We start from the raw sequence: 251,558 nt of genomic DNA, 5'->3' as shown, positions 1-251,558 counted from the left end.
AATTGTTAAAAAGATTCATAAAAATAGAAGAGAGTTTAAAGGGATAGTTCACCCAAAAATGAAAATTCTGTCATGATTTCCTCACTCTCGTGTTGTTACAAACCTGTATAAATGTCTTTGTTCTGATAAACACAGGAAAATGTTTTAAGCAATGAAACCAAAGCGATCAGAAGCCACAACGCACATACTCTTAAAGGTGGAAAAGAGGATGTTTGTTTTATACATTTTTGCAATATTTCTTGAAACTGTCTTTACTAAATGATAAAAGACTATTTATTAGGTGCACTGAAAGTAATAATATTAATATACGTCATCTGTGCACAAGATAAGGCCATAAAAACATCAGCCAATTGCTCTTGCGGTCATCGCAATCATCATTGGCCCTCTGGCTTGTCAATCACTGCTATTACGATCCTTGTGAGAGACGTGCGCGCTCCAGTAACTTTACACAGGCGACGCATGCACATAGCGCATGAAACTCCGTCTTAAGTTTCGGTTTGTTTTCATTGTCGATCCTGCTTTCCTCCTCGAATTTGCACCATGGAAGAGAAAAAACCCGAAGTAGGACGCAAAAGAAAGACTTTTTTAAAGCCGCTGGGAATAGGAGAAAATTGTCAGAAGAACGTAACTTAATGTAACCAGAGTCGTTAATGAAGAAACATTTAAACGCTGGAGAGCAATGAATGAACAGAGAGGTGTCAAGACAGACGCGCAGTTCGCAAAAATTATCCTCGACAGGTAACAGTGATTATTCTTTCTTTGTGGATGTAATTATTGTTGTACTGTTATTCAGGTATATTGACGTTGTTCTTGTACTGTAGTTGTAAGGCAGTGACCAGTCTGCTACATGCTAGTAGTTAAAAAGGGAGTAAGTTAGCGTCGACTGATCTAACATTTTAACGTCTTATGTGTTTATTATCATATCAGTTTATTATCATATCATTTCACACAATGAATTCACTGACGCGACACAGCATAAGCCTGTGGCAAACAAACACTCGTTCATGCACGAGTTTAGGAAGGCGTTCCCTAGAAATGAGCTGTGAAGGCGGGAGGCTGTTCTTACGCATGCGCTCATTTAAAAAACTCAGTAACCGTTTTTGGATTCTCGGTCGGCGAAAAACATCCTCTTTTGCGCCTTTAATGAAAGCGATTATATTTAGAAATAAATCATTTTGTCATTTTTGATGAGCGTTTGTACATGTATTTATTAAGAATAAGCTGCTGCTCGTTGCTTCAAAACAGTCTTTGAAGTTGTGAAGAAATTCTGTCTCAGAGCGGTCCTGTCTCTTCATGAGCGGTTGGAGGACTACAGTGTAGCTGTTTGATATCTCCTGCTTCATGACTTTGACAAGAGAACGGGCCCAGGGAGTTGTCTTGTTTTATTTCAGTGGTGTGTTCAATTATCTCAATGCTTGTAACACAGAAAGACCAAACAAAGTTTCTTCTCTCACACCCCTTGACTCTTAAACAGCTCTCTTATCTCTCTGAGTCTTTCAGTGCTGGTTCTCTGCATAAAACCTTCTGCAATATATTATTCTGTTATTAATCCGGATCGCTTTTTGTGCTATCTGATGGTAACAATTTGTTTCTTTGACAGATTCTGGGTTGCCTCTAGCCAGGAAGTTTTATTCAGCCCATATTAGTTTCTAACTTGGGTCTTACTTTATATTAGATTCCTACTATGAACGTATACAGTATAACTATTGTGAACGTGTGTTATGGGGGGACCTGCGGTGTAGGTTATGTAGATAAAACGTCTCATTTTAAGGTAATGAAAACAATATAGTTAATTTTGTAAAGTCTTCATACAACAATATAGTTATGTATATTACTGGTATTGCATTTCTATCAAGAGATCCTTCTAAAAGTCCCATATTGTACCTTTAAGTACACAAAAGTATAATGTATTAAAGGCCTTTTCTTGTGTAAATACACAGTTGTTAATGACACCTAATATACAGTAAAGTGTAGCTCTAACTTGTATTTTCAGTTTTAATAATTGTCTATGTTTAATAGGCAATGGGATTGGGTCATTCCAGAATTCTCACATTTAACTAAACCATGACTTTAGATTGCTGTCCTGCTAAAAGATAAAACATTTTTAGCTTAATAAAGCTACAATATATTGTTTTAACATTGTCTTGCCTGTGTTTGATCATTTGTGTTACCATTGATGGAGGTGGAAGTTTGGTGTTGCTCTGCATTCAGATCAGTGCCAGACATAACATTTGACTTTCCGGTCTCATCAGACTACACAAATTCCTTCTTAAAGGTTTTGTCAGATCACTTTCAGAAAACCGCAGGTGTGATGATAATGATAGTGTTTCTGAGGAGCAGTGATGAATCTGTGAAGTAAAATAAAAAGGGACTTATGAAGTCTGCATATATCCTTTTACTTTTTGTCAGCTTTATAAATGCTGCTCCTGACCTGACTTTTGTGCTCAGTTTGATACGATGCTTAGGTTTTAATGTCTGGACAAAGCCATGCTTTTCCCATTATTTCACAATGGAATTCACAGTGCTCCTCGGAACATCTTCCAGGTTTTTTCCCAACATTTTATTTCCAACTTTGTATAGCTCAATAGATCTGCTTGATTTTTAGGGTTTTTAAAAACTACTCTATATAGAGATTCTGAACATCTGAGCAAAAATCCTATTTCAATACGTCTTAATGTAACATAATAACAAAGCCGAATAATAGACAGACCATCCTGTTTCACAGCTAAATGACATTTGTCATCATAAATGTTTCAACAATGTAGGGGAATCAAAATATGTACCCATTTAAATCCATTGTCATTTGAAAATTGTTTACCATGCAAGAAAGTTTAATAAGCAGACGACTCCGGGCTGGATCCACACCGGAGCTGCTGACTTCGACGTGGATCCGGTACGGATTCGGCATGGAGTCGTCTGCTGTCTGGGTTGGGTGAGTCTGGGGCATTATTTGTGTATTTTTGTACTTCTGATGTTTGCAAACATCATATGGGCCTGATGGTAAGTTATTAACCTTCTTAAACTAGTCCATAAGCAAAACAATCTATGTCGTGACTCGTGTCTATTTAATCCTAATGTTTTCATAGGCGAAAATCCCATGTGTATTATAAACTTTATAGTCTCTAGGAATTATGCTTTTGTGCCCAAGTATTTCTGTTGTTTTTCTTTACTTTTCATGCTTGCAAACATTTCTTAACCTTTAACCAATCCATTAGCAGAAACATCTTTCTGACTCGTGTCTGTTTAATCTTAATGTTAGATTTTTGGCACTATGGATTTTGGTTGAAGAAGTAATGCTGGCGTCGGCTGTCCCGTACTCACTTCTCCACTGTATCCATCATAAAGATCATTCTCTCTGTACAGTTCATTTGTAACCCTGGTCTGGCTGTAGGGTTTAGGCCTATTTGAACTTATCTCCCTAATTTTGATGAATCTGTTGCAAGGAAAATGTGACAGTGTTTGTACTTACAGCAGTCGAACAAATGATAAGTGAGTGAAATCTGAGAAGAACAAACCAAAATGTCTATTTTCATGGCAGTCATGAACAGAAGATATCTGGAGACTGTCATTAGATAACTTAGATAAGATGATCATTGAAGACGCCGCAGTGTCATCCTCTGATTCCTCACTTCTGGGGATATTATTTTTTTATCAGTTACAGCTTATCGTTGTTTATGTTGTTTATCAGCTCTGGCTGATGTGGTTCTTTAATATTGCCACTGCTTATTCTTTATTGTAAATCCACTATCACTATACTGTGTAAGATGCGTTGCTCAGAACTTGACGTTATGGATAACATTATTGTGTAATAGTGTAAATAAAATAGTGTAAAATTATTCAAATAATCTATCATGCACCTTTTTTGTGCATCTTTTTTTCATGGTACCAGGGTACCTTTTAAAAAGGTTCTAAAATGTACCATTACACAGTTATGTCCCAGCGACACAAATTTTATCATCTGTATAGTAACTTGTGCAAAAGTAAATTTTAAAATGTACACAATTATTATTTAAAAAAATACTTCATGTCCCCACTTTTGCTTTATTAGCAAACTAGCTGACTTTAAGACCATATGATTTTAGAAAGGCTTGATGGTCCATGTCCTCCCAGTATGATGTGAAAATTGTTTTAAATAATGTAAATAAAAACTTTATTTACTTCTGCAAAAATCCTTGCTTTTTAATTGTCTCACTTTTTAGATAAAAAAATGACTAGAAGAAAAACAAAATGGTTAAAAATGATCCTTATAGAAGTCACTGGGGCAGTTCCCCGCGAGTTCACACGAATACACTGGAAAAAAATGATTAATTCAATTTACTCAATTTTTTTAAGGTAAGTGGTTGCAATCAATTTATTTAAGCTACATTTAAACAAAAGTTTTTTGTTTTGTTTTGTATTTCTAATTTTTTTTAAGTTTTTTTAGTTTTTTTTAGTTTAAATGTAGCTTAAAGAGTAACTAAACCCTAAACCAACTTTTTATAGTTAATGATCTGTAAGAATGGGGCTTTATTAGTGCTGTTCATTGATTTGGGTATAAAGTGTTTCAATGCTACAATATGGTGTAAAAACGTCTGAGTGCTGCCCTCTTCAGGTTGAACGGTGGCTACTGCAGTTGAACTTTCCTATTGAATGTTGCGGTACCGCGTGACGTAAGTGATACGACCCGACGTAAGCAATTTGAAGCTCACCACGCCTTTGTTACGATCTTCCCACACCCTTGATACGAGCTCAATTCGTCCCGTCTATCTCCGTTGGGGTCTGCCCACTTTTCTTGCATTTTTCAAATATTGCCAGTCAGGCTCTGAACAGGGGTTTAGTTACGCTTTAAATAAATTGATAAATTTTAGTAAATTGAATGAATAATATTTTTCAGTGTATGCAACCCTGTATCACTAAGCAATAGTCTCGTAAATTTGTGAGTCTTTTCCGTGACACTGACACGTTTTTCCGCCTTTTTGCGTGAACATGTCACGTATTTCTGTTTACGTGTCATTGTCACGTATTTGTTACTCAACTGTTTTGTCCTATTTTCAAACCATTGACGCTTCCGTTTAGGGTTAGATTTGATGTTTAGGTTAGGATGTCACTTGAAGTATTGGTTTATTCCTTTTTTCATGATTTATTTTTTTATATTTTATGATTTTTAAACCATTGTTGCCTGGCATTAGGGTTAGAGTTGGGTTTGGGGATGTCATTTTATGTAAATCTAACCCTAAAATAAAGCGACAATGGTAAGAAAATAGGACAAAAAAGTTAAGTAACAAATACGTGACAGTGACACATAAACAGAAATATGTGACGCAAAAAGGCGGAAAAACGTGTCAGTGTCACGGAAAAGAATCACAAATTTACATGACTATACACTGTAAAAAATTAGCTGTAATTATGCAGCTGGTTGCCAGTAACTTTCATGTGCATTTTAATTTGAACAAACTGTTGCCATTAAATAACATACATGTAAAATCTACAGTAAGTTACTGGCAGCTAGTTGCCAGTAATACTCAGTAATACTGTAATTTCTACAGAAATATTTTACAGTGTAGGTACGTGATTTCGTGATACGCCAAATGTATAGATGTACCTAATGGTAGGACCTTTTTAAAGGGTACTGTCCAGTGATAGTTAGTGACCGTATAGTTTTAAACGTCAGTGTAAGGTGGGGGACCTTACACAAGTTTGTAAAGGATAAAGATGGCATTTATGAAAAGGAAATACTGTTATCTTCCAGAATGCAGATTATTTATGCACTTCATCTTTTTATGTGTTCTAAAATTACCCATTACCTTTTTTTACAACCCTATCAAACTTGGTCAGCTTCTCTCCTTTCCTGCTTTAGGACTTTTGGCAAGTCATCGTGTCTCTCTTTGGAATCGTTCTCTTCTCCTTGTCTCCTTCCTTCCACAAATTCATCTCAAGGCATGTCGCAGCTAATGAATCTGGTTGATGTTTCAGCTATTACAGTAAGGAGTTGTCTATCAGTAGGGAGGAGATTGTCATCATTGAGGTGTAATCATCCGGAAGGATGCAGTGATGGTCTTCTAAAGGGATGTGTGGTAGGTCCTGCACAATAAAACCAGGGTGCGGTCATATGCGCCAGGACGGTGACTGTCGCTTCCCATCCGTGGCATTTGGGCACGTTACTCGAATATTATACGAGTGAGGAAGTGGCGTTTGGTATCAAGGTGTTCACAGGATGTCCTGAAAGAATAGGTCGGGTTGGGAGGAGGAAGTAACAAGCTGCAAACTTCTTACGTAGTGTTTGAGGGAGGGGAACCGCTGTGAATGTTATATGCGCCGTAGTGACCCGGTTCTGTGGGAAAAATAAGCAAGCATGCTCAGCTGCCTTGTAGAAGAAAGGCCACTGGTTGGGCCTCTTGGGACATGCAACAGATTTCGTTCAGTGTGCCTGCTGTGAGAGGAATAAATATAACCATTACACACTTGCTCACACATACAAATCCTGGCCAAAATACACAAAGTGTTTCTGAGCAGACAGTCCATGTTTTGGGAATTTTGTATGATGCACTTAATTTGCATGAGAAACATATCTGAGACTGTTCTTCTTTAATCACTTCATATCAGTATTATTTTATTTGCTTTATATGTACATCTCGGTAGTTTTTCATTACGCAGATCTAGTAAGCAAACATGTTGTGTTAGGCAGACACTACACAGGATATCGTAAAATCATAGTTTTTCTTCAGGGAGATAGCCGTCTTTTCCCAGATGCTGAGGTACTCGGTGACGTAGACGTCTTGTATATCTGTGGATGCTTGTGAGAACAGTAACGTCAGCAGCTGCTAAGTGCGTTTTGACCAATGAGTGCAGCAGAGGAAGATGACAAGTGAACGTGTGTGAATCGAGTTCTGGGAAGAGATTTTCCCAGAACTGTTGAAAAAAAAGTTAGAAGAGCATTACTGTAATAAAGGTTTGAGTTTTTACACAAAAGGTCAAGTATTTAATTTTTTTTTTGGGGGGGGGGTGCGTAGTAACACATCATAAATCAATTTCCCAGGAAGGTTGAGCATCCAACTTTGGAACAAAGCACTGGCTTAAACCGCATGCGTTTTGTCTCAGCAAGTTAAATAAATATTGAACACATAATTATTTTTTTTAGTAAATATATTTCTATAGGTGTTATTGACATGAAATTTTCACCAGATGTTGGTAACAATCCACACATTCAAATATATCAAACAACAGATGTTCATAAATCAAGTAACGTGTAATAATTTAAAAAAGTACTGAACACGCTTACTGAAATGTATTTAATACTTTGTACAAAAGCTTTTGTTAGTACTGAAAGCTTTAAGAAGCCTCCTGTATGGAGACTCTTGTTGCATGCATTGCTCAGGTGTGATTTTGTCCCATTCTTCAAATCTTAAAAGTTCTGTGGGCCTCTGCTATTAACTCGGTTCTTAAGTTCTTTCCATAGATTTTTGATTGGATTCAAGTCAAGTGATTGGCCATTCTAGCAGCTTCATTTTTTTTGAATTGAGAGTTTCCCTGACTGTGCATTTGGGTTACGGTTTTCCCCATCAGGAGATGTTTCTTGCATGACACCTTCTTGCATTTTTTGTAGGCCATCAGATGGGACTAAACCAGCTGTTGTTATTTGCACTGATAAGGGGCAGGATTGCTTTTTATGACTATATTGGATTCCATGCCTTTTTGCACCTCCTCTTTATCGGGGCTCCAATACCTAGGCCTGTGTCATTTTACATGATTACACATAATTTAAAGAACACCTATTTCATTGCTTAAAAAACAACTTTATTTTGTGTATTTGGTATAATGTGTTTGTGTGGTTTATGGTTAAAAACACATTATTTTTTCACATACTGTACATTTTTTGTAGCTCCAGATTTGACTCTCTTCCTGAAACGCACGGATTTGAAAAGCTCTGTGTCTCTGATTGGCCAGCTAATCTGTACGTTGTGATTGGCCTGAATACCTCTGACGTCAGCCGGAAATGTGACGCTCCTTACCATGTTTAAAAGATTCGTTTGCTGACAGGAGTTAACTTACAGGCTGTTAGTCTGAAGCAGGAGGAATTATGATAATGTCGGTCTTGTCTACATCACCAATCCCATGAAGTAAACTGTTGCCTACAATCTGTGTCTTTGTTGAAGTCCAAGAAAAGAGATTTACGTTGGAGATGATAAATCACGTCATTGTTTACTTTGGGGTTTGTACCTTTTGCATATCGTTTACATGTACTAATACACACTTACACACCAAAGGAAATTTAAAAACGTGAAACGGACAATAGGTGCTCTTTAATTTATGGACATCTATGTTTTAATTTCCTTGCATGTGTTTATTGCATGGGTTGTTACCAACATCTGATGAAAATGTCATGTTAATATCACCTTTGTATTGCTGTATATTAAAATTGAATATTCAAATAGATTTCCTAAAGTGGATAGAGATGAGAAAAAAGGCCATGGAAAAATATAAACAGTATGAATTAAATAAAAGACTATTCATATTCTTTCAATCAACTCCATCATTACAAATAACATAATTTCACTGTACTTTGTATAGTGACAATAAAATAATCTTAATTATTAAATGTTAAACAAATAATACACAACAGGTCTGATCTAAATGTACTTATCCCGCAATAGTTAGTTTTTCTAGAACAAAGCACTCACAAACCTCATATGGGTAATATACTTATGCCGCAATAGGTAGCCTGTCTGGAACCGAGCGGATTTTAAACCACAATACTGTATGACACTTGCATAACATGCGAACGGCCCCTACACTAATAGAATTCTGTTTTTCTCTCCCTGTCTCGTCTTCGACCCCGAGGACAATGAGACAAACAGACCCAGTTCCGGCTGTTGTGAAGGTCCTCACACCACTGATCTACTGGCTGTCCTTCAACGTGATGCCCAGCCAATACGTGACCAACGACCACCGGCTGAACCAGTTTAATCCGCTTACCCGCTTCCTATCCCACCGTGTTTATATAAATATATATTAATCTCTCCCAAGGGTTTTTGTCCTTCTAGGAGTTTTCCCAATGGGTTTTACTCCTAGAGGTTTTTTCATCCTCGGGAGATTCAGCCAAATTTGGCTTAACTTAGCACTTTACTGTGTATGTTACATAATTACTACGCTTGCTTGTACGGTTTATTCTTAGCCGCTGTATCCTACTTCTTATATTATCTATTGATTATTCTGTGTTCTCCTCTACATCTACTCATGTAACGCTCCTTTGAAACAATTAACAATTGTGAAAAGCGCTATATAAATAAAATTGAATTGAATTGAATCCAGTATCGCAGTTTTCTTACTCTTTGCTGATCTTGTGCACAGTCAACAACATATGTTACTTCTTTATTATAAAGACCTATAGTCTAAAAATGTATAGTTCACAATAAAAACACCACCAATTCATTTTAGGAGCATTGCTGCTGCATTTAAGGAGACAAGAGACAGTGGCTTCTAGCAGGTAATTGGCTGGAATGTCTATCTCGAGTCAAAGGCGAGATAGATGTGGTTTACATAGCTGTCTGCACGTGAGCTTGTTTTTGGAGTGGTAATATATGAGTGTAGGTGTCATGGTAAGTGATTAAAACTCATGTGTGTGTGTGTATAGCCTGAAGGATTGTTTTCCAGACTGTTGTAAACCATTACCAAAGAGACAATAATAAGACAGTAACCCATAAAGATTTGAATCGGCTTGTTTTTCAATTAACAGCCTGATTTTGAGGACGCTGATGACTTTAATAATAGAGATCACTGATATAGAGAAGGCAAAACAGCCTACTCATTATTACAGAAAACTTTGGGAAGAATGCAAATAAGTTTTGATGTACAGGTACACTTCACGTCACGTCACATTAAATTTTTTTATGATTTCTTAAACATTAATCTAAAAGCTTATTGGAAATAAGGTAGACAGACCACACTGGGAACTACAAAAACGTTTTGATGCATAAGCTAGGGTGCATGTTAAAGGTTCTTTATAATCGGACAAAGAACCTTTAAGGAACTTTTATCTTTACGAGTATATATTAAGGAGGACCTCCATCATCTACACAAGTTAATGATATTCACCTGCATATTCTGCTTTATCTGGCTTGTTGCACAACTCCTCTCCCTTAACTGTTAATACTTTGCCATGAAGTAAGTGGGAGACTAAAAGCGCATTCCCTGGATGCTAATACTATCAGCCTGTACGATGGAGTGAATATCACAGACGCAAGAGTGTTTTTGTAGGCTATGTATGTGTTAGGGAAGAGGTGAGAGGAGACAGATAAATCCTGCCCAGCTGTAGCTGAACCTTAAAGAGACAGAACATCCAAACATCTCTGGTTTGTGTAACAGAGAAACTCTTAACATTACAGGTGCTGCTCAGTAGAAACACAAGCTACATTTTTCTTTACTTAATCTTTCTTCCTTTTCTTGCTTTCTTTTCTGGGGACTTTTACATACAACAAACTTTAATATACAGTCTCATAAACAGGACAGTGGAAGCAATACTGTTCGTTGTTCCTCATTGCCTGTGAGGCATCTTTCTACTCTTATCAGTTTCACTTACTTCATTTCTTTTCATGTGTCTCTTTCTCCTTTATTTCCTGCTCATTTTGGAGATAAATATTTATACCAAACACATGCACTCACAGAGAAACATTATTGTTTACTGTGGTATTGATACACTCTAAAAAATGCTGGATTATTTTCAACCCAGTGTTGGGTCAAGTTTGACATATGTTGGGTTCTTTCAATCCAAAATGCTGTTTTAACCTGTTGTTGGGTCAAAAACACATATAATATATACATTTTCAAGGTTAATTTAACCCAAAGTCTGAGTTTGTCCCTTTTTGACCCAATGGTTGAGTGCTGAGTGACATACAATTTGTATAATTTGATTTGTACAATTTTTTAAGCGACCTTGGGTACCCTGAAAGGTGCTATATAAGTCTAAGTTATTATTATTATACAGCAGATCTGAGAGAAAGCCATGAAATGACTGAGAACGATTTTTAAATGTGATTTTCTCTGTATTCACTGGTGTTTGTGTATACATCAAGAGAAGGTGTGCATGCAAGGGACTGTGACCATTTCGATTTTCAACAGGGCTTTCGTCCAAAGGTGTACCTCCCCCATCAAAAGTACACATCTGTGAGTGTACTTCCTGTTTGTTTGTCAGCATGTGTGATCCACGCTAAATCACTTATGCTTTGACATTGCATATCCTCCTGTCTTCTTTCATTCCAAAACAATTTCATAGCAATTCGTAACTACAGTATTTTACGAGGTGTCTAATTCATACTGGATGAATTTGTATGATCTCATCATTTGTATATTTTGGTATGGGTTGCTTTCATGTCTGTGGCATTAAGTGAATTCATTTTTGCTTTTAATAATCATATGTTTTGTACAATTCACATTTTAAGAATTCATAGTTTGAACACTAAGCTAGTCCATTCCCTATCCTTCCTCTTTTTGTCTGTAATTCCGAACCTTTTTCCCTTTGAATGTAAACTCTTGCAGTTTTAAATTGGATACGTGGTCCACTGTGTGTGTACTGTTTTGGTCTTTTTGTAAATACAGTGAAACGGTTTTCTTGCCAGTTTGTTTAAGTTCAATTTCCTCCGTGCTAAGTACAGTATACTTTGTTGTTCTTTTTGATTGGCCGCCTTGCAGCTGAAACATGCACACTGATCTACTGTACTAACCAGTAGAAATCTGGTTAATATTCACTGGCTAACTTCCCACTTTTTAAATTCTGCGTACTTACCATAAATGCTTACAAGTACTTATAAAGTGATTTTAACCGATTAATGGATAATAATACAACAGCTGCTCTTTTTGTTACAGTGAGCCGAATACTACACGGGTTAGAGGATGTAAGGTTTAATGGTTCATGCACCATCTCTTAAGAAGCATTTGGTTTTTGTTTGGTTGAAAGCTTAGATGCACAATAGATGTAGTCAACAGAGAGCAAATTGAAAGTGACTGTTAAGGCGTTTCCTTGATATTTTGAATGTGCATTCAACACAGATTGACATTTTCCCTACATATCGTGTCATACTTCACTTACACGCATTGCTTGGCTATAGTTTCTCACGCGGTATGACAAATACAGAAACAGTCATGCATTTGTTTGCCCATTAGGTTTTATTGTGGCAACTTGGTTATCTATTCTTTGTATTCAGTACATCAATAGTTCTGAACAAAAGTTTACTTGAAGAATTAGTCAATTTTCTTTAAAAAAATCTGTATAATTTACTCACCACCATGTCATCCAAAATGTTGATGTCTTTCGTTGTTCAGTCGAGAAGAAAATATGTTTTTTGAGGAAAACATTCCAGGATTATTTTTTCATTTTAATGGACTTTAATGGACCCCAATACCAAAACAGTTTTAATGCAGTTTAAAATTGCAGTTTCAAAGGACTCTAAATGATCTCAAACGAGGCATAAGGGTCTTATCTAGCGAAACGATTATCATTTTTGGCAAGAAAAATAAAAAATATGCACTTTTAAACCACAACTTCCTCCGGCTGTGTGACGAGCCAGTGGGACCTCACGTAATTGCGTAATGACATTGAAAGGTCGCGTGTTACATATATGAAACGCACATTTGTGGACCATTTTAAACAATAAACTGACACAAAGACATTAATTAGTATCATTCGACATACAACAACGTTGGAACGGTCCTCTTTCTTCACACTTGTAAACACTGGGGCGTAGTTTTGCATACGTCATCCGTGACCTCTTGACATCATGACGTATTGCATAAGGTTGTGCTGGCGGGTCACAAGCTGAGAGGAAGACCAGAAGTTGCGGTTTTAAAGTACATATTTTTTATTTTTCTTAAAAAAATGCCAATTGTTTCGCTAGATAAGACCCTGATGCCTTGTTTGGGATCGTTTAGAGTCCGTTGAAACTGCAATTTTAAACTGCATTAAAACTGTTAAGTGTTGGGGTCCATTAAAGTCCATTAAAATGAGAAAAATCCTGGAAAGTTTTCCTCAAAAAACATAATTTCTTCTCGACTGAAAAAAGAAAGACATCAACATTTTGGATGACATGGTGGTGAGTAAATTATCTAAAAAAAATTTTTAACTGACCATAAAAGAGTAAGCATTAGTTGGCAGACGTCTCACTGAGATCATGCCATATACCGGCACAGGAAAGACAACCTGGAAAAGTGTTTTTATATTAAAATCTTTATCCCATGAGTCAGCACCTCAGACCATGAGAGTTTTGGACCTTCTGCACATCAGCTCTTTCTAAAGTAGTTAAGCAGCAGTCTCATACACACAGGCAGCGTGCCTTGAACTTGAGCCAACCTGTCGAACACTCGCTCCACCTTACTCCATCCCGTGAGCCCTGTTTATCGGGGGAAATTCACACATTGCAAGCAATGAACGGTAAAACAGCAGGAAGGAAGAATTAATAATGCATCCGCCATCAAGAACACTGCGAGGAACAAATCTGTATGCTGAATGCAAAGATATCCGTTTATTCAAATATGCCTATTCATCAGGCTAAAGGTGACATTTCTCTCACACTCTTTGTTGCACTAAACTCAATTCCTGTAGTACTTGGCTAAATTGTATGCACTGAAAACCAGCCCTACCGAAAATCTGACCTCCTGTCGTCTGTTTTCTGATATACCAAAGGTTGCAGTCTGAGAATAATTTGAGTTTTGACAGGAGCTGATGATCCTCTTTGTATTTTCCAGAATTTTAAGCCGTTTGATGAGTGTCTGAGGGCTGTGCTCACACACTATGAGATTAAGGATTAAGAGCGGTTTCTAATTAAAAGTCTTGATTGGAAAACAAGGAAGAGGAATATGTGCAATAATAACTTTAAAGACATGAAATGTACTTCTTTAATACTCAACGTGGAGAGTTTGCTGTTCATTAGAGGGCATTTTCAATTAAACAAAGTGAGCGCTTAGAATGTTCTCACACTCATGTTGTTACAAACCTGTATAAATGTCTTTGTTCTGATGAACATGAAGGAAGATATTTTGAGCCATGTTTGTAACCAATCAGAGACTCCATTCACTTCCATAGTAGGAAAAAAGAATACTTTGGAAGTGAATGGGGCTTATGAACTGTTTGGTTACAAACATTCCTCAAAAAATCTTAATCTGTGTTCCTCAGAACCAAAAAAAAGTTTATATAGGTTTGTAACAACATGAGAGTGAGTATGATGACCCAATTTTCATTTTTGGGTGAACTAAGGCTACGTTTACATGGAAACGATCTGAAAAGAAACCGCAAAAGTGGTGTTGCGTTATCACTTTTTATTCCGCGTTTATACGAGCATTTTGAGGGGGAAATCTGCGTGCATATGGTGACGCAAAAGTCTTTGATATTCGATGTAGTATGCACTCCAGGCGGCTAGGTGGCAATGTGAAGCACTGACACACAACAACACCAAGTCCGTGAGCCTGCGTACAACCTTCTTCCTGGTTCTCCCAGGTCTCATTCAAAGCCGTCTGGTTTGCCTCCGACGAATTGGCGCATCAACAGTTTCACTGAGGTAATTAATGTGCCTTCTCTGATCAGTAATACTTGCTGTGAATAATTCGTACAACTGCTGGAAAGACTTGTATATTTATCAGAGCTGCTATGGCAACTTGAAGGTCCGACGTATGGAAATAATCTGACATGTTTGTTGTTATTTTCCTGAACTGGCGCATGCCTGTGACGTAAACGCGTGCGCGACGAGAGCCACCATGAGCAGACTTTTGCGTTTTTACTCTTTAGACGAGAACGCGACGGTAGATCGTTTTTAAGATTTCCACTCTGAAGGGTGGTTTCACTTTTTTGCGTTTTTAAGCCCCCAAAACCCCGTCGCCGTGTAAACGAAAGGCACATCCGATAAAATATTTTTACGTTTTTACCCTCGAGCGTTCTCGTGTAAACAGGCCCTAATACTGTAACTCAAGCACAGTGTTTGCTGGTGGAGTTTGTGTGATGTAATAGATATCTGCTCTCTAGGAATCTGCATTTTAATCTCTTTGTCTGTTTATAGTTAGCATCTCGACAAAAATGTTAACATGTGTTTTGAGTCCCAGTCACCAAAAATATAAAAACAATACAGCTTTGAACTCACATATAGAAGTTTTTTAAAGGTAGCCACAGGAGGTATGCATTACTGAGACAAAATATCTGCCTTTAACTTGTCTCCATTCTCGTTTCACCATTTCTGTCATGGTGAATTGTTTTGTTTGAAGTGTCTGATCTAAAGTTCAAAATGAGGTGCACCAGGCTTTTTGTGTGGTTCATTGAGACACTGTGGCGACTCGTGACTTACAAGGAGCGCAAATTCAAAAGAAGTGTTCATGTGTGTTGCTTGTGTTTTCAAAATGTGTGTTTGTTGCGTCATGTGAACCATGTGCATTACGTGTTTTGTCAAAATAAGTGCCTTCTGTACACGCTTTAAAACCGTTTATGATAAAAGAGTTCACAAAATACACACAAAACACTCACTTAACAATAAACTCTGATTATGCATGAGATTATGCGAGTGACTGGCAAACACAAGCATCTCTTTAATCATAAACCCTTTAGATGCGTCTGCAGCATGCACTTATTTTGACAAAACACGTGATGCATATAGGTTCACTTGATGCGCCAAACACATATTTTGAAATGACGAACCACACACATGACGGGCTACATACATGTTGTGACAAACTTCGCATCGTGTGCCCTTGATAAAAGAAGTCATCGGCCACCACTGCCCAGACCACCTTTTTTGCAGGTAATGTTTCCAAATATACCATTTTAAGGGGTACTGCCCCGGTGACAGCTTGGGGCCATTTAAAAAAAAAATCTCACTGTGTATTGAACACATTTTTGAGTGTTAATTGCTATTTACCATAATACATTTTGTGATGCATAACTGACATTGTGCTGGTATTGTAACATTCACCTAAAACATGATCTTTTCTGGATTATTTTAAATTATTAACTAATTATTATTTCATAAATTATTTATAATTAATCTACTGATTATTTGCTAAGCTCTGATTCCTCCAAGAGCTCTTTATAGGCTCTTACATGTGTTTGTTTGTGGGGTTATTTGGAGGAAGAAAGCTATAGTTTCTGCAAGTAAGCAATTACTCAGCAAGAGATGAACCCAAATGTTAACATAACTCCATCCCAGGAGACCACGAAGGATGGTGGAAAATCTTTTCTCTTTTTTTAAAGGTTGCGAAGAAACAAAAAGGTTAAATGGGCCACAATGCAGTAAATGCAGCAGATTTGTTTTATTTATGATGCACTTTGCTTTTATCTATATTGTTCATCTAGCCAACTTATAAAAAGCCAGTCTTTGACCAACTTACTGAAAAGCGTGTATCAGCATCTTTGCACTGGAAATTGCAAGCATGGCAGTGGTCATAAAAAACTCATCAAAACTGTATCTATTTAAATTTTGCCTGTGGTGTATTGAATATTAACATTACATTTTTATCCTGGCCCAAACTATAGGGGGCAACAACTATTTTTTTATTTGTATTTTTTTTATTGGATATTTATTGAAATCAACCACATCTGTCATCTTTTTAAAACATTAACTATCAGTTTATATTTACATTTATGCATTTTGCAAATGCTTATTCCAAAGTGACTTACAGTGCATTAAATATTCAGTACTTTGTGTGTTCCATCCCTGTCAGAAAAAAGGTAAAAAATGGTCCCTAGCTGTCATTGGGGCGATTTGCACCTAAAGTGTGCATAACCTCAAAGGTACATAAATCTATTTCCAAATGCTACATATTAGGACCATATAAAGGGTACAGCAGTGACAGCTTGGGACCGTTTTTGACCATTTATTTCTGACAGTGTTGGAATAACCCCACAACCTTTTGCGCTGCTATTGCAATACTCTACCACTGAGCTACAGAAACAATTTAAAGTTGAGATATTTATGTCAGTCTAAAAGTTTAAGGCTAGAGCTTGAGATTCGAAGGAAACCTAAACAAGCGAAGTTGCTTCTTCCTGAGTTGCATTATGTGGAAATCATTCAAAATTAAAACATTCACTTTATGTGCATCAAAAGCAGATCTGTAAAGATATGAAAGAACAGACAAAAGATGAAGCCAAAAGAAAGACATCAGCTAAAGAAGGAAAAGCTTGGTCTTGGTTGAAGAGTTGCATTGTTAGATGTAATCTCTTATTAGGTTCTCATTCATTTGGCAGGATGGGAGGGTGGCAGTCACAGTCCCAAATGGCTTTCACATCCTATCCATATCTGAGCTACACCTATCTGTTCTATAAACATGAATGATAACGATGAGTCTTGATTCTGAATGATAAAACAAGAGGTTTCTGAGTTTGTGGACATTACCGAGTAGAGAACTGCAAACGTATTTCTCACAGGAAATGTTTGAGGAAAAGAGCTTATATGAATGAATTAGGGTGAAAAATAAAGACATGAAATGTCATCTAAGGCAGAACAGGGCCGTGTTAAACAGATCTTTGAAAATATCCTGAGTTTTTACATTTTTAAAAGCTACATCTTTTCTTTTTTATCCACTAAAATCTTTAATCATTAATGCTCTCTGTAGAGCATCTATGTAGAGATCTCATTCTTCCACAAGCTAAAAATGTTTCAAAAATATTGAAAACTTTGTGTCAGATAGCCACACAAAAATATATATAACCCACATCTATATATTGTATTTCCCTAATATAATGAGAGAGTAATTTTCTCTCATCATTTGAAGAATGAGGCAGGAATATGTGGTAAGAACATTTCAGGCCACTTTTATTCAGCTGGGATTGTTTTGCTGTGCTTTCTCAACTTAGAATAACAAAATGATGGGGTTTGTAATTTTGTAACCAAAACCCAACATTTAATTTGCAGTGCTCTTGATGGGCAAATGGTGTAGCTGAGTTCAAAACTGACAATCATTATTGACTCTTTCTTAGGATGCAAAAGCAAAGCAGGTTCATCCATTAAAGCCACATAACATAAGAGTTTCTAATCTCATGTTAATCTTGAGTATTGGCTTCTTCAAATCTCCAAAGAGTCTTTCGTTTTATCAGATTTATAAAAGACTATCAGCTGTACTGCTACTTTCCCCAAAAACAAATGTACAAAATAGATTTTTTTGAACCGTTGACCATGCTTAGCATGAGGAATCCAACTCTTGACAGTGTAATAAGCCAGAATACATGAAATACCATTAGACACCCCCCTTTTAAATGCTATTACCATGTTAACTAGTTAACTAAACCTACACTGCACACATTCTGACTTGAGTACATATATTTTTAATACCAAATGTCTCATGCCTGTCGACTTTAAGTATGGTCATAAGTTATTGTAGATAGCTGTTGAGAATTATGACAAACCTAACTGCCATAAAATTTACTTCAGGAGGTGAACCACATCCAGCTGTAAACTTGAACCACAAACTACAAAAAAAACATAAAATATCAGTCAGATTTATGGTATAAAAAGTGCTGTTTATGTGTCTGTCACTTCCTGCATGTGGAGCCAGACTTTTTGTCATTTTTTTCTACAAGCAATTCCTCCATTAGCAGGGCCATGCACAGACATTTTGAGTGGCAGTGGCTCAAACCAAAAATATTGATTACTATTAATATGGTTTAAAAAAATAGGGACGTTAATACCCAATTTTGAGCAGATTTCATAATGAATTAAGACTAATTTATTATCTGCAGAAACCCTTTAGGTTGTAAGCTAATATTTCATAATAAATGTCCACAGACATACTAGAAAAAACATTTTATGTTGTCAGATTGCTGTATCCACTTGTGTTGGATTTTGACATCGGATCAACATTGGATTTTGACATTAGATCAATGTTGGATTTTGACGTAGGATCCAACGTTGTCGGACATCAAAATCCAATGTTGATCCAACATCAGGATCTAACGTTGGATTTTGACGTTGGATCAACGTTGGATCCTGACGTCGGATCAATGTTAGATCCTGATGTCGGATCAATGTTGAATTTTGCGTCGGATCAACAGTGTATTTTTACGTTGGATCAACGTTAGATCCTGACGTCGGATCAACATTGGATTTTGACATTGGATCAACATTGGATCCTGATGTCGGATCAACGTTGGATTTTGTGTCAGATCAAAGTTGGATTTTACGTCAGATCAATGTTGGGTTTTGCGTCAGATCAACGTTGGATTTTGACTTTGGATCAACGTTAGATCCTGATGTTGGATCAACGTTGGATCCTGACTTCAGATCAACGTTGGATCCTGACGTCGGATCAACGTTGGTATTTGATATTGATCAACGTTAGATTCTGAATTTAGATCAACGTCAGGCCAACATTGGGTCTTGACGCCAGGCCAACATTGGGTCTTGACGCCAGGCCAAAATTGGGTCTTGACGCCAGGCCAACATTGGGTCTTGACGCCAGGCCAACATTGGGTCTGGGGTGGTGATGGCACAGTGGATAAGACAATCGCCTTTGGTGTGAGAGACCCAGGTTTAAATCCACTGTGACACACCATTGTGTCCCTGAGCAAGACACTTAACCCCTAGTTGCTCCAGAGGGGTGCGACCTCTGACATATACAGCAATTGTAAGTCGCTTTGGATAAAAGCGTCAGCTAAATAAATAAGTAAGAAAAATGAATAAGTAAGTAAGTCTTGACATCGGATCAACGTCTGATTTTGACATTGGATTTTGATGTTGAATCAACATTGGATTTTGACGTCAGATCAACCTTGGATTTTGATGCCAGGCCAACAATGGGTCTTGACGCCAGGCCAACATTGGGTCTTGACGCCAGGCCAACATTGGGTCTTGACGCCAGGCCTACATTGGGTCTTGACGCAAGGCCAACATTAGGTTAGGTTAGGTTAGGTTACTTTATTGTCCCCGAGGGGCAATTATTTGTACAGTCAGCAGATAAGAAAACACATAGGCACAACACACAACAATACAACCTAATACACACACATAATAAAAATACCTTAAAACAGATCTGACAAAGTGTTTAAAATCGAGACAGAAGTCGGGATGAACGAATTTCTTAATCATTGGGTCTTGACGCCAGGCCAACATTAGGTCTTGACATCGGATCAACGTCTGATTTTGACATTGGATTTTGACGTCGAATCAACATTGGATTTTGACACCAGGCCAACGCTGGACAATCATTTTGAGGGGCAGTGGCCCAAACCAAAAAAAAAGGGTCACTGAGGGGGGTGGAACTATTAATATGGTTTTAATAAAATATGATTTTATTATAGATTACTAGTAGCAACTGACTGTATTGATCAGAGTAAGTGTATTTTCATGGTGTATTCTGATAGCTACTAAAATAAAAAGACACAGTTCAGACATAAATTGAACGACATGACTTATATTCTAAATATTTGAGTTTTATAGTAGGCCCGTTTCCATTTCCAGTGCCGAGTAGCTCTTCTTGAACAGTGACTACTATCATGAGCTCCGATAACTTCCTCTAGCTTTGATAGCAGTACATAATAAAACAGAACATTTCCTTTCGTCATGTTTCTTTATCAGTTACAGTAGCTTCCGCTGAGGTTGCCGCTCCTCTCGCTTTCCGACCCCTCCTTCTAAAAGAGATAAGTAGGTCATTAGGGTATAGTGAAAAAGAGATTTTTTCTTATGCAACCTTTTCAGGAGGGCCTTTTCACTTTCATCTAGCCCTTTAAAAACAGAGCTCTCGAAGTTTGTCTGTAACTTGATTGCATGAAATTAAATATTGAATCAAGTTTGATGTATAATGCATCAATTAAAATTTTCTTGAAGATGAAACATTATTGAAACTCAAATTTACATCAATTCATCATTGTTTTCTTTTGGAGTCCTTTGCAAAGCTTTTACAGATGGATGGACGAAGGAAACCGCAAGCCAAAGAGGGATTCGGCATAGTGTTTGGAGTACAAACTACAAAGAGGAAACACCAGTGTACCCTTGTAAAAGAAGTTAAAATAGAGTAAAAACAAAATATAAAGCTTATAGGATGTCTCACAGACTGACTAAATATGGTGTGCTGCTAAATTCAGAGAAGAAATAGGCAGAGAGTTTGATTTTCTTCCAATTGCAATATTCTGCACAGCATCCCCTGAAGGCTTTTTATGATAGAAAATACACCTCGGCTGTATTTATAGTAAGTTTAAATACTTCATCTTCTGCATATTTGACCCTGTTTCAGCAGTGAATACATCATGTTGAGTTTCATTGTTTCACGTTGAGAGAGACTCATGCACAACTATTACAAAAGCAATATAATACATTATATACTCGGGTATGTGTAAACTTCAAAAACAGGGTGTTTGTTTGGTGTTAATTGTTATTATTTTGAATGTAATAGCTTTAGTTTTTTGTAATAGCATGTATTAGTCATTCAGTTGTCCTCAGAATCTCAACATCATACAGTCACTGGTGGAAAGGGGGCAAAATGCAGAGGATGCTTGAAAAGCAACTAATTTACAGGACCTGGGGGATATTTTTGAAGAACAGTGAGATGTTTTCCACCCTCAGGACAAATCAAGAGATTTGTGAACAACAATCACAAAACATTAAAAACAGCCATTGATCATCCTGGTAAAATAGCACAGTATTAAAATTCAAAGTTATGTAAACTTTTTAACTGTTTTTTTTTTGTAATTTCATCTGTTATGTAAAATAGCTTGTTCAGAGCAGTACTAAATCTAAAAAACAGGCTGCAATTTGTATGATCCCTTCTATTTTTCTTAAATACTAACATTTTGCAGTTTCAGCAAGGGGTATGTAAACTTATGTCATCTGAATTATGGGGTAAGCAACTATTTGTTTTTTTGATTTCCTGCCAAGTTTCAAAGCCTCATCAGAACAGCATTGCTTGTGGCTTTTTCCTTTGTCTGTTCATTCCCTGTCCTAAACAAATTTTAAGGACCAGATGCAGGGTCCAATAATAAATATGCACATGCATTCTAACCCCGCTCTGTATTGAGCAATAACTGTAACAAAAATTATAGGCAGTGACTTTTACCTAAAGCGACTCAAGCTATATTTTCAAGTATGCATGTTCCCTGGGAATTGACCCTTTACTGTACTGCTAACGCAATGATCCACCAACTGAGTTACAGAAACACAAGAGCGCAGATGCAAAACCCTCTAAGTGCATCTGATGTGTTTTCTTGTAAATTAGAATTTTTAGTCAGCAGTTGAAAGGCCTTATTTTCACGAATGTCATTTTAAACATTTCATATGTATTTTTACAAATTTGCCTGAAAAACCCTCTATATGCAAGCTTTTTTTGGCAAAAACCTAAACACATTTTACAGACCAGATGCAGGGTCCAAAAACAAAAATGCACATGCACCATATATACTGACCCCGCTTTGTACTAAGCAATGATTGTAACCGAAATTAGGAGGGACAAAATCCTTTTGTCTTCAAATGAAAGCATTCTTGTTATGTTTTGAATAAACATGTCTGCCAAAACACATAAATGTTGTTTGTATGGAAAACCAATACTAGGTACTTTCTCAAACTCGTAAACCCCACAACACATTTTCTGCTAAATTAGTAATTGTTACAATTGGAGCATTAAAATAGCACATACAGTACATCTTCATAGCAGATACTGTAAATAACATTATTTTAAACACATCTGTTCAAGAGACTATAAATACTGTATTTAACTCCTGCATTAATTCCTATAAACATAAATAGTAAAGTGTCCTATACATTATTCAGCACAAGCATTTTAGTTGCGTTCAATAGGCTATATTCTGCAGAGACATGGTTGTCCAATCAGGGGCGTCATGCACCATTTTTTAAGGGGGCACAGTGTGCACAGCTCACAGACATTTCTGCATACACAGACATCAAACGAAATATTATAGAGCTTTCAGTCTTTTCCATGGCACTTACATTTCTAACAATTTGAGCGCCTCTGCCTTCATGCAAAAAACTCCTAAATAAAAGTGTTGACTAACTTTCATATCAAATACTATTCAATCGGAATAATGACATATTGGTATCATATTTACATCTGAAACCGCATGTTATGTTTAATGACTTGTTTAATTGCGTCATTAATGCATTTTCCATCACAACTGCATACGATAAAATTAATGTCATTTTAAACCCATAAAGTATATAAACAACTAAAATTACATAAGCTATAGCCACGTGATTGAGTTTAATGTTCAATTATGATAAAAAAAATAGATAAAATTATTAGAGGAACGGATTTTTGCACTCAATTTTACCTCATATGTGAGCATGTGTGATTCCGCGCCCCCGTGAACTCTGGCGAACTTTGGCGTTGTACCAAGATGAATCTAGAAATCTCTACTAATATTACGTTGAGACGATCACATTTTAAACCATACATTTTCTACACAGAGGAGTTTAACTGCACATTACCGTACTGGGGTTTGAAAATGTTGTGAGGGTTTCTTACCCGTAATTAATCAGCAGCAACAGTAAAGTGCCCGTGAGCGCTGCGCGCTCAGACGCTGATGACGTCAGGGACTGCGCTGACTGAAGTAATGTAACACGATCAAAACACTATTAAAATGGCAAAAATCTCTGAAAAGTAACAAGGATGCAGCACAGAATTAATAATATTTTGCATATTAAACAGATTAAAAGACAATGAGGTTGCATGCAAAATCCATTTGGCTAAGAAAAAAATTTGTTTTTCAAATAAAAGACTTTTCTTATTCTGTCCATGCAATCCCTGGGTCTGAATCAACACTCGCTATTATAAATGCTTTGTAAGTGTGACTTCTTTGACGTACTGTACATAGAAATGTGGCAGCTCAGCAGCAGGATGGTCTTAGATTTCAATGTGATACTGTAGCATGGTGATTTAGGAGGATTGTTACGATTGAAAATGTAAGAAACAGATTTGGGCAGAGCCGGCCTTCAACTCATAGGCTTTTACTTGTCTCAGATGAAACAATAGACAATATTGTAACAGTTTTAGTAACTTGCCTCTTGCTAAACCTCTGCCCACTGTTGACTCACACAGCATGCAGACCTTTGGCATATGATCTTTACTCTGATCACTCTGTTTCCTACATTTGGATAATTGTAATTTCAGATGTGTTCATCTCAGTGTGTGTGTGTTTAATCAAAGCAGCATTGTTCTTTTGTATCTGGCAATGCTTACATTAGAGAAACAGGTCAGTTAGAATTTCATATTGTTTCATATTGAAGGATCTGCTGTTTAATAAAATGATGTTCCTGATGTTGTGCTGAGAAATGAGTGTTTAAGGGTATACAAGTATAGGAATTTTTAGCTTGCTGATATACAATATTCCCTGTACCTCTCAGGCCATTTAGTTAACAGCTGAGACATACTCAAAAGACAGTGGGCAGAATGTAATTGACACTAGAAAAGGAAGAGTGAAAGAGAATGAGGAAAGATAATATTTGTATCTCTGTGTTGAATCTCTGCCTCTGTTTTGTCAACAATAATAATTTCATGTAAATACAAACTCCAATGACTTCAGCTTTCTTGCTTTATCTTCCAAAATGAGGGTATAAACTTTTTAGTATGAAACTGTCGATCACTTAAGCAGATGCTTAGAAACTCCACTAGGCTGAGAAAGCTGAAAATACGTCTTAAACCAAAAATGTCTCCATATTTCCCAACATCAGTATTATTTTGGGTGATGTTTTACATAAGGAAGTGCACTAGAAAAGGCATTGCTGGTTTGTGACCACAAAATAGTTAGTTTTTCAGCATTCAGTCTGTACTTATGTTTTACATTTACATTTTTATGCATTTGGCAGTGGTTTTTACAGTGCATTCAAGCTATACATTTTAATGTATGTGTGTTGCCTGGGAATTGAACCTAAAACCTTTATTGCGCTGCTAACACAATGCTCTACCAACTGAGCTACAAAAACACATTAAGAGCGCAGACACAAAACCCTTTAAATGCATCTGACATTTTTTTGTAAATGAGCATTTTGGTCAGCAATTGAAATAATTTTTTTCACAAACCGTCACTTTGGTATTTAACAAATTTTTACTTTAAACCGCTCTATGTGCATGCAAGCTTTTTGGGCCAAAATCCACTTCCTTGGACAAAACATAAAGTACACATTGGCAAATTAACGAAAAATGCAACTAGAAATTATACAAATTTTGAAAGTTAGAATTCAAAACGTAAAAATAAAGAAACTGAACCACACATTAGGGGGCGCTGGGATGCATGTGGCTGCCACATATGGGTTAAATAAAAACTTGGGTCTCTTGTGAGTACTTGGACCTGAATACAACCAGCCTGACCCCATGAGAATTTGTACACATTATACGAGTTAGCTAATTTGTATCAATTCATACGACCACATTTGTACATTTTTGTACAATTTGCCTTGACCCCTGTGACGTTGGGGTCAGGTGCGGGGTTACTGGTTTTTATTTTCATGAGAATCTTATGTTTTTGCACGATTAACTTCATATAAATTCATACGATTTAGCCAACTTGTAAAATATGTATGAATTCTCGTGAGATCAGGCTATTGTGTTCAGGTCCAAGAGACCCAAGTTTTATTTTCCATGCACTTTGAGGGCTGAAAAATCTTATTGTGCCAACAAAATGAACTTTTTGTTAGGCTGTGATCAAGCAGATTTGAAGCATAAGTATTTGATAAACATATAATATGTGCCGAGAGCATTTGGTTAATATTATTATCTAATTTTTGGTTTTATTCAGCATCAGTAGATTGTGTTACAACTGTGACAATATAGTACCATCGATTTCTGTTAAAGCAACACTATGTAGTTTCCATGAAAAATGACTTACAGCTCCCCCATGTGGTTGAAAAGCGCAACAGTGCCTGGTATCAGACACTCTTCTGCAGGCAGGGGGAGGGGCGGTGCGGGGCTGTGTGCTCTACCCTCCACTGCCACTTTCAGAGTGTGCTTGTAGCAGCTAGGAGGCTGCTCAGCTTGCAGCAACAGTACAATTTGTCCAGTTAAAAGTTGTTCTATCACTGAAATAATTTTAGAGACATTATTTAAAGGTAAAAAAAAACTACATAGTGTTGCTTTAAGTAATTGACACACGTTTAAATTAAAAAATGTATTCAGGTGTAATCAGACTTTTATTGCATTGGAATTATGAATTGATTCAATTGCTTCAGCAGTTTTAGGCTGAATGGCATAAGGGCAGTCATTAAAACCACTGCTTCTGCACCATTACACAAAGGTGACTAATCTGCTTATTCTCAGACAGAACAAGTCACAGTTTCTGTTGTTTGTAATAAATGAAAGCCAGTGGTCTTCATCAGTGACCTGCTTTCACTCCACTATAAGGAATTCCCTCACAGATGTCTTGTAACTCAGCCAAGTTGTTTCACTTGACTGCCATCTAGCATCTGAGAGTTTTGTAATAAATGTTGAGAATTTCGTTCAGCATGTCTTTCCGATTTTTTTCCCCTACCAACCCCCCTCTCTGCTCTTGCAGTGAATGGCCGCACAGGACTGCAGAGGTAAATTGGGCCGCTGTTTCTCTCCTGTCGGGACCACAGCGCGCACCGCTGTGATCATGTCAGGCACCGAGGAGCTGAAGTCACAGTAAGCCTCAGCTCTTCAAGCTCCTGTCAGCGGGACTCTGGCCTGGCTATTCTCATCCCAGTGACAACCAGAGAATAGAGTTTGTGACCCAGAATGCTAAGCTATATGTGATATGACAAAAGACTAGGCCACTGCATATGGAGAGGGAAAGCATATTTACAATGGTACCTCATCGGGGACATGACTTTGATGTACAAGTTATACAATTTTCTTAAAAAAAAATTCTTAAGCATAGTTGCTGTAAAGATGATCAGATTTCAAGGAATAGTTGTACCAAATTGTACACTTATACACTCATAATCATCATGACGTCATTCTTTAAAAGTAAAAGAAGACACCATTAAAGTCTGTGTAAAGTCATTTAATGTGTTCTCAGTTTGTAACACCACAGAAAAACTTAATATGAAACCACCCAGCCAAATTCGAATGATTAAAAATGTCAAGTAAATAAAATAATTTATCAAAATCTAAACCGGCAGGATTCTCTGCTCTCACGCGCTGGGTGGTCTCTGCTGTCATCGATGAAACCACGCCCACTCGTGAGAAAGCTGCTGCCTCTTTTAACTTGCAAATACCGCTGCAACCAGAATGGATGCTTGCGATCGTGTTAGGGGGCAGGGCCATGCTCGGTTGCTCCAGTGCGTCATTGAGTCACCATTTAAGCCCTGCCCAAATAATCGGCACTATTTTTATGGTTTATTTTTATTTTATGCATATTTTAAGGTATTGTATTCACTCGGTTAGTTTGGACCCATGTTAGGTAAATATTGGACAAAACACATGCTGGGTTAAAAATTACCTTTCTTCTGTCTGGCACTGTAAGCACTCTACACATGCACAATATATGGGTAGGTTAAAAACATTTTAGTCCTTAGTTCTGTGTTGTTTTATGTAGTTCAGTGTCTGTATGTAGCACCATGGTCCTGGAGAAATGTTGTTTTATTTTACTATGTACTGCACTGGTATGTTTATGGTTGAAATGATAATACAGCTACTGTACTTGATCATTAAAAACGATTTTATCTGTTTTAGACATAAAACGGAGTAAAGAAAATCAGGGAATATATTCGAGATTTATCTTTTGAATTCAGGTTCAAGGTTTGGAACAACATTAGGGTGAACTGTTCCTTTAAAAAATATATAGTTTCACTGTCTGGGGATGAATAATCTGATTGTTTTTTCAAAAACCATAATTAAGAAATGGTTTCAGTTGGTTTGCATGACTGTTAACAATAATAAGATATGACCTGGCCAGCAGAAGAAGGAAATGAAATAAAAAACTGCACTGATGTACTGATATGTAATAAGGGACATTACATTCAGTTTGTTATAATAATAAGCATGATGTCATTCTATACCCCTTTGTATCAATGACTATTAACAGAGAATATAAAACAAAAGGTGTATCTGACGAAATAGTACTGTTTCTGTGCATGACATCGCAAGTGATAATACTGTGGGTCTTAATCATTTACCCCCCCCCCCCACCTACACACACACACACACACACACACACACACACACACACACACACACACACACACACACACACACACATGTGGTCTGTACAGCTGTTTCATATCAGTATACATGCTTAAGCAGTTTGGGCATTGAGTTATCTTACAATTTCACTCACAGCTGAGAGTGATTAGGTCACTATGTTGTCCTTATATTTGGCACGGGAAGATATGTGAGGAGACGAGAAGGGCGGACGTAATCTAGTGCCATAAAGGCGCAGATCAACAATATAATCATTTTTCCTAAACTCCCTGTCGCATTGCATATGCATTCAAGTTAAAGTGATTTGTCGGACTTCATCTGGATGCCCGACCCCCATTGTTTTTCCAAGTGCTCATCATGGTCCTTGTAGCAGAAACAATACCGTAACAGACCATCTCTCGAACTCCACACGGGGAGAGTGATTCAGTCAGGCCATTCTTGGTCAACTTCATCTAAACACAAGAGGCTTCGTGGAAAAGCAGGGAAGTTATAGGAATACAGATGGGCTTTGTTATATGTCCTTCAACAATGTGGCAGAGGTTGGTTTAAAATTTGAGGGTCATCCTTAACACATTTCATCTGTCTATGTCTCTTGTCCAATTTATGTTTGCACATCTTGATAGATTCCTGCTTGGCTTTAGCTGTAATGTTGCCATTCCATGGATAAGTACAAAATTGGGAAAGTGCTCAGATTGGGAAAAGACTCCAGGCAGCTGTTCTAGATCTTGGAGCGTATCCAGACCTCTATCTAATGTTCAGTTTAGCTCCATCAGCACTTTGACCTGGCATTTGATATTTTAAAGCTCAATATTAAAATAAACCACACATCCATTCCCCCCCCAAGATAATGCAAGATGCAATTCTAAGGAGAGAGCATTTACATCTATCTATTTCTATTTTAAAATAGAAAAATTGGTTAGAATCCTAGAAAATAAAATGGAAAATCCATACCTCAGTCACTATATTGGAACACCATACGTATATCCAATATTATATCAACAAATATTTCTGTCTACACTCTTATCTCATGGGAATGCACACAAATAAGTGTCAGTGAAGTTATAACATCTGTGTAAACATCAGTGTCAATGAAGGCAATCTGTCTTTGAAGATTTTGCCTTATTTTTAAAACATCTAGCTTGATAAATGAAAAAAAGCGACCTAGAACCTAGACAGTCTATGTCTGGTTCTCAGTAGAGAATAACTCATCCTGAGCCTGCTTTGAAAATTAAGGCCAACATTCAGCATTCATTGAAGCTTTCTATTTCTTATCATCCTATCAAAGGCAAGCGCAAGCAAAGTTTACTTTGATTTGAGGTCAGCCTTGATACACAATTACCTTTTCTCTCTTCCTCATTCATCATAAAATTCCTGCAGTCTAATTTACAATAAAATCTATTCATCATCCAAGAAAATAACAGAATCAATTACTTTTACTATTTAATCCTAAACTTGGCTGTAAATTCTCTAAGTGAGAAAAGTTTGGCCACTTGCCCAAATCATTGACCCAGTGGATTTCATGAAGGTTTACTATCACTTACAGTAAGAAAATTATTTGTCCTTAAAATACATTCTGAAAGTGTTCTTAAATGTGAGGAGCACCGTGTATCACCCCATAATGTTTTAACTGTACACACAGTACTTAAATTTAGCTTATCAATGTCTGTCTTTGCCTAAACATGCAAGTACTGCATGACACACTGTGATAGTCAAAGCAAATAGTGCAAAACAATAAAGTGCATAACAGTAATTTTTACGAATGATTGGGAATTCTTGAAAAAAAATATGTCTGAGAACAAATTTGTTGTGGGTATGGAGACATTTGAAGTCTAGAAAATCAGCAATATAGAAAGTAATATGCTTATGAGCATTTTGCAAACTGCAGTCGGTAAAAACTTTTAATATTTGCACTGCATTTGTACTGTATTGCTAGGGAGCAATGAAGTGTAGTTTGGTTTATTTGGTGGTCAAGGATTTGTAGTTGCTCTTATGGCATTTGCAATGAGGTGATGGTTTGGTGTGCACCTGTGTGATCACTTTCGCTCTTCAAAAAGACAAGCATTTTGATGCAAGGTATAAAAAACAAAGAAAAACCTTTAAGCAGCATTACTCTGCTTGTTGCAGACAGATGCTTTAGAGTTATTATTGTTCAGTAAGGCTTAAATTCTAATTGACTTAAACTGACGAAACCTTATACTATCTCTCTTGACTCTTTATATTTATTTTTTTTCCATATTCATACAAGAAAAATTCAATTTCAAGCTTTTAAAGTTAATAGGTGTCTGTAAACTTTTTAATTAATCATTTAAACAGTTTAGACTAAAATCAATTCAGTAAAGTAACAATCTGAATGTATATTAAATGATTTTATGTGTAACCTACTCATTGATTTTAAGTTTGTACTCTACTTTGGCGACACATGGCAGGAGTGGCTTTCTGAGAGAGGGGTGTCTCTTAAGAGTACGCCCAAGTCTAAAGTAAAGCTAAAGTAGCCTAATCAGAATGCTGAAGACCACCACAGTTGTATCGACCCCTTTTTCAAGCATTATGCATGCAAACGGACAGCGTCGACAGCCCGCCCTGCATTAGCGGCATGGAAGCCACTTAAAAGTAAAGGAGAAACGCTTTACGTACAGCAGAAAGCCCCGCGGCTTCACGGGACGGACGTTGGAATACTGTATTCGGGCTTACTTGCATTCATTCTTTTTAACGTGGACAATCATGGTTTTATTGCTTTGGGGTCTAAGCGTTTTAGTTTTCCTCACTGATTTTATGAATGCAGCAGCGTCCGTAGGCAGACCGCGAAGTTTGGAAAAAGGTACGAGCACTTTGACATCTTTTTTGGAGGCGCTGAGAATGAATGAGTTTTTCTTGCTTGGTGAGGAGAAGCCAATAAAAGCGCACTATCCGATGATCCTTTAGCGAGTAACTTTAATATTTCATCTTTCAGAGGTCATGACAACTGATCTGCAAGCTGACAATTTGATATGCATAGAATGTATGTGTCCTTATAGCTCAACTGGTTAAGCAATGCGTGCGTAAAGCAAAGCTGATGGGTTCATGTTCCCTCCAGGATCATGCTTGATAAATGAATGCAATTGTGAATTTCGATGTGTTTTACCAAAAAGCTATAGTTAGTTCACTGTTTCTTGGGTCTTTCAACATATGTCACTGTGTTTTACCATGCACTCTCTGTTCTCGTCTACAGCGAAATTGCCCGAGTTTGGCGCGTATGATATTGTAACTCCAGTAAGAGTGAATGAAGCCGGTGACAAATTGCCAACGGGCGTGCACTTCAAAAGGAGAAAGCGGAGTACAGACCCAATAACCAGCCACATCTCCCATCATTGGGCCTCGCCGCACGTCTATTATCAAATATCGGCTTTTGGGCAGGACTATATCCTTAACCTTACGCTCGAGTCGGGATTTATTGCACCAGTTTACACTGTCACGATACTTGGAGCATCCAGTCTAAATAATTCAGAGGAGGAGGAGGACACGGAGTATCAGCATTGTTTTTACAAAGGACATGTGAACGGTGGACAGCATACTGCAGTCATCAGCCTCTGCTCCGGTTTGGTGAGTTTATTTTGTTATACGGTAAATGCATAACAATATTTTAATATGCTTAATATTATTTTTATAGTAGGTAACTGTAGACAAATATTAAAACCAACTGTACTAAATAATCATTTTTAAGTACTTTTAAGTACACTTTGAGAGTTTACGTGATTTTTAATTTTTTTTCCATCTCAGGTTTTTTATTAAATATGAATTAAAACTTTTACAAGTTATGTAACATAGATTTTGGGCGCATGCACATTATCACAGCTGTTCTTAAATGCGGTAGTATAGAGGGGTTGCAAGTTTACAAACATTGCAGGGTGCGCGCGCATCCAGGAGGCAGAAAGCCCGATTGGTGAGCTGATCTGCTACTGCAACAACCTTAATTATTGAAGCGTTCTTTATTGTTTGTATATAAATAAGACTTGCTTTTAGTTGGATCTGTTTTTCTGTCTTTATTTTTGCAGTGTTACTGTGATACATGTATGAATTATAATGTTATAATTATAATGCTAGTAACGTAATAGTCGCATCTACTGGTATGTTAACATCAGGCACCCAGCACTGACTCTGTTGGTACTATTTTCCACGCAACAATTCCTTGGCATTTTGATTTACAGACACCGCTACTAGCATACAACACAATGCACGTCTCTTCTTTCTGCCTCTCGGTTGCGCGCGCAACCAGTTAGTGATGAATGAACTTGATGACGCACACTCGTCATCGGTCTTATGCCGACGTCAACGGTATTCCATATATGGCAGTGAGATGTCATCTGCCGATGGGAACTTGAGTCTGCTCGCGGCATATCTAAAACGCCGCTTCTCACAGATAAAGAACTGAAGTCGAGTGATGGAATCGCGCACGTAAAGTCACACGTGGTACAGTATATGTCCTATTAAAAAAATCCCACGGTCTTTATTCAACCCCACAGGTTTATCTTACCTCAGTTATGGCTGCTAGACTTCAAGCCACTACTAGAAGTAGCCCACGTTATATGCTAGTTTTCACGAGAGTTCTAACGGTAGTCTTTTTTAAACATATTTGAATATGCCGGAAGTTGTGTCTTCAGTTTTTTTACTTGTTTCCAGTCCAGTTTGCACATAATATACATTAACACCTGAACCTGACCTAAAATGTCTCGTAAATAGGTTACAAAGGATCTATGCTAATGCTCATCAGAGAGAAAATGTAGTAGCTGCTTTATGCCCAGCTGCACTACTTCCTGAACTTCAGCCAGCTCCTTGTTTCCTGTCTGCCATTATTGGACAAACTGATTAATCCAGGTGTGCCTGACCTCAGTAGTCACAACAACAATAATCAGACACACCTGGATTAATCAGTTTGTCCAATAATGGCAGACAGGAAACAAGGAGCTGGCATATGTCAGTGTTTTGATCCAACAATATACGTTTCAGCTACTACACTACCAACCCATAACTTACAGTGCCTTTTACAAATTTTATATTCATATAAATAAACAAATACCAGAATTTCTACAGAATGTAAAATTTTATATTTTTAAGCTTGCTCCAGTATAGCCTATCACACTGATTAACGTTACAAACAATTCGTGCAGATTTTTTTCTATAATGTAATAACCGGCCTCAAAAAGCTTCAATATGTTGCTTTTAGAATTAAATTGGGACGTGTGCTCCTAAGTTTCATGCTGTTATAAAAATCACGTGTCAAAACGTTTTGGTTTGTAAATGTACCAGAATGATCTGATACTTATCATGGTTATTATGCATTTATTACCCCCTATGGGCAAGTGCACCAACATGCATGCAACATATGTTTATCTTATCACCTCATCAGCCACTTAGGATTTGTACATGAATGAAACCACAGGCGGATGTTGTACAGGCAATTTAAAATCACACTTGGAATGTTTCTGTAGACTTCGATGGCTATGCATCAACGCAATTTTAACCTTTTTATTTAGCTTGGCACTTTCAGGTCACCTGAAGGGGAGTATTTTGTGGAGCCCCTTCATAGCTACAATGGTGAAGACTATGAAGAAGAACACATCAAACCTCATATTGTATACAGAAAAAATGCCTCAAAGTCGACTGTAGAAGATTCGAACTCATGTGAAACTTCAGGTAAGCAGGGAGATGCTTGAGAGCACTTAAATATCTTTTCAAGGTCCTACTAGAAGTTTCGTTTATAAATAGTACTAGTCATGATTACCTCCATTTAATTTTACATGTAGGTGTATGCATTTGGCATAATATGCTGTATAGAATATACCTCATTGTATTAAATGCACATTTAAACTAGGGCTGTCAAAAGATTAATCGCGATTAATCGCATCCAACATAAAAGTTTGTGTTTACATAGCATATGTGTGTGTACTGTGTATAAATATTATGTATATATAAATACACACACATTCATGTATATATTTAAGAAATATTTGCATTTAAATACTGTATATACATTTCTATAATTTATATTATATATAAATATAAATATTTTATATATAAATATAACATTTTTTTCTTATATATATACATGATTGGGTGTGTTTTTATATATAAATAATAATTATACACAGTACACACACATATGTTATGTAAACACAAACTTTTATTTTGGATGCGATTAATCGCGATTAATCTTTTGACAGCCCTAATTTAAACATGACTAAATGAGACATGTCTTTTGCTTGTCCACCCCCCTGAGAATAAAACAGGCATGCTATCATTTCCATTCATACAGTTGTGCTATTCTTTACATCCTTTGCTTTTCTATTTTCAAATGATTGGCACTGAGTAGAAGTCAGTGGAACAGGAAAAATAATTTTGGTATCATTCCAATCTTAGTTTACTGCCACAGAATCCTGTTGACTCTTGAACTTCCTGTGGCCCGAAGATAAGGAAACTCAAGAGTCCCAATACCATGAAAGCCACGTGGTGAACTGCATTGTGATAGAGTAATGCCAGCTCCATTTGTTTAAAAATTTGTGCCTACAAAAATAAATTTAGATGTAATGTAAGATTCTCTCTGTACGCTGCTGCTTTTCAATAGCACCCAACAGTGCCTCTTTCTCTTTTTTGTTTCTTGCTGTTGGTCTTATTCCAGACAGCACATTTTTTTGAGGTCTTATATAGATTTTATTGTCATAGACAATAATAAACCCTGCTGCTGCTGGTTGCTTGGATTCATTACCACCAGGCCGATGAAGGAGGAATCCTCCATTGTGACTGCTAGATACAGTGTAGAGGACAAAATAAAATTGCTTCACTATAATTTTTAACACACATTGTTCTCATCTCCATTGCAGGACATAAAGAGCCACACAGCAGACACAGGGACAGACTGAGGAGAAAAACGTCCTCAAGCATGCTGTCCGACCTGGAGACTCTTAATTCCAGACTCCCCTCTACGGAAAACAAGCACAACTCTGCTAATGAAAGCAGTAACTCCAAGCCACACCAGAGATCAAAGCGTTTCCTTTCCTACCCCCGTTTTGTTGAAGTCATGGTTGTGGCAGACAGCAAAATGGTGGAACATCATGGAAGCAACCTCCAGCACTACATACTTACCCTGATGTCCATTGTAAGTTTCGCTTCGTTAACAATACTGCACTGCTTTGATAGGCCCATGTTCTGTAGATCTGAACTGTGGGGGCTCCCAACTAGCAGAAATTTCGCTCCTGCGGGAGTGAATTTGTCTGACAGATGTGATGAATGTGAATACAAAACAAATACAATCAGGTATGTCACATAGACGGCATGCTTTGGATGCTTTTTGCTTGGATCTCACCAGGAGGCTGGATGACCTATATTTTGATCTTGGCAAAAACTGTATTGTTCGCAGTATCTGGCTGCACATGTCCAAGCTGTATTTTTTCAACATCTAAAGCTAACAACACAAAGTTAAACCTATTTTTTTCTAAGTTAAAGCATATACCAAGTTTGTATTGTATTTCAGGTTTCCTCTATCTATAAGGATCACAGCATTGGAAACCTGATTAACATTGTAATTGTGAAATTGGTCATTATAAAGAACGAGCAGGTACGTACATTTTTGTGTGCTTTGAAGCGTCATTTATTGATGGGAGCAGTATTTATGTATATATGCATACATATATGTATCTCCATCACGCCTGTTGTTTGTGCAGGATGGACCCAATATTTCTTTCAATGCGCAGTCCACTTTGAAAAACTTCTGCATATGGCAGCAGAGTCAAAACAACCCGGATGACAACCACCACTCACACCATGACACCGCCATCTTAATCACAAGGTAAATAAAAACTTCTTACTGCAGGCCATACTAGGCATTTAAAAACTTCATAAGTATGTATGCAAGCTTGGTATACATGTAATGCTTAAAGTCGTAAGCCTGTCCTACTGTATTGTTCTTTTTTTGCAGGCAGGATATTTGTCGAACGCAGGACAAATGCGACACTTTAGGTACGTCATCTTTATCAAGTTCAAGATTGAACCAGCATGCAAATTTTGCCTACAATCCCATTAAAGAAGATCTTGTTGTCAGTGATGAGAATTAAGATTTAGTTTCAACCATAACCACGCTGTGCCTTTATGAACTTTCAGGTCTTGCTGAGCTGGGAACAGTTTGTGATCCGTATAGGAGTTGCAGTATTAATGAGGATAACGGACTAAGTACGTCTTTCACCGTCGCTCATGAGCTCGGCCACGTGTGAGTATCTTCTGAAGATATAGATGTATTGTGTTGTTGTGTCTCCTGGATAATTAACGCTGGTTGTTGTTACAGTATATGGTGTTGACTGTTTGAGTTATCTCATTAACCCGAAAGCTCCCATAACTTTTGATATAACAGCAAAGGCTTTTTTGACGGTATTTTGGTATCCACGTGTGCCTGCACACAACGTAGTGTTCAAGCTACTCTCTCCAAGGTTATTGACTTTTGTGCAGCTTGGAAATTGTGTCTGTGCTTGATATGCAGCTTCTCAAGGTTTTCTGTCTGATCCCAGCAGAAAATTTTAGAAGCTGTGTGTTTTACTTTCCAAGGAAATGATGTCAGTTCACACAGCAGTTCCAGTATAGTATTTTGAACAAGCGGTTTATGATGGGTGGGTAGAATAGAAATACAGGAGTTGTTATATCTCCCTGTCGTGAAAAGGTTAGGGATAGGTCACCAGAAAAAGAAAATTCCCAAAAGTTTAACATTTTTCTTTTAAAAGACGAATTCCCTTATTTGTTTGTGTTCAGCTGAAGAAACGTAAATGTGCAAATTATGAGAGGAATATTATTTTTTGGTAAACTCTTCCTTTAAGTGCAGTTAAAGCTAATTTTCTCATCTAGTTAAGAAAGTTAAGAAAGACCTAGAAGATTTGCATGTACAGTCATAACTTCAGATGACCTCTAAGTGGCCTTGTTTTACTTCGTACATACAAAAGATGGAATTTCTGAATTCCATTCTTATTCGGTGGCACTTGGTGACATCAGTGCTGTGCACTTGCATGAGGATTTAGTCCTGGTGCTGTACAGTGCAATGCTGTGCGTAACACCTCTCTCTCCTAGAATCCAATATGTTTTGCTGCTTACTTCACAATTATTGACAATGTATAAACAAATTCTTATGTGTGCATGTTTTCATTTTTGCCCTCAGGTTTAACATGCCTCATGATGATAGTAACAAATGCAAGGAGGATGGAGTTAAGAACCAGCCACATGTGATGGCACCTACGCTCAACTATAACACTAATCCCTGGATGTGGTCCAAATGCAGTCGGAAATACATCACAGAGTTCCTCGAGTATGTAGATTATACTTCACTTCATTGCTGTGACATGATATTATTCAATTCCTGTGATGTTGGCTCAAAGGGTACATGACCATCATGGTTAGATAAATCTGAACTTGAGCCTACATAATGATTGAACGCTGTTTGGCTGCATTTGCTTTATGCTCTAAACAACCAATTAAGATGGAAGTGACTTCATCCTTAGCAGACAGAAAGTCTGTTGTCACCTATCGAGAACATTTCTTTTGTTTGTCCGTTGTTTGTTTTGGTTTTCTTTGAAGCTATTTGTTTATCATGTGTTATTAGCACAGGGTATGGTGAGTGCCTGCTCGATGAGCCCGTTTCTAGGCCATACGGTTTGTCCCAGCAGCTGCCTGGACAGATATACAACGTCAATAAACAATGTGAACTGATATTTGGGCCTGGGACCCAGGTGTGCCCATATATGGTGAGAAAAACCCTTAGGATGTTACACAACATACTGTCCATTAAACTTTTACTGTGTATCATCTGCAGTTTGAAGTTGGGAGCACACTGTACTAATTTTATGGCCGTATGGAGTGTTGCTTGTCAGGTTGTACAACATAATCCCTTTGGGATCTTAGGTAAAAGCCATGGCCCACTTAAATCAACGTCAACAGTGTTTTATGTTTGACTGCTCAGTGCAACGCTGTAAAGTCTGTAGAGTCTGTCGTACAAGGAGTCACACTGCACTACAGCAATACAATTTTTTGACACTGGCTAAGATTCATAACAAAGGTAATTCATCAGCTCCAATGTCAAGCGATCAAAAAATTTGTTTCAGATTGCATAAAAAATGACCAAAATCGTACAGTGTGTATCCAGGTTTACATTACTTATGGACACGCTTCTCATATAAAGAACAGAGATAACATGAGGAGGGTGTTAATAGTTGTTAAAGCTAACAGTAACTGTTTGGATGATTTCTAGATGCAGTGTCGGAGACTTTGGTGCACCAGTCCAGATGGAGTCCAGCGAGGCTGCCGGACCCAACACATGCCCTGGGCTGATGGGACAGAATGCTCTCCAGGAAAGGCAAGTTCTTTAAAAAATGAAATTTGAATTTGCCAAAATATCACATATTATTGCAGCTATGGATTTAAAAATGTTTCTTTTAGATAATATAGTGCAACGCTTAACACAAATCCTATCATTTATTTGGAGAAATTTGGTATTATTTAAAGATCACATATTATGGCTTTTTTTAAAGATGTAATATAAGGGCGTTTTCACATTAGCACTTTTGGTGCGCACCCGGGTTCGATTGACATCAGAGTTCGGTACATTTGGATGATGTGAACGCTGTCTTCCGAACCCGGGTGTGCACCTGCGAAACGTACTTGAGTCCGCTTAAAAAGGGTGGTCTGGGGTCCGGTTCATGTGAACTCCAGATCGGTTCGCTGCTAATGTGAGCGCAATCGTACCAAATCGCGGAAGTGAACCACTGTTAATTACGTATTATATGGAATGTCCCACCAAAACAGACGTGTGTGTTTGTGTGCGTGCACTTACCTTGACAACAAAATGCATAGAATGCTTGCTTGACTTTTGTTCTTATTTTTTAAACCTTTGGTTTTGTTTTCAAAGAAATAATACAGAAACGCACTTTTGTCTGTCTGCTGCAAACATACTAAAGTCGTTTCAATGACAACGGTCTGTCCGCCGACGTAAATTTTTGCGGTGGCATTCAGAAATCATCTCTCTGCTTGGAGTTCGTCAATCACGCTTGTCGTCTTCTCGTTAACAGCGGTTGCCAAGCAACATGAGAACGCGCCGGCTGCAGCTTGATGATGCAAGCGTACCGCGGTTCGGATGCAAAAATAATATGTGAACACAGTCCATGGGGGGCATGGGGAGGGGGAAGCAATCGAACTCGGGTTCGGACCAGGCAATCGCACCAAATGTGAAACCGTCCTAAGTCTCAGATGTGCCCAGAATTTGTCTGTGAAGTTTCAGCTGAAAATACCCCACAGAATCTCCAAAATGCCCTTATTTGGGTGGGAGTAAAAACGCGCTGTTTGTACCCTTAAATGCAAATGAGCTACAGATCCTCACTTACTTACAAACAGTCAGTGTACACTTTCAGTTAAAATAGATCTGATTCTGAGACAATAGTATCTAGTGGACAGAGTACAACTCGCTGAGGATGGAAACAATGGTAATCCAGGACCGTAAGTGGGCGTGGCTTTATCAATGTGACCTCACATTGATAAGAGAATCAAATGGCATGTCTAATTAGACTGCATTGGTTTATTGGTGATTAAAAAACAAGGAGCGGGTGGTTTTCAGTTTTGTTCACACACTTCCAACACACATAATGTCCAAACAACTTTTATTTGGCTTCAGATTTTGCATAATAGGTGCTCTAGATTAGTGAAGCTCTAAAACCTTTTCTATTATAAAACAATATGCTTGCTAAGATTTTGCTGTATGTTAATGACATACTTTTTAGACCTTATTTTAAATAGTAGTTGAGAAACATGTCATACTTAAACGTGTGTCCATGTGAGCCAACAACTCACTGTGTGTCATGATCATATGCGCTACATATTTTATCACAGCTCTTGCATTGTGCCTCTTAAAGTAACTCCAGGGAGTTTACATAGATATCTGCACATTATCTAATAGAGATTTTTGCTGAACACTTATATGCAGTTGCAACATAGATGATAAACAGATCCGTCAGTGAAACTTCAAAAACATATTTCTCTCAAATAGCAACCAAATCACAACGAGACTCGTCCTCTTTGATATATTGTTTTGTTTTTGCCAGATTCAGCCTCGAACGTTGGTGGTGATTGTAAACATCTCAGTGACTGTGTTGTTCATGTCATACACTGTTATGTTAAGACCAAAGTCTCTTTCAAAACTTGTGCCAGGGCTTTAATGCATCTTTCGGCACACGTGGCAGAAAGTCTCACAAAACAACTGATAGAGACTTCTTGTCTCTTTATTTTCTGAGAATGCTTTGGTCTAAGCTACAGAATAGAGTTAATTGCATTTAATGAATTTGAAATGACTCTGCTGTGATCTCATCGATTCTCTGTTTGCTTTCTCATCAGCATTGTAAACATGGGCAGTGTGTCGCTAAAGAGCCTGAATCGTTTCTAGTGGACGGAGCCTGGGGAGCGTGGAGTCCCTTTGGCACATGCTCCAGGACCTGTGGAGGAGGAATCAAGATTGCTGTGCGTGACTGCAGCCGACCCGTGTAAGCGCTTTGTAGTACAGCATCCTCACTGGACTGTAAATTAGCAACAGGTTTCTTAATGTACCTTGACGGATGACAGGAGCCATGATGGAATTGGTTCGGTAACACTTTACTAAAAGGTTATGTTTGTTTACATTAGTTAATGCATTAGTATGATGATTCACATGAACTAACAATGATGAGTTCATGTATATCTCAGTTATTATTGATGCATGTCTTTTCTAAAGGAAAAATGCTTTCTTATAAGGTTTTAAATGCCTCTGAATTATTATTGTCTGTTTTAGGCCTAACTTTGTATCCTAACCAGTCAAGGCACGATGAACAGGCAATAAAGTCTCTTTTTGTCTTAACAGGCCACTTTGCTTGGTTATTATTTTTGTGTAGTCGTGCCCAACAAGCTGGCCCACCGTGAAAGCTAAATTGGCCTAAAATTCTGCTTCACATAACATCAAATATTTTCTGGCTAGTTGTGATTGTGTCACATCGTGCAGCATTTATGCTTTCAGTGTGGATGAATTACTTGGTGTAAGTTGTAATGGTGAAGTGTATAAGTGTGTTTTTATGCTATATTTAGGCCCAAAAATGGGGGAAAGTACTGCGTTGGACGCAGGACGAGATTCCGTTCCTGCAACTCTGAGCCGTGCTCCGAGCAAAAACAAGACTTCAGGGAGGAGCAGTGTGCCAGCTTTAATGGCCGCCACTTCAACATCAATGGTCTACCTCCAAATGTTCGCTGGGTGCCAAAGTACAGCGGAAGTAAGTGATTTACTCCATAGCAATTGAGACTTACACCTCCAGGGTGGCCAAGACCACATAATGAGCTGCATTATAAATAAATAAATGTATAATTTTACTAATATGTTTTGCATTCGATATCTAACTGCTATTCCATTAGTCCTTGTAGTAGTGTTGGACCCAGTGGTGGCCACTTTTTTCGAGGGCGCTTGATCCGAAGTTCGTCACAACATGTGTGTAGCCCGTCATGTGTGTGGTTCGTAATTTCAAAATATGTGTTCTGCTCATCGAGCGATCCTGTGTGCATCACGTGTCTTGTCAAAATAAGTGCCTGCTGCAGACATGTCTAAAGGGTTTATGATAAAAGAGACGCTCGCGTGTCTCATGCGTAATCAGAGTTTAGTGTTAAGTGAGTGTATTGCGTGTATTTTGTAAATGTCTTTTATCATAAACGGTTTTGATGGATGTGCAGCAGGCACTTATTTTGATAAAACACATAATGCACATGGTTTACATGACGCAACAAACACATATTTTGAAAACATGAGCAACACACATGACAGTCCGAACACATATTCCTCGGATGAGCAGTCACGAGCCGCCACTGGTTGGACCGAACCCAAAGTTTTAGCATGCAGTAAAAAAAATTTCAGCCTCTGGTGTCATGTTACTAGTATTACATTGATATCTTAGGCCAGGGTTTTTTAAAACTGGGGTCCCCCAGAAAGTTTCAAGAGAAAAAAGACATAGCAAAAATTTCTATTTTATGTGTAGCCAATTATTTAAGTTTGTAAACAGTTTGCTGTTTTTATAATATCACAATTACAATTTAACTAACACAGTTTAAATGTTTCCTTATAAAAATATGGATATATGTTTTAGGAATGGGGTCCCTCGCTAAAAGTTCATCATGTGGGGGTCCCTGCCATTAAAAAGTTTGAAAACCCCTGCCTTATCGCCAAAGTATAGTCCATTTTTACGTAAATGCGGGGTATACTGCACGCACACCGCCAGATTTTTGAAACGCCATGTACATTGAATGTACATGTAGGTCGCGCATGCACAGAATTTAGTATGTAGCCCATGAGATGCATTGCATTTTGTCGCAATGTGCATGCGTCAAATGTCTGCGTACACGTACGAGTCAAATAAACTACACTTTACAAGGGTGTGCGTTCGACCAGGTGCGTACGTGCGCGTAAAACACAGGCTATACTCCGAGCTTTAGGCAACACATAAAATAAAACTATTGCTTTCAATAATTCTGAATTAATCAATGTCTGTAATTAGAAATTAATTTTATGCATTTACATTTATGCATTTGGCAGATGCTTTTATCCAAAACGACTTACAATGCATTACAAGGTGGTATACATTTTTTTTGTGCTCGGCAAAGATTAATCAAGATTAATCACATACAAAATAAAAGTGCATTTTTGTATAATATATGTGTCAGTGCAACATGATCTCACAAAGTTCCGTGGGATAGTCACGGAATTTTTTGCTAATTTTTCCGTGGCATTCTCACGGATCTCCGCATATTCGGACTTTCTTTTCCGTGGAATTCTCACGGATTAGTTACTCAACTGCTTTTTCCTATTTTCAAACCATTGTCGCTTCAGTTTAGGGTTAGATTTGGTGTTTGTGTTAGTATGTCACTTTAGATATTGGTTTATACAATTTTTTCTGATGTATTCTTTTATATTTTCTAAACTTTAATCAATTGTCGCCTGGGGTTGGGGTTAGAGTTGGGTTTGGGTAGAGATGTCATTTTATGTAAATCTAACCCTAAACCGAAGCGACAATGGTAAGAAAATAGGACAAAACAGTTGAGTGACCAATCCGTGAGCATGCCACGGAAAAGAAACTGCGTGGCAGGGCCACGGAAATATGCGGAGATCCGTGAGAATGCCACGGAAAAATGAGCAAAAAATTTTGTGACTTTGCCACGGAAATTCGTGAGATCAGGTTGGTCTGTGCTGTGTGTAATAATTATGTATATTTAACACAGACACATACATATATACATTTTGGTACCGTATATACATTTTTGTTTATATATAATATAGAATTTATAAAAATACAAATAAATATATATACACATGTAAATGTTTCTTAAATACACACATGAATGTGTGTTTGTGTGTGTATGTGTGTACCTGGTAATTATCACGTTGTGGGGACCAATAGTCCCCACAAAGATAGGAATACCAGTGTTTTTGTGACCTTGTGGGGACATTTTGATGTCCCCATGAGGAAACAAGCTTATAAATAGAGATCGACCGATACTCATTTTTTTAAACCGATACCAATAACAAATATTTGGATGCTTATGTGCCCGATAACCGATATGCTGAACCGATTTTTATTTACTGTTATACTTCTGATTTTGACATAATTACAACAACACTACTGAACTGAACAAACCCTTATAATAATAATAATCATCATAATCACTCCCTCTTTGCATACAAAGTCATAAATAGAGGGGTCTGAAAGAGTGAATAATAATATAAATTTAATGAATAATGTAGAAAATATATTCCCAATACATGGACCATTCCAAACACCCCTATCATTTCGTCAGAAATGGACTGATCCAAAGTTCGCGCTTGCGGTTGCCAGGTAACGGGGGAGTTGGCTGCATGTTGTACATAGTTTATAGAGTAAAACAGGTGGATTAAGTGCTTTTTTTGGGATATAATATCTTTGTCTTGACCAGCAACCTGTAGCCTTCAGCAATCCAACCAATAGTTAGCAAAGAGATTTTACAAATATTATCACTGACTGGAATACTTCATTCAGGAAAGTAGCAAACAAAACGGCTTATATATCATTTAATTTCTTAACTGGTAATGTCATTTGATGTCAGAATAATGAATATTTTGTTGTTATAGCTTATGAAATGGCTGTTGACAGCGCTGTTTATCTATGCATTTACTCACGCATTAACTTTATCAAACTGACCGCTTGCGGAGGTAATAAATAATTAATTAATATCCACAGACATTTATTTAGATATTTTAGCAAAATAATGTTTATCTGGCAAATGTTAATATGGTAAATCTTGTTAAAAGTTAGCTACATGTGATGGCTGTGCTTCAGCCTTCAACCCCGGTAACTTAAGTGAACAGCAATATGAACGTGATTTTACGATGCTAATGATAAGCATAAATAAAAGAAAAACGAATTTAATTTAGCGTTTTTAATTCCACAAAGCATTAACTCATGGTTGTTTTATTCATGCAAAGCTACGTCTTTATTGGGACCGGATTTGATGGATCCGCGTGACTCTGTGAGTTCGTCTTTATTCTTGGACAAGCTGCACACAAATTGCTTTTAATAAATCAACTTATTTAACATAACATACATTAATGCACAGATGAGATGTGTTATAAATGCCTCATATGCAAAGTAAGTATACTCAAAGACCTTTTAATGAAGTCGCGTCGCCTTCATATTTGCTGTGCACGTTGCTGCTGTGAGGTCCTCTCCTCAGATGCGTTCAGCGCGCAATTCTCAATTCTCTCATTTATCGGTCAATCCGATATTACAAAACCGATATCCGATCATCGGAAAATGCTCAAATATCGGGGAAAATATCGGAAAACAGATATATCGGTCGATCTCTACTTATAAATCAAACAAGATGATGTTTATTGAAAATCTAAGGTACAAGAAAGTTTTCTGTGATGGTTGGGGTTAGGGAATGGGGCAGGTAAGGGGAATAGAATATACAGTTTGTATGGTATAAAATGCATTACGTCTATGGAATGTCCCCACAAAACATGGAAACCAGAATGTGTGTGTGTGTGTGTGTGTTTATAAATACATAATAATAACACACAGCACACACACTCTTTATATAAATATCTTATGCAAAAATCACTTTTCTTTTGTATCCGATTAATCGCAATTTTTTTTTATTTGAACCCATGACATTTTGTGCTGCTAAAGCAATACTCTATCACTGAGCTATACAATACTGTTGTATAATAAAACTCTTTAATGCTGAAATAATGTACCACCCTGCCCTGTAAAATCTTTTGATTTCTCTCATCTTGTTAAGACTATACACAATTCCTTTATTATGTTTAGAGCTCGGAAAAAGGAAATAATAGAAATTCCTTAACAATTTTAGAAATGGTAATGCCAGTCATTTCAATGCCCTCATGTTTTCAAAAATCAAATTACCTAACACAATTACATTTTAATCAAAATGTTAATTGAGAATTAGCCTACAAAATAAAAAGCTGTGATGGACAGCAATGTATTACCTGTCTTTCTGCTTTATTTTCTGTAGTTTTAATGAAGGACCGCTGTAAGCTCTTCTGTCGGGTGGCAGGCAGCACAGCTTACTATCAACTCAGGGACCGAGTCACTGATGGAACGCAATGTGGGCCTGACACCAACGACATCTGTGTACAGGGTCTGTGTAGGGTGAGTGCTTTTGACGTGAAAATGCATGCTTTATCAATGAATATCCCAGTGCATATATTAAAGCATGAACATCCAAGTCTTCTTTTAGAAAGACCTTTTTTGTTCTGTTTTTGTAGCAAGCAGGATGTGACCACGTGTTGAACTCCAAGGCCAGGAGAGATAAATGTGGGGTGTGTGGTGGGGATAACTCATCATGCAAAACTGTTGCAGGAACATTCAACACTGTGCGTTATGGTAAGTGATCCAGGCTGAACTTAGGTCTATCAGGGGTGGGAGTCAAAGTCAATTCAGTAATGCATTGTGATTATTTCTCAGACAGTTTTCGTGCAATGTGCAATGTTTTAATTATTATAAATAAATATGGCTATTGGAAAGCATATGCAGTATACATTCCTAAATATTCCTACCCCTAGTCAGAACAGTTCAGATGAGGTCTGTTCAAGATCTGTTCTGCTTGCTTCATATTTGGTTCAATTCCAATTTGAGTTCAGTTTGCCCTAAATATAAAGGCAAAAAAACAAGAACCTTTCAGTTGATAAGATTTATCTCATTACATTTCACAAATAGCAATTTGTGAAAAAAACTATAACTATATTACATTTCTACTCTTTTGTGCAGGTTATAATGTTGTGGTGCAGATCCCCAGTGGTGCTACTAACATAGATATAAGACAACACAGCTACTCAGGGAAACCAGAGGATGATAACTACCTCGGTGAGGGCTTTTTTCTCTCATTGTGCCATTCTGATGTATCATACAAGATATTTTTCACACTCATGGATAATTCCTAGTTTTAAGATTTAACAGTTCGAATAGCTTTCCCACTGCGAAAGTAGACCAAAGTGGGAGTAGTGTCAAGATTTACTATGAGAATTAAAATCAAGATGTTGTCATAGGGTTTACGAAGTGTTTTCCTAAGTTTATGGCCCTCAACTCTTAAAACCCAAGTGGCTGGTTTTGCAAGCCTTTTTGTATTTTGTGCATGTGTATTTATATGTTTATCTACTATGTATGTGTGTTTTAAGCCAAGAATGGAATGTAGAAGTTGTAAAAAGGCCTTTTTGTATGTACAGTAGACATTTGGGTCGGGGGACAGCGGTTGAGCAATGTAACATGTATTGCGGCAAAAAAGGAACTTGGGAAATTTGCTACATAATTGAATTAGCTTGAACTTTTAAAGCAGATTGACTTCAGTGCAGGAATACGCTGCCTCTTTAGGGAATATTGAATTACTTAACCCTCATTAGTTTTATCTAAATCTTTCTAAAATAAAAAATCTTGTAGTGAGACATAGTTTTGCGTACAACAAATCATGTGGCATGCTTAGTAATGCATATTTAATGATGAAATCATTATCTGTTTGATTGAAAATGTTTTGATAATAGGTTTCAGCTCAACGCAGAGAACTAAAGTATGCATGTTGTTTTCGCAGCTTTGTCCAACAGCCGCGGAGAATATTTACTCAATGGAGATTTTGTGGTCAGTATGTTTAAAAGGGAAGTCAAAGTTGGAAATGCTGTCATAGAGTACAGTGGATCCGACAATGCGATCGAGAGGATCAACTGCACTGATCGCATAGATGAGGAGATTGTTGTCCAGGTAAATCTGGTTTATTGAAATCTTTGCGTCAGTGATACTGTTTATTGTTTTGCAGCATGATTTTTTTATCTAACTGTATTTTTTTAAACTAGGTGCTATCTGTAGGTAACCTGTATAACCCAGACGTCAGGTATTCCTACAACATTCCCATAGAAGACAAACCTCAGCAGTTTTTTTGGGATGCGTACGGCCCTTGGCAGGATTGCAATCTTCTGTGCCAAGGTGGGTGTGACAAGCAAAAAATTCTGTTGTAAAACGCTTGCCAGAAGTTTGTTTAGAGTTTGGTAAACTTGAACCAGACGTATGATGCTCTCGGGGTTATTGAGGACAGTTTTGTATAAACAACTGTACTCCAGTTTTCTTTCTTCCTCTCTTTCTTGCAATATACTATAATGTAAAAAGTGTATATATTTGTAGTGTGAATAGGTGATTGAATTTGTAATAAATAAAAAAATGCAATTCTGTCTTTTTTTTCTTTCTCCCAACTTTTTCTTCATGTGAATTGAACTTTATAATATAGTTCATTTTTATTGTATTTTATGTCTTATATTGTATGTCATTATATTGGATCAGGAGAGCGCAAGAGGAAAGTATTGTGTACTCGTGAGTCAGATCGTGTGATGGTGTCTGATCAGCGGTGCCATGGCTCTTCTAAACCATCTGTGGTCACTGAGCCCTGCAACACAGACTGTGAACTCAGGTACGAATGCACATTTATTAATGTCATGAGCTCAGATGCAAAACCCTCTAAGTGCATCTGTGCATTTTTATCAGGCTTTTATGTTTAGGTTCATTCATTTCACTTTAATGGCAATAAAAAGGTTATTAGTAATTGAAATTATTATTATTTTCACAAATGTCACTTTAGTCACTTCATTGGCATTTAACCTGATGAACATATCATACATTTGGTTAATATCAGTCTCATTTTGGGCCGTGGCTTAAGTGGCTTTCCCATCTGAGCTCATCATTTGCTGTTGTTTGTTTCACCAAACTACATCTGGTCCTCGGGTTAGATGTTCACAAATCTTTTTTTTTTTACAGGTGGCACGTTGCTCGCAAAAGCGAGTGCACAGCCACATGTGGACCAGGCTATCGCACGTTAGACATTCAATGCACCAAACAGAGCAGACTGGATGGAAAGACCCAGAAGGTTGATGAGCGTTACTGCAGTAGCCAACGCAAGCCTGATGATAAGGAGGAGTGCCATGGAGACTGCAACCCTGGTCGATGGGAGTACTCAGACTGGGGAAAGGTATGAAAAATATTGCTGTTCTCAAATCAGTTATACAAAGCATAACACAAATGTGGTTCTGTACTGTAGCTAAGCTGGTGTCATAGAAAGCACATAAACTTTTAAAATGTATCTGAAGAGAATGTAACCTAAATGTAAGTTTGTAAAGAACTTGGATAAGATTTCTTTAAAATGTGGGAATATAGACCAAAGCAATTTTTTATCTTGACACACTGGTCTTTTTTTGGAGACGCAATCTACATTTACTTGACAATGGGGGGATATTGGTTATTTAGTGCTCCAAAAGCTGTGGAGGTGGAACGCGCCATAGGAATGCAAAATGCAGAAAGTCAACAGAGAATGGTGATGAAAGCAGGTGCAACCCAGAAGAAAAGATCTCTGTCCAGCAGTGCAATGACTTCCCGTGTCCTCAGTGGAAAACTGCAGAGTGGTCAGAGGTGAAGACCTAAAAAATTGCCTTTTTTTAAAAACAAATATTTGTTCAGAGGTGGTGATATCAGGCACAAGGCTCTATGTTTATCCTAATGTTTGTTCCATAGTGTTTGGTGACTTGTGGGAAGGGCTACAAGCACCGCCAGACGTGGTGTCAGTTTGGAGAGGAGCGCCTAGACGACCGCTTTTGTGATTCCTCCAAACCAGAGTCAGTACAGGCCTGCCAACAGCAAGAATGTGCGTCTTGGCAGATGGGACACTGGGGACATGTAAGTACAAGAATTTATTGCTGTAATTGTTTTGCATCATATACTTGAAATGAAAGCTTATTGTGATGAATTAGCTTAGGGCCACCAGCCAAGGTGTCCAAAATCTTTCCATTTCCTAAATAGTGGCTTGTGTGGCTTTTACTATATAGGAAGTCATGCATGAATAGACAGATAATACTATATATATACATGACCACAAAAACTGCAAGGTTATTGGCTGGAAAACAAATATTTTGTATTTTGCGTTGATGTAGAGCACATCCAAAAACTGCGCTGTGTGTCTTCATCCATCCGTGGATAATGTGCTTTCTGTCCACTTGAACATTTTATGACTGTCTACAAAAAATCACATAGTTTCTTCAGAGATCTCCCAGAAGGGAATAACGGTTTGATGATTCCTTTGGGCAAACTTTAAGTCCTAAAGTGTGACAGAGATTAAACATCACTGTTGCATAGATTAAGCAGTCAAGTTTAATGTATGTTTGAAGGGCTTTACTGAAGCATGTGCGCAAGCACGTCACACAAGCTTGATCTTGTTACAGTAAAGCTATAGCGATGAGGAAAAGAGATAAAAAACAGGAGAACGTTGAACAAATTACTGGCCCGGATCCCAGGATGCCCATGTGAGCGATTATCAAATCAGTGCTGGGCTGATGGCAACTGGCCAATGGTGGACAGCATTAAATGTCAAGTTGTCCACCAGGATAAATCTTTTCCATGTGACAGTAAATGAGATAAATGACCACAGTTTTTAACCGACCTTCCTTATGTGTAACTGCAGTGCACCACCACGTGCGGTCCGGGTTACCAGATGAGAGCTGTGAAGTGTGTGGTTGGTGAATATGGATCGGTCGTGGATGACACGGATTGTAATGCAGCAACACGTCCAACAGACACTCAGGTACGAGCGGTGCACTTGAGCATTTATACTGCTTTTTTCACTTGAAAAAAGAGAAAAAATAGAGAAAATTGTCTTTATTAAGTCTTTATTCATTAATAAAATGGCAACAACATGCGGCACAGGTGTGGAAAGAGTCACAGGAGCGGATGATGAATTAGTCCCTAAAAAGGTTTTCAGAAAACAGTTGCTAAACAAAATAAAGTCATTTGCAAGGTGTACAAGAAGAAAATCTCGACACAAGGTGGAAACACAAACAATCTCACTCGATTCCTATCAAAATTTGAAAAGATATTGAGATATTCATTCTATCTCCCTTCCTTAGTCTTTATATCCCTCTCTCTTGTGTTGAATGAATGACTTCAATGTAGTGTCATTTGAAAAGGATGGTTATGTTTTAGGTGTGGACAAAGTAGATTTGGAAAGGAATTCTTCCATACTGAGAAAGGAAAAGAGAGAACAACAAAAGCAGGCTCAGGTACAGCATGAGAGGGAGGAAGGAAGTTTCCCACCCAGCATATTTAGCACCTGCATTCAATAAGGACTTGTTTGAAGCAAAAGCAAGGGTCCACACAAACACACACATACAAGCTGCATTACACCATTAATAAATTAGTATTGAAAGGTGGCACAATTATGCTTTTTTAAGAGTCTGTGTTGTTAAGATGCAAAACCCACTAAGTGCGTTTGATATGTTTTCTTGTAGATGAGCATTTTTTATTTTGTTCATGTTCAGTCATTTTACTTTAAAGGGACACTCCACTTTTTTGAAAATATGCTCATTTTCTAGCTCCCATAGAGTGGGATTTTTTTTATTTTTACTGTTTTGGAATCCTTTCAGCTGATCTCCTGCTCTGGCTGTATCACTTTTAGCATAGCTTAGCACAATCCATTGAATCTGATTAGACCATTAGCATTGCGCTCAAAAATAACCAAAGAGTTTCGTTATTTTTCCTATTTAAAACTTGACTTTTCTGTAGTTGTGTACTAAGAACGACAGAAAATTAAAAGTTGTGATTTTCTAGGCAGATATGGATAGGAACTATACTCTCATTCTTGCATAACAATCAAGGACTTTGCTGCCCCTACCATATAGCTGCAGGAGGCGCAATGATATTACGCAGTGCCCAAAAATAGTCTGCTATTGAAAGTTACCAAGGGGACTAATTTCAGGAACTGCGTAATATCATTGCCTCTGCCTTATTTTCACATATGTAATTTATTGGTATTTAACAAATTTGACTGTCTTTCACTGCAAAAGTACATGCAAGCTTTTTTGGCAAAAACCTCCGCTACTAAAAGATACACAGTTGCAAAATCACTAAAGATGCAGCTAGAAACATTGCAAATGATGAATGTAAGAATGTAAAAATTAAGAAACTGAACCACACATTAGGGGGCGCTGTGATGATGCATGACGCTGCCATTTTAATGTTGCATTCAGGTCCAAGTACTCACAAGGGACACAAGTTTGAATGTGATCCACGGTCATTTTGCACATCAGTTATCTTTCGTACACTGAGAGGACTTTGCTGAAATATTGATGTTTAGTGGATTCTGCCTACAAAACGGTATTTGTGAATGCCCTGAGGTTGAGTATAAGCAAAATTAAAGCAAAAGTATTTAATGAATATATAATTTGCCAAGAGTATTCGGTTAATATAATTTATCTCATTTTTAACGGAGGCCTTGTTGAGCGGCTTTTGCATCTGAGCTCCTCATCTACATAGCTGTAAAGATTTCTATGTGTAGTTAGTTATTATGGTTACTACCATTTCTACATAGTTCAATTATAAATGTATATTTCATGCTTATTTGTATAGTTTATACTTTTTCGTATATTGACACACAATATATTCATACCTGTACATTTACGCTCCTCTTCCCACAGTGTAATTGTTCTGCACAGCCAGAATATCTGAACAATTTCACAAAGTTTTTTTTATGAACTTTCCTGGGGCATTGGTTTTATAGAGCTTCGTTTTCACATGGCTTTTAAGCAATGCAAGAATGAGCCTTTTTCCCACCATCAGGGATGATATAAGACCGGGAGCATGTATATAATGAAAGAGGGAGAGACTGAGAGAAAGGAATTTAATAAGTAAGGGATAATGTACAGTTAGCCGGTCATTACCGTAAATTGTGAAGGGTCTTGTATCACCCTGAAGGGCTTTATCTTTAATGAATGGCTGCCTGTACATTATCCCACTTATTACATGGCTGCTCCCCAAATTAATAAATGATTAGACATGAAATATTGATTCGAGTTTAAACAATTTTATTATGTGAGCACAAAGAGGGCCCATATTGATAGCACTTATGTCTTGAACGATGGTTCATTACAGCCTAATAATCAGATATACATTATTATACAATCTATATCTAATTGCAGCATTGGTGCAGATTCAGTGCTGTTTCTCAATGGCGATACGCTGTTTAATAGTAGGCATGAAAATGATTAGTGTACACCAGGCACGGAGGGCAGTAAGTGGAGAGGGGTGGAGTGTAAGAGAACCAAGAATCTTAAGGAGGGAAATGATAGAGAGCAAATAAGCGGGAGGCCCTCTGGTTTAAATCCTCTGTGTGCTGTAAGACGCAGTGACCCAGAACAAGTCACTTTACCTCCACGTGATCCCAGCCAGTCGAGCATAAAGCAAGCCCACTGGCACCGGTCATGAAGCTTTACCGGCATCACCCCTAGAGTCACGGATCTTCATTACTTAAAATTGGTTGTCTTTCTCCACTTCCTTCCTTCCTTCCACAGGACTGTGAACTTTCTCAGTGCCCTGTCACACATCCTGTTGGCCGAGAGACTAAAGTGATGTCACATCCCGGTCATAAAACACAGTGGCGCTTTGGATCATGGACACAAGTAATTACTATAATATATGCATTTATATAAATAATAGATCATAAAAATAGTTTGAAAATGTATAAATGTTGGTGATATAAACTCTATATTTTTTTTATTTGTAACAGTGTAGTGCCACCTGTGGAAAAGGAAATCGTATGCGCTACGTGAGTTGCCGGGACCAGCAGGGTGGTGTGGCGGAGGAATCGGCCTGCTCCCATCTGCCAAAACCTCCAGCTTCGGAGGTTTGCTCTATAGTGGCGTGTGGACAGTGGAAGGTTCACGAATGGACTGCGGTACATAAAATACAAATTTCTAAAAGCTGAAGTGTTTTAACTTTTTTAACTTTGGTTAGTGTTCAGTGGCGGCTCGTGATTGCTCATCCGAGGGGCGCTAATACAAAATAAGTGTTCGGAGTGTCATGTGTGTTGCTTGCGTTTTCAAAATATGTGATTGTTGCTTCATATAAACCATGTGCATCACGTGTTTTGTCAAAATAAGTGCCTGCTGCACACGTGTCAAAACCATTTATGATAAAAGAGATGCTCAAGTTCACAAAATACACACAAGACACTCCCAAACCAGTAAACTCTGATTACGCATGAGACTATGCAAGTATCTGGCAAACGCGAGCGTCTCTTTTATCATAAACCCTTTAGACGCATCTGCAGCAGGCACTTATTTTGACAAGACACGTGATGCACACAGGATCTCTCGATGCACAGAACACATATTCTGAAAAAAAGGAACCACACATATGACCGGCAACATACATGTTGTGACGAATTTTGCATCAAGCGCCCTCGAAAAAGGGACACTCGACTTTTTTTTAAAAATATGCTCATTTTCCAGCTCCACTCGAGTTAAACATTTGATTCTTACTGTTTTGGAATCCATTCAACTGATCTCCTGGTATATCGCTAGCACTTTTAGCATAGCTTAGCATAATCCATTGAATCTGATTAGACCATTAGCATCGCGCTAAAAATAACCAAAGAGTTTCGATATTTTTCCTATTTAAAACTGCCTAGAAAATCGCAGCTTTTAATTTTCTGTTTGTCTTAGTACACGATGTAACTACAGAAGAGTCAAGTTTTAAATAGGAAAAATATCGAAACTCTTTGTTTATTTTTTAGTGCAATGCTAATGGTCTAATCAGATTCAATTGATTGTGCTGAGCTATGCTAAAAGTGCTAGCGCCAGACCCGGAGATAAGCTGAATGGATTCCAAAATGGTAAGAATCAAATGTTTAACTCTGGAAAATGAGCAATTTTTTATTTTATTTTTAAAGTGGAATGTTCCTTTTCTTTAAGAGAAATCACTTCTTATAAACTACAAACGGGTGAACTACAGTGAGCCTCCTTATCAGAAGAATCCTTATGCAGTGTTTTCTGTATACTCAATGAGTGTTTGTTTGTGCCTTTTTAGTGCTCCGTATCCTGTGGTCAAGGTAAAACTGCTCGGCAGGTCGTATGTGTAAACTTCAATGATCAAGTTGTGGAGATGACTGAGTGTGATGCCGACGATCGCCCAGCCACAGAGCAGGAGTGTACCATGCCCCAGTGTCCATCTCGCTCCAGCGATCGCGAGGACTTTACACCTAACCCTGATTCCCGGAAAAAGGTCATTTCCACCGGCCGAGCTAATCGTAACAGAGCTGGTACACCTCAGTCACATCTGTGGAGGATTGGACCATGGGGGGCAGTAAGTTTCTTAAAACTTCTTGGCATGCTTTTGGATTTACATTTATATTTATGCCTTTGTCAGACATTTTAACTAAAGTGAAATGATAAGTTATACATCTTTTTATTAGCGTGTGTGTTCCCTGGGATCAAACTAATTTGCATAGCTTTTTGCAAAGTTAACACAGTGCTCAACTACTGAGTTATACAGGAGCACATGTGCATATGTGTCTGCATAGTCATGTGTCTGTCACTATTAGGGGAGAGTGTAACGCTTTTTGGTTTGGCTCAATCATTCAAAAAATATTTGAGTTTGATTAATTATATTTTTACACGAGCAACACACACATCTCTGCTACAAATAAACATTTTAAGTTTGTTTCTAGTACTTACCATTTTTGGGCAATTACACCAAACGTGACAGAAGTGCAAATGTTACAACTTACCCCATAGGTGGGGTTAATTGTAACAGGCAGGGGGTTAGTTGTAACACTTCCTAAAAATTAAGTTGGCAGAGCAAATATTTTAATACTATCTTGTATATATACTTGAAATGGATATTGTTTATATATCTGTCTATAATAGACAGGTATCCACACTGTATTCATTCATCCAGTCCTTTTCTAACAATATTTTAATTATAAATGGATACAAATGTCTAAATATGTGAGAAAAAGCACAATTAAGATTTTTTTTTATATATATATGTGACCCAGTCTGTAATAGCCATACTATAGTTTTAAAATCAAATTCTGAGATAATGAGCATCAAAGTCTGATTTTAGTCCTTCATTTCATTATGATTTCAATCTTTGACGTGACCTTATTCAATCAATATTAAAGATATGAACAAAAATAAATTTGACACATGATTTTTGATAAGACAGGCACGTTTATTTTGTTGGCAGCCAGCAATCATTCATGTGTAGCCTATTTAAACATCGGCAAGAATTATGCTAACGTTAGCGGTTTTCATATCGTAAGTGCTGAGGGGTTAGTTATAGCACAACGTTACAATTAACCCCACTGGGTCAAAATATTTGCTAAGTTGCTAAGAGCTGCAGACATATTTCAAAATGATGCTATGTTTTAGTCAACAAGACATTGATTAATATGACATAGCATTGGATTTGGTATCTTACACACCCAACTTAGAAACCAAAAAAAACATATGATGAAAAAATTTACTTGCATGCCACCAAAACACTCATTCATCAAAAACTCTCTGGAAAAACATTATACATTTACACTTATTTGCAGGAGATAGTTTTTTGGCAGCGTGAAAAAAATACAGGAAAAACTAAATTCTCAACCTTGTGCAACAATTTAAACAGTCCGTGTTACAGCTAACCCCGCATTAGTTTTTGACCCCCAAATGTTGCGACTGGCCAATCAGAATCAAGCATTCCAACGAGCCGTGTAATAAACCTCGATAACAGACCGACTTGCTGTGAAACTCTTAAGTACAGTCATGAAGTATCTCACAGACGTTTTGTGTGCAGTTTGGATCAGACAGTTAATGAACAGGAGGTTTGTGGGCCTGAGGCTGAGATTACTGAGGCACTTGCATTTCCTGTATCTGATAATGCTATTTTTTTTCTCAACGATATCTGTGCTTTAAATACTCTATAGTATTTAAAGAACAGTGAAAATATACTAAGTGGCATTGTGGACGTGCTTCCTGTTTGTCTTAATGTTGCTTTTTATAGACATTTTGAAAATAGAAAAGTGTGTTGCTTTTAAGCTATATTTAATTTGTACCTTTCTTCACCAAATTTGTTTTAACTTGGCACTGACATATTTAAAGTTAATTGGGTGTGAAATTGGTTCAATGAGAATGTGCCCTTGTGTGCTAAAAGCGTGTTTGCTTGCATTTGTGTATTTGCGTGTGGTCTTTCGCTCACAGTCTGACTTGTTTTTCTCTTTCGCACCTCTCAGTGCTCGAGTACCTGTGCCGGAGGATTTCAGAGGCGTGTGGTAGTGTGCCAGGATGAAAATGGCTATCCTGCCAGCAACTGCGATGGAAGTACACAGCCCATAGAGCAGCGCTCCTGTGAATCCGGCCCCTGCCCTCAGTGGTTTTATGGCAGTTGGAGTGAGGTAAGATGAACGGATATATATGAAGAGTTCAGATGCAAAACCCTCTAAGTGCATCTTATTTTTGATCAGCTTCTTATGTTTAGGTGTAGTAATTTCACTTTAATGGCAGTGAAAAGGTTATTAGTCAGTGATTAAAATGCCTTATTTTTACAAATGTCATTTCATTGGTTATTAACTCTTTCCCTGCCAGCATTTTTCACAAAAGTTTAATGCCTCCCAGAAAATGTTCTTCTTACAATATATTAAATGAAAGAACCGACCCTCTGTTAAAAAAAACTGTTTTACCCTACCTTCATTAGTTCTCCTTTTATCACCTTTTTATATATAATGAAAAAGCAGACCCTGTGCTTTCAAACGAAAATAAGATTTCATACTATCTTCATTTGTTCTCTTTAATAATCTCTCAAATATGGGTAGGTTTCTTCAAAAATCCCAAATTTTAAGAGTTTTTACTGTTTGGCCTTAGTGATTGCTTTCGAGTTTTATAAGTTTGTGTAAGAGCGCCACCTGGTGGATAATAGCGAAAATATGGATTGTTGTAAAAATTCGTGATTGGCAGAGAAACGTTTTTGCTTATTTGGCAGGAAAAGAGTTAACAAACCTTTTTTTAACCAAAAAATGATTTCAAATGATTGAACCTCTTTTTTTTATGAACACACCCACAGTTTGCCCTGTCATAAAAATTGCACCTTCTGTAAATTTAGCACTTTTTCAAGAAAGTTTGATGAAATGCATCCTATATCCGTAACAAGACATCTTTAAGGTAACAAGACTGTTCTTCTTCCTAACGCTGTTTGTGTCTCCCTAGTGTTCCAAGTCCTGTGGAGGAGGGATAAAAACTCGCTTGGTTGCTTGTCAGCGGCCCAACGGGGAGCGATTTAACGATCTGAGCTGTGAAATTCTTGACAAACCACCGGACCGAGAGCAGTGCAATACTCAGTCCTGCTCTGTTAACCCTCACTGGAGCACAGACCAATGGAGCTCGGTACGCTCGTAACTATTTTAACTTTCTTCCCTTCATACGATCTCATTCTAACAACACACCGAAGTTTCTTTCCTCTCGAGATACGAGGAAAACAAACTGAAACTCGGACGGTTTGAGCTTTAAGTAAGCAAATAGCTGTCTTCCATGTTCGCAGTTCTGTATTTGTTGCACTTAAAGACCTCCAAAACATGCAGTTAAATATTGTTTTACAGTTGCTTACTGTAAAAAGTGAGCATCACTGCGGTCGATGTGTTCATATTTAAATGCTGTTGAGTTTTTTTGTGTTTTATGTTAGTTTTTTTTTGTGCTAATAGGCACTCTGGGTTCTGTTTAAAACATACTGTATCATACACAGGCAGTATTGCTCCACTGCGGATCTGAAACAAAAGGCTGAGGGCAGTTCACCCTATTATTTTGAATCTCTCCGTGTTTTGTTTCAGTCTCCATAACTTAACTTTTACGAAAAATGCCTTTTTAACCATACCTCAAGAAACCTCAACTCAGCTAGCCATTGACCTTTAAATTCATTATGGTGCTTTCTCAGTACAAGGGAGACCTTATGTGAAAATCTGTCTAGAGTTGCTATATTTTTGTATATTTAAGGTAGCATACAAAGGTAATTTTAAAGTAAATACAAAAATTATGAAAAGATATGAAATCAATAGTAGTTGTCTGTTGATTGTGCTGCAGTTTGAGTATTTTTCTACTTTATTTACAATCAGTATTATTTTAGTATTGTGTAAACAAATGTCCAACAACAAAAATCATGTTCTAGTCAAGTGTAAAAATTCCTCATTGATTACAATACCCAGGGAAGGGGTCTTAACTATTGGCCAGTTATTTGTATCTACCTCATTTCAAATTAAAAGCCCCACATTGTTCCTACATCCACTTTTTGAATAGTGATCAGTGGCGGCCGGTGACTTCTCTTCCAAGGGGTTCGAATTCAAAATATTTGTAGGGAGTGTCATGTGTGTGGCTCGTCATGTCAAAATATGTGTTTAGTGCGTCATGTGAACCTATGTGCATCATGCATCATGGCAAAATACGTGCCTGCTGCACACGCGTCGAAAGGTTTTATGATAGTTCCTACTCTGTCTCATGTAGATGCGTATAAATAGCACGAAGTGTAAAAATCGTGCAATACATACACCAAATTCCACTTTGGCGTGCATATGATACGCCAGTCCTTCCCATCCACTTAAACGGCACATCTTTTTTTGTCATTTGATTTATTGGTTTCTTAGTTTTTTTCAGTTTTTTTAAACCATTTTCACTTGGGTTTAGGGTTAGATTTGAAATTTGCTTAAGGATGTTATTTAATATACAGATTTCTCCATGTTTTTGTCTATATTTAAGCCATGGTCGCTTGGAGTTGGGGTAAGAATTGGGGTTTGGGTTAGGAAGTCATTTTTATATAACAAAAAGTTGTTCTAACCCTAAACCCAAGCGAAAATGGTAAAAAAAGCAAAACAATTGAGAAACCAATAAATAAAACGACAAAAAAAGATGCGCCGTTTAAGTGCATGGGAAGGACTGGCGTATCATATGCACGCCAAAGTGGAATTTGGCTTATGTATTGCACGATTTTTACACTTCGTGCTATTTATATGCAAATATGGGTTCGATAAAAGAGACGCTCACATTCACAAAATACTCGCAAGAGACTAACTTAACACTAAACTCTGCTTACAGATTAAGTGAGTATCTGGCAAACTTGAGCGTCTCTTCTATCATAAACCCCTTTGAAGCTTCTGCTCCGAACACAGATTTTGACATGACGAGGCACACACATGATGGGCTAAATACATTGTGCATCCTCGAAAAAGAAGTCACCTGCCGGCCACTGATAGTGATAAAAATGCTATAATATTCTTGCTTAATTTTAATGCATATTATTATAGAGCAGGGGTCAGAAAACCTTAACCTAAATTAAAAATTGGCATATTAGGGAAAAACCCTCATGACTTAAATGTTGTATAACAATAATACTTTTTTTTTTAAAACAATAATGTGTGATTACCAATATAAATAAAAAAAGTTGCATTTTATAACTTGAGAGTTAATCCGTAAATATCAATACCAGTTAGTGTCATGGTGCTGTAGTTATGTCTATAGTGTAGTTCCCTTTTATGACATGGTCTGTTATTTTTAACAGGCTGAAACTAAGTGATTTTAATACAATTGCAGTAATAATGAAGGTGTGTATGACCATTTCTGTATATTCTTGTAAGATTGTGTATTTATTTCTGCCACCATACGTTGTTTTTATTTGTTTGTAACTGATTACAATTAAACAGTTGCACGTTTTTTATGTTAATTTGTTATTTTTTTGTCGTTATTTGTATATGAAAGTAGGCAAACTTTGTAAATAAGTTATTCAGAGAAAAGAAAGACATTAAATGTCATGCATGATTTTGAATGTGTGTATTATAAAACAAAAACTGAATAGGCATATAATGGCATTAACACAGAACGTTTTGTTATGAATCTGTATGTAGTAAATGTAAAAGGTACACTAAGCTTAATATCCAGACCTTAACACACTATTCCTTGTTTTTGACGTTATCCTGCTGCTTTTATGTGATTTTGTATGTGTGTGTGTGTCTGAATGAGAGATCTGTATTACTGTTTTAATGATCTATGGATGAGGGACAGTGTTAATCCCCGCTCACATCAGTACCCGGAGAAGTCTTGTACCAAGCTTTACTGTCTTTGGGTCAGTACAGCCCTGATGATGGTGCCATGGTGACATTCAACCGAGTGAGCATACATCACGATAACAAAAGCAAGGCCACAGGGGTCAGGGATGGCCTTTGATCTGTGGGAGGGCCTTTCCAGCTCATCTAATCAGAATGGACGTGCTTCTCAGAAAGAGCTTTATTCCTATGGGAAAAATGAACTCTAAAAGCTAAGGCCTCCCAGATTATAGTGGCTACTGGATATCCGTACTGATACTTCGAGGGTACTTGCATTGGAATGTAGCCAAGCACATGGTCAAGTGTATTGCTGTGAAGAAAACAAGGCAACGGTTAATGATCCAAATGGCAAAAACTTTTCTTTGCTTTGGAGTGATCAATAAGCAACAGAGACACCAGTTTGTACAATCACACCATATGTCATAATTTTGCCCTATGTGTTTCTTTTGGAAATGTTTTCATCATTGTCATCCTGATTGAAATATGCAGCTCTGTTTTGTTGTTTATTGAAAAGAAAAATGTATATCCAACATATGTTTAACATTTGCATTTTATTTTTCTATTGTCAGTTTGATGGAATTGTTAAATAGTTCACTCAACAGTTCATGCATTTTCAAAGTTGGTGGGTGGTTTTTGGCTGAGGGGGATTTTTTTTGAGAAAATTGAAAGAATTTAAAGTGTAACAGCTGATATTGTAGTTGATAACTGCAGCACATTAATTCACTTGAGGATTAATTTAACAAGGAACATAAACTCTGAGAAATGGTCTTACATTTATAATGCAGCAACGGTACAGCTGTGTTTCTCATTTAACCATGACAGAAACAAACCTCTTGCCATACAAAACAAACTAGCAGATTGATACACCCCTCACATATGCACATACAGTATAATTGGTTAAGGGTGTAGGCCAATGTATGACTGTTATTTTACTTATTGTTAAATAAGCAGTAAATTCAAGTTTGATTTATGAATTTTATTGGTTAGCCAAGACTTACAGATGCATTGCAATTAAAACTGATTAATTGAAATAAATATAAAAATTATTATTATATATTTGTTAAATCTTCTGTACATTTTGCATATCCTTAAATTCTCGCAGCACTACTCATAATTGATTTAGAAAGTGCCAATATTTTGATAAGAGCGACTCAACGCAATTTAAATGATGCTTTAATAAAGATAGTAATGAGAGCAACAGGGACTTGTGTAGATTTAAACCCCCAGCAGTATCTTGCTGACAGTAAACTAAACAGACAGCCTGTCCACATAAACAAGTACACATCTGCAATCTGCACAGTTCATATGCAATGCATCTGTAAATCTTGGCTGATAAAAATCTTACAATACTGACGCCTCTTTAGGGTAACACTTATATTCTCACAAAGTGGATTAAAACAGTGTTAAATGGTGGTTTAGTTTTGAAAAGGAATGTATATTTGTTTATACTTTGTTATTTTGCTGCCCTTGTATATGTTCTTCAATTTTGTACAGTTTGTATTCATTTAAACCAATTGTATATATTGGTGCTGTAATTATTTATAACAAATATATATTGATTTAAAAGTTAAAACTTAAATGATTGTTCAGTGTTTTTTGTTCTGCTTTCAAACTTAAATACACCCATGACACACTTTCAGTAACTTGAAAAGTTATTCACAGGAGCGCATTATCCAGTTAGGGAGCTGTGCTCTCGTAGTTCCTGTATTCTATGTAAGCATGCTGGGTAATGCACTCGTTTAACCTCAGACTTGTCGCCTCACATTCATCCTCTCTCGATCAGGCCCTTTGATTATTCGTTCCTCTCCCATCCTGGGGCCCAAGCTTCTCCCCTCCTTTCAGCTCCGCTAAAGTGCTGAGCGTTATAGTCAAAGGTTTAAATCCTTGTGTGCTCCATAAACCCAGAACCGGAAAAGCTTGACAATTATTTTGTGATAGCCATTCTTTATGATTCAAAGACACACTATTTTATTTTCTACGTATACAATAAATCCAATATATGATAAATCCGATAGTATAATACTAGTTACCTGCTACTATTTTTTTTAAACACTGCATTATAAAAGTCCAGAAATTTCTGTCCTACATTAATCATTAATTAAAATTTGATTTAAACTGTAATAAATATAAAAAGTTTAACACTGATTACTAAAAAAGGATTTTCCATAAATTGTCCAAAATATTCACTTGAACTAGCACACAAACTTAAAAGCCCATATTTGCTATTGTTAGTTGTGGTTTATGATTAACAAGTGTTGAACTTTGTTTCTCATCTTCTTGCAGTGCTCTGCTTCCTGTGGGAAAGGCTTCAGATATCGTAATGTGACGTGCGCCAGTCAGTCCGGCCAGCCAATCACAGAGGAGAACTGCATGCACCTGCCCCTCCCACATAAGCAAAAGCGGTGCAGAGGTGGGAGGTGCCCCAAGTGGAAGACAGCAAGCTGGGGAGAGGTAAAACTGATAACTGTGTATGTGTGTATGTGTTAGATACTAAATGATGTTTGCAGAATGCTTCTGAGGATACTGCATAATGTACAAACAGATAAACAAGCACACATACACGAACGCTGCATTAAAATAAGATTTACATTGCAGAAACGTTGTAGTTACGTCAGTGAATAATACTTTGTATCATTCAAAGTTACACCTTCATAGTAATTTAATCTGCTGTAGAAATCTGACATCATTTCAGAAAAATACCAGCCCCATGGAGCCCCAAGACTCCTTTCAATGTAATGTATGAGTGAAAGGTAGTGCAAAAAAGACAAAATACAAAAAAAAATTATTTAAATCTAAAACTGAGCATTCCACACCTCATCGTGCATGTTTGTTAATAGTAACTGTAAGCAGTATTAATCTTAATCTTTAACAAATTATTCTGAAATGTATAGCTTTTTATTTTTACCTCATTCATACTTACTCATACGCTCTTTCCATCGCAAGACTGTGTACTGCCCAAAATCAAAAGAAAATATTTTACTAAATGCATTATGTCATTTTAAGTTACATTAGTACAATTATTGTGGAGAATATACAGAATTAAAAAGTTAATTTACTGTTTTAATATATATATTTAGTTGCAGAATACAAAATGCACTCTTTAACTGTAGAAATGCACTTTTCGTGCACATTTATTGCAACATTTAATTTAAACTTATACACATAAATACCAAATTAATAAAAATGATGATTTTTAGAAGTTTTTAGTTAGGTACAAAGTAAAATAAATGTTCTTTTATTAAAATTATATATATATATATATATATATATATATATATATATATATATATATATATATATATATATATATATATATATATATATATAATATTTATTTATAAAAGGGATTTACCCTTTTTTTAATTAACACTTTTATAACTATAAACTGTAATAATCACTTCTCTAAACGATGACTGATTGAACAAAAATATTCAGAGCTGAAAAGTTCCACTTATTAAAGAATGACTCAAAAATAGACAATGAAAGTCTAAGAGCAGAGTTATGTTAACCTACCTGTGTTATTGTCTGTAGTGTTCGTCATCGTGTGGGAATGGTCTGCAGCATCGAGAGATCTCTTGTGTAATTGAGGGTGAACACAAAACGCAGGAGTCTAAATGTTCTCGACTCCCCCGTCCCCCCTCTACCAAACCCTGTCGAATCCCTGACTGTGTCTCAAACTCCAGATGGAGCAAAGGGGACTGGCAAGAGGTGAGAAAGAGTGAGAATTAATAAAGCAAGCGTGTATTTTAATGCAGTATGACATAATCTCATATGACAATTTTTCAACACAGTATATATAACCAAAAAGCCAAAGATTTATGCTTTGATTCTTGGCCAAGGAACCTTATTTTTAATTTGTGCCCCGGGTGTTGTAGGATTGTGGCTAGAAGGAATACGGTTTCGGCAGGATGAGCACTGTTTTCATCCTAATCCCACCCCCAAACCTGACCCTAAATCCAACATTGTTTGGGATTTAGGCCGTAACGGTATCCTATCTGTCCAGAACCGCTGTTTTTCATCCTAATCCTACCCTAAACCTAACCTTAAACCCAACATCTTTCTGGATTTGGCCATAGCTGTATCCCCTCTGGCCAGAACCGTGTTGCAGTGAATGGCTGCTTTTTTTGGGTGTGTACAGTGTATTCACTACTTACACTTCGAGTATGGGCTACCTACTTGACAATCACGTCTCTTTTGATGAAAATCCAAATAATTACGTTTAAGCGTAGTTTTTAGATTTTAAAATCTGGATTTTACTAGGCGGCAAATTGAGACAGAATAAAAAATAAGGCATGTAATCAGCAACACAATGCTTAGGGTGGTGCCCAACTAACAAAGAGTTTCAGTATTTTTCCTATTTAAAACTTGACTTTTTTGTTGTTACATCGTGTACTTAGAAAATCACAACTTTTAATTTTCTGTCAATCTTAGTACACAATGTAACTACAGAAGAGTATAGTTTTAAATAGGAAAAATATCCAAACTCTTCGGTTATTTTTAGTACAATGCTAATAGTCTTATACAGTAGGGTTGTTGACCGGTTTTACCGGTTTCACCGGGTGGGAGGGGCTTATAAATGCACAGAAGTTCGCATTTTACTTTCACTTTTGAATTAGATGCAACTGTTGTTTAAATCCAGCGCTTGCGTACGCTGCGTTAAATCACGTATGAATTTGCGTGCAACAGCTGGTTTAAGTGCTTGAGTCAATGTGCGCAGGTACTTCTAACAGAAACCCGCCAGTCCCATAAAGCGCTGCTTGAATGATGGGTTTATTATTATTCTTAATGAAAAACACAACAACAAAACGATCTCGCCTATATTAAACATCATATATGTATCTTATAACAAAAACGAGTAAGCACGCGGCTTCTGCCATCGTCTGCTCGGCGCAGTCTGACAGGAATAAATGAAATCTGACACCCGCAGCCGCTGCTCTGTGATGACGAGAGCCTCGCAAACTCTGACTGAAATAAATGAAATCTGACACCTAATGCTCTGTGACGTGATGCGCGTTCAGCTTCGCTGAATTCAGGGAGCAGACACATTCAGTTGTAAGTGTTTGCTCTCTCTAACGAAACTAAATTATTTAATTACAAGAAAATATCAAAACGACGGTGAAAGACGGTGTCGCGGTGGGCAAGTGATCTAACCGGTGAGAGGCTGAAGCACTGGTAATCACCGTTTCACCGACTATCGCAACAAGCCTAGAATACAGTTTTCATCCTAATGGTGCGTTTACACCAACCGCGTTTCAGGCGTCAAAATCGCGTACCACGCCTAGTTTGCCGCTTGAACAGTTTGAATGCATTCGCGCGTGTAGAGTGGAGTAGACGCGTGGAAAAAGCAAGCATTTGACACGCGTCAGAGGCAAAATCCGCTTCTTGTGGGAAGAGCAAGTGCTATACGGTTGTTTGTTGCAAGATGACTGATGTTGATTGTGCTTTAATCGAGTGAGTTACCAGTTTGTATTTGGTAACCTTACTATAGGGGGAAAATAAACGGCGCGGGTCGTTAAACTTCACGTGACTCAAAAGTGAAATGTGTATTTACAACTTACCAGGTTGCCCGATGTCCTCACTGACACTCTTCCAAGCGAGGTCCTTTTTATTCCTGTCTCTATAGAAAGAACTTGTCGTATAGGGTGACAGCTTACGGACAATATCAAGCGTTACTTCAGGTTGAATAAGTGACTCCGGCGGGGCAAGCAGGCTCCTGATTGGTTAATGTGGTGCGAAATTCCGACAAAGTTCAAATTTTTCAACTCGGGCGTCAGCCTGCAATTCGCGTCAAACACAAAATGCACAAAAGCACAATTCGCGCGTACCACGCACAACGCTCAATTCGCGCCTTTCGAGCAAGCTAGACGCGCGAATGAGGCGGAAACGCGGCAGATGCGGCAAACGCCTCATCCGCGCCTCGGAACCTCCAGACGCACGTCAACGCGTCTTCACATTGACTTAACATTGAAATCACTTGCGCTTCACGCCTCTACCGCAGCATTATCCTAACCCTAAACCCAACATTGTATAGGACTTAGGCCGTAACTTTATCCTATCTAGCCTGAACCACTGTTTTTCGTCCTAATCCTACCCATAAACCTAACCCTAAACCCAATATCTTGCTAGATTTGTTCGTAGCTGTATCCCTTCTAGCCAGAACCGTGTTGCAATTGTCGTGGAAAAATAATACGAATACCAGGATCTGTCCATCAGAGATGATTTATTTACTTGTACAAGGACTCGACACATAACGACAGTGAAACGATATGTGAAGAAGTGAAGAATCTCAAATCCTTCCTTCATTATATACTGACATTGAGTTTGTACCACCCCCCCCATGCTATTCGATCAAAACAACTCCTTATTAGGTGTAGTTTAGACACTTCTGGGTGGTTATATTTACTCTACTTGTATCCAGGCAGACGATACATAGGTTCTTTAAGCACATCATCACACAAACAAAAACCACACTTGCACCTTGCCATACTTCCTATCCCGAGCTCTATCGAGCTAGACTTCCTGTCCTAGACTTCACCCCACGCAGATTAAAATGTCATGACTGACATAAATCATACACTGAAGAGTACAAAAATAATATAAATGCATAAAGAATAAATTTCCATTACACAGTGAATGGCTGCCTTTTCTGGGTGTGTACAGTGTGTTCACTACTTACACTTCGAGTATGGGCTACCTACTTGACAATCACTAGCCTGGTTAAAACCAGACCATTTTCAGTAGTAACTGAGTTATGGTCTGGCAAAGCTTCATAGACAAATCATTTCCAAAAATTTTGACGGAATAAAACATAAAGCATGTAATCAACAACACAAAACAACTTGAGGGTTGACTACATTTGCAAAAACCTTTGCCGTCTTAAGGCCCACACACAGTGTTCAGCTTGGTCTTCAGGCTATGATTGATAAAACGATAATGTCTGCTCTTCGCCTCTGTATTTGTGTTTAATTTTGCAAAAGTTGTGCAAGCTTATTTCCTCAATTGCCCTGAAATATCTGAGAAAGCCCTTACATATACATGTTCAAAATGTTATACAGCATGTTTACTAACAACGCAAGTAGTGCTACTCTAACATAATATTAGTGCGCCTCAATTTAATCCCATCTTTTCTCCCGCTCATGTTTTAAAAACTCGGCCACAAATCACCCCCTCGAAGTAAACAGGACAGAAACGAATTTAAACACCAGGTGTGAACGGACATGCGTCTCTCTCATCCAATTGTGATCTGATCAAAACGCATCTTAATACCAAGTGAAAATGGGCTCCTTGCTATTGTCAGAGATACTGTTAAGTGCTGGATGTTGTCAGAGGGTCAGCAGAGCTATTAACACATAGGTGTGTTGTGCGGTGGGGGCTGCTAACACCTACTCGCTAATATTACGAGTGAGATTTGAGTGCAACTGATAAGCGAACCCCGCTTTGTATCACTGCAGTCACTAGTACTCCTGGTTTAACCTTCCGGTTTCCTTTATTCATTAATGAACACCAACTACTGCCACCTACTGGTACGGCATTGCACGCAGACGCAGAAGTAATTGACAAACACTGTGGTAAGTTGTAGCTGCAAATGTGTGAATAAAGTAGTGCAGTAATATATCTACCTAGTATCCTTTCTACCTTCACCTAGAACAGGGGTGGGCATTCCTGGTCCTGGAGGGCCACAGAACTGCAGAGTTTATCTCCAACCCTATTCAAACACACGAAAAATCAAAGTCTTCAGTATTACTTGAAATGACAGTGTGTTTGATTAGGTGTTTAAGCTGAACTCTGCAGGACTGTGGTCCTCGAGGACCAGGAATGTCCACCCCTGACCTAGAGGCTTCTCAACTAACATACATTGGTGACTGTAGTGGTTTCCCTTAGCTTTGTGGTTATCACATACTCCGAAAGGCCTAGGTATAGTTCAAATATTTGTCATCAGAATAGTATGCGCACCCTGCTAGATTTTTTTGTAACCGTACATACTTTGTACGTGTAGGTCACGTCCACATTAAATTTTTTTGCAATGATTGCTTTATGCACAAGCTAACAACCTTGCCCTGTTGCCAAAGGAGTGCTTCTTGACCTGCCATAACTCTCTTGAGATGAGCATCTCGAGGTAGAATAAGAAAAGCAAGCATTTTACATCCGAAACTCAGTCTCTAGGCTACGGCATGGAGAAAATATGTGACATGAGCTGTGTAGCTAAAACGTGCAAAGTTGGTGGGGGTCACTGTATTGTTGCATAGGTCAAAACTGAAGATTTACAGAAGGTGGAGCACAGGGGCAGGCAAGTAATGCCAGGAGTTTCCGTAGTGTAGTGGTTATCACATTCGCCTAACACGCGAAAGGTCCCCGGTTCGAGACCGGGCGGAAACAAAGTAATGTTTTCTAAACTGCCATACTTCTTAAGGGCTCGTTATAGTTGTGCGTAGGTCCTACAGCGTAGCCGCGACTCCTTGGTTTTCATTTATACTTTTCCGTCGTTGTCCGCGTTGACGTGCAAACAGGCAGTAACCACGCGTGTAACTACGGTAGCAGCGCAAACGTCAAAGAAGAAGCAGCAGCTTAGCAAGTTAACCCACAATCGAAGAAGAAACAGCAACTTGTTGTGTATAATTTGAGAAGATCAGGAATGATGGAAGTAAATAAACAACGACTTTTAATGCAGTTTGAGTTAAATCCCTCCTCAACTTGGCTCATCTCAGTACTGAAGATATACAGAACTTGGTACAGAGGGACAGCTGGTAACACTAAGGGTTTCCGTAGTGTAGTGGTTATCACGTTCGCCTCACACGCGAAAGGTCCCCGGTTCGAAACCGGGCCGAAACAAGGTGATGCTTTTTAAACTGCCATACTTCTTATGGGCAAAACCCCACACTGCAAAAACTATACACCTCAGTGTCTGTGCTGTGGCATATAGAAAATAGTTGACAAATTTTGTTTAGCAAAAACATGAAGTTAGCATGGTCACTGTGTTATTATTCTGTCAATGCTGAAGATTTACAGAAGTGGTACAAAGGGACAGCTAGGAAGTACTAAGGGTTCAGCTCTCCTAGAGTTAAACATTTGATTTTTACAGTTTTTGAATAGATTCAGCTGATCTCCGGGTCTAGCGGTACCACTTTTAGCATAGCTTAGCATAATCCATTGAATCTGATTAGACCATTAGCCTTCTGTAGTTACATCGTGTACTTGGAAAATCGTAACTTTTAATTATGTGTTGGTCTTAGTACACGATGTAACTACAGAAGAGTCAAGTTTTGAAAAGGAAAAATATTGAAACTCTTTGGTTAGTTTTAGCGCAATGCTAAGCTATGCTAAAAGTGATACCGCCAGACCCGGAGATTAGCTGAATGGATTCCAAAACGGTAAAAATCAAATGTTCAACTCTAGGGGAGCTGGAAAATGAGCATATTTTCAAAAAAAGTGGAGTTTAAGGCCAACGGTGTCCAATCCTGCTTCTGGAGGGCCAGTGGCTGCGAAACTGCCTATTTCCATACTATATAGTCGGCGAAAAGCAGTAGGCGAAGGCTAATCAAGGTCTTACTAGGCACACTAAAAACTTTGTATTGAGGGAAATTTCAGCTTAACTCTGCAGGAGACAGGCCCTCCAGGACCGAGTTTGGACACCTCTGAATTAAACCATGGTCTCAAGTTAAACTGACAGGACAGTGCTGTAAATGCATAGCTATCCCAAGTAGATATCACTAGACTGGAGACTTACAGGTGGGAGGAGGTTATAAATGTTGAGTAGGATTGAGTGTGTTTGTTTAATTTTAGTAAGTATGGTGCCACAAAACGTGGTGATTTTTTAAGCAGATAAATAATGAGAACTATATTGTATGGCGGAAGAGCACTTTGTTTGCAGCACGTTGACCTTGAACGCAGTAACAAGATGGACGTTTGAGCGAGAGGGGGAGTAGTCAGGAGTGATGATATTACTGCGCCCGAGGTCGAAGTGATGCAAACTAAGTGCTCTTCCACAAATAAGAACATTAACCAGTGTTTACAAATGTCCGGTGAAAAATATCCCAAAGCTTATCTACAAAGGATTAATTACTAAGCCAGGAAAAGGTGTGAACAGTGTTAAATTTAAAACAAGTTAATGATTACTGTACAGTTATAGCGTTTATGCTTAATGTTGCTACAATCAATGTTTTCACAAATCAATTAAGGTTAAAAATTCGGCATCTGCTGTTGCTTATGACAGCACAGACAAAAAATCACATGCCTTTCTTTTCCTTGGAACTTCACAGTAGAGTCTAGAGAAAAAAAAATCAAAGACAACAAACAGAGACAAAAATGTTCACATAAATCTGGGTCATCTAGCGGCATGAAATCGAAGCACTTACAAGAAGTGTAATTAGTTTAGTGCACTGTTCTAGAGAACACCTCCACATTGCCCCCTCCACAGCAGACAGCAGCTGGAGTCTATTAGACTAGCTCACTTTGCCTGTCAGATGCTTAAGGGGCCCAAAGTTGCAGCATACAAAGCTTGGTGCTGCTCACTGTCAAAAATGTACACCATGTGACAAGATTCCCAGAAACAGGTAACTTTTTTTCCCACCCCCTTAACTTTCTTCCCTTCTTCTTATTTTTGAAATTAACCCTATATGCTGGATACCAATGCAGGTCAGGATCGTGCAATATGTAAGATGTCTCTCCACTTTCATAAAAAATCCTGATAATTTACTCACCCCCCATGTCATCCAAGGTGTTTATGTCTTTCTTTGTTCAATCAAAAAGAAATTCCATTTTTTTTCAGGGAGCCATTCCAGATTTTTCTCCATATAGTGGACTTTAGTGGACCTCACCTGTTAACAGTTTCAATGCAGCTTCAAAGGGCTTTAAACAATCCCAACTGAGGCATACGGGTCTTATCTAGAGAAACGATTGTCATTTTTACCCAGAAAAAAAGTACTTTTAAACAACAACAACTCGCTTTGAACTAGCTATGTGAAGCGCCAGCGCGACCTTACATATTACACAATCACATTGAAAGGTCACACACATTTGCTTGCGGATCATTTTTAACAACAAACTGACACAAATCTATTAATTTGTATCATTTCACACACAATAACATCTATCCTCTTTTCCACACTTTTAAACACTGGAGCGGTAACTTTGCATATGTCACATACAAGTGACCTTTCGACGTGATTGCGTTATACATAAGGTCGCGCTGTCGCGTCACATGCCTAGTGCAAGACGATAAGAACTTTGTTGTTTTTGTTACTTTTGTTTCTGTTGTTTTGTTATAGGATATTAAAAAACATGCATTTTCAAAGCAATGCATTTTTTGTATTCAGTATTTTGCCTTTTAAAGGTGCAATTTGTAAGATATTTGCAGTAAAATGTCCAAAAACCACTAGGCCAGTGTTATTTATTTTCTCCAGCTGATTACTATCAATATCTGTAATGTTTTCAACTACTTGTAAATCGTGAGAAAATTTCCATTCAAAACGGGGCAGTGTAGTCTCCTATCAATGACGTTAATATCCATGTGACCCTTTGTCACCGCCTTTACTGACGTAAACGACATGACAGTGGTCGAGTTCAAAAAAATAAAATGGCGGCCAAGGAAGCGACTGGAGCACAAATTTAGTGTAAATAAACGTATATTTTCACTTTTTATACATTTTCATTGCATTTCTAGCGAGAAATTAGTATTGTAGTTTTCAAATATGTGATTAGTTATCACAAAGGCGCTCTCTGTTTATATTTCAAACACGCTGCCTTTGAAGTGCGTCGGAAAGCCTTTCTCTGAGCGGCCTTCAGGCCTCCGAGTCCGAAGTCATTTCCTCATTAGGCAGCGAGGCAACAAGTCCTCACTGCCTTGAGTTTTCGGACGCAGCGAGCCAGTGTCGTGGACAAATGCGGAACAATGCTATAGCGCCTGTCGGACTACGCGCTTGCTTATGAACTTATGGATAACTCTTTACCGTCTGCCGCTTGTTATGTCAGCTCCTGTAAGCGTACGGGCCAACCAAACGACCCAAGAAGAGTTTGGAACTAAACGAGAGAGGATCAATTTGTTGTTGCATTATCTGGATGGAGAGAGCTTCACGACAACATTTAACTAGACCGAGATTCTGATCCTGCTTGTGTTTTACGCGATGGGTGAGTTGTTTTGATTCGTAACCCTTCAAAAAACGTATGCTATTATATTGATCACAACATTAGTGTGTAGATTGTAATCAGCGCGTCTTCCCGCGGACGATATGCACATCGAAAGGTATTGTACAGCAATATAAATGGTCATTTTAAGACACTTCACAATAAGATTTGTACTGTCAATACATTATGTGAAAAATCATTGTAGATTGTAAGTTGAAAACTTAATTCTGTGCTGTGTTTACCATCGAATTTGGACTAATACTGTAATACTGACTAACATTTTCGTTTTGAACATCACATATAAACTTACATAATGAAATAAACGATGTCATCAAACGCAACATTTATAAGACTTGATTACCTTATCCATCAACGTGATTTCTCGTTCGCGTCTGATTGATGGCCATCAGCGGTTGAGTTAAAGACTACAAATCCCATAATTCCACGCTGCTTCAGAGCGTCAGTAAACAACATCATTGTTATTGTTTGATCTGGCGCCATCTAGCGGCCGGATAATTACAAATTGTATCTTTAATTATATTCTCTTTTTTAATATTGTAAAAACAATTGCAGTTTATCATTGCAAGAGCCAAATGTTAATAGTTTAACTATGAACATTGCACAAAAAAGTGAAAGTGTAAATAATCAAAACATGTGGGGTTTTTTTGTATAGCACTATGAAGAGCTCTTACACTTCTTTTTTTATAACAGTTTACCTTTCATAAATTGTTACATTTCAGGTATTCACAACATATAGCCAGTCTTCTCCTAATGACCAAAATTTCACTTCTTCCTGTTTCCTTTTTTAATATTTCAAAGATATATAGGCAAAACCGCCTTTCCATTGGTCACTACATTCGAATGCTACTGTTGGAGTTTGCCCCCTAGTGGCAGTCGTAATGAAATTTCGGTTTAAATGTAAATTCTTGTCAACATGGGAATAAAACTCTTTACAGCGAAAGAGCCTTTAATCTACGATTATTAATAGTTAATAATTTACTTATCAGTAATCAATCAGTTTTAAAGGATTCAATACTGAAAAAGTTAAACAAAAAAGGATTAACAATTTTCACCTTGCACACAGTTTTTATTTTTTGCAAATATAAACAAGAACACCTTGCACACAGTGTTTTAAATGGAACACACTGAAATACGTTTTTACCGGTCGGTGTGTCACAAGTTTTTTTTAATGCATCCAAAACTTTAAATGAATCCAATAATTACACACCCGCAGATGGTTGGCACCCCACTTAGTCCCTTTACAACTCTCCTTCCCGTTTATTGACCATCATGATCGATGGGTTGAATAAAGGTGATTGCCCTGGAGTATAATATCACAATTTGCTGAAGTTGTTATGTCGACGCTTCTTCATAAGTTTATCACATAAATGTCTTCAGACGTTACTTGCTGATCATAAATTAGTCCTGCTTGCTAGACTTTGTCACAGTAATTTTTCAAGATTTCCCTTTTTTCAGTGCAACAAAACTTGTGGTATCGGCCACAAGTATCGAGCAGTGGTGTGTTTGGATGAGGAGGGATCTGAGGTTCATGACATGTACTGCGATAACCAAATGAAACCAGCTGATATTGAAACCTGTAACACACAGCCCTGTGAGTTCATCTGGATTACAGGAGAGTGGTCTGAGGTGAGTGAGACACAACAGAATATGTATTTGTTTGTTTATTGAAAGCTACTGAAATAGTGTGTATAAGGGGGTATTTTACTTTTTAAGTATTTACACTGTGTGGGTCCTATTATACACCTGGCTCAATGCTTTGTTTCCATTATGGTTGCTTTGTATTTTAGTGCTCAGTCACCTGTGGTGAGGGGTATCAGAGGAGGCTGGTGTCCTGCAGTGAGGTTCATGCTGGGATTGATAATTATGAGTATGATTTTAACTCTTCCATCAACTGCCCCGGCACTCCTCCTGAGGCCGCCATGCCCTGCTTTCGGTTACCTTGTCCTGCCCCACACACTTGGAGAGTGGGTATATGGGGACCTGTAAGTTATTGAAATTTTAGATTTAAATAAAAAATAATCAAAATGTTTATTTCTTTTAACTACAATAAGAATTTTTATTAAACTTGACCCTGTCTGTGATATCCAGGCTAAAGTCTCATAATCAAATTATGAGATTGGAAGCATCAAAGTTTGATCTTAATCATTGATTTCAATGGCCTTACTTGGTAAATATTAAAGATATCAAGGTTATGACTTAGCTGTTTGCACAGACTGGGTAACATATTTAAAAAAGCATTCTGTACTTGATTTTTAATAAGTTGCTTTTCTCAGAAACATGAAGTGAAAGTGTACAACAGCGGTTTATCATTTTAGTGCAGATCTGTAGCCCTACTGATAATTAAAGGGTACTCCTAAATTATTACCTAACTTAATAAGGGCTGTCCAAAGATTAATCAGGATAAAGGTTTGGATTTGCATAATACATTTGTGTGTAATTATTATATACACACATACAAAAATGTTATTTACGTGTATATATTATATGTGTATATGTATATATTTGTATGAAATATATCAAAATGTTAATAAATATATATATATACTTGTAAATTTTTCTTACATACATACATGCGTACAGATACAAAATAATTACACACAGTGCACACTGTAGGGCTTCAAGTGTCAACCATTGAGCGTGACAGTCACTCATTTCGGTCTTTTGTCACGCACTCCCGGCACACATTGGATTTCTCACCCAGAAACACAATTTATCATATATTTAATATGCCGGAGCGCCCAAAATGTATTCTGGCCGCGCCGCTCTCTCTATGGAACATCAAGCGCGTCTCCCCTGGAATTCTAAATCGAGCCTGGCACTTATCAGCCAATCAAAAAAGAAATAGGCTACATAATAGCCAATCAGAAAATAGCTTTTTTGTATCTGGGTAGGATTTAACGCAACAACCAATGAAAAAAAGCATATTATGTGATTGTTCCACATCCCCCTCGTTCACCCACAGAGGAAACCACTGGAGCTCCGAGCATCACTTTGAGTAAGTCACGATCACCTGTTTTAATATTACAATACATTCACAACTTGTTTGACACAAACAAGGTCAACTTGACTGCTGTTAGAGAATGTTTCCCAGATAATCAGCATCCGTTTTTCATGTCTGTAACTTAGCCATCAGTTTTACAGCCTGTTCACTGACAACACATGCTCAGAACAAGTAGTCTAACGTTAGGCCTAGTAATATTTTCGTTATCACACGATGACTGACATTTTGTCACATTAAACATCTCTCTTTCCAAATAGCCTAAGTAATTTTATTAGCACTAAATAAATCAAAGTGTATTGCATCGTCGATGTTATAGGTCACTTTTAAAATCATGTCATATTTTATATCCTGGCCACGGATGCAAATCATTTCATTATTATTGCCCTGTCATCATCAAATGTGCATCAAACACAACTCAAAGCACCATAAGCTAAAATGTGTAACCTACTATATTTCTCTGTTACCCACACAAAGCTTGACATACACGCTCTGAGCAAGTATGTATGTGTACAGTATGCCCAAGTAAAAATGTACACTTCTATAATGTACTTAAAGTGCTCTATTTTCACGTACTAATTTAGCTGCGTTACAGGCAGGTTTTTGAGCATATAAATCACGACTCGGAACTGGGAGTACGCGTTCCAGGTAACCTGTAACCCGTGTTTTTCCAACCTTCTACCGGTGAAAGTGCACTGGAACTTCAGTCAAATCCGTGACTTCTCACCCGTGAACTCGTACTAGATTGATGTACTCCCAGTTCCGAGTCGTGATTCGTGGTTTTGAAGTCGTAATTTACGGGTTACAGGTTGCGTGGAAAGCGGCATTAATATAGTAAAAATTATTCTTGTAATCTGATATTTTAAAGGAATAGGTTCTCTCATCAATTTCTTACTCTCATGTTTTAACAAACCTGTATAAATTTCTTTGTTATGATAAACACTTTTTATTAAACAATATAAAACATTTAAATTTTTATATATAATTTATATATAATTTATTTTATTTAGATAATTTGTCTGTCTTTTATCAGACTTGCCAATTGTTATCATTTTTATTTGTGTTGGTCAATAATAAACAAGAGGTAACATTAAACTGCTAGCAAAAACTTGAGAGGATTGGTGCAAATATCTGAGGGGCACTGGCACCTCCCCAATAGATGCAATCTCACTCCAAACTTTTGGTAAAACTTGAGAGCCCTGCACACATGTATATTATGCAAAAACACAATTTTATTTTGTATGTGATTAATTGCGATTAATCTTTTGACAGCCCTAAATTTTATATAAAATATTAATAGATGGAAATAAATCATCATGGTTCAGTCAAACTCACTATGTCAGTTTACTTAAGTGTGTGTGTGTGTGTGTGTGTGTGTGTGTGTGTGTGTGTGTGTGTGTGTGTGTGTGTGTGTGTGTGTGTGTGTGTGTGTGTGTGTGTGTGTGTGTGTGTGTGTGTGTGTGTGTGTGTGTGTGTGTGTGTGTGTGTGTCTGTTGTTGTGTACTAGTGTTCTGCAAGCTGTGGAAGTGGCTGGCAGAAGAGAAGAGTGGAGTGTATTTCAGAAGAGGGTGACGTCACTGACAAATGCCCCGCCTCCTCTAAACCCGAGCAACGAAAAGCCTGTGTCAATCCCTCTTGTGAGTACAACTGATCTGGTAGTTGTACTGATCTAAGCCATAGCAATCACCACCTCAACATGTGAGTTTCCGTAGTGTAGTGGTTATCACGTTCGCCTCACACGCGAAAGGTCCCCGGTTCGAAACCGGGCGGAAACAAGGTTTTGGTTTAAGCCGTAGTCTTAAATTAAACTTGAGGGGAATGTGCTGTAAATGCAGTACTCTCCAGAAGTGTGAAGTTGGAGACAAACATTGTGGAAATTTTAGCTGCAATTGTGTGAAGGAAGATCATGAACTGCAGATCATGTGACAAGGCTTACAGAAACGGGTGGGTGCTCACCAGCAGCAGCAAAGCTTTTGAAATTGTTTCAAGTTTCATGTTGTTTAGGAGCAACAGATGTTAAAAAAAAAGGCTTTTTCCTTTAGAGACATGAAGCTTACACTTTGGCTGCTAACTAGCATTTGGGAAGGTTAGAAAGGTATAGGTGACATGAGTATATATGGTTTCCGTAGTGTAGTGGTTATCACGTTCGCCTAACACGCGAAAGGTCCCCGGTTCGAGACCGGGCGGAAACAATGTTATGCTTTTTAAACTGCCATACCTCTTATGGGAAATGACTCACTCTGCAAAACTGTTTTTAGGCAAGGGCATAGAGAAAGTAGGTGACATGCTGTATATATAAAAGGCATATGGAGAAAGTTAATATGGGCCACCGTCTTCTTGCAATGGCCACAGCAGGCAATTTTAGAAACAGGCACATAGGGGTCCTTAGCAACTGTCAGGAGTTTCCGTAGTGTAGTGGTTATCACGTTCGCCTAACACGCGAAAGGTCCCCGGTTCGAGACCGGGCGGAAACATTGTTATGCTTTTTAAACTGCCATACCTCTAATGGGCATTGACCAACTCTGCAAAACTGTGTTTTTTAGGCTAGGGCATAGAGAAAATTGTTTTCACGCTGTATATCTAAAATGCATACGGAAAAAGTTAGGCCCAATCCGATTTCTCTGTCTTACCCCTACCCCTTAGTTTTGCACATTCTAGTGAGGGTAAGGGCTATCCCAATTGGGCCTTACTCTCATGTGACCGTGCAAAACTAAGGGGTAGGGGTAAGACAGAGAAATGGAATTGGGCCTTAATATGGGTCACTGCCTTCTTGCAATGGCCACAGCAGCAGGGGTCGTCAGCAGTTGTTAGGAGTTTCCGTAGTGTAGTGGTTATCACGTTCGCCTAACACGCGAAAGGTCCCCGGTTCGAGACCGGGCGGAAACAAAGTAGCTATTTTTAGAATTGCTGACACTCTTAAGCAGCAAGATGATCATGATGCAACAGCCTTAAATCTTTTTGACACTTATAACTATTATAAAGTTATTTCCATTTCTTTTCTTTATCATACTTAGGCCAATTACCCACTAACTGCAGAGGTGTGCAGCTCCAGAACAGTTTATTTTCTGATGGAGAACAGAGTTTAAACATAAACGGGAAAGCGTTAAAAGTAAGACACATATTAATTCCTTGCTTGGCTACATTTCCATTTGTTCCTTTATGACTTCCAGCTCAGCTGTTTTTTTTGTTAATGTATTTTAATGTTCACCTGTTAGCACCAGAAAATAATATAATATTCACAGAAATAACTCTTTAGTGTAACAATTTTAAACTTGTTGCATTAATAATTCAGTGCAAACTCATTTGAGAGAAGGTAGCTTTATTGTTATATTCCCTAATAGCAGGGAAGAACTTATGTCTTATTTGAAACAATCACTGTCTTTATAAAATACAAAAAAATGTCCTTTTCCAGATTTATTGTTCAGATATGAACACAGACAGTCCCAAGGAATATATTTCATTGCTCACTGGGGAAGAAGAGAACTTCTCTGAAGTCTTTGGATACAGGTAACAGGGTCTCTAGATTTGTGAGATTGTGTACATGCCTTGATCATAGAGCTGGGTGATATTTTGGGAAATAATAAGTGTTAATGCATTTTTACAAACAAACGAAATAGTTTCTGTGGTAACTAAACTGATAGACAGAATGTGTATCTAATTCAAAACATATATGGTGTTGTTATCCAGGCTAATGGATCCCACACACTGTCCATCCAACTTAAGCAAGAGAGAAGATTGCCCGTGTAGGCGTGACTACACAGCAGCAGGTCTCTCTGCGTTCACAAGAGTCAGAGTGGATCTTAATAAAATGACCATTATAAGTAAGCCCTCTAACTCATGCTCGGTTAACCGATTTAACTGATTAACTGGTACGACTCAAAACTTCATGTCCTGTATAGGGGCAGTGAGGCATAACTTTCACTTTCCCTTCAATTAAAAGATTATTAAAGTTGTACAATTTTTATTTGCTTAGCTACGGACTGGAAGTATGCCATCATCCATGAAGGGCAAAAAGTTCCTTTTGCCACAGCAGGGGACTGCTACAGTGCTGCACGCTGTCCACAGGTAATAAGCACTGGTTAAAAATACTTACTCCGTCTCCTTCAAAAAAATGTGTTTAGTGTAAACATAGCCTTATCTGCAGTTTTTTTCTGTTATTTTTGTTTATATAAAAAAATCCCATGTATTCTATCAAATAATTACTGTATGTATTTTTGTAAAATGTGTAAGAAAGGGTGAACTGCTAAAAGCTTATAGTGGAAAACTATAGCTTATAGTGGAGAATGTAAATTAATTTATCAAAATGTATTTTTACTATGCTGCTTATCTGTGTTGTCTTATTAGAGGAATTGTTCATTAAAACAAAATAACCACCAGGATTAAATATGCATGCCGACAGTGCATAGTACTCCATTTATCACTAAATTTTCAGTTTTTTTTTCTTGTTTTTTTAATGTAAAAATGTCATGCATTTTGTCATTCAAATCTTATCCACAGACGTTATGTGCTTTATATCGCTCATTACTACAACCTAGCGGTTTGCTGTTGATATTGCGTACTTGATATTGCTCACTACTGACACCTATCGTGTTGCATAAGGAAATGTTGGCATTGTACTCTTTTCAGGGCCGGTTCAGAATCAACCTGTCAGGAACTGGGTTTAAGGTTTCAGATGAGACCACCTGGATTTCTCAAGGAAACTATGCCGTTGCTGACATACACAAATCTCAGGTATTTCCAACAAAAACATGGACGGGTAATAGTTCTATAAATAATATATATATATATATATATATATATATATATATATATATATATATATATATATATAATTTAATATAAAGAATTATGTATAATTACAAAAAATTATATGTTGACAGCACAGCTTGATAATATGAATAAAATCTGTAAAATCCACCAAACCTTGTGCTTTTACCAGCAGTGTGTGTCCTTGAATGAAGAATTATGGACTATATTGACTTTTTTTTGGCTTAGTTTGACTAAGGGACAATAAACTGTTTTGTTTTAGATCAAGAGCTATGGAGGATATTTTTGATAAGATAAACATACAGATAAAATAGATCTACAAGAGAAGATGATTTCATACATAGCCACTGCCATTTTCACCCACTGCCATTTTTGTATATTTATAGAATAAAAATAGATTAATTTTGTTAGCAGTTTTGTCAAAATATGTGCTTTGCATAAATTTTACTAAAACCAAATGCAGTATTTCTTACAATGTAGTTCTGTTTGTATCCACAGGATGGCAGTAGAGTAACTGGTATATGTGGTGGTTATTGTGGCAAATGCACTCCCTCTTCCAGATCTGGACTTCTTGTTGAAGTTTCATGATGCACTGGTAATTGTCAGGTCTGCTGTTCAAATATCAGTAGAGTTATATTAAAGTTTTCAGTATGAAGAAGCAGAATTTGACCTTTTCTAAACATCCTGTCTGACAGAAGGTGACAGCGGCTCAGGTCTTTAGATCCAATGGAACTGAAACAGAATCTTTGGCAGCATGTCAAACTACAAACATATTTTCTTGTTTGTTTGTTTGTTTGTTTTATTGATGATGTTCAAATGCTTCTTAATGGAGTCTTTTCTTTATCTGTGGTGCTAAAGAAAGTGAAGAACATACTTTTTTATCTTCTTTTGTAATTTTACCAAAAAGACTATGTCAGGTCTTTTTAAAGATTGTTTATGATCTGCAGGGTGCTGTACACATATTTTTGGGTAATATTGTCAAAGGAAGCAATTTTTCTTTCTGACTATTATTTGATATAATGAAATGTTCCTCCTTTAAAATGCATTAATAACATTTTTGAAAGTATTGATGTACCACACACTTTACATATGAGCCATAAGAACAGTGAAGTGTTTACATCTGGGAAATATTAATGCTAAAATCGAATGCATAATTTGAATAGTTGATGATTATCCTAATAGAGGACATATGTTATGTGTTATTTATAAGCAAAAATGAGCAGAGTGAGCCTAAATAAAAAAAGTCAAGAACGGTTTGAAAACACACACAAAGGTGGTGCTAGTATGTTTAGTCACTCAGGAACATTATTGTAGCTCTGAATAGAGCAGTTGGCCATCATTTAGTCTCATCTAAAGCAAACAAAGCTTTAATTCAGACAAATTCACCAGTCTTTTAAAACATGTATGCTAATACTAATTATATATGTTCACAAATATGTACCCATATACTGAAATAGATAAACTGTATCTAAATAGTGATGCTGTTGTGCAATAATGTATCTTACAAGCTTTGCAAGCTTATGTGATTTTTAGACCTAAAAAGATTTTTAGACTTTCCGGTCATTGGGTTTGACACAGTGGTTGGATGGAGGACACTTGTTAGTGTGAGAAAAGATGTCAGATGAATGGCAAGGGAGAAGAAAATGTTTCATATTTGAAACCTTGCAAAAACTTGTTTATTGCCCAAATAGTTAAAGGCTATTATGGACCCAGTAGCAGGCTAGAAGTACAGTAGTAACGTCTATCAGACTATTTCATAGGAAGTGTCCCACTCTTTGTTTTGTTTTTTTAAGTTTGTTTTTTATTGTTGTATAATCATTTTAAAAAAATGCCTACCTCAGTTCTTTGGCGGTTATAAGCTTTTATCTGTTTTTAAACTGAATATATGCTTGTTGTCGTAGCATCTTTTAAATGATAAACTGCACTGTCATTGTACATTGAAATCCAATGGTACATCACTGGTACCAATAGGTGCCATATTATTTGTGATTCGTGATCATTTTACTATGCAGATCGGGAAAAATATAGAAATATTGTTTGTATTGAATAGACACATTGGAGTTGTTGTAAAACATTAAAAAATCAGGAAATTGGGTCACAAAACTGAAGATATTTATATTTGTATTAAAATATTTATGAAATAGTCCATACTCAATTATATAGCCTATCTTTGCACTAAAAAGTACTAAAACTACTTTTTTTAATTGGATTTAAAAATGGGCCTAGTTTTAGATATTTTAGGTTAGAATAATTTATTTGTATTGACTTGTAACATGTACCTGGATGAATCATGATATTCTTCACATATAAAAGGGATATTTAAATAAAAAGAGAGCTAACTTTTAGTTGTTGAGCAGTTAGCTATTCATCAATAAATATATTTGTTATTGATTATTGTGTATCGGTTTATATTCTTATTGATATGGAATAGATTTGAATACATCTTTAATACAAATTTTGTATCATGTATGCCAATATTTTTATTATTAAAATCAGCATGATGCAAATCTTATATTTACAAATTAAGTCCTAGCACTTCATATGTGTAATACAGTATCTATGGCATATATCTGGTTCAGTACAGTATTATTAATTATACTTCTTGCACCTGGGTGTTGTTCATCAATATAGATATTTTTTTTTCATAAATGTAAAATTAATTTTTCTCATTAGTATTTATTATATTCCTAGTTGTACATACATTTTGATTATATTATTGGTTTTATTTACATGTATTGTGTTATTATTTCTCTTGTATTTCAAATATTTGTTTGTGACTGGCCATTGCAGCTGAGATTAAATATGGGACAGTTTTATAATGAATGGATTATGTATAACAAAAATTATGTAATACAATAAATCATGTCTTGATATAATCTACAACCTGCCTAATTATTCTTGTTCATTTCTTCTTGTTTTCAATTAACGAGAAGTTAGATGATACCAAAAATAAAAGTTAAGACCGGTTTCACAAGTGACCGATGCACTGTTGTCAAAATATCCTTCTTTACATTAAAACCCTTCAATTTCTTCAAAAGAAATAATCACTGCTAAATCTTCTTAATGATACTATTCACATAAATGCTTATTAATCACAGTGCCCAATGCCCATAAATGTAAAGGTCTCAACCTGTTTCATTACCCTCCCCTCTTACTTAATGGTTCAGATAGAGGATGTATGGAATTAGATTAGCACACCCTCCCACGACAAAACTCCTTAGTTTAACTAATGTTCAACCCCAAAAAGTTTTCCATAGAATCAATGTACCGTCTGTCAGCATATTTCAGTAGTGACATACCATTGACATCACACTTAATTTCAGTCATATCTATGGAAAATAAAATGGGTAAAAATAGCACACAACCCTGTGAACCCTTGTATTGACAACAATACTGTTAGACTTAAATCCAAACATTTTAACATGTTGAGAGGTCTGTCTTTTAGGAATACCTTGATCCATAGGATCAAAAGTTGACTTAACCTGAAGATTCTGAAGACATTCCAGTAATAAACAGATGTTTACTGTATTAAAAGCAGACATAGTTTGGAGAGTCCAGGTAATAGAGTTAATGCACTGTAAAAAAAAGTTGATTCAACTTAAAGGCGGGGTGCATGATCTCTGAAAGCCAATGTTGAAATTTGAAATCACCTAAACAAACACACCCCTACCCCAATAGAATCTCGACCTTTATTTGATAGACCCGCCCCACACATACACAACCAAGGCAATGATGTCGGTTAGAAGACACACCCCTTACTGCTGATTGGCTACAAGTGTGATTTGGTACTTGGCCCGACTCCCTTTTCCAAAGTGTTTTTTAAAAATCATGCACCCCGCCTTTAAAGTACGTTTGTTGCCTTAAAATGTTGAGTTAATTCAACATAAATTTTTATATATCAACTTAATTTTATAAATATAAATTGGTATACAACTTGTTTTAGTTAACTAATATTTTTAAGAATATTTGAGGCGAAAATGTTACTTTTATAAGTTGAGCTAACAAATCTTTTTTTACAGTGAAAATACTTCAGAAGTATAATATAGGGATGTTTTATGTTTATTTTGCATTACAGTAAAGTGATAAAAAAAATTCTAGAAGGTTTCAAGAGATTCACCAATCTTTGTAGCCATGGATTTATTTTGCTTAATTTATTTTGCTTAATTTGTTTCCAATGCACTTCAACATCACAGGAGTCTTTTTACAGCTGTTTAGTCTGAATAGCATCTTTCATACTTTTATGTGCTCTTTCAGATATAGTTGAGGTATTGACAGATTAAGTGCTACAGGTGATACACCCAAAACCCATTTGACATAGATGTTTATTGTCACCATGACAACACAAAGACCTATCACACAACTTCCTGCCTTTACATTCCTGAAACTGTTTGGATACGAGCTGTCATGATAACAACTTTACAGGTGAGCATCTATGATTAAAACAGACAGCATTAACATTCATTTAAGAAGATGCCAGTGTTGGCTGACAAACATTCACCTGACCAGATATACAGACTAGTTTTTGTAGCTGTATTGGTGCCACAGTGTGATCATATCATTCGTGCATTAGCAGTACAAAAGTTGTACGATTTGAATCGATATAGGCTATGTTACTGATAAAAAGTATACATTGACTATAAATTGCTTTGGATAAAATCATCTGCCAAATTTAATTTTAGCAGGTAACTTTAAAAAGGTGTAAAAAATTGTGTCATGTTTAGACTTTCTTTCATAACATGTTACTGTATAGCCTATACAGTATTGCATAGGGAGGTAATGACAACATAAACTATAACCAGTTTATTTAGATATTTTTAAGAATATGTGACAAAACATTTTTTAACAATTGCAGTCATAGTCACATCATAAAAATCTTGCAATATATAGCCCATATAAAGTTCGTTTAAATAATAAATATCGAACTTACCCGATTCATATTTTCATTTAACATGGACAGTAAAACGTATTGTCATTTTGACTTTAGATAAACATTATCTCGTGCAATAATTTTAAACACTTGAAATTTTCAGTTGACTTGGTTGGGTAAAGAAGCTCTGGCGTAACAGGAAATGCAGTCATTTCATTCACAAGCCCACAACAAAACTGATGACGAGCCGGAGAGCGCGCGCTTGAGCACCTCAAGACCCGATGAGCTTTTACTCCACCAGAAGTCTTCTCAAATATCCACTCACTGACACATTTCGCGTGCTCTTTACCTTTCATATGCTCGAGGTGTCATGTTTCCCCGAAGCCTAAAAAAGATAAACGCAAGCCGGTCGGTGAGTAAAGCAACGTTTTATTATCGCATCGCTTTAGTGATGTATTAAAAGCGACTCTACGGAAAATGTGATGTGATTGAATGTGAAGGCATCTGCCCTGTGGTGAAGTTATGAGACAACAAACACTAGTTGATCAGTCAGGCATCAGGTTTACAGATGTTTGCCATCAGTTTCAACGGAGCTTGATTGTTTTTTCATTTTTAACACAAAAGTATTTACTAAAAGTGTCATAAACGCATGCAAGAATTTTTGGCAATGCATTGTTCCATTGTTAAGTCCTAGAAACTAGTATACATTACACAATTTAATGCATATCAAATCGATTTTACATCTTTAACCGTTGATGTTCCATATGTGATATGCTTTCATATGCTGTCAAATACCAAAACAAGTGTTGTATTAATTTAATATAATGGTCATGTACATTAGCATACTTAGATTTATATAATGTATTTGATCTCTCTCGCCTTATATTTTCTTGTAGCCCACTGTGTTTGATAGTCTAGACAGAGGACAGCCTTGTACTGTGTGTGGAGAGCAGTGTCCTGGCTTCATTCTGCATAAATGGAGGTAAGACCATTTGTTAATTCTCAAAGTGCTTTGCCACACACACATGCACACGCTCCAATTGGTAAGAGACTCCATATCAACATCTGTAATGAATAGCTGATAAAGGTTTTAAAGGTGTTTTGATGTTGTCTTTGCTCAGGACAGTATAGGATAGGGGTCAGCAGGTTTTTATCTCTTGCATGTTCAGTTGAAAATGAGGGGTGCTTTGCTAGATTAAATCACAATAGGAGGATTCAGTCGAGTCCTAAAAGAGCTGAGTGCAGGACCTGTACACAGTATGTGTAAAAATAGCAGCATACACAAAACCATTTACGCTTTCCAGGAGATGCAAGCTTTATTTTTTTTGCCTACAACATAATTTTGAGTACAAGGTTCTCTCCACATTTTGTTTTCGGATTCAGGACATGACCTATGAAAAACGGCGGATGCGGGAGATTAAAATCAGATGTAAATTGTAATAAAATAATTTCATATGAAATAATATGCACTTTTAAAAAATGCTGGGTTATTTTAATGCTGGGTTGTAATTTTACTTATGCTGGGTTGTTTTAACCCATTTTATGGTCAAATATAAACATTTCTGTGTTAATTTAACCCAACGGCTCTGTTTATCCTTTTCCGACCCAATCTTTTTCTCAGATTGTAAATATTACATAATATATTACGATATTGTGTCCTCACACTTTTGGTTTATAAATGACTTTGTAAGATTATTGCTGTGCTTTAAAGAAGAGAATGTGGTAAGTGTCTGCCAGCCGAGATCTAGTGAATCAGATGAAGTCAAAGAGCATTTTGTTTGCTTTTTAAAGAAGGCAGAGTCTGGTCTTCTTATAAGGAGGCACTATAGCGGGAGGGGTTGCTTGCTTGGAGGGTAAAAAGAAATCCTCATCCGCCTGTTCCCCATTGCTGTAAACCATTACGGGGCAACAGTCAGCTCTGGAATGCACCCTTAATTGCCTGTCCTTTGCAGTGCTACAATAAAACTAAATGGGCTTCCAGACAAACTTAAAGCGGACATTTGTAACACAGTACTGTGGATGTCTCTTTGTGTGTGACTTGGAGACCTATAGGAGGACACGGCATGAGGGCTTTTATACAACTGTAGCACCTGAAGAAGTTTATGAAGACATATTTGAATGTAGATTTTTCAGGGTGACTGTTTGACTTTATGTGTGTTTGAGTGAAAGAGAAATAGAGAAACAGTTTAGGTTTAGGTGAACTTAAAATCAGCCTTTAACATGACCTAGGTGTACACTGTGATGTCAGGTTTGTGCATGGTTAAACTATAGGCAATGGTGAATTTCACTAAATGATCTCCATAGCACAGCTAATATTGCTTTCAGTGCATAGGACATAAAAGCAGTGGGATGGAGCCAGGGACATCCTGGTGCAAATAAAACGCACGCATGGGGGATAACAACCCATATTTTACCACCTGTAAAACTTAAAATGTGTTAAAATATACATGCATTTCTAAATATCGGAAGCTTGTCCTGCTTTTCAACCACTGTATAAGCCAGCAGGGCTATCGTGAGTGAAAAGTGTTTCTTGTTTATTCTAGCTCAACTGGTAGAGCATAATGCTAGCAACTTCAAGGTCACGGGTTTGATTCCTGCACCGTAAAAATTCCTTGTTGCACATAAAGGGGATATATCATGAAAATATAACTTTTCCATGTTTAAAGGCGGGGTGAATGATCTCTGAAACCTTTTAACATTTTAAATCACCTAAATAAACACGCTCCTAACGCAATAGAATCTGGACCTTTTTTTAATAGACCCAGTGAGATCAGTACATAATGGCAACCGTATTTGCAACATGCATTTGGAAGAGCGAAGTTAACGGTTGATGTTCGGATCATAAGCTGCGGTTGTCGGTCGGGAAAATTAACTGATAGAGACAGAGCGCAGCGCGTCATAACCTGAAAACCACGCCCACCGGGGGGGAAAACAATCCAACCGTCTCCATTGACTTTGTATTGCGAGAGGCTGCCTCCTTGTGATTTCTGGCTTATAACAAAAAACAGAATAATGCCGAAAAGCTGCTGTGTGACAATATGTACAGCTAACAAGCCAAAAAACCCAGAAATAAGTTTTTATAAGCTGTCGACCTCAAAAAACGAGCGTTTAAAGACACAAAAGTGGAAAACAGGCAACTTTTCATAGTACTCCAATTTGTAGAACTGCGTCCACTAGGGGCAAAATGTAGTCGGTGATCCACTTTTTTCTCCTTAAAGGTTGGGTTTTACTGCTCGACAGCTTATAAAAACTTATTTCTGGGTTCTTTGGCTTAATAGCGGTACATATTGTCACACAGCAAGTTTTAGGCATTATTTGTTTTTTTGTTATAAGCCAGAAATGACAAGGAGGCGGCCTCTCACTATACAAAGTCAATGGAGACGGTTGGATTGTTTTCCCCCCCAGTGGGCGTGTTTTTCAAATTTGCATAACCGCGCTCTGTCTCTATATGGACATCTCTAATTTACATATGTACTCTGGGGACACCAAAGTTTAATATGACACCTTAAAAAATCTTGTGAAATGTCCCCTTTAAATTTTAAATTGAATCAACTTGAATTTCCAATTCAACTTCCTTGAAAGTGAGGAGTTGTGATAAATTATAAAATATAAAGTTGAATTAGCTTAAGTTATTTCACCTTTATTTTTATAATTTATAGCAACTCCTCACTAGTCAAGAAAGTTGAAATTAATTGTAATTTTAAATTGATTAAACTTAAAAATTTAAGTGCAACATGGAGAAAGCAAAAATATCTACATTAAAAGTCTGAATGCCCTTCAAGTTATTTTGGAAAAAGCTAAATACATAAAAATGAGTGCTGGGAAAAGATTAATCGCGATTGCCTAATATATGTGTCTGTACTGTGTGTAATTATTATGTATATTTAAACACACATACATACATATATACATTTCAGAATTTTTTTATTTATATATCCATTTTTTATTGTTAATATATAATATAGAATATATAAAAATATAAATAAATATATATACACATGTAAATGTTTCTTAAAAACATTCATGAATGTGTGTGTATTTATATTTACATAATAATTACACACAGCGCACACTCATATATTATGTAAAAAAGCACTTTTATTTTGTATGCGATTAATCGAGATTAATTTTTCCCAGCATTAATAAAAAATAAATGATTTTATATTGGTAACTTGTTATAAAAACAGCTTAGGTTTGTTGTATCACTAAAATGATTTTGTGATTTGTTTCTCATTAATTCTATTAAGAAAATTACAGATGTAAACATGCAATTTATACTGGGACTTTCCTTATTCCTGACCTCAAATGAATACTGCTTTATTCTCTTAACCTCAGACGACACACCCACTGACCACCCATGAACCGTCTGATGCATAGCGCACACATAAATGGAAATTAGTTTCTTGATCTGTCAAACTCTAATCTGATTGGCTGGCTTTACTCATCTTTTTAAATCAGTCTGTCTGGAAACAAATTATGGTTGGTTCAAAATGCTTCATTTTCAGAGATATCTGTGAAAAATATCATATTTTTGTATTGCAAGAAATTACAAAGTCTGTTCCTGTGTAAGTGAACTGCTGGATGCTAATCTTAAATCCAAAAATTAGCTGTAATGTGCAGCACACACGGACGGCAGTAGTCAAAAGTCTGCCTATGTGAGATTACTACCTCATTATTCAAATGCAAGCATTATGTGTTTTAGTCAAGAAAGTAAATTTGCGAAAATGAGGGGTTTTGTCCTGGCTGCAGGCAGAACATCAGCTGGTAGTCCTGCTTTGTAGATGGAAGGCATATTGTGGCACGTGTAACACGATGAGTTGAATAATTTATGATTGCCGTTGGCTTGACTGATTTTCTCTGAGGTAATGAGACTCATTACTGCCTCTATTAGTATCAGGGCTTTGAGTATTTGCTATCTGATCAGCCATCTTATATGACACACATACTCAGGTTGACATGTTGTTCCTGGTTGTAGATGTTTTTTCACGCTAACTAAAGACCTTCTTTTGGATAACCAGCAAAACATCACAGATTATACAGATTAGTTTACACATTAGTAGGCTATGATTCTAAAAATGAATAAAAACTTAATTTTTTAGATTCCTTCGTATTTGGTACATTCTCATTTGCATAAATAAAAGTAATAAAAACTGATAGTTTTGTGTGTGCTTGGAAGAATGAAGGACAGAAAGCACCAATACTGGGGTTGGTTTTTATACACGATGCTTTGACACACCGTTTGCACCATTTAATATAGATAACTGATCAATGCATACCATTTTGTACTCTACCTATTATAAAACCTAGGATAACACAAAGATCCCTTGAGTATTTTAGCCTTGAATAATGACAAGGGTTGTAAAGATGGAGTCTGTTGTAAAGTAAATTGGAGCATGGTGAAGAAACACTGACTCCTGTCCTCCGAGTAACCTGCTCGCATCTGCATAACAGTGCCTTTCAGTCTGTTAACCAGCTAAACCAATCTGTCAGCGCGGTCTGGCACATGAATGGGCCTTTAACTGGAGTCTCCTTTTCAGCAAGTTAGTAGGAGGAGAAAATAGAGGGAAACCCTGGTCATTACACACACATAAAAAGAGCAGGAGAGCATAACAACTGGGTACTTTCTAGATTAGCATGTTCATGCATTTACCCCTAATAATACAGAATCACTGTATCTACCCCAAGTGACTTTTGAAGTGGTAACCAACCAGACACATTTCTGTTGCCTACTAATGTGTATTCCACTCATCAACTAAATGTGCTGTGGTTTGATTGTTTATGTGCCCATTTGAGGTTATTTTGACCGAGGATTGTTTTTTGGGGGTCTGTGTAAATAGTTGAGCTATAGTACAAAGATGAATAATGGGTTGATGATTCAGATTCATTAAGCAGACAGTGCTTCTGTCAGGGGTTTTATGCGGTTGTCTGTGATTGGGTGTAATGATAGGGTTGTTTATTATCTATAGTGGGCACGAAAATAAGGATAAATGGGGTGATTCACATGGATGTAGTCAACTGAGGCCCATGATATACAGCTCACTAATGAATTTAGAATTGTTAAAGTCTTCCAGTAGTCAATAATTTTATCAGGTAAAACTCATTTTTTGGGTTTCCTAATAGTGGTTACCTGTCACAGTATTTTCAGGATGTATCAAAACAGCTTGAATGTTACACCCTTGCCTCATTTAGTATATGCAAATCTATGAATATGCAAATTAGTCCACTCTTTCGCACCACCTGGGACCATAGATATATATGTAAATAGATGCTACATTCGTCAGTTTCAGACGCATAACTGCTAAGTTCGGTTACACACAGTGCAGACGTGAACTGGGCGTGGAAACCAAGGTGATTTTAAACTGCAGGATTGAGAATGGGGTGTTTTAATATGCTTTAAGACAAGCTGAGTATTTTCCCCATAGACATATAAACAGGGTTTAAATTGGGCCGGGGCTGAGTTCGCTATCCTCTGCGCCAGTGTGCCTGATGCGAAGCAAATAACGCGTTTTCATTTATTCCTATGGAAGGTAGGCTTCACGATCGTGAGTGTTGGGCACCATGACAAAAACGAAATGCGCAACAAGGTTTTACAGCTCATTTGCACAACGCAATAATCGTTTTTTGTCTCCATGCGCTTAGATAATGTACCGATGTCTACACAGCCTCACGTGAAGTCGAACACAACTTGACACATCTCACTCAGAACCTCAAAAACGCGCAGTCATTAGACATTGTAGAGATGAGAGAGAGAGATAAGACTAAGGTTTTAGACATCAGGTGCCCAGGTCAGGAAAACTGGACAAAAGACTAGAAACGTGTAAAGGATTAAAGTATGTATATAGCCATGCCACTCATATTCTTACAATATGCTAATTGTATAACACTGGATATTACTCATAGGGCTCACAAAATCACTTGCCCGATGTCCCGGGCCATTGTGCCTTGCAGTCGGGCTACCAAAATGCATCTTCGAAGGTCATCACATCACTGATCTACTGACCGTCCTTCAACGTGATGCCCAGCCGATGCCTGACCAATGACCACCATCGGAACCAGTTTAATCCGCTCACCTGTTCACATACCCCGATAGTATTTATATATATAAATATATATGTATATCTCTCAGGGGTTTTTCTCCTAGGGTTTTTTACATCCCCTGGAGAGCCCGCCACCATTGGCTTAACTTAATACTTTACTGTATACGTTACATTATTACTACGCTCGCTTTTCTATGCTTGTCTTACATCTATTAATGTAAAGCTGCTTTGAAACAATTAACAATTGTGAAAAGCGCTATATAATTAAAATTGAATTAAATTGAATTGAACTTTCACTTTCGTGCAAAGCCGCAAACTGTACAGGAAGCAAGCAGTACTTATTTGTCATTGACATTCTGGATCTGTTGCGCAAAATTTCCTCCAATGTTGTCCTGTCATTCATTACTATCCTCACGTAAAAAAATGAAATCTCGAGCAGCAAGCTTTAAAGTGATATAGTTGTGAAGTGAAGAGAATTATGAAAAAGGCTTCAGTATGTGACTCCGTGCAGAACTCGCTCTTAAAGGGACAGTAGATCCTATTTTTCCCATAGGAAAACGATCTAAACTGTGATTTTTGTGACCCATTGAATCACTATTAAATGGTAAGTATATCCAGTGTGGAGATGAGTAGGAACATTTGGCTTGCATGGAAATCCAGTTTTTTGTTTGTTAAAAAAACAGCACCAAAAACAAAAGCAAACATTGTAGTCAGTGGTCCTATAGGCTTTGTATTGGTAAATTCGTCCCGTTGTGAAAACTAATTGAGGAACCCTGTGTTATGCCCACAACATCGAGTGGCATTTTCTTATTTTCTAATCTTATCATTTTCTTATTTCTTAACTTTGACTTCAGTTAATATTTCAGATTCAGAAACCGAAGTTTATAGAAATTTCAGTTCAGTTAGAAGCAAATATTTGTATTGATGATTGTAATTTGACTATTTTTTGTGTTTTTTGTGTTTTGATAGATGTTTTGTCTCAATATTCTACATTAAAAGCAATGTCTTTTTTTTATTTGGGCTACTTGCATTCATTTCGGGCTACCAAAAACTGAAGAGTGTCTGCCCGAAGGGCTACTAGGTATTTAGAAATTTTGCGAACCCTGAACTCAGGCTATATCAGTGTTTCCCACAGGATTTTGAGAGACTGTAGCGGTGATGACGTCACACACTATTTAGCATACTGTATATGTGATGTCATCACATGTTTGTGTTTCATCAAGTAGGGCTGGGTATCGATTCAGATTCTCCAGATCGATTCGATTTCGATTCACAAGCGATCGAATCGATTTGATTTCGATTCTCGATTCAATTTTCGATTCCGGTTCTCAGGGCGGTTTTTATACTTGATTCTCGATTCAACTCAATGAATATAGATGAAGCACCTGAAACCGCCATTTTAAGCAATGAATAAATGAATGACAGGCTTGCCTCTAGCTCCTTGGTAACATCGCGCAAGGCAAAAAAGAGGGTGACATCTAGTGAAGAAGACTAGACATTTGATTAAAGTTAATCTTTCATTCAATGTTTGCAGAAATAAATATGAAAGAAAAAAAATCGATTCTGCTCTTTGAGAATCGATTCTGAATCGACCACGTGTGTTGGCACCTGAAATATGTTTCACTTTTACTTTTTGATCTGTCACATTATATTGCATTACATTGCATTTTAACACAACTGAATTCTATTTTTACATATAATCTGTTATGTTGACAGACATAAAACGAGTAGACTATATAGTAGTGACTAAACACGACCCAGTAACCTGTTCCTTTAACTGCTGCTAAAATCCTGATTTATAAATGCGACAATCGTCTGACAAAATCACCATACATTTTCATTGAAGAGAGAAAGCTCTCACGTCAAGAAAACGTGTCTGTGTGTGTGGGAAAGATAAGTCATGATAAACTAGATAAGTCATCTTCTTTGTCAGTAACATCCGTTACTGATGACGTTTACACAAAACAGAAAGTACGGACACTAAAGCACCGTCATGTAAGAGAGAGGCGCGCGCAGCCGAAGCGCTGCACGCAACGAGAGAGAGATAGAGAGAGAGAGAGAGAGAGAGAGAGAGAGAGAGAGAGAGGCGCGCTTAGTGTTTTAAGTCGTTTTAAACAGTAAAATATACATGTAAATGGAATCATGAAAAATCTATTTGTGGCGGCCAGTGTTGATGAGCATCAGTGTTGATGCTGTGGCGGTGCACCACGAGTAAATCAATGTATGGGAAACACTGTATAGTTTTACCAGGAACCAAAACAATTACAAACTAACTATAACCAGGGGTTAAATAGTAATCTAATTTTTTTATTAATTCATTTACATTTACAATATAATTAGCACATAACAGTTTTATAATTTATCAGTTATTCTTACCAATTATTCAAATCGTGTTTGCATCTTTATTTGTCAGTGGTAAACTTGAACGACACACATTATTTGCAGGTAATTACCGTATAGGCTATATTTTGGCAAATATGTTGCATATTTGACAGATGAAACTAGATTTTGTCTAAGTTGACTAATTAAAGACTAGAGCTTTCACCATCAGCACCAGATGGTATGTGATGTCTCATGTCATGACGGTCTGATATAGATCCTAAACATCCTTTATGTAAAATACATTTAGGTCACAGGAAGAAAATAATCTCTCTAGGGTTTACTTCATTCTAGCTTCATATTTTTCACCTTGAGAATAGCAGATACTAAATGGGTCTGGAGCAGGTGTAATAGCAGAATGTTTTTGATCCTTTTGTGTCTGGCTAATAATTAACAAACAGACTCAACTCACAGGATAGCCAATGTTGAGCTTTGTGTCACTTTGTCCTCATTATGTCATCAGCTCTTTTCTGACCAATCATCACAGATTTCCATCTTACTGTAGGCATGCCATCATATAGATGGATTTCAGTCATGTGACGCCATCTTGAGGACCTACCGAGTACCAGTAGGTTATTGACAAGCATTGGCTACCTTGCTACGATTTACGGTTTTCTTATCTTTTACTGTCTATGATTCTTACGGATACAGTAAAGGGCTACGAAAGACAACATGTCACATCTCGACTGTCATGAAAATAAACGCTACTTTTAAAAAATATATCTTGGTTAGGGTGTGATGCCTAATGCGTTCTTCCAGCCGCTGTCCGCTGCTACCGAACTACCACTATTTTACAACATAAGAAGGCGCGACACAACATGAAACTTTGCTCGAAGTATCACCTGGATCTCTACACATGAACGTGAGCATTGAGAACATTGTTTTTGTACACGGAGTTTACTAAAAATAAAGGTTTTGTACAACTGACTTTGGTTGTAATGATGTCCGCTCGTCATCTCTGCCAGACGTAAATAATCGATTTCCGAATGTGAATGAATGAATCTCATATGAGGCTCCTTTTTCAACTAGAAGGTCAATATTGTTTTTCACTTGCGACAAAACAACGAATTATCCGTGCATTTTTATGGAACTATGCTTTAGGAGATATCAATCTTTACTCTCCTCCCTCCTTATGTCGCAATTGGAGATCGATACATCTTGACTGGGAAGAAGGCGGCGAGCGGACGCCAAATCATCCAAAGTCAGTTGTTCAAAACCTTCTTTTTAGTTAACTCTGTTCTCAATGCTCGAGTTCACATGTAGAGACACAGGCGATACTTCGAGCAAAATAGCATGCTGTGTTGAGCCTTCTTAGTGTTGTTAAAATAGCGATTTTGATGCTCACAGCATATTGAAGGCATAGCTTCTAGTTCTTTTGCGACCACTTCAGGTCCTCAAAATGGCGGAAGACAAGTGAGTGACGTCAGCTGATATCCATGTATAGGCAAGTATTTAAGTATGTTAATGTCCTGGCCTATTAAATTAACACCACTGCTTCTGATGTAACACCAGTGTTAAATTACGCACTGTGATTTTATTTTACATCATATGCAACAAAACAGGAACAAATTTATTCTCTGACAGATGACTCAGAGACAAATGCCATCCAGCAAAACCTTGGCAAACTCAACAAAATGCTGTTGAACTTTATGAATGATGTATTTCTGATGACTGTTATTTGTTGCCATTGTACATCAAAAGGGCACAAAGCTAGAATAAAGTGCTGAGTCATACTGAATAAAAATGATGACTCATGTTATCCAACTTTTTCCAAGACTTTTAGATGTTTGCTTCTTAATCGAGATATTTATAAGTCTCTGATCAGATCTGGAGGATCAATGATATCTTGTTTGCTTTTATCACTGAAAGCTACATTTCAGTCTTGGGTCAACATTTTGCTAGGTTCCTTTCCATTGACATAATTCAAATATTACTTTGTATCAATGAAATGGTAGTCTGGATTCTGCCACATATTTTGTCACCTCAAAGTGCATTTGGTTGTCACCCTGTTCCTATTAACTTGTCTCAAATGTGTCTCTTGTGGATACTTGTGATTAGGTTTCATTGGGTGTCTGAGGGAAGAGGGTCTATTGCATGCATCACTTACTTCCATTGTTGACAATGCCTAAAAAAGCAAAAAGCAAACGTTTGCTACACCAATTATATTAGAGTCTGACAGCAGTCTCACTACAAATGTGATGTTTTCAGCCAAATGCACATACTTTTTTTTCAGGTAATCATCAGTATCCACTAAAATTTTGATGTGTGCATGTCACATGATCTCTATCGGATCTGTGGCATACTAGTAGGGGAGAGCGGGGCAAAACCTAATGCTTTTTGACTTTGGCTCTATCATTAAAAAAATATTTATGTTAGATTAATCATTTTTTTACACATTCAACACACACATCTCTGCTACAAATGAACACTTAAAGTTTGTTTGTGGGACCTACCGTTATTCTACAATTACACAGAAAGTGACAGGAGTGAAAACGTTAAAACTTACCCCATAGGTGGGGATCATTGTAACACACCGAGGGTTTGTTGTAACACCTGCTAGAAAATTTGTTTTAAACACAAATAATTCAATAAAATTCTGTCTATTTACTAAAGGTGAATATTGTTTATATATCTGCCTACAATAGATAGATAGCCACACATTCATCCATCCATGATCATCTAACCATCCTTTTATTATGTATCAATGCATATAAATAGATTTTTTAGGGCTGCACAATTAAGATAAAAAATTATAATTGTGTGTTATTTCCCCTGATATTGTATTAACAGTTATCATTTTGATTAATAATATTATGTTTTCATTTCATTATCATTGTATACTGGAGGCTTAGTTGTAATGCTGTGTGTTTCAATCCCAGCTAGGAATAGCTGACATGTTTCAAAATGATGTCTTAGGTAACAAAACTAATATAAGGTTGGATTTGGTGACTTGCACACCCAGCTCAGAAATAAAAAAAACATAAGATGAAGAAATTTACTTCAATGCCTCCAAACACTCTTTGTTCAATATCTTAACAAAAACACATCAAAACGTTTCACTAATTCACAGGAGATCATCTTATGACAGTAAGAGAAAAAGACCAAAAGCAGAGATTGCTCGACATTGTATAAATATGTAAAGTAGCTGTGTTAACCCTGGGTTAGTTTGTGCCCCGCTCACCCAAAAACTGTAAAAATCTTTGTTGCACTTAAGTTTGTAAGTTTAGTCAACTTGAATTTATAATTAATTTCAACTTTCTTGACGAGTGAGGAGTTTCTATAAACTATAAAAATAAAGATTAATTAGCTTAGTGAAGTTGAATAAGTTTTTTATAAATATAGCAACTCCTCACTAGTCAAGAAAGTTGAAATAAATTGTAAATTCAAAATGATTAAACTCAAATATTTAAGGGCAACAAAGAACTTTTACAGTGAGGCACCACATTTTTTTGATGATAGATTGACAGGTTGACAAAGTTGTGAGACACTGTTTTATGTAAAACTATATTCCAAAATATTGTAGAGTTAATATTCTTACGCACACTGAAATCTGAAAGTTTCGTATGTGGTGTTTTTTTTGTATTCGTCATCCAAAAAATGTGTCACCCACAGAAACCTTGCACATTGCAAGCTATTGTTTAGCTACCATGAGCACAATACTTTTTCATACACCCTTTGTTTTCAAATCAGTACCTAGCATCCTGTTTTCCAAGCTGTTCTGCAATCATCTGCTATAGTCTATCTTTAAATTCCTTCTCTTTGTATTCCTCACTTTGTTTGTCATACAGTGCTTTGTGCTGCGAGACGAAGTGGATCAACTTGTCAGACGCTATTCTGGATTTTGGCGTTGGCTTGTGCGGTTGCTCTGAATTGTCAAACACCTTTAAAAATGCCTATATTTTTTACGGACAAAAGTTTCGGAGGCAGTGTGTAAACGTGATTGTGAGGTCGTATTTATTTTTTAACGTGAAAAAATGTAAACTTACAAATACAATAACAACTCAATAGAAACACAACAAAGGCATTTCAGTTTGCACTCCATTGGCATTTCCATTGCCAACGTCACTAGTGTGCTAAATCCTCCCATATGCACAGATGCCGCATTCTTCATCGTCGTGTAACCAAGTGTAGTTTTCATCTAGATCAGTACCCGTGCCCCATGGATCGTGGCGCGAAAGCAGCACTCAGGGAAGAAGCCCATATTACCCATATTATTCTTGTCCTTACAAGCAGATGACAGCCTTAACGAAGAGATAAGTAACCAGTGGGCATAAAAACTAGTGATGTGTGCAAACAGGGGCATCAGAGCGGTTGGTGGAAGAGATCAGACGGAGTGTGTGTGTGTGTGTTGTGTGTAAAGGTAAAGACATTTTCTCTCACTCCCTAAGCTCAAGGTCAGTTGTCTGGTGTAAATTTGAGCTCGCATTGAAACACCAGATCAACTGCAGCTGCTAAACACCCAGTTTGTGTCTTTATCGCCTCGGCTAATTACTTGTGAAACACAAGGCTGCCACTGGAATCACACTCGGTTAAGTGACAGAATACATGCGTGGAAAACATGCGTATCAAATGCTGCATTAAAAATGCACTTAGTCCATATCTTGTACTTTATCTCTTGCAGCTGGCACTAAATCCCTTGTCCTGAGAGCTTTCTATAAACGTACTTTCCCCTAATGCCCCTGAACTGAACCAAAATCAGACACATTTCCTCTGACTTTTAGGACTTATATCTTGGATTATTAAGTTAAAGCACAGTTATTATTGGCCGGTGCATTCAGTGCCAATTTCAAATCCAGTTGGCTGTGGCTGAAATCACACGCATGCATATACAGTAATCTGTATTAGACATCTATTCACACATTCCCAGATCCTTTGCATTTGCTAATGCGTTTGTTCGTCACCTACCCACCTTCACATCTCTCCAAATTTGCATGATTTCTGCAGTGGAAAGCCATAGAAGTAAGATCATATAATATAAGCAGTCACTTTAATATTCATAAAGTAATAATACTGTGTACTTTTAGATTTTGGCTGCTTATTTAGGCTCTCCCAAGATGGGGATGGCACAAATAGGAGTTAACATCCGCAGGCACTGTGACTATTGCAGGGTCACCCGGTGAGGGTAAGCTGGTTAGGTTGACTGTCTAATGTTTCTATAGGTATCAGGTGTGGATGGGTATGCATAGACACACACTCATACCCACCCGAACGGCGAAACAAGTATAAGAAACATGGGTATCTACTGTACAAGACTGTACTACATAAAAAAATCCTCTCTCTCTTATGCTCTCTCTCTCTCTCTCTCTCTCTCTCTCTCTCTCTCTCTCTCTCTCTCTCTCTCTCCTTGATCATTAGGTACGTTTACATGCAATCAAATTATTTGTTTGTAATCGTATTGATGGCTCAATCCTATTGAAAAGCCTTCATGTAAACACCTTAATCAATACGACTGAGGTGGATCGTATTGAAAGGGCTGGTGTAGTTCGATCTGTGATCCGATCAGCAGGAGAAAAGTACAGTATGCATGTTCTAAAAGTTTGTGAATCTGGGGAAAAAATTCAAGGCCCTCGGAAGTTTTTGAAATACATAGATACAGGTCATTGAATGTGCTTGAATCTATTTTATGCAAGAAGTTTTCTGGGAAAAATCCATATTATTCCCTGTGTAGTGTAGGATAATATCATAAAAATTCTAGCCTTTTAAGCACACGTTCTAAACTGTTTGCTTTAAATGCTAATATTGTCTCTATGCGAATGTTGATTCATACCAAAATTATTTTTTGCATAGTTGTGTTTGACACATGAAAATGTCAATGTAACTGTGGTTCCCTGAGAAGGGAACGAGACGCTGCGTCTCCCTTGCTATACTTCCTACTTCCCTGTTAGGCCGTCTTTGGCAATATTTCAGATAGGGATATACTTCCTGGCTCTCGTGTCACCCTGTCTTTGTCTAAGCCTCACCATTGGTTGAATTTGATATACACATTCAGACCCCTGGAGGCGTCCCCAAAGTGTCACCGCAGTGACGCAGCGCGAGTTCCCTCGAAAGGGAACTGTAACAATGTATCTTAAAAGGTAACACGATGTAACCTTGCTCTCATTTGAAATGTGTCCCCACATTAAGTCCTTCAATTTGAGGGTATTGGACCTGGAAAGTCCTTGAAATGTCCTTGAATTTAAAGTTAACTAAGCTGTGGGAACCCTGATGTAAACGTCTGAATCGTAGTGTTTCGCAAAAATACCTTCTGCACATGCACAGAACAATTGTGCTCCAGTTCATGTCTAATATTTACTTTTACGTATCACATATTTCTCGTCACAGAAACACGCAATAGCAAGACAATGGCAACACGCATTATTAAGGTAATGAGGTCACGCGCTGTACATTCTCCTGTGTACATTTATAACATTAGGCTTCATAAAGCAATACAATAGCATTGTGCCTTTCGAAAATTGTGTTTTCATTACCTATATCTGAAAATTTCTTAAGAACAACTTTCTTCAACTCAGTTTTGACTTTTATCCGGAGAAAAAGTGTGAACTCGACAAAAGATGTGGTGCATAGCGTGGCGTTGCCAAGTCCTGTGCTTTATTTCTACTTTAGACCAGTTGTTTTTTTCTGTGTGGTTTAAGGTGAAGGTATTTTGTTTATTAGGTATTGGGATGCTTTTGGGCTAGTTTTGAATGTCCAATGGGATGCTTTTGATATGCGAATCTGGCAACCATTGCGCAGATGTTCGGTTCGGATTATATAGAATGTACATGTAAACAAACATTTTGATCCAATTGCAATGTATAGGGTGCATCTAAATTGTATTGTCGTAATCTTCAATTGAATTAAATTGAGTCGGATTGACAAAATTTTGTGCATGTAAACATAGCAAGTGTGGGGGAATTGACTGACTGTCATTTACTCAGCTCTATTTATGTGCTAACTGTAAGGATGACCTTTAAACGAATGCATGCAATTGAACACTCATTGAAACACTATAAAACTCTTTATTGTGTTTATATATAGCGTGTTATGTAAATTTTTTATTTTGAACAATAAAGTTCATAAACAGATGACTGTTGCTATAGCTGTTCTTGGCAACAGAGGGCACTGTTGAATGTGTTAAGCAGGTTGTTCCTACAGTGGGTTTCTTTTTGGTTTGGGATATTCAAAATTAGAAAACACAAATATGGTTTCTAGGCTAAGAAAGGCAGCAGTACTGAGATATATCTGAAAAAGGACCTGTGTATGATAAAAGATACAGCTGAGCTTCAAAACTGTAAAGAATGTGTTAGTAAGGAAAAAGTGCACATATGTGTGTGTTCTTATGTGAGTGCATACCTGCAGGTGTGCGTATGTGCATGAATTGCAATGCTCTGTGTTTTGCGGATGAAAAGGAAACAGTCATGCTCTTGTGATTCTGCCTATCATTTCATCTAAAAGTAAAACTCAGGAAATGGCTCTTAATAGGGGAGCTGAATCAGGTCTAATTTCCTGTGATCAAAGGGCAGGCTAACTCACTCTCACATATATACATGCACATTTGCCAAAACAGGAAAATGATTAATTATAAAAAGGAAATTACATGGACAATACAAGTGTACAATTGTGAGATGAGTCATTTTTTAATGTAGAATATAAAATTGTCCCACAGTAGCTATAAAAATGTTCAGGTGCACTATTTCACGTTGGTTTTGTAAGAAAGCCAGAAACATAAAGGCAAATGGAAGAAAAGGCTCTCATTAAAAATGCCTTTGCTCAGTGAGTCATATAAAGAGATGTGTTTGTAGGCGCTGGTTTCCAGGGTGATGGTACTGTTCACACTCCTTTGGTGCCGTGACAACCACGAAAGAAGGCAGACGAATGAGGTGAGATTGGTCAAAAATCAAACACAACACCCCCTGATTGGTACAAGACATTCTCACACACGCATGAACGCAAAACTTCACAGGCGTAGACAAGCACATTTGGAGGAGGAGTGTGGATTTCTCCTTGAATGTCATCTGTCAGTTTTTGAGAGATCTCTGCAGCTGTTTTTTCATTGAAAAAAATTCATAGCATTCATACGATATGTGACGGCTCTTTTGTTAAAAATCCAAAATAATTATTTCTGCATTAGAACAATCGGCCAATATAAAGTTTAACCTGAATAATCTGTCGTTCCTTGTTTTTGCTTTGTCTCTAACTGTTGAGCTCTGATATCCACACCCAGATATAAAGAGTGTTAAATCAATACCAGACATGGCATTTTTGATATAGGTTTTTTTAATGTAAACAAATGTGTGTGAGCTTGATCTCAAAAGAATTTCGGTAAAAAGTGGAAAAGTATAACCTACATTTGGTGACCCAAGGTAAGTCTCAGGCTTGGCAGTGCACGTGCCCCAAAAATATGAAACCAGACTCAATCCGCTATTAAGCTTTTCAAAGAGTATAAAGGTATTCGTTTTGTAGTTTAATACCCTTGTAAATCCAGTAAAAAGTAACTATGTGGATATTTCTGTCACTGACTTTGAACCTGAACGCATTTAAATTTACTTTGACTGGTCATGTGATGTTAATACCATCAATGACATTACTGGTAATGTTAAAGCAATAAGGCATGAGACCCTTACACTGTCAAAAAAATCTTGGTTCAGCTTAAAAAAGTAAGTTGGTTGCCTTAAAAATTTGAGTACATTTAACTTAAAAATATTAGTTCACACAATATTTTAACTTTTATGAGTTGACAATTTTAAGGCAACCAGGTAATTTACTTTTTTAAGTTGAACCAACAGATCTTTATTCATAGTGATAGGTTACCGTAATTTTTACCAAAGTTAAAGGAATACTTGACCCCAAATCTGAAATGAATCGAAGTTATTTGCTCACTAGTTTATTTGTATTTCAAACCCCTATGTGCTTTTTTAAGTAGAACACTAAATGAGAGTTTTTGAATATTTTCACATTTCTTTTTTTCACGATGACAATTGTGTCAGGACCCGTCTGAAATCATGTGTTTTATTACATCTAGTCTTTGTGTTCGGGTCCTGGCAGTACCATGTTTTATGTGGGAAATGTGTGGTTTTAGTATTGAATTATTCTGACCACGCATTTCCCGGGTCTCGTCACTTTTTACCCGCTCCCTTACTTGTCATTGATTTCAGCTGTGTCCCTCATTAGTTCTCTCTATTTATTGTCCTTGTGTTTGATGTTCTGGGCGTTCGTCTTGTTACATCCTTGTCATGTTCCTGAAGTCTTGTATCTGTGAGTATTAAGAATATTTAGTCTAGTCTGTTAGATGTAGTTTGAGTTTATGGTTGGTTTATGTTTAGTTTAGTGTCAGTTTAGTGTTGCTTTTTCCCTGTCTTGTTTTGCCCCCTCGCGGGTTTTGTTTTCCCCTGTTCTGTCGTCAATAAATTATTTATTTTAAGTTCTGTCTGCGTCTGGGTTCGTTCTTTGTCATAAATCCTTACAAATTGATGGTGACAGTTTATCAAGCCCCCCAAAAGACTCACGAAGTTATCACTATAAATGTACTATAAAACTTGTCGGTAACGGTAACACTTTACTTAAAGGGGTGTTCATATGACATGACACCTTCATGATCATGACATGACACGTGTCATGAACATAAAGGATATGTCAACTGTCATTCGTTCAATTTTGTCATTTTTAATGCAAAGATGACATTGTTTGAGATGTCTTTGTTATGATAACTTGACATAAACCAATACATCATAACTTGTCATGACAACTTGACATTACCAAGACAACATAACTGACCCCCTTTACAAGTGATTCAAATTTAATTTGTCATTAAGTGTTAATACTATGTCAAATAGTTTTATAACAGCGCCATTAATATTTTTCTTGACTTCAACTACAGTGGTACAAATACATAATTTGTCATTTAAATGTCATTAAGTGTTAATACTCTGTCAAATAGTTTTATAATAGTGTCATTCATATTCTTCAGTTAATATTACATATTGTTACCTTCAGGTGTTAGAGAAATGAAGTCAATCATCCAATAATAATTATAATTGAAAATTTTTTTATTTTAATGCATTTGGAGACTGATTCACCTAAAATTAAAGAAAACAGTACAATAATGGGTTAAGCCATGCATGGAAAAACAGTTAATTACATTAAATTCATTAAATGTTTTATTTAATGAATTTTAGAACCCTATTTGTGAGGAAGAACAAGTTCTGTTAGTTGTCAGTTTTTATGTATTGTGAACATAAAGTTAAGTATAATCTTTTGATGTGTCTGTTGCATTTTGTTACGTTTAATGTAATTTTAACCCATAAAGCTAGGCAGTTTCTTGAGTTTGATAATTATTCTGCTATGTCATGTTTATGACATATTCATGACAAGTTATGATGTTTTGGTTTATGTCAAGTTGTCATGACAAAGACATTTCAAACAATGTTATCTTTGCATTAAAATGACATAATTGAACAAATGACAATTAATGACGTCATAAATGTGCATAAAATCTTCTTCATGTTCACGACATGTGTCATGTCATGATTATAAAGGTGTAATGTCAGTCTTATGAACACCCATTCAAATAGTCTTACCAACTTTTTCATACCGGGTCATGAACACACAAAACAGTATCATATAGGTTTGAAACTAAATATGAATAAGTAAATAATGTCAAAATTTTAGTTTTTAAAGGGATAGGCATAGTCCCCCTCATGTTTTTGAACCCCCATTGTCTTTTTTTGTTCTTCAGAACCCAAATTAATTTTTTTTTTAAAGTGTTGCCTCTCTTTCAAATCACATTTTCTGTGTCTGAACTATGTTGTTTATGCAGTTTAAGGATGTTTACTTGTAAATAATGTGGAACAACTGAAACAACAACGATATCCACGACGACACAAGAAACTAGAGAACTAAATGTCTTCAGGATACTTAAAATATATGACACGTAGTAAGTGAAGTTATTTATTTAACACTCTTGGGTCACTTTGAAGCTTTTACGGCTTTTTGGTTACTATGGCAGTGAAAGGTGACCAAGGTGGTAACCAAAAAACCCCAAACAACAGTGCATTTGGGTTCTGCAGAACAAGAAACCAATGGGGGTTCAAAAAACATGAGTGTGAGTAAATAACGGTAAAGTTTTCATTTTTAGCTCAACATCCCTTTAAGTGTTGTCAGGCACAGTAAGACAGATAATAAAACATATCAGAACAGAGAGAGTTAATTTTACCGGCATCGGGTTAACTTGCTAAATCAAATTAGCACCATGCGCAACTGCATGGTTTATCCATTGAACTGCAGAAAACTGCATTCGATACAGAAGATTTAAGATCCACATGTTTTTCCACCCATTTATAACAAGATCACTGGCATTTGTTTCCTTTGCTTTGAAGAAAATACTTAAATATAATCACAGAACTGCGCAGTACATTGCAAAGAGTCAGCGTTCTGGATTTTAAATTGTGTAATTCAAATCATTACACTTTAAGAATGGATGGCTCTTGCTATTATGTAAATACATTAGAGACCCAAAGTTTCATGTCTTTGAAGTGTTGGTGTGAGAAATCTTTGCAAATATGACACACACCCCCACATTAATAAAGCGTTTTGCTCGTCTGTGCTCTGTGAAGGCAAAGCTGGATGATTCACGGTTACCCTCCGCTGTGCTGTAAGACTTCACTGCACCGGTTCTGTTTTGTGAAGTGATTGAGTAACTCATATTCGCTTAGCACCAAGATTAAAGCCTCCCTTCATTTTTCAGCTCTCTTCACTTGAAATTTAATCATCAACTGAGTCTAATGAGCGCAGGCCTCACGTTTTATTTTATATATTTATTTACCTTCCTGCCACTCTTTGATGCAAATTAGACCCTCTCTGATTTCCTTAATGTGTCTGTAGATTACACCAGATGTATATGATTACCTGCCATCAAAAATAAATTGTTTAGGAAGGCAGACTTAGAAGGTTTAGATAGTCCAAAAGAAAAAGAGAAAGAAGACATTGAGATAGGAAAGAGGTTGTGGGAGTGGAGGTATATGATGACATCATTCTCACTTGCCTGTATAGATTTTATCGCTGCCTCTTTTATATGGAAAAGATTAAAATAACGCTTATTTCATGAGTGCATCTGTATCTAATCAGGGCTAAAAGCTGTTTGTTAATAACATGTTTTAAAATCCAGTCTTTGCTGTGTTTATTGGATAAGTGTGTGTGTGTGGGGGTGTACTTTAGGGATAAAATTGTCCCCAGAAGTTAGCTAAATCTGGCAGAACCTCCCTCTGGAGACGGATACCAATGGGTATACTAATAATGAAACAACAAAGCTGTTTCACCTGAGAAAACTTTGTGTTCTCACCAAAAATCGGATTCAAATAATTGACTTTATGTAAAAAAAGTCATGACTACCTTTCCATTTAGATGGCTGCCTACAGGACCACATGCTTTGTCTAAAAATGAAATATCTAAGCATTTACTTGATTTGAGAGTATAAACATGATGAGAGTGCGTCTGACATGTTTTTTTTGTAAATAAGATTTTTTTATCAGGCTTTTATGTTTAGGTTCAGTAATTTTACTTTAATGGCAATAAAAAGGTTATTAGTCAGTAACTGAAATGCTTTATTTTCACAAAGGTCACTTTAGTAACTTTTATTATTAGTATTTAACTCATTTGATTGTCTTTCGCTGCAAAACCCTCTATGTGCATGCAAGTTTTTTTGGCAAAAACTCCAAGACATAGGAAACAGTTGCAAAATCACTAAAGATGCAACTAAAAACACTGCAAATGATGAATGTCAGAATGAAAAATGAAGAAACTGAACCACGCATTAGGGGGCACTGTGATGTCCATGTCACTGCAACATTCAGAGACTGTCCTCCAAAAAAACTCATATGTCATCTGTGCAAGCACCTTGTTACGACGTAAAGTGATGTATTAAGGGATTAGTGTACTCTAGCGACAGTAGCTTATACAACCTGTTGTTACGTTTTAAGTTTTTTGCCTTATACATCAGATTAAACACATTTCATTTTATGAATTTGTAAATGTAGAAGCGGTTTCATAAACATTTATGGTTTTAAAGATATTTTGGAGCATCTAACCCCACCCTCACCCTTACCCGAAACCCAACCACTTCTCAACCATATAAAATACAACACGCAAGTAAAAGTACAGTCAGGAATTTATTGCATAAAACAGTATAAAAGTATTACAAACCATTCGCGTTGCGAACTGAAGCCATACGATTAGTTTATATGAAGAACTCTGTGATCAAAACGCAAAGTCAGATCTCATTCAAACATAAACCAGCATGACGTAGTCGGTCACAAGAGCCAATAGGTCAGTTGGTCAAGAGACACATGAGAGCCAATGCCTTTTCACTATCATAGATATCAAATATATCGCTATCCTCGTGTCCTCGGTACACTTGGTATATTTTAAGTAGCCTACATTTTTAAAATGTTGTGACTGTTTTGTATGCTGTGTTTATATCATATAATAAATAAATGGGTACGTTATTTGCCCTAAATGCTTAATGTGTAATAAAATACAATTAATCCTGGCAGTTTAAATTGAAAATCTTATCCCAGTACATGTCATCATAACATAATTATACCCCAAAATATAATTTTATACCCTAATATATAAAGTTTCACCTACTTCCAGTAGATGTGCTAATTTACTAAATGCAACCATTTCATCGTATTTGGTGAAGTGGACAAACGACCAAAGCAATCGTATGAGTTGGAGGATATGTTGAAATTTTCTGTGCACTTGAAAAATCGACGTGAATTCTACCAACAAAGCAGTATTTCTGATTGGCCTGAGGCTGGGATTAAGTGGTTTTGAAGCAAAGGTTTTGGATGAACGTATAATACATACGGGAGCATTAGGTTAATATCATTATCTCATTTTTGATGGAGGTGGCATTTAGTGGCTTCTGCATCTGAGCTCTTCATATTTTTATTGCTGTTACTCCTGATGTTAATCTTGAGTACCTATAGAGTAGTATTACATCCTTCATATCGCCAAAGAGTATTTAGTTTTCTCAGATTTATAAAAGACAGATCAGCTTTACTGATTCTTTCCAATAATGAGCTGCTAGAGGAGCGAGTCACGAGTCCTGCAACACTTTAGACAACACTGACTGGATAACTTATGATTCACTACATGTTCGTGTCGTTTATATAATATGAACTTACGTGCCTATTATTCAACATAACACAAAAGTCTTACTTAACGCATGTAACTTATGGGCCGGTTGGGACTTTTCAATGAAATCAAGCGTTAAACAAACACACGTTAAACTCTGCTGCTACCCCGGATAAACTCAACTGCTATTGTTGAGTTTTGATATTAAACAATGTGTGGGTGTGTTTGATATGTATGGCTTACCCCTGGCTGAAACGTCAGCTGGACCCGTATTCGACAAAAACCTTTCCGAAACTTGTATGAACCCTGGCGAAGTGCATTTGACACAGAAATACTCTGTAACTTGTCCAACTGCTTTTTTGACACTTTAGCATGAGGAAACCAACTCTTATACGGTGTTAATAAGTAAGAATGCATGAAATAGGTTGAACCTAACCTTTAATGTCTGAAAACAATGTTTGCTTTTCAAGTAAATTTATGTAGTTAAGGGGTGTTTGGATATATTTTTTAAGACAAAAATACAGATTAAAAGTAAACCTGTATCACTGTTACTGTACTCATGGATTCCATCCAATATCTTATAATGATGAGCCCATTTGGCCAAAGGTGAGTTTACTGTTGAATCATAAGTCATTGTCATGCTCCAACATGTTGAGCGAGACTCTAGACAGCCTTGAGATATTTGGAGAGGTGCTTTATTTTCTTCATTTGGCACTTGAAGGAGGATCTATGCCACTTAATCCTCTTCCCTTGGGTGCACGTGTCTGTCTTGCTCTCTTGCACACACACACACAAAACACAGATATGTGAGTTATGGAGAGTCAGAGAGACACACTTCCAGTGTGGCAAAGTAATGGGACACCCATTCATGCCACCCCCCCCAATTTATTTAACATGGATTTACATTAAATTAGGTGAATAAGAAGTAACTAAAAACTTGTAATTTGACAGAAATGCAGTATAATACAAAAGTGAAAGCTGCTCTACTTAAAAAACTTTAATTGGTTACACAAATAAACTTACATTTTTTCACTTCATGTTAAAAAAATTTAATTTTTACTTTTTTAATCAAAATATGAGTTAAAATTACAGAATAATTTGAATAATTTGAGTAATTCTAAATGAACACATCATTTAGTAAATTCAACTTCATTTCATCATGTATTATCCACTTTAATTTGTAAGAAGGAAATTAACTTAATAATTTTGTGTTGAAACTACGTGATTTTTATTATTAAACATAACTAGGCAGCGGACTCGTAGTTTCCAGCATATTTTGCACAGGACTGCATTTGGAGAGTATAATTTGAATTTAAACTCTATTTTGTGTGTTTTTAACTAAAAAGAAAGACTTGTTAGTGGTTAGTGTTCATTTATCTTGGAGATATGGAAGAGTTAGAGTTTCTGTTTCTTCTTTTGAGTTACCATTGTTCAGAAGACTGGTGCTTGTAAGTATTTTGCGCTTTAAAGCTGCCCAAACGAAAATGAGTGGGTGCGTTGATTGAATTAACATTTCGTGCCCTCATCTCACGGAATAAAAGAACAACAACAAACCATAAATAATATAATAATTAATTAATTAATAAATACATTTTTTTTTCATTTAAAATGTACCTACTTTAATTAAGTCTGTGTATAATATGTTGATATTTTTGACATTGGTTGTACTTAAAAATGCTACTTAATATTTATGCATATATATTATTATGTTGTCCTTACTCAAAATATCAGTTAGTTCAATAAACTTACAAAAATTTGTTGGAAAATGTTGCCTTAATTTTATTGAGTTAGATCTAAGTAACAGTTTTTACAGTGTACTTTGTTGTTAATCGTTTAGCAAACAAAGTAATAAAAATACATCCTTCCCAAGTAAATAAAGTCATAAAATTCAGTTTTTATAACATTCAGAGAACAATTGTGATATGGGCGTGACCTAGGACACTGAGTAAATTAGACTTTTCTTCTAAATTCTCTCTCTCTTTCTCTTTCTTTCACTGTTGGGTTACTATAGAGTGCAGTTTCACCTTGACAACAGACCCTCCCAATATCCTGTTTGAATTGTAAATGCTAGCACACTTGCAAGCTGTGCGCCCTTTATATGAATAATGGATATACACAGCAAGTAGAATATTTGATGCTGTGTACATGTACTGAAAGTTAACACAACAATAGTGTGATGAATCCTATGTATTGTGTTTACCAAGAACACATGTTTTATGTGTATTTGTAAGTTAATCTGAATCCTTAGAATATCAAATTCAGACCACACGTCATTTCTAAATGATAGATATTAAGTTCATTCTAATCCTAAAGCTTTTTTCCTAGAGATAGTTATTTTTTTTACAGATTTTTGTGATCATTTAAATAGAGTGTCTATTCACACCAGAGCATGTGAGCGGTGCGGAGCGGGAGCGGAGCGTTGAGCGGTGCGGTAATATTTCCATCAGAGCGCATTTCCGAAAATTCCGCTCCGCTCGCTCAATATGCTCAGCACCGCTAGCTCATCCCAGAATGCCCTTTGGTAATTTGCTAGTTCAGGAATCTGTAAAAATGGCTAGCAATAAGTTATGGAGTTCAAATATTGTTTTAATGAAGTCGTCAGCCTTATATATAAATGAAAGAAATGAAACTAAGATGACAGAATAACTGTAGCATCGTCTGCATCTAGATGCAGTTTTAAAGATTAAAATAACTTTAATCTAACTGATCAACACAAATACAAATATATTTGTACATAATATAACTGATTGCTTACCAGCATTAAAACCACTTAAAATAAAAACATTTATAGTTCTTTGTGTATGTACAGCAGCCACTCCGTGGATGAGGAAGCTGTAGCCAAAAACGCCGGTGCATTTAGTATTAACTGACTGAAAACTTGACTTACCTGGACATTTAGATATTACATTTTTTCATCAACAGTATCTGCGTGGAACATTATAAACATTGATGATAATCTGCCGACTCAACTGATTCAGCACATCCTCTATTTTTCAGAGAGTCCGCTTAATTAACGGCTTTTCGTTCGGTCCGCGTGACCTAAACATTTTTGTTCTGTAATTTGTTCTCGTATAGGCTATATTTCTACATATTTTCGACCATGTAACATTTGGGATAAAATGTAAGTTGTTATAGATAGCATTTAAGCTTGTTCTTGTACTGAAATGATGAAATGTTTAGTCTGACTAAAATTATCTATCCAGATTAATTTAGCCAAAATAATGATTTATTCGTTTTTATAGATACATGTTAATTTATCATCTAATATACTTTTGAAAATGCCATAAATAAATATTCTGTATTGCATTCGTTTTGTACATTTACAGGTTCATAAATACTGTCTAATTTTAATTTCTTTAAGACACTGTCTTCTGTTTTTACCGATGCAATGTAAATTCGCACTTAAAAACCTTCTTGTTAAAAAATTGTTCTTCAATTTATTTTAGTTTTTTTCAAATAATATATTTATATAATATTATAGTTTTTTAATCTTTTTCTCGTAAGGGGAACGAATTGTTATAATATTTCGTAATTACTTATTACATTTATTATAACTTAAAATTGTGAATTAGTAAAACATGTGGATGTCGTGGAAACAAATTGTTAATTTGAATTATATCCGTATCAGTTAAACTAGGTCTAATAGCCAACAACACAACTGTACATAACTGCTATTTATCAGCTAATACTTTAATTAAATGCAATTATCCAAGAACGTCAGTACAGAAAACAATTAGGCTTACTAAATATTTTTTTTATGTCGGAGCGGGATCTGAGCGGGAATTGGTTTATTTGCGAGCGTGAGCGGAAAGTTAACGGAGCGCTTGCTTAGGCGGTGAGCGACTGAGTGGAGCGCTTGAACAGTAGAGCGGAATATTTAGCGGAGCGTCACACCGCTCCGCACCGCTCACATGCTCTGATTCACACTAAGTGCAAATACTTTGTAATATGTGGAAAACTAAGTTGGCAAATGCTATTCTCACTAGCTCCGCCCACCAACCGCTAAAGTTTAAAAAAGACACGCAAAGCTTAACGTCTTCAGTAGGGTCGGCAGTAGTGATAAAGCTCATAGAACGTGATGTCTCTGTTTTGAATCACAACCTCGGCCTTCTCCCTTTATCTATCATGTATCGCATTTATTTTCGATGAAAATGAAGAAAATGTTCGAAAAGTGGAAATAAAGTGTTTAATAAGAATAAATGTATTTATTGTGTAGGGGTTGGTATATTTATTCTCCCAATAATGCGTATCCATTTAATAATTTTAATTAATATAATCCTTTACACTCTGTATTTTTATTGCTTTCTGTTAAAAAATACTAAGGTGCAAACAGTATCTAGTATAGATAGCATCTAATTAATTATTCCAAAGAACTGCTACTTTAACATGGTGTAGATAGACTATATAGCTATTTTCATCGATTGTAAATAGCATATCACTAAGAAATGTACATCGTATTTAACGATATTTGCACTTAGCGTAAATAGCCACTGCATTTAAAACAGAGGTAAATACAATTTAAAAGAGACAAATGCTATTAAAGTGCACATATTTTATTGCTAAAATCAACATTTTTTTGTGTATTTGATAAAATACAATGTGTTTTGCGTGGTTTATGGTTCAAAAACACATTATTTTCCACATACCGTAAATTTTTGTAGCCCTAGATATCCTGCCTTCCTCAAATGCATGGATTTTGTATCGTTTTTAAGAGTGCTGTGTCCCTGATTGGCCAGCTAATCTGTACGATGTGATTGGTCTGAATACCTCTGACGTCAGCCAGAAATGTGACGCTCCTTAACCTGTTTGAAAGATTCGCTCACAATGCAATGATAACAGGAGTTAAATAACAAACTGAGTTCGAAAGGGAAAGGAATTACGATAATGTCGGTCTTGTCTACATCACCAATCCCAGGAAGTAAACTGTTGCCTACAATTTGTGTGTTTGTTGTAGTCCAAGAAAAGAGATTTACATTTGAGACGATAAATCACATCATCGTTTACTTTGGGGTTTGTACTTTTTGCATATTGATAACATGTACTAATACACACTTACACACCAAAGGAAATTTAAAAAAACGTGAATCGTAAAATAGGTGCTCTTAAAACTGTTGTGACCCTGTCTGTGAAATCCAGGCTGAAGTTTCTTAAACTAATTCTGAGATTATAAGCATCAAAGTTTGATTTCATACATCGATAAGTCAATATTAAAGATCTCAATGTTATATTTACATTATGTAGGATGATTTTATGTAGAAAACCATAAATCACAAAAATGACTTTAGCTTGCTTTTCACAGACTTTAGACTGGCTCACATTCTTCCCCTACAAAATCTTTCGCTGGCACATTTGCGTTGACCGACCAAATGAGACAAAATGTCCCCCTGCGATCTGAGACTCCCTGTACACAGTTAATTTCCTTTCTACAGTCAGACATTACTACAGTTAGTGAGGTTCAATGTAAGGTTACAATTATTAGGAGGTGAGTTCATTGGGGATTTTTCCCTTTCAAAGTTTTTGTCGATTCTCCCATAAGCCCAAGTCTTTGTAATTCGGTGACTGTTAGCTAGCGGGATCTAGTGCATATATTAGCCAGAGGCAATGAACTGTCTGACTTGATTAATGGCAGGAGACAATTGACTGTAGAGCTTATGGGCCTTACTGTGCAAATACAATAGGGTTGCCATGTGGAGACACACACACACACACATATGCAGAGAGGCCTGGATTGTCCACTAGAGTGAATCTTTATAGAGTTCCACTTGAGAACCAGTAAGAGACATACCATATGGTAAAACTATCTTTGGGGACATAAAATAAATGAATATGGTTCCATTTCTAAAGCGGAAATAGATTTGAAGATATAATGTGTTTTCCAGGGTCTGTTACAAGAAAACGCTGAGACCTCCGGCTACGTCTCTCGATCGTTGTGTCATCAAAAATCACATATAACGTTCTCCGGCAGGCGCCGTTAGGACGTTCATAGTCACAAAGTATCTATAAAAGATAATGCCAAGCTCCATAACAACCTCCTGATAAAATTCTAATGGTGCTGCTATTTCATCCAGTCATAAATGAACATTTTATGACAACACTCAAAGATAAATCTCGGCTGGATGTTTGTAAATGTGAAAAGTAGTTACGATTATCTTTTGAAATATCCTCCTCTTGTCAGAGCGAGCTGGTTCTCTCTGATCAAAGCTAAGTGTGTTTGTGTATATGCTTGTGTTTGTGCGAATCTGAGCTTTGATGGCTCTTCCAGCCTAAAAATGCTTCAGATCACGCTGTCTGTGACGCCAGAGCATTCAGCTATTTTCAGAAACAGAAGCGCATCATCGAACATCTTCAAAGACCTGCTCACTATCAATGTCTCACAAGTGATGCCGAGTAATATATGTGTATATGATCTGCATATCGTATATTTATCGGCATGGAAAGCTGCTAATTGAACAAGGAGACATAATTTACATCTTCATTAGTTATTATTATAATTTGATTGTGATGTTGATTAGTAAGCTACAGTACACTCTAAAAACAAACGGTGCTATATAGCACCAAAAGTGGTTCTTTGCTCGTAATCATAGAAGAACCGTTTTTAGTGCCATATAGCACCGGTGAAGCACCTGTGTAGAACCATATAGTGCTATGTAGAACCAAATGTGGTGCTATATGGCCCCTATATGGTTCTACACAGGTGCTTCACCGGTTCTTCACCGGTGCTATATGGCACTAAAAATGGTTCTTCTATGGTTACGATTCAAATCAACAGTTTTGGTGCTATATAGCACCGTTTGTTTTTTTAGAGTGTAGTGATGACAGCAATGCATAAGTGATGTGTTAAGTATTTAGAATCATACAAAAGGAGAAAGACGGGTCTCTAATTTTTTAAAATCTTTTAAATGTTTGTTACCTATTTAGATGTCCTGAGATCAATAAATCATCTTCTTTTTTATCCATGCACATCCGAAGCAACTTACAATACATCAAGTTATAAATTTTCATCAGGATGTAGACTATTAAGAGGGCATGAAAGTGTATTTACACTTACAGTCTTTTGTTTTTTATGTTACCGGTTTATTATAGGTCAAAGGCGGCATGTAATTTTACCTGCTTGCTTGTGTTACCATGGCAGTGAATGTAAGCCAGCAGCGAAGGTCATGCTGAACTTCAGTGAAGCTGACAGCCTTATGATAGACCTGTAGGAAGGGCTGCTGATTGCTCTACTGTACCTATTCATTTCAATTCCTTTCATGCATGATGACTTGATTTGCTTTATTCAATCAGATCACATTATCAAATCATATTCTCTTTTAAGCATGAGATATGAGTCATGTCCAGGTTTTATCTATACAAAAAAAGGTTAAATCATTTTCCTCAGCATGACTGTGTATTTTATCCTTTCCCTTTTTATACGGGGCTCAACACAAATCATTTTTTTATTCTGGCCCAGTCGGGCCAGTGCTTCAGGTTTTCACTTGCCCTGCCAAAATTTTCACTGGCCCCAATAAAAAAATGTCAGTGTCACATATTTAATCATTCAAAAGTCAAGTATAGTTGTATGCATATACAACAGACATGTTCCAATGTAAAAAGGCTCCCAACTTTTCTGCTTTACCAGTTAACTGACAACAAATTGTGCAAAATATTGCATTGTTTCTTTCATCGTGTTTTACCCAAGTAAATGTCTGCTTCCAATAATATACATTGATGAAAAAATATTTTAGTGACTGAGGGTGAAGCACTGGCGCGATCGGGCAAGTGACAATACTTTTTACTAGCCCGAACATCTCTTACGCTTGCCCCGGGCCAGCGGGCAGTTCTTTATGTTGAGCCCTGTTATATGCATCTACTGTATGTGTCAAATCCTCACATTCTCGGCTTTAGACCAATCATAAATTCATTTTTTTTATGTGTTAAATGCCACAACAATTTTGAAGAATTGGATAAACGACAGAGCATACATTGGATTTTAATAGTTGAGCTTCAAAGTGTTTTACCTGGACAAAGGAGGTTTACTGAATATATTAGGATATTGTCTGCATTTTTGAGACACTTACCTTTATATAGAAAGCACATTTGGGTGATTCTCACGAAATCCAGACTTAAAAGGTGTCCAGCATCAGATTTTTTTAAAAAGCCATTGAAGCCATTTTTTTTGCACATATAAGATTAAGGTCTGAACTTACTGTAAGCATTATTTTTAGAGGATTTAATAAAATATTTCCTATAGAATTATTTACATTTTTTAGATTATTATTATAAAAAATTATCATTACCGCAACATGATATTACATTAAATGTATGCATTTTCAAACTCATGTTTCGGTAATGAGAACTAAAAAGTTGTCTAGGTACTATGACAAACAAAATTTCAACTTTTATCTGGAAAAATAAAAACTGTTTACCTGGTAGCCATCTTTAGTGTCACAGTCAATTATGTCCCTTCCAACATTTTTTTTTAAAAGGTTAGTTCTTTGAGGGCTTATGATTGAAAATTGTTGCGGAGGATGAGAAAAGTTTTCTTGGACACATTTAAATTTCTTATTATTGTCTCTACATTTACCAATGATCACCAAATACCACATGTTTCTTTACTGTAAATGTTTATAGTATAACATGCACTGAGGCTTTTAATTTTTTTGATTTTTTTATAATACATATTTCCATGTCAAAGAACCCAAATCTAGAACCAAAATTGGTTTGTATGATGTCATTTGAAATCATGTGCAAAATAATACATGAAGAGATGTTTGTAACTGTATGCTTCTTATTTTGATACTCTCACTTTGCATTTACTTTTTTATAAGTCTAATTTTGCGAGAATCACCCATTTTAGTGTGACTAGATTTTTTAGAAGTAGATATTTTTTGCATGTACTTAGAGGATTTTGCAGCGAAATACAGTCACATTAAATAGTATACCAATGAAATGACTAAAATGACATTTGTGAAAATAAGGCATTTAAATTACTGACTGCAATTTTTTCATTGCCATTAAAATAAACCTAACGTTACATGAACCTAAACATAAGAGTCTGATAAAATGCTCCTTTACAGAAAACATGTTGGATGCACTTAAGGGTTTGCATTGCTCTTCCTATTATATGTGTGAAGTTTATTAGGAATAATATAAACTGTATGTATAACTTTTAATTTTCTTTTGTATCATATTTTTAATGTTTAATCACTAAAAGCTCCTGGAATTTCACTTCTTAATAAAAATGTCCTGCCCTGGCAGTTTGATAGTTGATTTTATATTGTCTCCATAATGAAAAATGTGAGGGTAGTTTTAGTTTATTTCCCTGGCCATTAAGTGAACCCAAGCGAACTGTGTGGCCTGTTTAAATTTTTATTTATTATCTTTATTCTCTCTCTAGTTTCCTAAGCTATCATTTTATTTCTCTCATTCAATATCTTCCACTCTTACCCCCTTTCTTCCATGAGAGGTCCTTACAAGAACCATTGTAAAGAATTTGGCAAAATGCATAAGCATAAAAGCCAATCTGTGTTTTTTGTCTCTGTTATTCCGATGTCTGATATTCAAATTTGCACTGAAATAATAATGAATTGAAAGCCATTACCAGTCTAATGTCTCGATTCCAGTTTAATGTTTATGAAAATCTAATTAAATCTAACCGTGGAGCACAGTCCCACCAGGACTGGAAATCTCCTTTCTTAAACATGAGCTCAGATCCCTGAAACAAGGATCATCCAAGCGCTTGGCAGTTTGTACTGAAGCACTTGTGATTTGTGTTGAGCTTGACACATCTCCCATATGGTACAGCAGGCGATGCCAGAATTTTTCTATATTTTTCTCTTCTCCTGAAACGTTATTGCGTCACCAATGAAAACTGTTTTTGCTGCGAATGACATGCATGTAATGCTTTTGAAAAAAAAAATGGATTTACGTGTTCCTGCTTTTCCTTTTTTTGGCTACTCGATCTGCTACCCATTAATTCTCCCCTCCGATCGCTCCCTCTGTAGACTTGTACATTTTAAGTGGAGACAGCTTGTTTAGGCACGTTATCCAGGAGAGGGAGATATAAATGTTTGGTCTGTGAGTTGGAGGCAGATGGTATAGTCTCAGACTCTGAGCTTTAAGCCAAACTTTAATAAACGTCACATCTTATTAGACCACCGTGATGTCCTCACCTTCATGTACAATGCTCATCTGAGGATCTCTTTAAAAGTGGAATCGATTTAGTTCAAACCAACCCAAACCAGATCACGTTTGTCTGTTTTAAAGGTTGGTGGTCCGTATATGTCTTCACCTTGATGGTAGTTCGTTCCACCAAAAAAGGTCTGTGACCATGTTCATAAACTACTAGGAATCACACGAACATGTGTGTGTGTGTGTGTGTGTGTGTGTGTGTGTGTGTGTGTGTGTGTGTATGTGTGTATGTGTGAGCATCAGCAAGTTCTTTTTCCAAGTGGTGTGAATTAGCATTGTAATTGCTGACAATGAGGCCAAGAGCCCAGGGAGAGGATTTTGGGATAACCTGTTGCCTAAGCACCAGAGGGAATGATTATCTGCACGCGCAGTCGCGCACACACATACATGCATGTTTCTTTGAAGTAACTACTTTCTTTTTATCTCACACTTGCATTTATTTGCATCTGTATGATTTCAGTCTTTGTAGTGCAAAAGCGAATCAAGTTTTACTTCACTTTAATGAGCTCTGATCCGGTGCCATGAATATTTGTGTCAGTGAACCATTCCTCCTCAGGAGAAGTTTGCCATGTTTGGTGGCACATTTTACAAACACATTTAACTTTGCTGTATTGACGTGAGATATACAGAAAATTTTGTGGATAAGAGAGAGAGAGAAAAAGGAAAGAAAAAAAATCATACACACTCTCAAAATCATTGCCAGTGTGATTTACAACAGACACAACCCTAAGTTGGCATGAGCTCATATTCACCTCCTTATCCTCACATTTATAATCACAGATGTTCCCCTCGAGTTTGCTTTGATATTGTTCTCTGACCTTTGCAAAGTTCGAAATTTGCTGCATGTTCTTTATAAATATCAGCCTGACAGCTCGCGCTCCAAAACCATCTTGTATTCATTGAATATGTGCGAGCTCACGCTCAGCTGATAATGATTACGGTCAGAAATCTCTTTCTCAATGCACATCTGTTTCACACATTGGGCGATTCGGAGTGATTCAGGACAAATTCATGCTAAGTGTTTATTTGCTCTGCTTTCAAATTATCTTGTCTCTTTGAGGGAGTACAAATGGGAAAATCCCGTAATCTCACTTGGGTATCTATCATATGTCTTGTTGTTACTACATTACATATGGTCTGTGCTTTGGTTAGGTCTGGTACCCCATTGGGTTCTTGTCATTCATTTTAGTACCAACATGCTTCTTTTAATAAAATGTGTCTTATTCACAAAACTTAGTGCTGTTTGCAATTTATATTGCATTGCAATAATGTATTACAGCCCTCGGATAATATCAAACATAAAAAATAGTAAGTGCAAAATTCTAATAAGTCACTGATATTTGAAACTTTGGCAAAAACATGTCCCACTAAGAAAAGTGCTAATTCTGTTGGAAATTAATAACATTTTCATGAAGAAAAAGAATCAATGTTATAATCAGGGGGTCCTTTGCACGTAAGGTTCCTTTATAGGTTTATTTTTATTTTTTATTAATTAAATGATTATATGCTGGCCCATTGCCTACAAAATCAGTTTTCCTTGGTTAACAGATAACTATTTCAACTTGATTTAAAAAGCCATAAGTAATAATTGAATTGAATAATATATTTACCACATGAAAGAGTACACTGTAATATGTATTAAAAACTACAGTGAGTTTTGACAATATTTACTATTATTTTGTGATTGCTCAAAATGTGTCCCACATATTCGTCACCACCGTCAGATATTTATAAAAAGCAATAAAATCAGACAACTACAAGGTCAACTGCATTCCTGAGGACCCCATTTTCAAACCTTCAGCTCTACTGCATCCTTCAAGATCACTCAAGCTCCTGTATGTTTGCTATTTTCTCTTAAACGTGTTCATATTTTTGGACACTGCTACTGTGACAACCATAACATGTCAACATCGTCTCTTTTAATACAAAAATATGTTTATAAATAAAAAAATCATTACTTTTTCTATTTAGGCTTAAAGTAAATGTTGTATGAGTAATAACTGGAAAAACGCCTATTTTATGAAAAAAATACAAACAGGGGAGGTTGCACCAGTAAATTGCTGAACAGCCAAGACCTTGGTCTATAATGATATACCTTCAGATTTTGTAATTTAACAAACATTTTTTTTCAAAATTTAAACCTGTTTTATCCAAATTTCCAAGAATCACTGAAGTGCATCTCCGTGGCCAACCAATGGACATTAATGCTAAAAATACAGTATAATATTACTGCTGTCTTTATCACAGATCGTACAATTAGATTTTTAATTTTTAATTTTTATCCTCTGAATATTGTTGCTCATTGTTTGTAATGAAACTACAGGTTCTGTATTTAAGCTGTCAGTGATGTGGCCACTGGGGGAATCGGTAATGCTAGCAAAGCGCTAATGTAAAGCTAAAATGAGATTGAGCGAGTGTGGCATTGAGGAAGTGAATTATTATCACATTGTCACTCTAACACACATTGTCACCCACATTGTCTATTTATGTAGGCTTATAAATGCAACCCACGTTCAGCTAGACACATTCATCACAGATATAAAGGCCAGAGAGGAACAGAATCAAATAGGAAAGTGTTTTTGCTTTTGGAACCCAACATTTGTATTGCATTTGTTGATTTACGTCATCCGAATTTTTCGTCTTCTCGCCAGGATGCGGCTCATTAGCATTAACTTGTATGTCAGCCCCCCACAGAAACTTCCACAGAGAGAAAAGCTGTAAAGTTTTATTCTGCGATTGTTTCAAATAATAATACGTTTCACATCAGCACGAGTACCTCATTTGAAGCCAATAATAGCACCATGTTTGACAGACCGGCATTGTGCACCATTTCTATAAATTCTTCCGAGGCGAAGGAGTCAATTTTAATAGCCTTTCAATGAAGAAATGATTGCATTCAGTGCAAATTGCTTTCTCCATTGTTTTTCATTAGTGCATGGGAGAAGGAGGGTCTTCCAGTCGGTCATTGTTTGTGGGGAGGGAGTCGCGTTTCAGCGTTCCTGCGTCTGTCTGGCTCTTCCTGCTGCTCCTTATGATTAAATCATTCCCAAGCTTACGACACAGATACACGGACACACATCAGACACATGCGGCTCGGGGGAGTGAGCGATGCGATCCACACTTCAGAATACAAAAGAAAACAAAAGAGGAAGAGTTTGTCTTCCAGACCGGGTGATGATGAGTCTTTGTTCTCTGGGCAGACAGAAGACCAGTTGGCTCTTATTGCAAGATCTCTCTCTCACTCAATCTCTTTGATATATGACATCTGTTTATGTGAAATTGGATTTCAGTGGGTCCCTTGTGGCAGGCGGTCAAACATCTCCTATATTTTATCTTTGCCTTGTTGTAAGTAAGAAAGTGAAATCGAAAACAGGCGATGTCAAGCAAAGTAAAGAGAGATACAAAAATATTTTAAGAATGAAAGACATAATAACAGAAAGTAATACAGTGCAGATCTAGAGAAAGTGCTCTCTATGGTTTCGAGATTTCTGTGATGCGTAACTAGCAGATGGGCTGACACAAGCGTTGTGAACTTCACACTTTGCTGTCAGTAAATGGATCTCGTATTTCCACATGGGAGTTAGACTTACTGACTTCAGTTCAGTTTAGTTTAAATTTGTTCCCTTTCAATTCACAAATCACGAGTTACAGTTTGAACTGAACTGGCCTTACAGGATGATACGTTTAAATTGGATTGACTTAAAGGATGCTGGGAAATAAATGTTTCATATTTTTTATTATATATTAAATGTTAATTTTTGTTGGTGTATTATTATGTAACCTTTCTGGAAATTTACCAATGTGTTATGTGTGATGACAATAGGTCATTCATACTAAAAAATCAAATGTACTATAAATATTTTTTTTCCGTCGTCCTGAACTGTTCTAAGAACAGTAAGAAGAGGTCACAGTTATATTTCCACTTGACCTTGGTTCGGCATGACATCAAAACCAGGCGTGTCACACTGAATTGCGTTTTTTCTGCCAAAAGTTTTGATCGCCCAGGATGGCTGGGATCAGTTTAGGTCGTAAACCTCGCCCTCTCCATGTGAACGAAGGCGCCGTGAACCCAACTTAAAAATTAAATAATTTTTTCCCAACGATTGTTTATGTTATTTTAGTTATTTCTTATCATGTTGATATACTTTTAAATGCTCTCTAAGCGAATATGTTCGACGTCACTTGTTGTTGATATTTGAACTGTTTTCAAACAAACGGAGCGTAGCTAACTCCTCCCCCTCCCTTCCGTGCTTTCGTGAACGCGACCAACCCCCACCCCCAAATCCTTCTTGCCGTTTATTGGCTGTAAAACTTTGTTTTGTTTTGTGGTGCAGGTTTGGCCACTGTGTGTATATTGAAGTTTGTAGAGCCTGGGCTGTCTACAGAGATCGCGTTTTTTTACAGTTTGATCAGTGGTCAGGTAGCAAGCAGATAGTGACAAAAAATGTTATGGTCTAAAACGCATGAATTCGCTTAGAGAACCTTTAAGTGTTTGTTTTTTTATTAAGTTTGGTTTAAGTTAGTTATTAGATGTTATTTAACAGGAGTGTTACGATCAAGCGTGCCGCACAAGCCATGAAAAGTGAAGCCAAAACGTCTCGATCGCCCCCCAGTGACTGGTCCCAGTATAGGTCATAAACCCTGCCTCCCCATGTTATTCAATGGGACTTGAGACCAACTAAACAATTTAATTACACTTCAATAATCTTTTTTTCCGAAGCTGGTTTCTGTCATTTACTGTAGTTTTTATCACGCTGATGTAAATTCAAATGTTTGTTTTTAAGGTAAGTTTGTTTTTAGTTAGTTATTTAATGATATAAAAACAGTGGTGTCACATCATGATTGACAGCTATGATATCGTGTGATATGCGCATTCTGCGAGAGCGAGGGCGGGGTCTTGATTTTGCGGCTTTACTACTGAGCAGGACTGGTCCCGAAATCGCTACTGCGCAGAATCAAGACCCAAGATGTCAGCGCCATATCGGGACACTGGCGGCTTCACTTTTCACCAATGGAAGAGAGCGAACAGGCATCGTCCATCTTTTTTTACAGTCTATGCTTTAAACTAGTGCAATTTAACCACAGGGACAGCTGTTTAATATGTGTATTTGCATTTGAATAGAGCTGCGTTACTGCTTTTTGACATTTTTTGAACCAAACAACTCCCCTCCATCTTCTTCTTCGTTGGATAACTCCTCTCCCGGGGCTCACGAGTTAGCAAAGTGCCCATCAAATAAACACTTCAGGATTTTGCCGGAAGTAATAGGTCATCCAGGTACTTTTCACCTACTGTTTTTAGAATACTATGAATTCAGACATACATTTATGCGGTTTCGGACGCAGCCATAGGCTACAATCCAATTTTTTATGCTAAATTTTTGCCCCAGTGACGTTGAATTTGGAGGTGTGGCTTTATTATTGCTTTTTTCAAGCAATCATTTGTTTTCGTTAAGTTCACATCATATAAGTTCATGCAAATTAGTTTATACGAATGACATCTCCACTCAGGATCTGTTACTTGTCTTTTGTCAGTTTCTCCTTGTAGCCGGCCAAGCGCACTATTTGAGCGAAGTAAACACAAGTTCATTTAAGAAAAATGTTATTTACATCTCATACCGTCTTTAAACTCTTGCATCATTTGTGTTACATTCCAAAGAGCTCTGTTATCATCCCCAAAGCGGAAAATTTAACCACATCCGTACCGGCTAGGCCGGATCGTCACGGAATGCAGTGGTTAAAAAACTAATTTTGTGGCTGCATCCTGAAAACCACATACAGAGGTTATCAAAAATACATGTGACCTTTTGTAGCGTAAACGTTAAGCTGTCCTCATGCGTAACGAAAAGCAAAAGAAGATCGATCAAAGAGCATCTGTCACAGCCAAATTTAGATTTATTCATTCTGCACCCTTAGAAGTGACATCATTCTTGCTATTTATAATAATTATTATTATTTATATACTCGTTTTCCTTGCATATTTATGTATGCTTAGCAATATTTAATGTAAAACAATAAATTCTATGATTAGATTATTTTCCCTTTTATCTTACTGTTTAATGCATAAGAAGCAATATCACCTAACTGAAATATTTATTAGGCCACCACACCATGTCTTCCCAGGGGGAGAACAGGCTGTTTTGCTGCATTGGTTGGATCATTGATCTGTGTGTGTGAGTTAATGTGTTGACCAACAGAGCGTGCCCTCAGCTGCTGCCGGTCAATAGAAGTAATATTTGCTGATTAATTTTGTAGCCGCATCACAGGATGGGGTAACTCTGAGCGGATACTGTGTGCGGGAGCATCGTGTGTCACATCCGAGAGGTCCGCAGCAGGGAACCCTGCCAGCCACAATAGGTGCTGAAAAGAATTTACCACACCTACTCAATTCTGCGGTCAGGATTATTTGACTTGGCTATTGTTTGGGTTGCTTTCAAGGCGACAGGTCTTTAATTACAGCAGGAAACCTGTTTTGTATCATTGGAGATGGTTTAATAGGCTATTGTTTGGCTGTTGTACAAATGGCAGTGCTGATAAGATAAACACGCTTTGTTTATTTATACCTACTAGCCAAAGAATGGTTTACAAACCGAAGAATGGAGTTAAAAAAACAAGGAAGCTTGAATGGCAGACTTTCCATATCAACCACAATATTCCTAGGTTCTAAATTTGGAAGCCCCTTTCAACATATGGTGTTACTGATGTGGTCTGGGTTTATCTCTTTGTTTATTTGTCTGTTAGAGGACCGTCTCTAAACCCTGCTGTAACTTTAACTTTTATATGATCAGCATGTTAGACATGTGTTTCTTTATATTTGAGGTTATTTTAGCAATATGAGTATGCCATGAATACCATAAAGATATAAAGAGATAAGTAATACGTTCATGTAGCAGTTAGGCAAAGTAATTTTTAGGATGCATTATTACACGCTTATTACACGGCTACTTGCCACATAAGAAAAAAAACTGGACATGAATATGAATTTGAAACATTTTATTGGCATATTTGTTTTAAATTAACATTTTAATCCTTCCGCGAAACTTTGCACAGATGCATAAAATGATGGTAATACCTTATTAAGATCCTCTGCTTCATACTTGTCTGTCTCCATGTTTTTCTGTTTTAGCCAGTCTTTGAGAAGTTTTAATCCCCATTCTGTATTTTTTTGTGTGTTGGCTTCGTAGCTGTCATGCTCTATTTTGTCAAGTTCAGTCTCAGTAAGCTCTCTGTGTCTTGTCGTTGTTCGTTCTTCTATCCACTGTTTAAATGTTTTGTTTTTTCCGTACATGTTAAAATTAATGTCAAAATGTTGTGGTTGTCCAGTGTTTTTCACAAGATGGTGCCAAACAGTAATCTTTATTGGCGCGGGGCGATTTAAATCGTACAAGTAGTACCGGCTATGCGTTATTACTTTGGAGCGGCTATTATTTGAAAAGAACGAACCTGCAAATGTCTCAACTGACCAATCAGAATCAAGCATTCCAGAGAGCCGTGTAATAATAAGTGTTAATACTCTGTCAAATAGTTTTATAACAGTGTCATGAATATTCTTCAGTTCAAAATGTTTTTTTCCAGGTGTTAGAGAAATAAAATCAATCAACAACAATAATAATAATGATTATTAAAATGATATTTTATTGCGTTTGGAGACCTAAACCTAAAATTAAATGAAAACAGTACAATAATGGGTTAAGCCATGCAGTGTTGGATCCATATCACTGCAAAACAGTTAATTACATAAAATTAATTAGTTAAATTAATTAAATGTTTTGTTAGTTTTTTATTCTATGTCATTGTGCACATACATAAACTTAGGTATAACATTTGGACGTGTCTGTTGCATTTTGTTAAGGTATTTAAAATTATTTGACAGAGTTTTAACACTTATTGACATTTTAATGAAAAGTTAAATTTGTACCACTGTAGTTGAGGTCAAGAAAAATATTCATGATGCTGTTATAAAACTATTTGACAGAGTATTAACACTTAATGACATTTAAATGCCAGTTTAATGTAATGTTAACCCATAACGCTATAGGTAGTTTCTTAAGTTTGATATTTATTCTGTTATGTCATGTTTATGACAGATTTATGACAAGTTATGTCGTATTAGTTTGTCAAGTTGTCATCTTTGCATTAAAATTACATAATTGACCAAATGACACTTAATGACAGTTGAAATAAATGTGCATAAAACCTCCTTAATGTTTATGACACGTGTCATGTCATGATGATTATGAAGATGTCATGTCAGTCTTATGAACACCCCTTCAAGTAAAGTGTTACCGAAAAGAACATTTAATACTAGTTTGTACTTATGGTGTACCTGCATGTTGTTCAGGGTAGGTTTAGGGTTTGGGTCAAAAGTGTCATAACATGAAAATATGTTAAGGCCGAAGTATGGTACATTTTTTTATGCGTATGGTCCTTGTACAATGCGCGCACCGGCAGATTTTTGAAACACACCTACATTGCATGCGTAGGGCGTGCATGTGTCTACAGGAAAATGTAGTATGTAGCCCAGGAGATGCATTGTATTTTTTTGCAGTGCGCATGCACTGTCTGTGTACACCTATGAGTCAAAAAAACTATGCTTTGCAAGGCTGTCCATTGAACCATGCGCATATGTTCGCGTACACGTAAACAACAGACTGTACTATGGGCTTTAAATCTTAAGTATATAAAACAAGTTCATTACATTGTATACATTCTTTCTTGTGTTAGTACATATTAAAGACACCTAAAAGTAAAGTGTGACCAAATTTGTACTTTTTTTTTCAAGGCAGAAGATTTGTCTTTTGGTGCGCAATGCATTCCAGAAACTGTTCTCATACAGCTGTACATTTTTCTGTACTAAAACGTGTCAGCTGGACAAAGCGGTGTTCTCAGCATGCTGATACAGCATGCTTTGTGGGAGAGGTATTGAGTCACATCTTCATTGACCTTTGTCCGATATCTCTCCTGGTGGTTTAGGCAGAGCACGCACTTGGAAACCTAATTTTATATGTGCAGTCTTGTGTGAGAAAGTGAGGGAATAAGAAATGTAGTATGAAAAGAGCTCGTCAATCTCTTTTCAGAGACGGATAGGATAAAGGTCACAACCTCTAACTGTTTCTCGTTGTCTCATCTGCTCTCCCAGTTTAATCAAAACCTTAAGGGAGCTCCCATCTTCTTCAGTACATATGTTGCCTTAGGCTGTATGCTGTCAGTGACGCGCACGTTGCGTTTTCAGTGGTTAAATGCTCTGCTTAGTTCATTTGATTGGCAGCTCAAGTAGATAACTAAATAAACCTTGTCAGTGTTTGTGTCTTGTAATGTTCCCTTTGGGACCTAGAGGGAGTTTCTGTGATGGGCGAGTTAAACGTTGTTATGGCGGTCTGTGCATTGGAATTCTTAAAGGTCACTATCATGTGGGGGTATCATTATTGTATTTTTTTTCTAATAATCGTACGTTATTGTATGATTCACTTTGTACGAATTCATATGATTTAGCCAACTCATAAAATATGTACAAATTCACCTTACAGTAGATCAGGATGGATTATTGGAAAATGCAATAGTGAAGCCACACCCCCAAACCCAAAATCAATAGTGGAAACGTATATTACTGTGTATTAGGGTTGCATAACGATTAATCCCGATAAATCTATTGCAGAATAAAAGTGGGAGTTATATATAAATATGCACACATGCATGTATAATAAAAAAATTATATATATATATATATAATTTTTTTTTATTATACATGCATGTGTGCATATTTATATATAACTCCCATAATTATTTGTTATATTATTTAGTTTTGAAAGCTTAGAATTTTCCATGCAGCTGCTTTACAGAAAGTTATAAAACTATAACATTTAAAAGTTATAAAATTTAATAGAATTTACAGAATTAATTTAGGATCGTGCAGAATGCAAAGCTAAACTTAAAGGGGACATTCCATGAAAATCAGACTTTTTCCGTGTTTAAGTGCTATAATCGGGTCCCCAGTGCTTCTACCAACCCAGAAAACATGAAAAATAGCAACCCTGTAACTTTGTTTTGGTAAGGCTCTCTCTGCAAGCATGTGAATATATAGGTCATTCGGATTTCGCTCCCCGCATGACGTAGGTAGGGGATCTGATTTTAATGATACCGCCCCTTCATCTGCGCTATCCAACCATGAACGGCCTCACGAGTGCGATAGACAGAGAGAAAGAATGACTGACAGCACGACGCGTTTGTATTCCCTCAAACACAAATAGGAGCCTACAATCTTATAACTTGTAGTTTTAATAATCTTTCTAAAGATTGAATTAATGCTCTAAAGGATTAACCTTACCGTAGTGCAAGAGAGAGAGCGAGTGAGCGAAAGAAGGAGAGAGAGAGAGAGAGAGAGAGAGAGAGCAACGCGACCGTACACTGGTATGTTGTTTAATATGTTTCTGTGAAGTTTATATGAATGAACACGAGGATTAATGCACTGCACGAGACAGAGTGAGAGAACAACGCGTATTCACTATCATACACAATAAGCATAAATATGTTGTTTAATGTTTCTCTCAAGTTTCAAATGAATACAAAGAGTTACAAGATAGAGAGTGAGAGACTGACAGAAACGCGAATGTGTTCAATGTGTGTACACAATAAACTTAAACATGTCATTTGATCAGTTTCTCTAAAGTTTAAGCATTAAACGTGTTGTTTTATTACAGATCATTTAAATGTGCTCGTGTGGTTTGGTCAAAAAGAAAACTTCTGAGTGTTTGTGGAAGTGTAATTTATTGTAACATGCTGAAAATCATTGTGCCTGTTTAAAACACTATGATACCTAAAAGTCTTTATTTTTTATTCCACAATGTTCCCCATCTGCTGATAAACATTTATTTAGTATACATAAAACAGATGATTGACTTTTTAAACTTGTTAAATTATATAATGCTTAACATTGCTCACTAACTTCTTTCGTGAGAGAATCTTCCTTGATGCTCTGTCTTCTCTACAGCGCAAGCGCTTGAGACTCCGCCCACCTGAGCGGCTCGTTTGGATTTAAAGGGATACACACAAAAACGGTGCATTTTTGCTCAGCCCCATAAAATGCCTATTTTAACATGCCACAATAAATTACCTATAGGGTATTTTGAGCTAAAACTTCACACATGTACTCTTGGGACATCAAAGATTTATTTAATATCTTAAAAACGTCTTGTGGAATGACCCCTTTAAGGCCAGATCTGGGACAATACACAGTGTGCAGTTGTCTTGAACAGTAATAACATTTCTAGGACAATTTTAAGCAGCAATCTTTAAAATGTCTCCCCAGGACCAGATTTAATGCAGTCTTACACAATGTGGCTTTTATATTTCCAAATAAATGTCAACATATAAACATAATGTGCTGGTTTATTCTGCAACAGTAAACAATTGCTGTGAGTCACTCGCAATGCTTGAATTAAATGTCAGAATGGAGGCTGCGGAGAGTTTATTATATAAGTAAGAGATAATAGAGGTAGTGGGGCAGATTTTGGGTAAGGTTTTGTTGGTGAGGTTATGGCACAGTGAGTTTGTTGAATTGAGGACTGAGAGCAGATCACGCTGGGATGATGAGGCAGTGATGAGGTGCTGAAGCTCAATGGAATGGATGAGTGATGCTGAACACTGCTTGCTTGTTTCATTCGGGAATGTGATGGTTTTTGCTGTCATCATGAAGAGAAATATCAGAAACAGCTGTCATGAAGGCGTCATTTTTTGCAAACATAATTCTTACGTTTTTATCATCATCAATATTATGGTCAATGTCATTTATTAGATGTAACTATTTTGTATGTCTTAGTGTTTGTGAAAACAGAAATTGCTTTCTTCATCTTCGAGTTTATAGGTTGTTTTTGTCTTCGGTTTATAAGAGGAAACTGTGATCTCTAATAACACCCTGAAATGAAACCAAACCATCGCTATAATTCCTCCATTTCACCCATCACAGAAAGATGTCTCCCCCGACACCAGCTTGGTATTGCTCATCATGTCTTGAGAGGTGGTCTTATTATCCCACAAGAGAGTGAAAAATACTGACAGAAGCCAAAACCCTGCTGGTCTTAGCTGGTTTAAGCTGGTTTTCTAGGCTGGTAATATCTGTGTTCCAACCTATCCTCTCCAAGCCATGTGACTGTTTAGGTCCTTTCCCTTAAATACGAGAAGCATTAAGTTAGCGTCTCTACTGGCAGTAGGTGAAACTTTCGCCTACGGTAATCATAAAAAGATGAAATGCAATGATGACATCTATTGGGAAAGGATTTTCTATTTAAACCACCAGGATTAACAATACAGTTTATACACCAGTATTTATATCAGACTATGCATTTTAAGCTAACAACGTAACTCATTTATTAATATAAAACACAGCATACAAAAAAAGTATATATATTCCAAGATTTATATGAGAAACAGACGCAAGATACATGTGATTGTGACTTTTTCTTGCGTGATGTGCTTTATATGATTGAGAAGTGCTTGGGGTTAGGTGCTCTGAAATATCTTTAAAAACATAAATGTTTATGAAACCATTTATAAATGGAAAGAATAAAATGCTTTTTGATCTTTTGCAAAAGGCAAACGACCTTGAAACGTAACCATAGGTCGTAATAAGCTGCTTGCAGAAGTGACATATGGGGTCATTTTTTGGATGACAGTCTCTTGTGTTCATATGGTTTTGCTTGTCTCCCAGACTCCACTCACAGGTGTCCGATAAGCCTTTAAAACCCAAAGACCAAACCAGCTTGATGTCCACCTAAGATCAACAAATCATCTTAAGCTGTTAAACCTTTTAAGCAATAAAAAACAGCAAGAATAAACAGGAAAATGTTGTGTATATGATACCATTAAACATCTTCGTATTTGTATATAGGCTATTTGTTTGTGCTCATTGAGGCTGGTATTGCTATAATTTCCTTTGTATTCATCAGCTAAATATAAATGGGGTTTTATTATGTTATGTCAAAGCCCATTATCAAAATATTCATAAAAGAAATGACTTTATATTGTGATGGAACCATTTTATATCATATTCCGCTTCTTTCCTGTTTTTCTCTTTTCGTCTCTCGCTCTCCTCTAAATGAGAGTGAGTCTATTGATTTAAGAGGCCAAAAGATTTTGATACATGAGTGTTTAGGCGTCCTGTTCCCTTTCACTATCCAAAAAGGTTCAGCCACTGATTACTTTACCGTCCTGCTCTCTCATTTTTATCCATTTCTAATGCCTTCTAATAGTACTCTCTCTCTCTCTCTCTCTCTCTCTCTCTCTCTGTCTCTCTCTTTCTTAGAAACTGGGGGGTTTAGAAATGTCTGTATGTGGGTCACATATTTTTTTCCAGCTTATACCAAAAAGTACCTTTGTGAACTTCTGGGTCAAGCTGTTTCATTCATTAAGTGTGAAAACAGTTCTCGCTCTGTTTTTTCTCACTGTGGCTCTTGAATCCTCAGATTTCTCCTCTCTTGGGATACTCTTCTTTATTGATAACTTCAACTAGTGATGGTGTGCCTTGAGAAATACTTTTTTCTTATTTTCTTATTTTTTAAAGCAGACTCAATTTTTAATCATCAGAGGCATTGTGACAGAGTGACTTTACTACACTTCTGTGATATGAATTATTGTTCATGATATATGAATATTAATGATAAATGAATGATATACATATTAAATAGATGATGCAACCAGTAGTTTTCATGTGGATAATGAAAAGCAGGTAAGTATGTGCTAGCTTACATGTTTACAGTATCACAGTTAGTTGGCAGAAGTTTCTGCATGGTCTTAAAGCTGCCATTTTACATGCATGGCTACAATTTTTTGTCAAGTAATCAGAACATTTAAAGGTGGAATGTGTTGAATCTCTTAAACAGAAATACAATAATATAATATACGTAACTATATTATCAGTGGTGAATAAATAATTTAAACCTTTTGAAAAGCACCCCCACTCTGGCCCAAACCATGAAAAGACCTACTTTCACTAAAAGGGTTGTTTTTACTAAACCATTAAGCATAACTATGGTATCATTAGAAAGAAGACACTTTGAGCTTCATTTTCCAGGTTTCAAAATTATTTTAAGATAAAAATAAAAAAAAATGAGAGAGGCTGAAGTACATTGGAATAAAATGTTTTTGCATAACATCTTTTTTAATACAAAAAATCTTAATGATAAATATGTCTGCGAAACCTAGAAATGCAATGATGCCAAAGCCACAAGTCAAAAGAAGTTATGTTTCACGTTTGAGGTCAATAGGCCCAAAAATGAGGTTCTTGCAAGAGTTTTTGTAAGACTAGTGCCTTTTCTAAGTGCCAGTTAGCCCCAACATAAGTCTTTTGTTTACATGCATAGACGTTCGTTCTTCTTCTTATTTATCCTTATGATAGCGTATAAAATGCCGTTTCCACACCAGGAAATAAAACGTCACACAAAGATCGTTGGATTTGTTATGTAATTGGCTACACGTTCTGTCTATCAATATTTTCCATGAAGTCATTGGAGGAACAAGCGAGTCAAATGACGTCACGATATATGAGAGCGCTGTTTGGATATTATGTATTATACCCCCGCCTACTTTTTGAATCAAAGTTTGAACGCGGGTTTGAACATGAGGGTAATCTCATATACAATTTTACAACGTAAATAGTGCTCAGATTGTATATTATATTCTATTACAAGATGTGGACAATATATCTATATTTCACGGATTATACGCATTTGTGGACAAAAATGGTCATTGGATGTATTCTATAAGACGGTTTTCATGAGTTATTCACACGTCTGAAACAGACTGGATTCGATTCGCGATCGTTATATCAACGCAAAGGTAAGGAGTCCCGTTTATATTTTGCATGTTGTCATCTGGACTTAACAAAATACTACATTTATGATGCTAGAGCATCTGTATCTCAAAACAGAGACCATACACTGATGCTAAACCCATAGAGCTTATAAACTATGTTTAGTAATGTTAATATTATTAATGTTTGTAGACAGTAGGCTTTATAGATATTGTGAGCAGCGTTAAAAAAAAACTGATGTCATCCTGCCCCCGAGCTAGTGCGCGTCGAGGTTAAATAATAAACTGTATTGTTAAATTACTAGAGTGAGCCGTTTTTATCTACATACACCACAGGTCTCCTTACAAGGAAATTACTGCCATGTTTCTACAGTAGCCCTAAACAGACAAACTGTTCTACAGAGCGCATTTCATCCCTACGTTGTATTAGACGACAACATGTTTGTGTTGTGACCTCTACAGTAGCTTCTGTTGGTTGCAGTTCGCAATCTCATCACTAGATGGAAAAACCCACACTGGACCTTTAAAGGGGACATTTTTTTGAAGATGTAAAATAAATCTTTGGTGTCCCCAGAGCACAAGTTTGCACATGTCAATCTTTAGCTCAACATACCATATAGATAATTTATTATAACATGTTAAAATTGCCACATTGTGAGCAAAATGTGTCATTTTTGGGTGTGTCCTCTTAAATGCAAATGAGCTAATAAAATGCAAACACTGATCACCATGATGGTGGTTTGTTGAAATTGAAAATTAATTATGCTGTCATATATTTTTTTCCCTTTCTGCACTAAATGGCAGTTCCGTGGTTGGACAGTGCAGATTAAGAGGCGGTATTATTATAATAAGATCCCCTTCTGACATCACAAAGGGAGCCAAATTTCAATGACCTATTTTTACACATGCTTGCAGAGAATGGTTTCCCAAAACTAAGTTAATAACACAATGTGTTTGCATGGTTTATGGTTATTTTCCACATACCGTGCATTAGTTCCAGATTTCACTCTCTTCCTGAAACGCACAGATTTGAAAAGCTTTGTGTCTCTGATTGGCCAGCTAGTCTGTACGTTGTGATTGGTCTGAATACCTCTGACGTCAGCCGGAAATGTTACTCTCCTTACTAACAGGAGTTAACTTATAGGCTGTGAGTATGAAACGGGAGGAATTCTGATAATGTCGGTCTTGTCTACATCACCAAATCCCTGGAAGTAAACTGTTGCCTACAATCCACGTGTTTGTTGTAGTCCAAGAAAAGAGATTTACGTTGGAGACGATAACTCGTGTCATCGTTTACTTTGGGGTTTGTACCTTTTGCAAATCGTTAACATGTACTAATACATCAAAGGAAATTTAAAAACGTGAGTCGGACAATAGGTGCTCTTTAAACTTTGGAAAAAGTCTGATTTTCAAGTATAATTTGATTAAATGATTAAATATAATGATTTTCAAAAAGTAGAGGAAGGCAAACATAGACGTTTTTGAAATGCTATTCCCATAGATAGTTAAATATCATCAGTATGTGTATTTGAAGAAAGAGCTGATTATTGAGGTGCTCCATCTCACATCACGTGACCAGCCAGGCTTAAAATGCACATGAAAATCTTGTCCTGATGGATGCATTGATAACAGGTTGCCTGGTGCCGAGCTAACGTATAATTACGTTGAAGGGTAGTGCGAGCAGCTGTGGAATTTTTACCATTGAAATAGTCTCCATCTTTTAGAGGCAATGTTGAACTAAAATGCTGCCTGCAGGGTCATATATGAGTACTTGTGGATTTAGCGTTGAGAACAGGTTTGTGGTAACAGTGGCAGGCTTTTTAATAGAAGGGATGCAGAATGAGGGATTACGGGTTGTCAAGTAGGACAAATGTCAGGTTTTTTTCACCCAATGTGATTGAATGTCTTCAGGAACGTTTTCTTTGTAAGTGTAAGACATACAGGGAGTAAGCATCTTTATTTACATCCATTACCTTGTAATCTACATGATTTTTAGCTATTACAAATAATTAAATGATTGTTTTTGCTTACAATGAGGACATCAGTTAAATTTTGGATTGGGTTTAATATTTTACAGTGTAGGTGAAATTGTCCCATGCTTCCAGTTTACATTTAAAAAATGCACTTAGTTGGTAAAAGTCTTGCCCCTTTTTTTCAGCTGAGAGGTGATTTTTAATCAGCTGGACTGTTGAGCTGTGATTGGCAGAGAGATTGATGACTCATGATGGGAGTGGAGGGTGCTGGGAGGCAATTTTAGTCTGAGAAAGTAGATTTGTCTCTCAGTACTTCCAGCACCGGTCTGCACGTATTGGTTTTAATCGCTCTTTCCTTTTTCTCCTTTACTTATTCCATCAAATCTTGATTTAAACTTCCACAGTTTGTGGAGCGAAAAAGTAAAATCCCTCTTATAGGGGTCACCATCAGCTCCTTTTCATTTTGGCTTTTCCTTCTTTTTGTTCTTAAATTTCCTACACATTTTCATTTAAGGAGGATCTGGAAGGTTGTACTCAGACTTGTCATCTATAAGCATTTATTTTATGCAGGTGTGAGACTCTTAAACTTTTCTGAGACAGCTAGCGCCAGACGAGAAGTGGTGAAGTAAGTACTTTTTAACATACTCTCCGGATTGTGGTTTTGTGTGTTATATGCATGTCAACGCAGCCTACCTAACATACACATGTTGAATTTTGCCTTCCAAGTTCTTTCAGTTTTCAGCTGCTTTTAATCTTTGTAATTGCCAGACACATTTCGGTTTGGTTAAGGGATCTTTTTGTTGTGGTTATATCGCAAGCAAATGTATCTCGAATGTAGCCCATATGATATACAGAGAGGGAAGCAACACGTAAAAGGTTAGAGCTAAAGGCATCCACAGCCTGTCATCTCAGCTGTTAAGATTTAAACAGACTGACAGCACACACATCTCAAAGTATCTCACAGCTGTGCGACATGCCTCCTGCTTTATTTTTAACCTATGCTGTTGTCTATAGTAGTGGTGGGCCAAGCCATCATATAGTGGTTAGGATGTGGTGTTTCTGTATATTTTTTTCTTTAAAGTTCAGGGTCACCGTCCTTGTTGCTGTAAAAGACAGGATTTATGCAGTATATTTTGTTTTGGTCTTGTGTTGAAACTATTTATCTCTGTTGTGCATCTGGATAGGACTGTAAATCGTGACAGTGCATTCCACAAGGACATGTAGACGTCTTTATTTATGGTGCTCGTGTGTAAAGGATTGTGGCCCATCCTGCACTTAGACCAGATTTTATGTGATGCCCTATAGTATCCTGCACACGCCCTTTGTGGCTTTTCCTGTAATATGTGCACACAGACGAATCAAAGCATCATAGACAGATAATTTATTCTGACTGTACCACCCACAATATTCCCACACATACAGATAATATAGAAAAATCACAAATGAGATCTCAATGAGATTGCAATGCCAGCCATCAGATTAAATGGAAAGCAAATTTGCTTAAGTCCCAAGCTTTTTTCTAAGAAAAAAAAAATAACCCAAGTAATCTCATATGCGTGTTAGATATAGTTTCTCAACAATGTCCCAAGCTGTGTTTAGATTTGCCAAATTGCAATGTCAGAGTTATAAAACTAAGATGTCTTGAGTTGTCCTGTACACATTCATTTTCAGCATCATTTCGTAATTTTATTTTCCCCAAGCAATTTTAATTCAAAAACATCTGTTAATGCTTAAACATGACGAAGAGCATCATTAAGACATCTGTAAGAGCTCTGAAAGACCAATAAAGTTTCTCCCACACATTCTTATCTTTATCTCTTTCTTCCTCTCTTCCGTGTTTATCTTTAGTCCACATTGTGTTCACTAATTCTCTTAACACCAGTTGTCAGTCTAAGTGTCCAGCCATACGCACGGCACAGTGATTATGGGGTGAACGTGTAGATAGGAAAGGCATGTTGAGAGGTGGAGAAATAGGAACAGAACCCTTAGTCTACTTCGTGGATATGGGAAGCTGTGAATGTCGCCATTGGTTTTTTTTTGGCTGGTGCCCCCTTAACATCACACATCCACAATCTTTCCCTTCTGCTGCTGCTAGCTCTGTTTCCTGCTTTCACAGTCACGGCCAATCAAAACTGAGAGTGCAGGGCTCCCGGAGATCCGAGTTGGTCACCCAGACGGTATTCTAGACATGGACCAATGATTCATAATAGCCCTCTTTAGTGCTTCATACATACATAAACACACACTTTATTAAACCCTCGTTAAACAAAGGGTCATGAACCTGGCTCGCTTAAAAAAAAAAATCCATGCATGTTAAAGGTCCTGTAAATGATTTCAGGTGTTACTCTTCACAAAACCCCATCCGCCACTGAAACCAGCGTCAGCAGTGATGCCATCACGATGATTCACAGGTAGAGATCACTTCATTCACTTTTTCGACTACGCAAAATTAGGAAGCGGATGCTTTTTTTTGGAGGACCAGACTGATCTAAAGGGAATTTGTATTATTTTAGGAGGTGACTAATTTGTATACCATACTTTCCAGACTATAAGCCGAGCTGGAGTAAATGTGTCATTAAGACGAAATAACATATATAAGTCACAGTGGACTATATTTCAAGTTTATTTAGAAAATTATTTCACAAAATCCACAAAAAGCAAGTTATTCAATTAAACAATAGCGGACAGAACAGCAGGCTGAATAGATGTCTGTACGTTAAAGTAATATTATCAGTGAATTAAACGATAAACTATAGCATATAACTTACCTGGAAGGTTGAATAGGCTAAATTAACCGAACAAGCCAACTAGCGTGAAGTTAGCATACTCATCATTCCACATTACAGAATCCATTGAATTCCATAAATACAGAAGCAGCATATGGCAGACTCTCGCGGCTGTAGACGGTAATGTTGTCTCTTGCCTCATAAATGTCAAAATTAATTCATACTGACTTACAAGGCACATCTGACTATAAGACGCAGCAACAGCAAAGTTATGAAAAAAAAATGCGGCTTATAGACTGAAAAATACAGTAAGTTTGTACAATCATAAATATTATAAAGTATAAATATTAAAAAAGCAATAATGAATAGGGCTGCACGATGTGAGGAAAAGTTGCGATGTGCGGTGACATTGTTTAATGTTGCGATGACGATGTGAGTTGCGATAAATATTTAATATTTTTTCATGTTTTAGGGGCCATTCACATGTTGCGCCTAAAAACGCATGGACAACGCTAGACACTTAGGTTATTGACACATGACCTGCATGCTGCACTTGTGTCATTCTGAAAAGTTAAATTTTTTTTGAAAAGCCTGGAAAAACGAGCGCGTCACACCGCGTGCGAGTCGCGACCGCGGCGCTTCCAGAGCGCACATACTACATTTGAAATGATGAACTTGAGCGCGCAATAGACGCAATATGTGAATCACCGCTTCCATAGTACCTGTGTTTGTGGCGTCATCTCTCCAAAATCCAAAATAATTCCATGATATAGCTGAAGTGCTGTTCCTTTTCACCACAAGGTCTTCGTCTGACAACACATTTTCCTTACTCTTCTCTCCTTACTCCGCCATCATTTTTGCTAACAGGCACAGCATCACAACTGACACCTCACAAATCAATCTGAGGGTAGCTGACTTGGGGGTTCCCCTGTTTGGCCTAATAGCATGAACGCGCAAACCATGTCTTCAGGACTAAACGTGATAGGTCAAACGTTTATTACATGCACTTGCCATTTTCCCTTCATTCATCGCGTCAAGGCTGTCTGTTGCGATGTGTTCATCGCGTGAGTTCATATCGTGATGACGATGAAAATTCGATGTATCGTTTAGCCCTAATAATGAAGCCCCGCCCCTAAACCCATTATCACTGGGGTGAAAGCAGATTGTACAAAAACATATGAATGGGATCATACAAATACATACGAATTGGCCACCTCTTAAAATTGAGAATGTTTTGGGTTTAAATAGCTTAGCGCTGTCACATTGACGAGTTAGTCAGGTAGTAGCAACATTTTATGTGTGGTATTAAAATAAAAATTGCACTTTTAAAGTGGGCATGTGTAATTTCAAAATAAATTTTGTCGCTAGAGACCACAAAAGTAGTTGTTAAAAGGATAACGGAGAGAGTATTTGAACAAAGTTTTGCTCATATTTCAAATTTTTATACATTGCTGCTGTATTTTTCTCCTACATCCCTATGCATCCACATTGTTCTTCTTGATTGCATAACATGAATCAATGTCTTTGTTTGCAGTGGCTAAATTATTTATAGGGAGTGAAAAAAGATTGCTCATCATGTTTTCTGTTCAGTGACGCAAAAGCACAAGATGCTTCCTCAGGCAGCGCCGAGGTGTTATTTAAAAGGAACAAATTGGAATCGCGTTGTCCTCTATTGTCTAGGGTGTCACCGATATCAGATTGCGACGCGTTGTGACACCCCCCCTTCCCCCGCCCTGTAAGAGTAAAGCAGGGAGCCAAACAAACCAGACTGCTACTCAGCACTCCATACTCTTGCCTCCTAACGCCTCCTGGCCTCAGAGCTGCTATTCTAAGGAGCTGTCCGTCAAACACAAGTGCTTCTGTCCATCTGCCGAGAGAGTGGGAAAAAGATAGAGAGGAAATACCAGGGAGAGATTGGGAGGCAGAGGCACGGAGGATGAGATTAAGAGGTAGAGTAGGAAAAGGTGATGACAAGAAAGGAAGGAAAAAGGAAAGAATGGAAAAAGAGAAGGAAACAATGAGAGCGAGCTTTTGGAAGTGAAAGCTTTGTTCTTTTATCAGCCCACCGTAATGGCTACATTCAGTCATGTGGTTGTCTGTTATCAGCTGTTTTTTCACTCTGAATTTAACTTTATACCGCTGTGCTGGCAACACACTAACACATTTGTTTCATGGCGGGGACTTTCCGATGGCTTTCATTGCTATTATACTAAACTATACTAATCTATTAATAGTTTGTTTCCGAAAGCTCTACCGCATAAGTTACCTTCACACAAAAAACCCAAATTTGCTGTTGCCACCTAGTTATAAAAAGCAATAAACCACACAACGTTGTGCATTAGAGTGCTTATACCTCAGGTAAGGGCGTTTTAGGGTATATTTACTGGACAACGATGTACTAAAAATAAAAAAGTTTTCCTTTTGAGTTTTTCTCGTACAGACAAGGTTCTCAAACAATCCCCATTCACACATAGATGCAAAAACGACTTAAAAACCATAGACTGTATAAAACATGGACGTAGTGTCTGTGACATCACCCGTTGGTTTCTGAAGAGCATTTTTTTTTATCCCAAAGTTGGCAAAGCTTGCCATCAACATCTAGGCAGCGCATCACCACACATCACTCAAAGATAATGAAAATAAAAAAAATCCATATTTCAAACTTTATAAACTGAAATAATTAGCTTATGGTAACAATGCCATCCTGGAAGCAATTCCAGAGAAAGTTTTTGCGTAGTGAGTGTTGATTGCCATGGACACGTTGTGCAGTAACTCTCGTGAATCCAAGATTGTGTTGTTATAGATTTATTATAGTTTATAAAGTTTAAAATATGGATATTTTTTGAACAAAATCACATTGATAGAATAAAAAATTCATATAAATCTGATAAAACTAAAGACTCTTTGGAGATATGAAAGATCTAATACTACTCTATAGGTGTACTAACATCAGATACACAGAAACAGTGTGTGTTATGGATGCTTTAAAATCACTAGAATAATGCATAACCCCTTGTGGCTTATTAAGATATTGTTTATTGAGTTGTTTTCCTCAAGGGGACTTTTAGCTGGTCTCTATGTTGATGATTTCATGTTTAACTTTTTTTGTGGGCACATTTTGCACATACAACACAAACTATTGACTAAAATTAAATTTGCCCATTCTAGTGAACAGTGTTTGAATAGGCGGTGCACGCTTTATTTTTCTTTTACGATAGACATTAAATTTCCATTAGATTTAATCTGAACAGAGGCAAGCCCAATTACACCTTTTTCATGAGAAGCAATTAGTCATCAAAGTGAAGCTACATGTCTCCAAACAAAGGGGCTTTTGGGCCTGGATGCTTGTATTACAGATTCATGAACCATAAAAAGCTCTTCTTTAACATTAGAGGGGCATGAATCTGAGCTGCTTGACTTAATTAAATGGTGTCATGCCAAAATGAGTTATAGGATTAATGTGCATTTACTGTAGTCTCTTACTTGTCCACAGTCCTTGATGTTCAGAATGGGACAGTAGGTTGAGGATTCTGGGGAATAGACCCACAAACACAAGCACATGTGTTGGCAGAGTGTTTAATGTCGAGATTGTGCCTCATGGAAACTTTAAAGGCTGCTCCAGGCAGGACATATATGGTTAAAACTGGGGCTCTTGGAAGCATTGTGGTTGTAATCACTTTGCATGGAGCCGTCTGTGATTATTGATGACATAGACTAATTGGCATCGTAGATCATCTTCCAGACACTGACATGACCACTAATGTCAAACGCTAGGCAGCCAAAAGGTCACATGATAATGCCTGATGTCATATGTCATGTGTCAAGTTAAAGTGAGTTAACCCCAAAGGCATGTGCATTTGTGGTGGCTGATTTGTCATACGTGCGCTTGCTCTTTCGCATTATCCTGGGACAGATGCGCATGCATTCGCAACAGCTGAATTTTGTAAGGGTACAACTATGATCAGCTGTCTCTCAAATCTTTAGGCTTTAGGTTCTTTTGGGTGCTTGGCTAACCTGACCCTCAAAATCATTGGAAAAATGTGTGTCTGCACCATTGGTTTATAGAAGTTAAAGCTCATTGCTGCTGGCGATGAATGAATGTGGTACCGCTGAGACAGACAGACCATGAGATGTTGAAAAGACTGGCCTGTATGACAAACAACAGCTTTAATTGAGAGAGACACTGTGCAACATGCTTAGTTGCAATGATTTTTATATAAAAAACTAAAAAACTAACTTGCTGACTTATAAAGCCAATTGGCGCTTTTTGTTACTGATAATAATAAATGATACAGTATGTATATGGTGAGTCATGTTGCCCTCTTGTGTGTATATGAATTTGATTGATTTGATCTCAGAATACATTAATATAACAGGCAAGGCTATATGACTCAGTTGGAATAAAAACCAAAGACGTAAGAACTATGGATGATATTTTAGTGCAAAACCCATGATATTCACTAACCGCCTACGTTCCAGTTTAACCTGGAGCTGTTTTTGCTGGTATAATGTTGAAATAAACATAGGCTTCTTTCTATATAATATGCTTGGTTGTTAAGTTGGGTAAAATATCCAGCAAATTGGTTAAATTAACCTAGAAAATGTCTATATCACCATATTGACCCAACCATGGGTTAAAAGTAATGATGCACCAAAATGAAGCTACAAAACGGATAATTTTTGGATGTACTTTGTATAATTGTACACCACGAGCTAAAACAGTGCAGCATTTTGGGCTGAAACAATCCATCATAGGTTCATTTAAACCTAAAAGTTGGGTTTGCCTATATTTTTGGATGCATATAATTAATATAATGAATATGAGTTGGACTACAAACCAATAACTACAAACCAATAAAATAATTTTTTTAAAGTTACACAAAGAAAGACAAAATTTTTGTCCAATTTTTGCAGCAAACATGTGTTGAAACAACCCAATGTACAGTGCTGTATACACTCACCTAAAGGATTATTAGGAACACCTGTTAAATTTCTCATTAATGCAATTATCTAATCATCCTATCACATGGCAGTTTCTTCAATGCATTTAGGGGTGTGGTCCGGTTCAAGACAATCTTCTGAACTCCAAACTGAATGTCAGAATGGGAAAAGAAAGATGATTTAAGCTATTTTGAGCGTGGCATGATTGATGGTGCCAGACGGGCTGGTCTGAGTATTTCACAATCTGTTCAGTTACTGGGATTTTCACGCACATCCATTTCTAGGGTTTACAAAGAATGGTGTGAAAAGGGAAAAACATCCAGTATGCGGCAGTCCTGTGGGCGAAAATGCCTTGTTGTTGCTACAGGTCAAAGGAGAATGGGCCGACTGATTCAAGCTGATAGAAGAGCAACTTTGACTGAAATAACCACTCGTTACAACCGAGGTATGCAGCAAAGCATTTGTGAAGCCACAACACGCACAACCTTGAGGCGGATGGGATACAACAGTACCACTCATCTCCACTACAAATAGGAAAAAGAGGCTACAATTTGCACGAGCTCACCAAAATTGGACAGTTGAAGACTGTAAAAATGTTGCCTGGTCTGATGAGTCTCGATTTCTGATGAGACATTCAGATGGTAGAGTCCGAATTTGGCGTAAACAGGATGAGAACATGGATCCATCATGCCTTGGTATCACTGGGCAGGCTGCTGCTGGTGGTGTAATGGTGTGGGGGATGTTTTCTTAGAACACTTTAGGCCCCTTAGTGCCAGTTGGGCATCATTTAAATGCCACTGCCTACCTGAACATTGTTTCTGGCCATGTCCATCCCTTTATGACCACCATGTACTCATCCTCTGATGGCTACTTCCAGCAGGATAATGCATCATGTCACAAAGCTCAAATGATTTCAAATTGATTCTTGAATATGACAATGAGTTCATTGTACTAAAATGGCCCCTACAGTCACCAGATCTTAACCCAATAAAGCATCTTTGGGATGTGGTGTAACGGGAGCTTCGTGCCCTGGATGTGCATCCCACAAATCTCCATAAACTGCAAGATGCTATCCTATCAATATAGGCCAACATTTCTAAAGAATGCTTTCAGCGCCTTGTTTAATCAATGCAACGTGGGATTAAGGCAGTTCTGAAGGCGAAAGGGGGTCAAACAGAGTATTAGTATGGTGTTCCTAATAATCCTTTAGGTGAGTGTATACAGGAGGTATGTGAAACTTTAAAGCATTGATTGATCGAATAATGGAGAAAAGATATACATCCATGCATATCAGGAAGAAAGGTCGAAAAAATATTACCTCAGAGGTTCATATTGGTTCCAAAGAGTGCATATGTTTACATATCTGTACATAAATATTACATATTATGACCTTTAAAAAGGTACAGATAGCTAGGGACCATTTTTATGCTTAGAAAACAGGCCGGGGGTATAGGTCTGGTGATTCAGTTTGTGAAGCAAACGCAAGAAACAAGAGACAGGAAAAGTAAAGATGACACATGGATGGAGTTAAAAAAGATTAAGATGGAGCGTTTGAGTCAGAAGGTCTGAGGAAGAAAAGGGGGAATGTCTAAACAGTTCAAGGGAATAAAGAAGGTTCCTGAGATGATAAATGAGTCTATAATGAAGTATCCCCCCCCTTCTTCCCTTTCTCTCTCTTTCTCTCCCACCCTATCTTTGGCCATTTCTCTCTTGCTAGCTGTTCAAAACCACAGCTTTGGCAGCTAACATGCTCCTCCATCACGTCACGCCACACACGATCAACGGACCTCATCTATACACACATGCAGCACAAAATGGCCCCTGAGGTTGTTTTTCCAACAAGTCTTGCTTATGACAGGTGTGAACTTTACAGTGTGCTCTTGATACGATAACTTGAAATAGTGTTCGATGAAAAGGACAAATGATTTGTCTGAAAGGGTGCGTACGTGTTTGTCAGACTGTGACAGGATTGCGGGTCACGAGCACTGCTAAGAAAAACTTGAGGAGACCAAACGAAAATCATATTGAAGTGTGTTCTGGCTTTGTAATGGGGATGGCATTGATCTTTGTGTACTTACCTCTAAAGCTTTTTCGTATTCCCTACAGTGTGTATGTGTGTGAAAGAGGATACTGAACATGCTTGAGATAACTGCGTTTTTTGCCAGACAACAGGAGAAATCTCCACAACAGCGTTCCCTGTGTCTGCTGAGTGACAAATGGGGACTTTTCCACCAATTTGCTGCGCATGATGTCTTCATATTGCTGTCACAACTGGAGGCTGTTGTCCAAGTGAATGAGAGAAATTATGTGTGTTTGTGTGTGTGTGTGTGTGTGTGTGCTTGCAGAGAGCAACATGCTTCTAAGTACTGCTAACGCCCTCTGAGAGTCCTTGAGAGGAAAATGAAAAACACATATGAAGAGGAAAACAAGAAACGGAGAGAGAGAGAGAGATGCAGAGACAACTAAGAAAATTAACAGCTGAAACCAGCATGATGTGATTTGCTGGTCTTAGCTGGTTTAGGATGCTTGACCAATCTGGTATAGTTTTTTAATCTGGTCATCCAGATTTTAGTCGTCCAGATTGTTTACCTGTAAATGTGCCCAAAAAACTGCAAAAAATACCAGATTAACCAGCTTTGCTAGTCTGGACGATTAAGTTAACAACCTTAGGCTTGTTAAGCAAGGAAATCGTTTGATTATACTTAAGCTCTTAAGTTCTGTTCTATCACGATGAGACCTGCCAACCCACGCAACATGTTTAGAAATTATATGCGTGCTCCAAAAACGAGAGCTGTTCCAAACAGACTTCAAATTTTTGCTGATTTATGACCCTGTTTACATCTGGTTTTAGGATCCATCATGGGTGATTTGATTCAAAGTGAACAGTCCAAAACATGTCGTGATCTGATCACACAAACCACATTCGGAGATGCATGCATGTGACCGCATTGCATCTGTAGTGTAAACACAAATCAAACTCAATCCACTTAGTAAAAGTATTAATAGCCTAAATTATAGAGCACTATATTACACAAATCCCAAACATATTCAATCATAATATCTCTTTTAGCTCATTTGTAACCAATTTCAACACTGATCCAGCCAGCTCAAGTCTTGATCACGTGTGTCTTTATAGCTGTAGTTGTGCAGTATACACTAAAAATTAAATTCACAGCTTTGCCAGCAAAGACATCACTGGGCAATTTCATCTGATCACCCATCAAGCTATTGTTGGCATCCTTATCCACAGCAATATGCAAATACCAGATCTGTCCAGGCCTGGCACACTCTCATTCACTCCCCCAACCTGGCGGTCTTGACAAAAAAATCACACTTTGTGTGTTTGCCCCTCCTTTTTTCCATCTTGCTTTAAATCCATTTCTCCATTTCCTCTTTCGTTTACCACAGGGACACAAGATCATTTAAGCCTTTTCAAAATAAGTAAAAATGCACAATTGCTCGAAATTGATTTTCCAAATCCAGCAGGGAGTAGAGACGAGACGAGACGAGAATAGTGCAGCGGTGGATAGGAAAGGGGGGCGCAAAGAGAATTGCGTATAAGTTGGGCATAGGGGAAAGTTTAAAAAATGTGAACTCATGCGACAACACTGCTAATGATAAGTTGAGTTTAACTTTCCTCTTAAAAGAAGGCATGGCAAATTTTATGTATTCAGTAAATCAAAAAGGTCTTTGCTGTAATTGCAACCAGAGATGCTAAACACGCACCACACACACAAACAAATGTGCATAAATGAAACAATGGCAGAACTGCCAAAAGTCCCAGCCCTATAGCAGTTTTCCCATGTAGTATCGCCTGTATCGTACAGACGCAGCAGAAATTTAAGTGAGTTGTTAAATATCGTTGAGGTTGCAGTGTATAAGGAAGTCTATGTGTGTGCGTTTTTTCATGGCCTCATCTGGTCCAGAAGTATTATATTTTCGGGTCTTGCTTTTCTCATTAAGTCGGTGAAAGCTGTGCTAAGTGTGAAAAGGCTTGTACTGATGTCAACAATGTAACAAACTTTAGCCTTTCAGGACTAAGGACCTCTATGGATGTAATAAGGTAGGTCTTATATCATTACTGGCAATAAGATTTCATGCTTGAGGTGTGGACTGTATAGTTTGTGCCATAGTTTTTTGTGTGTAACTCCAGAAGGCAAACCTCCCTCAGTATATTGCTGGCACAGGTTCTGGTTTTCAACCTCTATGTTTTAAAATTACACAGACCACCTATTAAGCCTCCCTCAGGCTTTATACCTCCCTTACAAACACAAGGGGCTGCTCCACAGTCTTTATCACTTTATCACTATCCACCAAAAGACTGCATATTGTATAGAGGTTAGGGTGGTCCTTATAATGGGTCATTTTTTTATGTTGAACTCTCACACCCTTAATGTGTATCAATAAAAACACACAATAAAACCTTTGAATATTTCCGAAATCACATATTTTTGCAAAAACTGTACCAAATGCACAACACACATAAAACTTGCTTCTTGGAGGGTAACTTCAAGTTATTTCAGTGTCTTCTGATCCGAGTAACCATATAGCGGACTTTCTTCGTGTTGCTTCAGCCATTGTCTCAGTGTATATTGTCTATTGTGCTTCATTGACATTGATGCTTTATTGCTTTAAAAGACATATCAAGAACAAGAGTTTTAATTGCATGAAGCATGTCCAAATAAGTCCATAAGTATATATTATTAAACAATTAAACATGCTAGCACAAAGTATCACATAAAACGCGAATGTGTTAAACTTCTTGAGCAACCTCTAAATATTAATTAATATTGAAAAAAATATATATTTGTTCTAACATATTGGTGGGGTGAGAGCATGAACTTTTAAAAGTTGAAAAATAAGGAACACCCTAATCGAGGTGATCTTAAGAGTTAGTAGCCTATCAAGTGATTTAAAAATTAATCGTTGATACCTTTTTGCACTGTCCTATAAATAAACACTATTATCACTTGAATTTTTTACTTTTTAAGTAATTAAACACAGTGTCGTGACTTTACAAATGGTCAGACACTTGCATATATCGTTATATAATTTGCTTTTTACCAAAATCATGCTCAAATGAAGCATGAATGTCGACATACGTGTTTTGCCATTATTACAACAGCCGCGTTTGTAAAGAAAGCACTTTGCATATTCAAACAATTCTTTATTTATCCTTTGCAACCAAGCATAAATAGTCGAAAATGTGTGCAGCACTTTATTCACAAAAGAGGTGTGGTGGAGTCATGAAGTTTTACAGAAAATTTTAGGATCCATTGGAGTTACAAGGTTTTTGCAGAATCCACGGACAAAAGTAAATAAAAATGTATGAGATAATGAGTAGCAAAAGTATTAAGATGTATTTTACATGAAAACTACAATTTCACTGCAAGCTGTTCTAGAGTCATTCAATAGTGTTTGTTTTGACGCCGAGCATTTGTGAAAAGGGTTTTACTTTCTTGAGGATGGCAAAAGAAAGACTCTTGTTTGCAATGTCAATGCAGCCGTGAGAGGGCAAACGCTTTTTTTGCTTTTTCCTTTCTTTTTCATTCTCTATTCATCTGTTTTTGAAAAGTGACTTGCACTGCTAGAAACCTATCAACCGTGTTGTCTGATGTTTGGGCCAAAGAAATGCTGGCAAATATAACCGACTTCTCTTTAAAGAGGGACAATGACCCCTTATGACACCCCAATGTGTGTGAAAACAATTGACACAGAGTAGAAATATTTAAAATATCATATTGTTTTAGCAGTTTCGTCAACATAAACTGATCGTAGATCAGAATTTCGGGGCTTTGTGGACCCATAGCAGTTACCCTATGTGTTTGGAATCTAGTTTCAACCACATGCAGAATTTTATGGAAGATCTCCTCAGCACAGAGACAAGCAAGATATGAAACCATTTACCCCACTCAGATTTCTACAAGCCTTAAATCCAAAACTAAATAAATGATTGGCACAACATGATCCACCTAAACCCTACAAAGAGAAGAATTGTAATAACTTCATCCATTGAGTAGTCATGCTTCGGTAAATAAACTAGACAGCTGATGTGTCAGATTTTCTCCATGTGTGTCTGTGTTTGGTTTGTACTTAGCATGATGTATGTTGAACATTTACAGCCATGATTGCATTTAGTTTTTTCTAAGCTTGACTAAAGCATTTGAAAATAGTTATGTTCTTTTATTGGGCTCATTGCAAGCAACACACACACATACACACATACACACACCCTGGGGCTTGATGAGGGGTTGTTTTTTGGTAATGAAAGAGAACGTGCGAAGGCCACGTTGACAGTTTTCTGGAATTGATGTCCCTGCTTTCGTCATTTTGAGTAATCGTTTCTTCTTTATACACACATTTTATTTAGACACGTACACACATGAACACTTTTCTGTAACACCTAACCTGATTCTGTCACATATTCTCATTAAACTCTGATACATCTTTTCCTCTCAGAGGCACATAATTTGAACTGGCTGCATTACAGATACACACAGTGTTACAGGGTTAGTTCATCCAAAAAATTGGTCATCTTTTAATTCCCTTGTTGTGTCATCCCAAACCTATTAGATTTTTTTTCTAAAATGGTAATAAGGAGAAACTTGGAAGACTGGTTTTTATTGTATAATAAAAGTAAATGATGACCAAAGCTATCTCTCGCTTTAATCTGCAACAACTATTGTAACAACTATATTTCTTTAAAACATAAAAGAAGATCAAACAGATTTGAAACAACGTGAAGATAATACAATGCCATTTTTGTATACAACTGTTTCTTTATTTATTATCATTTATTCAAGTGTCTATGTTCATAGAAAGTAAGCCTGAAAGCTTTGCTCATCATAGTGATGTTTGTCATCAAGTGGGCTCCTCTCATTTTTCATCTCTGCAATTGAACGTTTGACAAAGAGGCAACAGTCTTATTCATTGGATTTTGGTACAATTTCCCGTTTAAAACAATTTCAAGATCGTACATTGTAGATGGCCACAAAGACTGTTTCGGAAAGCTGGTATCAGATCAGCAGGAGGGAGGGTTGAGAGACCCACAGTGAGTCATTTTGTCAGTATTAATGTCATCTCTAGGCAATTAGAGGCAGATTTACAAAATTCGCAGACAAAATGTAAAGGACATCAAATGAATCATGGTTTGATTGTTTCCTCCATTAAGCAGGTGTCAAGCTGATGCAAATTATTTCCATTTTGTCTTTTTTGTGTATCTGACTCGTACGCTGAATTCAGTTTCAATTTTTGTAAATTTTATTACGGCTCTCAATTAACCATAGAGAGTTCATTTATTATAATTAATTAAAGGCGGGGTTCATGATCTCTGAAAAACACTTTGGAAAGGGAGTCGGGCCGAGTACCAAATAACACTTGTAGCCAATCAGCAGTAAGGGGCGTGTCTACTAACCGACATCGTTGCCTGGATCGCGTATGTGTGGGGCGGGTCTATCAACAGACGGTCCAGATTGTATTGGGGTAGGGGCGTGTTTGATTAGGTGATTTCAAATGTCAACATTGGCATCAATGTTCCCACGGGTCCTTAAAAATCCTTGAAAGTTTGTGAATCTTGGGGAAAATTCAAGGCTCTGGGAAGTTTTTGAAAATATACATAAATAGATACAGGTCATTGAAAGTGCTTGAATCTAGTTTTTGCAAGAAGTTTCTAAAAAAAAATCCTTTTTAAGACTTTTTAAGCACACGTGCTAATCTGTTCGCTTTAAATGCTTATATCTTCTGTATGCGAATGTTGATTCATACCAAAATGCATAGTTGCATACTTTTTTGCATAGTTGTGTTTGACACATGAAAACGTCTCGTATGTAACTGTTGTTCCCTGAGAAGGGAATGAGATGCTGCATCTCCCTTGCCATACTTCCTGCGTCCTTGTAACGCCATCTTTGGCAATATTTCAGATAGCAATATACTTCCTGGCTCCCGCATCACCCTGTCTTTGTCATTAAGGGTCACCATTGGTTAAATTTGATATACACATTCAGACGCACTTGCCCCTGGGGGCGTCCCCAAAGTGTAACCGCAGTGACCCAGCGTGAGTTCCCTCAAAAGGGAACTGTTACAATGTATCTTAAAAGGAAACATGATGTAACCTTGCTCTTACTTGAAATGTGTCCCCACATTTAGTCCTTGAATTTGAGGGTATTGGACCTGGAAATACCTTGAAAGGTCCTTGGATTTGAAGTTAACTAAGGTGTGGGAACCCTGAATAAGACAGAAATAAGCAATCATTCACACAGGAAGTGTTCTTAAGTTATAAACCTGCTGTATAAAACCTAACATTTTGGACTTCTGAAGCCACAATTTAAGTTGAATGATCTCAAACAACTTTATAATTACCTTCATATTTAAATATTGATTTATGCAGTTGCTTTTTTAAGTGCCATCTCTCCATCTATCAGTCCTCCAAACCAGTTTGTCCTCAGCATGGTCATTGGGGGCCAAAGCCTACAAAAAAAAAGATTTGACAGAAAATTGTATAGTTTCCTTTTGGAGACATATGTTTAAATAATTTCCATATTTGTTATGAGGGAACGGCATAGAGAGGCATCTTAGCTATTTCTCTCTTGAGAAGCAACTTCTACTTTGCTTATTTGTGTGGACCATTTAATGGGTTTTCAAGTTGAAGAGCTGTTTTTATTTGTGCAAGTTTGTGTGTTTTTGTGGCCGACACAGGATCTCCAAAGTTTACCAAGGTCACCAGCTTCGGTGTGTCGAATTCCTCAAGTGGCCTCTAAAAGACATCTCTGGGTCGGAGACTCCCATGCGACTGGTCTTCCCATGAACTCCCTCTGTACTTATCTCAGTCTATCTCTAGACAGCGTGTTTGTCTACTTAGAGATAAAAAGATGAATCTTGGGGGGAAATAAAGGTGGATAAATAAAAACTTGATGCTAGCGAGGATTTGCACACAGAGGCTGTAAAATGGACCAGATGGTGGAGTTCATACATTGTTCGCACTCCCACACACATAATCTTGTGAGGAAGAGAAACTGCTTACTAGCGTCATTTGAAATCTGTGAGAGTTACATATTTATTTCTTTTCCGTGCCTCTGTGCCGCACATCATATGCATACTTAAGAGGCCTGTGTAAGATGCACGTATGACCATACATTTGGTTCACATTAGGCGATTTTGTGATTGGTTGGTTTGTTTGACAAGCTCAAAATTAATTTGGTTACGTTTCAAAACCAGAACTTGTAACACATCTCATATGCAGATATATCTAATTCCACAACAATGTGCTTTGTTATACTAGTGTCTGTCAGTGTGTTTCATCTGTGGTTAGATTAAGCACTACATATTTGTCAGGTTACTGTCCCAGGGGACTCACTAGAAAAGCAGTGACTCGGCTAAATAATAGTATAAACAGATCAATAATATGATCAAGAACAGCTGTGGGTCTGTTGATGTCTCCACAGCAATGACTATAGCATGTTTAGACTAATGTGTTATACTGTATAAGCGAGTCACATCTAAATAAAATGGCCTGTAATGCAAATCGAGCTAAATGGGTCACAGCTTACAAACACACACAGAGTCACGCAAGTGCTAGTTGCCGAATTAGTGACCTCTGTGTCTGTCCTTGGGCTGGTTTCATGCATGATACAACCAGACACAGCGCCCTTTTCTCAAGCACTTAACACATCACTTTAAAGCCCTGACTGCCCGGCACTCTTTTTAAAGTTATTTTTATTAGTTAAGAAGAGGATAGGAAAGCACAGGATAGCAAGAGGGGTACGAGACTAGCAAAGGACCTCAAGCCGGGAATCAAACTTTGGTGGCCGTAAGCGTGTCTGCGCAACATGCCCACTACACCATTGGCTCCAACACTCTAAAAAATAAAGGTACAAAACCCTTTCAAAAAGTATACGTCCATCCATATTAGGATATTTTTAAAAGGGTACCATCTCGGTGACATCTTTTGTACCTTTATTTCTGACAGTAAACTGGCACTCTTGCCTTGTTTATACACTTTTAGTGTCTTTTCATTGTTTTTATAGGTTCACATTCGGGGCATGATACAGTAGCTAGTGCATCAAACAGACACTTTAAAATATTTAAATAAGATAATGATGTCATGTCCTCTGATTTGTTATGCCCAGAAGCAAAGTGGTTCAGTCGCTTTTGAAGATGAAATACCACAATGGATGACAGATGCAGTGCATCGGTCTCATTGCACCAGGCGTGAATGTGAATGATAATGTAGATCTCATATTTCAGCCACAAGCAAAATGGTTTTAACATTTTAATCTGTAATTAACATCAAGTCAAGGGCCGTTGGGAGGCAGACAAATGAGATTGAATATTTTATTATGGTAAATGATATTGCTGCTCAGTTGCTTGATATATTATCATTTTTTTAACATATAATACGTGCCAAGAGCATTCGGTTAAAATTGTTATTTCATTTTTGACAGAGGTGGCATTTAGCGGCTTTAGCATCGGAGCTCCTAATATGAAATAGAGAATCATAACATCATATCATGACCTTAAAGGATTAGTCCATTTTCTTAATAAAAAAAAATCCAGATTATTTACACACCACGATGTCATCCAAAATGTTGATGTCTTTCTTTGTTTAGTGGAGAAGAAATTATGTTTTTGAGGAAAACATTCCAGGATTTTTCTCATTTTAATAGACTTTAATGGACCCCAACACATAACAGTTTTAATGCACTTTAAAATTGCAGTTTCAACAAAGGACTCTAAATGATCCCAAACGAGGCATAAGGGTCTTTCAAGCGAAACAATTGTAATTTTTGACAAAAAAAATAAAAAATATGCACTTTTACATCACAAATTCTCATCTATCTCTCCAGTCCTGTGACGCGCCAGCACGACCTCACGAAATTGCGTAATGACGTAGAAAGGTCATGTGTTACATATATGAAACGCACATTTGCAGACCATTTTAAACAATAAACTGACACAAAGACATTAATTAGTATAATTCGACATACAACAACGTCGCAACGGTCCTCTTTCTCCACACTTGAAAAACACTGGGGCGTAGTTTCGCATACATCATCTGTGACCTCTTGATGTGATGACGTATTGCGTGAGGTCGCGCTGGCGCGTCACAGGACCGGAGAAAGACGAGAAGTTGTGGTTTAAAAGTGCATATTTTTTATTTTTCTTGCCAAAAATGACAATCGTTTCACTAGATAAGACCCTTATGCCTTGTTGAAACTGCAATTTTAAACTGCATTAAAACTGTTAAGTGTTTGGGTCCATTAAAGTCCATTAAAATGGAATGTTTTCCTCAAAAAACATAATTTCTTCTCGACTGAACAAAGAAAGACATCAACATTTTGGATGACCTGGTGGTGAGTAAATTATCTGGATTTTTTAAGAAAATTGACTAATCCTTTAATACTGATATAATATCACATTGCTAGGTTTTTCAGATGAACCCCTCCACCACCACTACCAATAAAGCTCAGTCACATAAACGCTTCATCACACTTAAGATCATCTAAATGTTTCTTACAATGTTCCTTTAAATTTGCCTATTAGATTTCAGTGTCATAAACAGCTCTTTTTTCCAAGTTAAAGCATTTCTAGTGCTATTTATGGCCACTCTACACCCACATGCTGAGGGGTTTAAGAAACAGCTCTGATTTGGCAATGTTGAATTACAGCCTACCTTCTCTATCAGGCATCCTTGAAGGAAAATGTGTTATTTAGGATTTCAACAAGTTTCACCCAGCAATTAACAGATAGAAAATAGCTTAGAACGCCAGGTGTGCCACGTCGGTGTGTGTGTGCGTGTTTGTGTGTGTTTGTGTGTGTGTTTGGGGGTTTAGTAGGTCTGTGCTCTCTACAATTGCCAATGAGTTAGTATCTAAAGTCTGAGCATAGTTGTCCTGGATCTAACAGACATCCCGAATAATCTCCATATTTAATCACTGGCAGCTTGCTTCAAGAGACTGTGGAGATTTGGAGCAGCTCCAGACGGTGCCATTGGGTGGCATAAGGGCTGTTTTCCATATGTGGATCAGATTTGGGCTGACAATTCCCACAGTGTTTGGCATTGTGTCTTTTTCCCTACCTAGCGAGTACGGAAAATTAGTGAAGACAAAGAAGCGTTTAGATTTAGGAATGCATCTTACGCTTGGTGCGTTCATGTGTGTGGTTCTCTGTAGCCCTGCGCTCTGATCCGTCTCCGGGACGTCCCGTACAGAGAAGCATCTGTGTATGAAGCCAAAAGAGTCTGTGAGAGACAAGCATACTGTGAAAAGCCTACTAAGAGTGTGGATATGTGTGAAATGGACCAAGACCTACAGTTTAACACCAAACCTTGACCATATCCAGTGTCCCACACAAACACTCCACCCCCCATCATTTGCAGTTTAAATAAACACACCAGAATGTTAGTTGCGTGTGTGTGTGTGTGTGTGTGTGCCCTCCTTTTTGCTCGATGCCTGCCTGGGCTATTAATGCCTTGTAGGGTGTAACGTCCCTCTTGAATTCATAAGAGGGAAATGTAAATAAGCAGAGACCACAGGGTGAGATTTAAAGAGACGAGGACTGTTGTGCAAAGGGAATTTATGAAACTGCAGTAAATGAAGTCTCTTTTTTCTAGATTTATCACACATATTCTCCTTTATCTCTTGTGTTTCGGTAATTTAACTTCTACCTTGAAAGAATGCGAGTCCCAAGACTGAATATGATGCATAAACAACAGAAACCAGACAAGGCAGCCCTTAAAAGGCCATCTTCCGTTCTCGCTCATTTATCTCTGAGCCTCTGGCTTATGTTTGGCATAGGTTAATATCAGATTGAACTAAAATGCTGTTGTTTAAATTTGTATCTTTATAGCCTCCCGCTTTCAGTCTTGTGTAGAGAAAGTTAAGATCCGGGACTGAGCGCCTGTTCGATATCCTATTTTCTTCGTTCTCTAATCTTTCAGCATCTATAATTTAATTAGTTCATTTTCCGCCATGTCTTACGTGGTTGAAAGCATGTTCTTCTGTCTTGTGGTTTAGGAAAAAAATGACTAATTTCTGCCTTGTAGCAATAACACAAATGAATTCCGTTCCATCTTTAACCATCTGCCATTGGTAAGCTCTTAATAGCCATAATGAATAGTTTAGATAAAACATCCCTCCTTATTGTTGGAGTTATTCATGGAATGTCCTTTTGGATTTTCATTTTATCTCTTTTGTTTCCATAGCAGCCCTTTTGTCCAGTACAATGTCTCCTTTTCTGAGTAAATTCAAACTATTACAGATACTAGTATTCTTATTTCATTTTACACTGCTCGTGATGTAGAGGTATCATGTAATGGCGCTTTTCCATTGCAAAGTACCCCATGGTTTGGTTTGGGTCGGGATGGGTCAGCTAACTTTTGGGGGCTTTTCCACTGGGTGCAGTACTTAGTACCCAATACTTTTTTTTAGTACCACCTCGGTTGGGGTTCCAAGCAACCGAGCTGATACCAAAACGTGCTGCAAAAATACTGTAGATCACTGATTGGTCTGAGAGAATCGTCACTATCAGCGTCATCGCTATAATGTAAAGATTAGTTTTACCTTCATGCTAGCTTGCGCTGTCTTGAGTAAACCTGTTGTCATCTGTGCTTTACTGTAAGTTCACCAAACTCGCTTTTGAGCGATGACAAATATCCATAGGTTGATGATCAGGAACACCATAACAGTTTTTTCAGACTTGCAGTTTGTGGTGGCACATTCGCGATGCGCATGTCCGCATATATGCTTAAATGAGGCTCAGCAGCGCTCGTCGACTGATGCCACGGGTGATTGTACAGAAACTGTCATGCAAACATCTATTTGTGGTGGTCAATTTTAATTTGTGGCAGACTGAGAAATAACTGAATGCATGGGAATTCACAACGTATGATGTAACAGCAGTAGGCAGCGCAAATATAACGACTCGCCTATAATCCCTCCCACTCCGAAGTCTTACTAAACTCGATGGAAAAGCTAACCACGCCAAAGTGAGGTAAGCTGACCCAACCTGAACCAAACCAAACCGTGGGGTACTATGCAATGGAAAAGCGCCATAAGGTATCATGAGCAGCAAAAAAAGGTCAGAAATGGACCCAAGCTGTCACTGGGGCAGAACCCTTTAAAAAGGTCCTAATATGTACCAGTAGGTACAAATATGTATACATTTGGTACCAATATGAGGTACAAATATGCACTTTTGTGGGACTAATATAAACTCTTTAGGTGCCCCAGTGACAGCTAGAAAAATTTTTTGACCCTATTTTCTAACCGTCTAGTCAAGAGGGAATATATGGTCTCAAAGATGAAAAATCAAAAGTGTTTTATGGCAGGGTTTGTCCTTATAAGTGTATGTAGAGCATTTTTGTTTGGCAGGTCACATCTCTCAGGTAATACATTTACCAGATGGGTGATAAGCACAAAGTTGCTTATTTAGGTATGGAAGAGAGGTTTGAGTATATTCTGAGTGCATTTACTGCAGTCTTGTCTGTTATACATGCAATGCACTATGGCTGCAAAAGTATTTGGACACGCATAAAATTATGAATTACATTGCATTATGTAACAAATAAACCAACAAATATAGTGGAATTTGCTAGCAATAAGGATAAAGGATTGATAAAGACTCAAACTAAAGACTAAACATAGTTTAAACACATTAAAGGTATACCAAACCAATCAGAAGCCCCATTGACATATCTTATTGATAGTAGGATTAAAGAATACTGTGGAAGTCAATGGGGCTTCTGATCGGTTTGGTAACAAAAATCCCTAAAAAAATATTTCTTTGTGTTCATCAGACCAAATCAATTTATACAGGTTTGAAACAACATTAGAGTAAATGATGACAGAATCTTCTGGTGAACTATTTCTTAAGATGCATGGGTAAAGTGCTACATTTACATTGAAGTTGTGATATAGTTATGAATCATTAGTGGGACATGAATGGAAGCTGTAGTTTCACTTTTTAGGTCAGAAGAGATGCAACTTAAAAATCACGTACTTTTATATTTCTGTTTCTCCGTCTCTGACAAGTCCGATATATCACAATCTCTGCTCTGTGTGAGTGGCTGTTCACTTACTGCTGAAGTCTCCCCAAACTAAATATTTAAACAGGGCATACTTGTGCACCCATTTATTTAACTTAAAGTTTAACTTGCTGCTTTAAAACCATTGCAAATCGCTAAGGTGTAGCTATAGCACTAGACAGTTTTCTAGCTTTAGAGCATGTTATTGTAAGAAAAAGTCATTTTATTAATAATATGTTTTATGTTAGTTCTTTGTGAATAGAAATGAGCCCAATAGGTACAAAACACATTGCCATTCAGTTTCAATGGTTTATCTAAACAATATAAAATCATAAATGTACTCAAAACCTTAAAGGAAAACACCACAGTTTTTCAATATTTTACTATGTTCTTACGTCAACTTAGATAAATTAATACATACCTATCTTTTTTCAATGTGTGCGCTTAACCTTTGTACAGCCTGTTTTGAATCTGTTAGCATTTAGTCTAGCCCCATTCATTCCTTAGGATCCAAACAGTGATGAATTTAGAAGCCAACAAACACTTCCATGATTTCCCTATTTAAAGACTGTTACATGAGTAGTTACACAAGTAAGTATGGTGGCACAAAATAAAACGTGGGGATTTTTTTAAGCAGATAAAAATGAGAACTATATTGTATGGCGGAAGAGCACTTAGTTTGCAGCACGTCGACCTTGGCGCAGTAACATCATCACTCCTGACTACTCCCTCTATCGCTCAAACTTCCATCAATATTACTGCGCCCGAGGTCAAAGTGCTGCAAACTAAGTGCTCTTCCGCCATACAATATAGTTCTCCACCAAACTTACTTTCTTTAAATAGAGAAAACCTGGAAGTGTTTGGTGGCTTCTAAATTCATCCCTGTTTGGAACCTAAGGAATGAATGGGGCTAGGCTAAATGCTAACACATTTACGACACACTGTACAAAGATTAAGTGCACGCATTGAAAAAAGATAGGTATGTATTAATTAGTCTAAGTTGAGCTAAGAACATAGTAAAATATTGAAAAAGTGTGGTGTTTTCCTTTAAAGATTGCAATAGCTTTCTGGTTACACGAATGCCAGTTTGGGTGAATATTGTTCTCAACTTTTCACCAAAACCTACAACGAGCCCTTCTCCTGTGTATTTGTAGAAATGATGTGCTGTGGGATTTGACACCTACAGCCATCTTTGAGTGGATCTCTTCTAGCAGTGAATGAATGGATGTTCAGTCAGTAAAATGGGCTCTGGAATGTGATGTAATGCCCTTTGAGAGCCACAGAACCAGCCCCCACATTGTTCTGAAAGAAAGTGCTGGTTTATATTCGTGCATATGATTGCTATGCGTGCGCGAGAGAGTGCAATGTTTCGAATAGATGAATCATCAAAGCTGTCCAAGCTAATGCTTTGTGTATTTTTAGAGACACTTTATTGTTCTTTCCTGAACGAGCCAAACACTACATTAAATCTATCATACAGCGATACATGTGAGATGTTTTATCTCCAGTTCCTTACTGGTGTACCCCACTTCTAGGTAGATTAAAAATGGATTGTACCCTGCTCAAAATACTTCTCCACAACTGCTGTCTCTGTTTAAATTGATGCATTGATGCATACACTTCCATACAGTGGAAAGCGTTTTTAAAGTAAAAGAAGTTGGACGGTCACAGCTACAAGGTCATATAAGCCCAGTGAGGCTCAGGACAGCTTAATGTATTACGCAGGTTGCCTTCTTTCTCTCTTTGCTTTTACAGACTGTAAATAGTTAACCAAAGCTAAATGAATTTTAAGCAAATCTATTACCAGGTACATTTCATCTCTTTAGAGAATCAAATTAATGTATATGTAACGTAAATTGGAAATAAGGTGTTTTGGTGTTTGTACATTATTGGACTTGAATAGAATAAAGAGGGAAAGGGTAGAAAAAGGTTTGCTTTACCTTGATGGCTTAGAGCCCATTCCCCTGATGGAATTTGGTTATCTCATCTTGAGGTCGCACCAAAAAAGAGATGCATTCCTCAGCAATCAGCTGTTGAGCTTAGATACAGCTGCCCTGGTGTTGACTTCGAACGATAGTCATCAGCATTTTTCTTAGGGGGTGGTACTTTCATAAAGCATGCAGAAATTAATTTCACATCCATTTTTATTCACATTTTTCATTACTTTCCCATTATTTGTGAAAATCAAGCATGATTCCGTGACTGCTTGAGGGTTTAAAATTCCTTAAATTAGCATGCTTTGAAAGTAATACATCTACACTGTGTCCCTTTTTGGATCAACACAATTTTGTATAATACTGTTTTGTATTGTATAGTGATATAATGCATCCATAAGTGTAATCGGATAAAGAAGGCAGTCAGTCACGTGATTCGAAGAGCAGAGGTTTTGCAGTGTAGGCTTGTGGCCAGGCATGTCAGTGAGCTTGTGGCTATGGGGGAATGAAGTTGCTGTCAGTGTGTGTTATTCAGTAGAGCCTAAAGCACTAGGACGGGGGTAATTGATACTACTCTGTGTGTAGGGCTTTGGCTCAGACAGGCCTGTAAATGGGAAGCACAGTCTAATATGAGATACCCTCTTTTCAGAGAGACAGAGCGTCTTCATGTCTTAACCTAAGCCACCTGGAAGTGAAGGAGCTGGCTGCATTTAAATAGATTTATGGGGGTTTTATTAAGTAATTTAACCACTGTTGTTTTCTTTCTGTCGTCCTTCCTTTTGTTCTGAATTGACGTTATAAGAACCAACTGAGCGAATGCTTTTGATTTGAGTAAACACAAGTATTGATTTACTGAACTGGGCTTAAACCATACTTTGCATCATCTGTGAATGATTCTTTGTCGTTGAGGAATTTGTAAAGGTCTAGTCTATTTTACATTTCATTTACATTTATGCATTTTGTACACGCTTATATCCAAAGCGACTTACCAGTGCATTGATTCAGTCACATGTTCCCTGGGATTCGAACCCATGACCTTTGTGCTGCTAACAAAATGTTCTGCCAGTTAAGCTACATGAAGAGTTGGTTATTAAGGGCTGCCTATTAATTTTGCCCCCGTAGTAAATCATAAAACTAAAACACAAATTACCATCAACTTTTAAGGGTGGTTTCCTGGACAGGGTTTACCTTAGTTCCAGATTAAAATGCATGTTTGAGCTGCCTTAATTTAAAAACACATTGTACTGACATCAATGCCAATGTTTTGTCTCAGGATGCACACCAGTATTGTTTTTTGTAAGGTTTGTTTGTAAAAACGACTTAAATGTCCTAATATAACTAAGGTCTAGTCCTGAATTAATCTAAACCCTGTCTGGAAAACTACAGATTAATGTTGAAATAAACATAATATTTATATAACATAACCTATAGCTTTAAATATTAGTTTTATACATTTAAATCTTATAACAGCCTGATGGAGGCCTGTATTGTTTTTTTATGGGAAAAAGTTGAAGTTACATAACCTGCCATCACATAGTTCATACAAAGTACTACATTATTTACATACAGAGTTATTTCTTCTGCTCGTTTATGTTTCCTAAAGCCCATTTGAATACTGTAGTCTAATTTATTATATACCAGTGGTCTCCAACATGGTGCCCGCAGGCACCAGGTTGCCCGCACGGAGTCTGTGAGTTGCCCGCCAAAGCACATTCTATTAATAGCCTTAATTTGACGACTTATTTACTAATAAATATATATTTATTATTTTTTATATTAGTTTGGCTTCTTTTATGTGTGTTAAAAATTTTAAACAATGATAAAACATATCAACAATTGAAATAAAATAAAATCAACAAGTAAAACACAAAAGTTTTGAATAGACTATCAAAAAGAAGCCCTTCAGATTGTTTTATCCATTGTGGTAGCCCTTGCTCACAAAAAGGTTGGAGAACCCTGTTATAATACTATAGTAAACGTTAATTAAGTGTGGTATACTATAGTAATAATTAGGCCTACTAAGTTTTACAATGTATGTGTAGTATTTTAGAATATTAGCCTTACTATGGTAAAATGATAAACTGTAGCAAATACTGTAGTAGCTACTTGAATATTTACCATGGTAAGGTTTAGTTTACTATAGTAAGTGTTAAAGTATACTACAGTATTTTGTCAAGTGGGAGTCAGTTAGAGAGAAAGTGGGTGATTTGCATATAAATGATTTCAACAGCAGCAGCTATTCATGTCTTTAATTAAACTAATGTAGCTACGTTGACTTGCTGACATCACGGACGCTCATTACCATTCACGAGCTCGAGTGGGCAGTGCGAGTCCACGCCACGGTTCACTGAGCTCTCACACAGTGTGTTTATTGACGGGATCCGCAGTCTGGTAATGGCTTGACGCCGTGAATGTTGTCCTAAATTTTGCTGGTGGATCTATCTCGGAGAAACGAGCACGATCCGTTTAACTTACACGAATTATTAAAGAGAGAGAGAGAGAGATTGAGGCATGTCTTTCTCGGACGATACCTTTGCGCGAGCTCAAGCTGGACGGAGGATTCGTTCACGGTAGCGCGCATTGAGTCGAGCTTGTTTGCGGAGAAGTGGAAGTGCAGGCATCGCGGACTGTTCGTCTTTTTTAACGGAAAAACTGGAAATGAATACATCCTGCTTAAATCTTTTCACATTGGGCAACATCAAGCTTTCTCATCGTCGTTCATGGTGAAAGGTGAGTGCTCGAGTCTTTCGTCGTTCTGATACTTAAAATGGGTCAGCCGTTTGCATTTGCATGTTTCCTATAATTCAAACCTACATACAGTTTGTGCGTCTACTTTAATTGCAATAAAACAGTGTTATTTAAAAAAAGCAATTTTTGGTGGCGCTTGTTTTACATTTTACCTCATTTTCACATGGTCGTGCGCAGATGACTGCGAAACCCCGGATTGTATGCAACTTTCTCACCATAGTTATGTTAACCACCAAACTCTAGCTGGTCTGTCGGTTAGTCTGATTAAGTCTTTGTTTGGTTTTGACTTGAGATTAACATGTGAAGGAACAAAGTGACGAATTATGCGCAGGAAAGAAACAGAAAGCCTTTGCGAGGTTTCTCGTTCACACGTTTGGGCTTGCGGCTTGGTTTAGTTTCTTTGCGTTGAGGATGCGTCCATATCAATCTTATTTTACTGCATTATTTCGATTGAATCGATATCGTTTCTTCCATCACCCCATTCTCTTTGAAGCGATCTCCATTAAACTGATTTCTTTCTGTTGGACCCATTGATTTATTCATCCGTCAAAGTTCATATAGATGCAGATCATCCGTACAGAATGAATGTTGCGTTTTTTTTAATGACTCTGGGTTTGTGTTTAACGTAATGTATAGCCTATAATGTTTTTAATCCAGCCTTTAAGACATGTCTTGAAAATGTGACGTAATGGTTACAGCACAGTTTTATTTGGTATTTTTTTAAGCTCCAAGTTGGTCAGCATGAAGCTAAAGCTCAAATAATAATGTGATAATCACAGTAAAGTTATAATAACATTTCCCTATATGAAAGGTGATTTAAATTCTCTCTCTCTCTCTCTCTCTCTCTCTCTCTCTCTCTCTCTCTCTCTCTCTCTCTCTCTCTCTCTCTCTCTCTCTCTCTCGCCTGTTTTTGCTGTATTCTGTTATTGTTTCTCATTATTTTGACGTGGGAGAAGCATATTCCAGTCAAAGTACACAAGATAAGTGAATAAATAAAAGTAAATGAAGAAGAACTGGCTCTCACTAGCACCCAGCTGTGACCAGCTTCTCCACTGTATGTTGCCCTTTAAAGGGTTTAATTCATTCGGAATGATGCCATGGAAAAGCCTGGGAGCCGCATCAGGGAAAGACAGGAATTTTTCATATTAATTTTTTTAAAAGCCACATAGGAGCTGTTATTCCTTTTGGTAAATGTGGCATTCGTATTGAAAATAACAATGCCTTTATCTCTAACCAGGAGTTATTGTTAAAGAGAATTAGATGAGAGGGTCTGGTGGTGGCACAGGCCTGGTTTAGGAGATGTTTCCCTACAGCTAACAATAAGTCCACATCTGTTGTTGTCAGAACAATTTAAAAATGCAATGATTAACCCACAATGAGCAATTGTCCGATCAGATCATAAATCACACGGACCGTGTTTTGCTTGGACGCCTTAGGGGTATAACAACCTTTTGTGTCATCTCTAGATTACATTCCCAGTCTTCCATATTTGCAATGTAGGATAATTTCTTTCTAAGAGCTTTCACTGCATAAGTCTTGTAATTCACATTGACCGGGTCTTAGTATGGCATTTGTAATGAAATCAGTATGCTTAACTGCAGTCTTGCGTCCTTTTTAATTCAGATCACATTTGGATGATTGTGAGTGAACAATATCAATGGACCGTGGAGGGGTGTTGAGCCTGGAATTTTCAGTCATGTGCGAAGCACGATAAAACATGGAAACTCTTAGAGTTTTACTTAGGCCATCCTGTGTGGTTGAGAGGGATGTAGATCAGCCATAGTGACCTAATTTTTGTCCAGTTCATCTGGACCAGCTCTCATCTCTGTGGACCACCTTCTAACAACGTGAATGCAGCTAAATGGGTTTACCTTTTCCGAATGCTTATGTAAATGAGTCTGAATAAATTAATAACATGATCTGTTCTGTTAAAATTTTGCTCAAGTCCGGCTGTTTTTAAATGTTAATGCCTCCTTAAGGGTCAGGTGGCCTCAGAACCAAACTAGGTATCCAGGGGATTTGTAAATTGGCTTTTCATTCAGGGACAACTTCCGATAAGTCTATTTAAAAAAATTGCACTTTATATCTGCCAAGAATGTACCATTCTCTGTAGCAATTACAATTTGTTTTCCACAGTTTATATTTTGTGCTTTATCTGCTGTACAGAAAGAACAGACACCAAGAAAGACTTGATCAACAACATTCTGTATTCACAAATAGGGTTTTAAAGAGCTTTATGTTGCTGTGTGTGTTTTTATAATAATGCAAGTTTTGAAGTTGCCACCCTCTCGAGTAATGCAGGTGAATTGTCAATGCTCAATGGTGTTGAAACTGCAGAGACGAACTGCATGGCCTTTATCTATATATATAAAATGTAGTTTTTGGGTAAATATTGGACAGAACACCTGCTGGGTTATTAAATAAACCTATGCTGGGTTGTTTTAACGCAATGCTTGGTTGTTTTTGACTCATGGTTGAGTTAACAACAACCCAGCATTGGTTTATTTAATAACCCAACTCTTGTTCTGTCCAATATTTACCTAGCAGCATTGGGTTAAAAATAACCCATCAGAATTTGGAGTGTTCCTTTTGATTTAAAGTGCTGCTTTTAAACCATGTAGAGTTCAGCTCATGCAGGTTTAAAGGACTTCATCCTTTTATAGGCTGTCTTTGTTTTTTACGTCTTAAATATTTATAAGTAAACCATTTTGTTTTACAGGACAATAACAAACTTGTAGCTGAAATATCATGAGTCACTCTTTATATCCTACATCCTTTAGCCGGCTGAGCCCTGATGCAGGTTTACTGATGGCTCAGGGCTTAACAATATAAAGCCACTATGAATCTCATGAATGATGAATTTTGGGTCAGTAGGTGCTTTCTCAGCCAAGTGTTATGTTTTTGCATTTCAGTGAATTTTTTTGTTGGTTGTGTGTTTTAATGCCTTGCGAACTTAAACATTTGCATATTTGTTATGCATTTAAAATTTAGGAGCTCACGCAAAAGCTGCTAAATGCCACAGCCGTCAAAAATGAGATAATGATATTAAACAAATGCTTATACGTCAAATATATCAAATAATTTTGCTTCAAATCTGCTTAATCCCACCCTCAGGCCATTCAGAAATATCAATTTGTTGGCGTAATCCATTAAGAATCTGATACAAAAAAGGTAACATGTCAGATGCACTTACAGGGTTTTGCATTTATTTGAGCGCTTCAGTTATTGTTCACAGTATAAATATAACCATAGTAACATTATCTGGCTTTTTATGGGGGTTTTGTGCTTTTTTTGTTTTGTAAAATTGTGATTTTTGTCATTGTAACATTAAACGTATATAGGCTATATCTGTCATTGAGCTTTTTGGTAAAGAAAACATTTGAATGTGTTTACTAGTGAAATTTATGAATGCATTTTTTCTGTTGTTATTTATTATATTTGTTTTGAGGCCAGTGTAAATGCAAGGCAAGTAAAAACCTGAACTACTGCCCCAACCGGACTCGTAGCAAACAGATCCTTGAGCCCCAGGCTTAGTCTAACCAACCGAATTATGCTAAACTGCTTTTTTACCTTAGTAAACTACCTTAGTATCTAAAGTTTCTTTATGCAGATGACTCTGTAGATTAAACATGCCCACAGTTTGGCCATCTGGTCAATGTGAAACAGTGAATCATGGTGTTAGTGACCAGACTCTGTCTTTGACACCTTACAGCCTGTCAGGCATCTGAGGAGCTAATGGGATTGGCCCTTAAGTGGGCGGCTTGTTTTCTCTTTCTCTGGTCTAAGAGGTTAGTTAATCTGACCAACTGGCTGGCCTACTCAGTACGTGTGGTTTTGGCAGAGCGTGACGCCTGTGTCTACTTGTCTGGACACTAACCAGACGCCGCATGTTTGACCAGTGGAGTGTGTGTTTCATCATGGCATGAATCATTGGACGTGTTGTGGGTTTTTGTTGGACTCTATGGGGCCCTCCTGGTTGTAACCAAATGTGGCCTTGTTGATTGACATAATGGAAAAATATGCAGAAAAATGTGACATTTAGTTGTTAAAGAATATTAAGTGCAATATATATTTTTTTTAGTAAATGTGTAGTTTTAGTGGGTGAAGTTTTCATCCTGGTTTAAGGGAACGTTTACAGGGCTCAACAGATTTTTAGAGGTTGTAATTCAGGTTAGCCCTGCTAACATTTCCGCTGGCCCTGCCATAAAGTACAATACATTGCTTTTTTAGCAACAAATATTTATGTGACAGGAAAAAGCCTGGATCTATTTTATGCCCTCACAGATCTTTATTGCCAAGTCCTGGCTGGGTTAAAAAGATTTAGGGTTATAGAGTTACTCTTACACTGTCAAAAAAAACATGGTCCCTTGCTGTGACTGAGACAGTTTGAAAAGGTCCTAATATGTACCATTTAGTTACAGATATGTATACTTTTGGTAATACTTTTGCTATTATGAAGTCTTTAGGTACAAAGGTGTACTTTTTCGAAGTGTACTGCCCCAGTGACAACTTGGGACAATTTTATTTACATTTTTTCCGTGTACTCTGAATTAAATGATTTTGTGGACGTACAGTCTTGTTCAAAATAATAGCAGTACAATGTGACTAACCAGAATAATCAAGGTTTTTAGTATATTTTTTTATTGCTACGTGGCAAACAAGTTACCAGTAGGTTCAGTAGATTCTCAGAAAACAAATGAGACCCAGCATTCATGATATGCACGCTCTTAAGGCTGTACAATTGGGCAATTAGTTGAATTAGTTGAAAGGGGTGTGTTCAAAAAAATAGCAGTGTGGCATTCAATCACTGAGGTCATCAATTTTGTGAAGAAACAGGTGTGAATCAGGTGGCCCCTATTTAAGGATGAAGCCAACACTTGTTGAACATGCATTTGAAAGCTGAGGAAAATGGGTCGTTCAAGACATTGTTCAGAAGAACAGCGTACTTTGATTAAAAAGTTGATTGGAGAGGGGAAAACCTATAAAGAGTGCAAAAAATGATAGGCTGTTCAGCTAAAATGATCTCCAATGCCTTAAAATGGAGAGCAAAACCAGAGAGACGTGGAAGAAAACGGAAGACATCCATCAAAATGGATAGAAGAATAACCAGAATGGCAAAGGCTCAGCCAATGATCACCTCCAGGATGATCAAAGACAGTCTGGAGTTACCTGTAAGTACTGTGACAGTTAAAAGACGTCTGTGTGAAGCTAATCTATTTTCAAGAATCCCCCGCAAAGTCCCTCTGTTAAAAAAAGGCATGTGCAGAAGAGGTTACAATTTGCCAAAGAACACATCAACTGGCCTAAAGAGAAATGGAGGAACATTTTGTGGACTGATGAGAGTAAAATTTTTCTTTTTGGGTCCAAGGGCCACAGGCAGTTTGTGAGACGACCCCCAAACTCTGAATTCAAGCCACAGTACACAGTGAAGACAGTGAAGCATGGAGGTGCAAGCATCATGATATGGGCATGTTTCTCCTACTATGGTGTTGGGCCTATTTATCGCATACCAGGGATCATGGATCAGTTTGCATATGTTAAAATACTTGAAGAGGTCATGTTGCCCTATGCTGAAGAGGACATGCCCTTGAAATGGTTGTTTCAACAAGACAATGACCCAAAACACACTAGTAAACGGGCAAAGTCTTGGTTCCAAACCAACAAAATTAATGTTATGGAGTGGCCAGCCCAATCTCCAGACCTTAATCCAATTGAGAACTTGTGGGGTGATATCAAAAATGCTGTTTCTGAAGCAAAACCAAGAAATGTGAATGAATTGTGGAATGTTGTTAAAGAATCATGGAGTGGAATAACAGCTGAGAGGTGCCACAAGTTGGTTGACTCCATGCCACACAGATGTCAAGCAGTTTTAAAAAACTGTGGTCATACAACTAAATATTAGTTTACTGATTCACAGGATTGCTAAATCCCAGAAAAAAAAATGTTTGTACAAAATAGTTTTGAGTTTGTACAGTCAAAGGTGGACACTGCTATTTTTTTGAACACACCCCTGTCAACTAATTGCCCAATTGCACAGCCTTAAGAGCGTGCATATCATGAATGCTGGGTCTTGTTTGTTTTCTGAGAATCTACTGAACCTACTGGTAACTTGTTTGCCACGTAGCAATAAAAAATATACTAAAAACCTTGATTAATCTGGTTAGTCACATTGTACTGCTATTATTTTGAACAAGACTGTAGGTTTCAACCAAGCTGACATGATCACAGTGCTCAGGCTTGTTTTTTGTGTGTGTTCATGTTCATTTGAAAGATGTTGTGCTTGTATCTATTCGCCAGAGACTTTTTCCAAGCACAAAGTTTATTCCAGAAGCTCGTTTTGACATCATTTTTATTTGTGCTTTAGGAAGATCTGTCTCCATTGTAAGTGCTCTCGTGAGGACCATGTTGTGACAGTCATGCCCCTGGAGATGGAGAAGACGGTGACCAAGCTGATGTACGACTTCCAGAGGAACTCTACATCTGATGATGACTCAGGCTGTGCTCTGGAGGAATATGCCTGGGTTCCACCCGGACTAAAACCTGAACAGGTAACACAAGTTTACTGTACGCTTACTGGTTTATACATAAAGACATCCTACGTAATGTAAAGAACATTATGTGAAAATATAACCTTGATATCTTTAATATTGACTGAGCAAGATCATGTCAAAGATTGAAATCAATGACTGAAATCAAACTCTGATGCTTCAAATCTCATAATTAGATTTTATCTTGGATTTTATTTGACAGGGTTACATTTAATGCCCAGAAATTGTCTAAATACTCTTAGTTTTAAACAGTATGGGGCATAAGGTAAGCCTAGTTCCAGACTAAAGTATATATGAAGAGTTTTGTTGCAAAACGAGATAACTCCGTTTTTAAAATTTTTGTCAAAACATGTTTAATATTATGTTATCATGTTATTATTTTGTTTTATGATGCTACTTAGCTGTATTTTTTGAAGTTATGAAGGTTTAAATCAAAACAAATCAACTACAGTTGAATTGATATTAATTGGAATGCATTGCACAACCAAAAAACGAGATTTCTGAAAAATTTAAAATACGGAGTTATCTCGTTTTGCAACAAAACTCTTTATATTTAGGGTGTCTTAAACCACTTGCACAGACATATTTTCAGTGCATCAGTGCCATAGTTTTGTTTCAGTAATGTTTATTGTAAGGAATATTTGTAAGAACTACTTGGGTATCCTAATATTACTAAGGCCTAGTCCCGGCTTAAAGGAATATTCCATTTTCTCACATAATTTACTCACCACCATGTCATCCAAAATGTTGATGTCTTTCTTCGTTCAGTCAAGAAGAAATTATGTTTTTTGAGGAAAACATTGCAGGATTTTTCTCATTTTAATGGACTTTTATAGACACCAACTATTAACACTTAACTCAACACGTAACAGTTTTTTTCAACGGAGTTTCAAAGGACTATAAACAATCCCAAATGAGGCATAAGGGTCTTTTAAAGCACAACTTCTCGTCCAGATCCGGTCCAGCGCGACCTAACGTAAATTAGGGTTGGGCGATGTCCCCATAAATTGGCAGTTGACGATGGTTACGTAAACCATCGCGATGGACGATGATATCGTTAGGTGGGGGGGTATTTTAATTTTTTGTTATTATTCGTTATTATATAATTATTATTCGTTATTTTACTTTATTACTTCCACTTAAGAAGAGTTGTGCACTTTTTATTTTAATATATATTTTACATAAATAGCCTACTATTCTGTACTTAAAATCTATAATTTTGTTATTTTACTATCCCAACTAATGTCTCTTTCCAATAGGTTGCACATAAGGGGAAAAAGTAGCTTTAATCCACTGAAGAAGAGTTGTGCACTTTAAAGCACTTTTTAATCTCTTTACATAAATATTTTTTTCTATTTAAAAGCTATAATTTCGTTATTTTACTAACCCAACGACTCCTTCGCGCTTTCCAAATTTTGCACGTAAATATCTGTGCATATGTGCCACCAGTACTCCATCAGAGAGCGGGTCTTCAGCACCGCGGGGAGCAACCAGCACTTCAATCCGCAGCTTATTAAAACTAGACAAAGTGAACAGGGCCAGACACATCGAAATTTAAACATGGTCTGTGTATGTAAATCCCGCGTTTCGGTCGGAGTGTTGTTCCCGTTTTCTTGTTCTTGACGTTCGCTGAATTCTGGGTTTATATCCTAATCTGCCGCTTCATTGCAGTATAGCCTCAATGGTACAATGAGCACGATCTCCCGAGACACTACAATAGGCTACTAATAAATGATTAATATGGGCTGTTTTCTTGTACAAAATTAATTATTTTAAGATAAACATACAACATGTAAAAAGACAAGATTCTATCAATGTCAAGATTAGGGATGGGCATTTTCCAGTAACTTACTATTACCAGTAATTTACTATTACTTTTAATATTTAATTTTTCGAATATTTAAGCTCTTAAAGAATGAATATTCGTTTATTTAAATTATGTTAATTAAGACATGCGTGTTTTGTATTTTTCATTTTGTCATAATTTCACAGAAGGCTTATAATTAGGAAATATCCACAACAAGCTAAACTTATATTCTGTATGTATATATATATGTATGTATTTTTAAGTTGAAAACATTGTAATATATATATATATATAAATATATTTAAATTCTTAAATTCTTCTTAAAAAATCCTACAGAAAAAAATGCGTTAAAACTTAATGCGGAGCGAAGTTTTGCTTTAAACTGCCATGTGCAGTTATCCGGTTCATTTTCAAAAGAGCACCGCATATAATAAATGTTCTCCGTTTCATTTCGTTCTCCGTGTCTGTCTCCTTATTAACAAAATAAAGTAGACTTTATAACAGAAAGCTTACAAATCTCTCATGATGTGTTGATTCGGGCGGCGGAGAAGCACGTTTAATAACACGTGAGCCCTCACTGAGCCAGTGGCCAAATACGGCGCGGCGCAGACAAACCCGGAGATAAAAGGAAAAACTTAAATTCGTCTGCAATCTGCATTGCCAAACAATCAGAAATACATACAAATTAATGTTCATGTATATTTTACATTTAAGTCTGTAAAAGACAGTATAGATGAAGTAAAAAAGCATTAAATAAGTTGTTACCCTTTGGTGGCACATTAAAAACAAACAAACATTCGAATAGCATTTTTTAAATTCGAATTATTATTGCCATTCGAATATTCGAATATCGGTGCCCATCCCTAGTCAAGATCAAATGCCTGACAGGATATTTTCACAGACTAACACACGTCACGTCTCAGGCATAGACTACAGTATTTAAAAAAGCATATATGCATTAGTTATATTTTCTATTTAATTTATAGAGCAATTCACGCAAAGATATTAGGTTAACTATAGTCTATATAGAAGAGAGTAAGTGTATGTCGACTCGCAGCGGAGTGGGGAGGGGGCGTGGCATCACGATGGTGTCTCTCCATCGTGATGTCAGTCAACCATCACGATGGACGATGATATCGTCTATCGGCACAACCCTAACGTAAATGCGTAGTGGCGTTGGGAGGTCACGTGTTAAATATATAAAACGCACATTTGCGGACCATTGTAAACAATAAACTGACACAAAGACATTAATTAGTATCATTCGACATACAACAACGTCGGAACGGTCCTCTTTCAACACACTTATAAACACTGGGGCGGAGTTTCGCGTTCGTCCTCTGTGACCTCTTGACGTCATGACGTATTGCGTGGGGTCACGCTGACGCATCACGACCGGATCTGGATGAGAAGTTGTGCTTTAAAAGTGTATATTTGTTATTTTTATTGTCAAAAATGACAATCATTTTGCTAGATAAGACCCTTATGCCTCGTTTGGGATCGTTTATAGTCCTTTGAAACCCAGCAAACTACTTTTTGTGAAAAATCTATGTGGTATCTTTTTCATTTAAAACCACTTGTTTTTTGTTACATAATGCCAACACATATCCATTTATATGTGGCTTAAAGATGCAAATATTTTTGTGGGTACTGTAGTAGATAGCTAAAGGAATAACATTGTTACCTTTTGAGAGTACAGTCTTTCTTTATAGCACATAACCTGAGCATTTCAATTTTTCCATTTATTGCCATGTTTAAAGAAATAGTGAGGCCGGCTGCATGAAATGTAGGCGAGGTTTTATATGTTTCAAAGACCCTTGAGATGAATGTCTCTTTATAACACCTCATTCCCGCTGTACTGATTTTTGTTACTATAGCAATGCTTGGCTTCAGATGGTTCAGGTTTATAAGGCAACAGTGTGTACAGAGCTCTTTATGGACCAGTGAAATCATTTATTGATGCGAGTTTCATTTGCTGATGAACTGAAGAAACTCTTGTTAAAAAACAGCAAACGGGTCAATAAGCAATAAAGCACCTCCACCCTCTGCAATGGGTGTCCGCCATTTTGGGTCTCTGGAGGTCAATGTGCGTCAGATTAGATACAGTATATTATTTTACATTTGACTGCCGGAATTAGCCTATAACTTAAGAAATGGTACATTTTTTTTTAGCTATAAGGCTTATATAGGGGTGGTTTCTTGAACAGGGATTAGCTTAAGCCAGAACTAGACCTTAGTGTAATTAGGAAATTTAACTAGTTTTAACAAACAGTAAAACCATTACTTGTGTGAATTACGAGGTAATCAAAGGTCACTGGTGTATTTTAAGATATGTCAGTGCAAGTTTTTGCAGTTTGGACAGCTCTTACATTTATTTTAGTCTAAAACTAGTCTAATCCCTGTCCGGGAAACCGCCCCATAATATATTATATCTATACAGTGTAGATACATTACTGTTGCCAGTAGATTTTACAATTATATTTCCTCCTTTATAGCAATGAATAATTCTCCAGGCTACATTCCAAGAGCTGTCTGTTTGTAGACACTTTGGTTTAGGTCAATATGAACACAGTTTCGCAGTGTTAGAGCAGATGGATAGGAAGAAGTTGCTGGGATACAAGAACTCGGTGTCCATGCATGTTATTAGCAAGCCATTAATTATGCCTTTCTCTGTGCTTTGAAAGCTGGTGTCTGCAATTTCACCCAGAGACAGTGATTACCTCAAACCATGACGAATTAGCTTTCTTTTGCCTTGGAGTGGAAATGTAGGAAATTTGCATTCGTAATAAGGCAAGATCTGCTGTGCATTTCAGCATGTTAGAAAGTTTTGGTACGTAAAATATGTCTAGCATGCTTTCGTAAAATGTTAACTTCATTGGTGGACTTTTTAACATATTTGATAAACCAAATATGTTGTTTGTACCAGATTCTCTTGAACGTGTTAATCATTTTGCGAAGACATCCACCAAACCAAGACAAGCTGGTCTTCGCAATAAACAATGCACGTTTGTTCCCAAAAGTCCTTTGAATCTTACATACACTCCCAAATGCTCACATGAGTGGAATTAAAAGTAATCCGGTTAGGATGGCCCATCTAATCCCAGTAGCTTTCCCTGAATGTAATACAAAAGTAAGAAAGGTATTGTTTATTGGTGTATATTCGTATATACACTAGTCAACATTTGAAGTGGATCAAAACCTTTCCTAAAAGTTGTCTTAAAACCAATACCCAGTACCCGTTCTTGTCTTAGGACAAGTTTGATGAATGTTTTTGATCCACTTCAAATGTTGACTACTATATTAAGAGACTATAGTCAGGTTAAGCCTGATTTATACTTTAGAGCTTAGCAGTAACTACAGGACAGGACGTCTTTGATTGGTCTCTTGGAGCCCCTTTCTCAGGTCAAAAAAATCTGTTGCATTTACGCATGTCCACCTGCAACGTTAAAAATAAGAATGGACCAAGTTAAGAAGTGATATTTAACAACTCAAGCTGCGACAACAGCTGCTTCTTCTTTGGCTTTTGCCTTAATACAGTGGGTTACAAAACTAACATACCCGTGGACACTGCCCGTGCCATTGGATGTGTAATTATACGCCAACACAGAAGTATAAATAAAAATGAATTTGAAGCAGATCCGACGCTTCAGTATTAATCAGCCTTTAGTATTGGTGGATCTCTCTGTGCTGTGTTTGTGTCTGCGTTTATTCAATGTCGATTGGCCCAACTTGGCTGGCTTTCGAACCATGGAAAAAGGAAATGGAAAAACATTTATAGACCTTAATATATCCATTAAAACCTAAAGCAGGAAGAACTGAAATAAGCTTAATTCGTTTTGCAGAGTCTGTCCAATGCATGCAAAGAATTTACATTCTCATGTGAGAGTCATATTTTTGACTCATGATCTTATATCAGTGCATTATGGTGCTTACCGTATCATCCAGCATACACTACTTCTCATTTTTCTCGGATGTTGCCTTTATTTATTCAATGAAAACCAGCTGTTTGGGCTCGGGTTAGTTCACCCTCACATCAAGAGCTCTAGCCGTTTCTTCACCCCTTCTCCATATAACACAAAATGCAGTTGCCAGATCCCTTGACACTGGGGCGGGTTGCCAGATCTCTTCCTGCTGATTATAGTTATTTCCACAAGCTGTTCCTCTGTGTGAAAGCTCAGGGTCCATGTTCTCTGATCACTGTATCACAACAGTTCATTTGCTGGCCCAGAGAGCTTCTTATTGAGGGGAGAGTGTTGTTATTGGATGACTGTACTGTAATTTACCAGAGCCAGACCGCAGTTGGTGTTTCGTGAAATTTTCAGCTATCCCTCAAGAACCTCTGCACCGGTCCTTCGGAAACCCCTTGCTGACACTGCATCAGCCAACATAAGCAATGAAAGAAGCATCAGCTCATATTTATAAAGACAGTTTCTTATTAGGGAGGTGCATTAAGCACCGGACATGGACGGAGTTTTGGAAATACTCCCACATCTGACAAAGCAGCTGATGATTTTGATATGGAGCATTTCGTTAATGTTTCCTGGTCACTTTTTAAAGAAAACAAAAATAGTAATTTTATGGGACTGATAGGAAATGTATTTTATCTGTATTCTATCCATATTTTTTCCACACTTCCACTGAAAGGTTAACAATGTTTCATATTTTTGTAACAATCTATCTCTGAAAAGCTGTTCAGCTGTTGTTTTATGAGATTTGTTCCTTGCTGTTTCTGTGGCATTGAGACCGAGGCAGATGGGCCCCCGTCCTATATCAGATTAAGCCATTAGCCCACTAAATCCATGTAATAGGTTTGGATGGGTGGGCTGAGGATGCTGAACCGTATTATAGGTTTTGCTAAAGCTCACTGCTCTGTATGCTTTCTAAGGAAATGCGCTTGCCACTAGTTAATTTAGTAATTGTTAACAGACAGTTATTGTATGAATACGTAATGCGGACTCATATTCTCATGATTTCACCACTTAAAAAAGAAAGGTGTGTTGTAATTAAATGATTTTTTTAAGTTGATGACACAACTGGGATAATGTTTGAGTCTTTTGACTTTAAAATCGGGAAGCTTATAAGGTTGAGCACTGGAAATATATTCACATTATCTTCCTTATAAGCACACCAGATTCCTTATGGAATGGTTCACCCAAAAATGTGTTTATATTATGTAAATCATAATAGGGCTGCACAATATTAAAGAAAATTATTATTATTGTTATGCTTTAAACTGCTAAATAATTGGATGTACGATAATGCTTAGAAGTTTTTAAATTCAACCTAAAATTTAAAATGTTTGTTAATTCAATTTATGGATGGATGGATGAATGGATAGATAGACGGATCAACACACAGAGAGTTACTAGATAAATAGATGGATGAATAGATACTAGATAGATAGTACATAGATGGATAGAGAGAGAGATGGATGGAGAGAGAGAGAGGTAGATGGATGGACGGATGGATAGATACATGGATTGACAGACAGATAGATACAAGATAAATAGATTGATGAATAAATACTAGATGGATGGATGGATGGAGAGACATAGATTTATGGATGGACGTATGAATAGATAGACAGATAGATAGATAAAAATACATAGATGGATAGAGAGAGGGATGGATAGAGAAAGATAGATGGACGTATGGATAGACAGATATATATAGAGATAGAGAGATAAATGGTGCCTGAATGGACGTATGGATAGATAGACAAATAGAGGATAAAGATACATAGATGAATAGAGAGAGAAAGAGAGAAGGATGGATGGATGGAAAGAGAGAGAGATAGATGGATGGACGGATTTGAAAGATAGATGGATTGACAGATGGATAGATACAAGATGAATAGATACTAGATGGACGTATAGATGGATAGAGAGAGATAGATTAATGGATGGATGGATGAATAGATAGATAGATAGATAGATAGATAGATAGACAGATAGATAGATAGATAGATAGATAGATAGATAGATAGATAGATAGATAGATAGATAGATAGATAGATAGATAGATAGATAGATAAAGATACATAGATGGATAGAGAGAGGGATGGATGGATAGAGAAAGATAGATAGATGGATGAATGGACGGATGGATAGACAGATAGATATATAGATAGAGAGATAAATGATGCCTGAATGGACGTATGGATAGATAGACAAATAGAGGATAAAGATACATAGATGAATAGAGAGAGAGAGAGAGAGAGAGAGAGAGAGATAGATGGATGGACGGATTTGAAAGATAGATGGATTGACAGATGGATAGATACAAGATGAATAGATACTAGATGGACGTATAGATGGATAGAGAGAGATAGATTAATGGATGGATGGATGGATGAATAGATAGATAGATAGATAGATAGATAGATAGATAGATAGATAGATAGATAGATAGATAGATAGATAGATAGATAGATAGATAGATAGATAGATAGATAGATAAAGATACATAGATGGATAGAGAGAGGGATGGATGGATAGAGAAAGATAGATAGATGGATGAATGGACGGATGGATAGACAGATAGATATATAGATAGAGAGATAAATGATGCCTGAATGGACGGATTGATAGATAGACAAATAGGTAGATAAAGATACATAGATGAATAGAGAGAGAGAGAGAGAGAATGATGGAAGGATGGATAGAGAGAGAGAGAGATAGATGGATGGACGATTGGATAGATAGATGGATTGACAGATGGATAGATACAAGATGAATAGATACTAGATGGACGTATAGATGGTTAGAGAGAGATAGATTTATGGATGGATGGATGAATAAATAGACAGAGAGATAGATAAAGATACGTAGATTGATAGATAATAGAGAGATAGAGGATGGACGGATGGATGGAGAGAAAGAGAGATTGATAGAAACTAGAGAGATGGATGGATGGATGGATAGACTGATAGATAATAGAGAGAGAGAGATTGATAGATCCTAGAGGGATAAAGGATGGCTGGATGGATTTGATTGATTGAACTTAGTGTTATTTAGTACTGTATGTGTAAATGAGTTTGATGGTATTTGTATATCTGTCTAGATTTAATCTTTGGACCTATGGTTTCAGGTGCACCAGTATTACAGCTCTTTACCAGAGGAGAAAGTGCCATACGTCAACAGTCCAGGAGAGAAACATCGTATCAAGCAGCTCCTGCACCAGCTGCCCCCACACGACAATGAGGTAAGAACATCACGTGTCTCGCTTAATAAGCTACAAATTCAGCAGACGCTTACAGGCGTTTGAATGTATGCGACTTCACTGACGCAAGCTCTCTTTGCGCAGGTGCGATACTGTAATGGTTTGGACGATGAGGAGAAGAGAGAGCTGAAGCTCTTCAGTAACCAGAGGAAGAGAGAGAATCTGGGCCGCGGTAACGTCAGGCCCTTTCCTGTGACCATGACTGGAGCCATCTGTGAACAGGTGCGTGTGAGCGTTCGTTTGTATGTGTGGATGGAAGTGAGAGAGATGTTATGTTGACATTTGGATGTCCACAGAGAGGATGTGGGTGGGTTAGCTGCAGGAAGATACCATTCTTCAGTCAAAAGGGTTGTTTTGTTCCAAGTCACATATTTTTATCGTCGATTTTTGATTTTCTCGGTTGTGGCGTGTGTCTACGCATGTTTGCCCACCTGGGACGACATGTTAGTGCCAGTAAGCTGAGTCTAAGCTGGATATCCATGTCTGTGACCACCTGCCTGGTTTCTCTCTCCTTCTGTTACTTCTCAGGAACAGATGTCACACTGACACAGTTTGGTTTTTTAGCATGTTTTAAATTTATCCACAGCCTTGCCACAGTTAAAGATACAAAACACCCATTTATCCCCCTCCAGTGCCGTTTAAAAGATGCAGTCTTTGAATAAATATGAAGGTAGCTGACATGAAAGTGTGTGTGTTTTGGACAGATACACACATCTGTCCGTCTCATTAAATATTTGCTGAGTTTCTGAGATTTTGAAAATGCTAAATAAGACCTTTAATGAAGAAACCGGCACTGCGATCTGCTAAGATCAGCTATGTTCTGTAAGGAATAAAGTGGCCACTTATTATCCATTCAGATTATCCCATGTGTGCAGACTGTAAATACTTATGCAGGTTATTCATTATAAGTGTCAGATGGGTCTGGCCAGTATGTTAATGTGTGTGTGTATATATATATATGTATGTATACCAATACCATTGCATAAAATATTAACACCATGTTAGTGATTTAATCCTTCACCCTGCTGCTAAATGACCTATATATGTCTCTCTCTATCTCTCTCTCCCTCCTTTCATTTCTTTCATGTGCAGTGTGGAGGACAGATAAACGGAGGTGACATTGCCGTCTTTGCATCGCGGGCCGGACACGGGTTGTGCTGGCACCCACAATGCTTTGTGTGCAGCATGTGCGACGAGCTCCTGGTGGATCTTATCTACTTTTATCAGGATGGAAAGATCTTCTGTGGGCGCCATCACGCAGAGAGACTCAAACCCCGCTGTTCAGCATGTGATGAGGTCGGCCACTCGCACCCTGCTGTTAAAGGGCACTTAAATGTTTCCTGTTATGTTGCAAGGAACCATCATCACTCATGTACCACTAGCATCACCAAACCAAACTGAATTGATGCTTTTAAAAGGTTTACTAAGCACTTTCCATTCCCACTGGTCCGGTGAGCAGATAATCCCCAAAATTGGTTGCTACGTAGATAGGGTTGCAAAATGACGGGAATTTTCAAGGCTGGAAACTTTCAATGGGAATTATGGTATATGTATGTATGTATATGTGTGTGTGTGTATATATATATATATTATAAACTGTGTTTTGGTAAAATTTCAGAGTTGCCTAATAGTAGGGAACTTAAAATAGCATAAAGAACAGAAAATAAGTAAGGAATTATTGACGACGGGCCGCTTAATTTTAAGAAAATAATGCACACCCAAGGGGGTAATGCGACACACCCACGGGTGTGCATTATTTTCGAATAATTCAAAGGACTGGAGTAAATTATTCTGTTTCCACAAAAATTGTTATGGCGCCTCTTTTGAAGACATTTGACAGGTTAGGTGTGCAGTTTACTGAAAAATTATCAACACCCATTGAACATTTCTCAGCCAATCAGAACACAGCATTCTGTTACTCCAGTCCTTTGAATTATTTGAAAATAATGCACACCCGCGGGTGTGCCGCATTACCCCCTTGGGTGTGCATTATTTTCTTAAAATTAAACGGCCCGTCGTCAAAACAGCCCGTGGTATAATTTTATGTAATTGTTTATTATGCTTTTTGGTTTTTGTAAAGTTTTCTTTACAATTAAATCAGTCAAAAGGTCATTTTTAAAATTTGTATTACTTTGCATGCATGTCTGCTTATGGCCAAACAAAATTTTTGTTTATGTTTGTATTTTTATATATATATTAAAATGTTTAAAATTTTCCAAATATTTCCTGTGGATTACCATATATTTCCGTTAAGTTTCCAATTTGGAAAATTTGCCAGATTAAAGGCGGGGTGCATGATTTTTGAAAAACACTTTGGAAAAGGGAGTCGGGCCGAGTACCAAAACACACTTGTAGCCAATCAGCAGTAAGGGGCGTGTCTATTAACCAACATCGTTGCCTGGGTTGCGTATGTGTGGGGCGGATCTATCAAAAGAAGGTCCAGATTCTGTTGGGGTAGAGGCGTGTTTGTTTAGGTGATTTCAAATATCAACATTGGCTTTCAGAGATCATGCACCCCGCCTTTAAGTTCTCATGGAAAGAGAACTTTCCGCCTCTTTGCAACCATGTACATTGAGTATAATGCTGCATACATACCAGAAGCAAATTAAACTATTTGGACAAGTAGATTACATGCAAAGTCAATGCAAAGATGCGAATAGACGCAAATTCACGTGATACAGCTTAAATCCCACATGTAATGTAGAGCGAAGAACGCAATGCTTAGACTTTGGTATGTACGCAGTATAAAAATCTGCAAATATCTACCAAAACAGTATCAATATCAACAGGTGTGTGCTATGACATTCAACATTCTTACTTTCCCAAATAGTGCACAATATATGTTGTTTAAATGTTCAAATGCTGAAAAAGTCTTTTTTACATGTAGTTAAGATGGCACACAGTGAGCCCGCTTTCTCTGCTTCACATTTTATATAAAGGATGCTGACACAATCGCACTGCACAATTACCATGGTTACAGCACTTCATCTCTATAGTGATAATAGATTTACTGCTGTGCTGCAGCTCACTGAGTCTGTTGCTTCTGTCACTTCTAGCCTCTGCAGAAAAACGGTCTTACTCTCCTTTTCTGTCTCTCAGATCATCTTTGCAGATGAGTGCACAGAGGCAGAGGGCAGGCACTGGCACATGAAGCATTTCTGCTGTTTCGAATGCGAGACCGTTCTGGGTGGCCAGCGTTACATCATGAAAGAGGGTCGGCCGTACTGCTGCACCTGCTTCGAGTCCCTGTACGCGGAGTACTGTGACTCTTGTGGGGAACACATCGGTAAGAGCCCGTCCATCAACGTCTGACTCAACATCCACGCAACACTGACCTGTCGCCCCGGCAGAACACAAACATCTGCTGCATCCTGCTCGGGGACGACTGACCTGATTTCTGTCATCATTCGAGTATTAAACCCACAACACAGCCCGGATCACAAGTTTATAGATAGTCTGCCTTAAACTTACAGCCAAGTTCTGGCCGCCCGTTTAATTGAAATTCAATCCATGTGGAATTTACTTTCCACACAGGACCGCAGAAAGTAACTTTGTGAAACTGATTATAAACAGGAAGCATTAGTGAACAGATGTTCTCCATTATGACCTCCTTAAAGACCTCTGATTTAAATATAATGTATTTCCGAGGTATGCGGCATGCCGTATAATCAGTTTATAGTAAACAAGTGTACACCTCATGAGAAGAAGCCACGGGTATTTTCGGTTATGTTTATTTTATATACTGCACTCAAGTTTTCTACAAAAACAATTGAAATCTTTTCACAGATGTTGGGTTATCCTGCAGCGTGTAATCCTCTGATTGTGTCACATTATTACAGGTATTGATCAAGGCCAGATGACATACGATGGCCAACACTGGCATGCCACCGAAGATTGTTTCAGCTGCGCCCGCTGTAAGAAGTCCTTGCTCGGCCGCCCCTTTCTACCGAAGCAGGGTCAGATCTTCTGCTCTCGGGCGTGCAGCATCGGCGAAGACCAAAACGGCTCGGATTCGGCAGATTCGGCTTTTCAGAGCGCCCGCTCTCGTGAGGCTCGACGGAGCAGCTCCAAATCCAACAGGAACACTGCTGGTGCCGGAGGAGAGACGAGCCAGGGAGGAGATGGACGTTACTCTGGTGATGTTGATCCGCTGTCCATGCAGATGGATTTGCTTAGTCTTTCCAGTCAAAGCCCCAGCCTTACCCGAGACTCTCCATCCTGGAACCCGCAGGCTGACGTGTATGGGCACGAGAGCCATAATGAACTTTCCAATCCTCTTCATCTGCTCAGTCAGTGCAACATCCGGACTTGCTATTCTCCGAATCCGTCTCCTGGTCACCTGACCGATCCAAAGCCCGTGGCTTCCAAAAGACCCCCAATATCTGCTCTAAAAGGAAAGTCTTTGAATGAAAACTGGTTCCAGCCAGGACCAGAGGACTATTACCCACCAAATCTGAGGACACAGATGAGCTTTCAAGAGGTTCCACATAATAGCTTCATAGATAAACGCTCCGTAAGCTTGCACGTGTTCCAGAGGGAGAAGGAGGCGGGTCAGCAGATGGGCCGTAGCAGGAACCCTATCAGTGCACTTAGCTTTAGCGAACAGCTCGTGGCACAGGACCAAACTCCACATGGCTCGATGGAGTCGCTGGCTTTGTCTAACGCTACAGGTATTTGTCAAGATATATTGGTTGGTAATAAAACTATCATCACGATATAGTTTGCTAATGATGTGTATTCTGTCCGCAGGTACCTCTGTAGACGGCGGGAATAAACGTCAGGAGCACTTGTCTCGCTTTTCAATGCCAGATTTGAGCAAAGATTCAGGCATGAATGTTTCTGAGAAGAGCAACATGGGCACCCTGAACTCATCCGTGCAGTTTCATAGCTCTGAATCTCTACGCAGCCTGAACTCGGCACAGCCCTACCTGGAGCTCGAAGTTCCAGTGCAGGTGAAATTCCCCAGGCAATACTCCCATGAACGTCTTGGAATTAATGCTTTGCCCTCTGGATTCACCTATCAGGAGGAGGATCGCATAAGTTTGGTCAATAGCGCCAACAACGCCCGTCTGCCGCCCATGAGCGACCGAACTCGCCGTCGAACCATCAACCAGGAAGAGCCACGGCGGCGTCACCACCACCATCGATCTCGCCGCTCCCGCCGCTCACGTTCGGAAAACGCACTTAACCTCGCTGCGGAGCGCTGCCCACCCCCCAGACGATCTCAACTTCACCTACATGAAGATTACGACCAGTTTCCTCCTCCTCGTGGGTACCGGGGCCTTCAGAGCAGCGGTAGTGCTAGCAGACTGAGGCAGCAACCGTTTAGACCTTGCCCTCGGACGACCTCCGACCTCACGCTTCAAAACCCCGCCGTACACCGGCACCAGGGCCCGTATTCGTGGGACCAATACGATTACGATGACGACTGGTGCTCGACCTGTTCCTCGTCTTCAGAGTCAGAAGATGAGGGGTATTTTCTGGGTGAGCCTATTCCTAGACCCGTCCAGCTGAGGTACATGACCAGCGAGGACCTGTTACGCAAATATAACTCCTCAGGTCTGGGCGCGTCCGGTCAGTTTGAGAGCCGCGGACAGTTGCACACCCGCAAACGTAGGAAAAGCAAGAACTGCATTATCTCCTGAACCCCTCGCCTACTGCGTCCTACACGGTCTTGCACAACAAGATTTAATCCGTCCTTATAGCAAATGTTAAAGAGGCTTTTCAGTGTCGTGAGGCCATCAGTGAATAATACGCAGTAATTTAATTTGTTCGCACCTCAGATTTGCATATGCATGTGATATTTCCCAAATATTCTGGATGTTACGTTTTATTTCACACCGCAGCATTTGTTACAGCTTACGTGCAATTGTTTATGTAATCCATTCAGGCACAGTGACTTCTTTATTTTGTATGGTTCCGATTATTCATATTTTTTCCTTTTCGGGCTGAATACGCAATTCTAGTCAGTAATAAGATGTATATACGCAATCGAATGAAGAAATTCACTAAGTTAAGGATGTAATGTAAATTATCTGTAAATGATGTACTACATATTTTTATATTTTGTATCAATAGAATCATTTATGTACTAAGCATTATGTAGAGAAAATAGAAAAGGCATGCGCATTCATTTGCTGATTTTTGTCCTGTATTGAAAATTAAAGAGTATTTCTGTGAGAGATTTGATCGACAGCTTTTGATTTCTCATTATCAGGTCGTTATGTGATCTCTGACTCAGATGCAAACGCACTCGCCATCTGCTCGATGCATAAATGCAGAAGACCATGGCGCAATAAAGAATCCAAATGTCTGTTCTCAGTTACACATACACTTGATTAATTACAGTGCTTATAAAAAAGATTGATTTTTTTTAAACTACCATCAGTTTTTTTTGTGAGCCTAAACGAAAAAAATTCTAGGTTGTTAAAATCCATAGTTGGGTCACATATGGATAAACCCAACTGTTGGGTTATAAAAAAGCCCCTATGCGCCTCCTATGATGGCTTGTTGTTACCCAACCATGGGTTTATCCATATTTGACCCAACTATGCACTGTCAGAAAAAAGGTACAAAACTACCAAACTGTTGCTGGGGTGGTACCCTTTATAGGTATACAGAACCTGTGATGTACCTTATTGGGTATCTTAAGGACCTGTTGTGTACCTTATAACAATACAACTAACTGTTTTGTACCCCTAAAATTTTACTGGTACAAAAATGTTCCTCAAGGCAGTGGTTCTCAAACTGGGGGAACCCTGAGATGGTTTTTTTAAAGCTTTATATAAAATAAATTAATTTATCATAAGTTTTGTGTAATTAAAAAAGATAAGGCTACTAACCAACAGCACTGCATTGTATAATTGAATATGTTTTGCTCAAATTTTGTTCAAATCTTAAGTTTTGGATTGTTTTATGTCTTAAAACTTTTTTGGTGGGGCACGAAGGGATACACCGTACACAAGTGGAGACCGCATGCTGTAAAAGTTTGAGAACCACTGCCTTAAGGTACACAATAGGTCTTTAGGGTATAATATAGTACCCCAAAAGATTTTTTTCTGCTTTTCTGGCAGTGTGGGTTAAAACAACTCAACATTTTTTAAGCTCAAGATATAATATATGTGATCAACTACAATCTGACGATACCGCTGGTTGCATTACCGGATAGACGTATTACCACCAGTGGTGGCCGGTGACTTCTTTTCGAGGGCGCATGATGCAAGGGCAGGGGTTTATGATCAAATTTAGCCAGATTCTCGCTTAATTTTAGTGTTATGTTAGTGTCTTGTGAGTATTTTGTGAACGTGAGCATCTCTTTTATCATAAACCCTTTTGACGCATGTGTATCAGGCACGTATTTTGACATGACAAGCCACACACGACACTCCCAACACATTTTGAATTTGCGCCCCTCGGAAGAAAAGTCATCGGCTGCCACTGATTATAACCTATGGTGTAAATATTTTATTATCCAGTAATTCTTTCACCAGATGATGTAGTCCATTTCATCTAAAGTTAAACGGACACTCCCCTAGAGTTAAACATTCGATTTTTACCATTTTGGAATCCATTCAGCTGATCTCCATGTCCGGCGGAACTGGCACGAATGACCACCCTATCTCCAGGTCTGGCACTAGCACTTTAGCATAGCTTAGCACAATCAATTGAATCTGAATAGACCATTAGCCTCGCGCTCAAAAATAGTAGATAAAAAAAAAAGAGTTTTGATATTTTCGATTATTTAAAACTTGACTCTTCTGTAGTTACATCGTGTACTAAGACCGACGGAAAATTAAAGTTGTGATTTTCTAGGCAGATATGGCTAGGAACTATACTCTCATTCTGGCGTAATAATCAAGGACTTTGCTGCTGTAACATGGCTGCAGCAGGCGTATTGATATTATTGATAGTCCCCTGCCTTTGAAAGTAACCATGGGGACTATTTTTGGGCAGTGCGTAATATCAATACGCCTGCTGCAGCCATGTTACATCAGCAAAGTCTTTGATTATTACACCAGAATGAGAAAAATATCGGAACTTATTATTTTTTTTTTTTTGTGCGATGCTAATGGACTAATCAGATTCATTGGATTGTGCTAAGCTATGCTAAAAGTGCTAGCGCCAGACCCAGTAAACTCTAGGGAGCTGGAAAATGAGCATATTTTCAAAAACGTGGAGTGTCCCTTTAATACACAGTAAAAAAAGTTTATTTATTCAATTTTAAATATCAATTAATTTCAACTTTCTTGACTAGTGAGGAGTTGCTATAAATGATAAAAACACAGTGTAGCTTTTTGAACCTACATTTTTAAGTGTACTTGTCCCCTGTCTCGTGTAATCTCGCGAGATTACCTCGCTACCTGTATATTCAATTATTTGTTACATTTTTGTATAATTTCATCAATTTTATAAAATGAGTTTTTACATTTTTTTTCTGAATGATTCACATATTATAAAACATTATTTTATTGTCTCTCTGCAACCATTTACTTCACTGTTGTTTCAACGTTGTTTCAACGTTGAATCAACGTTGAACAAACAACTGACATTATTTCAACCAAATTTCAACGTTGATTTTTAAGCATTTTATTAACCTTTTTCAACCGTTTACCATTCACCGTTGTTTCAACGTTGTTTCAACATTGTTTCAACGTTGAACAAACACCTGACCTAATTTCAACCAGATTTCAACGTTGAAGGTCGGTCATATGCCCGCTGGGAATGCTGCAAATTGAATATGATAAGCGGCAGTTTGGTAAACTGGTATTTTGTGTCAAAGCTGTTATGTATTTAGCCGTATTGACCAATCAGCATCTGGGACCGAAATTGTCTATTGTATAACCTGACACTCAGGTTATTATAAGTTTTGCACTTAAAGCATAGCACAAAGGAAAGGCTTCTGTACATCTGGCCTATGTATTAGTGCATTCCGGTCCGTAAAGGCAAAAGCGAAGCGAAAACGTTCACATATCACATTACACACCAACACGAAATGCCATTATAACTGCTAAGTAATACTTATGTGGTTTTCAGGTTTTTATCTCTAAGCCATTATCACACTCCCATGAGTTTGAAAATCTATCTGAACTGTAGACCTGTTTGAAAGTGGCCCTGTATTAATGACCCTGACAAGCCAGAAACATTAGAGGCTTTGCGCTACTGTCAGGAATGTTTGTCCTCGTCTGTATTTAGTGGTGCACGGGAGGTTGAGAGTTTGTTGAGTTGGCGGTGTTATGACAGAACCAGCTGCATAAACATGTGATCTACATTAGAGTTTTGGCCAGGTGACAAGGAGCGTTTCTTTCAGTATTTCGGTCCCTTTAACTTTTTCCTTTACCCCAACAGTCCAAGTTAGTTATTGATAAAAGAAATGAAATGCTTGTAGTCCAGCACAAGAAAGACTTTCTACAGGCTAGAAGCCCAAAAGTTTGTTTAGAAGATATTTCATCTACATGAATCTCTCTACCTTCTTCACTATTGTGTTTTGAAACTTGACAGTGTGATACCAAGGATATTATAGCTATTGTTTGACAAATTACTTCATTTTCTTAATTCCTCAATCTTTCTGTATAAAGATTTGTAATGGCTAGTTCGGGATTTGGATGTTGATTGGTCCATTCAGTGTTCCAGTACAATAAAGTAACAGCTGTTATGTGAAATAACGGTTCACTGTATAATTGTGCTGTGCCCATGATCTGAATAATATTACACCATTTATCAAGTTTTACTGGAAAAGCGAACAAAGCCGTTTTTATATTTTGAAAAGTACAGAAAAATTACTCAAAAAAAGATCAGATTACATAATACAGTTTTGTGGCAATAGCACCCAGAGGACTACTGAGGTCTGTTACTGTAGACAAAGCAAACCGGCTCAAGCGTGACTTATAATAGTCATAATGAAATACATCAAATCTTTCTGTTGTTTAGACCAGTGGCTAATGTTCCCTGATGGTTTTAAATCATTGCAAATGGATGTGAGCTGTGACATGGTTACCAAACAACCAGTGTTCCTGCCATCCTGTGGGCTTGAATGATTACTGGATCACGAGTTAAGCAATAAGAATTAATGCTGTTTGTGTTAAATGTACACTTTAAGAAAAGATTTTTACAAGTTTTGGTACAAATATGTTATACTTTGAGGTACCAGTATGTACCTCTAACGTACCAATGTCTACCTTTGAGGTACCAATATGCACATTTTAGGTACAAAAGTGTACCTTTTTGAAAAGGTATCACCATGATTTAAATTATAAATGATATTTTGAGTCCTCTCAAGTGAATTAAAATTACTAAGTAATTCCTCATAAAACCAGAAAGTCACTTTGTAACGTTCATCTCTGTATTAATCTGTGGGACTCATGACTGCATTAATCTAAGAGCCAGAGCTGGGAGCAGGTTTTTTACTTAAAGCCATTAAAAAATATATGTAATATGGAAGTTTATAGTCTGTCCATCTATTGTGGGAATGCTATGACAGTTCAGCAATTTGTGGTTTTACTTTACGCTGTTAAGGCATTCATGTCAGAGGTGAGTAATGCAGAAAGCATTTGCAGTGATAAGTGACATGACCACTGCATTCATTATTTGTTGACTTGACTTCACTAAAGCCATTCAGAATCAAAGGAGTTTATTCTAAAGCCTCAAAACTATTCGATTTTTTTGTGTTAGTTTCCTGTAGCATAATTGGTAGACAGTAAAGCCAAAGAACACCCTGATCATCATGGGTTCGAATCACAGACAACACACACACATACACAGTACTGTGCAAAAGTCTTAGGCCACCACAACCAGATTTATTTTTTTAGAAGTTTAATGTCCATCCATATTTATTTTTTAATCTATTTTATTAAGAAAATACAGGAAATATGAACAAAAAAAATACATTTTCAGGACTAAATGTCTTCTTTAGGCATTGTCTGTGTTTAGTGTGACCTCTCTTGGCACTAAACACATCTTGAGCGTTTTTGAGCAGAATGAAGAATGAATTTAGGATTTAGAGATTCTGCAGTTTCCTGCTACACTGTAAAAAATTAGCTGTAATTATGCAGCAGTAACTGCCTGTAGAAGATGAAGACTGAAAATGTTTCATGTCGATTTAACTTTGAACAAACTGTTGCCAGTAAATAACATAAATGTAAAATCTACAGTAAGTTACTGGGAGGCGCTAGTTGCCAGTAATACTGTAACTTCTACAGAATTGTTTTTCAGTGTTATTGCTCAAGTGGAATGGGAGTTTACTCTAAAAACTTGAAATCTGTTTACATTTTTATACAGTTTTTAATACTACATACACACACTTTAAAAAAAATTCCGTAGAAATTTGCAGCTGGGTTGCCAGTAATTTACCGTAGTTTTAAATTTATGTTATTTACTGGCAACATTTTGTTCAAAGTTAAATAAACATTAAACATTTACAAGTCTTTGTCTTTACAGAATAAAACTAGAAGAACAGCATCAAGCAAAACATTCTGGGAAACAAAATCTGAAGCAAAAAACAGAAAAAAGTTTATGGTTATGGTTCCCAGAATTCTTTGCATGAGGCTGTTATTGTATGGTTTTATTCTGTAAGATAAAGACTTGTTAATATTTAAAATGTATTTAACTTTGAACAAACTATTGCCAGTAAATAACATAAATTTATATCTACGGTAATTTACCGGCAACCCAGCTGTAATACCATTGTAATTTCTACAGATTTTTTTACAGTGCATTTCCTGTATTTTCTGGATGTTTTCTATTAAAGGGACTTAGAAACAATTATATATGATCACTATAACATTACAACAAATCTAATTCTGGCATGGTGGCCTAAGACTTTTGCACAGTACAATATATAGATATACTGTGTATATGATATACTAAAATAATTTATTTATTATGACTTCAAGTCTAAAATAGCCATGGTTCAGTTATTCACAAGTGATTTAGTGTGTTGCACATCCACATAATAGTCTTTAATAATGTCTGTAAATCCCTCAGACTTATTCTCGTCATGTGTATTCAATTACTAGATGGTCAGAGAATGAATGACCTAAGATCAGTTTTTAGGGATTTTTTTTATTTAATAGGGTTTGGTTTGTGGTACGGCTGGTCACACATCAGTGTGCATATCTTATATATGGTTACAAATGCAATGCTCATTCAAGGGATCTTATGGTAGACAGTAAGTAAATCAACAAAAGGTGTTTCACATTTTCATTTTATTCCCACCTGCTAGATGACACACACGCCAAAATAAACACTTCTGGAAAAAAATATGTACCCCAGCTGTCACTTAGGCTGTACCCTATTAACAAGTATAGCTTTGCACCTAAAGAGCTACAGTGTATTAGACCCACAGAGAGCTTATATTAATACCTCAAAAATACATATTTAAAAATCTCAAAAGTACATATTGGTGCCAAATGTATACATATTTGTACCTAATGATGCATATTAAGACCTTTTTAAATGTACTGCCCCAGTAACATTTTGGGGGGCATATTTTGACCATTTTTTCTAACAGTGTATGACATCATAACCGTTTGCGGTCAGTCAGCATTCTTTAATTATGCCAAAGCCCATAGATTAGACCGTAAGCATCGGTGTAGCATATTGTCCATGACAACACTTTTTATAACATAAATTCAATCCATTAAGCTCATTTCTTCCATTCAGCAACAACCTGTTTTATTTATCCATAATGACAGCACACAAATGATCACCATGCATCTAAATTGCAATGCACTTATTGCTATTTGGAGGTTTTTAGAGCTCATAATCCTCAGATCATGAGGTCTCGGGACTGCTTAACATTCATAGAGACTTTCTCACTCACACTTAAGAGATAATCCAACGGTGCCAAAAGCCTCATGCTTTCCAGCTGTATACCGAATCATTCTGGAGACATTAATAACCTTATTAAAACATGCCCATCTGTGCACTTACACACAGAGATACATAACGTATACTAAATCTGTCTTTGTTTTACTGTTCCAGGTTGTTGCTAATGGTTTAAATTATACATCGGTTGGGTGTTTCAGAAGACAGCAGTGGTTTATTATATCAAGTGTGAGCTTCAGGGCAAGAAATATGCGAATTTTGCGCATTGACCTTGTAATGCCAACGACAAATGATCTGCTTGCACATCTACACTGACACAAGATTAATGAGCAATTTCAGACAGGCACTTGTCAGGTCAGCAACTGGACATTATGAAGGAGCTGCAGGAATGTTAATGAAGCTAATTTGATTGTCTGACAATCCCTAACAGATTACATACCAATGTATCATTTGCAGCGTATACTTGCATATGACAAGGGAAGAAATAACAGTGTGCGTCTCAGTGCTCAATGTCCTGTCAGTATGCTGGTCAGCTATTATTAGTTTGCTCAGCTCTTAATGCATTACAGAATTGTCCACCACTTAACAAGTCAAGGACAGACTGAATCAAATCAATATGCACACAGATCTTTTCAAAATATCCATTTTGTAGATGACGATAGTGAATTTAATGTGTTTTTTAGACTTATAAATAGTTGTCATTGGAAGTAGTGTGTCTTTAGATAAAAAGTCATAATTTCAAAGTAAAAAAAAAAAAATAGAAATGTGTACGTACATACCATATACATACAAATTTGTTTAATATAGATTCCCATTTTTCCAGCACAAATCCATACAGCACACAGCTTAAGTTGTTAGTTGCCTACATTTTTATATTCTCCACTTCATGTTTTATTTTAGCATGACAGGAACCATTTTTATTACACAAAATTTGTCTTACTTTTCGTAATTGGCAACCAGCTATACCTTGTAGTTAGTTGCACTATTTCACAGTATAGATTTACAGAACAAACTGAATGTTAAAGTAACCAGTATCAGTCAAATGCATTTAAAAGGAAACATTTATCACAACTATATAATATTTACTTTAGTTAACATCCGAATAAAGGGTTTTTAAAGGGCACTTATTTTATTGCTAAAAACGTTATTTTGTGTATTTGGTATAATACAATATATTTGCATGTTTTTTTGGTTAAAAAAAACCCACATTATTTTCCACATACCGTACATTTTTGTAGCTCCAGATATACTGCTTTCCTCAAACGGATTGATTTTCTACAAAACTCATCGATTTAAAAAGCATGTTCCGGATTGGCCAGCTAATCCGTACGTTGTGATTGGTCTGTATACCTCTGACGTAAGCCAGAAATGGGACACTCTTTACCATGTTTAAAAGATTCGGTGACAATGCAACGCTAACAGGAGATAACTTACAGGCTGTGAGTCCAAGCATGAGGAATTCTGATAATGTCGGTCTTGTCTACATCACCAATCCCAGGAAGTAAACTCTTGCGTACAATCCATGTGTTTGTTGTAGTCCAAGAAAAGAGATTTACGCTGGAGACGATAACTTGCGTCATCGTTTACTTTGGGCTTTGTACCTTTTGCGTTAACATGTACACATTTACACACCAAAGGAAATGTAAAAACGTGAATCGGACAATAGTTGCTCTTTAAAGGTGCAGTGTGTAGATTTTAGTGACATCTAGTGGTGGGATTGGGAATTGCAACCAACGGCTCAGTCCTCCGTTCACCCCTCCCTTCTGAAACACATAGTGAAGCTATGGTAGATGCTACAAGACAAACATCTCATCGTCTGAGACACTATAGTGACGAAATGTGTTTGTCCATTTATGGCTACTGTAGATACATGGCGCACAAAATATGTATTTTCTTCTAAGGTAATAAACACTTAACGGTTCATTATATGGGGCGTTTATACACCACTAAAAACATCTATATTATATTGCATTTTTGTCAATAGATCTTCCTAAAATTTACACACTGCACCTTTAAGAACCCAAAAACCCTAGCTGATAATAAAGGAAAATGTATGCAGTCATGTTAAAAGCATAACTGTATGCACACATCTGCACTTTTAGACTCTTATATAAGGTTGAGCACACCGCAATGTGTGGTTTACTGCAACTCTGCAATGAATAAACAGCTCCATCCTTTGGCAGATTGAAAATACTGCATATTGTACCACTACTGTACCATAATGTACCGCTATTTAGTTGCTGTTTTTAAAAATCCAGTCTGTTAACACCGTTTAAAATAATGAACCTTGGGAGGTTTTTGTTTTTACTAAAATAGGTTATTCCCATTAGAAAATGTGTTTGTGAAGTTTTCATATGATATAATGTGCTGGGCATGCCAATAAGCAATGATATAATCTGTTAAATAAATCCCAAAGTTAATCCTGTGAAGCACTAGACATCTGAGGTGGTGATAAATCTCACTTACTGCCATGAAGATGTCAATCATTATTGCTCTGTGATGTGAACACACTGTCTATTAAAATACTAATGAGACTGGGATGTCCCATACTGCCTGTCAGACATTGATAAGAAATTCCCTTTGCTGAACCTGAGAGGAGTTTAAGAGATTCAAAGTCAATGCACAATAAAATATGCGGGCTGATTTCGTGGCGTTAACCCCATTTAACTATCAGCACACAGATTCAAAGGAATGGGTAGAAATAGAGCATTATAATCCTCATGTGCTTAGCTTGATAGGGATTTAAATATAAATTGCTATATGAGTTTCATTATTCTATTGCAAGATATTTTGATCATTGCAATCCGGTCAGCCAAATCTTTTGCAAAAATACTTGACATAGATATTGACCGCATTTCTTTCTCTTCTCCCTTTTCAGTAAAAAAAAACACTTACTCTTTCTTTTTCTCTCAACAGGTATTGTTTTGAAATAGTGAAAACTTGTATCTTGTTATTATAAGCACTTTTTTTGTACTATTGCCTCCCTGTGACACATCACTTTTATTGTTTCCTAATCTTTGTAAATCGCTTTGGATAACAGCGTCTGCTAAATGCCTAAATGTAAATGTAAGGTAATGTAAATGATGGTAAGCACACAGTTGACGTACACATTAACTTCCATATATAGGACGTCAATGTCCAAGACGGCTTTCACATAGCTGTGCTAATCTCAATGCTCTCTGTTGTCTTACATATTCAAATATTTTTAACTCAAATTGATATATTTCCAATTATTTATTTATTGGGTAAGCAGATGTGTAAAATGCAGAATAACACACACATGTGTAGGTTATTGTATACATTTTCTCATGTATATTTCCTGTTATTATATTTATTCAGCTGATCACATCAATCCAATCCTTCACAGCTTTATCTCTAAGACCGTCTTATTTTTGGAGGATCCGCAGACTCGTATGTTCTTAAACTCTTGGGAAATCTCTAGGAGCGTTTTGCCTTTTGTTTCAGGAAGGATGAAGAAGACGAAGAGAGCAGCTATCAGACAAATGCAGGAGAAGAAAATAAAGCTGAGGGATTTCAGGGCGACCTGCAGAATACGTGGAGGAGAAATTTTTCAATGTTCTGCACAACCTCACATTATGCATTGTTCATTAAAAGACCATATAATAAGACACGTATAAAAGGATCTTTCTGAGCAAATGCATTGCTCTTTCAAACAGAAAGAAACTCTGACATCACAATAAAGTCATAATCACCGGCTCTATAGATGATGGTGAAAGCTTCTTATAACATTAACATTAATGAAACATAATAATATACGATAATGACATTTACTGATGCTTCAGTTATAAGCACTGCGATGAGCTAAAGCACACACTTACCAGATATTATAATAGTTAGACTTTACAATAAGATTGTATTTGTTAACATTAGTAAATGCATTAGCTAACATAAACTAACAATGAGCAATGTAGTTTTGGGCATTTATTAATCTGGGTTAATGTTAGTTAATAATGATAACTGTTCATATTAGTTCATGCATTAAAGGAATAGTTCAATTCTGTCATTATTTTCTCATCCTTATGTTGTTTTAAATCTGTATGAAGTAATTTTTTTTGATGAACACAAAAGAAGATATTTTGATAAATGATGGTAAGCACACAGCCGATTGTAACCATTGACTTCCATAGTAGGAAAACAAATATTATGGAAGTATTGTGATAAATGATGAAGAAGATATTTTGATAAATGATGGTAAGCACAGTTGAACAGTACATACAACGGTATTTGTTTTTCCTACTATGGAAGTCAATGATTACAATCATTTATCAAAATATCTTCTGTGTGAATGAACTAAGACTAATAAATGCTGTAGAAGTTCATTATAGCCGTACAGTAATTGTTAGCTAATGCATTGGTAACTAATGGTAACAAATTCAACCTTATTGTAGTGTTACTATTGTATTTAAAGGGATAGTTCACCCAAAAATGAATTCTGTCATCATTTTTTCATCCTCTCAAAATAAGATATTTTTGATAAAAGATGAAAAGCACACAGCTGATTGTAACCATTGACTTCCATAGTAGGAAAACAAATATGATGGAATTCAATGGGTACCGTCAGCTGTGTGTCTACCATCATTTATCAAAATATCTTTGTTTGTGTTCATCAGAAAAAATAAATTCATATAGGTTTAGATCAACATGAGGATGAGAAAATGACAGAATTTTCATTTTTGGGTGAACTATATACAATTGAATATAAATTGTTATGGTCCACAGACAGTATGTGCTGAATTTACATACTGTACACATTACTTTATACTCATAAAACAATGTAGTTTCTTACACAAGTGAAAAATACATACTGTAGGCAGGTTCAATTTTGGTTGGTTTAGACATTTTTTACAAACCAAAGAAAATTGAGAAATATGATTATGACTCTAATATAACAACTTGATTCAACTTACATAATTTTGTCCTATTTCATTCAGCTATAATATGATATAACATAATAAAGAAACCAGACAAACCAAATATTTCTGGTTTGGTGTCAACTTAAGGCTTAATGGTGGCCTGTGGGTTCATGGTTTAAATCTATTGGATTCCTGGTCAATTATATTTTGTGGCCTTGGCATGGTTAAGTACTTACAATTAGGAAGGGAAATATGAATCCAAGCACGGCGAGTCCCAGCCAGCGCAAGATCCCGGTAAACATACATGCAGCCGGACGATATGACTGGATAAAGATCTCATTGGTGATGGATTGGATTACTCCAGCTGTGAATCAGATTAGTTAAAGGTTTATTCATTGACTAATCGCTGTAAATCACTGAGACAAATGTAATTCATGTAATGGTTCACCTGGGCCGCCCGAAAAGAAAACGTTATAGAGGAATATTAGGAAAACAGTGATATATGGAAATACAGAGCTAGAGTCCTGCAAATAAGAAAGAGATATGGTGTTAGTGTTCATTGGGAAAAGATTATGGGTTAATAACAGTTAATACAGATGTACACCTTGTCAAGTTTCTATGAAAGTGTTTGCAAAACGTAAATGTTAATGTTGGGATAAAGTCTCACCTTCAGGTAAAGGCTAACAGTGATAAATGCCATAATGACTGACATACCAGCAAACCCACACCACATCAAAACCCTCCTACCCATACTTTCAATGAGCAGACCCTAAACACAGAGATATAGTGATTATATAGATTACACATGTAAGTATAATATACAGTAGATCATGTTTGGTAGTGCCAGCCCCAACTTAATTACAAAAGGTAATCCTAACCTGTTTTCACACAGCAACTTACACAGATTAAGGATGTGAGAACTGCTGAAGCACCTATGCCCAATGTGACATGCCGGATCTTATCTTCTGGAATGCCAGCTTCCAAAAAGATGTTAAAAGAGAAAACACTGATCTGTGAGAAACCAGATGACATAATGATCACAACAACATCTGTGTTTGATTCAGAACCAGAACACTATTGATTAAATGTAGGCTTAAGTATTTACAGCAGTGATGCCGCTAAACTGGATGCCAACACATATGACCAGAAGAGAAAGATTCTGCCAGCGCAGGTGCTTGACCCGCAGCATATCCAGCAGAGTCTTATTGTTTTCCCCTCGAATGACTGCCTGTTCTGCTAACATCTCGTCTATCTCCATCTTATAATCACCCGGTCCCCATAGAAACTGCAGTGCTGCCAATAAAAACACATATCAATAAGAAAACGTGTGCCAAGGTCTGACAAAACGTTTTTCAAATATTAAAAATATTTTACATTTTTTATTTATTAAAGAAAGTCTAGAGTTAAACTCTGCCTGGGAAACCGCTCCATAAAATCACCTCCTTAATGAGACTTTTTAGGGGTGCACGATGATGCTTGCTATGCTTCTCAATGAATTACGGTGAAATGCCGCTACATCCAAAAGCCAGGGGGCGCTCTCGTGCAGAAACACAATATGCGATACAGACGAAGAACCATTACACACGCAGCTCCAGGAAATATTTATATTGCTGTTCTTCAAACCTTTTCAGGTATTTGCATGATAATAAAGAATATGTAAAATGATTATGTTTGACGAGTGTTGCTTTTTCAAATGCATGTTATAAACGACTCAAACAGTGATTTCAGATCAATAAGGACTACTGATCAAAAGCCGTAGTACATGAAATAGCTGTGAATAATATAGGCTGTGCGATTCAGAATAGTTATCGGCTGCATATTAGTTTATCGGCATTTATCGGTGCACCCCTAAGACTTTTGATCTCCTTTCAGCCCTAACATCAACAGTATAAGATCTCAATTCGATTTTGATGAAACTAAATCACCTTTTTTGCACTCTTCCATGTTGCCTTTCTCTATCAGAATATATCGTGGTGCGTCAGGTAAAAACGGCAGGATTAGCAATTGAGCCACAGAGAAACATGTTGGGACACAAAGCAGAATGTTCCACCATTCCTCACGGCCAAGAATTTCCCTGAGTAAAATATGCAACTTAATGAGAGCCATTGGAAACGTATTATTATTAAGACTCCAATATTTGCAACACAAGTTCAGAGAAATTGCCAGGAGCATTTTTTTTTATAAATCATAGTTAAACATTACCTTAAACCAGCAAACTGTCCTGATAGTTTACCGATGGCTAAAGAAGTAGCAGCTGTGAGTGTCACCATGCCTCGAATTTTTTTGGGTGAACTCTCACCAAGATAAAGGGCATGGATATTTCCACCTAACCCTTCATCAGAAACAACAGCAAATGGTTTAAACAATGAAACTAGCAGATTCTGTTCTGTTCTTCTGAGATTAATATTAACAATACAATATAATATACATAATAGAGAGGATGTCTGTATATACCTGATGTAAATCCGACTAGGAAGCGTGATAACATGAGAAGTTCAAATGAGTGTGTGGGTTTGCTAATGTACATAAGTACTGTGGCCACAACTGTTAACACACTGTTGAAGAGAGTGGCTGTCCTTCTAAAAACATAAATGTAAGCCCATATTTGTTACATAGGCGCATTCTTGTCAGGTTATTAGATACAATCAAAAAAACGTAATATTACTATTGGTTGACAAGTCAAAATTACAGAATGGAAAAAGCTAAATTAGGAAACATTAACCTTCCCAGGTAACTGGTTACACATGTGACAGTCATAGAGCCCACAAGACCTCCTACAGCAAATAGAGAAACCACAGCAGACCAGATAAGGGTGACTGTCTCCCCTCCTGGATTTTCCCCATAGCGATATATCCAGGTACTGTTGATAAAGCTCTGAATGTACTGTGGACAAGAAGACATGCAGATTTTAGACTGAAATGTAATGACTGGAAATACAGATCATACAAAAATGGCCTACAGAGTAAATTGCGGCAATCAGGTAAAGATTTGAAAGGAAAGTGAGTGCACACTGGAGACGGAGAGCTGATCACTGTGAGATGATATCCAATATGATATGTTCCCCCCAAGCCCAGCACAACGATGAGGACAAAAGCCTTCCCAGCGACCTGAAATGATACCCAATGTGTTCACCATATAACATATAACGCATATTAAGTTTTAAATATTTAAACAGAATTAAGCACATATTTGTATTTTTCCACATGGATGACAGACACCCTGACACATGTTTTTGTATAATGTTTAACTGCTGGTCAGAGCTTTCAGCAATTACTTTTTTTTTTTTTTTTTTTTTAGAAAGAAATAAGAACTAAGAATCATTGTGTATGATTAGTCAATGAATGAGATTTAAAAGGTCTGATGTACAGAAGTATAAATCAAGATGTTCCTACCAGTTCTTTTAACATCCTCTTCATATTTATCTCCTTGATGTATGTCCATGTAGCACCTGTGCTGCTCTGCAAATGCAATGTCATCTCTGTTAAGCATTTAAAGGATTTTGATTAATTTTTGACATTGCAGTGAATATGCAGACTTTGTCTCTTAAGTAAGTAAGCGTTTTATTTTAAATGGCAAATATTTTTCTAATTTTTTAGTTCTTAAACATGAGTCATCATGACTTATGTTGTCCAGTTGTATTTATGACAACTGAATGTGGTGCTTTATGGGCTGGTTTTGTATACCCCAGGGTTTAAAAACTGGGGTTTGTCAACCTTTAGGGGTTTATTTAGGCGTCAAATATTCCTGTAGTAGAGCATTGCATTAGCAGTGTAAAAAAGGTCATGGGTTCGATCCCTAGGTTCACTGGATGATGGGATATCATGTTTACTTTTTATGGTTAATTTCATAATAAAAGGCCCATTATTGCGTTTGTATTACCTTGAAATTTGAGAACAACGGTTTTTCAATTATTTTAAAATCCCAACAACAATTTGTTTTTAGAAAATGTTTCGAACATAAATTAATGCCAAAGTATCTTAATTTGATTTTTTTATAATTTAAACACAATTTAAACATTTGAGGGGTTTATTTAGGCATCAAATGTTCCTGTAGAGCATTGCATTAGCAGTTAAAAAAAAGGTCATGGGTTTGATTACTAGGTTCACTGGATGATGTGAAAAACAACGGTTTTTTCAATTATTCTAAAATCCCAATAACAATTTGTTTATAGAAAATGTTTCGAACATAAAATAATGCCAAAGTATCTTATTTTGATTTTTTAATAATTTAAACACAATTTAAACATTTGAGGGGCTTATTTAGGCGTCAAATGTTCCTGTAGTAGAGCATTGCATTAGCAGTTTAAAAAAAGGTCATGTTCGATTCCTAGGTTCACTGGATGATGTGAAAAACAACGTTTCTTCAATTATTCTAAAATCCCAACAACAATTTGTTTATAAAAATTGTTTCGAACATAAAATAATGACAAAGTATCTTATTTTGATTTTATTAATTATTTAAACACAATTTACAACAGTTATCTTAAACTTCTAATTTGTACAAACATTTGCCCCACCTGCCAAGAAATGACATTATTTTACTAATTAAAGTTAAAGCGTATAATAAATAAACAAACAAAAATTAGGTTTCCTAAAAAGAATATAAACAAATTATTTTACGTGAACATATGAAAGATGTTATAAATTCTTTCTCATGTTTTGAAAGGCGCTGCGCAGACGGATAATGGTACGACAACAAAATACCGCGAGAGCGATTAGAAATCTCAGTTCTCGCGGTACGTGACGTCACAACCGATCGGTCTGCGCAGCGCCCCGGAAGTGTTGCGATATAAAATAAAACCAGATGGGGGCACTACACGTATTTTTCATACTTCATAAACGCTCTTTCTCTTGTATCGTTGTCTGGTGGTGGAGGAAGTGAATTTACACATTTTTTGTTGTTTAGATTTCCCTAGTCATCGTTGCCTTCAGTTTACCATTATCCCTTCCAGCCATAACGCATACCCCTGTCCATCACTAGATCTCTTTTAACTGCGCAGATATGCCTTTGGAGAACCTGGAGGAAGAGGGTTTACCTAAAAACCCAAACCTTAGAATAGCTCAGCTGAAATTTTTACTGACTCTGGAGGATCACAGGCAGGATGCTAAAGTCAAGAGCGAGCTGATGGATGCCATCAAACTCAACAGTGAGTGCTTCACGTTACGCATAATGCTTATTTATCATCTAAGTCGGATTATTGCTTATGTATTATATTTAATCTAATGTGCAGGCCGTGTAGTTTCGCTGTTATTATTAGCCGGTTTAGTTAGCTGATGGGCTAAACCAACTAGCATGTTAGCTTATTAGCTGCTAAGCTGCAGTTTATTTGCGTTTTACTTATATCACTATAGTTATTACTATAAAATACTGTATTATACATTAACGAAGTGTTTTTATTACTATAATATAACGGTAGTAGTATTTTTCATTTTACTATGGTAAATGTTACAGTATTTTTCATCTGGGATGATGCGGTTTACTACTTTCCTCGTATTTGCTGCTTTTACTGGTAACTTACTTGAATCAAGGTGAGAGTGATGTTGCTCAAGTTGTATTGTATTTGTCTTGCTTGGTTGTGTAGCAGTGCACATATGAATGAGATCACGTGTCAGAAATCTCTCCTATGTCACTTTTTACCCCATCACTGTGTTTTATGATCCAAACACTGTCTTGCATACTAGTTAAATACCTAAAATGTGCAGTGCCCCCAGAGCAAGATTTTAAAACACTGACTGATGGTTTTCTAAATCTGTTTTGTAGATATGGCCCCATATTATGAAGCCTTGTGTAAAGAGCTGAAATGGCAGGCTGACACGGATCTGCTAAGTAAAATGAAGAAAGCCAATGAGGAGGAACTGAAACGGCTGGACGATGTTTTGGAAGATGCTGAGAAGAACCTGGGAGAGAGCGAGATCAGGGATGCTATGATGGCCAAAGCTGAATACCTCATACGCATCGGTGATAAGGTGAGAAGTAGACAAAATATTAGATGGATAAATCAATATTTTAACATTTGTTACATTTATATTTAAGCATTCAGCAGACACTTTTATCTTAAGCGTATTTTTCTATTTGACATTTTCCACTGTTCATATTTCTTTATCCATCAGGAAGGAGCTTTAACTGCCTTCAGAAAGACTTATGATAAGACTGTTGCCCTCGGCCATCGTTTGGATATTGTTTTTTATCTGCTGAGGATCGGTCTGTTTTATATGGACAATGACCTTATCACCCGCAACACTGAGAAAGCCAAAAGGTATTAAAATAAAATCCGGCGTTGCACACACACAATTGTTGGATCTGATGTGTTAACTGGGTGTATTGATCATTTCTCGTGTTGATTTTAGTCTGATCGAAGAAGGTGGTGACTGGGACAGGAGGAATCGCCTGAAGGTGTATCAGGGCCTGTACTGTGTGGCCATTCGTGATTTCAAGCAGGCAGCAGAGCTCTTTCTGGACACCGTCTCCACATTCACTTCTTACGAGCTTATGGACTACAAGACTTTTGTCACATACACTGTGTATGTGTGTATGATAGCACTGAAGAGGCCAGACCTGAGAGAGAAGGTACGTTGTGAAATAGATATTGCGGTTTAGTAACTATACGTTATAGGTATTTGCTTGTTGAGTTAATTTGTAAAACTGAATTTTGCAATCTGATCTGTTAGGTGATTAAAGGTGCTGAGATCCTGGAGGTGCTGCACAGTTTACCTTCCGTCCGTCAGTATCTCTTCTCTCTGTATGAGTGCCGTTATTCTGTATTCTTTCAATCGCTGGGTAAGTAAAGTAATAGCGAAGCAGACTAATGTTAGAATAACTTATGATAAGAACTGATACATTTATTTGCGTTATATTGCTTAAAGGAACACTCCACTTTTTTAAAAATATATTCATTTTACAGCTCCACTAGAGTTAGACATTTGATTTTTATCGTTTTGGAATTCGTTCAGCATCACACTAAAAAATAACCATAGAGTTACCTCTTGCACCTCCTGCAGCCGTGTTACGGCAGCAAAGTCCTTGATTATTATGTCAGAATCAGAGTATAGTTCCTATCAATATCTGCTATCTGCTTTAGTTCCTATCCATATCCAAATCGCAACTTTTATTTTTCCGTAGGTCTTAGTACACGATGTAACGACAGAAGAGTCAAGTTTTAAATAGGAAACATTGAAACCTAACTTTTTAGCGCGATGCTAATGGTCTAATCAGATTCAATGGAATATGCTAAGCTATGCTAAAAGTAGTACCGCCAGACCCCGGAGATTGACTGAATGGATTCCAAAATGGTAAAAATCTAATGTTTAACTCTAGGGGAGCTGGAAAATGAAATATTTTCAAAAAAAGTAAGAGTGTCTCTTTATCTTTTCTCATCTCCAATGCAAAGGGATTTAGACTTCAAAGTCTGTCCTTCTGTCACTGTTAAAAATTGTATTCTTGGCTTCTCTTTTATAGCTCGAGTGGAACAGGAGATGAAGCAAGACTGGTTGTTTGCCCCTCACTACCGTTACTATGTTCGTGAGATGCGAATCCTGGCCTACAGCCAGCTGCTGGAATCCTACCGTTCCCTCACACTGGGATATATGGCAGAGGCTTTTGGAGTCAGCACAGAATTCATCGACCAGTACGTTCCCAGATTTATTAAACATGCAAGAGAAAAACCTACATCACAATACTGAGCACTACACAGTCTGATTAAAAGGTGCTTATTAAAAAAAACATGACGCGCTTGAGGTCAAAGTTTGGTCCACTGTGCACAGTGTGCGTGCCGCAATTTTCATCATCAGATTTTTTGAAACCCTGTGTACATTTATGTACAGGTCCTACAGGAGAATGTAGTATGTAGCACAGTAATGTTTTGCATTTTGTTGCAATGCGTATGCGTTCATCGTCTGTGTACACATAGGAATCAAACTATGCGTTGCAAGGCTATGTGTTCAACCGCATGCGTACATTCGCGTAGACGTAAAAAACAAACTATACTTTAGAAGGTTTTGCATCTGAGCTCCACACACACACACACACACACACACACACCTATAATTAGTGATGAACAATATATCGGCCAATATTTTAACTGTTTTATTATTATCGGGCAATATTTTTTTCAATCAGTAAATATCTCTATTACTTTAGTTTTACTTTCACCAATTATCTGTTTCTCTCTTATTTACTGTAATAACATTTTTTTTAATTCGCCATCATTTCGGCTATACAGCTTTCTTAAAGGGGATATCAAATAAATCTTTGGTGTCCTCAGAGAACATATGTGAAGTTTTAGCTCAAAATACCATATAGATAATTTATTATAGCATGTAAAATTGACACTTTGTAGGTGTGAGCAAAAATGTGCCGTTTTCGGTGTGTTTTTAAAATGCAAATGAGCTGATGAAATGCAAACACTGATCACAATGATGGTGGTTTGATAAAACTATTATAAGTGCCATGGTTGGATAGTGCAGATTAAGAGTCATATTATTATTATAAGATCCCCTTCTGACATCATAAGGGGAGCCAAATTTCAATGACCTAATTTTTCAAGTGCTTACAGAGAATGTTTACTACAACTCAGTAACTTAGTTTATCTTCTTCACATTTTCTAGGTTGATAGAAGCACTGGGGACCCAATTATATATGTCCCCTTTAATATCAGCATATAACCATGTAAATGTACCGTAAATTTATCTGGATCCAATTCAGGGTTTTATCACTGAGAAACCATTACTGTCTGAATTGGCTTATGTGTATGCTGTGGTATTTCTATTCTCATGTTTTGCGTTTTTCCTCTAAAGGGAACTGTCACGATTCATCGCTGCAGGCCGTTTACATTGCAAGATCGACAAAGTCAATGAGATCGTGGAGACCAACAGGTGAATGTTTATATATTCATGTCTTCTGAGCTATTTAATCATGCACTACGTTCGTGGTAAACTGACCTCCCCTGTCATCTTGCTTTCAGACCTGATAGTAAGAACTGGCAGTACCAGGAAACCATAAAGAAGGGAGATCTCCTGCTTAACAGAGTGCAGAAGCTGTCTAGAGTGATCAACATGTGATGAACAATGCATGTGCTGGCATTTATTCGATCCCAGTATCTTTTCTTGAGAGCAACTTGACTTTTTGTTTTATGTACAGTATATAATAAAACTCAATTGAAGAAAACCACGTTTTTTGCTTCATTAATGGAGAGATTGTAAAGAACAGTCTGACACATTGTTTTTCTTATAAATAACTGTATAAATTATTTCTCGTATTTACAGAAACTTGTTACAAAACAAATATACTATACAATCTTTTTCTTTAAATATTAAGTAAATCTACCCTACTGTTTGTTCATGAATTACATAGCAGCCAACACACAAAAGTCCAGCTGATCAAATGATTTTGAATATGTTTACAAAAAAAAATCGAAATCAAAATATACACACGTGTACATGTTTAAATGTAGCGGCTTCTTCCCCAAAAAGCAAACTGTTTATATCTTCGATTCACATTCCAAATCTGTGGTGTTTGTATCAAACATCATCAACATGAAGCTTTCATCGTATGAAAACAGTGAAGTTACAATTTCAAGGTAAACAGTACATTTATCTGCCTAAAACATTGGTTGAAATCATTGACTTTATCCGTTTTTCACAAAAATATCTATCTGTCTGACTTTGAAAATCTCTAATATCAAAAGTAGTCAAAGTCATACAAGAATACAAGGGGGAGACAGGAAGCTTTCATCGTATTGTCAAGAGTTCCTCCTCTGCCATGCATTTCATAGACCGGCCCGTAGCACGATAATTACGTAGCAGAATTACGGCTCTACTCAAGGGTTAGAGAGCAAGATATGAGATTCCTAGGCAGGTTTAAAAGCAACCCTTTTTATAACATTCAAGTACTGTGAAATAAAAGAAAGAAACAGTCGATGAGAAACTAATTCAGGCACTTTTTGTCGTGTTGAAATAAATGCAAATTAATAATGAAATAATTAAAAGCATCCAATTGCAATGTTTGGCAACAGTGGTGCACCGCACGATCCTTTGAACAAAATCCAGTGTCCCTCTCCCAGTTAGAAAAGTCCTACAAAATACATCTTTAGCACACATGAACAGGCCACTATGATCACATTGACCACTGGGTTTGAGATGGGGAGGCGGCACATAAAAGCTCGAACACCTGAAAATGTACATGGCGGATGATTCTCCACTTAACTCGTCGTGTGATTAACAAGAAGCTGGGGTTTGATAGTGATAGTGGCGTATTGCATTATCAGCTTGGCAGTGAACCACTTCTATCATTTACTAAATAAATAAGGATTTCAATTGTACCAAAATTGTTAAGAAAATGCCTGTGCAAAAATACATCTCATTATGTACAATTCTTTAACAAAATATGTATTCTGAAATAGGGAAACTTCAATATTTGAATTCAGTTCTGTTTTTGTGTACGAAAAAGCCGAAGAAATACAAATAAAAAAGGAGAAAAACTCATCATGCTTTACCTCTCAGCATTAAGCGCTGAATGACATCAGTGAAGTTCAGGATTTACAGGAGTTTTCTAGAGAAGCCCCAACTTGACAACGCAACAGTACAAATGAATACTCTTACAGGATCTATTGCCTTTATAAGCTGAAATGAAAATATGATTATTTGCAAAATGTCCAGCTACTGACCTCTAAGGTCTTGGAAAAACAAAACATGTAGGAGCAATGCATGATGGGAACGTTCAGTCCCAGAATATGTTAGTGGTTAATATGGTGATGGCCAGACTACAGCAGATACTGAATGATTATCTGTATGTGTCTCACAGTATTGAGTGCCATTGCTGAGATGATAGAAGTGTCCGTGCCTCTGTAATGTCGGTCTATGGCTCAACATGAACCGTAGCCACAAGCCTTTCCTAACACACAATGCATTAAGATTCAGCAAAAGCTTCATCAGTGCTACAATCAGTAATTGGAAGTGAAACGTCACCTGTCGCCTCGTATTTTGTTCTGCAGATATTTTTTGCATGTGCTAAAAGCTTCATTAAATGAAGATCTTAACATACCCAAGACTGAAAATTTGTGCCGAGATATTCAATTTAAAGGGACAGTTCACCCAAAAATGAAAATGATGTCATGTATTCACCATCAAGTTGCAAACCTGTAGAGATTTCTTCGTTCTACTGAACACAAAAGAAAGACATTTGTAATCAAGCACAAAGCACTACCGACTTCCATAGTAGGAAAAATACTGTGGTAGTGCTCAAAAACAGTTTGTTATAAACATTGCTTAAAATATCTTCCTTTGTGTATAGCAGAACAAAGAAATGTATACCGGTTTGTAGCAACACGAGGTAAATGATGATATAATACACATTTTTGGGTGAACTATCCTTTTAAGCAAAGCTGTCGCTTTTAAACAGCTGATTTTTTATCAAGTCATGGTCTTTAGGAGGATTACAGTGTTTCGGGACAAAACTCAATCTCTGAGCTTTAATAAAGTCATGCCAGGCTACTAACAATATGCCATTAGTAAAATTCCTAACAAAGTAATGGGCTAATAAAGATTCAAGTGCTTTACGGTAGTCTAGTGTGTTTAAGTTCAATTCCCTTGATCGAAATCTTTCAAATACAGCTAAATCATTATTTTTGAAATCAAAATTTTTGATTAAAGGTACACTCCACTTTATTTGAAAATATGCTCATTTCCAGCTCCCCGAGGGTTAAACATTAAATGTTTTACCGTTTTGGAATCCATTCAGTTGATCTCCGGGTTTGGCGGTACCACTTTTAGCATAGCTTAGCATAATCCATTGAATCGGATTAGACCATTAGCATCGCGCTAAAAATAACCAAAGAGTTTCGATATTTGTCTTACTTAAAACTTGACTCTTCTGTAGTTACATTGTGTACTAAGATAAAAAAAATTTAATGTTGTGATTTTCTAGGCCGATATGGCTAGGAACTATACTCTCATTCTGGTGTAATAATCAAGGACTTCGTGAGCAGAGGCGCAATGTTACTTTGTAACTTTCAATAGCAGGGGACTATTTTCAGGTACTGTGTAATATCATTGTGCCTCCTGCAGCCATGTTACAGCAGCAAAGTCCTTGATTATTACGCCAGAATAAGAGGATAGTTCCTAGCCATACAGCCTAAAAAAATCACAACTTTTAATTTTTCGTCGGTCTTAGTTAGTACACAATGTAACTACAGAAGAGTCAAGTTTTAAATAAGAAAAATATCAAAATGCTTTGGTTATTTTTTTAGCACGATGCTAATGGTCTAATCAGATTCAATGGATTATGCTAAGCTATGCTAAAAGTGCTAGCACCAGACCCGGAGATCATCTGAATGGATTTCAAAACAGTAAAAATAAAATGTTTCACTTGAACTGGAAAATTAGCATATTTAAAAAAAAAGTGGAGTGTCCCTTTAAATGTTAGTTATCTATCCTTTTCCAAATAAACATAAAACATCTTATGATAACCCATAATGGTTGTTTTGTTCTGTTTGCTTAACTTCTGCTAGTTGCTTAAGCCTGTAAACAAAAAAAGTCTTACTTTGCATAATTTTAGGTTAAGACGCATATTCTGAAACTCGGCTCTGATCGCAGAGCAAAACTTTAACGTCTAATTCAGCCTGCCAGTGAAAGATCATGTATTAAACTTTAGTGAATTGTGTCTTGATGTTTTCTTCCATTCTTCCTTCTGTTCCTGGCCGAGTAGAATTTGAGTTTCAAGTTTCCTGGCGTCAACTTCTCCGACGTGTTTTCGTACATCCACACATCTTCCTCGTACAGTACATCACTCCTATGCTCGGTAGTGTCGGTGAGGCTACGTACCAGCCCGAATCTGTACCTTCAGACCCCAGCGCGAATACTCCGGCTGGGCGTCTCATGCTTTACGCAGCAGGCGTTTGTACCAAATGGTGCATTGTATAGATTCATTATAACCTCCAACAAGAGAACTACATCTCTCTGGCTTATTATCCTAACCCCGTAGAGTGCCCCTGCATGGCTTTGGGAGGAGATCCCTGCGAAGGACATCAATGGGCCACCCAGTGTGCGTTCCACCCTGAGGATTGTGGGAAGAGTAAGGGAAAAAGAAGGCCTCTTGCAGAGTGAGAGCATGAGGGGGTCGTAGAGCTCTGAAACCAGCTTACTGCTCAGCACGCTCAGAGCCTCCAAACCTGTGTCAGGGACGAGCCTTTGGCTGAGAGAAACACAAATGAGTACAACACTTAAGCTTGCATTTGTCTTGTAAAAAACATGACACACTAACCTGATGTATAAGTGAATTGTTGGGAAGACCCGGGGGTCCAGGCATAGAGCGAGCATGTTTGCTGTGAACGTTATTGATTGACGGAGATTTCGAAATTTTGGGTCTGCCGGGACCCTGTGCCGTCCCTGATCCTGCTCCAGACACTGTCAAAGTCATAAAAAAGCACACAAATAACCAAAATATATCCTTTAATATGTTCATTTTCAGGATCTAATGTGTATTAGGATTATGAACCTGTGTTGTTAAGGCTACTCGAGCCAGGCGAGCCCTTTCTCCTTTTGGCTTCCAGACGTGCATCTGCATGGTGATCGCTGCTCTGGTGAACAAATGGACCGAGAGATAGCGTAGAGTCGCTGCTGTTCATCACCACGCTCATGCGTTTGATAGACTCGGCGGGGCTGCCTGAAGGAGGACCGCGCCCTGTCGACTCCTGCTTTAAACTCAGAGAATTAGCCCTGCCCGGGGTGCAATTCAACCCCACACTGTACACCCCACTGTGAGACGACGAAGATGAGGAGGGGGCGGAGGACAGCGTGGTGTGATACGTGCTCCCCGGGTTGCCAGAGTTTACCGCACAGTTCTTCTTGAAAGAGGAAGATGAGGAAGATTCAGAAGTGTAAGTACTGTGAGATGACAACACGGAGCTGTTTTTCCGCTTTTTGCTACTGCCCGTGTTACTCATGTTAACGCTGCTATTAGCACTGCTCTTGACGATAGTGTTACTTAGGCTGGATGATGGTTCTCTAGCCCTGATGGACTTGGTTCCAGATCTGGATTTGGGGGGTCGGTTGGAGCCCAAAGAGGGTAGGGAGGACGAGTGGGCTGAAGGCATCTGGGGTGACGAGGCTGACACTTGCCTAGATGTGCCGCTGTAGGCGGGCTGCTCGGTAGCAGACGTTTGCGGAGAAGAGCGAGCGTTCAGGGTGGTGCCATACGACAGGACCGGTTTGCTGTCGTAGGGCGGCGGTGGCGAGGACAGGCCGAGAAAGCCAGTAGAAATGGAGGAGGAAGAGTGGGAATTTGTGCTCGCCCGATGAGAGGCTGACGATGCTGAAGAGTTCTCAAGCGCCATGGGGATTTTCCTACGGAGGAATTAATTAAATCATATTTAGAAATTAAGCAACAGAAAAAAATGTAAAGAAGTAATTGTGGGAAGGGTCGACACACTCACTTCCACATTTGTGAGTTCACATGCTTGTCCAACATGTTGGTCAGAGCAGATCGGACTTGATCCCAGCGCCTGTCGAACGCATAACAACCTCGACCATACAACCGGCTGCCAAAAGTGCAGTGCTAAAAAGAAAAAAAAAAGAGCAGAAAGAAAGATGACTGTCAAATACTTTCCCCTTTACAATCCGACCCAAATTAATGATCATCTACTTACAGCAGCTGGTCGAGGGTGGTAACCTGAATAATGGCAGTCCAGTTTCTCTGTGGCCTCCTCTCTCTCCTCATTCTCCCCCTCATCACTGGAGACACGACTTGCCTCCGTACCCGCTGGGGCTGGGTGAGAGTGATGCGCCTGATCGTGGGTCACGGCTGGGTCTCCTCCACTGTGAGAGTTAGTGCTGTTTAGCCTATAACAAATCGCACAACGCACGTTAAGCCGGTGGTTCCCCTTTTTCCAAATACACAATTTGAGTTCACTGGAGGAGGTGATGCAACTCACCGTGGAGGTCCAAAACTATGAGGTTTGGGTTTGCTGAGGGGCATAGATTTGGTGGCGTCGACGGTGCCATTGCCGTGGGAGACCGGGTAGGGATCTTGTTGTGATAGGCGAGAGGGGGCAGGGTGAGGGTCCCTGAGAGGGGGTGTTGGGTGGGAGGGGTCCAACCTTAACTGCAGCTCCTTCTCACGTGATTTGCTCTTATGCTCGGCGAGCAGTGTGTCAAAGCGCTGCCGTCGACCAAGCACCGCCCTCCTCTGGCTTATGGAATGTGTCTATGGAGACATGACTTTGATGTTAAGCGAATGTTTGGGAATTTCCAATATACTGATATCAGACGAAACACTTCCATTGATCCTTATTCAGTTTTTTATGTTTGAAATATTCTGATATCTAAACACAGTTTTAGGCCTAAACATAAAGCTACAAGCTTTTAGTATCAGATAACATTTCTCTGTCGGCTTTTCTTATTACAAAAATGATAGGATCCTATTTTGAAGATGCTGGCATACCTTGCATGTTAAGGATCTTGTGCATGGCTTACGGGCTGTCATATCCATAACCCCACAATGGATATCTGGATTAAACTCTCGTTCTAATAGAAAAAATATATCACACATAAATATAGGAAATGTCACATGGTTGTACTTTTAATGAGGCTGAATGTTTAATTACAATTGTTGTTAGTATTCACCTGGTCTCTTGTACAAGGGTCTTTTGCTACTGGCACTGCTGTTGTCTTGTTTTTTGTCTAGAGACGAGAGGTGGCCCTTTCCATTGGGGATCTGGCCAGGGGCCAGCTGTGGAGCCTTTGGTATGGGGGGAAAGTTAAGGCCTGACTTCAGGGGAGAGGTGCTCACAGTATTGGAGGAAGAGGAAGTGGAAGAAGAGGCGGGCACGTGGGTGAGTTTGGCTGAAGGTTCTACCTTCGGATGGACCTTGTCTGCCTTGACCGTAGGACTCAGGCTAGGAGGCAGAAAAATAAAGATTAGTATTTATTTTGTATTTTTGTGTTGTTTCAGAATACTCCCAATAAAATAATATATATGTAGTAAAATCCATTAAAACACTCATAACATATAGATTAAAATTACTCAGGGCTGCATATTAACTAATTGCAACTAATCGTTTGCAGAATAAAATATTTATTTACATCATACACACATATACATATAAAAGTTTTATTTACATACATATATATATATATATATATATATATATATATATATATATATATATATATATATATATATATATATATATATATATATATATATATATATATATATATATATATATATATAAAACAAAATAAAACTTTTATATATACACAATATATATATACACAAATAATATATATATACAAATAAATATATATACACAAATAAATCAAGACTATAATAACAACATGTTAACTGTATTAATTGGTCAGGACCAACCATAAATATTGATCATCAAATACGGCTGATAAAATTATGATTTTGGGGTATTTATCTTTTCTTCATTGAACCCTATAAGCACACACACCTCTCTTCTTGCAGCACCCTAGTATAGGGAAAATGAGGCTTCCGGTGAAGCAGCTTGTCTTTGGCTGGTTTGAAGATTTTAGGAGGGATGCTGTTTACGCTGGAGGGCCGTGTCAGTGAGCTTCCCCCGACTCCGCCCCCAACACTGCCCTTGTTTCGAGAGAATGGAAATGTAGAAGGGGCATAGCTGGATGGAGGCTTGCCACTGGAACCGTGTCTTCTCTCTGCGGGGAAAATATAAAGGATTTGAATGCTCATAACACTATAATAAATGCCTCAAGGATAATAAAATCAAGGAACGGGAAAGAAAAACAGCAACATATGCTGAGTTATTTAATGTCATATTACAATATTAACCCTAATGGAGGATGACGAAGAGCTTTCCTAAACAGGATGAAAAATGTTCATCTGGTTTAAACTTTGGCAAAGTCAACCATGGATAGCTAATAGCTATCTGACCTGACCTGCAGTTAATGTAAGTAGATTAAGACTCCAGCGCAGACACGGACACATCAAAACACTCCTCCCGTTTAAGAGCACGTAGTGAGAGCATTGACATATTTAGTACATGGATCTGTTTCGAAACTATTCAGCTGAAAATAGCAATAAAAAGCATCTTTTTCAGATACTTTAAAATGCTTACACACTGCCAATGTTCACCCCTCTCATTCCACGCTGATTGCTTTTTCATCGCGTCATCAAAAACGATATTGTTCAGTAAAATTTATTATTTGGCTGAACACTGCAAAATAGCCTACTAGTCAACATTTGAAGTGGATCAAAACCTTATCATAAAACTTTTCTTATATTTATTAACTAGGGATGCAACGAATCTAGATTTTTTGGGGTTCGGCTGAATACCGAATCCACAGTTTAAGATTCGGCCGAATCCGAATACCGAATCCTACTCGCATCCTTATTCCATTAACACAGTAACACACATTAATGAAGTAAACTGCGTCCACAGCAGTGTATTTTTAATTTTGTTTGATTTTAACTGTAAAAAAAGGCAACATTATGCCAGAATGACAAGTGGGAAAAACTATTTTGATAATTACCATAAGCCTATGCATAATGAAAGCAATGCGGTGTGATGCGCTAGTTTTTTCCAGGTGTGTCACGAAATGTGAACCGCCCCTAACGGTGCATTCACACGGTGCGTCAGCGTTAACGCTTAACGGAAGGCTTGTCTGAAGCGTGGCCAATAGCCAATCACTGTGGCTGCAACACAAGCTCCGGTCTTCCATAAACGTAATTGGCTGGCTCTGCCTAGGTTATTTGCATAAGGCGATATGATTGGCTGACGCGCGCGTTGCCGCTTGAAAAGTTGAAAAATGTTCAACTTCTGCCGCGAGCAACGGCACTGATGCGGCGCAGACGGATCCACAATTCAGTACCCCAATGCTTGACGTCACCTATTAAAAGTGAATGGGAAGCGTCAACGCTTACGCCCCGTGTGAATGCGCCGTAAGGCTCACCGGAAAAAAATGCTTATCTCCACGTCAGCATCCGATGTGTGTAATCAACGGCCGTGTGACGTTGACCAGCGTAGCGCAAGCCTAGGGTTCGGTTCTGTGGAAAAAAAATCGAAGATTCCCCGAACCCCGTCAAAAAGCCCACATATGGAAGAAAAATAATGACAAAAGTTTTTGAATTAAAATAGCCTGTTGAATTGTACTACCTGAAAAAAATGCATTGTATTAACCGTACTTGAATTTTAATGCATTGTATTTTTATGTTTTTGAATTAAAACAGCCTGTTGAATTGTACTATCTGAAAAAAAATGCATTGTATTAACCGTGCTTGAATTTTAATGCATTGTATTTTTAGGTTTTGCATTTTTAAGGGCTGAAATTCAACATGCGTGTATATTTTCTGTATTAAAAATTCAATAGTCCACATTCACCTTTTAGATTTCACTTTAAAATATTCGGTCTGTTTAAAAATACAACGTAAAATATTCAGCAGGCAAGTTTCAGTCCATTTAAATTCGCGTCCAAAAATTCAAGTCCAAAAATTCAGTCGTACAGATTTCAACATTTAACATCCGGGAACTGCAGGAAAAGCAGTAGAGTACCGAGTATAATCTCATCTGCTGTTAATCGATCTGGCCAGCAGGTGGTGCACGTGTTCGCCAAAACTTTGTACATGTAAGATGATTTATCCACTGCAGTGATGAATGTTGGCTTTTATGTTCAGTTTTAGTAGAACAACTGTAATACACTCATACAGAGAGTGTATTGTTTGGTTATGTTATTGACAGGATACTAAACGGTTTTTAAATGCCATATAAATTAAATAGGGCCTTTCTGCCTGCTATTGGCTTCGTTTCTCAAAAGCTAAGTTGATTGTAGATTTTATTGGTGGCAATCTACCATCTTCTTATGCCTACGAGAAACGGACACGTTTTTGTAATTCGTCACCTCAGTTTATTAACCATACTCGGATTATTGAACTGTTCAAGTTACAAATCGTGCGCGCGGATTAATAAACCATACGCACAATTAAACAATCAGTGCTCTCAGATTTTCAATCCTTATCCACAAATTCATAAACAATAAATAAACAGTGCACACGCTTTCGCAATGGTTTTGCAAACTGAGTCCACTACCGCAGAGGTCCCCAACCACCGGGTCGTGGACAAGTTGCCACCGGTCGCAAGAACATCCTGAAAAAATGTGTATAATAGCTACGTTATAGTTTAATCAGGTGTTTTGTCCTTTACGAGCCGACTTCAAATAACATATCAATCCACTTCTATACAGGGCCGCGCTCTCTCATTTTCTTTCTTCTCTCTCTCTCTCTCTCTCTCTCTCTCTCTCTCTCTCTCTCTCTCTCTACCAGCGCATCGGCGATCACATTGCTGTCATTAGAGTTCAAGCATACAGTACTTCTAAAACACAATCGATCAAAGAATTGCAAAGGTATGACTTTATGAATAAAATGAAGACATTCATTTGATATCGCAAATGAAACTAATTGCAGGCAGGCGCGGAGATTGACAGCTGGCCCGCCCAATCAGAAATGAAAAAAAAAAAAATACTCGGGACGTCGGGGTAGCGATTTTGCGAGCCCTGCATAGGTTTGTTTTGTAGAAAGACTTTCTTTAAAGTGAATTTAGTTTTGTATAAATTGTATCTTAATATTAATCAATGTTTAATCAAACAATTGCCTCGATTTAATAAATAAGAAGCAAACCAAGAACGTCTGTGGTGTGGATTATAGTGAACCCACTATATTTCCGCAGCCTATTCTTTCTGCTTTTAATGCATTTCTTAAATGAATGTCTCAAGTACACAGTAGGCTTATAGGTTGTTATGATAGGCTATTTGTTGCTAAAAGCAATAGACTATATTGTATAAAGTGTAGCAATAAACATGGCGTGACTTAGTGCTGAGTTAGAGAGCTGGTAGGCTATCAAACAACATCACTGTGATCAGATGTTTCCTTTCTATTTTTTACCCCGCTGTCATATTTGTTGTGTGTTTATGTTATTGAGAGGAAAGCGCGCAGCACATATTTATAACGTATTGTTATTCAAAATACGTTTTCCACTTGCTTGCAAAAAAAGTTCTCAAAGTGATCATGGCTGAAAGCTGCTCGGGAATATTTTTTTCATTAGAACCATATAACGCAACATTCAACTTCTTTATAATAGTTTTTAAATAGTTATCAGGCTTACTTATAATTTTACTGTTTTTAACATAACATGCAATAGGTAAAATACACCATATGAAGTTGTATCCATGTCTAACTGTCCCGGGGCTATGGCGAATTCCTGTCGGGCTACAAAGATGTATCTGCGCCCTGCCCGTCGGAGGAAAAAATATTGTAATGGGTTTGCATTCTCTCAGATTTAGTTAGGTAATTATATTGTATGTAATTCGGTGTCATCTTGTTAGTTATTACTATCCCCACTAACAAGTGAAACTGTCAGGAAATGAAGTGAAAGCATAACTAAACCCATTATTCCTTTCGTGTTCACGTCTGAAATGCGCGCTCCTCGGCTCCGCTCTTTACGAGTACCCGCTTCTTATGGTCATCAAAAAGTATATTAAATGTTTATTTATTTGTCATTTCGTTTAACCTCAGAGTCAAACATTATTCTAGCAATTCCCTTTTTCTTTCTTTATTTAGTAAGTTAACTTAAATATGTGAGAACGAAAATATATTTTTAGTGATTTGTATGAAGAGAATATGATGTTAGAAGCTTTATTTTATAACACAAAATAGTGACTGCACACTCACTTGCAAAAATTATTTATTATAACCAACGTATCGGCAAATAGCCTTCGTCAAGGTATGTGTTCGCTCAGAGTGAAGCTTCATTTTAAGCATTTAGTAGCTTAATTTATTTAAACAGTTTTAATAGGCTATTTTAAAAAGTATTAGGTTTTTTGTGTTCATTTATATTTCTTGTCACTGTGTGCAGGTTCTTTTTTGTAGGCTATATGACAGCCCAATAATTTTTTTAACCAAAAAGGCTTAATTAATGTCATGTTGCATTACAATTTAAAGTATATCAATAATGTCAAAAATGTGACGTGCAGTTCGGGTGATCTCACCAATACGCTTGTGATTCCTGAAGTTTTGACGAATTTTATAGACTTGTTATAGTTTCTTATTCAAAAGTGACACCCATAGATCCATGCCCACCCATATGTCACGTTCTGCATCCGCCACTGAAAGGGTGACTTCAGATGATGAAATGTAACCATTGATTTTTTTGGATGCTTTTAGTCACCAACAAAAATTCTCACAGACACAGTTACATTTGTGCTATTGTAGTTTGGACGTGTTTATTATTATTCTGTTATATGGAAAAAATATAAATAATAAAAAAAAATGTAGGGGTTGTCCTCGGTATTTGAAAAATCCTGGCTACGGCCTTAATATGACAGCAATGTGATCGCCGATGCGCTTGTAGAGAGAGAGAGAGAGAGAGAGAGAGAGAGAGAGAGAGACAAAGGAAAAGAGAGAGCGCGGCCCTGTATAGAAGTGGATTGATATGTTATTTGAAGTCGGCTCGTAAAGGACAAAACACCTGATTAAACTATAACGTAGCTATTATACACATTTTTTCAGGATGTTCTTGCGACCGGTGGCAACTTGTCCACGACCCGGTGGTTGGGGACCTCTGCGGTAGTGGACTCAGTTTGCAAAACCATTGCGAAAGCGTGTGCATGGTTTATTTATTGTTTATGAATTTGTGGATATGGATTGAAAATCTGAGAGCACTGATTGTTTAATTGTGCGTATGGTTTATTAATCCGCGCGCACGATTTGTAACTTGAACAGTTCAATAATCCGAGTATGGTTTATAAACTGAGGTGACGAATTACAAAAACGTGTCCGTTTCTCGTAGGCATAAGAAGATGGTAGATTGCCACCAATAAAATCTACAATCAACTTAGCTTTTGAGAAACGAAGCCAATAGCAGGCAGAAAGGCCCTATTTAATTTATATGGCATTTAAAAACCGTTTAGTATCCTGTCAATAACATAACCAAACAATACACTCTCTGTATGAGTGTATTACAGTTGTTCTACTAAAACTGAACATAAAAGCCAACATTCATCACTGCAGTGGATAAATCATCTTACATGTACAAAGTTTTGGCGAACACGTGCACCACCTGCTGGCCAGATCGATTAACAGCAGATGAGATTATACTCGGTACTCTACTGCTTTTCCTGCAGTTCCCGGATGTTAAATGTTGAAATCTGTACGACTGAATTTTTGGACTTGATTTTTTGGACGCGAATTTAAATGGACTGAAACTTGCCTGCTGAATATTTTACGTTGTATTTTTAAACAGACCGAATATTTTAAAGTGAAATCTAAAAGGTGAATGTGGACTATTGAATTTTTAATACAGAAAATATACACGCATGTTGAATTTCAGCCCTTAAAAATGCAAAACCTAAAAATACAATGCATTAAAATTCAAGCACGGTTAATACAATGCATTTTTTTTTCAGGTAGTACAATTCAACAGGCTGTTTTAATTCAAAAACATAAAAATACAATGCATTAAAATTCAAGTACGGTTAATACAATGCATTTTTTTTCAGGTAGTACAATTCAACAGGCTATTTTAATTCAAAAACTTTTGTCATTATTTTTCTTCCATACCCACATCCTGGATTCGGTGCATCCCTATTATTAACAATACCCGTTCTTGTCTTAGAACAACATTTTTGACCCACTTCAAATTTTGACTAGTGTAGTTTTGGTTGCTGAACATTCGGTGCATCCCAAGCTTTGTCATCCACATTTTTGCACTTGGCAGATGCTTTTATCCGAAGCAACTTAATGTATATCTTGAATACACTGCAAGCACATTTTTTCAGTGGGGACAGGCGTGTTCCCTGGGATTTAAACCAATGACCTTTGCGCTGCTAACTAGGGGTGTGTCCAATCTCGTGCTACGAGATCTCGCAAGATCAAATATGTATCGCAAAATAAATTATGTCACGAGATTTTTCGTATGGAAATTCTCAAACAAAAGGCTGCATCCTTTGGAGGGACACATTTGTAGACTGCATACATAAAGACTATTAACAATTATAGTTTACTATTATATTTAGTTAATCGTAAATTGTTGTAATATGCTTATGGCTTGCGATGTAGTCCTCGGTTAACTGAAATAAACCAGGTTCAATGGCTAAAAATGCATCTAAACTGAAAGTAACAGAAGTGGGTCCGTTAGCGCCCCCTGCAGGCAATTGTTATACATAATGCTGATTTTTATTACAAAGGCAATGTTACTGTAAATGTTTATTTGTTTTGATACTTTATTTAAACTAATTATTATTGCATAGTCTATTACGTAATTTTAAAGGTTATTGATCGCTTGGGTCTATGTTTTGGGCCTATAACACTTCAAAATAATGTGTTAATTATCTGAATAATTTCAGTTTCATTGAGGATTTCTTAAAAAAAAAAAAAACTACAAATCTCATCTCGTTCTCGTAAACCCAGTCTTGTGTCTCGCCTCGTCTCGTGGATTAAGTGTCTCGTTACCCCCCTACTGCTAACGCAATGCTTTACCAGTTAAGCTACGGGAACATTATCTAGGGTTGGAAGCTTTCTCAAATTTGTAATCATAGAACCAAAAGTAATATTGCTAATTTTTTACCCTGTTTTCCATTGTTTAGCAAAAACATGTCAGATTCAATGTTTACACAAATTAACCTACAAATGTCCTACTCTTAATTTCACAAAACATTACATCATGATAGGTGAATGTATTTTAACATTCAAACATTCATTCAACTTTAATCTGGAAGAATGTTTCATACTGCGAGACAAACAAACAGAACAGCTTGCAGACACACCAGTGGTCTAGTATAGGTAATAACACCTCACTCCAGTATTGCTTTATAACTTCAGATTGAGTCTGGGAAATCTGCCAGGTTTTCTGAATAAAGGAGTGAACTGCTGTGCTGTGCTAACACAGACCCTGTCCTCTCTATACAAGCCTGTCAACAACAGACACACATGCTGCTGCTCCCACCCAGCATTTGTCCTTAAGCTTTAAAGCAAACCAGTGGCAAACACAAATGCATGCACGCACTCTCTCCCTCTATCCCTAGTCCGATGTCTTGCCTGTGTTTATCTGTGTTGATAATCCCCGCCACAGAGCTCCTATAAAAAACACACACACAAGGGAAGAAGTCCTTGACTTATTTATTTGTCATGGATGCTAATGGCTTCTAGTCGTGTTGTTGGTGATGCTCTGGGAAAGCGAACCAAGGACAATTTGTTTAACCAAAGCCCCAATTAGACCACAACAGTCCACAGTATTATTTCACAGCAATCTGAAACTACAATAGGGAAATTATACACTGAACACTGTTAAGCAACCTGACAAATGACCACAGGAAGCTACCAACATAAAATCAACAGCCACAAACAAATAAAAAGAAGTATATGAAATTTTTTTACACTTGAGTTCAAAAACAATGAAGAAAATGAGAAGCCCATTTGTACAGGCTGGTCTACAACATAGTTAGATCAAGCCTGACTATATAACAGAGATCTAATGCCCAATGTGAGGATCTGAGCTCAAAAACATGATCAAATGCATCAATCATGAGATACCATCTGACAAGACATTAATGAGTATTGTAAAGCATATGTGTACAATACAGACTGCCTGAAGAGTGCAGTAATAGGCATCATTGCAGAGGAAACATGTGACAGATGAATGTCATGACTGGCCAATCAAAATCGAGCAATTCAACAGCAGGGTTCCCACACCTTAGTTAACTTCAAATTCAAGGACCTTTCAAAGACTTTCCAGGTCCAATACCCTCAAATTCAAGGACTAAATGTGGGGATACATTTAAAGTGAAAGCAAGGTTACATTGTGTTACCTTTTATGATACATTGTTTAAGTTCCCTTTTCGAGGGAAGCTGGCAAGGGAGACGCAGCGTCTCGTTCCATTCTCAGGGAACAACAGTTACATACGTAACCCGAGACGTTTTCATTTGTCAAACACAACTATGCAAAAAAGCATTTTGGTATGAATCAACATTCGCATACAGAAGATATAAGCATTTAAAGCGAATAGTTCAGCACGTGTGCTTAAAAAGTCCAGAATTTTTATGATATTATCCTACACTACACTAATAGTGTATAATATGGATTTTTTTCTTGCATAAAAATAGATTCAAGCACTTTCAATGACCTGTATCTATGTATGTATATTTTCAAAAACTTCCCAGGGCCTTGAATTTTCCACTCGGATTCACAAACTTTCAAGGATTACAAGGACCCGTTGAAACCTTGACGGGCTTGCGTAAAAAGTAATGCACAGTTAGCTGGGCATCAATGCAAAACAAAAATCTGTAAGGCAGTGGTTTTTAAACTTTAGTAAAAATAAGTAAAAAATTAGTTAGTTATTCTAGCAGGTAGTAACATAATTATAATAATTTAGAGAAAACATCTCTTTTTAAGGTGTTCAAAATGTAAATGCTAACAAACAGTTCTTAATCACTTATATAAATAATAGCAACACACAATAATATGAAAAATATGGCTTTAAAATGATGCCATGCTTTAAAGGGGACATAGAATGGTTGAACGGGGTATTTATCCTTGTTCTGTGATGTGACATGTAGACAAAAATTTTTTGTTTGGGTCTGTAATGCCTCAGAAGCTTCCTAAAAACCTCTCTCAAATAGCTCTATTAGGGTGGGGGATTTTAAACAAGTGGTTTTGCACCTATTTGGCTCACCCTACTGGCTTAACTTGCAATCTCATTACTGATTGGCTGACTTTGCTGCCACTCAAAAAATGCAGCCAATTATTTTAAAGTGGAGGGGCAGTGAGATGCCTGTGATGTCATAAGCATCAGTTTTTCAGATTAGGCCGTTTTCTGGCTGACATTTCTAAAAGAGGAATTTCTATGAGACTGAGATGTTTAGCATGTCTAGCACTTTTTGTATGTTCGTGAATGTGGGTAGACTACCATTATTCAACAAAGACAAGGTAAAAATGGTTTTTCATTCTCTGTCCCCTTTAAAAATATTTTTACATGTATTTCAATTCTTGATTACGGATGTTGACAATATATACTCCTTAACAGAGCAAATTCTTTCAGTTCATTATGATTCATTAATCATTGTCTTGAAAAAGCACTTGCCAGAACTAGACTCTTCCCTACACTATTAGTCAAGCACTTGAGCATTTAAAAGTTTCATGGTCTGTGTAGTTAATCTGCTCATTAATCTTTCAGTCTAGAATAAAAGAGTCTCAATGTTCATAAAACAACCTTCTCTCTGCAACATTGAGTGATTGTGTAATGATTTCTGGAAAGCCTTCAGGGAATCTGGCTCAGTCTGTGAACAATAAACAGATCGTACACTGGAATATTGAACATAAATGCCTGACTGAAAAACGTCTGGAAGGGTATTAATGTGGACATGTTTTGGCACACCTAGGAAAGGTTGCATCTTCCAGAACCTGCACAAATACTCAGTCCTGTGACATTTTTAGATATTTAAAACTCGCAATTGAATATTAGTTTCATTCTGAGATTGATAGCCCCAAAACAGCTGGACTGTGTAGTTATGCTTTTGCAGTTTATCAATGCTTGAACTGAGTGCTTAAAACTTAAATAAGACAAATTAGACGGATGTAACTTAACCGACAGAGCATTGTGTTAGCACCACAAAGGATATGGGTTTGATTCCTATGAAACACAAGTAATGATAAAATACATAATCTGAATGCCATATATGTCGCTTTCAATAACAGCAACTGCTAAAGGAATTAATAAAAAATTAGAAAAAGTATGCAAAGTAATAGTTGACTTAATATAACATTAATATCACAAACATTTTACTTATATTACTGCTGCTTTCAGGCCATAAAGTCACAAAATCATGCAAAAAACAGCAGGTCTAAAAAGACGTGCGCTGTTACCTGAGCTGCTAAAACTCTATAATGGTACTTTTGGTACAAACTGTTACTTGCTTCCAAACTTAGACCTTCAGCTGATCCATAAATAAACTTCCTGAAAATGAACCCAGCTCCTACTGCATTCACATTTAACCTTAATGTTTTGTAACTTCAGCTAAACTCTCAATCCAACAAAATGAAAATAATGTGAAACTGGAGCACAATACATGGTATAAGTAAAATATAATGTAAAACCAGCGCATAAAGTGCAGTATACAGACCACCACTCACTTTACAACAGTTATGCAGACTATAAAAATTAAATTGAAACTTTTGTGGATTAATAAGTGCATCCGGCCATATCAAATTTCGGATTAACTGAGCCACCAAAAAAGCACCAAAGCATTTTGCCATTGGGCTTCAATTAGATTTTGGCTCCCTCTAGTGGTTGATGCTAATAGTAAAAGTCCCAATTCACAAGCTAATAAACTGATTCAAAAACTGGTAAAGGGACAATTCAAATGTTAATATGGACAAAGGATACTAAACCAAATGTTCAACATTAAAAAACAAAAACTACTTTTTTGCTCCAATGTACTTAAATAAAACAATTTGATTTACTTCAATAAACTACTTTTAACTTCTTTTGTCTTCAAATTCCTTCAAAAATACTTAAAAACAGTAGTTTGTCAGTGTATTTTATGTTGGATTTATAACATTTAGGTAATAAAATAATAATTAGTGTTAAAGATGCAAAAGAATGCACTGAAATAATATGTTAAAAGGGGACAGAGAATTTTTTTTTTACCTTGTCTTTGTTGAATAATGGTAGCCTACCTGCATTAGGGCTGAACGATACATCAAATTTTCATCGTCATCGTGATATGAACTCACGCGATGAACACATCGCAACAGACAGCCTTAACGCGATGAATGAAGGGAAAACGGTAAGCGAATGTAATAAAAGTTTGACCTATCACGTTTAGTCCTGAAGACATGGTTTGCACGTTCATGCTATTAGGCCAATCAGGGGAACCCCCAAGTCAGCTACGCTCAGATTAATTTGTGAGGTGTCAATTGCGACACTGTACCTGTTAGCAAAAACGATGGCGGAGGAAGGAGAGAAGAGTGAGGAAAATGTGTTCAGGGTTTCCCACAGCATATTTCAGTTCGGGCGGCCCACCTAAGCTGGGATACCCTACCACCTTAACAAGGTCGTCCAAAAAAAAAAAATGGCTGCACAAAAGGCCGTCAAGTGCGTCTCGGAGAATAGCGTGGACGCACTTCACACTGTGAGCGGGCACGCGCCACATGGCCGAAATGAGAGAAAGACATGGTCCGTCAATGTCTGGAGGATAACTAGCCTGTTGATAAAACATTTAATTCATTAATAATCTAGTATGTGTTAATTTTCTGTCATAGTTTCTTCAAAATTGAGTTTTATTTGAGTGTTTTAAATAAAAATATTTTCATCATGACGCGTACGCCCCTTTGATTGCCACGCCCCCGGCCCGCCCACCTGCACAACCTTACCACCTTAACTAACAAATTTTCTGCGGGAAACCCTGGTGTTGTCAGACGAAGACCTTGTGGTGAAAAGGAACAGCACTTCAGCTATATCATGGAATTATTTTGGATTTAGGAGAGATGATGCCACAAACACAGGTACTGTTGAAGCGGTGATTTACATATTGCATGCTCAAGTTCATTATTTCAAATGTAGGCGCGCAGTATGTGAGCTCTGGAAGCGCCGCGGTCGCGACTTGCACGCGGTGCGACGCGCTCGTTTTTTCCAGGCTTTTCAAAAACATTTTAACTTTTCAGAATGACACAAGCGCAGCGTGCAGGTCATGTGACAATAACCTACGTGTCTAGCGTTTTCCACGCGTTTTTAGGCGCGACATGTGAATAGCCCCTAAAACATGAAAAAATATAAAGTATTTATCGCAACTCACATGAACAATGTCACCGCACATCGCAACTTTTCCTCACATCGTGCAGCCCTAACCAGCATTCATGAACATACAAAAAGTGCTAAATATGCTAAACATCTCAGTCTCATAGAAATTCCTCTTTTAGGAATGTCAGCCAGAAAACGGCCCAATCTGAAAAACTGATGCTTATGACATCACAGGCATATAACTGCCCCTCCACTTTAAAATAATTGGCTACATTTTTTGAGTGGCAGCAAAGTCAGCCAATCAGTAATGAGATTGCAAGTTAAGCCAGTAGGGGGAGCCAAATAGGTGCAAAAACACTTGTTTAAAATCCCCCACCCTAATAGAGCTATCTGAGAGAGGTTTTTAGGAAGCTTCTAAGACATTACAGACCCAAACAAAAATTTTTTTGTCTACATGTCACATCACAAAACAAGGATAAATACCCCGTTCAATCATTCTATGTCACCTTTAAATTGTTCTTTGATATGTATATAGATGATAATGTTGAGCTCTGCACTGATTGGCTCTGCTCTGCGGCTCACGTCAGTAGCTCACATTAGTAAACATTTTATCAATTTTTTTATTAATTTAATGTGTAATTTAATGTTGGAGGCATACATCTCCACTGTGACATCATAGTCTGTGTTATTTTAAGATTGGCTTGTTTTCCAGCGCTCTTTTGCATGCACAACGTTTACATAAAAATATGGAAACAAACGTGTTTGAGGCTCATGATATGTCATTACCATGTACAGAGCTCTTATTATTCCTCCATGCCTAGATAAATGCAGTTTTTTTATTGTATGGCACCTTTAAATAGGGGTGTAAGAAAATATAGATACACGCAAGAATCATGGTATTTTGTCCAGCAATAAGGTATCTGGAGAGAAAAACACGATATCGATATTTTTAAAAGAAAAAACATACATCACAAAAATTCATGGCAGTGGTTTCGTTTGGAGTTTACATCCCGACCACTAAATAGCATATTCTTCTTGTCTTTGAACTCAACAGTGACAGGAAGTACTAATACTAGGGGTACGTCACAATTTTTTTGCTAAAGTTTGCATATGGTGGTGTGTTCTCAATGACAGCTTTCGTAAAATGATATCCTAATGTATTCCTAAAATAGCTTGTAAAAATGCAAGCTCTTTTTTGCTGTTTTTATTCTTAGAAATCGTAGAAATCTTAGGAGTCTTTTGCAAGGTTTTAAATGTCCTGTATTAAATAAAACAGCGCAGACGTGCCAACTAAAAGAGCACATCAAATATTAACTTGAGGATAGTAAACAGAAGTCTGGCGGTGGATATCAAAGCTTCGCGTTCCTCCCCCTTCATGTTATGATGGTTGAGACAGAGCACAGGTGGGGGCGGAGGGATTTCTGACTTAAATCCCTCAAGTGAGATGAGATTTTTCTAAAACACCTTCATCGAAAGACAGTGAGGAAAAGAGAGAGGAAGTAAAGGTGATCTTACCGTAGTGTGCTTGGAAGGCCTGGGGTTTGACTACCTGACTGCAGTTGTTGCACATGACCAGGTAGAAGTCGTCCTGTGCGGGACACTGGCCAAATATGGGCATGTCTGCAAAAAAAAAAACACAAAAACGCAGATCAAAAATATTGTTTGTTGCTTTTGCATCAGCATAATAAGGGAATGGCTACAAATGCAACCATTTTTGAATCAGTACATATCATTGTGTACAGACCAAAACAAAACGCTAGCTTGTTACAAATAACCGATTCGATTCTGAATCATCATTAGTCCAGATGACAAAACAGACTTGCACTAAATGGCACGTCAATCAGGCATCTATATGATTTTTAATTTCATCTCAGATAAAAGAGCACTATTTAGTTTGTTTACATGACCTTGCATGTCATTGGCTTAGTAGGCATAACACAATGTCCTAAGCAGGGACAACACGGTCGAGTGCATTTATATATGCTTTTATTCTAAGCAGTTTTTGTCAATTACAAAATGTTATATGCTATCTTATTAGTACGTTTTTGTATAAAAGTATCTGCTAAATATATAAATGTAAATAAATAAATTATATATACATATACACACACTTACAAACGTATGTATAATATGAATGTAAACGAATAAAAAATTGTCTCGAGCACCATGGGGCAGTGTTCTCAAAAAAAAGTTTTTACCATTTACAATGTTGCGTTATTACACAAATACACATATTAGCAAGAAGCAAAACTACAATCTGACACAAACTTTTGGCATACACTTGATCACAAAAGCCCTACAAATTAATAGGGTTATTCCCAGAGCTCCAAGTAAACATGTTTTCAGAGTGCACACCCTTAATAAATAGTATCTCTTTAACTACACTGCCTCTTCAGTCTGCCCGGTTCAGGTAAGGCCATCCAGGCCATTTCACTGATGTTCCAGGAAAAGTATCTGGACGAGTTCACGTGGTGCCCTGGGTCACTTTCAGCACAGCTACCCTGCTTTTATAAGAAAGGAAGCAAATGCATAGCGAGCTACTGAGCCAGCTGTTTCAAAGGCTGTCTGGGGATGGAGGTCCTTAGCGAGAGAAGTAAGTGAGTGGGGGAACGGGCGAGAAAGAGAGTAAGTGAGTGGGCGAACGAGAAGAAATTGAGATTGCAGATTAAGAGTGGCAGTTGTAAAGCTATGAAATATCTGCAAGGCCGAAAGATTATAAACAAGCTAGCGAAGACAAGTCGTACTGTGGGTGGCATTTAGCTTTAAAAAAATCAAACAAGCAGAAGATATCCCGAATCAACGGCAGAGATTGAGGAAAACAGTCTATTCAAACCACGCAAATAACATTAGATGAAAGCATTAGAAAAATCTGCACGTTTAAAAAAAGAAATTGTTCCTAGTCCGAACTATTTGGTGAGGCATAATGTGAACCTTTTTCTAAATGCAAACTACATGTTCTGTACACTTTGTAATGTCTGAAGCACTCTACTTCTTTCAGCGACGATTTACAAACCAGATTACATGCTGAACTCGGGAACGTTTTTTTGTTTAAGGGCGAAAGATTCAAATTATCTGCGAGACATGCATGGGAACCACAGCACTTTAAAACAACACACTTGTGTGGCATTTTAACACCCATGTCTCTTGAGTACACAATGACACTAAGCAGTGGCTAAGCAGCAGATGCACAAACTGTAGGTAGATCGGATGTGGAAGCGTTCACTGTCACAAACCAGAGGAAAGATTTGCAAATTTTTACAACGTTACAGGGAGGGATATGCAATTTTTTTAAAATAGACTAAGGTTAGTAATGATTTCTTACCCATCCTTGATTTCAAAAACAGCTCAAGGAAACAGTTTGACAGATTTCTTAATGCAGAAGTGTGCTCCTGAATGTTACTGTGAAGATTTTTTTACCGATTTACAGTTTTCAACATAAAATCATCCTACATGATGTAAAGAACCATATACAAATGTAAATGCATATTTGAACATTGAACACACATTAATTTTTTAATGTTCTGTATAAACAGCCGTGTGCACAAGTTTGGTAATTTGCATAATCCACGCCCAAACCACCTCCATATAAGGGCTTTTAGCAGAGCAGTGCATGTCCACAGAAAATTATGTTTTGCTTTTCTTTTCGATTTAGGAGGTTTTACTGTTGGGGAGGAAGCCAGATGTGCGGTGTATCCAACGGCGTAACAGGTAGGCCTTTGAGTACAAAAAAAGTAAATGAGATGCGATAACGAAGACCTTTCAAAATGACTTCCCAAAAGACATATCTGTATCTTAAATAAAACAGACAGGAGGCCTGGAAATTTAAATTAACATTTAGGCATTAAGCAGGTGCTTTAGATTTAAAAAGTGAGGAAGCAAACCACAAAGGATTGTATCAATCCATCCACACATAAATATACATAATATAAGACGTATTGTGTGAAAATACCACCTTGATACCTTTGGGGCTTTTTACACCTGGTCACTTCATGCGTTTTTTCTAATCGAATAGCTATCCGATCGTAAAAAGTCCAGGTGTAAATGCCCTCCGAAACGAAACGCCGAAAAGACAGATTTTAATCCGATCGCTCAAATCAGTTCAGGAGGTGGTATGGGGTGCATTTCAGACAAAACTGGACAAGTGTAAATACATCTGGTTGATGAAACCGATTTTTCGATTAATAATTTTTTTTAAAACGTGGTCGATTCAAAATCGATTCTCAAAGAGCCGAATCAATTTTTTTCTTTTATATTTATTTCCGCAAACATTGAACGTAAGATTAACGTTAATCAAATTACTATTCTTCTTCACTAGATGTCACCCTCTTTTTTGCTTTGTGCGATGTTTTATTAATTACCTACTTGTAAACTGCTGTCCACTGTTCTTTTTTAATAATATAGTATTTGTATTAAATCTATATTCATTGAGTTGAATCGAGAATCAAGTATAAAAAGTGACCCGAGAACCGGAATAAAATTTTTTATCGAGAATCGAAATCGAATCGATTTGATAGCTTGTGAATCGAAATCGAATAGATCTGGATTATTCTGAATCGATACCCTGCCCTAATGTCAGCGCATAACTGTGCTTTCACATCCCACCGGCGAGAGCGTCAATAAAAGCTCCGGCTGCTCTACTAACAACGCTATAGAAAATGTATAGTCGACGCTCTGATGCTCGAATGCATTCTCTGGAAGCCTCTGAAGCGGAGGTTTCCACCTTCCGATTGGTTGCCGCCAAACGTTTCCGCCTTCCGACTGGTTGACGCCGAACCATGTCATAGCTCATTCCCATAAAGTTGAGCTGATTTCAACTCTCCTCGACGTTCAAACTGTACATGAAGCGCCACTGCTCGATGGAGCTCGCAGCCGGCTCGCATTGAAAATGACTGACTTCGGCCACTTTGAAGCCCTCGCCGGGGTGTGAAAGCACAGTAACTCCTCCCAAACGTAAGCATGCCACCCGGAAGTTAGCCGGAAAAATGGCAAACAAACAAAGATGACACGCTTATTGCTTTATGGAGCGACGACAGCGGGTTAAAAAGCTTCCTAGAACCAATAAAAGATTCCTATGACTAACTCAAATTACATGAAACAAAAAAAACCTTTTTTATTTCTATACCTATACATCAAATCATCTCGCAGTCACTCCCCTGCTGCTCTGCACTGCGCACGTGCTCCAGTTCATGCCGAGCAAGGAGACGTACGTCCCCTGCCTAACATACATTACAACAAACAGTAAATGCTGCCATTTGTTGCATAAACATTGTCTTAAGTTTTTTTTAGCTAGATTTCATATCCGTTTTGCCAAGATGCATTTATATGGCCAAATGTAAATGGAACCGTTTTAACAAACCAGATAACTATCTGATCAAAGAAAACACATGAAGTGACCAGGTGTAAAAAGGCTCTTAGATGTCATGTTAAAAAAACCTGAAAAGAATTTTTTAAATCATTGAGTGAAATCTTTGATGCTCGTTGTCTCAAAATTGAGGTAATGAGACTTTAGCATAATTTTCATAGGCAGGGTCACATATATACACTGCCAAAACTAGTTTGTTACTCCAGTCCACCACTGTAAACCATTCCTAATCAAAATCACTATAGACGGTATAATCGAACGCAAGTTTGTTGTCCGATTACGCGTTTGAGCTGAACTTTACTTCCGGTCTCTGTTTGTTTAATAGTCTGGCTAGTGGCTAAACTCAACTCTGAAACAAATACCTCATTATAATAAATAAACAAATTATAAATGTTTTGGTTTCCTAAAGACGAGGGGAGACAGCGATCATGGATCACTGCTATGTGAATGGAGGTTTGGCAGCCGATTTGTAGTGAACATTGTACACGTTATATACACATAGTTATCTTAGTGTCGTTTTTGAATCGCTTAAGCTATGATTTGAACTAAATGTAATCTACTTGTTATTTATTTTGCCTGTTATCAAAAATAAACTACTCTAAAATGACACTGTTGTTGATTTGTCTGCCGGAAGTTAAGTTTATTCCACGAAATCTGTTTGTTTATGTTGCTACTGCTGAAACTGTCTATATAAACATTTTAAACCCAACATGTTAAAGAGCACCAAACGCTCGATTCAAAAGTGTTTGGTGTGCTAAAGATGCAAAGCTAAGAGAGGAACTAACTGTCCATTAGAGAAAGAGAGGCAGGAGGTTAATAAGTAAGGAGAAGCCACTTTACTCCGTAGCACCTTCACACTGAGACACAAGGACACTCCAAAAAACATCACTGTCTGAAGCCATGTCATCGACTCCTGAACTGATCTTACAGTAATCACAACCAGTCTGTAAATCTGGACAGTCGTCTATTTAGAAATCACAAAAGATGAGAACAATCAGCAGGTTGGTAAAGAGGGCTGTTGTTAAAAGGTTTGGATCAACAGCAACTTCAAGCCAGTTAGAAATCTTATCCATGGGCAATCATAACACATTTAATTCACCTAAAATGCTCATTATAGTTGTGTGCAGGTCCTACAACGTAGCAGCGTCAGCGTAGGTTACGCATCGGTTTTCATTTATACTTTTGCTGCGTGGTTGTCCACTTCAATGTGCAAACACACATGCAGACCGCTGGTAGGCAGTATCCACGCGTGTTACAACAGTAGCAGCGTGACCATCAATAAAGAAGCAGCTTGGACAGTTTAACCCACAAACGAAGGAGAAACAGCAACTTGTTGGGTATGTTTTGAGATGAACAACAGTGATGGAAGTAAATAAACAGCAGCTATTGTTGCAGTTTGAGTTAAATCACTCCTCAACTTGGTCAATCTTTGTTCTTACAGACACATACAGAAATACCTATGATGCAAGTTTTTTGACTGGAGGGGTTCTTGTGGACCAATCACAGCGCTTGCGGTCCGCGTAGAACTGCCGGCTGTTAAAAATTTGAGGAGGTGCACATCAGGCTACGCAGAGGCTACGGATAACCTAAGGCGTATCTCTTACACACGACTACAAACTAGACTTTATCAAGCTATCATGATGTTTTACGAAAGCCTGAACTATAGTCTGTTTTTTTGCGCGTTGCAAAGTATAGTTTATTTGACTCATATGTGTACACAGACGTTCGACGCATGAACATTGCGACAAAATGCAACCACAGAGTACGTGTGCACACTTCAGATGACAAAAATTGCATATGCATGCAGTTTCTCGCATATGCGTAAAAATGGACCATAATTCGGCCTTAAAGGGTGGACTGCAGGTGTAATATCACGTTATATATATCACCAACTACTTTTTAGCCTACTGATTTGTCCAATTTAAAAAACAAATAGATAAAGGTCAAAAGGCTTAGTTTAAGTGTAGTTTAGCCACAGTTTAAGAGTGACTTTTGAGAGCATCGTCCAATATTATCCGTGATCAGTATCTGCTATATTAACTTCTGCTTTAAGAGACTTGTGCAAAGAATTACAGCCATTATAGACCGAACATCAGGAGTGCCTTTAAATCCAACGTGAGCTTTACAAACACCTTAGCCCTCCTCGGGATATCAATCTGACTATCAGAGAAAAACATGCATGCGACAGCACAGCAGTGATCCAGGCAGGATACGCTCTCTCCATCAGAACTGGGTTGACATGACATGAAAACCACAGACATTCTAATGGCTTCTGATCATGCGTCTTGAGGTCTGAGATGAAGTGAAGAGGATGACAAACAGGATGTGCTGAAAGAAAGAAAAAGAACAGGTAGTAGAGGATGTGCGATATATAAAAAGGAAGCAGGGAGAGGTAGAGATTGTGACAAAGCAAGAGAGACACAACAGAGAGAGGAAAAGAAGAGAGGGAGAGAGACGGTGAGCTGATAATTTGACCACCCCTTCATTGTCATTGATAAATGAGGTAGGAAGAGAAATTCCTAGAAGAGGTAGCACACGCTCGCAGCTTTAACTCCACAGCTGCCGCGTCTGCATCTCTTTTTTCGCTCTGTACGCATCATCTGATGAAGAACTGCAACATCCTCACTTCACAGGCCTTCATTCGGGAACGTTTCTTAAATCTTCATACAGGAGACATGCAAGTGTGGAGGAGATACGTACTTGTATGTTCGCATCTGGGAAACTGCTGCAGTGTTTTGTACATGTATATGTTAGAGCTTTTTCTGAATTTTAAGTGCAATTGTTGAAATAAGATTGCCGACTTTCACACGCTTGCAAAATGAAACTGCAGAGATCAGCCGCTTTCGTTTTATCAATGAAAGGCTAAAAATAATCGCTGTACACTGTGCGTTTGCGCCAGAAGTCAAAAAAGATGTAAAACATTGTGTTCAGTACCTCAGATTAGAAAAATGGCTGTTCTTACACATTCAACCACGTGCGTTTAGACTACAAAAGTTTGGCAAGCCGACCGGACGTGACATGGGGGCTTGGCAGCATCGCTGATTCCATTTTTTAATTCGAAGTTTGAGTCTGTTATTAATTTCGAACGATTTTATGGGAAATCATTGGGGCTGTTTACACTTGGTATTATGATGTGTTTTTGTCGATCGGATCACAAGTGGATGAGAGAGACACATCACGTTTACACCTGGTATTTAAATCCGTCTCTTTTGTCCACTTTCGACCGCTTCTGTCCTGAATAATTTGAGAGGGTGGTCTGAGAGAGACTTTGGGCAAGTCTATCAGCTGAATGACGATTTTATATGGACGCAAACTAATATTATGTCAGAGTCCACTGCTTGTGTAGTAAGTAAACATGCTGGACATTGTTTTGTACGTGTATATGTCAGAGCTTTCTCTGATATTTCAGCGCAGTTGATGAAATAAGATCGCGCAACTTTCAGACGCTTGCAAAATGAAACTACGCGGAGATCAGCCGCTTTAGTTTTATCAATGAAAGGCTAAAAATAGCGCTGTACACAGTGTGTTCCCGCCAGAAGTCAGAAAAGACGTAAAACATTGTGTTTAGTACCTCAGATTAGATAAATGGGCGGAGAGAAGTTGGTCCGTGTGGCTGTTCGAACACATTAAAGCACATGTAGGTTTACATTTCAAAAGCAATCCGATCGAAAGGGGTTTCGACTTCCTCTGAATGTGGTTGAAAGTCGTCAAAAGTGGACGAGCTCAAAACGTTTTGAACACCGTTTACACTTGGCATTATCGTCCACTTGTGATCTGATCAACGAAAACGCATGTTAATGCCAAGTGTAAACAGCCTCATATTGTTTTAGGTACCTCATCAGAACACAGATTCATTGCTGATGGTAATACAAACCTGTTACCCTTTGAAAACAACAGGGTGCCAATCTGGCCTTATTCTTTGATTTGTTTAACTTGTTTCTCCCCAGAATAAGAACCAAAATTTACTGTTTGTGGGCTGTTATTATTTAATTAAAATAAAGGAAATTTGTTAAAATCATCATTTGAATATTGCGGTATATATATATTAGTGCTGTGTTCAAAATATCGATACGACGATACATCGTCATGGACGCCTGACGATGCCCGCATCGATACAGCACCTTCCGTATCGATTCGGATGTACTTTTGAAAGTAACGTGACGAATTGCTGTTGATCCGTGATCCATATGGAAAGGACACATGTGTCCCGCGGAGTACGTAGAGTTAAATGTGGCGGGGTATACTTTCACTTTGCGTGTCTGTCTCGCTGGCGCACGTGTCTGCATTGTGAGCCGCGTACTCGCGCTCTCTCTCTCGCGCGCGCATTTAAGTCAATGAGTTCAGTATGAAAGCGCAGATATCTTAGCCTATACTACTGCAAAGGGCTTTATTAGCCATGCTCTTATAAAACAGTACTAACGCATTTGAGAAGAAACGCGACAAAGATTTGCATGTGAAAAGTGTACGTCTAGAGAAGAGATACAGAGCTACTTCAAACTATAACTGTCACATTAATAATCTGATTTCTATTAAATAGTATTAAGTCTGACTGCATGTTTATAGATATATTCATAGATGTAGAATAATGAGAGACAAGATTAAGGCACCATCTTTGTAAAACTGCTTTTAAAAAAACATAAATTAAGTACTAACTCTGGGATTTTAAATATTTCTAATAGCTAATAAATGAATGGCAAAAACACAACTGTTACAACACTGCTTATTCAATGTACAATAAACAAATAATAATAAAAATAATAATAATAATGTTACTAAATTCTGAAGAAAAATGTAATTCAAAATAGTCTTGTATCGTGATGCGCATCGTATCGGGACCCTTGTATCGGGATACGTATCGTATCGGGGAATTGTTGGCGATACACAGCCCTAATATATATATAACAAATTAATTATCTGTGGGCTTCATTATTTTAAAAAAAAGCCTCATGATCTTTAATCAAAAATGCTAAACTCCTTTTCTCCTCGAAACAATCTCACTTTGCCTCCGATCGGGGACTTGAGGATGGGCCCGTGGAAAGATTGCAGTGATTAGCAATTTGCAACATGACCCAGCTTCCAACGATCCAATCAGTCCTCGGTAGACGACTTCAACTCCTGCCCTACCCATTTTCTCATTTCAGAAACTGTTTCACTCGGATATATGTCACAACGAGGAAAATTAGACAATCACTACTTTCATTTCATGACGACTTTAAAAGTCTTTGTAATTAATACAAAACAAAAAGGCTGAAACAACAAACAGTAATGCATACTCTTTTCACTTAATTTACCCTGTCTGTATGAAATTAAATAGTTTTATTAACAATTTTTTTTGTGAGTTGAATGTAAATTATCTTAAGGTTTAAAACACATAAAAGTGAGACTAGTTTACGGGAAGAAACGTCATCATTCATCTCTGAAGTCTTAAGTCAATGGAAACACTGCACAGTTCTGAAGGAGGTTCACAGATCCCCTCAGATGACTCTGGTACCAGCACTTTTTTTTATAGAAAAGGTGTAATAAACAGCCCAATCTCAACCTTTGGGCCGAAAATGAGAATGGCCACCATCACCATTGGACCAGCTGCTCAAAACCTTTCAACATATAATGTTGACTTTTCACAGTAATCTCAGAGTAGTTTACAGTTTGTAAGATTATCTAGATTTGAGCACACTCAGTGAAATTAGCAAATACATCTACATGTCACAAATTCAAAGAGCATTTTCCCTTGGAATTTGAGAATTCCCTCTGAATATGAGGTTTTAGACCAGGGATGTCAAAATTATTTAGAGTCAAGGGCTTCACCAAAGTGGAATCATTTATTTTGTTTGTTACACCATGCAAACACAGAATTAAGCTGAAAGTATACTAGGCCGATGCGTGGCGAAACGTCCTCATGACATCTTTTTCGTCATCAGGTGGGTCAGCGGACAGTACGGGTAAAACAGCGCCGCATGCATGTGAAAATGTTGAGACAGGACATTTCAATACAAACAATTCCACAAAAGCAATATACAGCGTTTTTGCATACACAACATCATCTTTTCTCATTTTATTTTCCCTTCTTCCAAGAACTGAAAGCTATGGAGCATTTTCGTCACCATAATGTTTGATTCCTGTTCTTTGTTTTCTTCTTGTTTGTTCTAAACTTTGTATGCAATGGTGGATCCGCTACTTTTTTCATCTATCCTATTTTTTTATGTACTGTAAATGTTGCAAATCAGTGCTACCCTGACGGCCTGGTAGAGTAATAATTCGAATAAGAAATCATTTGTTTTGCGTACGTGTCGAACGTGGCCATCCGCAGTGAATACACTTGGAAAGCTGCGCGAGCAGAACGTGGAAAAAAGTAGGCCCTTTAGAAAGCGCTCTTATGGAGCTTTAAAATTACAAAAAAAATTGACTTGATGCATTACTAACTGACACTGAAGTCCAACAAAAGTAAGCACATGGAATCTGAACTTACATTTTATTCACCAGAAGACTTTTACTATACATCCAAACTGGCAATTTGGAAATCAAACAGCACTAATAAAAGTGGTTGTTAAACAGCAAAATTAGAAGGAAAAAACCATCATTGCTCTTGGCTGGATAACTTTACTAGCAAAAATAATCTAAGCCAAACATAAATGCAAAGTTACTTCTAATAAAGGAAGCTGAACAGCTCATTTCAATCATAGGCCTGGTTTGTTCTGGCTTAAGAACTTTGAGTTCCCAATGCTGTGTATAATTAAAAATGTATAATAAATATAAATCAAACAGACAAAAGGAAGATGGTTTTTAACCATAGCGACTTAGAGCGCATAAAAGTATACATTTAATTTTTATCCGTGCTCCCTGTGTTTGAACCCATCAATTTTCCGCTACCAACACAATGCTCTACCAGTTAAGCTACAGGATCACTTCTTGCATGTTTTTCTCGTATGTTACTTAAAGGATTACATTTGTGACAGATTCCTTTGTGATGACTTTGGGTCTTCCAGGATCCAACCAATTTACTCTGAATTGTGCAATGGGGTAGCGGTGCACTCGGTAGCTCCACTGTCTGTAAATGCAAATGTAGCCGTAGATAAGTGCCCTGACAAGTCTAGCATACCACGCCTTCCTGTGCTGATAGAAGTGAGCGTGAAACAAAATGGCCAGGTGATGACATTACAAACAACTTGGTGACAACTTGGGAGATATAATAATTATTTAGCTCACCACTTCCTCTTTCTAAAAGCAACTGTCAAAAAAGACAACACAGCAACTGAGAGCTGTCATTTCCATGGTTGGGACATAAACTCTAGAGTCAATTACTTTCACTTTACACTCTTAGAAACAGAGGTGATAATCAGGGATCTTCACAGTGGTGCCATAGAAAAATCTGGTTTTTGAAATAACCAGTGGCGTAGCGTCTGGGCATGCAGGTTATGTATGTGCAAATGCCCACGGGAATGAGTGAATACATTTTTAATTTGTGGCCACAATAAATTTATTTTTTGTGTGCATGTCATTAGCAGTAATTTGTTGTTTCTTCATAATCTCTCATTATAATTTTTTGTGTGCATTTGTTATTTTTTGCTCCCTGCAGCTGCCGTAGAACTACACGTTATAATTGTTTTTTAAAATGACGCTGCATTATGTGCAAATTCTGTGCTGCGCTAAATAATAATAAAAAAAGATGAGAGACAGAGGTTAGTGGAGAGATACAATCAAGACTTGTCAGCCATTCCACAAGATTTGTTTGCATTCTGTGCAGCTTTTAAAAGACAAATCTCTGGGATGACAACAATTCATGCTGTTTTTTGTTTCCCATGTAAAGAGCAGCTTGCGTGGTGTCTCCTGCATCTGCCATGCTATCTTTTAACTGGTTGTAGCTAGCGAAGTTAGAGAAGGTTGACTCGCAGCACTCAACACGTGTGTTTTTTTTTCGATTGGCAAGCTGACGGGACATGACATGATGGCGTGCCAGCATTGACGATTCCATTTTTTAATTCGAAGTTCGAGGTTGTGACTTAATTTTGATCGATTTAAAATAGATAATGATGAAAAATATAGCTTTAAATATAGTTTTGTATTTAAGAGAATAGCGGAGTTCACACCACAACTATAATGATAAAGACACAATGAAAGATATCGTTGGGATCACTTATGATCACTGATTAACGATAAACCAATGACAACCAATCAAATCTATTTGGACTTTAAGTGCACGCACATTTTCAAATAACAGATAACTCGGTGGAGAAGCTCACGCTGACGTCTATAACATAAAATTACCTCAGCTATCCAGCGCTGATGCAGTTGCTATGAAATTGACTATATAATGCTTTTTATTCTACTACATTGACTACGCCAAAGGTAAGATATTAGATTACATAAACTAGATTCACTGTTTAGAGTTATGCAAACGTGGCGTGTTGAGGACATCTGCTGGTTATCTGCTGTGTAAATGCTACAAGAAAAGCATATTTATACATTTAATGACATGTGAACAATTAGAAGCATTTTTATTAAAGATGCAATATTAGTTAATGCCATTGAGGGCAAATGATTTGTGTGAATACTGTGCCTCGCAAGCGAATAAGCAGAATGTTATCGTCCATTAGTGTAGACGCTAATATAGATATCGTTACAGTTATTGTTATAATATAACCGGCCCTTTACATTGTGTTTGCATGCAGTAGTTTTTTGTGAGCCTTCGTTATTTTAGACCATTATGGCTGGGAAAGCTGTTGGGTGAGATGTTTTTATGGTATTTTTTGATACGCCACAGTGAACGTCTATAAATGTCCCTTTAATGGAGGGCAGGGTTAGGGGACCCATACAATTTTTTGCATATGGGCCCGGGATTGACTATGCCACTGAAAATAACCTTTCGGTCAAAGGTACTCAAAAGAACCATCCCTTTCTTACCTTTTAAAAATCGAAAGAACATTTTTAACCCTGCAAAAAAAAACTTTCTGTGCAACAGATTGGTACTGTGAAAGTAAAAGGTTCTTTATGGAACCATATGGCCTCACAAAAACCTTTTAGTACCCTTTATTTTTGAAGTGTGATTTAAAAATCAGGGGTTTAAGAGTGTAATTTGTTTTTGTTCCAGATTTCTTTTGTAATGTAAATTTTTTAACAGTTGTAGTTTATCATAAAATCTGTGACTACAGAAAACTTTGATATATAGAAGGTGAAAAGAAACTTGGGTTTGTGGGTGCATTAAATTCTTTTAATGGTGCCAAACAAATTCAAACCACAGAAACAGATGCATAAGCATAAAAAAAATAATGTATTTTTGTTTACTGCATGCAATCTTGTTTGTGATCTCATTTAATTTCAACTCAAAGTTATAGGTACAACAATGCAGGAACTCTGTAATAACTAATGTTACAACTGAACAGTAGCCTATAGTTTACAGTGTAAACACACGTGGCAGCTCAATTGTAGGCTAATGAATGTAACTAAAAAGATCGGACTTTGAGAGGCTCTACTGTCAAAAGTCAGCTGCACTTGTTTCACTGTGAAAAGTGTCCACACAGCACCAAAACAAAACACACACCTTTGACCACAGAAAGACACACATTACTCACCGTCTCTGCAGAGTCTCATGGCTTCGCGATTCTTCCCGCACTCTTTCAAACTTTCCTCCAATTCTGCACCTGAGGAAGCAATTGGGATCGAGTTACATAAATAGTTACACTCGCTACCAGTCGCGTTTCCTAATATTTCAAAAACTGCACGCAGTCGGGCAAAAAGCTCGCGATCTGACGCGGCTGCCCGTTTAAACGCCATGGCCGACGGCGGCCGACCAACTCACCGTCGCTCGCGTAGAGTTTCACAGCATCGAGCCAGCTGCTCCAAGGCTGTCCCAGCATTATTTCTGGACTGGGCAGGGATCTACGCTCCGCCACAGTCGCCATTGCTGTGGAGGCTTCTCCCCGCTGCTGCTTGAGCTGCCTGGCCGCTCTGCGCTGCTGCTGCTGCTCCGCCCTGACGTCATCTTCGGCTCTTTCCGACATTCTTTCCGCTACAATGTAACACAACGGCAGTGAGCGCTAAAGGTAGTCGAGAGGATTCCTTCAATGAATGACACTGTAAACGCAATTCATTCACGCCATTTAGTCTCGTGAAGTAAGAGCGAGCTGTGTTTCCTGCTTTGATTGGATTTGAGCGCGCTGCACGCGGCGTAATTTCTTTGCACGTGCATTATTTGCACGGGGAGTTGACAGATAAAAGTTTAGGAAGACATCAAAACTCCCTGTAACTGACGTGTGCGGGAAATACAGAGGGAATCCGGGTTTCACTGGCGTATTGAGAAAAGGATTTATTTAGGGTGTTGTACTGGCACATAAATAAAGAAAATATATACAATTATGAGTCAGTGCTACTGGGAATTCCCCTGTACTATTGACTAAACGGAAACAGACCACTAAATGACAAATTAAATTTGCATGCAGAAAATTCTGAGAAAACATTGCTTTGCATTTCTAAAACTTTGTTTGACCAATAACATATGCTGTTAAGACAACAACTGTTTCTGGAAAATTTCTACCGCATATGAAAATGTGGCTATTTTCAAGACGTCACAAAATTATTAACTTATAATTGGCACATGATGGCACTGTTTTGAGATACCACAGAGGCATATGCAAAAATTAATCCACACACAGTTGATCAAAACACACATTGAGGGAATGGGCAATCTGACATCTTCAATTCACCTAACCACTTAGATTGTAGGAGGAAACCGGAGAACCCAGAGTAAACAGGAAGAACATGCAAAATTCACACAGAAAGACCTGACACAGCCGGGGATCGAACCAGGGAACTACTTGCTGTGAGGCAATATTCAGTGCTCCTCACTAAGCCCAAATCTGTTTTTTAACTTGTACAGCTAGAAAGAATAGTCTGAGTTTGTGAACCTGCATTGTAAACGCTTAATTTGACAAACTTTACACTACTGTTCTCAAAGTTGGAGTTACAGTCAAACAAATCATTAATAAAGTGATGTTCACAGAATAATCAAAATGTGTGCTTTAAATTTACTGAGGTATTACTTGCCCAACAGGCCATTTAAGGTGTAGGCGACATTCAGTCATGTTTCTTCAGAAGAACAGTAAAGAACATTTTTTATATGAAAACGTGGTCCTTGGTGATTCATAAAATGCATGTCCATGGGGACATTCTTTAATAAAGGCAACACAAAATTAATCTCTGTGTCTCCTGCTCTCAGCAAGAAACTAAACATTATTTACGTTATTACTAGTAATTTATAAGCTCTGCTAAACGGTGAACATCTAATGATCTAACAATCGCACCCCTAATGGTACACATCTAACAATCGCATCCCTATGCCCTACACACTTTGAATGGCACGAATGATGGGCGAGCGAGATGGGCAATTGTATTTCATAATATAGCTGGGTACCTGCAGACCATTTTGACTGAGGCTATAGATTACCGGAAATAATGTTGTAAATAAGGGGTGAGTGATTGATTCGCTTCATGAGGCCTCAATATCGTCAAGAGCCATGGATTACTTTTGTTTTTGGCTGTATTTGCTTTTTTTTCACTTTCAAAGAACTGATACCTGTGGACTTACATTTTATGAACCACCAAGGACCCCAGTTTCAGCTAAAAAATCTTTACTGTTCTACTAAAGAATAAATGTCACCTACATCTTAGATAGCCTGAGGCTCAGTAAAGCAAGAGCAGTTTGGGAAACTATCGGTTTAAGATCTAAAGGACTTTGTTATTTTCGTAGACCCTAAAAATGATTTTACTTTAATCAGCAAAATGTTATAAATGAATCATATACTTGGTCATTTCTCCACTCTCAAATAAATGTAAAAATGTATAGGCCAAATCATCTTGAATAAGAACAGGTAAGAATAAAAGACAAACACATCTAAAAGTTGCTATATTGCTCTATGAATTAAACAATGAGAAAATTAATTGAGAAAACTTTGACTAATGGGTTTCGTCTTGTGTGAGACACATAAGATGTCTCCCAAATTACACTTTGCACTTAAATTATGCACTGTACTCTGATCCTGTACTTAACCGTCTAGTCTATGAATTTTAGAAGAGTGGTATATGTCCACTTAATGTTTTTTTACTAATTTAAAGTATAAGCAGTTTACAAGATGAGGGCAAATGATGTCAAACGCATAGTACAAGTCAATGAAAACCAATTTGTAATTTTTTCATTTAAAATCAGTGTTATCTGGCCAACATAACCTCAGTCCCCGTCAAACTAAAATGGAATCATCTCCGCAGGTGAACTTTCCGTTCACGGCATCAAAATAGCCCTGCCTTATCCTCTAGTTGGCGCTCTTATACAACTTATAAAGTAAATGAAGAGTTTGGTTCCAAAACGCAATAAATCCATTTTGACAAATTTAGGTAAAAACGTGTTTTCTATACCAAGAAAGTGACAAGATTAAAACCACTATGTTCTGTTTCAAACTTTCACATTTAATCTTTATGTTATAAAAACATAAAAAATTCTAATCCATAACTTGATTTTCAAAGATTTATTATAAAAACAAATTATTTTTTCCACAAAATGCAATTAATCCATGACAGGTTTTTTTTTCAAAATGCTATAAATCTATTCAATCAATGTATAAATGTGCATTCATCTCTGCCATGTTATATTCATTTAGTTGACTAGTGGTATACACTGATTAAAAAAATAAACATTAATGGCATTAATCAAAACACTTACTTTGTCATATTAAGAACACCGTCATTGCTGCGGTTATAATCGACGTCGTCGCTTAACATTTTTCACAGCGATCAGCTGTAAAATGTTTTGGTCCTGCTAGATTTTCGTTGACTTTGAGTAAAATAATGTAAACTTTTTCATAAGATCCCCTGGGGTCAATGTGTTAGCATGACAGAGCTTGATGCTGTCGGGAGAACAAGCACCCGTCTCCCGAGTGCCTCTCGCGTAAATTATTAGATGTTGATGGCTTACATTTCTTTCCCATCACAGAAAACCACCACAGGTTTATCAATGCCATTAAAGTATTATTTTGTTTTTGTTTGTTTGTTGATCACGAAGTACAAAGTAAATGAGGAAAACTAGGACCCTGTGTACTCAACGCGCCGCCATTGTTTGTTTACATTGCGTGGAATGGTGCGCTGTAATTTGTGGAGCGGATTTATTGCATTCTGTAGAAAAAGAGGAGTGTCCTTTATCGCATTTTGAGAAAAAATGGAGAAAAGATGACAGAATAACATGGCGGATATTGGATTTTTTTTTTTTATGGCGTTTATCACGTTTTGGAACCAAACTCTTCAAATACTCTGTAAACGTTTTGATTATCACTCTAAATCTGAAAAGTCTTTTACAAAAATGCAATTATCTCAGCTTATTGTTTAAAACTTTGTAATTTTGGTGATGAAGAAAGAACAAATGAAGATAGGATGAAAAGGGGTTTTTTTGCTTAAAAGCAGAGGGTATGCTCTTTCATTTGATATATTAAATCTATATTATATATTTGAAGTAGAAATCTTTTTGGAAGCCATTAAACTTTTGTGAAAATCATAAAATCACTGGCTGGCAACTTTTTTAAAAAACATTGGTGAACACACTACTTTATACTACAAAATGGCATAGAATAGTGCATACGTATACAATTTGGAATGCCCCTAGCTAAGCAACGAATAATAATGTTTTTGAAAACGATCAAACCGCTGAAATGAAACAAATAAATAAAATATGTGAACACTAATTAAAAATGTTTCATGCAGTTTACCAAAAAAACTTGGATGCTTTTGTGAAATAATGATGAAGGCTTTGATTATTTCATTTTGAGCTGAAAAACATTACCTCGTACCTTGTCAAAAGTAAAAAACTGGGCCAAAACTGTTTAAGTCAGTAGATCCTCATCAGAGTTGGTGATTCCAGACTGTCACACAAGCTGGTGAGGGAATCTGGGCAAGAAAAACAGAGGAAGAGTCATGTTAGCAGCATAGTTAGCACAGTTTTGAGACTTAGCTTTTGTCTTTTGACAGAGAAATCTTCACAACCTAATACCAAGAGCAGCTTTCTACTCTCATGTTTTTTATTGGTACAAGATCTGCTTGGAGGAGCCTGTCGCTACAGAGTAATCCAATCCAATAACGACTATCCCCGACTAACCATTTAAAAGCCTTTTAGTTGACAGCCAGATAATCTGTCTCAGGGATACAAAGAACCAGTGAAAATGACTTTATGGCAAGTTTAGTATTTGCTAAAGAAACTTCATAAAGTAATTAATTTGTGCATAACACTGTATTATGTAATCTATGCAATATTCATGCTAAAAATCTATGCATTTGCAATCATTAAAGTCAATAATACATGTCTTTAAATTATTAATGAAAATAAAAAACGATTTCAGAATCTATCGAAAAACAGATGAAATAACAGATACACACTAATGGCATTACTATTATGTTAACTTCTTGATTGTTATTCTGCTGTTTGGCTTGTAAGTGATAAAGGAATTTATGCATGTATGCATGTTGGTATAAGAAGAGTGGATGCTCATATACGTTGAGATGAAATGCTCTGCAAGTTTGCACAACATTAGTGCATCTGCAGATGTATGCAGACGTTTAGTTTCCAGTGCAAAAACCCACTCTTTTTAATGCCTTACAGAGGCCATACATGCAATAAGCTTATTCCAATAACTTTGAACCACTGTGACAACAACACTGTGATTTTTAAAACAACTCTTACATCTTTAGGTTACTTTTTTGGTCAATTGTTAAAATAATAACTAAAAACTTTAAAACTGTTTAATGCTAAAATATATTCAACATAGTTTAAATAATAAAATGTTAAAGAAAACATGATCCAACATAAAGTAAAATCTTTAGGAACCTAGCCTAAACCCTAAATTCAAAAGAATATTAAAACACTTCAAAACCGAAACCAAAAAGAAGACTGGGGAAAATAACGTTGGGTTGACAGGTTCTGTAAACACCACCACCCACCAACGACGAAACCCCTTTGGTGTGTGGAGTAATTTACAACTTTAAGCCTTCCCTAAAACCCCACGTCCTTCAAGATTTAAACGCCTTCCTGTTATGTATCTTTATCAAAGATACATTATTTGTATTCCCTTTACACTTGTTTAAAACCACTTGACTGATAGTGGCCAACTTAAAAAGAACAAGTGCACTTGGGAAAGTGAAAGTAATAAATACAAGATTCTCCCATCAAGGCAACAACTTTTTCTAAAGACTAAACATAGCGGCTTTGGCACAGAGCAAAACGTACAAAGTAAACTTGAGTATTACGTCACCAAAATAAAATGTTACAGACATAAGAGGGGGGAGGGAGTGAAGGCAGCAGGTTTTAGCTTCCTCGCTAACTGAGCAGCACAAACCAGCCATTGGTGGCACTGCTGTAGCATGCAACTGGCTAACTGGCAGAACAGACATTAGCAGCTGATCTCGATGTCATCATTGTTCTCTTACCAATGCCCTGGACTTCAGAGGTCCCGCACGAGCCCCAAAGAAAACAAAGACGCAGGCTTTAGTGTGTATCGACAATGAAGATCAGTTCAAAGAGCGAGTGCACTGCTCAGTGACTGTGGAGGTCTTCACCAGGTGCTTCCATGTCTGTTTACCAGGCAGCATTCTGGGACAAGCACGTCACTGACTGACTCCGGCAGCACGCATGCACCGAGCACGCCTGTCACTGGACACTATGGCCGTGTCCCAAATCCTTATGATCCGTCTATGTGTACACAATTAATAACGTACATTAGTGCGATTGGGAGTTTTTAATAAGAGTTCGGGAACCAATTGCTCTTTTGAAACGAGCGAACAGCTTTGTCGAACGTTTCAAACGCGCATACGCGTGCGCGCGTGCTGTCTATGTAGGCTGCATAGTAGGTTTCGAAACACAGCCTGTCATATTAGATCGCTGTCAAACTGCATACTGATACGGAATCAGGAAAACACCAACAAAACCTCACGCGACTGACACAACTTACAGACAACTTTGGCGATATGATAATATGAGAAAATTGTGTATTTTATTATGATATTATGCTGTGACATGCGCTATTTGCTCGGGTCATTTGCTTCGCAACAGAGGCGGGGCGCCGATGCTGTTTGTTCCAGAGCGCTCTGGTCAATAAAGTTTTTTCGAAAAGTTCGGTTACTGTAGTGGACAAATGGGGAGCATCACAGATGGTAGGAATTTGTTGTTTGGTGGTTATTTGGTTATTTCTGGGTTTATATATAATGTGGCAAGTCAGTGTTCATTTTATATGCGTTGCTAAGCTACAGAAACTTATTTTGAGTGAATAAACGAGACGAATGGAAGAATTATAGCTAGTTAGCATGTCATGTGCTAGTACTGATTCAGAATGCATAAATGCTAGTTACTTTTAAAATACATATTTTTATATACATTGTGTTGCCAATTTCGTTTATAGAGATCACGTGTCATTGACATTTTAAGTATGTTGGGTAAGATATTTTATTGAATGACTTAATCCTTTGCCTTACAGTTAATTTAGCACTAAACTTTCCCCTAAGGTCTTGTTTCTACTTTTCTTTTAGTGCGTTTTCAATTGTCAACTTTAAAATTATATACTATGTTATATTTGTGTTGTTTATAGTATTATTTTTTATATATTTCTTTATTTACATTACATTTATTTATGTAACAAAAGCAACCTAAAATTTTATGTAATTTAACGTTTTGTCTATATGTCTCTACATAGATGAGGTTATTCGTAAGCGTCTTCTCATTGATGGAGATGGAGCTGGAGATGATAGACGCATTAATGTGCTCATGAAGAGCTTCACCAAGTGGTGCCATTCCAGTTTCTCACCAGAAGAAGGGTAATTTTGATTTCTATTACAGTATGTGACCCTGTATTGATTATTTGCATGACATAGACCCAGTAAGGCCACTGTTAAAATGAATGAGACCCATATTCCCAGCAGTGGTTTTTACTCTTTTGTTGTTATCTGTCGCTACAGGTTGGCCCAGTATCAAAGAATGTTGGGGTCTTTGGCTCAATGTGAATTCTCCATGGGAAAGACGTTGCTCGTGTACGACATGAACCTGAAAGAAATGGAGAATTATGAAGCAATCTATGCAGATATTGGTATGGTCTCGGTTGTTTTGCAAAGTATGTGTTGAGGCATTGGTTGTTTGCATAGCAAAAATCTTTTGTTTCTTTCTATGTAGAGAATAGTATAACATCAGCCCATGAAAAAATTGCAGAGTGTAAAAAAGAAATCCTGAGAGCTAAAAGGATAAGAAAAAACCGGCAAGGTGAGGTGACCTGGACAAGATAATAAAGTTATTTTGGACTGATTCATAAGTGGATATAATTGAATTAACTTTGTCTTTTGCAGAGTATGATGCTTTGGCCAGGGTTATCAAGCAACATCCAGACAGACATGAGACTTTAAAGTAAGTTCTTTCACCACTTGTGTTATTGTGTTTAGCTTGTGTCTGAACAGACAAGCATGTTTACTTATTTTTTCAGACCAGTTATTTATTCACTGTGTATTAAATCTGGAGTCTAAAATTGTCTAAATACCCATTGCTTTTTATTTTTGCAGACAGCTTGAGGCTTTGGACAAAGAGCTTCAACAGCTTTCACAGATCAAAGAGAACGCAGAGGACAAGGTGAATGAACTTGTTATTTCTTGACTTTTTTTAATTAATTTGTCACATGGTTAAATACTGAATATTTCTCTTCCCTCTTTACAGTTGGAACTTCGTAAGAAACAGTTTCACGTCCTTCTCACCACCATTCAGGAACTTCAGCAGACTTTGGAGAGTAAGTCAATAAACTTTTATGTCAGACGACCCTGATAAATTCAGAACTATCATATCACTGTCTTTTGTATCTTAAAAAAAATTGTATTTGTTCATTTTTTTAGATGATGAGAAGATGGAAAGTGATGATTCCCAAAATAGTCCAATGGAAAATGGAGACTAGGCATTTGTGCTTGGGCAAGATGTGCTTATTGTCTTCTTTTTCATGAACTTTATTTGATGTTGATTATTTTTATTTTGTACAGTTTTATAAATGGCATGTCTGAATTAAACAGTTATGAACACACTGTAACAGTTATTCATGTTTTTATGCAGTTGTTTTAAGTATTTCATGCACTAAAAAAAGTTGCAAGGTACTCTCCCAACTTCCCAAGTGCTTTTTGTTGCAATAGAAACACACTAAACACCCCCAGCAGAGTAAATAAAACTGCATAAATGTTTTTTCCACTTGCTTTACTTTATAAATCAACCTTATGAGACTATCAGGGTTAGGAAATGCAGTAAAAGATTGCTACTTCACTGAATAACACGTCTTTGAAATTTGTTTTTAAAGATTTTCCCTACCAGATGAATTTTTAAATTAAAAGCTTGCCATCTGTTGTTTTTAACCACCTTTTATGGTGTTTTAACAGTGGCGTTTGCACACTGCCTTTAATGTAACATTAACCCCTCTAAACCAGCAGATGTCGCTGCTGTCACAATGTTAAGTAGACACAGACAAAGGTTTATGGAAGTTCACTTTTTAAAGGTCCCGTTCTTTCTGTGCTTTTGAAGCTTTGTGTTTACATGTGTTCATGTTTCACGTGTAAAAAATGCGGTATTTTTCACATAATTTACTCATCTGTATAGCGCTGTTTTCACTGTCCTCAAAACAGTCTGATATCTTCCTTCCTTGTTCTATGAAGTCCCTCCTTCATAAATACGTATGTTTGTGTGTTGTGATTCGATAGCAGCTTAGCTTGCCGTTAGCTTAGCTGGCGATTGACGTATTCCTGTGGGCGGAGTTTAGTCAAAAAACTGTTCTACTTACGTCATTAATTCAGGAAGTAGAGGGCTGTAGTCCAAACCGGCCGTTTGCTGTAGGCTTTAAAAGGCGAATTCTGTTAAAGAAAATATATCACCTGGCAGTGAACTTTGAGCTTTATCATTTAACAGGTATTATTTATGCTATTATAGCAACATTACACACTAACTAGGGTTTAAATAATGGGATCAGAAAGAACGTGACCTTTAACAATGATTTTCTAATGGGAAGATGAAAAAAAGGTTAGAGTGAATATAAAATGGGTTTTGAGGGCTATTTCTACCTAAAATAAACTAAAAGTCTGCTCTCTAAAATCTAATAATATGGGCTACTAGCTTAAGTATTTCCTATAAACAAAAGGTTGGAGCAAGCAGATCTTATTGCGTGTGTGTGTGTGTGTGTGTATTGTGTGAGTGAGTGAGTGAGTGAGTGAGTGAGAGAGACATGCATTTAGACATGCTGTGTGGACACAGAGGCTGTTTAAGCTGTACAGATTCACTCTAAATCTCTGACAGTACATCAGAAGTGATGTATAGACCAAGGAGAAAGCCAACCAGAGTTGCTTTTTTCTGTCAAGATTCAAAGAGCTCATACTTTAGGGAGAGCAGCTTAGAGTGTAGTGTGGAATGACTTTATCAAACAGAAATGATAAAAATGTTTTTACTCAATACTTTTACAAATTACACTTTTATTCATGCATACACATCTTAACAACTTAAGCATGACAGCTGTTAGAAATAAATAGGTTATCACTGACATAATATTGGCTTCCACAAATGCTGACCTGATTAAAGAGAATGAGAAATATCGCCCTTTACCTTTGCAAAAACAACAAATTTATTAGTGGCGTGGTGGCCTAAAACCTTTGCACAGTACTCTAGCCTATATCTGACAAAAATCACACCAAACCAGAAAAAAACTAATATATAAGTAATATTTTGGTAATCATAATGAAACTGCTTTGTGACCATTTAAAAATCTTTTATAAGGATTCCAAGATAGTGGATAGTGAGCAAGCCTCATATTGCATCCAAGTGCTGCTTTCAAGACCTATTTAATTGTGTTTCATGATTCAGCTTGTTGACTGTTTGCCAATGCTATGTGATAATCTTAAAAGCATCCTAATTTGCATGCTTCAAAAGCTAATAGAAAAGAGTTATAGCTGTAGCGGTTTTCGCCACTGTTTTTTTTTTTACATCCAAGTGAATGCCAAAAGGCCACAAAACGAATCTGCCTCGTATCTGTTTCTGCTTACTCAATACACTCTCTCACTAACTCCCTTTTTCTCACATCTAAGCGCTTTTACTGCTCTTGCAGTTAATGCAACTCCAGGTTCTCCTATTCTCCCTCATGAAAGATAGAGCTGAGAGTGACTTTAACATACCGTGACACATCTTTCCATCGCTATGGTAACGGCACTCAGGTGTACATGAAGAGAAGTCAAACCAATGTGCTGTGGCACAGGAACATTAGATAAGGACTGGGTCAGAATGGCCCGCTATTGGCAATCCACTTTCCCACTATGCCGTCCGATGAACAATGACATTACACTATTATGTGAAGATCCTGAGCTTTGCCAGTCATAAACTGTGAATCTTTCAGTAAGTTGTATTTCTAAGCTTTGGATTTTGCAACCAGCACCTTTAGCAGGTCACATCTTCACTCATTATCAGAGATAAATGCAGTTTGAATGGATAGATTATTTCTGTAGAAAATCAAAGGGGTCCCAACAAGTATTTGCACACATTTAAAATGTATGAATGACCTGGCAATATATAGCAGAGTATAAAAATAATCATGAATAAATCTTTAAAAAAAAAACATATATATATACAACAATAGATATTAAAAGTTAAAAATAATATATTATGATGAACTAGATTTTTATTAATTTGTAATTTAAGTGTATGAACTTAAGTTCATATTTGACCATGGACCACAAAACCCATCAAAAGGGTCAATTGTTTTTAAATTGAGGTTTATACATAATCTGAAAGCTGAATAAATAAGATTTCCATTGGTTTGTAGGACACTGTAAAAAGTAATACCTAAATCTAACTTTAAAAAATTGAGGCAAGTGGCTGCATTGGATGTTTTAAGTTGAGTCAACTTGCAGCCTTTTTTAAGTATAATAAACACTGTAATATATTACTTAATACAAACGCAACAAAATTAAGTTGAGTTAACTAATAGTTCTAGTATTACTGTATTTAGTTAAATTTACT

At 37.3% G+C, this 251,558-nt stretch overlaps 6 protein-coding genes, 1 long non-coding RNA gene and 6 other non-coding genes across 17 annotated transcripts; 10 read left to right on the top strand and 3 right to left on the bottom strand.

Moving 5' to 3' along the window:
• Positions 1–30,542: 30,542 nt before the first annotated feature.
• adamts9 (ADAM metallopeptidase with thrombospondin type 1 motif, 9) lies at positions 30,543–82,305 on the top strand. 2 transcript variants are annotated; one of them, XM_073811879.1, is made up of 40 exons: positions 30,543–30,862; positions 31,253–31,623; positions 33,555–33,714; positions 34,899–35,173; positions 35,549–35,632; positions 35,739–35,863; positions 35,993–36,033; positions 36,175–36,280; positions 37,214–37,360; positions 37,655–37,796; positions 38,300–38,404; positions 40,432–40,577; positions 41,152–41,333; positions 45,616–45,752; positions 45,869–45,986; positions 46,371–46,466; positions 47,185–47,351; positions 47,444–47,573; positions 47,925–48,051; positions 48,396–48,606; positions 48,882–49,043; positions 49,146–49,307; positions 50,089–50,208; positions 52,970–53,077; positions 53,185–53,352; positions 54,486–54,761; positions 56,677–56,838; positions 57,647–57,823; positions 62,806–62,973; positions 64,054–64,230; positions 74,119–74,289; positions 74,451–74,645; positions 77,169–77,298; positions 78,676–78,770; positions 79,074–79,168; positions 79,349–79,482; positions 79,635–79,726; positions 80,288–80,392; positions 80,927–81,023; positions 81,124–82,305. In XM_073811879.1, exons 1-39 carry the CDS (start codon positions 30,766–30,768, stop codon positions 81,014–81,016), a joined length of 5,754 nt encoding a protein of 1,917 aa, XP_073667980.1. In that variant the 5' UTR covers positions 30,543–30,765; the 3' UTR covers positions 81,017–81,023; positions 81,124–82,305. The 2 variants fall into 2 exon arrangements, with proteins under 2 accessions (XP_073667980.1, XP_065097540.1); XM_065241468.2 differs by having other exon boundaries at positions 80,927–82,305.
• Positions 62,824–73,171, bottom strand: LOC135719006 (uncharacterized). 2 transcript variants are annotated; one of them, XR_010520986.2, is made up of 4 exons: positions 73,004–73,171; positions 64,036–64,220; positions 63,443–63,473; positions 62,824–62,963 (listed from the first exon to the last, which is right to left on the bottom strand). It is a non-coding gene; the product is annotated as an uncharacterized lncRNA (long non-coding RNA). The 2 variants fall into 2 exon arrangements; XR_010520985.2 differs by lacking the exon at positions 73,004–73,171 and adding an exon at positions 66,081–67,144.
• On the top strand, positions 68,826–68,898 carry trnav-aac (transfer RNA valine (anticodon AAC)). The gene has a single exon. It is a non-coding gene; the product is annotated as a tRNA-Val (tRNA).
• Positions 69,279–69,351, top strand: trnav-cac (transfer RNA valine (anticodon CAC)). The gene has a single exon. It is a non-coding gene; the product is annotated as a tRNA-Val (tRNA).
• trnav-cac (transfer RNA valine (anticodon CAC)) lies at positions 77,364–77,436 on the top strand. Its single transcript has one exon. It is a non-coding gene; the product is annotated as a tRNA-Val (tRNA).
• Positions 77,781–77,853, top strand: trnav-aac (transfer RNA valine (anticodon AAC)). Its single transcript has one exon. It is a non-coding gene; the product is annotated as a tRNA-Val (tRNA).
• On the top strand, positions 78,063–78,135 carry trnav-aac (transfer RNA valine (anticodon AAC)). The gene has a single exon. It is a non-coding gene; the product is annotated as a tRNA-Val (tRNA).
• On the top strand, positions 78,475–78,547 carry trnav-aac (transfer RNA valine (anticodon AAC)). Its single transcript has one exon. It is a non-coding gene; the product is annotated as a tRNA-Val (tRNA).
• A 3,341-nt stretch (positions 82,306–85,646) lies between the features above and the next one.
• prickle2b (prickle homolog 2b) lies at positions 85,647–184,891 on the top strand. Of its 3 annotated transcripts, XM_065241465.2 has the most exons (9): positions 85,647–85,707; positions 86,192–86,277; positions 169,498–169,681; positions 178,578–178,691; positions 178,794–178,931; positions 179,802–180,005; positions 181,809–181,995; positions 182,549–183,379; positions 183,459–184,891. In XM_065241465.2, the coding sequence occupies exons 1-9, from the start codon at positions 85,666–85,668 to the stop codon at positions 184,352–184,354; spliced, it is 2,682 nt and encodes an 893-aa protein (XP_065097537.1). In that variant the 5' UTR covers positions 85,647–85,665; the 3' UTR covers positions 184,355–184,891. The 3 variants fall into 3 exon arrangements, with proteins under 3 accessions (XP_065097537.1, XP_065097539.1, XP_065097538.1); XM_065241467.1 differs by lacking the exons at positions 85,647–85,707; positions 86,192–86,277 and adding an exon at positions 136,093–136,390; XM_065241466.2 differs by lacking the exons at positions 85,647–85,707; positions 86,192–86,277 and adding an exon at positions 162,689–163,115.
• Positions 184,892–194,839: 9,948 nt separating this feature from the next.
• Positions 194,840–199,835, bottom strand: slc2a9l1 (solute carrier family 2 member 9, like 1). The gene is made up of 12 exons (XM_065242116.1): positions 199,798–199,835; positions 199,417–199,512; positions 199,128–199,288; positions 198,860–198,984; positions 198,608–198,737; positions 198,331–198,479; positions 197,511–197,698; positions 197,306–197,416; positions 197,073–197,174; positions 196,854–196,929; positions 196,642–196,769; positions 194,840–195,075 (listed from the first exon to the last, which is right to left on the bottom strand). The coding sequence occupies exons 1-12, from the start codon at positions 199,819–199,821 to the stop codon at positions 194,893–194,895; spliced, it is 1,473 nt and encodes a 490-aa protein (XP_065098188.1). The 5' UTR covers positions 199,822–199,835; the 3' UTR covers positions 194,840–194,892.
• A 1,432-nt stretch (positions 199,836–201,267) lies between these two features.
• Positions 201,268–205,570, top strand: psmd6 (proteasome 26S subunit, non-ATPase 6). The gene is made up of 8 exons (XM_065241464.1): positions 201,268–201,551; positions 202,166–202,371; positions 202,516–202,661; positions 202,753–202,972; positions 203,074–203,182; positions 203,861–204,029; positions 205,198–205,275; positions 205,365–205,570. Exons 1-8 carry the CDS (start codon positions 201,407–201,409, stop codon positions 205,459–205,461), a joined length of 1,170 nt encoding a protein of 389 aa, XP_065097536.1. The 5' UTR covers positions 201,268–201,406; the 3' UTR covers positions 205,462–205,570.
• Positions 205,571–208,679: 3,109 nt separating this feature from the next.
• atxn7 (ataxin 7) lies at positions 208,680–246,277 on the bottom strand. The gene is made up of 14 exons (XM_065241461.2): positions 245,978–246,277; positions 244,348–244,444; positions 240,318–240,527; positions 240,091–240,159; positions 226,678–226,782; positions 212,853–213,075; positions 212,020–212,291; positions 211,838–211,920; positions 211,329–211,600; positions 211,044–211,236; positions 210,831–210,952; positions 209,894–210,741; positions 209,660–209,802; positions 208,680–209,590 (listed from the first exon to the last, which is right to left on the bottom strand). The coding sequence occupies exons 3-14, from the start codon at positions 240,517–240,519 to the stop codon at positions 209,573–209,575; spliced, it is 2,550 nt and encodes an 849-aa protein (XP_065097533.1). The 5' UTR covers positions 240,520–240,527; positions 244,348–244,444; positions 245,978–246,277; the 3' UTR covers positions 208,680–209,572.
• A 253-nt stretch (positions 246,278–246,530) lies between these two features.
• thoc7 (THO complex 7) lies at positions 246,531–248,663 on the top strand. Its single transcript, XM_065241463.2, has 8 exons — positions 246,531–246,700; positions 247,237–247,357; positions 247,499–247,626; positions 247,710–247,796; positions 247,880–247,937; positions 248,090–248,156; positions 248,241–248,310; positions 248,414–248,663. Exons 1-8 carry the CDS (start codon positions 246,682–246,684, stop codon positions 248,470–248,472), a joined length of 609 nt encoding a protein of 202 aa, XP_065097535.1. The 5' UTR covers positions 246,531–246,681; the 3' UTR covers positions 248,473–248,663.
• Positions 248,664–251,558: the final 2,895 nt, after the last annotated feature.

The sequence above is a fragment of the Paramisgurnus dabryanus genome, chromosome 14 (assembly GCF_030506205.2).
Source record: "Paramisgurnus dabryanus chromosome 14, PD_genome_1.1, whole genome shotgun sequence".
Taxonomy (NCBI): domain Eukaryota; kingdom Metazoa; phylum Chordata; class Actinopteri; order Cypriniformes; family Cobitidae; genus Paramisgurnus; species Paramisgurnus dabryanus.
The sequence above is the reverse complement of the archived record's forward strand: the minus strand, read 5'-3'. Positions and strand labels throughout refer to the sequence as shown.

What these genes read in the sequence shown, in the direction of transcription:
- adamts9 (XM_073811879.1), top strand. Translation starts at nt 30,766, where the DNA reads ATGGTTTTATTGCTTTGGGGTCTAAGCGTTTTAGTTTTCCTCACTGAT. An exon ending in TACATCACAGAGTTCCTCGA is followed by an intron (nt 37,361 to 37,654) that starts GTATGTAGATTA and finishes ATGTGTTATTAG; the next exon opens with CACAGGGTATGGTGAGTGCC. An exon ending in TTACAGGAGAGTGGTCTGAG is followed by an intron (nt 74,290 to 74,450) that starts GTGAGTGAGACA and finishes TTTGTATTTTAG; the next exon opens with TGCTCAGTCACCTGTGGTGA.
- prickle2b (XM_065241465.2), top strand. Translation starts at nt 85,666, where the DNA reads ATGTTTCCCCGAAGCCTAAAAAAGATAAACGCAAGCCGGTCG. An exon ending in CCGGACTAAAACCTGAACAG is followed by an intron (nt 169,682 to 178,577) that starts GTAACACAAGTT and finishes CTATGGTTTCAG; the next exon opens with GTGCACCAGTATTACAGCTC. An exon ending in GCTGTTCAGCATGTGATGAG is followed by an intron (nt 180,006 to 181,808) that starts GTCGGCCACTCG and finishes TCTGTCTCTCAG; the next exon opens with ATCATCTTTGCAGATGAGTG.
- atxn7 (XM_065241461.2), bottom strand. Translation starts at nt 240,519, where the DNA reads ATGTCGGAAAGAGCCGAAGATGACGTCAGGGCGGAGCAGCAGCAGCAG. An exon ending in ACCACCCTCGACCAGCTGCT is followed by an intron (nt 210,953 to 211,043) that starts GTAAGTAGATGA and finishes TTTTCTTTTTAG; the next exon opens with CACTGCACTTTTGGCAGCCG. An exon ending in GAGTAGCCTTAACAACACAG is followed by an intron (nt 209,803 to 209,893) that starts GTTCATAATCCT and finishes TGACTTTGACAG; the next exon opens with TGTCTGGAGCAGGATCAGGG.
- psmd6 (XM_065241464.1), top strand. Translation starts at nt 201,407, where the DNA reads ATGCCTTTGGAGAACCTGGAGGAAGAGGGTTTACCTAAAAACCCAAAC. An exon ending in AACACTGAGAAAGCCAAAAG is followed by an intron (nt 202,662 to 202,752) that starts GTATTAAAATAA and finishes TGTTGATTTTAG; the next exon opens with TCTGATCGAAGAAGGTGGTG. An exon ending in AGCACAGAATTCATCGACCA is followed by an intron (nt 204,030 to 205,197) that starts GTACGTTCCCAG and finishes TTTCCTCTAAAG; the next exon opens with GGAACTGTCACGATTCATCG.
- slc2a9l1 (XM_065242116.1), bottom strand. Translation starts at nt 199,821, where the DNA reads ATGAAGAGGATGTTAAAAGAACTG. An exon ending in TGATCAGCTCTCCGTCTCCA is followed by an intron (nt 199,289 to 199,416) that starts GTGTGCACTCAC and finishes TCTTGTCCACAG; the next exon opens with TACATTCAGAGCTTTATCAA. An exon ending in GGACAGTTTGCTGGTTTAAG is followed by an intron (nt 198,480 to 198,607) that starts GTAATGTTTAAC and finishes TATTTTACTCAG; the next exon opens with GGAAATTCTTGGCCGTGAGG.
- thoc7 (XM_065241463.2), top strand. An exon ending in AGTTTCTCACCAGAAGAAGG is followed by an intron (nt 247,358 to 247,498) that starts GTAATTTTGATT and finishes CTGTCGCTACAG; the next exon opens with GTTGGCCCAGTATCAAAGAA. An exon ending in AGCAATCTATGCAGATATTG is followed by an intron (nt 247,627 to 247,709) that starts GTATGGTCTCGG and finishes CTTTCTATGTAG; the next exon opens with AGAATAGTATAACATCAGCC.